We start from the raw sequence: 250,736 nt of genomic DNA, 5'->3' as shown, positions 1-250,736 counted from the left end.
CTTACTATACAGAGACGGTCATCTGTTGGGTATGACCTAAATTGTATATTGAGGCCTGTTGATCCCTGTCTGTTCTGCTTTACTAATTCATAGATATGAAATGTAATATTTTCAGTTGAGGAAGTCATGTTGTCCAGTCTTAGTTTATGCAGTGACTGCACCCTCTGTGCCGTGACCAATGCCATTAGCATGACTGTTTTTAATGTCAGTCTGTGTAGGGACAGAGCTGTTGCTGGAGACCAATTCCTGAGCATCTTCAGGACAATACTTACATCCCATATTTGGGAGTACCTGGTTCTTGGGGGATTAGTATTAAAAATTCCCCTCATAAGTTTTGTTACCAGTGGGTGAGTCCCAACAGAGTAACGCTCTGTCCCCATGTCATAGGTAAGTCGATAGGGCACTTCTGGCGCAGTTGATGGCACTGTAACTGAGCCCCTCATCATAGTGGAGGCCTGCCAGATATTCCAGAACAGACGGGATGTTCATGTCTCTGTGGGTGATGTTGTTTTTGTGACAATGCATCTCCCACTTCCTGATATAGACGTTGGGGGGTGGCACATTTTCCAGGGGGTCCGCTCCGGGCCCTGGTCTAAGGAAGACTTTCGAGGATAGATAAGGCCCCAAGCTTTCATCAGTCCGATATGGTAGACGTTGACTGATGGATGCGGTAGGGTGCTGCTGCATAGGAATTACTGTTTTTGGTTACTCGTCCTCTCCTTCACGAGGGGTTCCCACGTAGCTGTCCACTACACCTAGCAGCTCTTCCTGTTCCTGCACCCTTGCATACTCCCGAGATCTTCAGCCATTGTAGAGAAAGCAGGGACTCTGCAAAAGGACTTGGATAGTTTGGGAGAGTGGGCAGAGAAGCTGCAGATGGCACTTAGTGTAGCAAAGTGTGGAGTCATGCATTTTGGTAGTAGGAATAAAGGCGTAGATTATTTTCTAAATGGGGAGAGAATCCAGCAGTGCAAAGGGACTTGGGAATACTGGTGTGGGATTCCCAAAAGGTTAATCTGCAAGTCAAATCAGAAGTAAAGAAAGCAAATGCAAAGCTAGCATTTATTCCGAAAGGGCTTATATACAAAAACAGGGATGTAATGTTGAGACTCTAGAAGGCGTTGGTCAGGCAGCAGGGTGGAGCAGGGGGACGGTTTCATGACAGGAGAGAAGACCAATAACTTTTATTATATTTCACCTATTGGAACAAAACTCAGTGCACTTGCAGCACAGGAGAATGGTGAGTAAGTTGGAGAAAAATCGTAGTGCTATCGGGTACTGTTTTTGCGCAAATTTAAAAACAACGTAAACCGGAGGAGGACAAGATGAGAGTTTTAGTTAAGTATAGATGAGGAGAAATTTCTTTGGTCAGAGGGTGATGAATCTCTGGAATTCTTTGCCACAGAAGGCTGTGGAGGTCAAGCCACTGGGTATATTTAGATAGATTTTTGATTAGTACGGGTGTCAGAGGTTATGTGGAGAAGGCAGGAGAATGGGATTTGAAGGGACAGACAGATCAGCCATGATTAAATGGCAGAGTAGACCTGATGGCCAAATTGCCTAATTCCACTCCTATCATTTATGATCTGTATCACTCATTCCTTCTCTCCAGAGATGCTGCCTGGAGTTACTCCAGCATTTTTGTCTATCTTCGGTGTGAACCAGCATCTGCTGTTCCTTCCAATGCAGAATACAGAGTTCATGTTAAGGTGAGGCCACTGCTGTAATGTAGGAAACATGGCTGCTAATTTACACAATGCAACTTTGCACAAACACAGAGTGGTAATGACAACACAATCTGTTTTTGAAAGATAAATATTGACAAGGTCTGGGGTAATATTCCTTTGGTTCTCTTTGAGAAAACGCAGTGGGCTTTTTATCTCTATTCAAGATATAAAGTCTCATCTTGAAGACGATACCTTTGACAGTTCAGAATTCCCTCAGTGCTCACTTGACTGTCATATTAGATTTTGTTTAGATGCTCGTTTTCCTGTCTCAGAGGCCAGATTCTGACCTGTGGCTGACAGGTAAAAGTTGACCTGTTTTATAGTATTTACCTTTTGCAACTTTGAGTATTCTTATTGGCATTTTTATTCAGATGCTTCAATCTTTCAGAAAAACACATAGTATGGAATAAGATTCTTCACAGAGATTGATTCAACAGTTGAATAAGGCTACAATCTAGTCTACATCTGTGCTTTCAATCCCCAAAGTACCAATCTGTAGTGCTGCGAGTCCTTCAGTGAGTCTCAGAATGACTCTCTTGGTTAATTGATGCAATAACTTAGTGATTCTGTCCTGAGGCTATAACAGTTTAATTTTCCAAATAAAATGAAAGAAGGCTTAACATTTTCCAGAACCTTTGGTTGAAAAGCGCTCCCCCCCCCCCCCCCCCCCCCCCCCCCCCCCCCCCCCCCCCAATCCCAAAAATAATCACTTTTCAAAATTTGCAGTCTATTGTTCTGGCAGAAGTTTCATATGAAAAAGAGGCTGCACAACGAAATGTTGCAATTAGTACCAAGGTGCAAGTTTGCTCCCACCACAGCAGCAGTGTACCAAAGAATACTAGAGTAGAATATCCAATGGGCATAAAACCTAAAAGGACACAAAGTGCTGGAGTAACTCAACAGGTCAGGCAGCATCTCTGGAGAACATGGATAGGTGACGTTTTGGGTCGAGTCATCTCTTCAGACTGATTGTCGGGGGGGGGGGGGGGGAGAAGAGGCAGAACAAAAAGATTGGAAGGTAATATATGGATATAGGCTAAGGATAAACAGATGGTTCTTGGAACAAAGGCCTGAGATGAAAGCAGGCGTCAGACAGATTTGAAGAGTTGTGGATTGTCAAGTCAGAGGGAGGAAGAAAGTGGGGGGGGTTGGGAAGGGGGGTGGGGGTGGGGTGTGGGTGGAGGAGAGCAGGGCCGGATTTAGATAAGCTATTTCACTTGTGAGCCCCTCCCTCCCTCCCCTCCCAATCCCCCACCCCCACGACTAGAGGTCCATGACTACCCGACAGTGACAGTGTGACACTTTTAGATTCTACTGTATGTTATCATTAAACAGTTGGTTTTAAAATACATATGCCTTACCTGGATCGCTGTTTGAAGCTCTGGAGTGTTGGGCCTGCTGCTTCAACATCATGGAGCTGTGGTTTGCAGAGCTCCCAGCCTTGGGCCGCACTGATTTCAACATCGTGGAGCCCTAGGATCCCTTTGCCGAGGGCCGCCCAGCGTGAATCGACGCCCAGCTCGGCCTGTGGACTTCGGGAGCCGCGGTCTCCGGTAGGAAGTGGCCGATTCGGAGGTCTAAGCCGCTGAGAATGTTCTTCCCGTTCCGACGTCGGATGGTGACCCCCAAATTTAATTGGACCAATTGGTGCTTGTGACAATAAGTGTCTCTTGAATTGAATGTGGAATATTAAGAAATAAAGAAGCTACAAATGCACTAAGAGCAAAAATGTTTTTTTCTCGCCTTCTTCATAGCAAAATCATCCAGAAGTTCACCAAGATCTGTTTGTCTAAGTTTGTCACTCTCAATGCACAAAATGCTCAGTGCAGACAACCTCTCTTAAGACATTGTGGACCTTAATTAATTTTTAATTCTTTTGTGTCTTGAAAAAGACCTCTCTCCCGAGCAGTTGGTGACCATTAAGCTAAGAAACAGCCGCAAGGTTGGGGAAGGCCATCTGAAATGTTTCCTGGTATATTATTTGATAAAGGTCTGTATGAAACAGAGTGCTCTTCTGTATGCCTATGGCTTTGTCTCATGTACGAGTGAAAGTGCAAAAGTTCATCAGTAAGTTTCAGGTCAACATGATCTGGGTATGCTTCCATCAACGGTTCAACACCCTGCTGAATTTCTTGCTTAGATGCGGTCAGATTAGCAAGAAAGGAAAACTGTTGTGCAACTTCACTGTTCACAGTACCTCTTTTTTTTTAAATTGGTTTCAAGTGCATCTAGTATAGGAATAAAGGATGTTATCCTAAACTTATTTCTTGAAGAGAGTTTATCTAAAGCATCAGGACCAGGTGCACTTCCATCATTTCCTTGCCATTTCCTTACTCTTTGTCTCCCTGGGATAGTTCTGTAGTTAACATCTGGCAAGGTGGCCTTTGCTTGTTGATCGGTATAATAGTAGGGAAATATTTCTTAAAGAATTGTTCCTTATTGACAATTATATTGCAAAACCTGATTCAAATCTGATTCAAATCTGCTTGAAAAAGGCTAACATAACTAAACAAACAGGTTCACTTCTTAATAAACAGACAACTCACAAAGCAGTTTGATAGACCAATTCAAAACTTTACTAATTATCGGCCGATGTAAGTGGCAAGGAAAACAAACCCCAGCCAAGTGAGCAGCACAGACACTTGGCTGTCCTCTCTCCACTTCCCTGAATACAGAATGACATGGTATTGTATACTGTTGAGGCGGTTGATGTCCCAACGGCAGTTTAAAATAAAATGGTCTAAGGCTGGAAGATGGCCATGAGGGGGGGTCCAAGAGGAGGGGGTCCATTGGAGACGGGGAAAGGGATCATCAATGGAGGCGAGGACTCCTTCCCATGGAAGAACGGTGTGAGGCGGAGGCGACGGAAGAAGAGCTGCAAATCGCGGCGGGCGCTGAACTCATTGAGGTGGGTACAGAGGGGGACAAAGGTGAGGCCTCTGCTGCAGACAGACCGTTCGGTGTCGGAGAGGGGGAGGTCAGGGAGGGTGGTGAACATGCGGCAGGGATGGGGGTTGGGGCCGGAGGAAGGCAGGTGTATGGATTGGGGCCGAGGCGATGTCTGGTGGGGGGGTAGTGGGTGGTCAGGGGATAGGGGGGTATGAGGACTGTAGTGTGGGTGGGGTCACATGGTTTGAGGGGAATGGGAATGACCCAGTGGAACAGCCACTGAGGTTACCAGGGTTGGGGTTGCTAGCACCAGGACCCAGCGCAGTCAAACCCAGGGGAGTGGGACTCTGCAGCGTGGAAACTTCAGGCCCGGTGCTGAGTCCGGGCTGCAGGTAAAGCGACGACGCGGGCTGCTGGAGGGCGGTGGAGTGGCGAGGGTCGGCGGGCAAAGCGTGGAGGGGGGGGGGGGGGGGGGGGGGGGGGGGGGGGGGGGGGGGGGGGGGGGGGGGGGGGGGGGGGAAGGGGGGGTTAGTTAGAGGTTACCTAAAATTGGAGAATTCAATGTTCATACTATTGGGTTGCATGCTACCCAAGCAAAATATGAGGCCCTGTTCCTCTTAGTCTGCTTGATTATCATCCTGACAACCCTATTCAACAGCCCTTAAAGGTAAAAGGATGACCTGGTCACAATGTTAATACTATATGCACTGTTAATCACTGATGATATTACAGTGCAGCTACCATTGTTTTGTCGTGGGAGTGACCGTGGAAACAACAACAATCTCTATCACTGCATCATGAAATGGAGGCTAACATCCGCAGTAGAAATTAAAATGGGACATCAATAAGTTCCTACCACTGATTTATCTGTAAATTCATAGGGTGCACTGTTTGCCAACCCGACCTAGTATAAATATCAGATATCAATCATCTATCAAACGTTAAGGTATTTTGCAGGTACAATCTTCTCTCATTGTAAAAGAACCTGCAAATGTAACACATGGCCGTTTGATTTGCAAATGAGTTTTGAGAGATCTCTTGCTCCTAAAATCAAAATTTTAAGCATTGATTTTCATTTCCTCAGTAAATTATTTCAAAATTCTCTGCTTTTAATAACACTTTTCAGCTAGTACCTCAATACCATATAAATATTCCAATCTTTATTCCATGCAGTGCAAAATGTTTCATTTAATGTAGAAATAGTGGTCCATATATCTTGGTTTGTTATCTATGACGAATAAGGAAATGCAAAAAGCAGAGATTTCTCAGTCTTTGTGGCCAGCTTTCTTTAACTCTGCACAAGTGACATCACTTCATCATTGACTATATATTCGGAATCATGAATTAATAAACCTGTTTCTGAGGATAGACGCAAAATGCAGGAGTATCTCAGCAGGTCAGGCAACATCTCTGGAGAAAAGGAATTTGGGGTCTGAACCCTTCTTCAGCCTCAGAAGAACATTTCCTACCAGAAATGTTACCTATTCCCTTTCTCCCGAGATTCTGCCTGACCCGCTGAGTTACTCCAGCATTTTGTGTCTATCTTCTGGTTAAACCAGCATCTGCAGTTCCTTCCTACGGTGTTTCTGAGGAACTGCTTCAGATGAGATCATGACTAGATTCGTAGAATCAGTGCTGTATTTGTGTCTGTATTTGCAGTACAGGGATCTCTAATAAGTTAGAATTTCAAATTTTATTTATGCTTTTCAACTTTAAATTATCAGTTTTATTGTAATAAGATTACTAAAAGTTTATAAGATAAAATGTATTCAATTAATTAGGTCCACTTAATGAGAAAAATCAGCTTTTAGGGTGATGATCTGCCATTGTCACCAACAGCAAGGAACAAAAATAAGAGATTGCATTTGATGACAACGTGGACAAAATTTAGAATCTTCTATCATAAAACTAGGTTCAGTAAATATTTTATTTTATATTATTTGAGTAATAAGTTTAATTTTCAGCATGTGTTGATTTTATACATTTTAATTATTAGTTTATTAAATTCGAAGTTGATTGATCATTAAATTAAAACAGAAGAGGGAGGTATATTGATGGAAGAAACTTTTTGCTAAATGTAGCTTAATTTTCAATTGATACAGATGTGGGTACCTTTTTGTCTACAAAAAAAAATAGCATTGGAAAGAGTTGTGGAGTGATACTGCAGAGAAACAGGTCCTTCAGCTGACTGAGTCTCTGTTAATCTTCAAACACACACATTATTTTATTGAATTATGACATGAACAAACACAACAAGTTCTTTACTCGAAGTTGCAGAGGGTGTTCAGTAAAATAAGCAGCATGATGTAAAAACTGCAACTCATATTTGTGTTCTTGCAATTTGCAAAGAGGTGAAAGGCAATATTACAATATACTATCCATGATAAGAAATAAGAAAGTCCAATTTGAATCCACATGGTTCACTTCTCTTTCTGAAACTTTCCAAATCATTTTCCAGTAATTGGATGCAAATAAATTCAAATGATATCCCAAATGATCAGTAGCAATACAGTTCAGATTACCTCAGCCTCTCCTTGAATCTGTAATACAATAACCATGAGCCCCTATATAATATGGTTCATAAATAGTATTGTATATCCTTAAAAATGGTCACAAACACTGAAGAAACAACATATCACCAGAGAGGAACTACAAGGGTTTCTGTATGGTAATGCCATAGGTTTAAGATGACACACGACATAAGACCTGCTATTATGCCATGATACCACATTGTGAAAGATAATTATATTCGAGGCTGATTTTGATCAGCCAAGACATATAATGAAGTTGGTTAAAATAAAGCTCAGTGTTTGACCACCTATTATCTTTGTGTGACTGGGGAACAAATTGTTTTATTCATTCACACAATGTGTGCAAATTTGTCAGAGGAATAGATCAGATAGATACGCAGAGTATCTTGCCAGGTAACTTTTTCACACAAAGGGTGGTGGGTATCTGTAATGAGCTGCCAGAGGAGGTGGTTTGGGCAGGGACTATCGCATCATTTAAGAAACAGACAGGTACATGGGTAGGATAGGTTTAGAGGGATATGGGCCAAACGCAGGCAGTTGGGACGAATATAGCTGGGACATGTTGGCCGGTGTGGGCAAGTTGGACCGAAGGGCCTGTTTCCACACTGTATCACTCTATGACTCTAATCTGTGTGTCTCTTGCAATGCTGACATTTATTGTACATCCCAAATTGCCCTTGAACTGAACAGCTTGCTATTCTATTTCAGTTATGATCTGTCAAACTATTCCTAATGACTCTGCAGATCAGTAGATTTTATGAATTTGACTCCTTGTGCAAAACCAACTGTAAGATCTTAGTTGTTCAAATCTTTCAGTGTTGAATTTGATTACATTATTTGGTGCAATACAGTTTGATGCTGATGTTGTTGCTGTGCTTCATGTATATTGGAATTTTAGTCAACAATCTTCTAAATTGGCTGCAAGCTGCACATCATGAAAGACTTGAACCAAATTACAGGAACATAATTGTGGAATGCAGTTATTAGCTGGATTGGAATTAAGAGGCCAACTAGTTGAAATTTGAGCAGAGCACCAGTTGGAGACGAGTGTGGAATGGAGAAAGATTGACAGATTGAGAGGGGTGTGTTTGTTCATAGGATAAGACGTTGTTGAAATACCTGCACCTTAATCAGCTAAATAACTAAACTCCATTTTGTGGATTTGGCATGTTACTCCATTGTCCCCAAACATTTTAACTTAATTTCTGTTGTGAGAATTTTATTACAGGTATTAGGAATCAGTCAGCAGAAAATAATCCATCTTGCTAATACTAATTCATGCACTATGATCCAGTTGGCAATGTAAATGTATGCATTTAACTTGCCCTTCATGATTAAAAGGCTGAATGCAATGCTGGTTTAAAATAATGGTTGATTGATTATGCAGTGAGTTTGATTGTAGAATCATGTGGATCAGTGCTTGTCACCTTTGAAGACAGGAGTTTAAAGACCTGACTCATAGTGCATCGTTGCATTTGTCCATTTGTGCTTTCTGCTGGGAAAGGTCATGCTGTAGGTGAAATGACTTTTCAGTAATAGCGTATTAGTTATGGAACATTGACATAACAACAAATCACTTCCTCCCAATAAACCAGTAAGGCAATGTTTCTAATTTCAATTTTTACAGCCTTTAACTGCACACTTGTGAGACAATTGAAAGCCACTCATAACTTACATCTATTATTTAATTTGCTTTTGAAAATATAAACTATTTGCTCTTAATTGTACCAATTAAAATGGACAAGGATTAAGGTGTAGTGGAAGATGTAATTATATATGCTGGATAGGTCAAATTTTGACCTTTTGATAATTTGTTTAGAGTGCAACACAACCCATATATGTGTTGGATATTAGCCAAGATTCCTCGATAATTCACCATGCTCCCTTCAATATATGAGTAACAGGTAAGTCAAAAAAAGAATGAGGTTTCAAGTGCTATCATTGGGTAAAAGTGGGACAGTGCTTCCATTTGACCATTTAACCATTTAATCTCTCCTGGTTAGTATCTTGTTGCAGACTTTCCCTTTTGTTCTTTCCGGCTCTTCTGCTTTCTCTGCATCTTCAATTCAATTCAACTTTATTGTCATTTCACAAATACGAATACAGGTACAACAAAATGCAGTTTAGCGTCTGGTCATAGTGCAAGATAGTAGAAATAAAAATAAAAATACTGGTTAACAATGTGTGGACTATGGATGAATTAAACTGGTACATAGGGAAATAAATGCATACAAATGGGATAGTCTAAAGATAGCTATCTTAAAAGTTGTCAGATGTATCATCAGCTGCCTGAAGCATTAACGCTGAATCTCTCCACATATAACTACTGAGTATACGTCTTAAGGGGTTGGACAGGCTAGATGCAGGAAGATTATTTGGGGAAGTCCAGAACAAGGGGTCACAGTTTAAGGATAAGAAGGAAGTATTTTAGGACTGAGATGAGAAAATCATTTTTTCCACAGAGTGGTGAATCTGTGGAATTCTCTGCCACAGAAGGTAGTTAAGGCCACAGTTCATTGGCTATATTTAAGAGGGAGTTAGTGTGGCTAAAGGGATCAGGGGGTATGGAGAGAAGGCAGTGATGGGATACTGAGTTGGATGATCAGCCAAGATCATATCGAATGGCGGTGCAGGCTCGAAGGGCCGAATGGCCTACTCCTGCACCTATTTTATATGTTTCTATGTTTCTATGAGTATTTCCAGAAATTTAATTTTGATGTCTATGAGAGTACAAAACAGGGTGAATAGCAGGACATTTTTTTAGCAGAATTGTGCACTGCATCCACATTGACCATCGATCACCGTTCAGTGTCAGCAAGACAAAGGAATTTGTGATTGACTTCAGGAAGCAAAGCGGTACACACATCTCAGTACACATTGATGGTGCATAATTAGAGATGGTCAAAAGCTTCAAGTTCTTTGGAATAAATCTCAATAGCAATTTGTCCTGGCACAATCATATCAAAGCCATGGCCAAGAAAACACATTGACAGCTCTATTTCCTTAGAAGCCTTAGGAAGTCCGGCATGACAACCCTCACCAACTATAACAGATGCGTCGTAAAAATCATTTTATCAGGATGCATCACAACATGATTTGGGAACAACTCCATCCATGACACCAACACCATTCTACACACACCAGGAACAACTTACATTTATATCAAGCCAGTTCACCTACAAACCTGTATGCCTTTGGAGTGTGCAAGGAAACCGAAGATCTTGGAAAAAACCCATGTGGTCACAGTACGAACTCCATATAGACAGCACCTGTGGTCAGGATCAAACTTGGGTCTCTAGTGCTGTTAGCGCCTTAGCAACAACTCTACCTCTGCGACACTATGCCACCCTGGAAACAGAGAAATGTGAGGTGTTGCATTTTGTGAAGTCTAACATGGGCTGGACCTTCACAGTGAACAGTAGTGCTCTGGGAAGTACAGTTTTTGTTTATTGTCACGTGTACCGAGGTACAGTGAAAAGCTTTTGTTGCGTGCTTTTCACTGTACCTGGAGTGTTGTAGAGCAGAGGAATCTGGAAGTGCAGGTACATAATTCATTGCAAGTGGCATTACAGTTAGATAAGGTGTTTAAAAAGGCTTTTGGCACATTGGCCTTTACAAATCAGTGAATAGAGTTTAGAAGTTGAGAGGCCATGTTTCAGTTATATAAGGCGTTGGTGAGGCAACATTTAGAGTATTGTGTTCAGTTCTGGGCACCATGTTATAGGAAACATTTTGTCAAGTGCGGGTACTATTGCAACATTTAAGAAACATTTAGACAGGTACATGTATAGGACAGGTTTTGAGAGATATGGGCCAAATGCAGGCAGGTGGAAGTACTGTGGATGGGACAAGTTGGATGGTGTGGGCAAGCCAGTTTCCATGCTTTATGACTCTATGACCCTAAGACTGCCAAGATCTATCACCCTGAGGGTTTAACAATGAAACATGACTTTGACCATTTTCCTTATGTAACTCAGTATCAAACTTTGCTAATGCCCCAGTGCAAACCTTGAGAATGTTTACTGAATTAAGGGCATTTTTTTAATGCGTTGTTTACTAAATATGCACAGTCACTGTAAATTGGTTAGTGGTTTGTGCGTGATGCTCTTACAATTTAATTAGGATAATTCGCTTTATCACACCATAGGATGAGTTTATTCAAGCTAAAATAATGCAGATGTGTTTACAACAATATAATAAATAAAACACACACTGCAAGCTGTTAAATGTTTCTGTGTGAGCATGATCTACCAATTAATGAGATTACAGCTGGCCTGTATCTCCCTTTGGCTTCTGAAGGGCCGTGTTGGGGAACTGGAGAAGCAAGTGGATGACCTCCGGTTCGTACGAGAAACGGAGTCGTTCCTTGACAAGTCCTACAGTACGATTGTTACACCTAAGGTACTGGAAGAGAGAAGGTGGGAGACAGTGAGAAAGGGAGGGAAGCATGGAATGCCAACGTCCCCGGGTGATGTACCTCTTGTAAACAGGTTCATCCGCTTAGAAGCTGTTGGGACAGAAGACGTGAGCGGCGGACTGGCCTGTGATGCGAATAGGGCTGTTGAGCCAAAACCAAAAAGGCCTAAAGCAGGCAAGGCCATTGTAGTGGGAGACTCCATCGTGAGAGGTACGGACAGGGGTTTCTGCGGCAACAGACGGGATGCGAGGATGGTGTGCTGCCTTCCCGGTGCCAGGATCCAGGATGTCACGGACAGAGTGCAGAAAATCCTCAAGGGCGAAGGTGAACATCCGGAAGTGGTAGTGCATGTCGGCACAAACGATGTCGGAAAAAAGGGGATGAATATTCTGCAGCGTGACTTTAGAGAGCTCGGAAAAATGCTGAAAAGCAGGACCTCTAGGGTTGTTATCTCCGGTTTGCTTCCAGTTCCCCGTGCTGGCGAGAGCAGGAACAGGGAGATACGGGACCTGAACGTGTGGCTGAGGAACTGGTGCACGGGGCAGGGATTTAGATTCTTAGATCACTGGGATCTGTTTTGGGGTAAGGGGGAACTGTACAAAAGGGACGGATTGCATCTTAACAGGTGTGGGACCAGCATTCTGGCAGGCAGGTTTGCCACTGCTACACGGGTGGCTTTAAACTGAATAAGGGGGGTGGGGTGTTGAATGGGACAGTGGAGGATGGAGTTAAAGGGAAAGGGTTTCTTAAATGTGTGAGCGTAGAGACCGAAGGGTGTAAAATGAGGGTAGAAGGTGAAAAGTAAAAGTGGCAGGCAGACAAAACCAGGGCAAAAATCAAAAAGGGCCACTTTTCAACATAATTGTGTAAGGGGTAAGAGTGTGGTAAAAACAAGCCTGAAGGCTTTGTGTCTCAATGCAAGGAGCATTCGTAATAAGGTGGATGAGTTGAATGTGCAGATAGCTATTAATGACTATGATATAGTTGGGATCACGGAGACATGGCTCCAGGGTGACCAAGGCTGGGAGCTGAACATCCAGGGATATTCAATATTCAGGAGGGATAGACAGAAAGGAAAAGGAGGTGGTGTAGCGTTACTGATTAGAGAGGGGATTAATGCAATGGAAAGGAAGGACATTAGTTTGGAGGATGTGGAATCGGTATGGGTAGAGCTGCAAAACACTAAGGGGCAGAAAACGCTGGTGGGTGTTGTGTACAGGCCACCTAACAGTAGTAGTGAAGTTGGAGATGGTATCAAACAGGAAATTAGAAATGCGTGCGACAAACGCAAAACGGTTATAATGGGTGACTTCAATCTACATATAGATTGGGTGAATCAAATTGGCAGGGGTGCTGAGGAAGAGGATTTCTTGGAATGTATGCGGGATAGTTATCTAAATCAACATGTAGAGGAACCAACGAGAGAGCAGGCTATTTTAGACTGGGTATTGAGTAATGAGGAAGGGTTAGTTAGCAATCTTGTTGTATGTGCCCCCTTGGGCAAGAGTGACCATAATATGGTTGAGTTCTTCATTAGGATGGAGAGTGACATTGTTAATTCAGAAACAATGGTTCTGAACTTAAAGAAAGTTAACTTTGAGGGTATGAGACGTGAATTGGCCAAGATTGACTGGCAATTAATTCTAAAAGGGTTGACGGTGGATATGCAATGGAAGACATTTAAAGACTGCATGGATGAACTACAAAAATTGTTCATCCCAGTTTGGCAAAAGAATAAATCAGGGAAGGTAGTACATCCATGGATAACAAGGGAAATCAGGGATAGTATCAAAGCGAAGGATGATGCGTACAAATTAGCCAGAAAAAGCAGCATACCGGAGGACTGGGAGAAATTCAAAGACCAGCAGAGGAGGGCAAAGGGCTTAATTAGGAAAGGAAAAATAGATTATGAAAGAAAACTGGCAGGGAACATAAAAACTGACTGCAAAAGTTTTTATAGATATGTGAAAAGAAAGAGATTAGTTAAAACAAATGTAGGTCCCTTGCAGTCAGAAACAGGTGAGTTGATCATGGGGAACAAGGATATAGCGGACCAATTGAATAACTACTTTGGTTCCGTCTTCACTAAGGAAGACATAAATAATTTGCCGGAAAAAGCAGGGGACCGCGGGTCAAAGGAGTTGGAGGAATTGAGTGAAATCCAGGTTAGCCGGGAAGTGGTGTTGGGTAAATTGAATGGATTAAAGGCCGATAAATCCCCAGGGCCAGATAGGCTGCATCCCAGAGTACTTAAGGAAGTAGCTCCAGAAATAGTGGATGCATTAGTAATAATCTTTCAAAACTCTTTAGATTCTGGAGTTGTTCCTGAAGATTGGCGGGTAGCAAACGTAACCCCACTTTTTAAGAAGGGAGGGAGAGAGAAAATGGGGAATTACAGACCAGTTAGTCTAACATCGGTAGTGGGGAAACTGCTAGAGTCAGTTATTAAAGATGGGATAGCAGCACATTTGGAAAGTGGTGAAATCATTGGACAAAGTCAGCATGGATTTACGAAAGGTAAATCATGTCTGACGAATCTTATAGAATTTTCCGAGGATGTAACTAGTAGCGTGGATAGGGGAGAACCAGTGGATGTGGTGTATCAAGGTCCCACATAAGAGATTAGTATACAAACTAAAAGCACAAGGCATTGGGGGTTCAGTATTGATGTGGATAGAGAACTGGCTGGCAAACAGGAAGCAAAGAGTAGGAGTAAACGGGCCCTTTTTACAATGGCAGGCAGTGACTAGTGGGGTACCCCAAGGCTCAGTACTGGGACCCCAGCTATTTACAATATATATTAATGATCTGGATGAGGGAATTGAAGGCAATATCTCCAAGTTTGCGGATGACACTAAGCTGGAGGGCAGTGTTAGCTGTGAGGAGGATGCTAGGAGACTGCAGGGTGACTTGGATAGGCTGGGTGAGTGGGCAAATGTTTGGCAGATGCAGTATAATGTGGATAAATGTGAGGTTATCCATTTTGGTGGCAAAAACAGGAAAGCAGACTATTATCTAAATGGTGGCCGATTGGGAAAGGGGGAGATGCAGCGAGACCTGGGTGTCATGGTACACCAGTCATTGAAGGTAGGCATGCAGGTGCAGCAGGCAGTAAAGAAAGCGAATGGTATGTTAGCTTTCATTGCGAAAGGATTTGAGTATAGGAGCAGGGAGGTTCTACTGCAGTTGTACAGGGTCTTGGTGAGACCACACCTGGAGTATTGCGTGCAGTTTTGGTCTCCAAATCTGAGGAAGGACATTATTGCCATAGAGGGAGTGCAGAGAAGGTTCACCAGACTGATTCCTGGGATGTCAGGACTGTCTTATGCAGAAAGACTGGATAGACTTGGTTTATACTCTCTAGAATTTAGGAGATTGAGAGGGGATCTTATAGAAACTTACAAAATTCTTAAGGGGTTGGACAGGCTAGATGCAGGAAGATTGTTCCCGATGTGGGGGAAGTCCAGGACAAGGGGTCACAGCTTAAGGATAAAGGGGAAATCCTTTAAAACCGAGATGGGAAGAACTTTTTTCACGCAGAGAGTGGTGAATCTCTGGAACTCTCTGCCACAGAGGGTAGTTGAGGCCAGTTCATTGGCTATATTTAAGAGGGAGTTAGATGTGGCCCTTGTGGCTAAGGGGATCAGGGGGTATAGAGAGAAGGCAGGTACGGGATACTGAGTTGGATGATCAGCCATGATCATATTGAATGGCGGTGCAGGCTCGAAGGGCCGAATGGCCTACTCCTGCACCTAATTTCTATGTTTCTATGTTTCTAAGAATCTAAGGGGTAACTATTTCACACGATGGGTGGTGGATGTATGGAATGAGCTTCCAGAGGAGGTAGTTGACGCAGGGACTATCGCAACATTTAAGAAACAATAGGATAGCTACATGGATAAGACATGTTTCAGAGAGATATTGGTGAACGCAGGCAACTGGGACGAGTGTAGATGGGACACGTTGGTCGATGTGGGCAAGATGGGCCAAAGGGCCTGTTTCCATGCTGTATGACTATGGTTCTATGACACCGTAACAAACGTTTCTCTTTGCTGATGCTGACAAAGCTGTTGTGGATTACCAAAAAAAAATGTTTGCTTTTCTTTTAGCAGGTTAGCTTTTAAATAGATTCATAACGGGCACCACTCTTTGCTGCTCCGAAGAAAATGCCAATGGTTTCAGTAAGGAGGTATCATGTACATAGAAACATAGAAAATAGGTGCAGGAGTAGGCCATTCGGCCCTTCGAGCCTGCACCGCCGTTCAATATGATCATGGTTGATCATCCAACCCAGTATCCCTTCCCTGCCTTATCTCCATACCCCCTGATCCCTTTAGCCACAAGGGCCACATCTAAATCCCTCTTAAATATAGCCAATGAACTGGCCTCAACTACCTACTGTGGCAGAGAATTCCACAGATTCACCACTCTCTGTGTAAAAAATGATTTTCTCATCTCGGTCCTAAAAGACTTCCCTCTTATCCTTAAACTGTGACCCCCCTAGTTCTGGACTTCCCCAACATCGGGAATAATCTTCCTGCATCTAGGATTCCTCAGATTAGGAGGCCAAAACTGTACGCAATATTCCAGGTGTGGTCTCACCAAGACCCTGTACAACTGCAGTAGATCCTCCCTGCTCTTATACTCAAATCCTTTTGCTATGAATTCTAACATACCATTTGCTTTCTTCACTGCCTGCCGCACCTGCATGCCTACTTTCAATGACTGGTGTACCATGACACCCAGGTCTTGTTGCATCTCCCCTTTTCCTAATCAGCCGCCATTCAGATAATAGTCTACTTTCCTGTTCTTGCCACCAAAGTGGATAACCTCACATTTATCCACATTATACTGCATCTGCCATGCATTTGCCCACTCACCCAACCTATCCAAGTCACCTTGCAGCCTCCTAGCATCCTCCTCACAGCTAACACTGCCCCCCAGCTTCGTGTCATCCGCAAACTTGGAGATGTTGCATTCAATTCCCTCGTCCAGATCATTAATATATATTGTAAATAGCTGGGGTCCCAGCACTGAGCCTTGCGGTACCCCACTAGTCACTGCCTGCCATTCTGAAAAGGATCAGTTTACTCCTACCCTTTGCTTCCTGTCTGCCAGCCAGTTCACTATCCACATCAATACTGAACCCTAAATACTGTGTGCTTTAAGTTTGCATACTAATCTCTTATGTGGGACCTTGTCGAAAGCCTTCTGAAAGTCCAGATATAACACATCCACTGGTTCTCCCTTATCCACTCTACTAGTTACATCCTCGAAAAATTCTATAAGATTTGTCAGACATGATTTACCTTTCATAAATCCATGCTGACTTTGTCCAATGATTTCACCACTTTTCAAATGTGCTGCTATCCCATCTTTAATAACTAACTCTAGCAGTTTCCCCACCACCGATGTTAGACTAACTGGTCTGTAATTCCCCATTTTCTCTCACCCTTTATAAAAAGTGGGGTTACATTAGCTACCCTCCAGTCCTCAGGAACTACTCCAGAATCTAAAGAGTTTTGAAAAATTATCACTAATGCATCCACTATTTCTGCGGCTATTTCCTTAAGTACTCTGGGATGCAACTTATCTGGGCCTGGGGATTTATCGGCCTTTAATCCATTCAATTTACCTAACACCACTTCCCGGCTAACCTGGATTTCACTCAGTTCTTCCATCTCATTTAACCCCCGGTCCCTTGCTATTTCCGGCAGGTTATTTATGTCTTCCTTAGTGAAGACAGAACCAAAGTAGTTATTTAATTGGTTCGCCATGTCCTTGTTCCCCATGATCAATTCGCCGGGTTCTGACTGCAAGGGACCTACATTTGTTTTGACTAATCATTTCCTCTTCACATATCTATAAAAACTTTTGCAGTCAGTTTTTATGTTCCCTGCCAGTTTTCTTTCATAATCTATTTTCCCTTTCCTAATTAAGCCTTTTGTCCTCCTCTGCTGGACTCTGAATTTCTCCCAGTCCTCTGGTAGGCTACTTTTTCTGGCTAATTTGTACGCTTCATCTTTAGTTTTGATTTTATCCGTGATTTCCCTTGTTAACCACGGATGCACTACCTTCTCTGATTTATTCTTTTGCCAAACTGGGATGAACAATTGTTGTAGTTCATCCATGCAATTTTTAATTGCCTTCCATTGCATATCCACCGTCAACGCTTAAAAATCAATTGGCAGTCTATCTTGGCCAATTCACGTCTCATACCCTCAATGTCACCTTTCTTTAAGTTCAGGACCCTTGTTTCTGAATTAACAATGTCACTCTCCATCCTAATCAAGAACTCAACCATATTATGGTCACTCTTGCCCAAGGGGCCATGCACAACAAGATTACTAACTAACCCTTCCTCATTACTCAATACCCAGTCAAGAATAGCCTGCTCTCTCGTTGGTTCCTCTACATGTTGGTTTAGAAAACTATCCCGCATACATTCCAAGAAATCCTCTTCCTCAGCACCCCTGCCAATTTGATTCACCCAATCTATATGTAGATTGAAGTCACCCATTTTAATTGTTTTACCTTTGTTGCACGCATTTCTAATTTCCTGTTTTTTGACGCTGTAGTTGGATGATTTTCCAACTTTGGAGGAACTTCTGGCTCTTCGGGAAACCTAAAGGCTTCCGCCAGTATACCCTTACTTTTTCTAACACCCAATCACTTCCCTGCCCAGCGGATATACCTCTAGCAGTATCGGCCCCCTCATATTGGTTAAAAGGCTGTGTTATGGAGCTGAAATTAGACAATTTCTATAGCCTCCATGCTGCTGACACATACCTTATTTTCACCCCACATAATAATGCAAGATAAATTTATTCTGTGAGTGGTTCTGTTATGAGATGGAGGGGAAGGTTTGTTTGCCCCTGTACTCTTCCTCTTGTTGTTTTGCTTTGTTGATTAATTTTGAGAGTTTTAAACTTAAATCTTACTGGATTGAGAATTATTGTGGATCAATGGGACTCAAGATGTCTTGCAAATTATGCAGCAGAAAGTGAATGAGATTCAGCTTAGGGATGAATTAAGTCAAGAGGGTGGCCAGAACAGCAATGGAGGGTGGCAGCTGCTGGACAGGTGCGAGGGTAGTGCGAGGCACTATAACAACATTCAAAAAGCAGTTGGACAGGCACATGGATAAGGATGTTTTAGAGGGATATGGGCCAAATACAGGCATGGGACTATTGTAGATGGGGCATCTTGGTCAGCATGGGCAAATTGGGCTGAATGGCCTTTTTCCATGCTGTGTGACTATTAGATGAGTGATTTTACAATGTTGTCTATAGCCTCCTACACTGTTATAATGCCCAATGTTATCTTGACGAAGAGTACCTCATTATCCATCTGGGCATATTGCACTCTTGTGGTAGCTCCGATTAGAGTCATAGAGTGATATAGTGTGGAAACAGGCTCTTCGGCCCAACTTGCTCACACCGGCCAACAATGTCCTAGCTACCCTGGTCCCTCTTGCCTGCGCTTGGTCCATAAGCCTCCAAACCTGCCCTGATGAAGGCCAAAGTGCCAAAATCCTTTTTGATCATCTTATCTACCTGCGACTTGACCATCCAGGAACCATGCACCTGTACTCCTAGACCCCTCTGCTCTACAACACTACCCAGAGGTCTACCATTTACTGTGTAAGTCCTGCCCTTGTTCAACGTCCCAAAATGCAACACCTCACATTTCTCTGTATTAAATTCCATCAACCATTCCTCCGCCCACCTGGCCAATCCTACTGCAATTGTTCACAACCATCTTCACTATTTGCAAAACCACTAACTTTTGTATCATCAGCAAACTTGCTAATCTTGCCATGTATGTTCTCATCCAAATCACTGATGTAGATGACACACAGTAACGGGCCCAACATCGAACCCTGTTGGCACACCACTTGTCACAGGCCTCCATTCTGGGAAACAACCTTCCACTATTACCCCCTGTTTCCTTCCATGGAGCCAATTTGCTATCCATTCAGCTATCTCTCCCATGGATCCCATGAGATTTAACCTTCCAGAGCAGCCTACCATGCGGCACCTTGTCGAACACCTTACTAAAGTCCATGTACATAACATCTACAGCTCTGTCTTCATCAACCTTTTTGCTCATGCCTTTAAAAAAATCAATCTGATTTGTGAGACATGACCTCCCAAGTCCAAAACCATGTTGACTGTCCCTAATCAATCCTTGCCCATCGAAAAGCCTGTATATCCTATCCCTCAGTATACTCGCCTGTAACTTACCAACTACAGATGTTAAACTCACCGGCCTATGGGTCCCAGTATTTTCCCTGCAGCCCTTCTTGAAAAGAGGCACAACATTTGCCACCCCTCCAATCCTCTGACACCTCTCCAAGGACAACTCATAAATTTCAGCCAGGGCTCCCTCAATTTCCTCTCTCGTTTCCTGCAATGTCCTTGGATACATCTGATCAGGCCCCGGAGATTTGTCAACCTTCAAATATGACAGCACCTTCAGTACTTCCACGACGGTAACTCTGACTCTCTTGATACTTCCATTGACTGCTCCAATTTCCTCCATTCTACTGTCTTTCTCCTCAGTAAATACAGCTGAGCATTTCTTACAGCTCTGCCCTTCACAGCTTTTGTGTTCCTTTGTTTGTGTTCTTAGAGTCATCGAATGATACAGTATGGAGACAGGCCCTTCGTCCCAACTTGCCCACACTGGCCAACAATGTCCCAGCTACACTAGTCCCACTTGCAAGGCACTTGGTCCATATCCCTCCAAACCTGTCCTATCCATGTCATTCTTGAACACTAACTTCCTTCATTTCATTGTTGTTGTTTTACTTAGTTTATTCACGCTCTCTAATTCCTCTTATATTAATTTATCAACTAATATATTTTTTGGATAGTCTTTTATTTTATCTGTCTTTCAGAATTTTACATGTAATTCACAGATACCTTATATTTTGTGTGTTGTGTGAGTCTATGTGCCTGTGAAGCTGCACCTGTACTTCACTGCAGTTGGGCTTATGACAATAAACTTGACTTGATGACAGCTTATACTCATGACGATCCTAACCTTACTCTGCAATATTCATTTTATCTTGTGTATCTGTTGAGGTTATCGATCTGGAAGACCTCCTCTGCTTTTATATCCAACCGTATATTCAACTCAGAATTCATTTGTTTCTCGTCTCTTTCTCAGTTGTGATAAAGGGTTATCCTTCTGAAAGGCTAAAGCCTGTCACACTTACGGCAATTTTTTCAGCGTCATTGTCACAGCAGGTTTCAACATGTTGAAAATCCAGCGGCGACCAGAAAAAGGGACGACTCTTTGGGCAACTACTCACCACCAAACAGGCGTCACCCTGTTTCTATTTCAACATTTCCTTGATCTTTTCCCCCCACCTCCAACTGCCCTTTTCCAGTTTTCCCCATAACTGATCCCATATTTCCCTGACATGCCTGCCTCTGCCCCAATTTCCCCTGGGTACCCTTGACATCTCCTCTGTCTCTCTAAACTCCACTGCACCTCTCTCTCCACACTTGCTCAGCCTCCAACAGCAGTGAATTGAGGTAGTAACCTTCTCTGTAGCATTTCTCTGTGACCATTGAATTCTCCCAATTTTGCTAGCCCTTGCGGTCTCCTCCCCTTCCTTAACCCTCGAGCTGTCTCCTCCCATCCCCACGCCCTCGGGCTCCTCCTCCTCCCTTTTTCCTTCCTTCTCCCCCCCCCCACCCCCCCCATCAGTCTGAAGAAGGGTTTCGGCCCGAAACATCGCCTATTTCCTTTGCTCCATAGATGCTGCTGCACCCGCTGAGTTTCTCCAGCATTTTTGTGTACCCTCTCTGTAGCCCACCCTGCCAGGAGGGAACCAAGCTGTCATTCTGACTAGGTTCCAGATATGGAATTCACTCTTCAAAAGAATATTGTCAACAGGAGCTTTTGTGCAGCAAATACTAGGACGAGCGTTGCCAACCTCATGAGATTAGCCAGGAGTTTCCAGGATGTGATCTTTAAAATCTTTGACTCTGTTCTGTGCAACACAGGAAATTGACTGTATGTGATATTAATAAAAAGGTGGCGTTATCATTTTCTTCTTATTAGTTATAAAAAAAGATTACTTTGGAGCGTTTGACTGACAAGACAGGAATGAAGGCAGGTATCACTGAGCCTTTGTCTGTACCCAGTTGGCCCAGGTGAAGCAGTGCAAGGATGGGAACGTTAGGTGATAAATGCAGCAATGTGTGGGTGAGATAGATTTAGCAGAAGACTAAACAATGGCAACTTTTGTACAATGCCCAGCCAAAGATAGCAAGCTCCACTGAAGGGGGGAGGGTGTGTAAAAAGGAGGTGACTGATTAGAAAAGGAAAAAGGCTTCAACTCTTTGAGATTTGAATGGAAGAGATTGTTGGCTTTCACGGAGAGCAGATAGAGAATCATTGATGATTCACTTACTTTTATTAAAACAACTGCTAATGTCCTGACAAGCAGCACATCAATATTCATTTTTTTAAGAAATTAACAAATGTACAAAAACTTCCCAGAAACAAGAAAATACAGTTTTTGTTGTTAAAGATGCATGTTGTCACCAATTCTCCCTTTAAATCAATGTACCTTTTAGAAATCCAATGGTCACCATACAGATAAAACACAATAAGCAGTCAGTTCCATCTCTACACAGCAAGTACACAAAACCAAAGGCAGCAGTTCCAAACATCTCTTAATTCTGATGAGCTCCGTAAATCCAGAATAAGTCATTTTGTTTTCAAACTGTGATCTGGTCCAGTCACATCATACAGATTAATAGCCATTTTCAAAGCCAGTACCCACCATTAGACACATCTCCTGTATCCGGGACAGTGGAATCAATAATTCATTTAAACATTGCTTATTATTTACAGTTATCTGATTCCAATATACTGTACTTTTAACAGCATGCACAGTCAGGGAAATAATGCGATTTACATTTTTCACACTGATTTAAATGTCATTATTTTTGCATCCTATGTTTAAATAAAATCTATTCTGATACATTTTAAAATGTGTATTTTTCTGATCCCCATTGCTTTCTACCATTTGATTCAGCCAAGATCTGGGTGTCTTGAATTCAGAGCATCAGTAAGCTGGTGTTTAAAAGACATCTCTGAGGCTTATGATTCCATTCCATTCTCCGACCTGCTGCTGAGAATTACGAACTCTGAAGCTTTGACTGTGGATGGAAAGCAAGTTTTAAAGAAGAAAAAGATTCAGACTTGCTTCTATAGCAGATTCCTATTTGACATTGTACAGATATTGGGTGGGGGCAGGGACTCTCTCCATGAGGCTATGAGCGTCCTTTGTGTGTTCAGATGGAGAGCTTGTAAGTTGCTGGGTTTTCAGACAGATTTATGCACTGCTACATTGTCAGTTTGTATGATTTCATTTCACATATAAGGGCACTGGCCTTTTTTGACATGTATTTAAACAACTCATGATCATTGCTCAACAATTCATTGGGTCACAGAATGACATTGCATAAACTTCCAAATTAAAAAATAAACCTGCTTACAGGGCGACTGCGGTGGAGACCTGATTAATAAACAATGTTCCTGCACAGATATTTACTGTGGGTTTTCAAAATGAAAAAGCAAGCCTCAAATGTAGGTCAGTTTCATTCCGATTTCAGAATGCATCTGCATAAGAGGCTGGGGGAGGGGTGGTGAGTGAACGGTTGTCGCTCAGTGTTAGAATAGATTTCAGTGTTACAGCAGAAAGATGTAATCACTTTTATTCTCAGAGGCTGAGACACCTTAATGTGTTTTATTTTCTGTCCTTCCCCACAGGCAAATAATGACTTTAGCGATTCAGGTTATTTCCCGTCCTTACTGTCACACGTTCTGCATGTCTGTGCTGCCAAGGCTGCAGTCTCAGTATTTCTTACGTGGTTTGCTTAAACCCAGTGCAAACCCAACGATGGGGCTTTTTGACCAAAATGGAAAGAGTTCCATGCTGAACACAGGTTGCCGTAGATTCATTAGCCCCCCCCCCCCCCTCCACTCGCTGGCTACAATGAGTCTTCTGCACTTTCGGGGCCTCCATACATGTCAGCCAGTTTCTTGAACCGAGGCCCCCACTCTGTGAGGTAATCGTAATTGAGGTCGGAGTCTGTCGTAGCCGACTCAAAGGAACTCAGCGATTCCGCCACCGAGCCAGTCCCCTCAAATGCATAAGTCTGTAAGGAATCGAAAGGGGGTGCAGAGGAGTCGGTGTTGGCATCGTGCAGCTTTGCTAGAATGTAGTTGTTGACATTGTCATCGCTTGCTCTGCACTGCGACACGTACCTGGACAGGCTCTCAATCTCTGGCAGCATGTCCCTCCGGGACTTTGTCAGATGAACTTCCCTGGGATTCCACAAGGCAGCAATGTCAAAGGCCTCCGTGTCCTCCTCTCCTCCACCCTCATCATCGTATCGCACAATGTTTTCATGGACGTTTTCTTCATCATCAACAATAAGGGACTGCTTCTTGTGTTTTCTCATTGTTAAAATAAACAGTATCAATACTGAAAAGGAAACAGAGCAATTGGTGCAAGTTAGCTAACATTGCTCTTTGCATTATCCTGAACAAGACAATGGTTCACATTCATTGGATTCAAAATATAGAACATAGAACAGTGCAGCATTGGAACAGACTCTTTGTCTATGCTAAAACATCATGCGTATTGAGCTAATCCCATCTGCCTCAATATGATCTATATCCCTCTATTCCCCGCTAGTTCATGTGTCTAAATGCCTCTTAAGTATCGCTATAGTATTTGCTTCTACCACCTCCCCAACAACATATTCCAGGCAACCCCACTCCCTGTGTTAAAAATCCAGCACCATACATCTCCTTTAAGGGCCTGTCCCACTTTCATGACCTAATTCACAACCTCTGCCGAGTTTGCCCTTGACTCATACTTGCTGCATGGTCGTCACGAGGTCGTAGGAGGTCGTAGGTACGTCGTGATGCTAGTCGTGGGTACTCGTGGGATCAAGTAGGTCGGGGCGTTTTTCTAGCCTGATGAAAAATGTCCACGAGTATAAACGGGTCGTGAATTAGGTCGTGAAAGTGGGACAGGCCCTTTAAGGTTTTCCCCTCTCATCTTAAAGCTATGCCTTATTGTATTTGACATTTTGACCCTGAGAAAAAGAAACTGAATATCTACTCATGATTTTATATATTTCTATCAAGTTACCCTTCAGCCTCTGATGCTCCAGAGAAAACAATCTAAGTCTGTCCAAACTTTCCTTATAGCTAATATGCTCCAATCCAGGCAGCAACCTGGTGATCCTCTTCTGAATCCTCTTCAATGTTTCCTGTGGCATGGCAACCATAACTGTACACAATATTCCAAATACATCACACTAAAGTTTTATACAACAGCAATATGACTTCCCAACTGTTAATACTCAATGCCCTGACCAGTGCAGGCAAGCATCCATTTGCTTTCTTTACCGCCTTATCCAATTGTGTTGTCACTCTCAGGAAACTATGGACTTGCACTCCAAGATTGATTCATACATTATTGTTCTTTAGGGTCTTGCTATTAACTGTACACTTTCAATTTGCATTTAACCTTCCAAAATGCATCACTTGTGGCGCCATCTTGTGGTCAAGCCACTTGTCTCCCGAACATTTGATGGTCGGGCTCGAACTCTCGTGTGGACTGGGTGTGATCTGGGCTGACAAATCACGTGGTCAGGGGGTGGGCCGTTAGGCAGTTGGAGGTCGAAAGTTGGAGTTGAATTGGTGTTTTGCATGAGTGAACGATGGGGTTATATCATTTAATTGTTCAACAGAGTGTTTACCAACACATGGACCTCTACAGTGGTGACCCCGATGATCCAAAATGGCTTATTTTGGATTTTAACATGTTTGCTGCCGCCAACCTAGTTTCCATCAAACTGCCCATTTTCTGGACATCACAGCCCCATGTGTGGTTTGAACAGGCTGAAGCCTAGTTCCACATTCAATAGATCACTGCCGATGCCACTAAATACTACTACGTGCAGTGCACTGGAAGCCCTCCACCTAATCGCTTATGAAGCCACCAGCAAAAATGCTCGCCTTGCTGACCATGGCCATGAAGCCCTCCATGCTTATGCCTCGCCTCCTGAATGGCGAAACAGGTTTCCCTCGAACAGATGCCTGATGACATTCGCCTGCTCCTCGCAGACGAAGCTTTCACCGACCACCACCGTGCAGCTGCCCATGTGGATGTGCTGTGGCAGGCCAAACAGTAAGAGGCCATTCAAACCTTTGAGTCTCTTCTATCATTGGCTAATTTGTGACCCAATTCCATGTCCCTTAATAAAACACAAAGTGCTGGAATAATTAAATGGGTCAAGCAAATTAACTGGAGAGAATGGATAGGTGGCCTTTTCACGTTGGGACCCTTCTTCTCCAGTCTGAAAAAGGGTCCAGTCCCAAAACATCACCTATTCATTCCTACCACAGATAATAGCTGACCAGCTAAGTTACTCCAGCACCATGTTTTGCTCAAGATTCCAGCATCCAATGTTCCTTGCATCTCCATATCCTTTAATATGTTTGATTATCAAAAATGTGCTTGTCTCAAATTTAGATCCATCTTAAATTAACGTCTGCAAAAGAAAACTCCAAGGATGTTCTAATTTCACTCTTGAAAGGCCAGGCTCTGACTATTATGTAGTGCTTCCTTCACACTTCTACTGACCTCACAAGTCCCAGATTACAAAATAGCAAAAATGTTTTCTCATGCGATTTCCCCAAATGAGGGAGTACAGAGAAGGTTCACCAGACTGATTCCTGGGATGTCAGGACTTTCATATGAAGAAAGACTGGATAGACTCGGCTTGTACTCGCTAGAATTTAGAAGATTGAGGGGGGATCTTATAGAAACTTACGGAGAAGAATTATAAATTCTTAAGGGGTTGGATAGGCCAGATGCAGGAAGAGAGTTCCCGATGTTGGGGAAGTCCAGAACAAGGGGTCACAGTTTAAGGATAAGGGGGAAATCTTTTAGGACTGAGATGAGAAAAAAAAAATTCACACAGAGAGTGGTGAATCTCTGGAATTCTCTGCCACAGAAGGTAGTTGAAACCAGTTCATTGGCTATATTTGAGGGAGTTAGATGTGTCCCTTGTGACTAAAGGGATCAGGGGGTATGGAGAGAAGGCAGGTACAGGATACTGAGTTGGATGCTCAGTCATGATCATATTGAATGGTGGTGCAGGCTCGAAGGGCCGAATGGCCTACTCCTGCACTTAATTTCTATGTTTCTATGTTTCCAAATATCATGAAAGCTTTAAGCAGATCACCCCATATCTTTTAAATTGTGGTTTGGTCTTAACTGCAATAAATTGGGAAGCAGCTTTGAATATTGAATTTAATATTGTTATCTATGTCAAATCTGTACACATGGCTAGGACACCAGTTATAAAAGCTAGTAGCTTACCCAACAAGATGAAGATACAACTAAGAATTGCTATCAGTGCCCCTCTGCTCAGGCTGATGGGAAGGCTGTAGGCTTCGACGTTACAGGACCTAACATTTCCATCTGTATCACAGCCACATATGCGAATTGTCAGCGTGCTGGTGCTGCTTAGCATTGGAAGGCCATCATCTGCAATGAGAATGGGCAGGTAGTAGGTGCCCTGTTCTTGGTGGTTGAATCCTCCCCCTCTGGTCAGGATCCAGGCAGTATTATCTAAAAGAGAAAACATGAAGTGGAATACTCAACATTGATAACAGACAGTTTGCAAAATTGCAACTTACTGTATGTATGCAGCAGTATAATTTTAGGTCATTTAATTCTTTAGCTCCATGCTGGTGAGGTAGAGCAGATGTCTCTAGTGCCAGGTAAGTAGAATTGAAAGAGTTGTTGGAATGTGAGTCTTGCAATCATAGTAAGTTGTCAAGCTGAATATATTTAGGGAAAAGTTGGACAAGCAATATAAGCCAGTTGTTCCTTTAATAGGATTATGGGCCTGTCCCACTTAGACAACTTTTTAGGCGATTGCAGGAGACTATGTAGTCACCACATGGTCACCACATGTTCGCGGGTGGTTGCCGTGGAGTTGCCTTCGTGGTCATGAGGAGTTCCCGCGTTCTGGGAACTAGTCACGGCCTCGTTATGGTCGCCGCGATTTTTTCAACATGTTGAAAAATTAGCGACGACTAGAATTAAGCCGCCATGGAGAGTAGCGAGAATTCTCGTGCTGTAGGTGGGTTGCCAGGATGTCCTAGTGGGTTGCCAGGAGGTCGATGGTTCTCTTAGGTTCTCGTAGATTGTAGCCAGTGCTGACCAGTGAATTTCATTGGCTCATTGGGAAAAAAAATTAAGCAGCAGTTTTCAGAACCAAGGATAACCGTAATGTTAATGTCTGCAGAACTACACAGCCATTTATTTCTGGCTTCTCAAAAGTTGTCTACCCTCCTTCTTCCCCTTCTCCCCCCCTTCTCTCCCCTCTCTCCCCTCTCTCTCCCCCTCCCCCCCCCCCTCTCCACCCTCATCCCCTTCTTTTAAAGGACTGTGCTTTTTAGCTTCTTAATTACAGCGCAAACCTTCGTGTTCATCGCGATGTGTGTCATATTGACATTGCACCGTGTGAATTTCACTCAGACAGCGCTCCCCCCGCTTGCCCTGTCCCCGCCTGCATAACGGGCTGGTGAAGGAAGCGATGTGTTTGTGTGTGTGTGTGTGTTCCACTCTGACAGTCGCCGTTCCAGTTGCTGGATTTTCAGGTGACTGCCAGCAACTTGACAGTCACCGGCAGTCGCCTGAAAAATTGCCTGTGGGACAGGCCCATTACATGAAGAGGGGTGGAATGAAGCTTGTGTGGACCATGAACATCGATTGGGTTGAATAGTGCAAAATGCACCGTATAATCTTCCCAATTGCTGGCTCCTCTCTTTATCCAACCCATTCAATATATATGGATTTGTTTTCAGTTAACAAGGGCTTGGGTCAATTTTGAAATAGTTTCTAGTTTTAAAAGTTACTAGACCAAGTGCAGACCCGTTGGGTCTGTTCCCCCAACATGCGGTTGCGGGGAGGGGGGGGGCAGCATGCGGCGTAACACACACTAACTACCCCCCCAAATCCCCCCACCCCACACACACGCTACCCCCTTGATATCAACGGAGGAATTGCAGGTTTCCCAGAGAGAGTAATGGCCGCCAAGGCTATCTTCTCATCATGTGCCTCGCGCGACAATAACTGCCGTCGCCATGTTCTACCATCGGGTGGGGGCGACGGAGTGGATTCAGAAGCAAGCCAGTGGCCTCCAGTGACCGGCTGTTACCTGCTGTGACCTCCGGTGAGCTACCGATCTGCAGAATGTTCGTTCTTTCTGCGCATTTTGAGAACGGGTGGGGGGGGGGGGGGGGGGGGTTCAGTCCACAGCGGCGGGGGGACGGGGCCTGGAGGCAGGTGGGCCTTGATTGGTGGGCGTGTGGGCATTGTGACATCAGCAGCTCAAGCGGCAATTTTATTTTTTTAAACGTGAGTTTTGTGATCAATTTTATTCAAAATCTGGGGAAATAATTGACCATGGAGTGGATTTCTGAACTCATAAGATAAATTGTATAAATCTCCGCTTTTTTGCATCAATGTATCAATAGAAAAATGGCTAATGCATTCACCCTCACTAATCTCAACACCTAAGTGAACTTTGAGCTTTAATATAAACAGATAGAAGATCACAGGTGAAGCACTCTAGATTTTTAGTTATATTGCCTATTAAATAATTTTGCATGAAAGTGTCAGAAGGCTGTATGCGATCCATTTGTTTTTGTAGAGAGAGAAACAAACCTGCATTGACAGAGCACTTATAATCACTCTGCAGAAATGTTTTGCTGCACATTTAAGGAACAAATTTAAATTGCTGCATGCAATTATCTTTGGCAGTCCCTTGGGATCAAGAGTACCTTGTGTTCACTACAGTTTTGTAGGTTTGAAGCTGACCAATGAGGCCAATGTTGGAAATACCAACTCTTCCATTATAAGGGCAGGTGGGAGTTAGCTGGGCAAATGGGTGGGTTATTTGTGAGATGGTACACCTATTATGCAGCTTACACAGTGTCCTTGTGTGCTCCTGATACATGGCCACATGGTTCTCAACACCGCCCTGAATGCTTCTTCTCCACTTTGAGCTGTCATAGGGCAGGTATTGCCATGAGTCAGTAGGGATGTTACATTTATTCAAGGGGGCTTTGGGGAGACAATAGACAATAGACAATAGATGCAGGAGTAGGTCATTCGGCCCTTCGAGCCAGCACCACCATTCCATGTGATCATAGCTGATCATCCCCAATCAGTACCCCGTTCCTGCCTTCTCCCCATATCCGCTGACTCCGCTATTTATAAGAGCCCTATCTAGCTCCCTCTTGAAAGCATCCAGAGAACCCGCCTCCACCACCCTCTGAGGCAGAGTTCCACAGACTCACCACTCTCTGTGAGAAAATGTGTTTCCTCGTCTCCGTTCTAAATGGCTTACTCCTTATTCTTAAACTGTGGCCCTGGTTCTGGACTCCCCAAAAATCGGGAACATGTTTCCTGCCTCTAGCGTGTCCAAACCCTTAACAATCTTATATGTTTCAATGAGATATCCTCTCATCCTTCTAAACTCCAGTGTGTACAAGCCCAGCTGCTCCATTCTCTCAGCATATGACAGTCCCGCCATCCCGGGAATTAACCTTGTGAACCTAAGCTGCACTCCTTCAATAGCAAGAATATCCTTCCTCAAATTAAGAGACCAAAACTGCATACAATACTCCAGGTCTGGCCTCACTAGGGCTCTGTACAACTGCAGAAGGACTTCTTTGCTGCTTTATTCGAATCCTCTTGTTATAAAGGCCAACATGCCATTCGCTTTCTTCACTGCCTGCTGTACCTGCATGCTTACTTTCACAGACTGATGTACAAGGACCCACAGTTTCCGTTGTACTTCCCCTTTTCCCAACTTGACGCCATTTAGATAGTAATCTGCCTTGCTGTTTTTGTTACAAAAGTGGATAACCTCACATTTATCCGCATTAAACCTCATCTGCCATGCATCTGCCCACTCCCCCAACCTGCCCAAGTCACCCTGCATTCTTATAGCACCCTCCTCACAGTTCACACTGCCACCCAGCTTTGTATCATCTGCAAATTTGCTAATGTTACTTTGAATCCCTTCATCCAAATCATTGATGTATATTGTAAAAGTGAAAGTGGCAGGCAGACAAAACCAGGGCAAAAATCAAAAAGGGCCACTTTTCAACATAATTGTACAAGGGGTAAGAGCATTGTAAAAACAAGCCTGAAGGCTTTGTGTCTCAATGCAAGGAGTATTCGTAATAAGGTGGATGAGTTGAACGCGCAGATAGCCATTAATGATTATGATATAGTTGGGATCACGGAGACATGGCTCCAGGGTGACCAAGGCTGGGAGCTGAACATCCAGGGACATTCAATATTCAGGAGGGATAGATAGAAAGGAAAAGGAAGTGGGGTAGTGTTGCTGGTTAGAGAGGAGATTAACGCAATGGAAACGAAGGACATTAGTTTGGAGGATGTGAAATCGGTATGGGTAGAGTTGCGAAACACTAAGGGCAGAAAGTGCTGGTGGGTGTTGTGTACAGGCCACCTAACAGTAGTAGTGAAGTTGAAGATGGTATCAAACAGGAAATTAGAAATGCATGCGACAAAGGCAAAACAGTTATAATGGGTGACTTCAATCTACATATAGATTGGGTGAATCAAATTGGCAGGGGTGCTGAGGAAGAGGATTTCTTGGAATGTATGCGGGATAGTTATCTAAATCAACATGTAGAGGAACCAACGAGAGAGCAGGCTATTTTAGACTGGGTATTGAGTAATGAGGAAGGGTTAGTTAGCAATCTTGTTGTGCGTGCCCCCTTGGGCAAGAGTGACCATAATATGGTTGAGTTCTTCATTAGGATGGAGAGTGACATTGTTAATTCAGAAACAATGGTTCTGAACTTAAAGAAAGGTACTTTTGAGGGTATGAGACGTGAATTGGCCAAGATTGACTGGCAATTAATTCTAAAAGGGTTGACGGCGGATATGCAATGGAAGACATTTAAAGACTGCATGGATGAACTACAAAAATTGTTCATCCCAGTTTGGCAAAAGAATAAATCAGGGAAGGTAGTGCATCCGTGGATAACAAGGGAAATCAGGGATAGTATCAAAGCGAAGGATGATGCGTACAAATTAGCCAGAAAAAGCCAGAGGACTGGAAGAAATTCAGAGACCAGCAGAGGAGGACAAAGGGCTTAATTAGGAAAGAAAAAATGGATTATGAAAGAAAACTGGCAGGGAACATAAAAACTGACTGCAAAAGCTTTTATAGATATGTGAAAAGAAAGAGATTAGTTAAAACAAATGTAGGTCCCTTGCAGTCAGAAACAGGTGAGTTGATCATGGGGAACAAGGTTATGGCGGACCAATTGAATAACTACTTTGGTTCCGTCTTCACTAAGGAAGACATAAATAATTTGCCGGAAATAGCAGGGGACCGCGGGTCAAAGGAGTTGGAGGAATTAAGTGAAATCCAGGTTAGTCGGGAAGTGGTGTTGGGTAAATTGAATGGATTAAAGGCCGATAAATCCCCAGGGCCAGATAGGCTGCATCCCAGAGTACTTAAGGAAGCAGCTCCAGAAATAGTGGATGCATTAGTAATAATCTTTCAAAACTCTTTAGATTCTGGAGTAGTTCCTGAGGATTGGCGGGTAGCAAACGTAACCCCACTTTTTAAGAAGGGAGGGAGAGAGAAAACGGGGAATTACAGACCAGTTAGTCTAACATCGGTAGTGGGGAAACTGCTAGAGTCAGTTATTAAAGATGGGATAGCAGCACATTTGGAAAGTGGTGAAATCATTGGACAATGTCAGCATGGATTTACGAAAGGTAAATCATGTCTGACGAATCTTATAGAATTTTTCGAGGATGTAACTAGTAGCGTGGATAGGGGAAAACCAGTGGATGTGGTGTATCTAGACTTCCAGAAGGCTTTCGACAAGGTCCCACATAAGAGATTAGTATACAAACTTAAAGCACACGGCATTGGGGGTTCAGTATTGATGTGGATAGAGAACTGGCTGGCAAACAGGAAGCAAAGAGTAGGAGTAAACGGTTCCTTTTCACAATGGCAGGCAGTGACTAGTGGGGTACCGCAAGGCTCAGTGCTGGGTCCCCAGCTATTTACAATATAAATTAATGATCTGGATGAGGGAATTGAAGGCAATATTTCCAAGTTTGCGGATGACACTAAGCTGGGGGGCAGTGTTAGCTGTGAGGAGGATGCTAGGAGACTGCAAGGTGACTTGGATAGGCTGGGTGAGTGGGCAAATGTTTGGCAGATGCAGTATAATGTGGATAAATGTGAGGTTATCCATTTTGGTGTCAAAAACAGGACAGCAGACTATTATCTAAATGGTGGCCGATTGGGAAAGGGGGAGATGCAGTGAGACCTGGGTGTCATGGTACACCAGTCATTGAAAGTAGGCATGCAGGTGCAGCAGGTAGTGAAGAAAGCGAATGGTATGTTAGCTTTCATAGCAAAAGGATTTGAGTATAGGAGCAGGGAGGTTCTACTGCAGTTGTACAGGGTCGTGGTGAGACCACACCTGGAGTATTGCGTACAGTTTTGGTCTCCAAATCTGAGGAAGGACATTATTGCCATAGATGGAGTGCAGAGAAGGTTCACCAGACTGATTCCTGGGATGTCAGGACTGTCTTATGAAGAAAGACTGGATAGACTTTGTTTATACTCTCTAGAATTTTGGAGATTGAGAGGGGATCTTATAGAAACTTACAAAATTCTTAAGGGTTTGGACAGGCTAGATGCAGGAAGATTGTTCCCGATGTTGGGGAAGTCCAGGACAAGGGGTCACAACTTACGGATAAGGGGGAAATCCTTTAAAACCGAGATGAGAAAAACTTTTTTCACACAGAGAGTGGTGAATCTCTGGAACTCTCTGCCACAGAGGGTAGTTGAGGCCAGTTCATTGGCTATATTTAAGAGGGAGTTAGATGTGGCCCTTGTGGCTAAGGGGATCAGAGGGTATGGAGAGAAGGCAGGTACGGGATACTGAGTTGGATGATCAGCCATGATCATATTGAATGGCGGTGCAGGCTCGAAGGGCCGAATGGCCTACTCCTGCACCTAATTTCTATGTTTTAAATAGCTGCGGTCCCAGCACTGAGCCTTGCGGTACCCCACTAGTCACTGCCTGCCATTCTGAAAGGGACCCGTTAATCCCTACTCTTTGTTTCCTGTCTGCCAACCGCTTCTCTATTCATGTCAGCACTCTACCCCCAATATCATGTGCCCTAATTTTGCCCACTAATCTCCTATGTGGGACCTTATCAAATGCTTTCTGAAAGTCCAGGTACACTACATACACTGGCTCTCCCTTGTCCATTTTCCTAGTTACATCTTTAAAAAATTCCTGAAGATTAGTCGAGCATGATTTCCCCTTCGTAAATCCATGCTGACTCGGAACCGATCCTGTATGTATGTGAAATAATGTGTGCGCAGCGCACATCACGAGCCCAAAGCCTCTCGCGGCTGGGGTCCACTTAAGGGCCCTGGAAGCTCTGGGGTTTTAGATGCTTTCTGATGCATTCTGAGCCTTATTTTGGAGAGTTATTGCACCAAATTTATGACCAATATTTCAGAAATAATTTTGGTTGAATGGGATGGTTGGGGTCATTGTTGTATACATTATTTAAAATCAAGAATTGAAATTGTCCTTGTTTTAATAATCAAGTTGTACTGTTGTAAAATATTATGTAAAATGGTATAAAGGAGCATGCAAAAACTGAAGTTAAATACTGTAAGTTTTTGGAGTAAAGAAAACCTGTAAAGAAAAACTGTGTTAGTGTGTGCAGTGCACCTTTAATGGTCCTCCTGACCTAACAACCTAACAACTTCACATCACATCAATTTCAACATGGAATAGTGGTGGTGGCATGGGCCCGGTCGGAGTGGCGTCTGGTGTCGGGGTTACGGCCGCTGCCAGCACTGTGTTCAGATTAATTTGTTCCCGCTCCCGCCCGGCGATGGGAGAATGGTCTCCGCGGATGCAGGTGATGGACCGGGCGGGCAGACACTGCATCCCCCCCCCTCAGGCCCGGAGAAACGGGCACTCCATTTGTTTCCAAATCATCCGCGGGCCAGATTGGACCCCTCGCGGGTAGTTTGCCACCTAAAAAACAGACTCCCCCTCCCGCAACGCAATATTCCACTACTTACCCAGTGTAGGCACAAGGCGTCGAGGCGATCTCTGATTGTGTGGAGTGCAATTGGTGATCTAATCCCCCCCAGGCCCACTGCGCATGCGCGGAGAGACAGCGTCATTTTGTGTCGCTACTGCGTCACCGGCTTCCCCCAACTGCACAGGTCGCAATTTTTTTCTCCCCAAATCATCCAGCGGACCGGAACCAGAATTTTACTTCGGAGTCACGTGAGTGACTTCGTGAAGAACCCACTTCCAACACATGCGTGTCATTACGCTACACGCATTGCAACTCGTCATTGTCGGGAGGAAGGACGTTCCTCCCAAACGGCAGGGTTTCGAACCTGCAACAGTAAGGTAAGTGAACATCGTTTCCATATTTACCTTTTTTCTACTGAAGGCTGTTGAAAGCTGGCGGGGGAGGAGTCTGCAAGCAGCAGGCAGCCAGCAACGGCCGGTGGCACGACAGTCTCCCTTAGCGGGTGTTCGTGCGACTTCAGCTCCGGGAAGAGAACGCCGACAAGGGAGTACTCCGGAGCCGTCAGTCAGACAACTCGCACAACAGCCCCAAAGACCGATGCTACATGGGTCTGGGGCTGCGGAACAGGTAAGAAATTTCCTTACCTTTTCTTCTTGTTTGCAGGAAGGCTGCCGAGCTGCCGCTGTACAGCAGCAGTCAGCCAGCAACGGAAGTCGGCACCACTGTCTCCCATAACGGGAGCGAGTGCCAACTTCACCCCATACGGGGTGGGGGGGGGGGAAAAAACAGAGCCAACAACCCACAAAACAGTGGGTTGTATTAGTGCTCTGGCCCCTTTTAAAATAGGGGATAAAATGGACTTCAGCTCCGGGGAAAAACGCCGACAAGGAAGTACTCCGGAGCTGTCAGTCCGACAACTCGGACAACAGCCAAGGACCGACGCTACATGGGTCTGGGGCTGTGGAACAGGTAAGAAATTTCCTTACCTTTTTCTTCTTGTTTGCAGGAAGGCTGCCGAGCTGCCGCTGAACACAGCAGGCAGCCAGCAACGGAAGTCGGCACCACTATCTCCCATAAACGGGAGCGAGTGCCAACTTCACCCCATACGGGGTGTGGGGAAAAAATCAGAGCCAATAACCTACACAACAGTGGGTTGTATTAGTGCTCTGCCCCCTTTTTTAAAAATTAGGGGACAATATGAGATTGCGCTCCTGCCGTGGCTAAGCCAGGTGGAGTAAGCGCAACAGGGGACAACAGCTGCAACCGGAGTCGGCTCCCGTAATAAGAATAGCTGTGCCCAACTTTCGCTCCCGACTCGCTCCCGCAACGGGCGGGAGAGGGAGCAAAAAAAACAAAAACTGTTTCCCCACACTGTGTCTGTACAGGAGGGGAAGCTGGACAAAGGACTGTCCATAGTGCTGCTAGTAAAGCTGGCTGGGGAAGACAGAGGCAGCCGGCAGTAGCAGCCGCCATAGGCACGTTTAACTCCCGTTATAAGGAGAGCAGTGCTGACCTGGTCCCGCACCAGCCAGAACACCACGGCCGGGCGGGAGACCATTCAAATAGAGCCGTTGATTTGACCAGTCAATAACGGCAGCAGACGGGTGGAACGACGCTCACCCCTAGCAACAACTTGGACCTGCAGGTAAGAGCTGCGAATTTTTGTTGCATTTCTATGGTGATTGCAGGTGCAGAAACAACGGGCTGCGACAAAGCTGGTGGGCTAGATGGAATCAGCTGTGCCAGATGTCCTCCACACCGGCCATATCCACTCCACGGAAGGAAGGACAAAGCTGGAGAAGGAGGACCGTGGAGCAGCGGGCAGCCAGCAGCAGCCAGCGGCACTTGGATCACCCGTAGTGGGATCAGCTGTGCCCGATGTCGGCCCCGCACCGGCCTGATCCATGCGGCCGAGCGTTAAGGCTAGACACAAAACAAACAAGGTCGTGGACTCAGAAGGGTCCGACTTTGCATAACCGCCGGCGGCCAGCGCCCGAGAGCGCTGGAGCGGGGGAGGAGCGGTGTATGGAGCCTTGCTCCAACGTGATAAACCCACAGCTGCACAGTGCTTCTACCCCATCAGAGGGGAGCACTGCGGGTCAGTTCTGGGCTGACCTGCAAGAGGGGTCCGCAGAATAAAAGACAAGTGGGCAGGAGGTAAGCCCCACATGGGTACCCCGTGCGGGACCCTAGAGATCTCTAACTCTATAAAAAAGAGTAGGCAGGACCCTGATGGGCCAGAGCCTGGTAATACAGCATCCCATGATCCTAACACAGCAGGGACTCTGCTGGACATGGTGGCTGATTACTTTAGCCAAGTCAAACATGGGTAGACTTGGATCCAGGATGGCAATAGTATTACTATATGTCTGGCCACAAACTCCAACAAGAAATATTTACAGAGACTGGCCAGACATCTGCCACCTGGCAACGGTGAGACATTACAGGTGCCCAGTGTAAACCAATGCATTTGGCAGCATATGGTGACGAACATCAGGAACCAGGACCTCAAGGTCCAGAAAACCTTAAAGGGATTGACGGAAGGGATCACAGCATACACCCGCACCCTGGACTAAACAGAGGTAACCAAAGACCATCAAGACGCACTAGCTCTGTTTTAGTAATATGCAATATGAGCTGAACTACATGTGGAAGGCTGCCATTCAGCCAGCACTGGACCCCTAAAATGCTACCATTTGCAAACAAAGAACCGTGGGTGGACGAAGCCAAGACACTGGGGCTCATCAAGGCCAGCGCAAGGGCCTATTTTGGAGCACGATACCAGCCACATGCAAGGCCATAAAAATGTGGCTCATACCAGTGGCAGTGCCAGAAATCAATATAACCCGCAGTAGCTTTTACGGTATGGCCAGGGACGGCCACCCTGGAAGATGCGGAAGCCTCAACCTCCCACACAACCCCGAACAAGAGATATCAAACCAGAACCCCTTTTCAAAAAACCAAGGAAATAACACAACCACCGGTAACCATGGAGGTAGGTGGGTGTGGTTCTTCTGTTAAAAAGGGACCCACGATGGTGGGGGAGGGGAGGTTACTACAGTTATGTATGGTATAGAATCACTACAGATTCATATAATCTCAGCAGTATTCAGGGTTATCTGATAGAATTTACTCATCCCAATAACCCCAGTACAACATACACCAGAATGGCATTTTGTCCTTACATAAACCAAACAATCTAAAGCCCACATGGTGCTACAAAAATTGTACACAAAAGGTGTGATTGAGCATACTTTTCATGGAACATTAGAGTTTGTATCAAACATATTTATTAAAAATAAAATAGATGGGGGTTGCAGGATTATCATTGACCTTTCAACCCTAAACACATTTGTTCAAGATGTTCATTTTAAGATGGATACTCTTATTACTGATAAAGACTTGGTGTCAGCTGGGTTTTTCTATATGGCAGGCATTGACTCAAAAGAGGGGGAACTTTGGCAATATAGAGCTTACCAAAGGGGCAAACATCAGCCCCAATATTATTTACTAAAAATTCTAAAACCAGCTTGGCATTGTTATGTAAACAAAGCCATAGGGTGATGTATTTCCCCCGTTCTGCCCCATCAAGGGGTACTAGGGAAAAAATTCAACTAGACTCAGCATCTGGGATTCTCATAGTACCCGACTAGCCTACTCAATCATGGTATTCGGTCATACAGGGGATGGTGTTAGAACCATGTTCCCTCATGAACATAGCCAAATTTATTAATTCATCCAGTGACTGGGGGCAGTCATCCATGCCATAAGACTATGGATTTGTTGATTTGTAGAGTCTGAAAGACCCTCTACACGGCATGGGGCTGTCAGACAGGATGATGAATCTCATCTCATCTGCACTAAGACTGTCAACACGGAAGCAGTACCTTGGACACATCAAGAAATGGGGCATATACTGCTTGGACAACAATCTCGACCAAAAGGCCAAGAACATTCTGGCCGTATTGGAATTTTAACTAGCCTCCATTATGATAATCGTTGGAGCTACAGTGCCATCAAAAGTGCCAGAAGTGCACTCTCCAATTACCTATCACAAGGAACGGAGCGGCACACGGTGGGAACGCACCCCCTGGTAACAAAACTCATGAGGGGCATATTCAATGGTAATCCCCCTAAAACCAGGTACTCCGAAATCTGGGACGTGGGTGTCGTTCTAAACATGCTGAGGAGCTGGTAGCCCATAACAGCATTGTCACTTCAGTAACGGACCATGAAGATGGTTATGCTCATGGCGTTAGTTACCGCACAACGAGTCCAGCCATTAAGCAAACTGAGCCTGGACTCCCTGATCATCTCACCCGGGAAACTGGTGTTTGTCATACAGGATTTGATAAAAGAAAACAGACCAGGTTCATCGGGTCAAGTGTTTGAATTTATGGTATACCCATATGACGAACGACTGTGTATAGCAAGACACATCCAACTATACATAGAATATACTAAGAGCATTTGAGGTCAGAGAATGGCGTTGTTAATCTCTTACAAGAAACCGCACGAAAGGGTCACGACCCAAACTATATCAAGGTGGCTCAAATATGTCCTAAAGATGGCAGGAATAGACACTAATGTTTTTAACTCTCATTCCACCAGGGCTGCAGCAACATCCGCAGCAAAAATTCTAGAGGTACCCACAGACCAAATCCTCAGAATGGCAGGATGGTCATCCAAAAGGTTTTTTCCAAAGGTTTTATAATAAACCAGTTATTTTTTGGAGCCATCATCGTGTTCAGAAACCATTTTACGTTCAACAATATAATTTGCCCGAAAGGTTACAGGGCTATGATTGTCAATTAAAAAAATTTATATATTTTTTCGTTATACCACACAAATCTTTGTATAAGTGTGTTTTAAAATTACTAATGATGCTCTCTCCCAATACCCAAGGCAGTTGTGAAGCATGGACTCGTTCCACGGCATGAGGTCACAGAGCTTTGAAATCTTCACGAAGTAAAATAGTAAGATTAAACGAGAACTTACCAGTTTGAAGTTTGATCTGTATTTTATGAGGAGGAACGTTGAGGGAATACGTGCCCTCCGCTCCCACCCTCTTATATCATATCAAAATCAAAAACTGGTATCTCATATCATATCAAAAACTGGTATCTCTTTGATAATCTTACTATGTTAGGTCATTATAGGTTCCTGTGACCTCACACCGCTGCTTTGAAGAATGACACGCATGCGTTGGAAGCGGGCTCTTCACGTATTCCCTCAACGTTCCTCCTCATAAAATACAGATCAAACTTCAAACTGGTAAGTTCTCGTTTAATCTTACTATTTTGGGTAATTTCCGTCAAAGTGGGAACGCTGATTGCGCTCCAAATTCATTTTTCTTCTGGATTTTTTCTTAGTCTGGGAAAAAAAGGGCGGGGGGGGGGGGGGGTGCAACGCACCCCCCCCCTTTGGATGGCCATGAAAGAGATATGTGTACACAATAGCTCGTTTCCTCAAGGGTTATGGCATGATGGGAAAAGCTCAGCTGTGATGTTATTGTGTTGATGAGCAGGCACGGATGGCTCAGGACCCACTCTTGTGTTATATAAACCAAGCCCATCACAGCCATGCTGGGAGCCCAGGCTGCACCACTGACACCTTTGGATGCCATAAGGTCATAAGTGATAGGAGCAGAATTAGGCTATTTGGCCCATCAAGTCTTCACTGCCATTCAATCACGGTCGATCTATCTCTAGGTTGTTGGTATTTTTGCTTTGTTATTGGGGGGGGGGGCTTAGCTAAGACCACATCAGACAGGGGACAGGTTGAAGCTGGAGCTCCTGCAATGCTGACTTTAGTGACATATCAACCTGGCCTCCAAAAGCCATCATTACATAACACAGATGGTTGTTTTGTCTGAAACTCATGCACACGTTTTCTGTAGCAAGGCCTGACTTCTTTTCAAGATAGATGGCATAATAAAGCTGAAATTGAGCCTTTAGAGAATTTTCAATTAAGCCACAGGGTCTTGGGAATAAAACCATCATTAGACTTTTTCAGTTGGTGCAACACGTTAAGTAAAATACTCACAGTGGAATTGCCTGCTTCTGATGATGGAGTGGCTATCAATGAATGAATAATACAAATGTTTCTAGTTTTTGTTAGGTAGATTATTGAAAAATATCAAGCCCTTTCCACTAAAAATGTGAACATGAGTGCAGAGTGGAAAAAAAGAGTGCACACAGCAAAAACAAGCATTTTGCACAAAATAACCTTCATGCTGCGTGTCTAAGAGCTCATTTTTAAGATTGTTTACTCAATTGCTTTGTGAATATCTCAGTGTTTCATTTCACAAATAAAACACCCGTTGACTTGTTTATAGAATTAGATTACTAGTCCCTACTGTCAACGTTAAAAGTGGCGTGATATTGATTCCAAGTGTGGTCGACAATTCTGCAGTCAGTTGAGAAAGAAGATTGTGAAATCCAACGAGAATGTTGACGAGAGTGATTAAATTCTATTGTAGTACCACAAAGAATGTGTGCCTGGTACTGTGATAAAGAATACGTGCCAACCACAGCTTAGCATTATATAAAACACAAATATTTTCTTTTGGGTCATTTCTAATTGTCCCAGTCCACAATTTGTTCAAAGAAAACTGATAAAGCTTTAGCTACTAATATTTCTCTGTAATATTAGCTACTAATATTTCTCTGCAAAATTCCCGACTAAAATTTCTCAGCAAGAACAAGAGACTGGGTTGAATTACCAATCTGAACTATTTACATGGAAAATGCCTTAGAGAAATGAAAGCAAATTTAGATTTCCCCACAGAATAATAAACACTCCTCCTTTTTTAAAATGAAAAATAAGGACAAAAAAAAAAATACAAAAGCATTTCAGAAAGGAACTTTACAAACAAAATCATGAAAACAAAAATGTTGGATAACCACATGAGTCTGGTCATATCATGAGAGTGAAAATCAGAAGCAATGTTTCAGGTTGTGACGAAAGGATAGAAGTTCACATTTGGTACCTTTTGCTAAACTGAAATAAAGAGCCTACGCTGTCCCTCAGAGCTTTCCCATCAGTCTCATTTATCCCCATTCATTTCCCTTTCCTGTTCATACACAGGACCATCAACTCTCTTCAATTAGCTCCCATCTCCAATCTCCTGCCACCCATCTACTCTAGGGTTGACTTACAGGAGCCAATTACGTTTTCAGTATGTCATCGGGATGCTGCTGGAAACTAGAGCATCTAGGGGAATCCCAAATGGTCACAGGGAGAACATGCGAACTACACACATGGTAACTGACATCAGGATCCAACCCAGGTCACTGGAGCTGTGTGGGAGCTAAAGTGCTGCTGTTGATTTCATTGGAACCATATATCAAAAACAGGTACCCAACATAGTTGCTCCTCTATCTGTGAGTTGGCACAGTGGCACAGCTATAAGAGCTAATACCTCAGAGATCCAGTGATCTAGGTTCTCTGGTTTTGTCTAAGATAGTCACAAAATGCTGGAGTAACTCAGCGAGACAGGCAGCATCTCTGGATAGAAGGAATGGGTGACGTTTCGGGTTGAGACCCTTCTTCAGACTTTGTAGGGTACGTCGAACAGTCCTTGTTCGAGGCGTACACTGGCCCCATCCCCAAACTCTATCTCCACTTTAAAAATTCTCCTCCTCTCTGGTTTTATCTCCTGACTCCAAGACATGTGGGTTGGTAGGTGGATTGCCCCTCATGTGTAGTTGTGTAGTTGTCCCTTTCTTAAGAGGTTGGACAGGCTAGATGCAGGAAGATTGTTCCCGATGTTGGGGAAGTCCAGGACAAGGGGTCACAGCTTAAGGATAAGGGGGAAATCCTTTAAAACCGAGATGAGGAGAACTTTTTTCCACACAGAGAGTGGTGAATCTCTGGAACTCTCTGCCACAGAGGGTAGTTGAGGCCAGTTCATTGGCTATATTTAAGAGGGAGTTAGATGTGGCCCTTGTGGCCAAGGGGATCAGAGGGTATGGAGAGAAGCCAGGTACGGGATACTGAGTTGGATGATCAGCCAAGATCATATTGAATGGCGGTGCAGGCTCGAAGGGCCGAATGGCCTACTCCTGCACCTAATTTCTATGTTTCTATGTTTCTAATAACATGGGATCAGTGCAGGGTTAGTGTTTAATGTGCTTAATGGGCAGCACAGCTTTGGGGAGCTGTTTCTGCGCCGTTTAACTTTATGTTTCTTATCTACATCACTCACTGAACTGTTAACCCAGGATGTGTGATGAATGCAATGAGCAGTTCTTGATGTACCTTGATTGTCACGCACTGTAAAGTTTGGGTTGTTGGCTGCCTCAGGAACCAAGCTGTAGTAGAAGTGATGGCCCCCTTGAGGATTATCCGGATCCACTGCACTGACCACTTGAATCAACTGTTGAAAAGAATCACATGGAAAGTGAATTTTAAGCAGACACTCTCTCCTGAATGCAACATACCTCAGGCTGTAGCAAAAGAAAACGTGCGTTTACAACATTTTGTAAACATTCCACAGCTCTGGTTCATCCCTAAACACAAATTAATGCACTACTTACTAAATTAGTCACTGTGGTGATGTAGGATGCACTGTAGCAAATATGTGCACAGAACGCTCCCACAAACACCAGTGTGCTGCCTGACCTGCTGAGTTACTCCAGCATTTGTGTCTTTTTTTGTAAATCAGCATCTGCACTTACTTGTGTCTACACAACACCAGTGTGAAAATAACCTGATTAACTAGTTGAGTGAGGGGTAAACATCGAGAGAAATCTCCTTCTTCTTGATGTTGTTACATCTTTTGCATTCACCCAATAGGGTTGACACGATATACTGTAATCTTGATATACTGTAACACAAGTGCAGCACCACCTCATTATTGTTCTCGCACGTTGTGCTTAGTTTATGTATATTTTACTTTATTCAAAATGGAATTATCTTTTTCACCCCAAGCAATTACAAATCCTGGTCGTGACTGCCTGAGAACCTGTGCATGCAGTGTCCATTACTGTAACTAACAAGTAGTTGGAACAGTATGGTGTCACTCTGTCAGAATTTCACATCATTCTTCTTGAGGCATAAACAATGATATTTCAAATGTGTCTCATACCCAGCTGCCTGCTCAATCTACTGCCATTGGGCATATATCCTCACTCTGTGTCTTACAAAAGTGGCAATGTCTTTTCAAAAAATAGCACGGTGGCCATAAAAAGTCATCTGATTTAGGGAAATGAAACAAGGTTAATCTGCTATCTTTGTAAGAAAGAACTGCAGATGCTGGTTTAAACAGAAGATAGACAGAGTAACTCCGCAGGACAGGCAGCATCTCTGGAGAGAAGGAATGGGTGACATTTCGGGCCAAGACCCTTCTTCAGACCTGCTATATGCTGCATTTATTTTAACAGAGGCTATAAATTGTGCTGATGTAGGTTCCACATGAATTGTGCTCATGTAGGTTCTACTCTAACCTCAGAGGTTATGGGGAGAAGGCAGGAGAATGGGATTAGGAGGGAGAGATAGATCAGCCATGATTGAATGTTGGAGTAGACTTGATGGGCCGAATGGCCTAATTCTACTATTACTTACAGAAACATTGAAAAATAGGGGCAGGATTAGGCCATTTGGTCCTTCGAGCCAGGATCACCTTTCAATATGATCATGGCTGATCATCTAAAATCAGTATCCCGTTGCTGCTTTTTCCCCATATCCCTTGACTCATTTTGCCCTAAGAGCTAAATCTAACTCTCTTGAAATCATCCAGAGAATTGGCCTTCACTGACTTCTGTGGCAGATAATTCCACAATGACCTTATGATAAAGAAATAGGACAAATGGTTCGTCCAAGATAGTTTTTTCATATGATTGCATGTTAGAGGAAAGAAAGGTAGAAGCCAAAAGGTTTAGGGAGGGAATTCCAGGTTTGAGGAGTTTGGCAGCTGGAGGCAGATCAACGGCGAGTGTGTGGAGAGGGTCAACACCTTCCGGTTTCTCGGCGTCCATATCGCTGCTGGTATCTCCTGGACAGACAACACGACAGCGGTCATCAAGAAGGCTCAGCAGCGGCTGCACTTCCTGAGGGTCCTCAGGAAGCACAACCTGGACTCTAACCTGCTACTGACCTTCTACCGCTCGTTCATCGAGAGCCTGCTGACATACTGCATTACAGCATGGTATGGCAGCTGCACCATGGCAGACAGGGAGAGGCTTCAGAGGGTAACTAGGACAGCGCAGAAGATCATTGGTTGCCCTCTCCCCTCCCTGATGGATATCTACACCTCCCGCTGCCTTAGCAGGGCAAAGAAGATCATCAAAGACAGCTCCCATCCTGCGTTTGGACTGTTCGACCTGCTGCCCTCTGGAAGGCGCTATAGGTGCATCAAATCCAGGACAAATAGACTCAGAAATAGTTGCTTTCCGAAAATTATAACTACTCTTAATTCAAATTCACACATGCACTGACTTCACAGCCCAACACCCGGACTTCCATCTGTATATATGCATATATGTATATAGCGCCGCAGAATTATATGTATATAGCCGCCGCCCCTTCTCCCTTCTCCCTTCTGTTTTTGATTTTCTGTTTCTTGTTTTTTGTACTAAATTATATGTATGCACTGAGTACGAGCAGCTTTCAATTTCACTGTACATGTATAGTGACAATAAATGGCATATCATATATCTATATCTATATCTATATCTATATCTATATCTATATACATGACCATTAATCCAGAATAAGAGTAGAGAGAACAGAAATGTTTGCAGGTCCTGAGGAGATTACTAGGATGAGGAAGTGAATTGGGGAATTGAGGGTAGGGGAGGGTGGCTAAAAACCAAGGACAAGGATGTTACAATTAAGATGTTGCATAATCAGGAGTCAATTAGCACATGAGATATGCAGGTATCTATGGAGCATAGGAATAGGTGACATTTTGGGTCGAGACCCTTTTTCAGACTGAAGAAGGGTCTCAACCCGAAACCTCGCCTATTCCTTTGCTCCATAGATGCTGCCTCACCTGCTGAGTTTCTCCAGCATTTTTGTCTACCTTTGATTTTTCCAGCAACTGCAATTCTTTCTTAAACATGAGATGTGAATGTGAGTAATGATGAATTGGGGCAGAATTTTGCATGACCTTGATGTGATAGAGGGCATATTACGTCTAAAGTGGTGACAAATCTAAGATTTGAGATTTGATGTTGATGATGCCTTCCTTATTCAAACAAGGAAAGAAAAATTATTGTTTGAAATGGAAGTGGAATTTCCATTTATTTTCAAATTTTTGTTACTGCTTCCCTCTTAACTACTCCTAGATTAGATATTTGTTTCTGTTCCATTCCTACATTGCTTATTCAAAAAAAAAATTTCTGCACTTCACAGTCTCTCTGGGGGCTGAATTAAGGGCAACACAAACATTGTTCAGGCTTGCAGTGAGCTGTACTTTTTTCATATTGTGAAACCTCCATTGCATTCAATTCAAATGCCAAATAAGTGTGTCTATGGTGTTACTTCAATATTTAATCCAGATTGGTTTTGACACCCTTGTTTTAGTGCTCTTTGATCTAAATTACTAAAAGTGACATTGAAAAAGTGAAGCAGTCAGGAGGTCGGAGTATTTGAAATTGCAGAACCAATATAAATATTTTTTCCTGTTTCTCTTTCCTCTAGACGACAGATTCATTTGTACCCCTGTTCAATTTCATTTCTCCAGTCACCAGTCTGCAGTATGCAGCAACTCTTGTTAGGATGAGTTAGCACAAATGCTGGCTGTTTTTTGCTTTCTTGCTTCTATTTGTTATTTGATATATGTCGGTACACATGACAATTAAACACTCTTGACTTGACTCTCTTTGTATACAGATGTGGATAGTTGATTGACTGATCCACCAATGATGCAGCAGAGCTGAACCTAAACCTATTTGGAGGTTGTAGTGTTTACTAGTCTGATGGCAGTGGGGAAGATGTTGTTCCTGAACCTGGATGTTACAGTTTTCAGGCCCCTATATCGTTTTCCTGATGGCAGGAGTAAAATGAAATGGGTCCATGCCCAAAGTCTGCACACTCCTTGCTGTATGGCCAATATTTTCTGGCTGATGTTCCTCATTTTACGGTCTGGGGGCACTGAACCTACCTGGTGTGCTGAGTACATTCAACAAAGTTAGCCAAGGCCTGTAATTGACTCTGCAGTTTTATGATATGTGTGGCTGAATATCACGCCATTTGATCTAACTAACTCTTAATTACGTTTAGTACTTTAACACAATTCTCAAATTTCTTAAGTACGATTTTTTTTGGAAGAAAGGAAAGTAAACATATTGTTCTGAGAGGATGGAATCTCCCAATTAATCAAAAGTGGTAGGAAACCTAGCTTGTTTTATCAGATTAATGACCTACTAAATTTCACACTCGAGATGTCCTGATTCCTTCAATTTCATTAGTGGTATAAAGAAAGCCATTGTGTTTGTTGAAGGAAAAATTCAATCCTCTTGGGCAACGTGTCAAAGTCAGAGCTGCACTTGATCTGGTGGCTTGCGACTAAATGTGACGGGAGAACGAAAGCCAAGGCTCAGTTCTGAGTCATTTCACAGCTGCCAATCATCAAAACAGGTGTGTTGAACAAATACTTATTTTGATAAGTTTCAGAAAAGTTATATTGGATTTGTGATAACAACATACATCCATATGATTTGTCATGATGTGCCACATTTTACATAAAATAAAGGTGAAATGCTTCCTTGAACACCCATGCTAAATGTATTTATAAGTGTCAGCAGCTGATTATATCTACCTTTTTAGTTTAGTTTGGTTAGTTTAGTTTAGAGATACAGCGCGGAACCAGGCCCTTTGGCTCACCAAGTCCGCGCCCAACAGCGACCCCCTGCACACCAACCACTAATCTACATACACGAGGGACAATTTACAATTATACCAAGCCAATTTACCAAACCAACCTGTATGGGTTTGGAAAGTGGAAGGAAACCCGAGCTCCCAGAGAAAACCCACGCAGGCCACAGGGAGAACGTATAAACTCCGTGCATGAGGCACCTATGGTCAGGATCGAACCTGGATCTCTGGCACTGTAAGGAAGCAACTCTACTGCTGCATCACCGTGCCGCCCCTCTACATCTCTGCACGTTCACTTCTTTTGAGGTCAATGGGACTAATTTGATGAGGAGAGTGCAGACCCATTCTCTTGCACTCATACACTACAGCCAACCAAAGGTAAATTTCTCCTCTGTAGTTTTCAAAGGTAGCTGGTTTTAATAAAGATATCTGCACTTTCAATTCTAAGTGTAAGCAAAAGAAAGGGAAGTAGAAATCAATGGATTTACTGAAACCCAAAGAGTTTCAGCATGGTTGGAGGCCGTCAACATTCATATCTGTGCTGGCACTTTAATGGAACTATCCAATTAATTTCACTTCACTTCTCTTTCGCCATAGATCTAATATTTTTTACCCTCCCAGTTGAAAAACTCAAGATAATGTGACATTGACCCTTATCCGTGAGTTGAGATATAAAGTTTTTCTGATTACAGTCTATGACGTGCATTACTTGGGAAACTAAGAGCAAGCAGCCAAGAATTCTCTGTTGTGTAAAGAGGCTGTCCCACTGCACGAGCTAATTCAAGAGCTCTCCCGAGTTAAAAAAAAAAATCAAACGCGTGGTAAGCACGTAGAATGTACGTAGCGGGTACGTCGGAGCTCGGGACGTCTCTTAGCGGCTCGTAACGCTAAGAGACGTCCCGCTGTACGAGCAGCTATTACCGTAATTCTCCAAGTTCGAATTAGGGGAAACTCTGGAGAACTCTTGAATTTGCTTGTACAGTGGGACAGCCCCTTAATAAGGAACTGCAGATGCTGGTTTACCCCAAAGATAGACACAAAATTCTGGAGTAACTCAGTGGGTCAGGCAGCATCTCTGGAGGAAAGGAATAGGTGATGTTTTGGGTCAAGACCCCTCTTCATACTGAGAATCAGGGAACGAGAAACCAGAAGTATAAAAAGGTACAGAACAAATCAGAGCCAGGACCGATGACTCGGTAAAGATGGAGTCCACAATGGTCCATAGTTGGCTGTCGAAGAGGTGATGACAAATGAATTCGAACAGTGAATCTGGCAAGACAACTAGGATGGGGGAAAGATGGAGAGAGAGGGAATGCCAGGATTACTTGGAATTAGAAAAATCAATATTCATACTGCTAGGTTGTAAGCTGCCCAAGCTACATATGAGGTATATATTTGTGTGTGGCCTCACTCTGACAGTGAGGGAGGCCCAGGGCAGGAAGATCAGAATGGGAATGGGAAGGGGAGTTAAAATGTTTGGCAACCGAGAGATCATGTCGGCCAAATAGGACTGAGCATAGGTGTTCAGCATAATGCTCACTCAGTTTGGTCTTCTATATATAGGAGGCCACAACGAGAACAATGGATACAGTAGATGAAGTTGGAGGAGATGCAAGTGAACCTCTGCCTCACCTGAAAGGACTGTTGGGGTCCCTGGATGGGGTCGAAAGAGGAAGTTTAGGGATAGGAGTTGCTCCAGCATTTTGTGCCTATCTAAGAATTCTCAGCTCATGAAAAGAATGTCTTAGTGAATGTGTATTTTCCATTTATGGGAGTAAAGGCTTTATATAGCAGAACTGAAACAATTTCCAGGCATTTAACAAAATATTAGGTTGTTTTTTGAAGAAATACTGACTGCAGTTGGTTTGATAAAACTGGCAAAAACATCAGCGTTCTCAGTGCGTTCTCAGTGCTTACCTGACCAGGTTTAGCGTTTTCACAGATGTAGGCTTCATGATCTCTCACGAACACCGGTGGATTGTCATTGATGTCAAGCACTTTAATTGTGACTGAAACACTCCCGATTTGTGTGGGATTCTCTGAAATGAACCAAACGTTTAGAAGTGGGAATCCAAGCAGATGATTCTGTTAATTTTACAAAATCAAAACTGCTTATAGAGTGACAGCATAGTCATACAGTACAGAAACAGAAACTTCGGCCTAACTTGTCAATGCCAACCAAAATGCCTTATCTAACCAGTCCCAATTACCAGGGCCTAGCCCGTAGCCCTTTAAACCTTTCCCACCCATGTACTTGTTCAAGCATCTTAAATATTGTTATTGTACCTGCCTCAACCTCTGGCATCTTGAAAAGGTTGTCCCTCAGGTTCCTATAAAATCTTTCCCCTCTCATCTACAACCCAACTGCTCTTGTTCCGGATTGTCCTAACTTGGGGTCAAATATTCCCTGAATTTACCCTTTCTATTGATGATTTACATCATGACATAGTCCTATCTACATTAGTGAGACCCTACCCAGTGACCACTTGGCTGACACCTCCGTTCAGTCCCCAAACCTCCCTAAACTTTTCCAATCAGTAAACACAGATATCACTCCACAATTTTTCTGAACAATAATCCATCCCACTGCACTATTCCAGACTGTGGGCCTTAATTCCAGGCTCAGGTCCCCATTACTGGAATTGAACCCACTACCTTCTGGCTTGGAAGCACTGCCGTGAGGGGAGGAGGGAAGAACAAATGAGGACCCGGGGTGGGGGAGCTGCCGTGAGGTGGGAGAACAAAGGGGCAGCCGACACGGGGTACTTTGTAACTTTGTCAGTGCCGTAGAATTTCACTGGGCCTTGTCACATGTGACAATAAGGTATCCCATTCCACTCTGCTGTCTGCTAAGCCCAGAGGCAATCGTACTTTTAATGTGCACCAGGTAAAATAACTTGTCCCAGGAATCAAAATAACATTGACATTATTATGCTGGCCACTCCTGTGCAGGTATCTGAAACTCACAGCCATGCTTATCATTATCCTATGCATGGAGTTGTGCCAAGAGCAGCATGCATTAGAAGATTGTGACTTTGCAATTTCCAGTTATGTGCTGGTGACATAAGCCTTTTAAATATGCAGCTGCAAAAATAAGCTCATGAAGACACGGCGCTGTCCAGTAAGGTTAACCCGCTTGATCATTCGACAGTTAAACAGTTGTGTTTTACTTGTCACGTACCAATGGACAAGAGAAAGCAGTAGAATCCTATGGAGGGTTGCCCTCAGCTTAAGAAGGGGAAGCTAATGCTCCCAGTGCGAGGCTTTATGATTTATATTGCATAGTTTGGGAGTGCTAATCTTGACACCTGTGCAAAGCTGTGTGCCAGAATGCTATTTTATAAATTTCTAAAAACAAAACATTTTCCACCTTTTGTTTCCGATGCAGCCCACATTGTAAAGCTATCTATCAGAAAGTGTTCCATTCATATCCAAGCTTGGATACTGACATTAAATGATTTGTAACTGTTGTTATCTCTGTGGTACATTGGAAAAGCTGTTAATTAACCGGATTTGTAATTCACTGGCACTGTGCAGTAAACCAATGATGGGAGTTCAAATCCAATCATAATCCTGGAAAAAATAAATCTAGCTATTTATCTACACCTGGAATAAAAACTAGTACCTGTACTGGTAACAGTGATTATGGAACTACCAGATTAGTACAAAAACTTCTGAAGAAGGGTCTCAACCAAATCTGAAGAAGGGCCTTGACCTGAAATATCACCTATTCCATATATCCAGAGATGCTGCCTGACCTACTGAGTTACAGAGAGTGGTGAATCTCTGGAACTCTCTGCCACAGAGTGTAGTTGAGGCCAGTTCATTGGCTATATTTAAGGGGGAGTTAGATGTGGCCCTTGTGGCTAAGGGGATCAGGGGGTATGGAGAGAAGGCAGGTACGGGATACTGAGTTGGATGATCAGCCATGATCATATTGAATGGCGGTGCAGGCTCGAAGGGCCGAATGGCCTACTCCTGCACCTAATTTCTATGTTTCTATGTTTCTATGTGATTCCAGCATTTTGTGTCTATCTTTGGTGTAAATCAGCGCCTGCAGTTCCTTCCTATTACAAAAACCTACATAGTTTATTCACATATTTAGGGAAGGGAATCAGTTGTCCTATCCTAATTTACCAAAACTTGACTCCAGATTCAAAGCAATGTGGTTGACCCTAAAGAGCCTGTCCCACTTAGGTTATTTTTAGGCGACTGCCGGCGACTGTCATAGTCATAGCAGGTCGCCGAAAAACCGGAGACTGGACCCCCTTTCGATATAAGATTTGAAATAGAATCATTACTTTAACAACAAAAAAAACTAAGTCAGCACCGGCGAAAATCTACGTCACCTGGCGACAACCTGGCGACAACTTCGACAGCACCGACGTTAGGAGAAGTCAAGCTACGCTCATTGGCGTCAAACCCACTGTCGCCGACTGTCTCCCCAAATTTTTCAACATGTTGAAAATCCAGCGGTGACCAGAAAGACGCTACGACTCTATGGGCGACTGAGGAGGCTACTCACGACCATACAGGCGACACCCCGGCAACCATGTGGCGACAGCCTAGTCGCCTGTTGTCGCCTAAAAAATAGCCTAAGTGGGACAAGCCCTTAAATTGCCCTCTGAAACAGGACAGCAACGCAGTTCAATGTGGGTGGGTAATAGCTTGCCAGCATTGTCCACGGTCTACAAAGAAATTAAACATACAACTCAAAAACTCCTTGAAAATCGTGCCTATTTCACCCTCTGCGTGCATTTTTTGTCCCATCTGTCCCTGATGGTTTGCTTGCCATCTGGCAAATCCAACATAACTGAACAAAACATCAGCAATGAAAAGCGCATAGGATTTTGTATCAAACTTCGAATGGCTACTTACTCATTTCCATTGCTAGGATTGTGATGTTGTGCCATGAAAGATGTTCTCGGTCCAGTGACTTTGCGGTCATTAGAGCTCCTGAGGCGATGTCAATATAAAAGGATCTGGTGGGATCGGTGGATCGCTCAATTGAAAACCTGGCAATGAGAAGTGGGAAAAGGATGAAAATACTTTCTTTATAATACGCTTTATTCCTCACCACCTGCAGAATGCAGTCAGAAGTCATTTATGATCAAGCCATGCTTTCCAGGTAATTGCTTCTCGTTCCAAACCTCCTTGTGCAAGTATTGCTTCCTGAAGGGCCTGTCCCACTTGGGCGTCATTTGCGCCTCACGAGGATGGCGCGTGAAGATTTTGTACATCCCAAAATCCTGGGACGTCGCACGTGGCCGCGCGTCACTGCCTACATCACCACGCACCATGCGCCGTTAAAGCGCACCACGCGTGCATCGTGCTTCGTGATGCACAAATGACGGTGCATAAATGACGCACAAATGACGCCCAAGTGGGACAGGCCCTTGACTTTTTTAATTATGTGGGTTTTTCACCTTGATAAAGATCAGGAAAAGGACACGTTTCATGTCTTTACAAGTACCATCCCTTTTTTCATTATTTTAAATAAAATGCACCTTGTGATTATGATAAACACTCATTGTTCAACTTCAGATATGAAGAGTATTCAATTTATCATTCTTGTTTCCTTGTTTGCAAATCCCACCCTCTTTAGTTATCTCCACCAGTCTAGAATTCACTGAAATCTGTGTACTCCTTGCAGCCTGTTCTATAATGCATGCTCATTCTCTCATACCGGTATTCCAAGATATAAAGCATTTTTGACATCCTTGCTAACGTTTAGTTTAAGGAAGGCTTCTTCATTAAGCTAGCAATTAACAAGGAGGCACTTAACTGGATATCATAAGAGGGAATGGGGGGGGGGAGAGGAGGAGGGAGGGAAGACCTTAAGGGAGGGGGGGTTTGGAGGGGGGATCTTCACAGGGGGGGGTTATCAGGAGAGAGGAGGGGGGGAGACTAATAGGGACCAAGTTGCAGAGGAGGGTCTGTGTTCCCCCAGGTGCGGTTGTGGGGAGGGGGAGAGGGGGGAGGGAGAGGGAGGGGGGGGGGAGAGGGGGGGAGGGGGGGGGGGGGGTAGGGAGGAGGGGGGGGGAGAGGGAGGGGGGGGGGGGGAGGGGAGGAGAGGGAGGAGGGGAGGGAAGGGGGGGAGGGGGGAGGAGAGAGGAGAGGAGAGGGGGAGGAGAGGGAGAGGGGGAGGGGAGGGGAGGGGGGTGGGAGGAGAGGGAGGGGGAGGGGGAGAGGAGAATGAGGGGGAGGAGAGGAGAGGGGGGAGGGAGAGGGGGAGAGGGAGAGGGGGGGGGGGGGGGGGGGGGGGAGGGGGGGGGGGGGGGAGGGAGGAGGAGGGGGGGGGAGAGGGGGAGGGGGGGGGAGGGAGAGGGGGGGGGGGGAGGGAGGGGGGGGGGAGGGGGGGGGGAGGGGAGGGGGGGGGGGGGGAGGGGGGGGGGGAGGGGGGGGGGGGGGGGGGAGGGGGGGGGGGGAGAGGGGGAGAGGAGGGGGGGGGGGGGAGGGGGGGAGAGGGAGGGGGGGGGAGAGGAGAGGGGGGGGGTAGAGGGGGGAGGTGGGGGGAGAGGGGAGGGGGAGAGGAGAGGGGGGGAGGGGGGAGGGGGTGGGGGGGGGAGGATAGGGAGGGAGGGGGGGGGGGATAGGGAGGAGAGGGAGGGGTGGGGGAGAGAGAGTGCCTTTTTTACTTCAACCCAAACCCAAAGGGAGAAAGGTGGAGTGGGCATTTGGCAGGCAGTGATTTTTTACAACCTCTAACCATTTTCATTTTCAACCAAATTATGCTACTACTCAACAGTGCTGTAGACCATTTTGTGAGTGTCATATTTTCATTTTCAAACTCTGATTAATGGTACTCACAGTGCTGTAAACATTTGTGAGTGTCATTCAAAGCTCTGATTGAGGCACACCACTTGCAGAGACTGATTGAGGCACACCACTTCCTGGTTTTATGGTCCCTCCCCCTCCCTCCAGCGGGGGCAGCAGAGAGAATGGAGAATGTTGTAAAACATTAATATCTCTGTCAATTTTCATCGACTGGAAAAATCTTCAGCACACATGCGGCGGAGGGGGGCTCTGAGCGAGGTGGCCAAAAATGACAGCCGTAGGTGGCGGTGTACTCTCAGAAACCGCAGCACAGAAAGCCAAAACCGGTCAAGAACAGAGTTTTAGTAAAATATAGACAGGAGACCATTTGGCCTTTCCTGCTTTTGGCAGTCCTTTGAAATAGCGATCGAAGTAACCCCATTGCACAGAGAGCATATCATCTGTAACATGCGCCATAGCTAGTCGCTGAAGCCAAGATAATTGTACATTTGCACTGTGAATGCCACTACTGAATCTACCAGCACTCTCCCTTCAGGCATTGAACCATAGCTTGCTGCAAGTTTATATCATTCTGCTCGTCACAGATCTTCCAAAAATTAGGCACATAGGAAACTATTTTCCATCGTGTTGCGTGGCATTCTCAGTGTGGCACATGCTCGTGCCCGATTCTCTGTTAACTGCCTGCTGTACAGTGTGCATAAGGATGATTGAAACCGATAAGATTAAGCAAGTGCGGAGGGGTGGGATGGAGGTTTCAATGTCCATGGGTAGCTGCAGGCTTCCCTGGGCATCTCTAGGTGCCCTAGATATGGAGCACAAAAAATAAGGGCAAGGGCTGTACCATCCTTCCGATGTGGCTCTTAGTGAAACATTGGGGCTGTCTCTGTTGAACTGACACCCTTTCTTCAACGCTAAGTGTTGGTTCTAAAAATCCAATTGCAATGCCTAAGGGGACTAAAACTGAGGATCTCAATATGTATTAAGCGTATCTCCCAGCAGCAAAAGTAATTAAAAAAATAAATTGACTCTATAGAGTGTTATGAGCCAATCAAGTCCATCTAGTGTTTATCTCCAAGACTTCTGGCTAGTCTAATCTCATTCCCCTACTGGCTCATGATACTATTTATTATTCCTCTTTCTCAAACAGCTATTGAATTCCCTGTTTAAATAATTTATGTTTGCTACATCAATAGTACTTTTTGGCAGAGATTTTATGTCTAACCACAGTCTGTTAAATAAGAAACTTTTGAACCGCCCTTTTGATTCTAATATATTCCAAGCAGTTGAAATGCAGTCACTCAGCAGGATTGTGCATTTAGTTTATGCACAACAATACGTCAAATTATACTGAGATCCACTTACGTCACACTATGTGACACAGAACTCTGCAGTTGTCCAATATTTAGAAAATATGGTCCTTCTTTTATGTCCTGTAAAAATGGTAAATTTAATATTTGCAGCATTATGTTCAATTTGCCATATTTCTGCCCAATCTCTTGGTCTATGTATGGCCTTTAGGGGCTGTCCCACTGCGGCGACCTAATCTGCAAGTTTAGAAGAGTTTTCTCTCGACTTAAACCTGCAGCATGGTCGACAAGTGGTCCTAGAAGGTCCTATGAGGTCACTGGAAATCTCCTTCATGCTCGAGGGATGTTCCCGCATACTAGGTGGCGGAAAGTTTTTCACCACGTTGAAACATTTTGCTTGAATAAAATTTGGTCGGCATGGTTCTTTTTAACTCGTAGTGCAGTGGAGTGACCTCAGCTCATCTGCTGATGAAACCATGTGCTGTGCTTCAGTACCCACCGGACTTGACTATCCCAGTGCACGCTCGGCAATCTTCCTTATTTCACGCTCGTAAATTGGAGGCTACCCAGGTATTTTGAAAGTGGAGATTGCTACTATAGATTCTTGATTAGTAAGGCCTTCAAAGGTTATGGGGAGAGGGCAGGAGAATTGGGTTGAGAGAGAAAAATAGATCAGCCATGATCCAATTGCGGAGCAGACTCAATCAGCCGAATGGTCTAATTCTGCACCTATTTCTTATGGACTTATATCTGCCGTCCATTCCTTAACTTACACTGTCGCATTTGCTGCACACGTTTTCCTCTTCTTTTAATAAGGCACACCTTCTGTGGCTTGCTGGTGAATCAGGTCTTAGCAGGGTGTACTTTAGGTGCTCGCAAGCGAACATGATGTTTGCCTGTGGTTTGTTGCCTACTTTTGACAGGCAGAGACCATGGTGATAATAGTCCTGTCCAGTGTCAGTTAGCCTGCAGAAATTCACTCAGTCTTTAGTGAGTAAACAGTTTGAGAACAATGGTAGGATGAAGGATAAGAGAGGACATCACCTCTTCCTTCTTAAACCCACTTACGCAAAACATCACTGAAAAAGGTTCTAATGCAAGAAAATTGACCTAAAATGTCAACGCTCTTTTTCTCTCCACAAAATCCCCCTGATTTACAAAGTGTTGCCAGCACTTTCTACTTAAAGACAATAAGCTACTTTCATTGATATTCTCTGATTTCATTGATCAGGAGTAGAAAGATATGGAGGTTCTGAACAAATAGGTTCCTGGCAAATGAAAGCATATTGACCAGTGGTGGAGCAATCAAACTCAGGAATTATTATAATGCGGGAATTAGAGGAAAGTGTGTTCTTGGAGGGTTGTGAGGCTGGAGGAGATGGTGAAACAAAACCAACATTAGATATATTGAGAAAGTAAGAGATGATTCATAAAATTGGTGTGATGACAATAAAAAAAATTCACCTGCTAAACAAAAGCAAAGGATATTGCATGCTGGAAAATAAAAACTGCAAGTTCTGGAAATTTTTAGTGAGGAGCATTTGTGGATAGAAGAAGTTAACAAATAACAATATTTGTCTAAGGCCATCGATCAGAGACTGTTTCACTCTCCTGTTGAAGATGTCTTTATTCTTGATGGTCCTAATTTGGTGGGTGCAGGGACAGAAAGTACGTGATAATATTGGCCAAATAAGTATGCCACAAAATGGAGAATCTCTGCATTTGCAAAGCCTGCTTGTCATCTTTCTGTGAAAAGCTGCAAAGCCACGAGTCTCATGGCTCCAGGGTGTCTTAACACTGGGAGGAAGTCAAGTACAGGGTGATGTCCAGATGTCCCCTCTATTGTTAATATGTATGAGGGTTTTGCAGAAAGAACTGAGCTGGGTTGCAAATGCATGATCAGGATTGGTTATAGAATGGGGTGTTGTAAAATATTGTTAATTATGTTGCAGAGTGTTTGTGCTGTTACCTTGCGATTGGTCAAAGTATTGAGCCTTGCTCAAATTGTTTCTGTAACCTGGGGAAATGTTTCTTTACTTTGATGAACTGTCTTCCAACCAGAACCTTCTGTGGAAACAATGTAATGGGGTATTTTGTGATTGGGTTAGGGAGCTGTCAATAAATGTATTATATGATCTTTATTTGTGATTGGCTTGTAGGGGTTGCCCCACCCCCCCATGTATGTTCGCACCAAGGGTCCGATACAGTATAAAAGAGCGGACACCACATGGATTGGAGTCGATCTTCTGGAAGTGCACTTGGGACTGTGCTGACTGTCTGGAGGTGTCTATTCGCATGAGGCTGAAGGGGGGGGTGTGGAAGATTGCAACCTTCACGTGGTCTGCCGTGTTTCGACTAATGCAATCAACGCAACGTGCACACATGGAAGATCAAATAGAACAAGTTGTCCTACAACTTTAGGCTGTGCACGCCACACGAAAGAAGAAGAAGAAGGCTGAAGGGCTTGGACGAGTAGAAACAAGGATCGGACGCGCGGTGTTGGTTAGGTATTGTATAGGAAGTTCGTTTGTGAGTGAGAATAAAGAGATTAGTTGATCCAGAGCTTGACTCAGTGTTTTACTGAACTAGACTAACAGGGTAAGCTTTAGGAGCATAATTACACTTGTACTGGTTTTACTGAAAGACCAAACCTGTAACCTTTCATTATCCCAAAACAATTTGTATTGTTTCCACTTTGCAGAGATTTAGGTCCCATCATTGTACCCGTTGTGCATATAGGGGGTGGGCCATTTAGGACTGAGATGAGGAAAAACTTCTTCACCCAGAGAGTTGTGCATCTGTGGAATTCTCTGCCACAGAAGGCTGTGGAGGCCAATTCACTGGATGTTTTCAAGAGAGAGTTAAATTTAGCTGTCAGGGATCAAGGGATATGGGGATATGGGGAAAAAGCAGGAACGGGGTACTGATTTTAGATGATCAGTCATGATCATATTGAATGGTGTCGCTGGCTCGAAGGGCCGAATGGCCTACTCCTGCACCTATTTTTCTATGTTTCTATATCAAATCACTTAATTCAAAATATAATCTTACCAATGTCTTGAATCATTTCTCTATTACATGTTACATGTCGGATTAACTCTGTCAATGAGTGATGAATATTTCCTGGATTTACTTGTGTTAAATTGATTTATAGAAACACACTACAGAGTGAGAGATAATATAAACAAAGAATTGACACAGCAGACGGCCAAATCTGGAACAGGTTATCAAGAGCAGAGTTAGGCAATTGCCAATGTACTTCCATATGCGACACTGTGGTAATAGCCCTAGGGAGTGATTTCAGCACAGTACTGAGAGGTGTTGGAATAGCTCGTTATTAGCATCCTCTGCGTTGTGCAACATGGGAGTAAATAAACAGCGGAAAGAAACCGCAGCAAAAAAATATACACGCACCATAAATTATAGAGGACCTGGAGAGAGGCCAACATTGTGGCAGAGGGAACTGGGATCACATTATGCTTCATCTGAGTCCGACAGTCTGCACCAAATGTTCTTGCTGAGAATCTCTGCATTGATCAAAATATTTTTAAACAATTTGACCAGTGAGATAAAATGGGAAATGCACTAATTCATAAATTGCAATTAAGGGCTACGTAAACCATAGTGTCCTGCAGCTGAGACACTGGGTTTGTAGGAGGATATATTTGGTCATATAATTGTTCAAAGGTCAGTAGGTTGGTTATTGCAGGAAATCCATTAGTTGGGATGCTGGTTATTGTTGGCCATGATGAAATCACACTTTAGGACTTGGGATAAAGTTACCAGGTTATTTCATACCTGACTGAGTTGTTGGCTGCATCTGGATCCTTTGCCGAGACTACTTGGATAGTGGTCCCTACGGTGACATCTTCGTACACCTCCACCATGTAGTTGGGAGAATCAAACTGTGGAGGCTCGTCCACATCCTCGACCGTCAGATGCACCCTGGCTGTATCTCGGAATGGACCGAAGTTCAGAAAGCGAAGGTCCAGGTGGGTGTTGGTGCCCTCCGCAGTCAACATGTAACTGCTCTTGGTTTCAAAATCTAACGGCTGCAATCAAGTAAGCAATCACATTAGGAATCGTTTCACTGGACTGCTCTCATTGTGCAATATGGAAAGCAGCCATTCAGCCCATCTTGACCACGCCAACTCTTTAAACCTCATTCCTCAAATATCTGTAATTTCGTTTCCATTTCAACTCTGGAAACTTATCATTAAATATGCTTCCACTAGGCTTTCAGGTAATACATTCTATATCACAAAATCCCATTTGTCAAAAAGCTCTCTTCATTAATCCTCTGGTCACTGCCCTTATTATCTTGGGTCTGTGTCCTCCATGACTGTCCCTTCCGTCTGTTAACTGTTTATTCTAATTTGCTCCAGCAAACCCCATTATGGATTTGAAATACCAAGTTCTGTGTCCAAAATTATAAGATACGTAGATAGAAATAAACGTTTTCCCGTTGTGAAGTATATAAAGCTAGAAGGCATAGGTTTAGGGTGAGGGGTAAAGGTTTTGCTGGGGATCTGAGGGAGTTGTTTTTCACCAAGATTGAGGTTGCAATCTGGAATAAATTGCACAAGTTCGTTGTGGAGGTAGATGCGTTCACAACATTTAAGAAGTATATAAAGTGGCAAGGCACAGATTAACCAGATGATGGTAAATTGGATTAGTATGGGCAGGTACTTAATGGACAGCATGGGTATGATGAACCATTGAATCTGTTTCAACACTGTGTAGTGCACTGTGTGAAGTGTAGTGCACTTTGCACTATGAATCTATATCTAATGAAACTCTTCCAACTTTCCCGACACTAATGAGCACAATCTCAGCTTCTTAACCTTTTCATAGAGTGATACAGTGTGGAAACAGACTTTCGACCCAACTTGCCCACACCGACCTACATGTCCCAACTACACTTGTCCCACCTGCCCGCGTTTGGTCCATATCTCTCCAAACCTATCCTATCCATGTGCCTGTCTAACTTTCTTAAATGTTGGGATAGTCCCAGCCTCAACAACCTCCTCTGGCAGCTTGTTCCACACACTCATCACCTTTTGTGTGTAAAGGTTACCCCTCAGATTCCTAAATCTTTCCCCTTGACCTTAAATGTATGTCCTCTGGTCCTCGATTCACCCACTCTGGGCATGAGACTCTGTGCATCTACCCGATCTATTCCTCTCTTCATTTTATCTACTCAATAAATAATAAAATCTTATCATCCCTTATTTTTCTGGTACCATTCTAATAAATCTCTGATGCACCCTCTTTCATAGTTTGACTCCCTTGATAAGGTACACACCAAACTGCTAAGGTCTGCTTCAGAAATGAACCTTGAATGCCTATTTTTGTACTGTTAGTGTAGTTTAGTTTAGTTTATTGTCATATGTACCAAAGCATAGTGAAAAGCTTTTGTGTGCTAATCAGTCAGCAGAAAGACAATACATTATTACAATCGAGCCATCCACAGTGCACAGGTGCATGATGAAGGGAATAATGTGAATAACCTTTAGTGCAAGATAAAGTTCAGTAAAGTCCGATTAAAGATAATGCGAGGTTCTGTAAAGGCAAGAGCAGTTAGTGAACTGGGCATCCTTTTTATGTTCAATACTCTTCTAGATTCTGGATGGGGATCATAAATGCGATTGGTGACAGTATTCCTTTTCTTGCTCTTAGCAATTCAGTGGTTAATGATTTTAGTGAAACTCCCCTATCATGATAATTAACACATCCACACTACTGTGCACATTTTTCTCACTCCATGAACAGAAGTGGTTGCGAGGTATTAGTTACGCTCAGTGGGATTTGTGAAATCGAGTTAGAAAACATCATGAACAAGATTTTGTGTTCAAGTCATGTAAGCTTGCTGAAGGCAAATGGCTGTAACATTTAACATAGAGATGTACTCCTGAGTTGCAGCCTTGCTGTAGCTGATAGAGGGTTGGCTTCAAATCCAAAGAAATAATGTGATTCCAAAGTAGGAGGGAAAACAGGTAACTGGGTTATTCTCGTTGATTTCAAGATGATGCTCTGGGCTCCAGTACTTCAAGGTACAGAGATAGAATATTTTTAACAAGCTAATGTTCTATAATTTGCCATTGATGCACAATATGGTCTTAAAACTCAGTTGTGTTGCACTGTTCTTTTAAGTGAAATGGTCTGAAAATAATTTATTTCTAAGTGGAAAATTCTTGTGAATGATTCTGGGTTGACAAGCACAAACCCACTTTACCCGTATGCCCTACTCAAAAGATTATCAGGTTTCCAAAACCATGATTTTCTCTTCTTGCCAGGTTGCCTCCTTCTATATTTCTTGCTCTTCCTTGTACATTTCACAAAGAGATGGCATGCCTATGATGCACAATTTATTTATTCCAATTCTCCATGGTCACACCCTTATCTCTCAGCCCTGTAACCCTTAGAAACCTCTTTCAATTCTGACATCCATGCTCCACCCCTTCCCCAAGGCCCCAGTCTAAGGCGAGAACCCTTTCCGTCCACATACCCCTAATGGACCCAAATGCAACCCATTGCTGCAAACACCACTCTCAAGCTCAATGGTCCTGATCTATTTCCTCAGACCTGATCAAACATTCAATCACTCCCATTCCTAATGTGACTCATAAATCTTGATTCTCTCTTCATCAGTCCTTTGGCCCCCATGTTACAACTACTTTGCCACTGCACCGCCAGGTCAGAAATATTGCAATTCCCTCTCCGACGCTTAACCATATAACCATATAACAATTACAGCACGGAAACAGGCCATCTCGGCCCTATAAGTCCGTGCCGAACAACTTTTTTTTCCCTTAGTCTCACCTGCCTGTACTCATACCATAACCCTCCATTCCCTTCTCATCCATATGCCTATCCAATTTATTTTTAAATGATACCAACGAACCTGCCTCCACCACTTCCACTGGAAGCTCATTCCACACCGCTACCACTCTCTGAGTAAAGAAGTTCCCCCTCATGTTACCCCTAAACTTCTGTCCCTTAATCTGACGCTTGCTGTCTGCCTCTCGCCCATTAAGACAATCCTTAAAATACACATCTTTGAATGAGGTCATCTGCATCAACCTTTGGGCTCGCGATGGCGCAGAGGTAGAGTTGCTGCCTTACAGGGCCATAAACCTGGGTTCAATCCTGACTATGGGTACTGTCTGTACGGAGTTTGCACTCCCTGTGACCACATGGGTTTTCTCTGGGAGCTGCAGTTTCCTTCCACACTCCAAAGACATACAGGTTTGTAGGTTACTTGGCTTTGGTAAGAAAAAATTGTAAGTTGACCCTAGTGTGTAGGATAGTGCTAGTGTACGAGAATTACTGGTTGGCGTGGATTCAGTAGGCCGAAGGGCCTGTTTCCACACTGTATCTCTAAACTAAACCTTCCCAATGTAGCTCTAATTCTTTCATCTTTTATTCTTACAAAGCACTTTCAGGTGTTTCGCTGGATTACAGTTGCCATACCAATGTAAATTGTTGTTGTTTGATTGGTTGCTGAGAGCAAGATGAGATGAAAAGCCAGTGGGAAAAAAATTGCATATATGAAAGGCAGGGGTATAACATATGGAGCCCCAGACTCCACCACACCTCTGCGCCCTACTGATGTTCTATTTTGCAAAAGTCCTCACCTCCTTGATGGTGATAATCCCAGCTTGGTTACTTTCATCTGTGATGATCTCAAAAACATTCTTCCCATCACCATCGATGAAGCTGTAACTCAGTTCTGCATTTTGCTCCTCATCTGCGTCCTTTGCGAGAATTCTTCCCACCGCTGAACCAACCACTGCTGACTCCATCACACTCATCTGATACAGCTCTGTTCCAGGGCAAAAAGATACACATAGGTGCATGCATGCAAATCATTACTATCAAACATTTGTTCTTCAAACAAACAACTGACAACTATATCAAGGGTCCACAGCTTCACTTTAATGTTTGATGCAAAATTCTGTGCCTATATTTGGGCATATGAGGGTACTCATTAAACTAATACGCCATTAAAAATTGGTACTAAGCGATGAAATGCAATCATGTTTGATTTATGAATGGAACCTCTGTTCCGCTGCCAGGCAGGTTGCAGAAAGCCAACCAGCAATATTGGAAATGAAAGCTGATTAGGGGAAAGAAGAGTTGTACAATGAGACTCAATGACAGGAACAGGTCTCCCCCCAGTGGCACTTGAAGAAATCTACCGCTGCCATTTTCATCCATGCAAAAATTAGCAACAAATGTAAAATTTAAAATGCGATCCTTTATATTATATATTTTTAACCATTTCATCTCTGAGGGGGATTACTACAGTTACGCACCTTTCTGAAGATCTTGTGCTGCATTTGTTACAGAGAAAGGTTTAACAAGTTAGGGCTTTATTCTTTGGAGCGCAGAAGGTTAAGGGGGGACTTGATAGAGGTCTTTAAAATGATGAGAGGGAAAGACAGAGTTGACGTGGATAAGCTTTTCCCACGGAGAGTAGGGAAGATTCAAACAAGGGGACATGACTTGAGAATTAAGGGACAGAAGTTTAGGGGTAACATGAGGGGGGACTTCTTTACTCAGAGAGTGGTGGCTGTGTGGAATGAGCTTCCAGAGAAGGTGGTGGAGGTAGGTTCGTTTTTATCATTTAAAAATAAATTGGATAGTTATATGGACGGGAAAGGTATGGAGGGTTATGGTCTGAACGCAGGTGTATGGGACTAGGGGAGAATACGTGTTCGGCACGGACTAGAAGGGTCGAGATGGCCTATTTCCGTGCTGTAATTGTTATATGGTTATATGGTTATATTAAAGACAGTCTCTCAGGCTTAAACTTGCTGGGAAATAATTCAACAGCAAACTCTTGATGTTTATAAACCACTCAAGATACCAAGTTCAGAATTCCCATGTGAATACAACTAGCTGATCACTGTTTCCTAGTGATTCTCTGATGGTGCTCTGACATTGAACTCCTGATGCCTTAATGCTGCATTTCCCTGCATATAGATGGAGTGATCGGCTTGCTAAAGTTACACCAGGTTAGACCAGGCACTGGAACAACTTTAAATTTGAACTTGGAGGAACAGGTGCGAGGGAACAAAGTTATCAAAATGTCATTTACATTTTTTTTAATGGATTGAGTTTGTTGAAAAGTTTTTAATTATTTTAAGATAACTTTTATGAAATTAATTTTTTAAGCTTTTCATAGGATTTTAATGTTATTACCGGAAGTGGCGGCGCTGGTGAACGGCTGCGGGTCACCTGCAGTCCGTTTGTTTTTACTTTTTTGTGTTGTTTTTTTCGACTTGTTTAGTTTAGTTTTTGGTTTTTAGGTTTGTGTTATGTGTGGGGGGTGGGGGGTTGAAACAGGGCTTTCTGTCTCTCCCTTCGGGGGAATGCGACTTTCTTGTCGTATCCCCCTTCTCTGCCTCCGTCTGCGCTGAGGCCTAATGTCGGAGCTGGCGACCTCGAGGCTCCAGAGGCAGAGCCTGTCAGGACTCGCCCTGGGCTCGCACCCGTGAGGGCGGCCCGGCTCGGGGCTGGAACAGCGCTCCCGTGAGGGGGCTGAGACGCTCCCGTGAGGGTGGCCCGGCTCGAGGGTAATGGCGCTCCCGTGAGGGCGGCCCAGCTCGAGGGTAACGGCGCTCCCGTGAGGGCGGCCTGGCTCGAGGGTAACGGCGCTCTCATGAGGGCGGCCCAGCTTGAGGGTAACGGCGCTCCCATGAGGGCGGCCCAGCTCGAGGGTAACGGCGCTCCCGTGAGGAGCTGAGATGCTCCCATGAGGGCGGCCTGGCTCGAGGGTAACAGCGCTCCCATGAGGGCGGCCTGGCTCGAGGGTTAAGGGCGCTCACGTGAGGGCGGCCTGGCTCGAGGGTGGAATGGCGCTCACATGAGGGCGACCCGGCTCGGGGCTGGAACGGTGCTCTGGTGGCTGAGATGGCGTTCTGGCGGCGGCGGCCTGAGTCCGGGGTTCAGCCGCGGGCCAGTGGACGACATTGTCAACAGCTGCGTCCTCTGGACTGGAGGGCGGCAGCTTCGACTACCCCCGGGACGCGGAGTTTGAACCGGCCCGTTCGCGGAGCTCAGTGAGCCGCGGGACTGACTTACCATCGACCGGTGGGGTATCGCCTCAGGCAGATGAAGAAGAGGAGGGAAGAGACAGCAGCCCTAAGATTTTTGCCTCCATCACAGTGAGGAGGTGCTTGGTGGACTCACTGTGGTGGATGTTAACTTGTGTTTACTGTTTGTTCTGTTGTTTATTATTGTATGTATGACTGCAGGTAACGACATGTCGTTCAGACCGTAAGGTCTGAATGACAAAAAGGATCTATTTATTCCAATAGTTCTAATGTTATTATCATTTTAAATAAAAATCAAAAGTGTGCAAAGTCCATGAGCGATTCTCATGTTCATTGAATGATACAATGCAAAACCCAGTCCTTCGGCCCCACTCGGCCATGCCTATCTAACGTTAATCCCATTTACTTGCATTTGGCCCATATCCCACAAAACCATTCCTCACCGTGTGAATGCCCAAATGACTTTTAAAACTGTAGCTCTACTTCCCTCTCCCATCTTCCTCTGACAGCTCAATCCATGTACCCACCACCCTCTGTTTGAGAAACCTTGCCCTTCAGTTTCTCTTCAAATATTTCTCCTGTCACCTCAAAAATATTCCCTCTCCTTTTATGCTCTCCTATCCTGTCCGGGAAAAAGACTGCGGGTATCAACCCTATCTACGTCCCACATTATTTTATAAACCTCTATAAGGTCATCCCTCAGCCTCCTTGCTTGAAGGAAAATAGTCCCAGCCTATTCAATCTCTTCTTACAGTCCAAGTCTGCCAGTCCAGGCCACATTGCTGTGAATCTTTTTTGCACCCTCTCCAGGTTAGTCACATCCTTCCAAAATGTGGCGACCAGAACTCCACGCAACATTGATTTATGCAATTGTAACATGATGACCCAATTCTTATTCTCAATATCTTGAACAAAGAAGGTACAAATCCATATGCCTTCTGCACTACCCTGTTCACCTTTTTTGACACTTTCAGGGAATTATGTACTCATCGTATTCCAAGGTCTTCCTATTTAATAACATTCACCAGCTCCTGCCATTCACAATATATGTCCTGGCCTGGTTTAACTTCCTGAAATACATCACTTTGTCCGATTTAAATTCCATTAGCCATTTCCTTGCCCACTTTCCCAGTAGATCTGGAACCTGTTGTAGCCTGAGATAACCTTCTCCACTTCCCACTAGACCACTAATTTTAGCATCATCTGTAAATTTACTAATCGTGACACCGACATTATCATCCAAATTGTTAATAAATATTTCAAACAATAGACTCAGTTCCGATCCCTGTGGCACATCACTGTTTACAGGTCTCCAATGTGAGAACCTACTCTCCACTACCATCTCCTGCCTCCAATCACCAAGCTAATTTTATGTCCAATTTGCTAATTCACCCTGAATCCCATATATTTAGAAACATAGAAACATAGAAAATAGGTAAGCCATTCGGCCCTTCGAGCCAGCACCGCCATTCAATATAATCATTGTTGACCAACCAAAATCAGTACCCTGTTCTGCCTTTTTCCCAATATCCCTTGACTCCCTTAAGCCTAGAAGCTAAATCTAACTCTCACTTGAAAACATCCAGGAAATTGGCTTCCACTGCCCTCTATGGCAGAGAATTCCACAGATTCACAACTCTCTCCATGAAAAAGCTTTTCCTCATCTCAGTCCTAAATGGCCTACCCCTTATTCTTAAACTGTGCCCCAAGATTCTGGACTCCCCCAACATCAGGAACATTTTTCTGCAGCTACCCTGTTAAATCCTGCAAGAATTTTATATTGTAACCTTTTGGACCAGCTACCACATGGGACCTTGTCAAATGTCTTTTGGACATGATGTCAACAACCCTCATCAATCCTCTTGGCCACCTACTCAAAAGGCTATCAAATTTGTGAGGCAGATTTGACACATTCTTACCCAACATTGTGGGAAGTGGGGTCATAGATTTACTGCTTGCTATTTCCCAGGTTGGGCTTGTTCCAGCCCATTCATCTTACAGGGTTACAATGTGGAATAATAATGGCTCATCACTGGTAGTAAGTTCTGGTCCAATAAAACATTTAAATGTTCTTATTTTTAAATAAGTAACTTCTACCCATTTAGATGTTACCATTGTCTAAAATTGATGTCAGCAGTCAAATGTGTCAGCATTTTATTTATTAAATGAAGATGTTAACCTTTTATAAATGAATGTGTTAAACTTGCAATCATATCAGAAATACATGTGTCAAGTCTGTTGACTAAATTGTTAAAATCATTTTGAGACCTTGGTCACCTGCCCCTACCTGCAAAATGATAGCTGATTAAGTACTGGTATATCGTTTTTAGATTATTGGAAGCAGGAGAAAAACATATTTACACTCAATAAAAAACACTGCAAAGGTAATAATCTCTGGATTGCTAGCTGAGCCAAGTTCAAAGGGTAAATTTATTGCATGGGCCAACGATATGGGAAAAATGGGATTCAATTCATGCAACGTAACATTAATGTTGGGGAAAGTAAAAGATGTTCTACTGGCCCAGACTTCACTTCAATTGAGATAGGTCCCAAGGTCTTGGTAAATTGAATAGCTAAGGCTGCTAATAAGATTTAAAACTAAATAACATTTTTTGTTGCTGTTATTTACAAAGGTAAAGAGAAATGACAAGGCAATCGTGCAGAGTAGCAAAACTGATGATTTGATAACCAGAGACTGTCAGGAGGGGAGAGACACTGAGTATAATAGTATACTCCACTTCGAGATGGAGCAGTAAATGGACAAAACTGAAGGCTCTTAAACTGAAAATACACATAGAATATGTGACAAGATGGACGGACTAATGGTGTCAATAGAAATAAATGTGAATGATCTAATAGCTATTCCAGAGACAATATTGCAAAATGACAAAAGCTTGGAAAGATACAAGGTAACTTAACTTTTGGAAGAGATGGGCAGAGAGATAATGAAAGGTATGATATCAATTTGTCTGCTTTTCATTTAAATTACTTTTCCTTCATTTAAGTGTAAGTTTGAAGTGAGGAGGTTGGTGGTTCACAAGGCACCACATAAGGAGGACATCTCCAATCATTTGCCATCCAAGCATTTGATGGTTTGGTTTCAATTAGGCAAGGTAGCTTGAGGATGAATAAAGGATGGATAGAGATGGTAGACAAAGTATCTCTGCTCAGAAAGTCAAGTTAGGGTGGAGCGAATAAGCATCAAAGGGCAGAAAACATTGGTGGGATTTGTAACCAAACTACGGTGATAATGCAGTGTTAAAATTTTAAAAGTGCATCTAGTAAGAGCAATTCAGTAAAACTGAAGGGTTTTAATCTACATATAAACTGGGCAAACTAAATTAGCAATAGTGATCTGGAAGTCTGTAAAATAGGTGAATATGTTGTAAAGCAATGAGGGTAGAGGTTATTTTTGATGCTGTATTGTATGATGATCTGGCAGCTAAGGAACCTTTAGGTCAAAGTTTATATAGAATCTGGAAGTGATTTAGTTCAAAGAAAACTACAAAGGTAAGAAGTATGAATTAGCTATGGTAGTTTGAGAAACTATGTTAAATGGTGTAACAATAAACAAATCATCTTCACATATAAAGCATAGACATGTTTACAATAAATATATATGTCCCTTTTAATGTGTGGGAAAGAACTGCAGATGCTGGTTTAAATGGAAGAAAGACACAAAAAGCTGGAGTAACTCAGTGGGACAGGCAGCATCTCTGGAGAGAAGGAATGGGTGATGTATCAGGTCGAGACTTGACCCGAAACATCACCCATTCCTTCTCTCCAGAGACGCTGCCTGTCCTGCTGAGTTACATCAGATTTTTGTGTCTATTTTGTGTTCCTTTTAAGGCAATTAAAAAGGAGAAAAATTGATCCAGCAAGCACTTCCATGAGATACTAAACAAAGCAACAGATCAAAGGTACAATCTTATAACATTGCCCAAAACCTGAGGATTGGGAATATATTGAAGAATAAATGGAAAATGCATTGACAAGGAACTGGAAAGCAAAATAAGAGAGTAGTGAGACCAATGAAAATAGATGTAACAATTTTCATTGGTATTTAAAAAGAAAAAGATTGTCGGTCTATAACAAGCTGAGATGGGAGAAATGAAAAGTTGAATAAGTGGCACAAGTACATAATTCCCTAACAATGGCAACACAGATGAACAGGGTAGAGATGTAGGTGTTTAACCAATTTGCCTTCATTGGTCAGACATTGAGTATAGGGGTTGAGACACCAAGTTACAACTGTCCAAGATGTCAGTGAGAGCACACGTGGAGTTTTGTGTGTAGTTCTGGACCTCTATCCATAGGAAGGATGTCATTAAGCTTGAAAGGATGCAGAAAAGATTCATGAGGATGTTAGTGGGATTGGAGGACTTGAGTTGTAAAGGGAGGCTCCCCCCCCCCCCCCCCCCCCGGTGCATAGGACCATGAGGTGTGACAAAGATATATACACAATCATGAGAGATACAAATAAGGTGAATGGTCACAACCATTTTCTGAGGGTTAGAGACTCTAAAACTAAAGGGCACAAATTTTGGGTGAGAGGGAAATGATTTAAAGGTTACGCAAAGGGCAACTTGTAAACATTAAGGGTGCTGAATTAGTGGATTGAGCTGTCGGAGGAAGTGGTAGAGGCAATCAATGTATCTGTCTAAAAGGCATTTCAACAGGTACATGGATTGGAATTGATTAAAGGGATATGGACCAAACGCAAGCAAACGAGACTAGGTCAGATGGGTAAGTTGGTTGACATGGAATAGTTGGGCCAAGGGGGCTTTGTAATTCTACGCCTCTAAGGAAATATTACTGAACTTGAGCAAATATTTTGTGACCTGTCTTCCCAGTAGAAAATGTTAAAAACCCTTTTGGAAATAGTGAAACATTTAGCAGGATGTAGTTAGGGGGATAGTGAGTGCATTAGTTATTCTCTTCCAAAGTTCCATAGGTTTAAACACAGTTTCCAGAGATTGGAAGGGATCTAATGTAAATAAGCTGCTTAAGAATGGAGGTAGAGAGAAAACAGGGAACTGTAGACCTGACATCAGTCATAGGGAAAATGCTAGAATCAATTGTTAAGAAAGTGGTAACAAGTATTTAGAAAATAATAACATGATTGGGCAATGTCACCATGGATTTATGAAAGGTTGTGATGTTTAACAAATCTGTTTTTGAGTATTTTGAGGTTCTATCTCATAGAACAGAAAAAAGAGAATGGTCTGATGTACAATTTCAAGGCTTCAGTTCTGTCCTGACCTCAGGAAACAATTGTGTGGAGATTTACGGCTTTTTTCTGGTGCTTCATTTTCCGCCCACATCACAAAGATGTATTGGTAATTTAATAGGTTACCTTAAATAACCATTACCTGTATGTGCCTGGCAGGAGAATCAGGGTGGAATTGATGAACATGTCAGTGAGAATTGGTTACAAGCAAATAAAAGATAGGACTGATGGGAATATAGTTTGTGCTGACAAATACCTGATGTGCCGAATGATCACCTTCTGTGTTTTAAGGATGCCATTCAGAGATAAAATGACAGTGCATGGGAATTCGGGTCAATATATTGGTGTGGACTGAGGATGGATTAATGGATTGAACATTTAGGAATAAATCAGGTATTTTCAGATTGGATCTGTGTTTAAGAGGGTGCCATAGGAATCTGTCTTGTTCACAATCTATGTCAGTGAGGGGACCAAGTGTAGTGCACGCAAGTTTGTAATGTTGCAAACTTGGATAGCAGGCTATGAGGAGGACTCAAACAGGCTTAAGGGTGAAATAGACAAGTTAAGTAAGTGGGTTAGGATGTGGCATATGGATATATAACCTAGAAAATATGAGTAGTATATGAGTTGTTTAGTAGAAAAGAAAGAAAGTGTGTCATTCAGGATTAAGAGGAGGAGACATTGCTTGATGAAGGTGGCAAATCTTTGGTATTTACCATCCATGGGGTTGTTGAGCACTGAGGGGTTGGTGGATTTTTGACATATAAAGGGAATGAAGGGATATGGGGAATGTTCGGGAAAATTGCACTGAGGTAAAAGATCAGCAACGATCATATTGAATGGTGGAGCAAGCACCCAGGAATGAATGGTCTACCCTCACTCTAGGAACATTATGTCAATGTAGAAGCACTTAACATTATGTACATGAGAATATCAGGCACTGATACCATGTTCACCACACCAATGGAACCAGTATTTCTGAGAACTAGGTTTCTTACAAAGGTTTGTTAAAGAGTTAATGGTTTATGGAGAGTAAGTGAGCTAAAAGCAAATAAAACATAAATTCATTTTCTAAAGCAAAACATTGGGAATAATGAAGTTCTGCAGTGAGAGAAATGAGCATAGACCTGTTCAGGCAAAAAACTTGCTGTTAATATTATGTGGAAGCTCCAACCAATAAATATTTTCACATCAGAGAACCTACTGATCCGAAGGAGCCAGGTACTTACTTTGAGGGAATCTAGGAGGATTGTCATTGACATCTATGAGGGTGATGTTTACAGTCGTTGTCCCTGATAATCCCCCCATTTGTCCACCCATGTCCTTGGCTTGTACAACCACTTGGTATCCATCTTTAACCTCTCTGTCCATGTTTGATAAGGCTGTTCTGATGATGCCTGGGGAAGGAAGACAAGCATTATTGTTGCAGCTCAACTTAAAGTCTGTTTTGAGAAACAATCAGCAGAGGGCACCAATACTGTTTCAGGGAAGCAGAAGATAAACAGCAATGCAGTGACTGCAATCATTTCAATTTAGTTGTGCATACCTTGTGAATGGCTATTAAATTGACTATTAGCAGTAACACTATAATTAACATTTCTGAAGTGTTTACAATTTAACGAATATTTGTGAATAAGTGAGCATGAGGGTAGGCATGTGTTGGGTTGCCGTATGATCTTGTGGGTATATTAGCATATGGGTTATATTGCTAAAGTCATGATCCAGAAGCCTGGACCGCTGGTGATCAGGCATCACACACGGCAACATATGGGGAGTTTAAAATCAGTGAACTAAATTAATCTGGAACTAAAATGCTGATTATTCAATTACTGGTTTATTTTTTTTATTTTTCAGTTGTTCCTTCCAATTCAACTTATTTGCCTCAAATGCCATCAATCGTGGTGCAGCATGCAAAATTTGTCTACCATGACAATGTTATAGGCCAATGGTCAAATTGCAATCTTTGTTTTCACTGATAGGGAGCTTTAAACATGGGTCTTAACGGGTTTGTCCATGACAGTCAGGGTCCTGGCCATTAAGTAGGGTCTGAAGAAGTGTTCTGACCCGACATGCCACCTATCTCCAGAGATGCTGCCTGACCCACTGAAACCTCACTCTATTCCCTTGCCAGTGCAATCATATCCTTCCTGTAGTGTGGCTACCAGAACTGTATATGATATTGCAGCTGTGGCCAAACAGAACAATCCTAAAGTTGTTCCATAACCTCTCTGTTCTTACACCTGACCTGGCATTAAACTTTCTTGGCAATAAACCTGACGGTACTCCTGAATCCTTGCACAAAGCCTGGAAGCATTGTCTTTTCTAGGCTGCCCAACCTCCTCCGTTATCCAGCCTCCCTTCAATGCAGCACCATGCATTCTGGAGCAACAATCTGCTGCAGCTGGATGAACTTTCTTCAACAGATTGATTCCTGTGATGGAAGAATTGTCCCATGAAGAGAGATTAAGTCAACAGGGCATAAACTGCCACGGATTTAGAAGAATGAGTGGTGATCCAATGGAAACATACAAAATGCTTATCGGTATTAACGGGGTGGATGGAAGGATGAAGTTTCTCTCAGCTGGATGTGTTTAGAACTTGTGTCAAAATGAGGAATCAATCAATGAGAGACTAGATGAGAAGAAATGTTTTCACTTAAGAGGATCGCCGGTCTTTGGAATTCCCTACTCAAGTGGCTGAGTACATCCAAAACGGAAATCAATAGTTTTTTGGATTTCAGAAAAATGAATGAGACTGGGGTGTACACAAGGAAGTGGTCCCTGATCAGTCACTATCTTATTGAGCGAATGAGCAGACACATAGGAGAGAATGGTCTACTGAAGCTTCTATCTTTCATGTTGAGTGTTGGGTGTAAAATGGTATATATACATACAAGCTGGCTGCAATGATCACAATTGCAGCACTATATACAGAGCTATAAAACAATGACAAATATAACATCAATCTCAGTTTGGTGTTATACAGGGAAATGTGACAACACAGTTTTGTGAATCTTACAATTGAAGCTCTTGTTCTATATGCACATTTCACAACTAGCATTGGGATGACTAATTCCACTGATTTAATGCCAAAATGTGATGTGGAACAATTTTTAGTTTTTGAATCCTGACAATTAATTTGACGCTGATGGTTATATTTCTGGCTCCTTGTTCCTCCGATTTCCTCCCTTCTTTCAAATGAAGATTTACTTCTTGTGAGAAAAGCACGTATCATAAAACAGGTTTCCAGGCTTTTAACTCATTTGTGCCTGCAGTAATGTTCGAATTATTTTGAATTACTTTATGTATTTTTGGAAGCTTTTTGTGAAATGTTACTAACTTTAAAGTTACTGCAATTATATCATTTTTAATAGTTTTAATGCTTCTTAATGTCCGAGGAAGCGAAAAGCATTGAGAAATTCCGACAGCTTTAATAGACGGTAGAGTTGAGGACTCCGCTGCAGTCTTCAATGCTGGGCTTATTCTGGCCCACCCACAGGACCTAATGTCATCATTCAAGTCTCACATCTTGCTCAGGGCTTCGGATGCAGCACCCTTGACCAGCAAGTTCTTGAAGTGGATAGGAAAGTTAGATTCGAGAGAACAGAATAATCATGCAGTGAATGTGGTTAGCTGGCCCCACTCAGCTAAATTGTGTACGAAGCAACCACAGATGCTGGTTTAAACAGAAGATGGACACAAAAAGCTAGAATAACTTAGCGGCACAGGCAGCATCTCTGGAGAGAAGGAATGGGTGACGTTTCGGGTCGAGACCCTCTTCAGACTGGGGAACGGTCTTGACCCGAAATGTTACCCAATCCTTTTCTCCAGAGATGCTGCCTGTCCCGCTGAGTCACTCCAGCTTTTTGTGTCTATTCCCACTCAGCTAAATCTTGCCCAGTGCGTTGGTCCTCAACTGAGAGAAGACGAGCTCACCATCCAACCCAGAATAGGAACTTGAGAGCTTACAAACACTCCCCTCGAGATAACCATTTCCATGGGTCATCCTCGTCGTCTCTGCAGTTGATAGTGGTAAGGAGATCCTACCCACTATGATGCCTGACTCAGGTGCTCACCTGCTAACTGCTGAAGATGCCTGATGCCCAACTAGTGGCGAGGTTACTTAAGAGTTTCACCATTGCACAAGGTTCAAAGCCATGTGATTTATCTGTATGTAGTCTGAAGAAGGTTCTCGACCCGAAATGTCACCTATTCTTTTTCTCCAGAGATGCTGCATAACCCACTGAGTTACTCCAGCTTTTTGTGTCTGTCTTCGGTTTAAACCAGCATCTGCAGTTCCTCCCTACACCTACATAGTTAATCTGAGGTTAGCCTCAGGATTTGTGACTACTGCATATGATATGTTGCACACTGGGTATGGTACAATATTGCTCCCCCAGCCAGTTACAAGTCTCCTATGCTGATTAATGTGCATTTTCCTACGATACATTAGGTCATCCAGCCTGTTCTGATGTTTTGGGAGAGCTATCCAATTCATGCACTTGTACAGCAAATCCCACATGACCAGCATGCTATGTTTTTAGACATGAATCTTGAGTTATTGCATACCTGTCCTTGCTTCCACTGAGAAGTATGGTTGCCCCCGTAGAATGCTATAAACCACTCGTGCACTGTTTCCATAGGTGGGATCATCAGCATCACTCGCTGTGAGTTGTATCACCGATGTACCTGAAGAGAGGGCAAAGATAAACACACCGTTGTCCCACTGCAAGTCGAAGAATGTGCACCGTGGATTTTCTTTTTAGTTTTGCTAGTTTAAATAAATAGTTGGGGGGAATTTGATCACGCTATCAGTAAAATGTTTGGTGATAGATTGTTCACATTTTCCTCTCAAGTCTCATGAATTCACTCTCACAGAATATAAAAATGAATCCTGCTTTGTCTACTGTAAATCTTTACAGAATGTAAAAGCTGCGTTTGTGTTTGGGACGAGTGGCTTCCTGGCCCCACTCAGTTAATTTCACAACATCGGATAATGGTGCAGCTTAATACTTAAGGCATGTGAACACCCTTCATAGAGTTTTACCATTGCTGTTGACAATGATCATGTAAGGTGAACAACAGTGTTTGGATCAAAAAAGCTGGATGGGAAATCGCATAAAGATAAGTTTATCGTGACATGTGGGATAATCCTTCATAAAAACACTTATATTAACTTGGCAGCTTATGTATTTCTTGCCTTCGATATTAAGCCGCACCAATTAGTACATGGGACCTAACCTAAATTTGTACCTCAAAGAGCCCAAAGGAGCTTGTACAAGAGTTCACTGGATAATCTTGCTTCACGGTGGCTGAATGAGTCATATTCCATTTTTGTTACAGATCTCTCTGGGCATACCATTCTGTGATACCATCTGTTTATGGCCAAAAGTAAAAAGATCAATGACCATTTTCAAGTCTACAGGAAGGCAGCCATGATTCATTTGTGTGGAGTTTGTTGAGGAACATGTCAACCCAAATATCAGATGGTTATACAAGTACTCAGTGCTCCAACTAATATTGGAGGTCATAGAAAGAAGAGCTAGCAAAACATTTTCCACAGAAAGACAGTTCATTTCCATCCAGGTTACAGCACAATGCCTCACCTCAGCTGTGGTACAACCCTCGCCATGCTTTGGTCAACGGTAGACTTGAGTAATCTGTTACTCTCCTCAAACGAGCCTTTATCTCTCTGTAAATGTCTCATCAAATATCTGCTGTCTGTAATGAAGCTGACACCTTGCTCCCCTCATTCATCACTCCTGACATAGAAACATAGAAAATAGGTGCAGGAGTAGGCCATTCGGCCCTTCGAGCCTGCACCGCCATTCAATATGATCATGGCTGATCATCCAACTCAGTATCCTGTACCTATGCTGGCTCCTGGTCTGACAATGCCTTCAATTTGTTTTATTTAATCTAGTCTTTCAAAGCCCTCCACGACATCTTATGGAACCATCCTCAGAGCAGAATTCACTCTTGGGTCAGCTAAATTAATTGCCCAAATTCTGTGGATTATGCATCTTGAACTCTACTTCCGAAAAAGGGCGGCACAGTAGCCCAACAGTTGAGTTGCTGATTTACAGCGGCAGAGACCCAGGTTCAATCCTGACTACAGGTGCTGTCTATACGGAGTTTGTACATTCTCCCTGCGACTGCATGTGTTTTCTCTGGGTGCTCCAATTTCCTCCCACAATCCAAAGACATACAGGTTTGTACGTTAATTGGCTTCAATAAGTGGTAAAATTGATCCTAGTGTGTGTAGGTAATTGTATGGGGTGATCGTTGGTCAGCGCAAACTCGAAAACCGAAAGGGCATTTTTCACGCTGTATCTCTAAAGTCAACTAAAAGTAATGTGAAGTGTGTAAATCTACTGAAAGACAAGAATTAAAGTAGCACAAAAGTTATTGGTTGTGATTGATCAGGTCTTAAATGTGGCATGTCAGAACACTAGGCAGAAAATAAATAGAAGGAATCTGAGGTTTGTAGAACTGCCTGACTCCATTCGCAGATGGATTACCTGCCTTTCATTTTTGAAACAGGGCACAATGTGTGAAATACCACAAAGAAACGTTGTTGTAAATGGCAACAGGGTCCCCGAGTGCACTGAATTTAGTTTGTGAACTGAAACATAAATTTTGCAACTACATTAACTAAGGATCTTGCCTCTCCATTATCTGTCAGAACTCCATTGCATTCTTCTACTTTCCCGGCCTCCATCACATCTGTTTTGACAACATATCAGTGCTTTCAATATTCCTCCTTTTCTCCCCCTACTACCATATTCCCTGTACCGGCACTATATCCTGCACTTCTGCTCTCCGCCTTTTTACTCACACCCAGAGGAAGGACGGGACTCTCCTTGTCCTCACCTTCTATATCCAGGATGCTCTGGTTCCCACTTCCTCTGCACCAGCTCTCACCCCATTCTCAACCCTTCAGATCTGAAGAAGGGTTTCGGCCCGAAACGTCGCCTATTTCCTTCGCTCCATAGATGCTGCTGCACCCGCTGAGTTTCTCCAGCAATTTTGTGTACCTTTGAACTACTAGATGTTTATCACTATAATTCTCAGTTCCAGTCCCAATCTAATCGTAACCACAAGGAACCTCTCTAGGTACATTACAGCATTCTAGATTCAACACTGATACCAACTATTTCAGATACCAACTTTCACATTTCCAGAAGTTATAATTCTTTATCTCCTCCCACTGGCACTTCCCTGAGATATACAATAGACAATTGGTGCAGGAATAGGCCATTCGGCCCTTCGAGCCAGCACCGCCATTCAATGTGATCATGGCTGATCATCCCCAGTCAGTGTCCCGTTCCTGCCTTCTTCCCATATCCCCTGCTCCACTATCTTTAAGAGCCCTATCTAGCTCTCTCTTGAAAGTATCCAGAGAACCAGCCTCCTGAGGCAGAGAATTCCACAGACTCATAACTCTCTGTGAGAAAAAGTGTTTCCTCGTCTCCGTTCTAAATGGCTTATCCCTTATTCTTAAACTGTGGCCCCTGGTTCTGGACTTCCCCAACATTGGGAACATGTTTCCTGCCTCTAGCGTATCCAAACCCTTAACAATTTTATGTTTCAATAAGATATCCTCTCATCCTTCTAAACTCCAGAGTATACAAGCCCAGCTGCTCCATTCTCTCAGCATATGACAGTCCCGCCATCCCGAGAATTAACCTTGTAAACCTACGCTGCACTCCCTCAATAGCAAGAATGTCCTTCCTCAAATTAGGGGACCAAAACTGCACACAATACTCCAGGTGTGGTCTCACTAGGGCTCTGTACAACTGCAGAAGGAATATACCTTACGTCATTCACTTGCCTTAACCTTATGACTGTTGTAATTCACTTTCCACCTCTCACTATATTACCGACTCACTCCTTTTGTTCCTGCTATGCCTTCCTCATTCTCTGTAACGTAATAATGTTCAAAATTTTCAGCAAGTGTTTTCAGCACTTCCTGTTCTTATGATATGAATGAAACTGTTTAGTTTCGTTTTGTTTAGAGATACAGTGCGGAAATAGGCCCTTTGGCCCAACGATTCGCACTGACCAGCGATCCACGCACACTAGCACTATCCTGCATACTGGGAACAATTTACAATCTTTACCGAAGCCTATTAACTTACAGACCTGAGCGTAGAGTGTGGGAGGAAATCGGAGCACCCGGGGAAAACGCATGTGGTCACAGGGATAACGTGCTAACTTTATACAGACAGCACCTGTAGTCACGATCAAACCCAGGTCTCTGGCGCTGTAAGGCTGCAACTCTACCACTGCACAACATATACATATGCTACTGTATAACTGGATAAGTTATCTTTTGTAAGTTACACTTGCTATCACTCTTCTACCTGCAGTACTGTTTCAGAGTCATGCTCCCTGATTTAGTGCTGGACTTTACAACTTTCAAGAGTGTCCTAAATTCCTGAAAGAAGCTGTTCTACAAATGTTTCTTACCTATTGGAGACATTTCAGGAACACTGGCTATGTAAGGCCCATCGAGGAACTTTGGTTCATTGTCATTGATATCCTGGATCTTTATGATGAATTCAGACTCTGGCTCCATTGGTCTACCAGTCCATCTGTCCAAGGCTTGTGCACGCAGAGTGTAGTGAGATTTCTCTTCCCGATCCAATCTCTGTACTGCATGAATGTCTCCAGTGTTGTCATCGATTGTGAAAACAGAACCTGCTCCATCGCCAGAGAGGATGTATCTGACAGACCCTTCTCCTTTGTCCATGTCTGAATGAAGCTAAAAGAACACAATGATAAATCACATTTATTAATGTTGATTTCCTTACCTTTTAGTTTCAGTTTAAAGATACAGCACGGAAACAGGCCCTTTGGCCCACCGAGTCCGCACCGACCAGCGATCCCCGCACATTAACACAATCCTTCACACACTAGGGACAATTTACATTTTATACCAAGCCAATTAACCTCCAAACCTGTACATCTTTGGTGTGTGGGAGGAAACTGAAGATCTTAGGGAAAACACACATGATCACAGGGAGAACGTACAAACTCAGTGCAGACATCACCCGTAGTCAGGATAAAACCCGGGTCTCTGGTGCTGTAAGGCAGCAAATCTACAGCTGCGCCACTGTGTCGCTCTTCACTTTATTATTCCTCTTATTATTTCTGTTTATTATTCTTTACTCCTGCATTCCTCCCTTTGTCCTCAGCATGGATCAATAGATAGAAATTCTTAATCAATAATATTGATCCATAATCAATCATGGATCAACAAAAAGGAACTCTTAACTATTTTAAACATCGATTTCATCCCTACCTTTTATATCTTGGAGCAGAGAATTTTACAAAATATATGTAATCACAGAGGAACTCTATTAGTGAGTGAAGGGTTAATAATAGAAGTTATGTTTTGAAGTAATTGGGAGGAAACATCATGGCTGTGATGTGGAATGCAAATTCACTAGTGATGATCAAAAGAGTTCTGGATAAATTATTGAAGAAATTACAATTCCGAGTCTTTGAATGAAATGCGGGGGTGTGCAATTTCTGTAATTGAAGAGATTTACAAAGATTCTGACATGCTGAATGTTTCCAGTGTTTTGGTTATATTTCAGATGCTTATATTTCAGATTTCCATCCTCAGAAATATTTTTCTTCAATATAATTTTGTGTAGGCATTGCCCATTTGCCCACTATGGGTCATTGAGTCAAATATTCTTGGTTCAAATCCCTTGCTTAGAGATGCAATTGTAAAAATCTAGCTGTCTTTCTATGGAACACCGTCCAAGATGTTGTATGTCTGGCCCTTATCCATGATTATCACCATTTGATGGCTATTTGACCAGCTGTTGGCAGCTCAAACATTTCGGGAGAGGTATTTCAACTCTTTTTCTAGATTAAAGAAATTCCCCAAAGTCTATCTCTTGCACTCTTGTCGGACATCATAATAAACTTTGCTTCTCCTGGCCCAGAGGCATGTTTCCTTAGAGTCATGGAAACGGTTTCTTTGGCTCACCGTGTTCCTGCTGGCCCTCAAGTACCTTTTTATGTAAATCCCATTTTAAAGCTCTCAGCCTATAGCCTTCCTTGCCACATGGTGGCGCAGCCCCTGTCCCACTTAGGAAACCGGAAAGGAAACCTCTGGAGACTTTGCGCCCCACCCAAGGTTTCCGTGCAGTTCCCAGAGGTTCCCGGAGGTTTTTGTCAGTCTCCCTACCTGCTTCCACTACCTGCAACCTCCGGCAACCACCTGCACCCTCCGGGAACCGCACAGAAACCTTGGGTGGGGCGCAAAGTCTCCAGAGGTTTCCTTTCAGGTTTCCTAAGTGGGACAGGGGCATTTCAGCGCCAGAGACCTGGGCTCGACCCTGACTGAGGGTGCTGTCTGTATGGAGTTTGTATGTTCTCCCCGTGTCTATGTGGGTTTCCCTAGGTGCTCCGATTTCCTTTCACACTCCAAAGATGTCCAGGTTTGTAGATTACTTTGGATTCTATAAATTGTAAATTGTCCCTCGTGTGTAGGATAGTGTTAGTGTACAGAATCGCGGGTTGGCGCTGACTCGGTGGGCAGAAGGGCCTGTTTCTGGGCTGTATCTCTAAAATAAACTAAAAGCCACAGTGTTTTTAGTGCTAACCCACGTTCCCCACGAGTCAAAGAGTCAGACATATATTATGGAAACAGGCTTTTCAGCTCAACCCACCCATACTCTAAATGTGGTCTAATCAAAGTCCTTTAAAGCTGATCTTTGCTTTCTGACCATATTCAATGCTCCTACCTATGAAAGCAAGCATACTGTAGGCTTCTTTACCACTCTATCTACATGTGTTGCCACTTTCAGGTGTTATGGACTTGAACCCAAGATCCCAGTGTACATTAAAACTGTTAAGGGTCATGCCATTAATTGTATATTTTCTCTTTACATTTGATCTCCCAAAGTGCAGCACCTCACACTTGATCGAATTAAACCCCATTTGTCATTTCACCACCTATTTCTGTAGCTGATAAATATCCTGCTATTTATCTTGACAGGCTTCCTCACAGTTAGTGACCCACAGCAATCTTCAGATTCAATTTTAATTGTCATTGTCAGTGTACAGTACAGAGACAACGAAATGCATTTAGCATCTCCCTTGAAGAGCGACATAGCAAACGAATTGAATTTAAAAAAAAAATAAGAAGGGGGGGGGGGGGGGGTGGGGTGATTGGCAGTCACCGAGGTACGTTGTTTAGTAGAGTGACAGCCGCCGGAAAGAAGCTGTTCCTCGACCTGCTGGTTCGGCAACAGAGAGACCTGTAGCGCCTCCCGGATGGTAGGAGGGTAAACAGTCCATGGTTGGGGTGAGAGCAGTAGAGAGATCTTGGTGTCATCTGTAAACTTACTAACTAACTAACCCATCTATATTTATATCATTTTAATAAATCACTAACAGCATAGGTTCCAGCACAGATCCCTGTAGAACTCCACTGGTCACAGACTTCCAGCCTGAATATTGTTTCTGAATCTGTCTGATGTTAAAAGACAATTAACACTATCAAAACTATTAAAAATAAACTATTTGAAAATGTCAAAAGTTATTTTATTAAAGATATAAAATAACATAACATCCAGAATCACTTGTTAAAATGAACAAGATTTGGTAAAACTCAAATAATTGAAAGAGATCTGAACATTCAAACACTTCAGTATCTTATGGGCACCAGTGGAGAGAGCGTGTGCATCAGTACTTCCACCACCTCTCCAGTACAGGTTGTCTAAATGGATTCCCATTACAACAGTTGTTAAGTTGCCACAGCTATGCACTCCTACATTGAATTTCACTGGTGTCAAGGTGCGGTTTTGTGAAAAACACCTAATTCAGCTGCCAAAAATTTCAAGATTTCTGCATTTGCGTGACAATCCAAAAGCAACTGCTGACTAGCTAAATTGTGCATGCCTTTGCATTCCACACTTTAACACCCGTACCCGGCAGCAGGGAAGTCTGAAAATGATGGAGGTCAAATGGTGATGCCATCCATGTCATTGCCTTTCTGGATGATAAGAGATGGACTCATTATCTGCAACTATGTCACTTACAGCAGAAAGAAAATGTCCGTTGTGCAGAGAACAACTTTCTGGGAAGTTAAAGTAGTTAACGGAGTTTAACATTACAGTTTTCAATATGTACTTTTATTGTTCTTACCTTGCCAACGTACAATGGTTCTGTTCCAGTGTATTCTTCTAACACAAAAAACTGGTTCCATACCCAACCTCTCTTCACACGATGATGCAGCAATTTATCGTGTTGGCTATACTCCATCTCATATGCTAGCTGCACCTTCAGTACTTGCACTAAATCAACTAGACACAGAAATAGGCATGACCCCTGGAAATACTTATAGCCCATTATATTGCAAATGAACACAGCCGATCGTTATAAGAATTAACGTGAGTGAATAATAAAAGGGAAAGGGCTGAGACTTTGCAAACTGTTTTTGGAAAGTAGGTGTGACAGTCTTTGGTCAGATATCTTTATCGAGTTTTAGGATGAGGTGGTTGATATCAGAATAGAAATTTTCAATTGATTGCCAGGAAAATAAAGGCTTCCCTCCAACGAATTCTGGAAATCTTCATCGGTTTCAGACCTGCAACAAAACCAGAAAAGAGGTTTCAAGAATCTGTTGGGAAAATGAAGAAAGGCAAACATGTATCCTAAACAATACACTGCATATATGCTGGAGAACAGAAAGGCATTAGAAGTGACTGTGTTTTTAATCTATCTACCTCACTTATAAAATAATAGCGTCACGGTGTATGTTACTGGGCTAGTTCGCACTAAATGCCAGCCAGTAATTCCACAGAGAATTGCCAACTACCTACTGTAAGTCATGTGTGCCTCTCCATTCCAGACCTCTGCACCTGTGCTCTGCAGCAGGGAAATCCAAAAATGCTGGAAGTCGGATGGTGGCATCCTCCGTCATTGTCTTTCTGGATGATAAGAGACTAGTTCATTGTCTGTGGGTTTAACATTACCCATTTGAATCTGTTATCACCTTCTGACATATATGGCTCAGTTCAGACACAAAAGCCCCATCCCAAACCTGTAGAAAGGGGTCCCGACCCAAAAAGTCACCCATCCATGTTCTCCAGGGATGCTGCCTGATCTGCTGAGGTACTCGAGAACTCTGTGTTTTTTTATTTTCCCATCCCCGACCTCTCTTGTAATTCCACTGGACTCAGACCTAAGTGCATGATTGGTTCTGCAATGCACTGAATAATATAGACAATAGACAATCGGTGCAGGAGTAGGCCATTCAGCCCTTCGAGCCAGCACCGCCATTCAATGTGATCATGGCTGAGCATCCCCAATCAGTACCCCATTCCTGCCTTCTCCCCATATCCCCTGACTCTGCTATCTATAAGAGCCCTATCTAGCTCTCTCTTGAAAGTATCCAGAGAACCGGCCTCCACTGCCCTCTGAGGCTGAGAATTCTACAAACTCACAACTCTCTGTGTGAAAAAGTGTTTCCTCATCTCCGTTCTAAATGGCTTCCCCTTATTCTTAAACTGTGGCCCTTGGTTCTGGACTCCCCCAACATCGGGAACATATTTCCTGCCTTGTCCAAACCCTTAATAATCTTATACGTTTCAATAAGATTCCTTTCATCCTTCTAAATTCCAGAGTGTACAAGCCCAGCCGCTCCATTCTCTCAGCATATGACTGTCCCGCCATCCCGGGAATTAACCTTCTAAATCTATGCTGCACTCCCTCAATAGCAAGAATGTCCTTCCTCAAATTATGTCTTGATACACTTTTTCTACCCTAACCATTACAAACATAGATAAATATATTGGACAATTTTAACACTGTTTACTGTCAGAAGCCCATCAGCCCAGTTAGGAATCTTGGTTGGCATTGATGAGTTAGGCCAAAGGGTCTGTTTCCATGTTTTCTAGATCTATAACTCGATGATTCCATCAGGGTAGTCCATAGGCATTGGTACCTGCTGTCCATGGCATGGATGATGTTCATGGACTGAACCAGCTTACCAATGGACAACAGCACTGAGGTCAAGAGCATATTTCATGCTGTACAGCCATGACATTTATTGTTGCCATAAAAAGCATGCGGTTCAGCCATAAAAACATAAAAGACAAACATGAGGCACAGGCCGTGTTGAGCACAATCAAACAAATTGTGCTCAACATGGCTTGTGCCTTCCGCATACCTTAGTAGATTTAAGTTAGAAGTTCTTTAATCGTTCATTATAAGAACAGCTGGAAACCATAAGATTGAATAAATCGCACCTTCAAAACTAAAAAATAATAAGATTATTTTACTGGGTTTTTTTTAACACATCTTAATGCATTTTACAAATATTGACAATTTGTAAATGACATCACAATCGTAATGCAGGAATTGCAACAGCCTGCATGAACACAGGCATAACTATCCTTTTTTCAGAAGGCTAAATATCAGCCAAGAACACAGCTTCAATATGAATGATTGAATGAATGAATGATACTTTATTATCTCATGCTACGTCACAGTAAAATTCTTAGTTTTGCATACCAGACACAAAGTTGCAAAGTGTACAATAAATAGCCATGGTACTTTCTAGAGCTACTTGAGAGGGCAGATGGGCCTGCAGTTTAACTTCTCGTCCAAAAGATTCCTTCTTGGACAGTGCAGGGTCCCTCTCAGAAATGTGTTGGTGTGAGTTAATTTCTGCAGGGAGAAGGAAATCCAACAACATTTCTGACTCAGAAGCAAAATGTTATCTATTGGCCATGGCTGGTACCTTCATTGGAAGGACGATACTTTGCTGGCTACTATTCTGCATTCTTTAGAGCATTTGCTTATTTTGTTTGCCTATTCTTATTCCCAGTTCTTCTATTGGGGAAGGAAGCACTTCATTTTGATACTCTGGCAATTTTCTTTGCAATTGAGAAGCTGTTCAAGCTTGAGTGAATAACAGTGATCGTTTACATGAATAAATAGAATGCCTTGATCCCTTTGATAGAGTACCCCATTAATTCCTTGGGCACTTAGACAGAACCTGCAAGAGGAGGAAGTCTCACTTTCAAAATCACTTTCACAAAGACAAGAAATTACAAAGATTTATGAATGTACTATTTTTTTTTTTTAACCAGCATTATTCGATGAGAATTGCTTTAAAAGATTAACTTAAGGTTAGATGGAGCTTAATTAACATACATATTTAATGATACTGCTGAATTATGAGGTTAATGACTGTAGCAGTGCTAATGTTTCCCCGTTCCCTTTGTTCGTTGAGGTCAGTAATCACGAGCAATATAATCACTGTTTAAGGAAAGAACACTTATGGTGTTGCTCGTGTGTGCTGTAGTTCTGAATATCTTTTTTTGTGTGATTAAATATTGTTTACCTGTTTACAAGTCAGTTATTCGTTTTTTTTCTGAACATTTTGACTCAGCCGTTATACCTCACAATCAAATTACCCCAAAAGTTTCAGTGGGTAACAGACATTCATCAACCCAGTTTTTGAAGGACAGGAGACAATTGTGACCTTGGTAAGTGCCACAGTAGGAAAAGCCAACACTGCCCAGTGAGAGTATTTGAGAGTAGAAATGTGTGTGCAGTAGACTCCAAATTTGTGTTTGTTCCTCCTCTATAGATGAAATACTTCACTAATTGAGGTTATGCCCCAGGGTTAATAATGCAGTGGGATAGATTATTGATCCAGAGATGTATGTTCCATTCTCACCGCCGTAGCTGGGCAAATTAAGTAGTTAAAGGAGTCTAGGTTATTTAAACAAAATCTAATGTCAGTAATGGTGATCAGTGAGTTACAAATATAAATCCAGTTCACAATTCACCTTTTGGAATGAAAGTTGTGAGTCTTGCTGAGTGGCATAAGTGACTCAGATCAATGTGGTCCGTTTGAATTGGCCATTACACTTCCTCCACCCTGATTCTCAACATCGTTCTCCTTAGGGTTGCAAGCACAGACCCCTGCTCTAGTCCCAGTGTATCCATGTCCATGTGGAAAGTACAGGACAAACTTTTCTTTATGACAAACAATTTTTATGTTTGGCGATCATACCGGTGTTGTCAGCTGGATCAACATTAATGATGAATCTTAGTAGAGGAAAGAGTTTGGGAGCCTTTTGTCATGGAGTCAGCAGAACAACCTAAGCCATTAACATCAGCAAGACAAAAGAGTTGGATGTTGACCTGTGAAAGCAGAGTCTGCGAACCTGTCCTCATCAATGTTGTAGAGATGGTCGACAGCCTCAAGTTTCTTGGCATCCATATCACCAGCAACCTAATCTGGTCCCTTCTTGCTGAAGTGGTAATCAAAAATGCACGTCAGTGCTTTCTTATGTGTCTGAGAAGATTTAACATGAAAATGAAGATTGTCTCGAACTTCTACAGATGTGCTGTAGAAAGTAATTTGACGGGATGCATCCCAGCCTGAACATGCAGAAAATGGTGATCAGCTCAGTCCATCATGGTCTTGTCGCTTACTTCCAGTCAGTCCATCATCATGGTACAGAGTATCAAGAAGTCTTGAAGAATCGTCAAGGATGCCTGCCACCATGGCTATTCCCGTTTCTCTCCACTACTTTCTGGGAGAAGATACAGGTGCTTAAAACCTGGATGTCTGGTCTTAAGAACAGCTTCCTGAACCATTACCTCTTTCACACATTCTTCATGGAGATACTGCCACCTATATCTCTTAACGTCACCTCATTCAGTTATTCTATTATTACACCTTTTTTTCCCCACACTGCTTCAGATTGCATTACTATCTTTGCACCAGTCTGCCACTTTGCATTATTTGCTGTATTTAATGTTGTATCTATTATTACCATTTTCTATTTACTCCCCAAGCTCCGTGTGACGAGGAATCTCATTGTACCCTGGTCTATATGACAAAAATCGAATCGTAATTGACTTATAACTGCCCCCAAAATTGCCTTGCAAGCCACTTAGTCAAGGGTGATTGTGAAGAGCAGAAAATGCCCACAGCACCATGTCTGTGAATGAATGTAAGAAAATACCTTGTCTTTTAAAAAACAGATAGCAAGTAATAACATAATGAGGTTAATCTTATCTTCACATTGCCTTCTCAGGATTATCCTATGCCATTTATGACTATTAAGAGAATTGAGGCAATGGTTAAGGCAATTCAGAGCACATAGGTTTGAACAAGATGTTTCAACAAAATTCCTTTCATTGAGGTGTAATAGATTTCCTATTGCTTAAAAGCTATTTAAAATACATTGAGGTGCTAGATCTGCCCAGCTAGAAATGTCCTAATTTGTTTTGGCCACTCTGTTAAACGAGTAGAGATTCTTGGACAAACTGATGAAGGAGTAGAACCCCCCACTAAAAGTATCTCAGCAGTTCTGAGAATTAAAAAAAAAATCGACAGTGATAGATTATAGCCCCTTGCATACACAACTGTGAGGTAATGGCACATGAAGGGAATACTTTGTCATTTAAAGAATCAGCCGAAAATGATGACTCGACTGTTTTGGAACATTAAACGTTGAAACACTGCAATATGTATTTTGATGCTTCACATGACCCAAGTTTAATTTTGAGAAATAGTGTGAATTGATCAAACAGTGGAAAGTTATGCTTAAAAAATGATTATTAGAGTATTTGAAAGCTAGAGCTAAACAGCACAGAAACAGGCCATTTGGCTCAACTTGCTCAGGCTGGCTAAAAATGCCTAAGGTAGGCACAAAAAGCTGGACTAACTCAGCGGGTCATGCAGAATCTCTGAAGAAAAGGAATAGGTGATGTTTTGGGTCAAGACTGAGCTTAGTCCCACTTGTATATGCCTGACCCATAACTTTACTATCCATGGACTTTTTCATTTCATGATTACCCTCAATTCCCATAAACATATCGATTGTGGCCATAAATATACCCAACAAACTATTAACTACAGAAACAAAGAAGTGCAGATGATGGTTTACAAAAAAAAGAGACATAAGGTGCTAAGGTAACGCAGCAGATCAGGCAGCATCTCTGGAGAACATGGATAGGTAATGTTTTGGGTCAGGACCTCCTTCAGACCAACCTGAAGCGCACCTATTCATGTTCTCCAGAGATGTTGTCTGACCCGCTGTGTTACTTCAGCACTTTGTGTCTATCATGGTCACTAATATCATGGTCATTAAAGAAATTTAAACTGGTAATTGCAATATCTCTGAGGTATTCCAAAGCTTTAAAGCCACTTACAAGCACTAAAGCCACTCAAGCAAATCCATGTTTCCTCATTTTCGACCAAAATGGCCAATGCTTTATCCTGAGACAATGGACACTAACTCTGTCACGTTAGCATTAATCCTGTCAGTGCCTCTCGGGATTTTGTATGTCCCAATTAAATCTCCGCATATCGTTCTAAAGTCTAGAGACAGACGGTCTACTTGATCTCTCTTCAACTATAGCTCCCTTGCCTCAGGGACCCACACAGAACTGATTCCAAGCAATTCCATCCTCTTTTAGGTACAAAGAACAAAACTGCAAACAATATTCCAATTGTGTCCTAACCAAAGCTCAAAACAATTTCAGAAAGATTTCCCTTCTCTTCTATTGCAATCTCCTTGTAATGAATATTAAATAAGGCAGTAATGAAGGGAAATGGAACAGAAGATGTTATCAAAGAGTTGCTCTGGTTTAATGGCTTCTGCTTCCAATTTGAACTAATGGTGGAAAATCTACACCTCATAAATAAGCTGGAGTTCGGTTCCTACCTAAATGAGTGCAGCTCCTGTAATGTGCAGAGTATTTCATAAGCTGCGGACCAGATTCAGATCAAACAGAGCCTCTCTGATTTCATTGACTGGTTTATTTGGAAATGCACTTTTTCTGGGCAGCTATCAGTACAACAACATCATCAACAAGTTGGATTTAAATGCTTCTCAATGCAGTAAAAGTATCCCAAGCTTTGTCCACAGTAACCATATATATATTACTAAAACTGTGTTCTTGACCGGTTTCGGCTTTCTGTGCTGCAGTTTCCGAGTGTATGCCACCACCTACGGCCGTCATTTTTGGCCACCTCGCTAAGAGCCCCCCTCCGCCATACCCTTAATTTGGTTTGAAAATGAAAATATGGTTAAAGGTAAAAAAAAAAGCACTGCCTGCAAATAGTTGTTTGGGTTTGGGTTGAAGTAAAAAGGCACTCTCCCCCCCCCCCCCCTCCCCTCCCCCCCCCCCCCCCCCTCTCCCTCCCTCCCCCCTCCCCTCCCCCCCCCCCCCCCCCCCCTCCCCCCCCTCTCCCCCCTCCCCTCCCCTCCCCCCCCCCCCCCCCCCCCCTCTCCTCCCCCCCCCCCCCCCTCCCCCCCTCTCCCCCCCCCCCCCCTCTCCCCCCCCTCTATCCCCCCCCTCTATCCCCCCCCCCTCTATCCCCCCTCCTCTCTATCCCCCCCCCTCTCTCTCCCCCCCCCTCCCCCCTCCATTAGCGTGAGTGCGGGGGGAGGGGGGGGTAGTTAGTGTGTGATGCTGCATGCGCCTCCCCCCCCACAACCACACGTTGGGGGAACAGACGGGTCTGCACTTGGTCTAGTATCAAATAAAATTTGACACAGAACCACATAAAGAGAATGAAGTGGAAGAGGTAGTGAGGCAAATAAACTGCATTTGCTATTATCTTCTGTACAATCTGTACATTTTCTTGGTAGGTTATCAAATCTGATATATTTTTCTGACTGTGATTTAAATTGAATTCTATGAAACAAAGAGGATAGAGACCTGAAAGCAAATGATGGAACTTCGAATGATTTACATAATACATTTTACAACCACTTAACTTCTAAAAGCCTGATTTCATCGCAGGTACAGTTTAGCATTTCCTTTTGAAATGTGTTCAGCAAACTTTTTCTTTGGAAAGGAGGAGAACATTTTTTGTTAACAAGCAATTAACCACACAGCACGATGCATTTCAGTTTGATTTAGGGATGGCTCTGTGTGTAAACAACCAAGAAATGGTTCAATGAATACTTTTTCTTGAAAGCAACATGATTTGAAGTACAGCATTCAGGGACAATTCACTATTTCTTTTCTGAAAGATTGCACCAATATTTCATTATCGCTAAAGGATGCCAACAGTTACAGATTGTGAAAATTAACATATTTCTCCTTCAGCATCTCTCTAACCTGACGGCAATACTGATCTCAAGAAGGACATGTTTTCTCAATGGTTGAGGGTCTTTTGTTAAGATCAATTCAAAGTAACCTGGGACCTCAGTTAGTTCGGGCATAATCTTTCTTCTGCTTTTGGATGTTGCTCTATTCAATGAAGCTTATTATTCATTCAGCAGGCATAAAACATCCTCTATCTACATGGCCTTGGGTTTGAATAGCTTTTGTGCAGCAAACCACAGTTGGGTCAATTGGTTATTACTGTGTGTATAAGACAGTGATCCGCACGATGACTCATGGTAGTAAAAGAAACCAAGGCAAACCCCATCTCAGCAGAACATCCTCCTCGGTTTATAAACGGGAAAGAACTTTATCTTCCCCTTTACTGAAGAATATGGATGAAAGCACAGCCCCTTTGTCAATGGATGAGTTGTTACAACTGCCTATTATTCACTGACTTTTAATACACAATCCTGGCATCTTCTGAGTGCCACTTTTGTGCTCTGCTTGATTATGGGTTTGATCTCCTTACCCATGTCTTGCTTTATAAGAAATGCTCTGTCAGCACAAAGCAAAAAATAACTGAGCCCACCACCCCAGCCATTACTCAGTTAGTTGCACTCTTTAGCAGGATTTAAGAAATGCTCGATAACCTTGAACACAAATATTTTGGCAGACATTCTTTGTAGTGCAAAAATGCTGTATTTTGAATTTTTATATTCAAATAGTTTACAATGATCAACGATTCTATAGCATGACAGAAACACAGAAACATAGAAACATAGAAATTAGGTGCAGGAGTAGGCCATTCGGCCCTTCGAGCCTGCACCGCCATTCGATAGGATCATGGCTGATCATCCAACTCAGTATCCCATCCCTGCCTTCTCTCCATACCCCCTGACCCCTTTAGCCACAAGGGCTACATCTAACTCCCTCTTAAATATAGCCAATGAACTGGCCTCAACTACCTTCTGTGGCAGAGAATTCCACAGATTCCGCACTCTCTGTGTAAAAAATGATTTTCTCATCTCGGTCCTAAAAGACTTCCCTCTTATCCTTAAACTGTGACCCCCTAGTTCTGGACTTCTCTAACATCGGGAATAATCTTCCTGCATCTAGCCTGTCCAACCCTTTAAGAAATTTGTAAGTTTCTATAAGATCCCCCCTCAATCTTCTAAATTCTAGCGATGTACAAGCCGAGTCTATCCAGTCTTTCTTCATATGAAAGTCCTGCCATCCCAGGAATCAGTCTGGTGAACCTTCTCTGCACTCCCTCTATGGCAAGAATGTCTTTCCTCAGATTAAGAGACCAAAACTGTACGCAATACTCCAGGTGTGGTCTCACCAAGACCCTGTACAACTGCAGTAGAACCTCCCTGCTCTTATACTCAAATCCTTTTGCTATGAATGCTAACATATCATTAGCTTTCTTCACGATTCATGATAATGAATAATCAAATGTATATGCGTGATTCTCATCTCCTGGGGTTAGTCCTTGGAGGTAACTATAATAGGATAGTTAATCACCCGGCAGGCAGAGGACTAGGCATATTGGAACCATAGGTCTAAAATTCCCCAAGAAAACAAAGGCAACACTTGCTCAGTACACGTAAACTTAGTGCAAAAACTAACTCAGCAATGTTTGGTCAAGGATACTCCATAAACTGGCAATCACCTCAAGCTGTTGATTAATTCACAAGGCTTTATTAGTAACCTCGGGAAAGTGTGCACTTAAACTCCCTTTATGATTCACACAATACTCCATTTGTGCCATAAAAACAAATATACTGTAAAAGTTAGGATTTTTAATGATGATGTTTCAATTTTTGCAATGTTACAACCTTGAGGTTCAGAGCGGGGACAATAAGAAATGTATGGTCTTTTGTTTTCTACAGTCCCTTAGTGGTTAAATTAGCATAAGTTGCAAAAATCCGGTATGCATTAATGGCGTAGAAATAGAGATGGTTGAAAGCTTCACGTTCCTTGGAGTAAATATCAGCAGCGATTTGTTCTGGACCACTCGTATTGAAGCAATGGCCAAGAAAGCACACCATCGCCTCTATTTGTTTAGAAGGCTTAGGTTATTCACGTTATTCCCTTTATCATGTATCTCTGCACTGGGGATGGCTCGATTGTAATCAGGTATTGTCTTTCCGCTGGCCAGCATGCAACAAAAGCTTTTCACTGTACCTTGGTATACATAACAATAAACTAAACTAAACTAGTGTAGAGTTATCTAGAGATCCAGACTAATGATTTGGAGATGCTAACTTGAGTTGCATCTTAGTGATTATGGAATTTAAATGCAAATAAAATAATTTGGAATGTACAAAGCAAATATTAGTGATCAATAAACTATTAGTTATTTTTAAGAGCCACCTGATTGGTATACTTAATGAAGAAACTCTGCCATTTTTATAGTGTATGGTCTTGACCATGGCTGGGCGGGAGACTATACAGAATGGAGCCGTTGGAGTCAAAACGGTAGGAGGAGGGGTGGAAGGACGTTCCCCCATAACGGCAAGTTTTAAGCCTGGACCTGCAGGTAAGTGATACTGCGGTCTTTATTGTATCCATACTGTTCTACAGGTGGGGAAACATGCACAAGGCAAAGAAGTCGACCAGAGCTGCGACAAAGCTGGCAGAGGAAAACCGCGGAGTTGCGGACGCCAGCAGCGACCGGCGGCACAGGAATCACCCGTAAGGGAACAGCTGTGCCCGACTTCGCCTCCGCACCAGCCAGATTAAACACTGCGTCTGGGCGGGAAGGCAAGAAGAAAACCAAAAGAGTCATTGACTGATGAGTCCGACTTTGCGCAGCCGCGAGCGGCCGGCGACTGTGAGCGCTGGAGCCGGTTGGAGCGGCTTATGGAGCAAAAGCTCCAACATGACAGACTCCGGGAGATGGAGCCTAGTCACAGTGGGGATATAAAAAACTCCCACAGCAGCACCTTACGTAGGGCTGCACAGTGCATCTCCCTCATCAGAGGGGAGTACTGGGGGTCAATTCTGGGCAGACCCTGAAGAGGGGTTTGACGAACAAAACTACAAGTGTGCAGGGGGTGCAGGAAGGCTGGAACGGGAGTCAGAAGGCAGGATGTTTAGCTAAGACGCTGTGGCATTATTCTGCAATACGGAGTATGAGATTAATAGTCTCAGGAGAACGCCATCCGCCCAGCTTTAAACCCTAAGTTTGCAGAGCTGTGCAGACCTGGAGGGATTAAACCACCAATATTACTACTTGGGGGCAACCTGTCAAAACAGGTAAAAGAGCTCAATAATGAGGCCAATACCCTGGGGCTCATAAAGGTGGCAACAGGCAGGATCTCCTACACACGACAACAGCACCTCCATGCACCCACCAGCAGGAAGACACACAGAAGCTGGTGAAAGCTCAAAGGCCGGGCTACAGGACAGAGGTCTTTTAGGCCTGGCCCAGACCGGCCTTCCTGGAAGACGTGCAACCCCAAATCCCAAATCCAAAAACCGACTACACAACCTCTACAGCGACTGCAAGGAAGAAAACAAACTTTCCACTGGTCACCATGGAAGTAGGGCGGTCTGGACTCTTCCAAAAAAAAAAAACAGGAGGTGTAAATAACACAAATTGGTGTGTAGATTACATTTTCTTGGGAGGCATGGAGTGCAATAACTACTAACACTTATTTTCTACCTAGTGTTCAGGGATATACAATTGAATTTGTGCAAAAGATTCCCGGTTCAGCATGTACCGAACTGAATGTTCATGCCATCACGATAAGAAAAACTGGAAGTGCATGCTGAACTGGAGAGGCTAGATGCTAGGGAATCATGGGGAAATCCCAACATGACTCTTTGGAATTCATGTCAATATCTTTAGAAAAAAACAAAAAGATGTGGTTACCAATCATTCAGGTCTGACAAACCTGAATACATTGTGCAGTAAATTCATTCGAAATTGGAAACCTTTGTTATTGCCAAACAATTGATCCATAGGCTACTTTATGAATTGCATCCATTAAAAGATGCTTACTATACGGTGTCTAGGCGGAAGGATTATAGATGTTATTAATTCTAAGCTAACACCTTCCACCACTAAGAACTACTTGGGGTTCACCTTTGACTTAGTCTACATGTGGGTAACTTATCAAAGGAAGGTACAGACTTAACTGAGGCCAACAACCTCATTGACATCAGTAAACCACCTATTTGACTGGTAGCAAGGGTAATTGGCAATACTGTGGCCTTTCCAGCCTCACTGTTTGACCTTTGTATTACCAATAATTACAAGGACAAAGGTATAAGCACTTAAAATCAATACTGGTCATGTGTAGAGACCAATGAGGCTATCAATCTAAGCAATCACGGAATTACAATGATATGGGAAATATTGGGCTTTGTTCAAACCCTATCATTGTCAGCAACCATTCAGTGGTGCTACAAATTGATGCCAGTGTTCATGGTTGGCGTATTACTAACCCCATCTCTAGTTGTGGATATAGATGGGATGCACAAGAAGCATCATTGCTTCAGATACATGTCATAAACTACTTGGAAATGTTGGTTGCGTTCTATGGACTAAAATCATACTGTTCAGAAATGCATCACCTGCATGTTAGACTACAGATTGATAACACCATCATGGTGACATATACTAACTACATGGGTGGAATCAAATCGGTATCATGTGATAATCCGGCTAACACAATTTGGCAATGGTGTATTCAGAAAAACATTTGAATATCAGCTAGTTACCTACCAGGTAACTTCAAATTTAGTGGCAGACACCAGGTCACGCAAATTCATGACAAACATCGAATGGATGTTGGACCACAAAGTGTTTGCTGATATTGTAGCATGATATGAAACACCAGAGATTGATCTATTGCATCTTGGCTTAATCACCAGTTGCCTATCTGTGTTTCTTGAGAATCAGATTGGGGCATCAGCGATGGATGCCTTCTCACTGCATTGGAGGTAAGGGGGAATTGGTCTTTCTATGCATTCCCTCCTTTCTGCCCCATCAGTCGGGTATTACGCAAAATACAACTAAACATGGCTCTCCGTTCCGAAATAATCAGATTGTTGGTTCATCCCGTAACGGGCGGGAAAAATCATCCCTACCATAATGGGACAAATGTGTTCGTCAGCAGAATCTTAAGTAACCATTTCCGGACCTGGGACTAACGAACCGAACAATGAACATATACAGTGGCTCACAGGCAGTCCACGAAGAAACTATATCGGGTCCACATCAGGAAGTGGGAAATATTGTTCTAGAAACAACATCACTACTGTACGACGAACAAAACGTCTGTTCTGGAATTCCTGGCAGGCCTCCATTATGATGAGGGGCTCACTTACAGTGCCATTAATGGCGCCAGAAGTGCCCTTTCAGCATATCTATGGCGAGGATCAGAGTGTCATTCTGTTGGGACTCACCCCCTGGTAACCAAACTTATGAGGGGAATTTTTTAATAACAATCCCCCAAGAACCAGGTACTCTCAAATATGGGATGTGAGTATTGTCCTAATGTTGCTAAGGAACTAGTCTCCAGCAACAGCTCTGTCCCTGCAAAAACTGACGCATAAAACAGTCATGCTGATGGCTTTGGTCACAGCACAAAGGGTACAGTCTTTACATAAGTTAAGGCTGGACAATATGACTCTTCAACAAGAAATATAACTCTTCATGTTCTCGAATTAGTCAAACAGAACAGACCGGGATCATCAGGCCTCAAAATAGAATTTAGGACTTACCCTATAGATGATCGTCTCTGTATAATAAGACATTCATTGTTATATATGGAGAACACCAAAAACATCAGAGGCTATGAGATGGCACTACTAATCAGCCACAAGCAACCCCACAAAAAAGTGTCGGTTCAAACTATTTCCAGATGGCTGAAACAGGTTTTAACAACAGCTGGAGTGGATACTAACATATTCAAATCTCATTCCACCAGGGCTGCAGCTACATCAGCAGCTATGGAGTTGGACGTACCGATGGACCAAATCCTGGAGACAGCAGGATGGTCAAGGGAAAAAACGTTCCAACAATTCTACCATAAACCAGTGGTTAAACCTGGAACTTTTGCAGAATCAATTTTAAGTTCTGTAATATGATTCACCCCATGAAATTGGGGCTATAATTTGTTGTTAATAACTTTATCATGGATTTCAATGTCGGATTCATGTTTAAACACTTTAACATAATTCCTCCCTTAGTCAATTAAGGCAGATGTGATGCATGGACTCGTTTCCACGGCATGAAATCACAGAGCTTTGAAATCTTCACGTAGTCACTCACGTGACTCCGAAGTAAAATAGTAAGATTAAACGAGAACTTACCAGTTCGAAGTTTGATCGTTATTTTATGAGGAGTACGTTGAGGGAATACGTGCCCTCCGCTCCCACCCTTGATCATATACTCAACTGGTATCTTCTTCTCTAATCTTACTATGTTTAGTCATTACAGAGATCTGTGATTTCACACCGCTGCATTGTAGAATGACACACATGCATCCTGGCAGGGTTCTTCACGTATTCTCTCAACGTACTCCTCATAAAATAATGATCAAACTTCAAACTGGTAAGTTCTCGTTTAATCTTACTATTTCTTTTCAGAGATTGCCTAATTTCCTTTCTGTATATATATTCTTTTCTCTCCCTTAATACAATCCTTCTTTCCTTCTCATCTCTTTTTTACAGCTAATTTGCACTAATTCACTTTTCTCCTTTACCTTCTAAATCATTCTGCATCTGTGAATCAGATGATGCACATTAAGATTTTGTGGCCTTATTTCTTACAAGCCCAGGCATTGCTTTTCTTGTGAGATGTTGCTATGAAACTCACTCTACTCTCTCAACTGGCTACACACAATCTCACGCTGCCACATTCAAGAGCAGGGAAGTGAGCCATAATATCCTGCCCTATATGTAGCCCAGAATTTACATATCTAAAACAGATTCTGTGGTTTGTTCTCAATACTGTTTGCAAGTGCCTGTACAAATTAGCTACCACATCCCCTGTGTTTTTATTGAGTTATAACTGTGTGTGCACTTCAAATGTACTTCAACAGCTGTGCAGTACTTTCAGATTTTCTGAAATGCAAGCCTTTCTCTTATTCCCTTTATTTGCTTTTTTTAAATGGAAGTGTTTACCCTTTTAACACAAACAGGTTAATAAATGCCAGCAATAATGAGCAGAGGACGTTTTAACTTATTTGATTATTTCATCTAGAGTAGCAATTTCCAACCATGGGGATTATTTTTAAATGCTGAGTTAGGCTGCTCATTTCAGCAATCCGCAACTGCAGAGGAGTCATCTGCACTCCTTGAACACAAGAGGGTGCCAACTTGCCTTTCTCTTAAATATAAATCCCTTACACAATATATTCACGAACCCTCAGCAATATTTTACTATAAAACTTTCTGGTTGGTTTCTTCGGATGTAAAACATATGTTTCTTCCTTGCCATTTTCAGGGACTGTCAATTTTTAAATCATTTAATGTGTTTGAAGAGCATAATTTGGATTTGATACGATTTTGCAATTAAGTGGTGTAAACAAACAAATATTATACAATTATTGTAATAACTGGAATGAAATTGTGAAGGAGATTAAAAAATGTCCATTCTTTCCTGTCAATACCAGGAGAACCCATCACTCCCTGGTAATTCTCTCTTCCCCCCTCTCCCATTGGGTTGAAGATATACAAATTTGAAAGCACATACTGTTAATCCTTGCCAAATTGGAGAGGCTAAGACTTTAAAATTGGGTAAAATCTTCAGGGCTGCTGGGAGATTTGGTCAATTTGGAATTGCTCTCTGCAGAACTGGGACAAGCTGTGGAGTGGTGCCAGTGTGTCTAGATCAGTGGTTCCCAACGTGGGGCGTACGCCCCACAGGGGGGCAATTGAGCGCGACTGAGGAGGTATGGGTCCAAATTTTCGATTTTTATTTTTTTGGGATTTTCCATCAGGTAAACATATGTAGTTTATGTTTCAGATGTTATTTTGAGTAAATAATTTTTTGGGGTAAAAAATGTCTTTATTGTGTAGTTATTACATAATCACCGCGCCATCACTCTTCTTGCACGTCACACGAAGCGCGCGAGGTCATGGGAGAATTATATATCACCACATGGGGGGGGGGCATCAGGATTTTAGAGGTGATTAGGTGGGGCATGGCCAAAAAAAGGTTGGGAACCACTGATCTAGATACAAGTTGCAAGTTGCAAGAAAAGAATAAGAAATTCTGCAGGCTTTGTCAATTAGATGCAAAATGCATAGAATGGATTGGATGACTGCAAACCAGACATACACCTTGTAAATAATTGTAAGTAATGTTGCAGAGTTCTATTTTGCTGAGTGTTGATTGGATGAGGTATTGAGCCTTGTCTGGGTTTTTTGCAGATCAGGGTAAATGTTTCTAAGTTGGCTTCCTTGAGAAGTCCTGTTTGAATACAATGTATTAAGCTGCTGTATTATTGGGTTGGGGAAATGTCTGTTATGTATGGGGGTTAATCAATATCTGTAATTGGATTTTTAATAGACCACCCCCATGTGGTTCGGTCCCTCGAGGTCCCGGGACCTATAAAAGTCCGCTGCCACGAGGTCCAGCATTGATCTTCTGGGAGAGCGCTTGGTACTGCGTGACCTTCTGGAGTGTCTCTGTTTGAGCGAGGCCTAGAGGGCTTGATCAGGCAGATGCGAATTTCAACCCATCATGGGATAGGTACAGTAGTTGAACTGTAATTCTGTTTTGTCAAAATAAAGATTAGTTGTTCAAGTGCTTGATTCAGTGTTTTTGACTGAAACTAAACCGGGGGGAAGCTTAGAACGAACAATTTACAATACCTTTAGCAATTCAAGAACAGTTTCTTCCCCGCTGTTCTCAGGTGGTTGAAAGGATATGTTAGAAATGCTTTACTGATTTTCCAATCTACTTCATTGTAGCCCTTTAGTAGTGCTTATTTGTATCTGCACTTTTTCTGCAGGGGAAATACAGTATTCTGCACTGTGTCTTTTTTCCATTTTGTACCACCTGATGAACTCATGTATAGTACGGTTTGCTTGGATAGTATGCAGAATCTCGGTACACGTGACAATAATAAACCAATAACAACACCAATTCCAGAAACTCCGTGAGCAACACTCTCACTTTTCAGTTAGAAGACTGGTAATTACTTTCATTCACACTTAAGTAAAATACTCCAGCCAACACTCCTTGCAATGCTTCAAGTTGTTGACATTAGGGCAAGGTGTCCACCCACGTTTAAGAGAAACAAAAAGGAACTTTGCAAAGAAGCAGAGTTTTTACTGGGATTGTGGCCACTATTCACCCCTCAAATTAACATCGGCCATTGTCACACTGGTGATGGTGAGATCTGCTTGCTCCATGTCCTTAGGTTCCGGTAGGCGGCGCGACTCTCGTCAGCAGCGGCCTCTGCAGCCCGTCCACGTTTTTATTATTTTTTGTCTATGTTTCTGCATAGTTTTTTTTTTTTTTTGTTTGGGGGGTGGGGTGTGGGGGGGTGGGAGGGAGTGGGGGGTAACTTTTAAATCTCTCCCTGCACGGGAGACCCGACCTTTTCTTTGTCGGGTCTCCGTTGTTGTTGGGGCTGCAACGAGGAGCGGCCTCCAACAGGAGAAGACCGGGGACTCTGGTGCCGACGACTCACCTCACCGTCGCGGAGCTGGCAGAGTCCGGAGCGGGTGGAGCGCTGCTGCGGCCCGACTTCCGGAGATTCAGAGGCTGCAACTGCGGGTCTGGCGGACGGCGGCACCGGGAGCCCGTGGGTCCCTGGAGGGAGACCGCTTTTCAGGGCTCCTGCAACGGCGACTTCTCCCGCCCGAGTTGCGGGGTTGAAGAGCTCCTGGAGCGGGTCCTTACAGCACCGCCCCACGTGGCTTGGAATGGCCGCGGGACTCTGCGAGCGCACGCCGGGGGCTCTGACACCATAGACCCGGTGTGCGACCTCGCACCACCGGCGTGGCTTTAATAGCCGGGGACAATCGCCATCGCCAGGGGGGGCTTTGACTTTGACTCTGACATCGGGGGGGGGGGGGGGGGGGGGGGGGGGGAGAGAGTGCAGTGGAGTGATAAGTTTTTTTGGCCTTCCATCACAGCGATGTGATGGATGTTTATGTAAACTATGTTGTGTCTTGAGTCTATTTGTTTGTAATGTATGGCTGCAGAAACGGCATTTCGTTTGGACCTCAAGGGGTCCAAATGACAATTAAATTGAATCTTGAATCTTGAATCTTGTTCATACTTCAATGTTTGGAATTTTTGTGGAAGGTGTTTCAAAAATCCCCAAATATTTCCCGCCCATGACCACCAGCATTGATGACAGATGAAAACTGGAACACATGGCTGCATTCTGATTCTCTATAGTTAGTGTGCTGTCAAACAAATGAAATTAGAACAAAATCATAATGGGAAAACATATTTTGTTTTATTGAAGTACTCTGCACACATTGGATTTTACCATTGAGCCTTGTACAGTATATGTTGTGGGAAAGCTGTTGGTATAATAGTGAGGAGACAACTAGAGTGAAGGGTAGCTCAAATTAAACATTTAGCAGGCTAATTTGGTCCATGTGTGAATTGGTGACCTAACCATAGACTGGTGGAGAAACCTTTGTGGTTGCCACAGGAAGGAATTCTGAGAAATAAATTTAAAAATAATCGGGACTCCTTGATGAATACTCTTGTTAATGCTGTTTTAACTTCTTACATTCTTAAAAAGTATTTTAATCAGCTTTCTTTAGATTTTTTTTAACTTCTTGTTCCATCTTGCACTAACACAGGGTGAATCTTGGTTCTGGGTTTTGGTTTTAAAAAACAAAATACTGTATTGAACAGTAAATACCGAGCGTGACAAAAATTAAACACAGAAGGCTGGACTGTGCTGGAGCCAGCCCACTACCTGGACCTGAACAAAACACAAAGTGTTGAAGTTACTCAGTGGGTCAGGCAGCATCTGTGGAGGGAATTAATAGGTGACATTTCAGGTCAGAATCCTTCTTCAGTTTGAATAGAGATGTAGAGATGTCCTTATACCATCTCCCTCACATCCATCCAGGGGCACCAGCAGTCCTTCCAGGTGAGACAGGGGTTCACATGCACATCTTCTAACTGCACCTACGCATTCAGTGTTCCCGATGTGGCTTTGTTTATATCAGCAAGACCAAGCGTAACCCTGCCACCGTTTTGCCAAACACTTGTGCTCGGCCCGCCAAAGCATGTGGATCTCCAAGTTGCTAACCATTTTAACTCCCCTTCCTATTTCCCCACTGACATTCCAATGGCAGGACCCCTCTATTGCCAGAGTGAGACCACACATAAACTGGGGGAACAGCACCACATATTCCACTAGAGTAACTTAAAACCCAACAGTATGAACAATGAATTCTCAAATTTTTAGATAAGCCATCAACAATACGCCCCCATTTCCCCACCCCCATCTCTTCCTTTGTGCCCCATCTGGAATCATACCCATTTCACCCCCTCCTTCCCCTCTCCTCCACCTATATTCCTTCCTCTGGCTTCACAATTTCTACCTCTACTAACCCTATCTCGCATCTTTTCTCTTTTCATCTCTAGGCCTTTGTACAATCATCTGCCTACCAACCACCCCCCTGTCCCCATACCTGTATCCACCCATCACTTGGCAGATTTTGTCTCCTCTCCTCTCTTCCTCCTTGCTGCCCCTCCTCCACCCCAATCAGTCTGAGGAAGGGTCCTGGCCTGAAATGGCACATATCCATGTTCTCCAGAGATGTTGCCTGAGCTGCTGAGTTACTCCAGCACATTATGAGATTTTTTTTTCCAGCACTTAGTATTTTGTTCAAGATTCCAGCATCCATAGTTCCTACGTCTCCATCACCAGGACTTACTCTATGGTTACTGCCCACGTAGACATGCTATTTTCAGCTTGTGGGGGACTGAATAAGCTGTCCCTTAACACCCAAGAGCCAACGTGTAAGGCTGAGTGCAAGTTAATTGGTAACAGGGTAAAGGGTTGATACTGGATGCATTATTCATTGTAAACTTCACAGACTTTTTATTCTAATTGAAAGTCCGTTTAACATCTCTTCTGATGTTCATTTCTATTAAAATGTCAATGGAAATAAAAACTGTGACCAATGTGAAATGTGCTGTTGATTCACTATCTACTGTTGTATACAATTGGACATGATGACAATGCCTCCAAACACTGGGCTTGATTTTAAACGTTTTGTTTAATGCCTCTTTATATTTACTGTTAGTCCTCTCACATCTGCGGATATTAAAAGATCAATTTTTACAGCTCCCTTAGCAAATTAGAATGGAGACCTTCCCATCCATTTTACACCTCACCTGATTTTCACTTCCATCAATTGTTCTAATGGCTGGGGTGGGGTGGGGTGGGGGGTGGGGTGGGATGGGGTGGGGTGGGAGAGTGCAACCTTCACGTGGTCCACCCTGTTTCGATGAATGCAATCAACCCAGTGAACACAATCAAATAAGACGAAATAGAACAAGTTGTCCAACAACTTTAAGCTGTGCACACCATACGCAAGAAGAAGAAGAAGATGGCCGGGGTGATGGATAGAAGGAATCCTCAATATTTACATAGCTTCACAAGCATTTTTCATTGATCTCCATTCAATAGTTGATCAAAAGTCATCCGAATCATCATCTAGTGCGGGCAGTATATGCAAATATTTCAATGAAGCAAACAAAACTGGAGGTAATCATCAGCAAATGGTTGGGGCTTCTGTGGATATGATGTATAAATCCCTGTTGCTGTCAGGCTTCTGATCAAAGAATCGCTTGGTTCTGTGGTTGCTTTGAAAGCCCGATGAGACGGATGAACAGATTGTTTTATGTGTCAGAGAATTGACAGAATCATCTATTGACAACAAATGTGATGCCTGCCTTTAAAGCAAAGGTCGACATTAATACTTAGCAAGACTTTACAATCATGTTAAATTACTGTGAAGCAAGATAAATATCCCAGCTACATCCCTACCCCACAGTTGACCATCTTAGCAACAGCCTTCTGGTCTAAGTCAAGTGATAAATGTGTCAAAACTTCCTTGTGTATTACTTAACCAAGTAATTGCTAAAAGACCCATGGTTGATAAGTGGTGATGTTTGCCTCTTCTGCTTTGTTACTAAAAATATATCTGTCTCAAGGAATCTCCATAAGTCTGTTGTATAAAAGGCACATTAGAACCCACAACAAATAAAATAGTTACCTGCTGTGTCAGTCTTTTCAAATCAAGATAGTATAAAAGGAAATAAAAGTGACAAAATGCAAGACACAAGCTGAGCTACAACACAAAATTCAAGTTTCTTCCAGGTAAACTGCTCCAAAGTAAAATTAACTAACATGCATGTTTACAGAAATTACCATGGATTTCATTTCTGTTGGTAATGAGAAATAACAATTCGATCATTTTGAAAGACACAACAATGTTTTAATGCTGAATGGGCTATAGATTATTGCATGGTTCCTTGCAGGGGCAGATTCTGAACACTCTATATATGATTTTTTAATAAGAGCCCAGAATAAATTAAATGAAAAACAGTCATTTAAAAATTGGAAACATTTGCAAAAATGACAAATAGCAGAGCTGGTCTGTTCCTCTCTTCAACCATGGAGCACGCTACATCTGGTGTTATCCAATATGAATGTCAGCTATTTCCACACATGAGGAATCAACAAAAAAATACGTACCTGTGCAATTTAAATCTTTATATCTAACCATTTGGTGATAATTAAAAGAGGAAAGATTTGAATTTTCAGAATGACTCTCATTCCCTTTCAGGGCCATTGGGACTCTTGAAATCTTGAAGTGCGGTCAATGTTTTAATGTGCAAAGTAGCAACCAGTTTGGAGGAGACAAATTCCCACAAAGAGGATGCGTGCCAATTAAACCATGTATTTGTTATAGCAATGTTGTGATGGATAAGTATTGATTATGAATAATTCTGTTAGTGCATTGAGCTGCCAACAATGCTGTTGAGGACAAATCTCAATCTCAGTACCTCCAACAATGGAGCACTTTCTCATTAGAGCATCCGAAGTTTAGCAAAAAATATGTTTAGTTTAGTTTGGAGATACAGCATGGAAACAGGCCTTTCTGCCCACCAAGTCCAGGCCGATCAGTAATCACCCATACACTTGTGCTATCCTACACATTAGGGCAATTTGCAGAAGCCAACTAACCTATAAACCTGCTCATCTTTGGAATGCAGGAGGAAACTAGAGCTTGAGATTTTGAGCAAAGATACTTGTGTGCAGGTTACTAATGTGGGACTTCAATCTCCACCCTTGTATTCAAAACTAAGATCACTGCAATTGATCCACAGTTAACATGTAACACAAATTGCTACTTGATTTATACCTGAAATAACCATGAGACAGTCTTAAAGTCTGAAGTAAACTAATTGTGCGTATTTGCATCGTTAACAACCTTAAACAGCTATTATATTTCATCAACAATTTTACAAAGCTATTAAATCAATGTGTAAACTTTTTCTCTCAATCTGCTAAAAGCAATAAATATTGGAGCTCTACAATCACACATTAGTGATTTTTTTCTCACCAGCACTTTGATGACAATTGTGTTGTTAGCATTATCTGTACCCCATGTTGCCAATTTATTCTCGATGGTGTTCTAATTGTTTCTAGTTAGTCGTTATGAATGCAGCTATTAAAAACTGTTACTGTCCATAAAGCTGATCTATTCCTTATCCTACCACATTGATCTTAGTGTCCAGTATGATACTGCAAAGCCAACCAATCAAACATACGACCCATTTCATCCACTGTGATGAAGACTTGGCATCAGCCTTTGCAATGCTGGCTTTGAATGTAAAGCACAAATGTTATTCCAAATTGCCACAATATGTAGAATAGGGCAAATCAGAAAATAATTAGATTAAAAAAATTAGAAGCGATGGTGTGCAAGGCCTGCTAAAGCTGTTAAATGAGCATCTATTGCAGGTTGAAAGTGCCTCTTCTCTTTCGCATGTCCTTATTCAGGTTGTACTTGGACTTCTTGTATGACTCTGTGATGCCAGACTTGAATGCTGATATCTGGTCCTCAGTAGATTGTGAACCATCTGGCTCATCCAAGGCTTCTGAATTCGTCCAAGGTCAAGGAACACTCGAATGGTCTTGGTGTGAATACACTCCCCCCACACATTTCATTTTAAAGTTTATAAAAACCATGGCACATTTGTTCAGGTCCTTTGCCAAGTCCTTGAACATTGCCCAGTCTACCAACACCAAGCAGTCATGCAGTCACTCCCCTGACCAGCTGTGTATAATCCTCACCACTAGAGCTGCACTCTTCAGTCACTGTCTGTACGCAGAAAGGAGGAGCACAACCAGGTGATCCGATTTTCTGAATTGTTGGCGAGGGATGGAGTGATTGGCATCTTTGATGGTGGGGTTGCAGTGGTCGAGAGTATCTGAACCTCTTGTGTAACAGGAAACATACAGGTGGTTGTTTGGAAGTGACTACTTCAAACTAACCTTGTTGAATTCCCTGTATATGACGGGGAAGGTGTTTGTGTATGCTGTCTGAAGTTTGTTGACCACAGTGTGCAGTTTCTCTAGTGCCAGCCGAATATCTGCCTGGGATGAGATTGAGAGCGTGGTCATGCTAATGGAAAATCATGGTTCTTAATTTATGAAATTGGTTTTGTTCATTGTATATTAGCTGTGTGCGTTGTTGCATTTACAGGCCTGTTGCAATAGGATCTTTATGCTGTTGCAAGTAAGAATTTCATTGCTCCATTGTTGGTGCATATGACAATTAAACACTTGACATTCTTGACTCTTGGAGGTGAATTCCCTTCAGAGGTAGAAGGGATGAAACGTCACCGTCAGATGTTCCAAGTGCGGAAAGCAGGTGTACAAATACCTGCACGAGGTAGGTCAGGTTGTTGAAGGTAAGGACATGGGTATCCTAATCATTCTCCAAAAAACAAATATAAAACATTCAGTTATGGACACACATGCACACACACACACACACACATACATTCTGTGGCATCGCCTTTGCAGAAGCAGCCAAATTTAATTTATCATGCAGACCTTGAAATAGAGGATAGAAGAAGGATATGTGGCCCATCTCATCTATGTCAGCTCTAGGAGAGCTTTCATTTTACTGTACACTTGTCCCTCTGCTCGTTCCCCAATGCCTTGTGGTCTTTCTTTTTCAAGCATTGGTCTAAATCTCTCTTCAAAATTATTATGCAATCTCCACTCCAAATCACAACAATTCAGCGTGAAGCATATTCCCTGATGTCGTTTTTGGACGTTTGCCAAATATGTTATTTTGTTTCCTCGGATTACCAACCTTGCTACTACTGCAATCTGTTCCTTCCTATTTGCTCAATTCAACCCCTAGATTTCAAATTGTCAGCAAGGAAAAGTAAGCAGTAAATATGTTAAACCTCCGCCAAACTCTCTGTGCCCTGAGGACTACGGCCATTGTTGCTTCAAGAAACCAAAGGCTATTATAATAAATCCAGCTAAGCCCTTGACATCTATACAAGTAAAAGTCTCATCTTGACAACTTCCTGTCTGCGCTGTATATTGATTTTTGAAAAAAGCACTACCATATATCGCTATGATTTTTGGCACTACCATATATCGCTATGATTTTTGGCCATCTTACTCATAGTCCTCCTCCGCTGAGCAGGACCCGAGGATTTTTCCCATCGATGAAAAATAAAAAACTTATGAGTGTTTAAAAAACCTTGAGATCCTCTCGCCTGTCAATCATTGCGATGAAGGTAATGCCCCTTCTGGGGGGGAGCAGGACTATAAAATCCAGGATGCCTGGACGTCACTCAGTCACGCTGCAAGATCGTGAGGGAGAGGCCACGACTCTCATTCTAAGCTGTGAATCAACTGAACTGTGAGTCTGCAATGTACTTGCAATAAATGATTAGTTAGCCTTTAATGAAATGAAATGAGTTGATTGGCCTGCCCTGTGCTTGAAACTGCAATGGCAATGGAAATGAAATGAAAGTGCAATCAGCTGTTTGGCCTGCCCTGTGCTTGAAACTACAATGGCAATTGCAATGAAATGAAAATGCAATGAGCTGTTCGGCCTGCCCTATGCTTGAAACTGCAATGGCAATGGAAGTGAAATGAAAATGCAATGAGCTGCTCGGCCTGCCCTGTGCTTGAAACTGCAATGGCAATGGAAATGAAATGAAAATGCAATCAGCTGTTTGGCCTGCCCTGTGCTTGAAACTTCCATGGCAATGGAAGTGAAATGAAAATGCAATCTGTTCGGCCTGCCCTGTGCTTGAAACTGCAATGGAAATTGAAATTAAACGAAAATGCAATGAGCTTGTTGGCCTGCCCTGTGCTTGAAATTGAATTGAAATTAAATTAGTTGTTTGGCCTGCCTGAAACCGCAAATTTCGGCCCACAAGGCCCCTATTAGCTGAGAAACCAGTCCCTTTTGCCCAGCATGCCCATATTAGCCCAGGAGGAGCATATTGGCCCAAAAGGGAAATTGATATATTACACTTGGTTCCCTCCTCCAAATCATTTATATAAATTGTGAACAACTGGGGTCCCAGCACAGACCCTTGCGGAACCCCGCTAGTTACCGGTTGCCATCCCGAGTATGAACCATTTATCCCCACTCTCTGCTTCCTATTTGTTAGCCAATCCTCTACCCATGCTAATATATTACCCCCAATCCCATAATTTTTTATTTTTAGCAATAGTCTCTTATGTGGCACCTTGTCAAAAGCCTTTTGGAAGTCCAAGTATACCACATCCACCGGTTCCCCTTTATCCACCCGGGTTGTTACTTCCTCAAAGAATTCGAGCAGATTCGTTAAATAGGACTTCCCCTTCACAAAACCATGTTGGTTCTGTCCGATGAAGTCATGTTTATCCAAGTGCCCCGTTAGTGTTTCTTTAATAATTGTCTCTAACATTTTACCCACCACCGATGTTAAACTAACCGGTCTATAGTTACCCGCCTTCTGTTTACTTCCTTTTTTAAATATAGGTGTTACATTGGCCATTTTCCAATCCACTGGGACCATTCCTGCCTCCAGGGAGTTTTGGAAAATTATCACCAATGCATCCACAATCCCCACCGCTATCTCCCTCAAGACCCTTGGATGTAATCTATCAGGCCCAGGGGATTTATCCTCCTTCAGTCTCATTAATTTCCCTAATACCACCTCCTTGGTGATCTTAATAGTATTTAGCTCCTCCATTCCTACCGCCCCCTGTTTATCCAGCGTTGGAATATTTTTTGTGTCTTCTATGGTGAAGACTGATACAAAATACTCGTTTAATGCCTTTGCCATTTCCATGTTCCCCACCAACAACTCTCCAGTCTCACCCTCCAATGGACCAACGTTCACCTTAGCCACCCTTTTTCTTTTTATATAGCTATAAAAACTCTTACTATTAGTTTTTATGTTGTTCGCTAAATTCCTTTCATAGTCTATTTTCCCCGTCTTAATTAATCTCTTAGTTATTTTTTGCTGACCTTTAAATGCTTCCCAATCCTCTACCCTCCCACTATCTCTGGCTACCTTATATGCCCTTGCCTTCAGCCGAATACTATCCTTTATAGTTTTACTGAGCCATGGCTGACTGTTCTTTCCCTTACCCCTTTTTTTCTTCATAGGAATAAATTTTTCTTGAAGGTTATACAGTATACCCTTAAACGTACACCACTGCTCATGTACCGTCTTATTCTTGAGTCTGCTATCCCAGTCAACTTTGATCAGCTCAGTCCTCATACCTTCATAATCCCCCTTATTTAGACTAAGCACCCTAGCCTGAGTTTCAACCTGCTCCCCTTCTATTTGAATATGGAATTCGACCATATTGTGGTCACTTGTTCCCAACGAGTCCCTAACTATGACATTTTTAATTAATCCTGCTTCATTACACAGGACCAGATCCAAGATTGCCTCCCCCCTTGTCGGTTCTGTGACATACTGTTCTAGGAACCCGTCTCTAATACATTCTATAAACTCTTCCTCTAGTCTACCCTGCCCAGTTTGGTTGCCCAATTAATATGAAAATTGAAGTCCCCCATGATTACAGCAGTTCCCTTTTTACATGCGTCAACTATTTGCAGATTTATGTTCTGACTAACAGCGTCACAGCTATTTGGAGGTCTATAAATTACACCCACTAGTGTTTTTTTCCCCTTATTATTCTCTATCTGTACCCAAGCTGTTTCACTATCCTGATCCTTCAACGCAATATCCTTCCTCTCTATTGCCGTTATTCCCTCCCTTATTAAAAGGGCCACCCCCCTCCCTTTCTTTCCTGTCTATCTTTCCTAATTGTCGAGTACCCCTCTATATTTAACTCCCAGTCCTGATCCCCTTGCAGCCATGTCTCCGTAATGGCCACGATATCATAACTATATATACTTAATTGCACCGTTAATTCATTTATCTTATTACGAATACTCCGTGCATTTAGATAAAGCACTTTCAGATGATTTTTACTACCCTTCCTTTCCGTTTTTGCCCCTTTTACATCTAAAGCTTTATCTTCACACATTCTGTCTCCTGTCACATTTTGACTTTCCGCTTCCCCACTGATACCCTGCTCTATTTCCTCTACCCCTGCCGTTATTACCCCCCTTGATACCTCCCCCCCGCTACTTAGTTTAAAGACCTCTCTACTGCCCTAGTTATATGATTTGCCAGGACCCCAGTCCCAGCACCGTTCAGGTGAAGTCCGTCCTTACAGAACAGATCCCCCCTGTCCCAGTACTGGTGCCAGTGGCCCAAGAAACCAAACCCATTATTCCCACACCAGTCTTTGAGCCACGCATTTAGCTTCTTAATTTTACGTATCCTCGCCGATTTGGCCCGTGGCTCAGGTAGCAATCTGGAGATCAGTACCCTCGAGGTTCTGCTTTTTAATTTATTCCCTAACTGCTCAAACTCCTTCAGCAGATCCTCCTTCCTCGTCCTTCCTATGTCATTGGTCCCCACATGGACCACGACCACTGGATCCTCCCCCTCCCACTGCAAATTTCTCTCCAGCATCGCAGAGATATCCTTAACCCTAGCACCGGGTAGGCAACACAGCCTTCGGGACATGTTCTGCTGGCCGCAGAGAACCTTATCTACCCCCCGAATAATACTATCCCCTATCACTACGGCATTTCTTCTAACTCCCCCCTCTTTAATGGCCTCCTGATCCACGGTGCTGCAGCCAGGTTGCTCATCCCTCCCACAGCCCCTGATCCCGTCCTTACATTGAGTAAGAGCCTCGGTCATGCTCGTCAGGGACAAGGGCTGTGGCTCCTGCCGCATCTCCTCCTGGTTCCCCCTACCTGCCTCGCTTATGGCCACACCTTCCTTTCCTTGCTCACTGCCTACTGAATTAGTTAAACTGGTCGGTGTGACCATCCCCTGGCACAAAACATCCAGGTAATACTCCCCCTCCCTGATGTACCGCAGCGTATGAAGTTGGGTCTCCAGCTCATCAATGCGGAGCTGGAGTTCCTCTAGCCTCAAACACTTACTGCAGCTGTAGGGATCTTCTACATCAATGGTGTCGACAAATTCCCACATCTCGCAGTATTGGCACATCTCCTGACCGCCCATCTTATATAAGTAATTAACTGGTCCTATTTAAGAATCCCCTACTGTATTGATACACCCCTTATTTATATAATCCTACCTCCTATAAATGGGAAAGTACTCACCCCAGCCGTAAATTACCTACTGGGTTGGCTGTCTAGTGGTAATTCCGTCCGCTCTTCCTGTCTGGCCCACTGCTCCCTTGCAGTGCGTGGCAAACCTCTTTGCCTCTCCCAGAATCCTTAGCCTCTCAAGCGTATTGCGTGGTCTCCTCTCCTCAGCCTCCTCTCCGAAGACTCTCGAGCCAAAGACTCACACTTTTCTCACAGGGCACTTCACTCACTGAAGTATAGTCACTCTTTAAATCTAGAAATTATGGCAGCCACTTTACGTGCAGCAATGTCATGCTGATATCAGTAAGATACTGCACAACATATCTGATTTAATAATGGTGATTGTCAGCTGGAATAACTGTGATGACCCACTGCTCTTATTTTGCATATTGCCATTGGATCTTTTCCAGTGACCTGAGAGAGTAAGAAAACCACAGTCTTACCTGAAGGATGGTTCATCTGACAGAGGAATGTTCCCTCAACATTCTTCTCTCATGTCAGCCTGGGCATTGGGACTAGGAGTGGGAATTAAGTCCACAGCATTCTGACTCAGGAGCAAGAATGACATCCACTGAGCCAGACTGAACGGAAATTGAAACAAAATTAAGAGAGTATATGCATATTCAAGTCTAAAGGGAAGTCTGGAGACACAAGAGACTGCAAATGCTGGAAACATGAGCAAAACACAATGTGCTGGAGGAATTCAGCAGGTCAGGCAACATCTGACGAAGAAATAGACAGGCTTTGTTTTGGGTCGGGGCCCTCCTTTAGACTGATGCTCCACCAACACAATAACTGCTTTTCTCTCCTCAAGTGCTGCCTGACTGTGGAGTATTTCCAGCAATTTTATTTTCATTATACTTCTTCTTTCCTTTTTTACTAAAGGTGCATCTGACTTTGGAATTTTTCTCAATGAATATGGTTCTGCTAACAGCAATTAGGAACCTCCATGTGCCATCAGCTGCTTGATTGATGTTTATTTAGCAGCTTGAAACATTGAAAATAATGAAACTCAGTCTTGGGCCAGAGAATAGCTCTGGGAGCTGATCCACAGGGAAGAATAAAATTTGGTCCTGGTTTATTAATGGCTCTGCTGAAGACTGCAGAACAGCAGAACATCAAACGTCAAAGCTGAGATTTATCTGCACCATTTTGTCTTTCTACATATTCATATTACTATGAGACACCTTAAGAAAATTAATGAATCTGTCTTTGTTAACGCAATGGAGGGAGAGAGAGTCCACAGGTTCCAGTTCCTGGGCATGTATATCCTGGGCCCAGCACTTTGATGCAATCTCAAAGAGAGCTAATCAACACATCTATTTCTTTAGAAGATTGAGGAGATTCAGTTTGTCACCAAATTGTCTATTGAACTTCTACAGGTGCATGGTTGAGAGCATATTGCCTGGTTGCATAGTGTCCTGGTTCGGTAACTTGAATGCCCAGGAATGCAGGAGGTTGCAGTTAACATTGCTCAGTCGATGTTCTGAAGAAGCGTCTTGACCCGAAACACCACCTATTCCTTTTCTCCAGAGATGCTGCCTTACCCGCTGAGTTAAGGGCCCGTCCCACGAGCATGTGACTGCATGCGACAAGCGCGACCTAACATGGTCACTTGAGCCATACGGCCTCGCAGGGTCGGTCCCACTTCGATCGCCGGAGCCGTATGGAGTTGTGCGGAGCTGGTCCCGACATCGCGCGGGGCTCCGGAAAACTGACACTGTTCAAAAATTCCGCACGGCAACGGCCTGCCGGCCCACAGCCGCATCGGCAAGAAGGTACAGGAGCCTGAAAACTCTGACTTACTGGTTCAAGAACAGCTTTTTCCCATCAATCATCCCACAATACTAACCCCTTCCTCAGCAACCATGATCAACTATGGACATTGTTTTGTTTGCACAGCAGTCTTTGGTTTTGACTATTATGGTCTGGTTACCTAGCATTTCTGATTATTAATTTATTGTATATTTATTTGTGTGTTTCACATTAATAAGCCTGTAAAGCTGCAGGTAGTAAGAATTGTCATTGTTCCATTGTGGTACATATGCCAAATGAAATGCTCTTGATAATTGAAAATCTGTTTTTTATGTTTCCTCAAACACGTGTGTGTTTTATGCTTAGAACATTAATCCAGCTCCCAATTCGATCTTAATAAACTACTGAACCTGAAATGTTCTTCAGGAACACCACCTTTTGTGTTACAATAGAGCGATTGATTTTCCTTTCTTCTTTTTTTTCTTTTCTTTCTAGGGTCTTATTTCTTTTCTTTACTTCCTTCTCTAATTCCTTCCCTAAGGTGTTCTCTTCTCCCAACACTTTCCTGCACTTTCTCGACTCTTGCTTATTTTCCTTACTTCTTTTATTTCTATCTTTTTTAAAGCTCAAAAAATGAAGTGGTACAACATAATGTAATAAGATATATGTGATGTATTAATGTAATTTACTGTACTGCTAATAAAAATAAAATTAAAAAAAAAAAATTAAAAAAGGAACACCCCCTGAAATGACAATTGGGACATTGTTATTACTACCTAGAAGGCAAATCTTCACCCATTTCTTTTGGATTGTTGATAATGTAGGTATTATTTTTAAAATGAGCCAAGTAATTTTCTATTAAGAGCAAAAAACAAACCGCTGGAGGTGCTCAGTGGGTTAGGCAGCATCTATGGATGGATGTTACAGGCTGAGACACTTCTTCCATCAGTTCTTGATCCAAAACATTGATAATTCCTTCCCTCCGACAGATATGACTCAGTCTGCTGAGTTCCTCCAGCTGTATGTTTCCTCTCACCTTAAATCTATGCCTTCTGGTTCTTGATTTCCCTTCTCTGGGAAAGAGACTCAGCATTTACCTTACCTATTCTCCTCAAGATTTAATACACCTCTAATATTACCCCTCGATCTCCTGTGCTCCCAGGAATAAAATCCTAGCCTGCCCAACCTCTTCTTGAATATAGCTCAGTCACCTCAAGTCCTGGCAACATCCTCGCAAATCTTCTCTGCCACCTTTCCAGCTTAACAATAACCTTCCTATAAGCAAGATGACCGAAACTGAACAAAATATTCCAAATACAGCCACACCAACATCTTGTACTAATGCATGAAGTCATCTTGTACAACTGTTGATAGCGATTGTACCAAAAACCTTCTTGACTGCTCTATCTACCTGTGACATCACTTTCAGAGAACTCTATACCTGTACTTTCCTCTGCTCCACATCACTCCTCAGGGCCCTGCCATTCACTGTGAAGGTCCTGCCCTAGTTTGACTTCCCAAAATGAAACGCCTCACAAGTATCTGGTTAAGCTCCATTAACCATTCCTCAGCACACTTACCCTGCTGATCAACATCCCGCTGCAATTTTTGATAACTATCTTTGCTATCCACAATACCACCTATTTTAACGTCATCTGCTAATTTACTACTCATGCCTTATACATTCTCATCCAAATCATTGATGTAAATCACAAACAGCAATGGGCTCAGCAACGATCCATGAGGCACGCCACTAGTCACGGGCCTCCAGTTTGAAAAACAACCTGGCATCACTTTCTGTTTCCTTCCATTAAGCCAATTATGTATCCAGTTAGTTAGCTCTCCCTGGATTTAACCTTCCAGAGCAGCCTATCATATGGAACCTGATAAGATGCCTTGCGAGAATACAGCTTTTCCTTCATCAGCTTTTTTGGTTATTTCTTCAAAAACATAATCAGGTCATTCAAGGCACGATCTCCCCATGTGCAAAACCATGTTAACTATCTCAAATCTGCCCATCTATCCAAATACATCCCTCAGATACTTAAGAAGGCATTATTACCCATTCAACAAATTAATCTAAAAAACGCAGTATTTAGTTGGTTTATTAGGTAGATCCCAGTTACAATGAGGTTTCAATAACTTCTGTTTCTTGCCAATAATGAAGGGATGGGGCTGAGGAAATGGGAAACTTCAGCTTCGAATGACTGGGAGGTGTAGGGTGAGAGAACATGGATATAAGACTAAATGTAAGAAATCAGTAGAAACCAGTAGAAGTCATAGAGCAATTCAGAATGGAAACAGGCATTTCAGTCCACCTTGGCCCGTGGACCGTGGCCCGTGGACCGTGGCCCATGTCCTAATGAGCCCTTACTATCCACATATTTCTCCAAACTTCTTTTATGCATTGCAATTGTATCTGCTTCTATATCTTCCACTTATGACATGGGGTGAAAACAGAGCAGCAACCATCTTGTGCGATAGGAAAGAATGTCTGGTGGTTGAGTGATTAACCTCTAGGAAATTACCTTAAACTAAGAGCGAGGCCTTTTAAGAACAAAGAGTGAAAACATTTCCTCATGCAGAGAATAAAACAATTTTTCATAAAGTGACTGATGTTTTGTTATTATTAAATTTGTGATTAATAATATTTTGGTAATTATTTACTTTAGCTTTGCAGATGGTTATAGAAATAGGATTTAAAATAGAGGGTGAGAATACTATAATAGCAGTGATCACATTCTAGTTTACAGAATGCATTGGAAAATTAAGTCTCGAGGTAAGAAATGTATGGTTCAGGGTTTTGGCAGCAATTAGATTAAGGCAGGGCGGATCAGGTGATATCATGAAGGTATCAATGGGCTCTATTAATAAGTTATCTTTGCTCTTCATCTCAATTAATTCCCATTTTCCACTTTCCGCAATGCCCATCTTGATCCTTTGACCTCCATATTTTATTTCAATCTACCTCTGTCTGTCATCTTTATTTTTGCCCGTCCACCTTCCTTTCTTAAGCTGAGAATTACTCTGAGCGTCAGCAGGTGTTTAAAGTTATAAAGTTTGTCCCCTGTTGAAGGAATTATTAATCACTATTTCTGTACATTATTCAGAAATAATTTATGGATAATCTGAAAACACTAAGTGAAAAGAAAAAAAATCATACAAATGCAATCACAAAACCTGCAAGGTATTTTTCTTGAGGACCTAACCCCTACATTACAGCTTTTTGTGAAAACGCAAATACCAATTCTTACCTCGTGTAGTATTAGCTGACGGATATCTTTGTTATGATTCATTTAGCTTTCGAGGAAGCCTGCATTTTAGCACCAGGCTTGCAAGAACAAGTGTCTCTTTCTCTGTAGCTCATCGTTCATCACTGGCTCTGGCTGGTAGCAACCACCCTCAGCACTCTCCTGCTCTGCAGCTCCTTAATGCAGCTGCCTTTGAATTAATTTGCAATCCTTTGACAATCAAATTGACTTTCTATGATAAGGGTTCCCTGAAGTAAAGACCAGTCGGAATGAGCTATTTTTTTAATGTTGGAGTGAGAGTGGAAGGGGCTGGGTTGTTGGCAGAGGGGAGGGGTGGATTTCAGTTTTGTTAATTAGTGAAAAGTTAGAGTGCAAACTACATTCAGAACTGCACGGAACACAGCCATTGGTAATAAAAAGTCAGACTGATGGGAAAAAACAGTACCGTAAGAGAACAGAAGGAACAAAAGAGCCTATTTCATGTTGAAGTATTTGCAAGTCAAGTGAAGGAAACATCCGTTGGTTTGATTCTTTCATCTAAAGGACATGAAGATGAGAAAAAAGAAAAAAAAAAATCAGCCCTGCCAACCCTGTCACGTTGTCAAACATTTATCACAAGTGGGTTCTAATTTTCCAAACATCTTGTTTCAATGTCCTTTCATTATTTGCCATTCAGTGCAGAAGTCACATCACAGCGAAATGCCGTGAGTTACTCCAGTGTTTCATTAGTATTCAATAAAACAAAAGAACTCTTATGTATAACTGGTCTTTATGAATGGAACAGTGTTCTGAAAAGCTTAACATTTTGGAAAGAAATTGCTTTTAAGATTTGAAATATTGATTTTCTCACAATCTTGTCAAAAAAAACTGTACCCTCTTTGAACTGTAAGACACAATTCTCTTTTCCAGATGGGCCTTCTATCCTTAAAGTAATTTCAACTACACAAAAACAGTAATTTAGAGTGTCAGAGAAGTCAAAACACAGATAATGGCCTCCAAATTGCAGTGCAATCAGATAGTGACAGGTAGTCAAAGGCTTGAATTTTGGTAGTTCTTTAATGATCAAATATTTTCCTTTGAACAATTTATCCAATTTTGTTTGCTCTCTCCATTCCTCCAAACTTGCTTTCAAGCCAGTGGTTTTGTGATCTGGGCAATCAGTCTCCACACGCCTGATTGAGTAATCAGAATGGGTAACTCCCTTTGTTCCCTCAATCACCGCCTCCATTAAAATCTCATTTCACTTCCCCACCCTCATACAGTGTGGTCGGCTGCCCTTCTGCCCTGGAGCTCTGCCTTTCTTTACAGTTGATGCAAACTAATAATTGTCAGAACAAATTGAATTAGAGCTTTTCGTAGCCTTCCCTTGTCACCATGAAATTGGAGAGATCCCAGGAATAAGACCAACCATGGAGACACAATAAACTATAGATTTTGGAATCTTGTGTAAAACACAAAGTGCTGGAGTAACTCAGCAGGTGAGGCAGCATCTCTGGAGGACATGCACAGATGACTTATCTAGCTGTGTCCTCCAAGAATGCTGCCTGACCTGCTCAGCACTTTGTGTTTTAAACGAGCAACCATAACTACAATGTGGCATAGAAATTTTGTCCAGTAAAGGAAAATATTGTTTTATTAGCTTCATCAATGCACCATCTACTACTCAGGATCTATGGCTGAATAAACTTTGCTTGCACATTCCTTTGTATGCTCCCTTGTCTTGTTGGACCTTCTCAAATGCATTACCTCACACTTCATCGGATTAAATATAATTTGCCATTTTTTGATCCAACAAACCTCCTGCAATTTTGTCAACTGCACACCATATTACATAATCTGCAAACTAATTTTTAATACTGCCCCTGATTTTTAGTTTAAATCATTAACATATATGAACAGCAAAAGGCCTATGTGCAACAAGGGACTCTGTGGAACCCTGTTGGCCACTGCTTTCTAGCCTAAAAAAAACGCCCATCCACCATTTCCCTTTGCTTTCTGCCATTGAGTCAATTTCAGATCCAATTTGCCACTCCTCTTCCTATTTCATCTGCTTTTCTTTTTTGATCAGGCTGCCATGTGGAGCCTTGTGAGAAATTCATGTGGTCAAATGCACTGCTTTCATTACCATTTCGTGTTTCCTCCTCAAATTCTGGTTTTAAAATCAGATAACAAATTCATGTTGACTGCTCCTGATTTTCTAAATAAAGGTAGACATTGTCCCAGAAAATGAACTTGACTAATATTGCCCAGTTACTCGTCCAGTTCCACTCCCCATCATTTGCCATAGTCCAGCAAATTTGTTTTCATCCTCAAATATTTACTCAATTTAATTCTGTCAGTTGCAACTAGACTTGTGTGCAACACACTTTCAGACCCTGCATTCCTGATTGCAGCTCTTTGTTGTGTGAAACCAGTTAATCCTCCTGTCACCACTGGCTTTACCAATACCAATTTGTGGCCTCCAGTTCTCAGTTTCTCTGTTAATGGGAATAGCGAGTCTCCATCCACCCTCCACGAACCTATCACGATCCTGTCATCTCTAACAAATCTGCTTGCAACCTTCCCTGATCCAAAGCGAATCCTTCAGGTTATTTTGCTTATCCTTGTAAGTGAAATCTTAAATCCTTTGAACTGTCTGAGTAAATCTTCTCGGCACCCTCTCCAGGGACTTCATTGCTTTGTTTCATTGGATGGATAAGAAAGACTTGCATCTATCTGGCATTCTTCAGATGTCAGCATGAGAAGCCCCTTTTCTAGTATACTTTTGAAGGAAACATATTACCCATCTTACACCTTGGAAACTTTGATAAACAGAATTTTATAACCGGAAAATCTGTGCTTATTGGTAGTTTGAGATGTGGTTGTTAGCCAAAAAACTGAGAATAACTCTGCTGCCCAATTTTGAGTTTAGATTAGTTTCGAGATGCAGCGTGGAAATATGATCCTTGACCCAACGACTCCACACCGACCCATACACTAGTTCTATCCTACACACGAGGGCCAATTTACAGAAGCCAATTAACCGACAAACCTACATGCCTTTGGAATGTGGGAGGCGACCATGGCTGACAAGGGAAGTCAAGGACAGTATAAAAATAAAAGAGAAGGCCTATAAACATAGCAAAGATGAGCGAGAAGCCAGAGGATTGGGAAACTTTTAAAGGTCAACAGAAGGTAATTAAAACGGCAATTCGGGGAGAAAAGATGAAGTATGAAGGTAAGCTAGCCAAGAATATAAAGGAGGATAGTAAAAGCTTCTTTTGGTATGTGAAATTAATTAAGACAAATGTGGGTGCCTTGAAGACAGAAACAGGTGAATTTATTATGGAGTACAAGGAAATGGCAGACGAGTTGAACAGGTACTTTGTTTGTGTCTTCCTTAGTGAATCCAGAATCAATCTACGAGATATACTAGGGGACAGAGGACCTAGGGTGATGGAGGAACTGAAGGATATTCGCATTAGTCAGGAAATGTTTTTGGGTAGACTGATGGGACTGAGGCTGAAAAATTCCCAAGGCCTGATGGTCTGCATCCTAGGGTACTCAAGGATATGGATCTAGAAATCATGGATGCATTGATGTTTAAGAAAGAACTGCAGATGCTGTCTCACCCGCTGAGTTTCTCCAGCATTTTTTTCTACCGTGGATGCATTGATAATCATTTCCCAATGTTCTGGATTCTAAGTTAGTTCCTGTGGATTGGAGGGTAGGTAATGATATCCCACTTTTCAAGAAAGGAGTGAAAGAGAAAGCAGAGAATTATAGACCAGTTAGCCTGACATTGGTGGTGGGGAAGATGCTGGAGTCGATTATCGAAGATGTAATAGCGGCGCATTTGGATAGCAGTAACAGGATCAGTCCAAGTCCGCATGGATTTATGAAGGGGAAATCATGCTTGAGAAATCTTCTAAAATGTTTTGAGGATGTAACAAGTAAAAGTATTAGTGGGATCTAGCTGACGCAGGCTGGGTCTACCAATGGGGGGTGTCGGGGAAAGTGGGGGGAGGGGGGGGGTGGTTGGAGAAATGGGAGAAGGGAGGGAGAGGGGGAGAATGGGATGTGAGGGGGAAGGAGTAGTGGATAAAGGGGAGAAGAGTGGAGCGGGAAGAAAGGAGGTGAGAGGGACACCCAGCCTGTGACAGCTAGATCCCACTAACAACTCGTGGCCAACAATTTGGTTCCCATGAGGAGCAGGCAGAAGCTAGGGTTAGGGCGAGGGCTAGGGTTAGGGCTAGGGATTGGGTTTCCTCCCGCACTCCAAAGGCGCACAGGTTTGTATAAATTGTCCGTAGCGTGTGCGGGAAAGTGTGCGGGGGGTCGCTGGTCGCAGGCTGGGTCCACAAATGGGGGGGCATCGGGGAAAGTGGGGTGGAGAATGGGAGGGAGAGAGGGAGAAGGGGATGTGAGGGGAGGGGGGTAGTGGATAAGGGGGAGAAGAGTGGGGCGGGGAGAAGGGAGGAAGAGGGGGGAAGGAAAGAAGGGGGGGAAAGAGACGGTGATCGGATCTGGGAGCAGACCAATACATCTATAAATAAAACTGAACGACTCTGACATCTTTTCATTTGCACAATTGATTTTATTGTATTAATTTTTATATATTAATGTTTAAAATCCATGCATTGAAGGAACAATATTTTACAGCCCATCTGTGGTCCCTAACCCCCAACCCTAACCCTAACCCTAACCGGGCATCACCCACAGGACAGCATACGCCAGCGTGTGGCAGGGCGCACGACATGATGAGACACCCAAATGTCGCCCCAGGAATTTGAACATTCCAAAATCCTGGGACGACAGCGAAGCACCGCGCATCACGGAGTGTCACTGCTTGCGTCAACACGCCTCACCATGCGTCACCACGCGCCAATCTATTTTTAAGCTGTCGCGTAAATGACGTGCAAATGGCGCCTGAGTGGGACAGGCCCTTAAGGCAGCAACTCTACTGCTGCGTCACTGTTAAGAACAGAGACCATAGAACAAGTGCAGCAGAGGGACAGGCACTTTGGCCCACGATGTCTGTGCTGAACATGACCAATCGTATCTGCCTGAATTTAATCCATTCCCTGCACATCCATGTGCCTATTCAAAGGTATCTTAAATGCCACTATCATACTTGCCTCACCACCGTGATCACCTCCATCTACTTAAAAGCACAGAATGGCTTTTCTGCTTGACATCTCAGTCACAAGAGCCCATCTTCGTAGAGTCATGTAGCATGGAAACAGGCCCTTCAGCCCAACTCAACGATGTCAACCAAGATACCACATCTCAGCTAGTCCCATTTACCTGCCTTTGAACATATCCCTATCATCCTTCCTTAACCATGCACCTGCCCATATGTCATAAATATTGTTATAGTACCTGCCTCAACTACTTCTGGCAGCTCGCTCCATATATCCACCTCAATCTGTCTGAAAGGTTGCCCCTTGGATTCCTATTAAATCTTTCCCTTATCACCTTAAACCTGTGCCCGCTAGTTCTTGTTTCCCCTGCTCAGGGGAGAAGTATCAGTACTGGGCTCATACAGTATTTAACTGGAGTGATAGCCAAGCCTTTTGCCGCAAGTCCCAAAGCCTTATTATTCAAAGAATGCTGCCAACTAAACCCCAGCTGATGCATGAGTCCACTTGATCGTTTTGAACCAATTTTAAATTTAAGCCGAGGCATGAAAACTTGTATAGAATTGGCTATAATCATGTATTATTAATTTTGTTGGCATTTTTTGATGTTTTAGCTGGGTTTTGATTTGGGTAGATGTGCTGCTGCAGCTCCTGAAATGGATCATATAGTAGCAGCAGATGAAGATTATATGGTTTCTTGAAATGACCATTGGCATATGCTTTCATTTTACACCAAATACTGGCAATAATACAGACAACTTAGTATCGTTGGTTGTTATACACCAGTATGTCACTTTCTCCTCCAAGGAAGCACATTTTTAATGGTTGTGATTTTTCACATTGAAAGCAATTCCTTTTCAAAGTACCATTCTCTAACACCCAAATAATGGCTCAATTGAATTTGTTTTCTGAGGAGGATGATGTTTCTGATCCTCCCACATGGTTCAGGCATGGGTAGATACTTGATGGTCAGCATGGAGTTGAGAATTGGCTGAAAGGCCCGTTTCTGTGCTGTATTACTCTGAATCTATAACTCTCGGAGGCAGGGGCGGAAATCCTGGAGGGGGGGGGGGGGGGGGGGGGGCAGGGGATACACGCCCCCCCCCCCCCCCCCCCCCCCACACCCATTTTGAGAGGTGGGGGACAATCCCCCCCCATTTTTTATAATCCCAATTTAAAAACCCGGTGAAATCTCCGCTTTCCGTGAGACAGTAGGGGTAGGACTGATGATCGAGGGCTCCGATTGGACGAGAGAGACGTCGGTCAGCAGGCAATGGTGTCGTTCCCGTAAGTCCAGGCAGGGCTGGTAGGTTAACATGCAGAGTTGAGCTGGATTTAGCGCTGCTTGTCTGCGCTGGCTGTGGGCCTGGGGGCGCCGCTCCCGTCTGACGTTAGGATTATTTAAAACTCCAAACATTAAGATTGACACAAAGTGCTGCAGTAACTCAGACAATCAGGCAACTTCTCCGGAGTTAAAGGGTGGGTCAGGTTTCGGGTTGGGACCTTTGTTCGAACAGGAGGAAACCTACTTGGTCAGAGAGAGAATGGGCAAACTCCACACAAATGGCACCCAAAGTCAGGATTGAACCCGGGTCTCTTGGTGAGTGCGAATGAGCACGAGGCCGCCAAGAAATTGTGTTCCCCGGTCCCCAGGTCCTCCCCGTGTTTTGATAGCGATTTCCGTGCCTGCCCAGAGGTATATAATGGTCAGCATAGGCATAGTTGACTAGAGTAAGCATTTCTCTGCTGCTGTGTCCATGCCTCTTGGCCCTGCTAAACTTTATTTTATATGCAGAGGAGGGAAAAGATGAAACTCTGGCCCATGGAGGGCCAGGAATTTGGGGTGCAATTGAGTTCTACTAGGAAGCTGATCTATCCCTGGTTCTTACAATATGTCAGTGAATGCTTACCCTGCCACACCTCTCTATCCATAAAACAACTGTTAGCTGCAGAAGTCTGCCTGATGGGATTCCTGGGTTATATATATATATATATATTAGGAAAAATAGTTAGGAAAAATAAATCTATTAATCTCACGTTAACAATCATCAATCAAATTAATGTATTTTAATGGGATAGAGTTCTACACATCTACCCAAATTCCTTCCAGAATGGTTTAGTTCAAGGTTTGTTTCCCCTCTTCTTATGCTGAAGAGTCCAATGGCAGAAATAGATCCTTTCTCTCTCTTCCACTGATTTTTCCCATATCCCAATAGATTCCATGTGCAAACATCGTTAATATATATGTAAAACTACAATTCAACAATTTGGAGGGCTGTTAAGATTCAATTGGATGTGTACCTTTCAACAGTAAATATCCCAACACAAGTCATATTTAAAGCAAAGAAATGTGAGTTGAGTATTAATTGTCATATTCACAAGAATGGCGAGGTACAGGTGCAACAAAAATCTTGCTTGCAATCCTTGACAAGTTTTAGGCACTGATGATTCCCGGTCTGTCATGTCTTCTAACTTCCTTACCGCCGAAGGAATATCGCGAGGTGCTGGCTCAAAGGCAGCTAATATCATCGAAAACCCACATCACTCTGACTACACTCTTATCTTGCTACTAACATTTGGGAAGAAGACACAGTTGCCTGAAAACTATGATTAAGGTTAAGGAACAGCTTCTTCCCAACAACTACCAGGTCCTTGAACACGACGCAACACTAACCACTTCTTCAGCAACTATGGACATTGCTTTTGTTGTACAACATACATCGGTTTTGCATTATTATGACCCAGTTGCCTATTATTATTATTATTATTATTATTATTATTATTATTATTATTATTATTATTATTATTATTAATAATTAATGTATTGTATTATTGATCATTGTATATCTATTTGTCTGTTATTGTATTAATGGTTCTGTTAAATTGCAGCAAGTAGCATTTCATTGTTCGGTTGTTGGTACATATGACAATTAAACACAATTAATGTCCCATTAACTTGGCTCCACTAGTTAATTTACTTTTCCCCTCACAAGGTGGTGACTATCTTGCCACTGGTGATCATAAATCCCATGACATTAATGAAGTTCCTTGTGGTTGTCAATAGCTTTTATTATGGGTATAAAGCACCCATTTAAAAGTATGGCATGCAGATCCACTTGACTCTGATATGCATAATGATGTATTGAACCAGTCCACTTAAATCAATAACTGAAAAGAGAGACATTCGCAAAGTTTGGACCAGTAAGTATGAAATAAAAAGGAATTGCAGATGCTGGTTTATACCGAAGATAGACACAAAATGCTGGAAGAACTTGGGGGTCAGGCAGCATATCTGGAGAAAATGGATAGGTGTCGTTTTGAGTCGGGACTGTATGTGCTGTGTATGATCAATTGCAGGCTCATACATTGCAATGGTCCTTAATATTATACATATAAAAAGGGCAAGTAATGCTAAATTAATTGTCAGGAGTGTTGACCTGAATAAAAAAACTAACCCAATAAGCAGGAGGGAACCCATATTCAAGCAGGCCACATGTGAGAGGGTTCATCGTTAAATAACCTTTTCTGATTCCTACCCGAGCAGGAAAGGCATATTTTGCAGACAACAAGATGCACTGAGACCAGAAATCTTGATTAGTGCAGTATAGCTGATCCGTCTACATGATGGCGGTGGGGGGAGGGGGTTTTGTCTCTGGTTGCATTTTGCAGCATGGAGTCAAGGAAAACTGCAACATAGGAGGAAGCCTTGATACCTTGATAGTGCTGGTGTTTATAACCTTATTTTGTCCATAATCCTTTGAGTTCCTCGAGTACCTGCCAAGCTCTCACTTTAAATTATTTACGGTATGAGCTACATGTAGAGCTTTCCACGTAGAGCATTGAAGACCGTGACAACTCGCTGAGCAAAGATATTTCCTGCCTCTCCTCTGTATCTTTTGCCAATGATTTAAAATTTATGACCTGCACATTTTGACCCAGATGATAGTCCTTTCTATTTCAATGTCACTCACTATCTTGAAATTGTCTATTATCACTTCTTAACCATTGTACTACAAGGAAGAACAGTTCCAATTTTTCTAACCTCTCTGTGCAATCACAATGATTTACCCCTGGTAACATCCTGGTTAACTCCCAGCAACCATCCTTGAAGTGAGGGGCCATGAATTGTCCGTAATACCGAAGATGGACACAAAATGCTGGAGTAACTCAACGGGTCTAGCAGCATCTCTGCAGTAAAGGAATAGATGATGTTTCAGGTTGAGACCCTTCATCAGACCTTGATAACCATTGTCTTTAATACTCCAGCTGAAGACTGCTTGATGATCTGCATTGTCCAAGACTGGAAAGGTCACACTCAGAATACTCAGCAAATGGTCAAGGATTCAACTCCCTGTTGGACAGGAAGGTATAGCAGGAGTTATAGGTTTCAGGATAAGTAGCTGGCCATTTCATAGTGGAATGCAGAGACTCTTCTTCAGGCAGGCTGTGAATCTTTGACAGTTTCGACCACAGGGTGCTGTACCAATGAATATATTTCAGACTGAGATCATGTGAAATCTGGGATCTGGCATAATAATTGAAAGGGGGAATTGGCTGGGAAACTGGAGTTGAGTTAGCACAGTGGTTATGATTTTATTGAACTGCAGAACCGGCTTAAGGAACCATTGGATATAATCCTTTTCTGATGTCTCGTGCTCCTCCATTCTATGCTGTGTGGTGCTTGATGTAGTCCAGCCTGCCCAGCTGATGGATATCTAAATCACCTGTGCCAAAGATGCTCGCCACTACACTTTATGGAGTAAACTTTAAGCTGAACTAGCAGGACTACCTGGGCCTTTGCAGCCTCTGGTTCTCCCTGTTCTGAGGACTCCGTTGCCAACCTGTGTCCATACAAGTTTGTTCATCCGAACCTCTCGTATCTGGATCCTAATGTCATATCCAGTTTGGTAGAACCATCACAGCTTTCTCACTGACCTTCAGTGACTCCTGTTCTCCTAATGGCCCCAATTAAAAAAACAAAACAGTTCTGCACATTTAACCCTGTCCTTTTGCATCCCACCACCCTTCTCCCACCAACTCCTCCAACCTGATAATGCTTTGGATCCCACCTTTTTCTGACTATTGTGCATCTTCCCCCTTTTCCTCTTGTCCTTAATATCATACCCAGGGAACGTTTACTTACACCTTTCTGATTTCAGCTTAGAGGTGGGCACTGAACAGCAGGTGGCACCAGCAATGGTTTCCTCGTCAACAGTCTGTCTGTCCCTTCCTTCTTTGTGTTTTAATAGTATGTGTTAAGTGTATGTTTTTAGAGTTCTTTAGATTGTTTTATGTGGTGGGGGGGGGGTTGGGGTAAATTTTTTCTGATCTCGAACGGCAATGTGATTTTTTTTCCATATCGTATCTTCGGCTTAACATCGAAGAGTTGGCGGCCTTTGCTGGAATGACTTTTGAGAGCTCCACCATGGGGAGCCTACTGGATTTTAACATCGCAATGCCCGCGATCCCTTTGCCAGGGATCGATCTCGGAAATCCAACCGTGGGTGCTTGCGAAAGTAACATCATGGAGCTCGGTGTCTTTGGTCAAACTGCCCCAGCGCAGGAGTTTCGATTGCCCGGACGTGGGGGTTTCGACCGCCTCGACGCGGAAGCTTTGACCACTGACTCCGGGAGCTTCGATCGCCCCGACGGACGGGGAATAAAGCGGCAGAAGATTGGACTTTGCCTTCCATCACAGTGAGGGATGTGGGGAATCCACTGTGGTGGATGTTTATGTTAACTTTTATGTAGTTGTGTGTCTTATTGCTTTTTTTTTCATATGGCTGTATGGTACATGTGACAATAAAATACTTTTGGAACCTTTGAACCTTTGAGGTACAGACTCATCGCAGGTTCTCTGAATACTTTCAAGAGAGAGCTGGATTGGGCTCTTAAAGATAGCGGAGCCATGGGATATGGGTAGAAGGCAGGAATGCGGTACTGATTGGGGATAATCAGCCATGATCACATTGAATGGTGGCGCTGGCTCAAAGGGCCGAATGGCCTACTCCTGCACCTATTGGCTATTGTCTACTATTCCCAATTGATTCCACTAATTCACACAGAACTGAGGTGAAGCTAAATTTATAGTTCTGACTGATATGTTGCTCATTCCAGTGGTAAACAGTGACTTACTGATGTTTTATTTGGAAGCAGTTTTATCTGTTCATTATCTCTCTAACTGCATAAGGCAAATGGTGTAGCATTCCACTCATACAATACATCAGCCAGTGAAGCATTGGGATTGACTAGAGAGTTCAGCGGCATCCAAAATAGTCAGTCTGGAACCTAAATCCCTTATATTCAACAAAGAAGAATAGATCAGATATTATTGCATCTGACAGCAGTGGAAAACCTCACTCTGTTTCAAATAGAGCGATGGAATCATTCATGGCTAGTTGAATAGGCAGGAGCACACTGGAAGCAATTCTCAATCTGGAGCCTGTCAGCACAAATGGATGCTTTCCGATTCCAGCATGTGAAAAGTCTTTCTCAGCTTCAGTGCTTCTTTTATGTGTGCAGATTTAATGCATCATGTGGACAATGTGTTAACAACGGAGCTCTCTCTTAAAAAAGACAATAAATGAAGCAATATTGAGAGAGATTTGCATTTATATAGAACCTGTAATGTCACTTTCAGGACTTTCCAAACATAAAGTACATAAGATGTACTTTTGATGTGTGGGCACGGTTGGAATGTTGGAAAGCTGGCAGCCATTTTCCTTTCACACACTTTTGCAACATTGATGAGGTAATGACCACATCCTCAATGACACATAAAGTCCTCCCGGAGCTATGGCAGGGTTTCATACCTGACAAACATTTGTGCCTCAAGCACTTAGCAGGTAGCAAATCCATCCATGGACTGAGTTCCCACAAATCAGAAGTTGCCTGCAGCAGCTAACAAATCCATCCTGCTTGTCTCCCAAATACTTGTTTGTATGGAATGTAGACACAAAATGCTGGAGTAATGCAGTGAGACAGGCAGCATTTCCTGGAGAGAAGGAATGGTTGATATTTAGGGTCAAGACCCTTCTTCAGACTGTTAGGGGAGAGGGACACCAGAGATATGCAAGGTCAAGTGTGCAAAAACAACAGATCAACAAACAACAGCAGGTGATGATCAAGGAAATGTAGAATGGTTCATTGTTGGATGAGGGGAAGGTGACGCTTGTACAGCAATACATGTGGCACTTCATAAAGTGGGGAGGGAAATCTCTTCTGCCAAATACGTTGGCAAATAGATGGGTCTTTGGTTTTACATTACGTTTGAATGATAGTTGATCCACCACCCCAGCACTCCCTCAGAACAGCCATCCAATTTTTGTGCTCTTGTGTCTGGAATGGACCCAAATCCTAACTGGTCAGAGTCCCTATCTGAGCTCTGTGCAAATAGAATACAGGTGCATTGTTTTAGTCTGATTAGATCACATCAATTCTTGTCAAAATTAGCTAACTGGAATGACCAACTCTGAAAGATCTGAGTTGGAACTGTTAACATTTTTACCTCTCATTACACAATTTTTCTTTACAGTTCAATTTTTTCCCATCCTTAAATTCATAATTCTTGATAAACATACTGGTATTCACATATCACCATATCGTGTTGGTCCCCAGGGTGATAGTAAGATGTGCGGCACAATTTTATGTCACAGCAATCCTGCAAATTTAGTAAGTGAATCTTTCTGTCCTTCAGGGCGTTTCTAGCAATTGTGTGTTAAGAGCGAGCTCTGGTTATTGTTTCTCTTGTTAACAAGTTCAAGCAGAAATTTCATTCTCAATCAATTCTTGTGCCCAAGTTTTAAATATAAGTGAGAGATTGGGAAAGCGTGTTCTGAAATGTCTCACTAATTAATGTTTAAATATTTAAATTGAGTTCCATACATCCATCAGATTGTGCACCAGGGTGAACATCAACCTTGAAATGTCAGCACTTGAGTATCAAGCCATTTGAATTTCTGACAGATTATATTAGTTTGCATCATAAACAATAATTGTCCAGAGGACTGAAACATTGGTTCCTGTAACAGGTGTGCAACACTGTGTTCATGCCACCTTTGAATATTCATCACTTGATATTTACATTGAACTAAATTGTACAGAAAGTAGCTATGGCCACATTCTGTCAATATAGATTAGGATTTTTTATTGCTACGTTAATATTAGGGGGTATGGATAGTAGGAATGTTCTTAAACAACCATTTGTGATGTGCAATGAATCAGCACTTCTGTGTGTCTTCCGTTTGGGCAATAAATGTCTCAGGACAAATCTTTCTTGGCAACTTCACCGGGTAAGTGGTGGATAAGCAGGGGAATAGCCTTCCAGCTGCCTGCAGCTTGTGATTTTCCATCGGAAGGAATAGTGGTTGGTAAATTTATTTTCACAAAGGATGTTTGGGTCTAACTGCATGATGTACTGGAAGTGAGATTTAAAAAAATATACCAGTTGTGCGTTTTAAACAAAAATCAACAATGTCATGGCATGAACAGCTGGTGTGTATCTGGTCATCAGTATTCTTGAAATGCTTTCAAGATTCAAGATTAATATTATTTCCAAAAGATTGTAATGCTAATATTTCCACTGCTTGTGAGTTAAAGAGAAAAGCAAAACGTTTGAAAGTTGCCTGTATAAGGAATCCATATCTGATGGAGCCAAAGGCTGCAGCAGATGGTCGCCACTACAGTGCACCTTCAAAATGATTTCCACCTATTTGCTCAGCTCCATTGGGTGTCAGTGCGGCCCAGCGGTTTGTACTCTTGCTTCTGAGTCAGAGGATCCCAGGTTTCTTCTGACGATCCGAGAACAAGAATCCACTCAGATGCACTGTCAAGGATTGCCTACCGCGGTGAGATACTAAAGTAAGGTCCTATCCACCATTTGGTTAATAAATAAAAGATTCTGAGGCAATGTTATAAGCTTGAGCTGAGAAATTCTCTTTGGTCAACATTTATCCCTCATTCAACATTATCAAAATAGGGTTGCAGTGCAAAAGACCCCATAAAAACATGATGGTACTTTGGAATCTTTGATGTCAATGGAATAGTTCTTAAATTCATATGTTCTTGGAGCTTAATTAGGCCTTCGCCCATCGTCTACTCTGTCATTCTATCATGGCTCATCTATATTTCCCTCTCGACCCCATTCGCCTGCCTACTCCCCATAATCCCTGACACTCGTACTAATCAAGAATCTGTAAGTCTGCATGAATTTGGAAGGCAAGTGCAACATCCAGCCGCTTCTCTATTGTTATCACATCGTAGTTTGTGGCAGCTTGATGCTACTACCTTTCCTGTGTGATGTGAGACAATGAAATTATGGTTTTCACCTCCATGGGTTTTCTGATCTCTAGTCCTGCAGGTCCCAGAAACTTCCTCTATCCTCTCAACATCCCTTTGAACTCTCTAATGAGCAATCTCTGCCTCTCCCAAACCACAATGGGCACCAACAATCAGCTTTCAGCCACCTTAGTCCCATATGGTAAAAGCAAAATGCTGAAATGATCACATGGATGGAACAAATAAATTAAGTAAGAACACACAAAGAGCATCAATGCACCTTCAATATAAGTTTCAGCCTGCAACTTCTTTACAACTCAGACTTTGACAGTCACACAGCAAACAGTAAACTGAGGTCATTGTGTTGATGCTGCAGTAATTACAGAGTTAGCTTTGCCACATTGATTTGCAAAACCTTTGGTTAATATTCTATGGGGATGATGGTTAACATGGCTATGTTACCCACCATTTCATTACTACATATATTCTAGAATAATCCTTCTTCCTTGCTTTAAAACCAATAATAAGATATCAGACTTCAGGAGGAATGGTGGAGTACATGCCCCAATCAACATTAATGGTGTTGAATGAAAATGGTTGAGAGCTTCCAGTTCCTTGGCGTTAATATTACCAGGATTCTCAGCTCTCTTCTTTACCCCTTGTACACCCACGACTGCTCAGCCATGTACAAATCTAATTCAATTTTCAAATTCGCAGAAGACACCACCATTGTGGGCCGGATATCAAATAATGATGAGATGGAGTACAGGAAGTAGATTGAGAACCTCGTGTCGAGACACCAACTTTCTCTCAACATCAGCAAGACAAACGAGATAGTGATCACCTTCAGGAAGCAAAGCGGTAATCATACCCCGGTTTGCATTGATGGCGCGGAAGAAGAGATGGTCGAAAACTCCAAATTCTTTGGAGGCAATATCATCAACAATATCATTTGGCATGTCCACTACAACTCTCACCAACTTCCACAGATGCAGCATAGAAAGCATTTTATCAGGATGCATCACAGCTTGGTTTGGGAACAGCTCCATCCGGGACCATAAGAAATTACAGCGAATTGTGGACGCATCCCAGGCCATCATTCAAACCAACCTCTCTTCTATTGATTCCATCTATACCTCACGCTGCTTCGGCACGGCCAGCAGCATAATCAAGGATGTCGCTGATTACGGGTGCTGTCTGTACCGAGTTTGTACATTCTTCCTGTGACCGCGTGGGTTTCCTCCTGGTGCTCCGGTTTCCCCCCACACCCCAAGGACATGCAGTTTTGTAGGTTAATTGGCTTCAGTGAAATTGTAAATTGTTCCTAGTGTGTAGAATAGTTAATGTATGGGATGATCGCTGGACGGTGAGGGTTCAGTGGGCTGAAAGGCCTGTTTCCATGCTGTGTCTCTAAATCTCTAAAGTCTAAATCTGGGAGCTTTATCACGTGTAAGCCCTTTCAGGTTCTATGCATTGGAAGGATGTTGGGTACGTTTAAAATCCCATTTTCACTATACTCTTGCACCTTTCAAATATTTATTTGGACAATTTTTGTGCTGAATTGGTGGCTGTTGGTCAACTTATATTAGCTTTCTAGGTTGACAGGTGTTCCAGTAAATATTTCTCACTAAAAGGGATGATTTTGTGGAATGAACGATTGTTGCAGGATCACCAATTTCCTGTTAATTAATCGTCCTTCAAAAAAGTAATGTTACAGTACATTCACTTACCTGGCAGCATTGCATTAGTTAATCTGTCACCAGTAGCATGGGCTGGCTGATATATTTTAATGTTCCCATATACATTAACACCAATGACTTTTGAAAGGCCCTTCATTGGCTTTAAGGCACACTGTGCACTGTCGTGGAACTCGCTGTACTTTGTTTTAAGATTATCGGAGCAGTGGGCTGGGGATCTCTGGGTGATGGTTATCATAAACACAGTATGATTTTCATAGATTTTGACAGACCACAAATCCATACCCTCTCGTGCTGTTTATTTTCATTTCTGCGACTGTATCCTACTCTAGACCTGCTTCAGATCATCTTTAGTCAGAACTTCATCAATACATTCCTGGCCAGCCTCCATCATTCAACTGTAAAATCGAAGTCATCCAAACACTGGGATATATAATGTCAACAACTGTCCATGATACTTCACAGAAGAATTATCAAACAAAAAATATGATATTAAACCACAAGTTTATCGGGGGCCGATGAGCATATCACTGTTAAACACATCGCTTTAAGTGACCCTTTTGAGAAAGGCAGAGGTTTTGTGAAATTTAAGGGATAGGACCCTGGAAGTTGAAGTTGCAGTGTAAAGAGTGGAGTGATTAAATTCATAAATAAACAAAAGGCAATCTCGGTGATTTCAGAGCACAGGAAGTGAATATAGAGATCGAGAAAGAACAACATGATGGAAAGATAGAAAGTCGCGCATGAGAATTTTAGATTGAAGGTGCTGGTTAATCGGTCTGAAGAAGGGTCTCAACCCAAAACGTCACTCACTCCTCTCGAGAGATGCTGCCTGTTCTGCTGAGCTACTCCAGCATTTTGTGTCTACCCTGGTTAATGAGAGCCAGTTTCAGTTGTTGATCAGTGTTCAGGAGCTGGTGCAAGTTAGTTTTTGATAATCTTGTGTTTACATTTATATCAAGATATATCTTACAACCAAAGGCTCACAGAGCTCGGAAGCAGGATACTTTACCAAAGTTAGGCCATTTGGAAAAATGGGCTGAAAGATGGCAGATGGAGTTTAATGCTGATAAATGTGAGGTGCTACACCTTGGCAGGACAAATCAAAATAGGACGTACATGGTAAATGGTAGGGAATTGAAGAATACAGTTGAACAGAGGGATCTGGGTATAACCGTGCATAGTTCCTTGAAGGTGGAATCTCATATAGATAGGGTGGTAAAGAAAGCTTTTGGTATGCTAGCCTTTATAAATCAGAGCATTGAGTATAGAAGCTGGGATTAAATGTTAAAATTGTACAAGGCATTGGTGAGACCAAATCTGGAGTATGGTGTACAATTTTGGTCGCCCAATTATAGGAAGGATGTCAACAAAAATAGAGAGAGTACAGAGGAGATTTACTAGAATGTTGCCTGGGTTTCAACAACTAAGTTACAGAGATAGGTTGAATAAGTTAGGTCTTTATTCTCTGGAGCGCAGAAGGTTAAGGGGGGACCTGATAGAGGTCTTTAAAATGATGAGAGGGATAGACAGAGTTGATGTGGACAAGCTTTTCCCTTTGAGAATAGGGAAGATTCAAACAAGAGGACATGACTTCAGAATTAAGGGACAGAAGTTTAGGGGTAATATGAGGGGGAACTTCTTTACGCAGAGAGTGGTGGCGGTGTGGAATGAGCTCCCAGTGGAAGTGGTGGAGGCAGGTTCATTGGTATCATTTAAAAATAAATTGGATAGGCATATGGATGAGAAGGGAATGGAGGGTTTTGTTATGAGTGCAGGCAGGTGGGACTAAGGGGAAAAAAAATTTGTTCGGCATGGACTTGTAGGGCCGAGATGGCCTGTTTCCGTGCTGTAATGGTTATATGGTTATATGGTTATATGGTTAACTACTACAGTGATTGTTTTTGTTTTAATTGATTTCTATTTATAAGGTAGTCTTGAAGTAATGATGTCTGTAGTTGCAGTCCATCTTCTGCTGATGCACCTCTTTGATTGCTCCAGAAAAAGTGTCCAGTAATTATTTTGTAACTGTATGCCTGAATTAATTCTTGCATCAGTATTTAATGTAAAACTATTTGGTACATGTAAAAGATAACACACGTGGAAAGGTTGCAGCAGAAGCAGTCTGCATGGCATGCATTTCATTGTCTCTGCACCTGGGAACAGGCTTGGTTGGAAGCACCTGAGTTTATGAGAAGACCTTAGTTAAAATATGCAGAAATTAATTAAAATGAGCACAGGATCTTATGGTAGGAAATATGTTTAGACACAGCAGGAGGAATGCTCTACTCATTTAAACTGCATAAAGGAGGTTCTAGATGAGGTGGCCAATACAGAATTAAAAGGCAAGTGGAATGCAAACTTCAATTAAAAACTGATTAAGGCACTATCATAATATTTCATAAAAGTTTGTGGGTGCACACAAATTTACTTTCAATAATGTGTTTTCATACACTGCATTCAACATTATATTAAGGTTAATGTTCCAGGTTTTCTTTTTTACATATGAATTCATTGATTCGGTGGATTTATTCATTAAAGGGTGAGGAGATTAGAAAGTGAATTAACATTTGGAAAGACAACAAAAGATTGAACTCTCGCACATTAGATTTCACTCGGATGTGGAATCAAAATCCAGGATCACTATTTTAAGTTTAAATCTCAAGTATTGAAATTGATATCTTCACGGATCACCAAATAAGCCTTGTGTGCTACTTTATTACCTGATTTTTTTATTTGTTGCAAAGGTGCATATAGCATTGCCGAGGTGAACGCTTATTTCTCTTGAGAATATGATGGTCAATGTTCATACTGCTGGGGTGCAAACTGCCCTAGCGAAATATGATGTGCTGCTCCTCCAATTTATGGTGGTCCTCACTCTGGCTATGGAGGAGGTCCAGGACAGAAAGGTTGGATTTGTAATGGGAGGGGGTTGAAGTGCTGAGGGAGATTAGGTTGGTTATTGCGAACCGAGTGGAGGTGTTCGACGAAGCGATCGCCAAGCCTACGCTTAGTCTTACCGATGTAGAGCAGCTGACACCTAGAGCAGCGGATGGCAATAGATGAGGTTGGAGGAGGTACAGGTGAACCTCTGCCGCACTTGGAAAGACTGCTTGGGTCCTTGAATGGAGGGTGGAAGTAAAGCGGCAAGTGTAGCATTTCCTTCGGTTGCAAGGGAAGGTGCCCGGAGAGGAGGTGTTTCGGGTGGGAAGGGACGAATTGACCAGGGAGTTACGGAGGGAGCGGTCTCTGAGGAAAGCATACAGGGGAGGAGATGGGAAGATGTGGCAAGTGGTGGGATCACGTTAGAGGTGGCGAAAATGTCGGAGGATTATTTGTTGTATGTGACGGCTGGTAGGGTGGAAGGTGAGAACAAGGGGGACTCTGCCCTTCTTACTAGTGGTGGGATGGGGAGTGAGAGCAGTCACGGGGTATAGAAGAGACCCTGGTGAGAGCCTCATCTATAGTAGGGGAGGGGAACCCCCGTTCCCTGAAGAATGAGGACATCTCCGATGCCCTGGTGTGGAACACCTCATCCTGGGTGCAGATGCGGCATAGATGGAGGAATTGGGAGTAGTCACCAGGGTCTCCTCTATACCCCGTGACTCTGCTCTCACTCCCCATCCCCCCTACTCGCAGTTTGCACCCCAGCAGTATGAACATTGACTTTTCTAATTTCAGGTAGTCCCTACTTTCTCCTCCCCTTCACAGCTCTCACTCAGCCACTGGCTCCACCTCTTCCTTTCTTCTTCCCACCTCCCCCCCCCCCCCCCCCCCCCCCCCACCCTCACAACAGTCTGAAGAAGGGTTTCGACCCGAAACGTTGCATATTTCATTCGCTCCATAGATGCTGCTGCACCCGCTGAGTTTCTCCAGCATGTTTGTCCACCTTTGATTTTCCAGCATCTGCAGTTCCTTCTTAAGCAATATAAACCTGAGTTCGGATATTTTTCTCTCATTTCGAGGAGAATTTGACGGGCAGTAGTGTCTTCCTACAACAGCCTTTCAAAACTCTACTCTTCATATCTTAATATGTACCATGATCACTCATCACCTCCTGCTTAATAACTTATCTCGGTTCCCGGTTTATCAACACGTCAATTTTAAAATTATTTTCCTGGTCCTCGCATTCCCTTGTGGGCCCTCATCTCTTCCTAACTCTGTAATATCTTCCACTCTAGCACTGTTCAAATTCTATACACTTCAATGATGACCTCTTCCACACCCTTGCTTTTAATCAATCCATCACTAGCATCTGTGCCTTCAGATTTCAAAGCTTTGAAATTACTTTCCAAACCTTTCCACCTCTCTACCTCTCTCTTTGCCTTGAAAAGAAAATTGTAAATCATGATATTTTTGAACAATCACCTTATGTGCTTAGTGTCAACATCTGTTTGTGAACGCTCTTGTGATGCAACTACGAATGTTGTACTACATTAAAATGTAAATTGCTTTTGTTGTCATCCTTGTAGTCGGTGAATATTGTGGGGTTGGAGGAAGCTGCCAAAGAAACTTAAAGCTGCCACAACACACCATGCAGATGGCACATGTTGCAGGCAACATGAACTGGTGGTAAAACAGGGCAATATGTAGCCTGGTGAGGCAGTTGCTGGTTGAGCTGAATGATTTGGACGCTGGACGCTGTGGGGCCTATTATGTTCTGTAAATGATGGAGTTTCTGTGCAGTTCACTTCTGAATTGCTCTTGCTATGACCTCTTGTCAGCAGTTGAATGTTTACTTCACGGTGATCCAGTAGATGCTGACGGTGGGAGATTTCACATTGGTAGCACAACTGAGGCTCCAGGAAATGATGGGAGGGAGGGTCAGGCAATCTCTTGCTGGAGACAGTCATTGCCTGACAGTTGTGTAGAGTGATTGCTGCTTCTCAACCCTTGCCTGGATATTCTCCAAGTCTTGCTGCAAGTGGCTAGGGGTTGCTTCATTATCTGAACATTGTATAATCATCTGCAAGTAGTCAGCGGACTGCCGGCGACTGTCAAGTTCGCGGCACTCGCCTGAAAAACCGGGAACTGGAACGGCGACTGTCAGAGTGGGAAACACACACACACACACACACACGCACACACACACACACGCACACACACACACACACACACACACACACACACACACACACACACACACACACACACACACACACACACACACACACACACACACACACACACACACACACACACACACACACACACACACACACACACACACACACACACACACACACACACACACACACACACACACACACACACACACACACACACACACACACACACACACACACACACACACAAGGCGGCAGGGGCCAGGGAAGCAGCACACACACACACACACACACACACACACACACACCACACACACACACACAAGCACACACACACAGAGAGCGCTGTCTGAAATTCACACGGTGCAAATCCAAGGTGATACAGACACACACCGCGATGAACAGGAAGGTTAAGACGGTTAGCACAATGTATGGTAAGCCCTTTAAAAGGGGGGGGGGGGGGTGGGGAGAGGGGCGGAGAAGGAGTGAAGACACTTTTAAGAAGCCAGACAACTTTTAGTAAGCCAGAGATACACAGCTGTGAAGTTTGGCAGGCATTTCACATTACTGGTCGGTTAACCTTGGTACTGAAAACTCGTGCTTACGTTTTTTTCCCCAATGAGCCAATGAAAATGCCCGGACAGCAAAGGCAATTAACTAAAACTACCTACGACTACCTCGACTACCCATAACTACATGGCGACCCCACAACAACTGCACCTATGACTATGGGATTATCGATTTTCTCCATGGCAACCAATTTTTGTTGAAATATTTACGGCGACTATACTGAGGCCGCAAGTAGTTCCCAGAATGCGGGAACACCACATGACCATGAAGGAGACTCGCCAGAGACCACCAGCGAACATGTGGCGAACATGTGGCGATTATGAGGCGAGCGCAGAGTCTCCTGCATTCACCTAAAAAGTCGCCTAAGTGGGACAGGCCCTTGACCATATGCGATAGTGATATAGCTGTGGAGACCTATGACAAGAATACAGGCATGAACAATAACATCTTTGGCTCAATGGCCTTCAACAATCAAATCCATCTTTCTTTGTCACAATTATGAGTCCAGCTTTCAGTCCACCCTGCCGTAAAGCCAGCCTCTTTCCTATCCAATCCTTCTGCAATTCATAAAAGCACAGATTTGTTCATCAAGAGTCAAGAGACTATTGACTGTTGATCAAGAGTGTTTTATTGTCATAAAAACAACAATTATGCAATTATAATAATAATAGTCTATTATCAATCAATCAATCAGTTTTATTCGTCCCATTGCACATAAAGTGCAAGTGAAATGAATTTGCCAGCAGCGGTACAATGAGAAAGAACACACAAAAACACAATAAAATTTTAACACAAACATCCACCACAGCATTCATCACTGTGGTGGAAGGCACAAAATTTGGCCAGTCCTCCTCCATTTCCCCCCGTGGTCGGGACCTCAAACCTCCGCAGTCGCCGCTGCGGGCGTCCAGATGATAAAAGTCAAGGTAAGTCCTGAATCGGTGCCTCCCCCACCGGAGACCGCGGCTTCAGATTGGTGTAGGCCGCAGGCCAGCGGTCCGTGATTTAGAGTTCGCGCCGCAGCCAGAAGCATCGCAGACTGCAGGGCCGGCAGTCGAAGTCGAAGCTCCCCTCCAGGGATCCTCAGCGAGGAACCCCGCTCCCGATGGTAAGTCCATGCCATGCCTGCGGTAAAAGTAGGCCGCGGGCCGGCAGTCAGAGTGGAAGCTTCTTCCTCTTCCGGGTCCCCAACATGAGATACCGGGCTGTAGACACCACGCCAGCTGGAGCTGTGCAGGCCGTGGCTTCAGGCTACCGGCTGCCCCGGTCCAGCGAAACGGAGCACTCCCCTCATTGCTCTTGTTTGACCTGATGCCATTAGACTTCATGGGACCAAATATGTCTGTTTTGTTGAATGGACAGAATTGCAATGGAGAAGAATGGAGGATTCTGTGGAATACGACTATATTATCTACTACTATCCGGTAGGCGGCGCGACTCTCGTCAGCAGCGGCCTCTGCAGCCTGTCTGCGTTTTTATTATTTTTTGTCTATGTTTCTATGTAGTTTTTGTTATTTTTTGTTGGGGGGTGCGGGGGTGGGAGGGAGGGGGTAACTTTTAAATCTCTCCCTGCACGGGAGACCTGACCTTTTCTTTGTCGGGTCTCCGTTGTCGTTGGGGCTGCAACGAGGAGCGGCCTCCAACAGGAAGACCGGGCCTCTGGTGCCGACGACTCACCTCACCGTCGCGGAGCTGGCCGAGTCCAGAGCGGGTGGAGCGGTGGTGGAGCGTTGCTGCTGCTGCGGCCCGACCTCCGGAGATTCGGAGGCTGCAACTGCGGGTCTGGCGGATGGCGGCACCGGGAGCCCGCGGGTCCCTGGAGGGAGACCGCTTTTTAGGGCTCTCGCTACGGCGACTTCTCCCGCCCGAGTTGCCAGGGTCGAAGAGCTCCTGGAGCGGGACTTGACATCACCGCCCCGCGCGGCTTGGAATGGCCGGAGGCTCTAACACCAAGACCCGGTGTGCAACCTTGCATCACCCGGCGTGGCTTTAATGGCCGCGGGACAATCGCCATCGTCAGCCGGGGGCTTTGACTTTGACTCTGACATCGGGGGGGGGGAGTGCAGTGGAGAGATAAGTTTTTTGGCCTTCCATCACAGCGATGTGATGGATGTTTTTGTAAATTATGTTGTGTCTTGGGTCTATTTGTTTGTAATGTATGGCTGCAGAAACGGCATTTTGTTTGGACCTCAAGGGGTCCAAATGACAATTAAATTGAATCTTGAATCTTGATCTTGAATCTTGAATTAGGCTGTTGCTTGTTTGTGAGAAACATCTCTGAATTCAGGCTCCATCTGTTTGTTAGGAGGACTTGGTGAGATTGACCTGGTCAGGAGTAACATTTTGTTTCCATATTCAGATCCAAGGACAATACCATGTATTCCATTCAGTTCTATCTGTATTCTGTTTTAATGGGGTTATGCACCTAATCTGTGCCGACCAGAGGTCCCCACACACTAACACTATCCTCCACACTAGGGACAATTTACAATTAAACTAAGCCAATTAATCAACAAACCTGAATGTCTTTGGAGTGTGGGAGGAAACCCATTTGGTCACGGGGAGAATGTACAAATTCCGTACAGACAAGCACCCATAGTCAAGATCGCGCTGCTGGGCTGCCCCAAAGTATTAGTGACACACTGGATATCAGCGGAGTGATGGTGGAGATGATGAAATCAAGGAATTCACGCATTTCACAAGTTTTGTTATTGTCCTGAATTCCAGATTGTCTAAGTAATTAAAATTGTATAACTATGTTTGGATTTGAATTTACAACTGTTAAATCTTCTGAATTATTATTCTAGTAATTTAGCTGCAGTGTCACCTATCCTAAAGATTATATCTTAAAGTATATTATCATTTGCAATTGTCTCTAATCTTGCTTCCCATTCATTGAATATGTGCTTGTTGTATAACTACTCATTCTTCCATAACAAAATATTCCAGTTCACCCTTTCAGAGATGTATTGCATTGGCTGAATTGGTGTTTGATGGGAATTCAGCTGTCTGGGCAGTGATTGGCTGGGCTGTATTTATCCTCCAACATTTATCAGGATGCATCACAGCTTGGTTTGGGAACAACTCCATCCAAGGACGCGAGAAATTGCAGCAAATTGTGGACGCAGCCCAGGCCATCACACTAAACAACCTCCCTTCTATTGACTATTTATTCCTCAGACTGCTACAGCAAGGCCAGCAGCAAATCAAGGTCGAGTTGCACCTTGACTGCTCCCTCTTCTCCCCTTTCCCATCAGGCAAAAGGTATAGAAGTGTGAAAACGCACACCTCCAGATTCAGGAACCATTTCTTCCCAGCTGTTATCAGGCAACTGAATCACCCTACCACAACTAGAGAGCAGTCCTGAACTACTATTTATCACAATGGTGACCCTCAGACTATCTTTGATCGAACTTTGCTGGCTTTACCTAGCACTAAACGTTGTTCCCTTATCATGTATCTCTATACACTGTAAAAGGCTCGATTGTAATCATGATTTGTTTTTCTGTAGACTGGTTAGCACGCAACAAAAGCTTTTCACTCCACCTCGGTACATATGACAATAAAGTAAACTGAAACTGACAATTTATGGTGTCACAGTGGCTGACTTCCAGCACCAGAGACCTGGCTTCAATCCTAACTATGGGGGCTGTCTGTACAGTGTTTGTATGTTCTGCCTGCGTGGGTTTTCTCCAGGTGATCCGGTTTCATCCCACACTCAAATTACATACACGTTTGTGGGCTAATTGGCTTGGTAAAACTCTCAATTGTCCCTAGTGTGTGTAGGATAGTGTGAGTGTACGGGGATCGCTGGTTGACGTGGACTCGATGGGCCGAAGGGCCTGTTTTCATACTGTATCACTAAACTAAACTAAACTGTCCTAATATAAATTATGGACACAATTTATTTTCCAGGCATGGACACAATCAGTCTGAAGAAGTGTCCAGATCTGAAATGTTGCCTATCTATGTCTTCCAGAGATTCTGCCTGACCCACAGGGTTAGTCCAGCATTTTGTGTTCTATGTAAGATTTAAGCATTTGTAGTTCCTTGGGACTCGGGTCTGCATTATTGTTGGTTTTATACTTGTTGTGCTGTTGAGTTAATGCGCCTGTTGAAGCTGCAGCAAGTAAGAATTTCATTACTGCAGTGCCACTGTGTGTTGACAATGAAACTCCAGCAGAGCCAAAACCTGCTCTCACCTCTTCATGTCAAGCATTTCCCATTTCCTGTGGTTATTCAGGCTGAATTTAACATGGATACAATGTAAACTTTACTGTTTTCAGTGCTCTTCAGGCCTAACTAGACCCAAAAAATTACTCAGTTTCCGTGACAACCACAGGCACCAACGGACACTAACTCGATGGCGCTGTTTCAATTTAAATCAAATCAAGTAACCAGTTCTCTTTGACAATTTGGCGAAAGACGTTTAAATTTAAATTGTCCATTAATTACTACGTCAGAACATTAATGAATGGTCCTTGTTCTGTATTTCATTTCCATACGTTAACTGATCAGTTGGGCATTTCCTGCGACTGCTTCCTCTGTCTGTGGCAGGGAACATGTAGCGTCCATGATGGAATATATTGGAGCTTCTTGTTGCACACATGCAGCGGCTTCTCGATATTTCATTGAGATTCCCTCATCAGAACGCTGCTTCACAAGCCCTGTGCCAATATACCTGACTGTAATGCTACTTATTTACCCACATTATGGTATTGAAAGTAGCTTTTTCTTCCATCTGCGGAACACAGTAATGACCATTTTGCATCACTCTGGTCTTTATACTGAACTCTTCCAGGTTGGATCAACACTTGTAACCCCGAGGCAATTTTCCTCTGGAAACACCTGCTCTTGGAGACTCTCGGAGCAACATTTATTCCCAGTGCAGCATTGAACTTGGATACCTGCCATGTCAATTAATTCCTTGAGTTGTATTCATGCCCTCACCTGCACCAGTAGTCCATTGACCACCGGCATGTCCGTACGAGATTGCCCATGTCTCACGTCTCCATCCTCGCTCACATCCATTGTTTCCCAATTGGTCCCCAAATACCCCACAACTTAACCTACATCCATCACAATGCTGTTTCAGAAAATATGCAATGATTTGGTGTTGGCCATGTATGAAATTTTCAGCAGAGGGCTAATGACTGACAAAATAAAAAGTTATCCCATATATTTTGGTGCTCTCAGGCCTATTTGCTATTACGTTTTTACATTTTATTTGCTATTACACTTCTATCTTCAGAACATTCTATATCAGATAACTGGAGATTTAAAAATATTTGAACTGCAAATTCAACAGGACTACTACAAAATATTGTATTCACAAGGGATTGGTGATGATTTGCTTGGGCATCTGATTACACCAGAGATCACACCATATAAAACAGGGCCCTTTTGATTGCATCATTGCCTTTAAGTCAAAAGGCAATGAATTCAAAGACTCCAGAGACTTCTGTCATAGGCTAGTGTCGAGTGACGGCCAGCTCTTGGAACATATGCTGTAACCTATATTCTGTCACATACACGGTCATCAACTTGTTTCCTGATTCTCTTACCATCTAGCTACATTAGAGGCAATAGAGATGGAAGAAAACTGAAACAGCCAGAGGAAACCTGCACATTGCCCAGGACAAGTCAAAGTTCTACGCAGACAGCACACCCAAGACCAGGATTGAACCCAGGTCACTGAAGTTGTGAAGAAGCAGCAGTAATTTTAGTCCCACTCTGCCCCCGAAATTAGTTTAGTTTAGAGACACAGCATGGAACCAGGCCCTTTAGCCCACCGAGTCCACACGGACCATTGATCATCCGTATACTAGTTTTAATCCACAATAGGGACAATTTACAGAGGCCAATTAGCCTACAAACCTGCACCTTTTTAGAATATCGGAGAATACTCGGAAAAACCCACATGGCCACGGGGAGAACGCACAAACCTCGAACAGATAGCACCCGTAGTCAGGATTGAACCGGGTCTCTGGCGCTGTAAGACAGCGACTCTACTGCTGCGCCACTCTGCCCTGTGAAATGTGGGCTGATTTGATTTTTTTTTTAAAGGATATTGGCTATCCAGGATTTTCTTTATATCCATAATGCCAGAGGCTCAATTGGTAACTGCACAGTTTACTGAGAACTTTGATTTGTGTTTACTGGTTAGTAGTTTGAGCACTGCAATCATTCTCAACATATATGAGGGATGGTCCCTGCCACACAAAAATCATCCTAACAAAGCACCCCAATTAAGAACAAATGCTGTACTGACAAATGTACCATCTTTCAGACAAGATGTTAAACATTGGCCTAAGTCTGCTTATAAAATTTCCTTTCGTTCTTGAAATAGTGCAAGGGAATTATCCCTCATGTCATTAACCAACATAACAGAAACAATTCATTACCCTGCTTCTTTGAGGGAGATGACTACGTGCAAACTGGTTGTGACAACAACAGCATTTCATAAATATCTAATTGACTGCGGAACACATTGGAAATGATCTGAGGCTGTAAAAATAATCCATGCAAATACAAATTTATGTTTTACTTGTGTTAAGGGAGAAATTCATCTTTGATCATAGATGCCAAATGTGATTGAGTACATTGGCCGTTTAAGCTACCTATTTCTGTAGGCTTACTTTCACAAGCGTGAGATGGCTGCTGACTCTTACATATTGCTGACTAAAAATATTTTTTTTCCCACCAGTACATCAAAAACTGTATTATTTTTCTCCACAGAAGGAAAAATCCTTCTGCAGGAGGTTTACTTTCTGTGGGAAATTTTCGTTCTGCAGGAGATTTTCTTTCCTCCCACTCTTTTGGGACAAATTCAAACACTGCCAAAAAATGCTTAATTACTTTTTGCATTTGATCCAAGAACAAGGCTTGCTTTTAAAGAGGATGCCCTTTGTTTTTTATCTTTCTCTTGTATCTGTAATGCATAACAGAGGTTGCGATTGTGTGCCAAGTCTGTAGTTAAGCTCAAAGGAAAATGCCAAATATCTCTGAACAAGATTACGAGTAAAAGATGATACTTGACAAGTGAAACATTTTAATTCTTGCAAAGGCAAGTGGCTAATGCCAGCACCTGTTGCAGTATGAAATCATTGAAACCAATTTCTGTGCTCAGGTATTGATTACAACGAATGCCTGATGAGTCCCTACCTGACAACTATTCAAATATGTGGCATAAAACAGCCCATTCAGCCCATCAGCTTTATATTGATGCTTAAGGGCCTGTCCCACTTACGTGTCCTTGGCACGCAAATTACACAACCTCATCGCCGCGTTGAGGCACACAGGCATCGTATGGTCACGTGGGGCCGGTCCCACTGAGAAGCGCGGAGGGGTATGTAATTGTGCGCGACATCCAAAAGTTTTGTAGAGAACAAAATCTTCATGCGCCAACGGTCTGTCGCGTAACTGACGGCCAAAGTGGGACAGGCCCAAGACCCTTGCGCGACGCAACGTCTCCAACAGCAGCAGAAGCAGGCAAACGGTCGTCAAACTCGGCCTGGGGCTCACGGCCGTTGCAGTCCGAATCCGCCCCCAGTTCTAATCCCAGAGCGGGGCCAAGAAAATTGAAGATAGACACAAAATGCTGGAGTAACTCAACGGGACCGGCAGCATCTCTGGAGAGAAGCAATGGGTGACGTTTCGGGTCAAGACCCTTCTTTCAGACTGAAGAAGAGTCTCGACACAAAACGTCACCCATTCCTTCTCTCCAGAGATGCTGCCGGTCCCGCTGAGTTACTCCAGCATTTTGTATCCATCTTCAAATGACATCACGCGCTCCAGACGGCTGTGCGGGCGCATGAAATCGCGCGCGACCTTCGCGGGACTGTCGCGCCTCAACGTGATCACGACGTCGAGTAATTAGCATGCCAAGGACATGTAAGTGGGACAGGGGTTTTATGCTCTGCACAGGTCTCCTTCCACTTTTTCATCTGCGCTAATTAAGAATTTTCTTCCAATCTTTTGTTCTTATGTCTTATCTATATTTCCCTTAAATGTTTCAATTTTGTTCACCTAAACCAATCTTTGTTCTGCATTGTGATCAGCAGGATTCATAATATTTTTCGTATGTTAGTGGCCTCTGGTTATCTTTCCTTCCATGAAGGTCAATGTCCACCCCCAAGAAACCATTCATTTTAGTTTACAATCTTCCGTTTTCTAAAGAACAGCCAAAGCCTGTTCAGTTTATTGACTGATTGAAAGGTAGAGCATGGAAACAGGCTCTTCAGCCCACAGAGCCCCAGCCAACCATTGATCACCTGTTTGCTCTAGTTCTATATTATCCCACTTTTACATCCACACCCACTCACATCTCCATACAAACTAGGAGAAATTTCTAGAGGCCGATTGACCAACAAACCCACACATCTTTGAGATGTGTGAGACAACCGGAGCATCGGAAGACACCCATGTGGTCACGGGAAGAACCTAAAACAATTCTAAAGGGGTAGCATCTGTAGTCAGGATCAAACCTAGGTCTCTGGCGCTGTGAGGCAGCAGCTCTACAAGCTGTGCCATTGTACACATTTTTGCAGAATTGTGACCGAGGGACACTGTCTTCACCCTCTTGACTTGGATGCTCAAACCACTGATCAGCAAAACATAGAAAGTTTAATTTAGTTTGGAGTAGAGATGCTGCATGGAATTTAATGCATTGAATCCATGCCAGCCATCGATCATCCATTCATGTTTTTAGAATGTGGGAGGAAACCGGAGAATCCAGGGAAAACCCACAGTCACAGGGAGCACATGCAAACTCCGCACAGACAGCACCCATTGTCAGGATCGAACCTGGGTCTCTGGTGCTGTAAGCCAGGAGCTCTACCGCTGTGCTACTGTGCCACAGTTTTCATTGAGCAGAGCAAATCTGGTTGACTCACTGGCTTTATGAGTGTAACGAATATCCAAGAACCATTAAATGTACCCCCATGCGTTCACTTTCACTTGCAAGCCAAATCATTCGGCTCCCTGGTTTTCACCTGTCCCAATTTTAACAGATCATGTGAATTGCAGGTTGGTTGAATGAGCAGGTTTATTGACATTGCCAGTCAAAACAATGCCGACAACTTAAGGGCCTGTCCCACTTACGTATCCTTGGAATGCAAATTACGTGACCTCGTGGTCACGTTGAACCGCGACGTTCCCGCGAAGGTCGCGCGCGATTTCATGCTTGCGCACAGCCGTCTGGAGCGCGTGACGTCCTTTGAAGATGGACGCAAAATGTTGGAGTATCTCAGCGGGACTGGCCGCATCTCTGGAGAGAAGGACTGGATGATATTTCGTGTCGAGACTTTTCTTCAGTCTCTTGGCCCGAAACGTCACCCATTCCTTCTCTCCAGAGATGCTGCCGGTCCCGCTGAGTTACTCCAGCATTTTGTGTCTATCTTCAATTTTCTTGGCCCCGCTCTGGGAGTATGAGTGGGGGCGGATCCGGACTGCAATGGCCGTGAGCCCCAGGCCAAACTCAGCGATCGTTTCCCTACTTCTGTTGCTGTTGGAGGTGAGACGTTGCGTTGCGCCAGGTTCTTGGGCCTGTCCCACTTTGGCCGTCAGTTCCGCGACAGGCCGTTGGCGCACAAAGATTTTGTTCACTACAAACATTTCGGAGTCCCGCGCGATGTCGTGTACAACTGCATACCCCTTACACGCTTCTCAGTGGGACCGGCCCCGCGCGGCCATACGATGCCTCTGCGCCTCAATACGACCACGAGGTAGCGTAATTTGCGTGCCAAGGATACATAAGTGGGACAGGCCCTTTATGAATCGCACATGGTTAAAATCAGCACCATTGTTTGAAACCCCAAACCCCTACAGATAGCTAATGAAAATAAATTAAAATGAATTTAAAATGTATCCATAATCTAATGGTAATAATAAATCAAAAGGCATCTGTTTAGTTTTCCACAAACTTGATTTCTTCTGATGTCTTAGCAGTCCCTGATGTGTTTAAACTGCAATCAAGTTGCAATTTCTTCCTCATTATCATCTCATCCAAATCCAAACCTCAAGCAGCCATAACATAAAGCACATAATGAGTGTAAAAATCCTGAGGATGGTCATTGATGTCTGAACCTGAAATAGTGTTATCATCTCAGTATTAATATGCATATTTTGCTTCAGGGTAAGATTAATTTTGCTTTTGTTGACACCCTGGGCGAGATTTCATCTTTGACCACAGGATGTGCTGAAATCAACGGCAGCAGTGCTGGACCTGATCCAGTTCTTGAACACTTACCAATCTATCACTTTGGCAGGCTGGACAACCTGGCAGACTGCAACGGAATTAGCAAATGTTTATATACTGTGGAATCCTGCTTTCACTGTATCTTAGGCACAAATGCTAGAGTAACTCAGCGGGTCAGGTAGCATCTCTGGAGAAAAGGAATAGGTGGCGTTTCTGGTTGAGGCCCTTCTTCTGACTGAGAGTCAGGGGACTAGGAAACTAATAAGCCACTGCACCTTCTTTAGCTTAAATGTTAATGGGTATAGGGATGAGATAGACAATAGGTGCAGGAATAGGCCAGCCAGCACCGCCATTCAATGTGATCATGGCTGATCATCCACAATCAGTACCCCGTTTCTGCCTTCTCCCCATATACCTTGACTCCGCTATCTAACTCTCTCTTGAAAGCATCCAGAGAACCGGCCTTCACCGCCCTCTGAGGCAGAGAATTCCACAGACAACTCTCTGTGTGAAAAAGTATTCCCTCCTCTCAGTTCTAAATGGCTTACCCCTATTTTTAGACAATAGACAATAGGTGCAGGAGTAGGCCATTCGGCGCTTCAAGGCAGCACTGCCATTCAATGTGATCATGGCTGATCATCCCCAATCAGTACCCCGTTCCTGCCTTCTCCTCATATCCCCTGACTCCACTATTTTTAAGAGCCCTATCTCGCTCTCTTGAAAGCATCCGGAGAACTTGCCTCCACCTGAGGCATAGAAATTCTGAGGCATAGAATTTCACAGACTCACAACTCTCCGTGAGAAAAAGTGTTTCCTCGTTTCCGTTCTAAATGGCTTACTCCTTATTCTTAAACTGTGGCCCCTGGTTCTGGACTCCCCCAACTTCGGGAACATGTTTCCTGCCTCTAGCATGTCCAAACCCGTAACAATCTTATATGTTTCAATGAGATCCCCTCTCATCCATCTAAACTCCAGAGTGTACAAGCCCAGATGAGCAAAGTAGTCGGAAATGATCTCTGCAGATCACGATGTGGACTTGGAAGCAGTTTGATTGGAACTAAGAAACAGCAAGTGGGGTTCAAATGGTAGTTGTAATAATGGGAGAACATAAATCAGGAAGCCAGAGGTGCGTTTGCCAGTGGAATACAGTAATCATATAAAGAAAAAAAGTTGCTGGGAGAATTCGAGCAGCATCTGTGGGGGGAATAGGAATTGTCAATGTTTCATTTCAAGTCCCTACATCAGGACCTAAAGACATTATTAAATTAAAAGATGTATATAGTTTCCATACATAGCAGCAGGCCTGAAGCCTAGGAGTATTTTATAACTTACCCATGAATATAGAAGGGAAATTGTTAAGAGGTGAATAGTTAATGAGAGGAAACTGGTGAGAAACAGTAAAAAATTAGTGTGAGAATTGCCTTTTGTAAAAGGCAAGGACTACTGAAGGAAAGTTATTGAGCCTTCTAGCCAGATACAGGAGAATTTATCAGGAAGCATAAAGAAATAACAGTGAAATTAAACACATATTCCGAGCCTGGCTTCTTGGAAAAGGACGCCGCCCCCCCCAGAAATACGAATCAAGGGTCAATTGTGAATGGAGAGCTGAATGAAATTAAGAATATAAAGATGAGACTAAGCAGATAAATTCCAAAGACTCAATGATCTATATCACTGTTTTTTAAGAGAAGTGCCTGCAGAGATAATGGGTGCTTTGGTTATCATATTTCAAAACTCAATTTTGCAGATTGTGGATACAGAATGTAACTGTGCTATTTGAAAGAGGGCGAGGAAAAATATAGAGAAAGTCTACCCTATTAACTTAATATCAAGAGTGGAAATTTGTTGAAATGTATAATGAAGGAAGTAATAACAGAATGTCTCAAAGGACAGCAGATAGAGCTGCTGCCTCACAGCGCCTGAGACCTAAATTTGATCCGAAACTTGGGTGTTGTCAGTATGGAGTTTACATGTTCTCCTTGTGACCATGTGGGTTTTCTCCAGGTGCTCCAGTTTCCTTCCAGGTACCAAAGACATGGGTTTGTAGGTTAATTGGCTTTGGAAATATGGCTGCTGGTGTATAAGGAATATGAGAAACTGGGATAACATATAACTAGTGTGAACGGGTGATTGTCAGCATTAACCCCGTAGGTCGAAGGACGTTCCCATGCTATCTCTCTAAACTAAATTAAAAAGAATAACAGATTGCGACGAGTCAACAAGGATATATGAAGAGGAAAGCATGTTAATTTGAGGATGCGACCAGTAAAATAAATAAAGGTGGAATGAGTTGATGTGCTGCATCTTGATTTTCAGAAGGTTTTGGTGGTTGGTCCAGATGGTAAAGCCAATGGAATTAGGAGTAATATACCAGCATCGGTAGGAGACAGTGAACTAACAGAAAGCAATGAGTGGGAATAAACAGGACTTCCTCAGACTAGCAGGCTGGGATTAGTGTGTTTCCACAGGAGCCTAATGCCCCAGATATTTTTGAACTACATCAACATATCATATTTCCAAGATTGCTGATCTTGAGCAAATTTACTGAAAACTAATATGCAGGTGTAGGGCGGCACAGTGGCGCAGAGATAGAATTGCTGCCTTAGAGCACCAGAGACCTGGGTTCGATTCTGACTATGCGTGCTGTCTCCATGGAGTTTGTTCGTTCTCTCTGTGACCACGTGGGTTTTCTCCATGATCCCTGGTTTCCTTCCATACTCCAAAGATGTACAGGTTAGTAGGTTAATTGGTTTCTGTAAATTGTCCCAAGTGTGTAGGATAGTGTAAGTGTATGGTGTGATCACTGGCCGGGGTGGACTCTGTGGGCCGAAGGGCCTGTTTCCACGCTGTAACTCTAGAGTCTAAAATCTAAGGTCTAAAGGTGAAGCAATCAATTAGGAGTGCAAATGGTATCATATGACGAGTGCATTTGACTAAAGGAGTGAAGATGTCAATCTGTCAATTATATAATGCCTTGGTGAGACATAGAAACATAGAAACATAGAAAATAGGTGCAGGAGGAGGCCATTCGGCCCTTCAAGCCAGCACCGCCATTCATTGTGATCATGGCTGATCGTCCCCTATCAATAACCCGTGCCTGCTTTCTCCCCATATCCCTTGATTCCACTAGCCCCTAGAGCTCTATCTAACTCTCTCTTAAATCCATCCAGTGATTTGACCTCCACTGCCCTCTGTGGCAGGGAATACCATAAATTCACAACTCTCTGGGTGAAAAAGTTTTTTCTCACCTCAGTCTTAAATGACCTCTCCTTTATTCTAAGACTGTGGCCCCTGGTTCTGGACACGCCCAACATTGGGAACATTTTTCCTGCATCTAACTTGTCCAGTCCATTTATAATTTTATATGTTTCTTTAAGATTCCCCCTCATCCTTCTAAACTCCAGTGAACTCCAGACCACACTTGAATACAGTAAACCATTTTGGCTTCTGTACCTAAATAGTTAAGTCAAGTCAAGTCAAGTCAAGTTTATTTGTCACATACACATACGAGATGTGCAATGAAATGAAAGTGGCAATGCTCGCAGACTTTTGTGCAAAAGACAAACAACCAAACAAACTATAAACACAATCATAACACACATATTATTTTACATAATAAATAATGGAAGGAAAAACGTTCAGTAGAGTTAGTCCCTGGTGAGATAGGCGTTTACAGTCCGAATGGCCTCTGGGAAAAAACTCCTTATCAACCTCTCCGTTCTCCCCGTATGGCAATGGAGGCGTTTGCCTGACCGTAGCAGCTGGAACAGTCCGTTGCAGGGGTGGAAGGGGCCTCTCATGATATTGTTGGTTCTAGAGTTGCACCTCCTGATGTATAGTTCCTGCAGGGGGGCGAGTGAAGTTCCCATAGTACGTTCGGCCGAACGCACTACTCTCTGCAGAGCCTTCTTGTCCTTGGCAGAGCAATTACCAAACCAGATGGTAATGTTCCCGGACAAGATGCTTTCCACCGCCGCTGCGTAGAAGCACTGGAGGATCCTCGGAGACACTCTGAATTTCCTCAATTGCCTGAGGTGGTAAAGGCGCTGCCTTGCCTTACTCACGAGTGCTGAGGCATGTGATGCCCATGTCATATCCTCGGAGATGTGGACTCCCAGATATTTAAAACAGTTCACCATATCCACAGGATTCCCATTTATCCTCAATGGAGTGTACGTCCTCGGATGATGTGCCCTCCTAAAGTCCATGATCCGCTCCTTCGTTTTTTTGATGTTCAATAGGAGGCTGTTATCCTGGCACCAGAGTGCTAGACCAGCCACCTCCTCCCAGTAGGTCTTCTCGTCGTTGTCTGAGATCAGGCACACCACCACAGTGTCATCAGCAAACTTAATTATTGATTAATTAATTAAGCAGATAAATACCTGCAGTCGATAGAGTGCACTGAAGATATGCCAAATTATTCCTGGGTTGGGAAGGTTGCCGTGTGAAGATAGATTGAGTAGACCAGATCCGTATTTGTTAACGTTTATAAGGCTGAAAATGAAAGTCAATTCTTACAAAGTCTGGCAGGGGAAGCTGGCTCCCCTGGCTGAGGACATAATATGTCAGGAAGTTTTTCCACTGATGGGTGGTGAATCTATTGAATTCTCTATCCTGGAATCTCAGACATTGAAAAAAAAAGTGGTAGATATCTTAATTTCTATTGAATCAAGGAATATGAGGATGGGCAGATATACGAGGATTTTGAAGCATAGCAGTGTGGGGTTTCTCTGATGCTCTTAAGATATGACAGGGATAGAACGATACATGAGGAACACCACAAACATCATTGGTCTAGTTCCTGACACTCCCAACAGGACTATGGGTCTCCACCACACCAACTGCCTTGATTCAAGAAGCTGGTTCACCACATCTACTTGGGGGCAATTAAGGATTGGCAATAAATATTGATCCTCTCAGTGATGCTCATATACCATGAATGAACTTAAAAATGCACATGCTAGGCTAATCTGATTTTGATTGATGAACTCAAATTTTCTTTAATTTATAAATGCTGATCTAGTTATCTTAGCTATCAGTTAAGGCACATTAGATTTAACCATGCAAATTAAATGAGCAATGGCCTGCCTGCTATGCCAGTGTCCACTTAATAGATTGTCATTGATATTCAACGATCTATGCTCCTGTGGAGAATTATTCTGCACAATGCACAGTGGAAAATCATGGATAGATCCCTGGAGAATGAGGGACAAAAATGAATAAATAATTTAAAATATCTCTGATAGCAATTTACTACTTGCTGGAATGAGACTGAACACATTGTTTACCTCAGAAGCTAAGTGGCTGACGCACATTGCAATGACAGGTGTTATGCTGTTTAAGGAGTGCTTCAGTAGCATGGGCTACTTTCTACAGTCCGGGATTTACCTTTCAGTGAAGACAACTATCAGTGTTGAAATTCATCGCTGCCTTCTGTGCACCAACACAGTCGTCACTCAATTAAACAAAAGCCAAAGATTAAGATGTCAAACCTAGCACTAAACCATTTATTCCCTTTCTTAAGGGGTTGGACAGGCTAGATGCAGGAAGATTGTTCCCGATGTTGAGAAAGTCCAGAACAAGGGGTCATGGTTTAAGGATAAGGGGGAAGTCTTTTAGGACCGAGATGAGAAAAAAAAAAATTACACAGTGAGTGGTGAAACTGTGGAATTCTCTGCCACAGAAGGTAGTTGAGACCAGTTAATTGGCTATATTTAAGAGGGAGTTAGATGTGGCCCATTGTGGCTAAAGGGATCAGGGGGTATGGAGAGAAGACAGGTACAGGATACTGAGTTGGATGATCAGCCATGATCATATTGAATGGCAGTGCAGGCTTAAAGAGCTGAATGGCCTACTCCTGCACCTATTTTCTATGTTTCTATGTTTATCATGTATCTGTACACAGTGGATGGCTCACTTGTAACTATGTACAGTCTTTCCGCTGAGTGGTTATCAAGCAACAAAGGTTTTTCACTGTACCTCGGTACACATGACAAAAAAGTAAACTGACTAAATGCTTTGTTGATCAGTGATCCCAGTATTCCTGTATGCTCTGCGACCTGGATGACTGAGAGTAGGCAGCTCACGGTACCAGATAAATACCACCAACATTCTATCTGCAAAATAGTCCACATTTAATGGAGGAATAAGCAAATGGTGTCAGTATCATGTCCCAGGCCAAGATCCCCAATACTGAAGCCCTAATTGCACTCAGATGACCACATTGGGCAAGACACATTTTTTGCGTGACTGACCAGATTCCCGAAACAGAACATCCATTCCAAGCTCCGACACGGGAAGAAATTACCAGTGGAAAATAGAAAAGGATTCAAGGATATGCTCAGCATCCTTAAAGTAGTCCATTATCTCCTCTGATTCCAGAGAATCTTTTTGACGATAAAGAACTTGGGATAGCATCAAAAACCTCAAGACCTTGAAGAAAGAAACCCTGTAAATGTGGCAGAAGGAACATTCCACTTCACAAACTACATTCCCACTTGCCCCACACACTGGGCTTTTCAGAACCCTTGATACATACGTAGAAGGAAGGTATCCTCAATCCTAAGGAACTGCCATGGAAAAAGAGAAGAAGGAAGAAGAAGTGGACAGCTTTAATGATAAACGTTGGCTTTCAGGAGCAATTTAATGGGCAGTGAATGTAACTAGATAGTTTTCCAAAACAAGGGTTAGGTTAAAGGCAATACAACATTTGTGCAAAGTAAATCACAGGACATGGTAAAGCATTCAGATAATTCATAACTTCTGGACCTATTGGCCAATCTGTGTATTAATTGTAAGACATGTCCTAAGTAAATAGAATTTCTGCCTCATTAACTCCCATGCTATTTGGCAGTATAGCAGGAGTGAACTCCACACACTCTCTTCTTACGCACAGGTAAACTGCTCCAATGAAAGGCAAATCCCTTTCGTAAATAGGCGAAAGATAAAAGCAAAATTCAATAGAAGCATGCAAATTCTTAAATTATTTTAGTTTAGTTTAGTTTATAGATACAGCACGGAAACAGGTTCTTCAGCCCACCGATTCAGCACCGACCAGCAACCCCTGCACATTAACACTATCCAACACACACTGGGAACAATTTATACTTATGCCAAGTCAATTAACCTACAAAGCTGTGCGCCTTTGGAGTGTGGGAGGAAACATAAGATCTCGGAGAAAACCCACACAGGCCATGGGGAGAACGTACAAACTCCATACAGACAGTACGCACATTTGGGCTCGTTCTCAGGTCCCCGGCGCTGTAACGCAGCAACTCTACTGCTATGCCACCGTGCTGCCCCAAATTGAAAGACTAAATAAGGAGACCTGTAGCATTAACGAACCAGATTTAGGGTAATTTGCAAAGTACTGGGAAATAGTACAAGGAAACAGATTTTTAGTATAACGAGCATTCTGATCTACATTGTACGCCTGGAAAGACAATGGAAACCAATTCAGTAGTAACCTTCGGAAGATAATTGAACAAATACTTTAAGTTAAAAGGAACTATAGGTTCAAGGGCAGAGAAGCAGAATGAAATTAATTGGAACGCTCCCTGAATAACTGGCAGAGCTAACATCCTCTTTCGTTGTATTTAACTACATTTTGCTTCTTTTTATCATCGAGAAAACACTGCACCCTTCCACAGAGTTATGTATAACAATACAGAGAGTCATTCTTCGCATTAGATTGAAGTACAATACAGAAAAAGCTGATCAATACTGACTGATGTTATCAATCATAAACCTCCATTAATCTCCCATTGCATCCCAATTTTGAAATAGGGGTAGGAGACAGCACATGAGTAACCCTCCCCCATTCCAAGCATACTCCACCATTCAATAAACATAGAAACAGAAAATAGGTTGCGGAGTAGGCCAATCGGCCCTTCGAGCCAGCACCACCATTCAATATGATCATAGCTGATGATTCAAAATCAGTAGCCCGTTCCTATTTTCTCCCCATATCCCTTGAGGTCATGGTTATTTTTTTGTGCTTCACTTCCCTACTTATTCCTCAGAACCCTTAGATCTTATGCACCAAAAATGTCCCTATCTTGGCTTTGTAACGATTGAGCAGTTAAGCCTCCACTGTGCTACAGAATTCCAAAGATTCATGAATAGAAAAAAATAAATTCTCCCATCTCTTTCTTAAGCTGTTCAACCTCCTATTCTAAAACTATGCATCGCAATAGGCAAAATAACTGCTCAAGTTCCCCAATGAGTCCACTCCATCTGTTCAGTCTTTCCTGATATTAGCCTCTTCATCTCAGGATACAATGCAAGCATATCATTTTGTTAAGTATGGAGGTGAAAACTAGACATAGTCTTGAGAGTGTGGCCTATGTACCTCATGGTTTAAGCAAGATCTCCCAATTTTTACCATTCATCCCCATTGCTATTAGGGGTAACATTCTATTCGATATATTGAATTCCATGTGTGCGAATACTGAAATCTCCTTGTACTTCAGCACTTATTAAAATAATGTGCATAGTTCTTGTTACAAAGTATTAAGTAGTTCAGCACACAGGAATACAGAAACAAGAATATAGCCCGAAAAGTGTATGAAGGAACTGCAGATGCAATCGTTCTATCCCTGTCTCTCACTTCGGTAAATCCGACCATACAGTGGTGCTGCTTCTTCCTGGCTACAGGCAGCAATTAAAGAGCGTACCCCAGAGGTGACAGTACAGAGCTGGTCAGGGGGAGGGGGCAGAGGAACAACTACAGGACTGTTTGGAGTCTGTAGACTGGGCAATGTTCAAGGACTCGGCAACGGACTTGAACGAATACGCCACAGTTGTTACAGACTTCATTAAGAAATGTGTGGAGGACTGCATCCCCTCCAAAACGGACTTCTTGAGTTTGAAGAAGGGTCTTGACCCGAAATGTCACCCATTCCTTCTCTGCAGAGATGCTGCATGTCCGGCAAAGTTACACCAGCATTTTGTGTCTATCTTTAGTTTAAACCAGCATCTGCAGTTCCTTCATACACTTTTCGGGCTGTGATGGTATTTCAGTCTCAGTCACAGTTTATTTATTCATGTGTGTATTTACGTATATAATGGTATATGGACACACTGATCTGTTTTGTAGTCAATGCCTACATTCCTCTCCAGAGATGCTGCCTGTCCTGCCGAGTTACTCCAGCATTTTGTGTCTATTTATAGCCCGAGAAGCTTGTTCAGCCTTACAATGAGATCATTGCTCACCTGTGACTTAGCTCCAGGTCAAGTTGACAAAAATTCTATTAACATCAGGTTTAACTTAACAATCAACCAAGCATTGATTGTCATTCATGGGAGAGAATTACTATCGCTCTTTGAATGATGAAATGTTTCATAACTGCACTTCTGAATGGTCTGTACTAATTTTTGGATTATAGTTGCTGTCCTTAACTCTCTCACTAATGGAAATAGTTTCTCCAGATCCACCCTGTAATGGCAAATTTCCGACTCTTCCAGTGTCCAACTTTCTGATGCCATTACTACACAGGTAAGCAGGAGTGATTTACACAGAACAGATTTTCCTATCATTATTCCAGATTAATTGGTTCTTTATTGAAGTAGTTGTACAAACAAAGAGATGAACGTACCAGGCTTTCCTTATTCTGCTGACAAGTTGTAGCTGGCTGTTCTGTTCCTGGTCTGGTGAAAACTGCATGCTCTTCCTCCCCGTGTTTGTCGCTTCCTCTCCCCCATCCCATATACATACACCACTCTGTGCATAAACACTGTCCGTGGAGTGTTGCTTTAAAGAATTGCATCTCCTTATCAACTTTTTCCTTTAGCTTGCATCTCCTTATCAACTTTTTCCTTTAGCTTGCCAGGATCATTTTCAAAGCTACTCCCAGCAGTCTGAATCTCCTCTCTTTCAAATGAACTGCAATAGTGTTGGCCTTACTTTAAGAAGCCAAGCTACAACAGTCTTCAGATTCCTCCATGATGAGAAATAGGTGATCAGAGAGTTTGTGGGGTTCAATGGATCTTTGACAATGACGTTCATTATGATGTCTTGTTTGATTTCTGTATCATTAGCAGAGATTGCAGATTCCAAGTGAAGTTTTGGCCATTCTCTATCTGGTTTACAAACTCTGGTCCATTGATCCATCTCTTACAGCTTAAGAGACGGTCACGGTGGCACAGCGGTAGATTTTCTGCCTTACAGCAAAATGCAGTGCCCGAGATCTGGGTTCGATCCCGACTACGGGTGCTGTCTGTATGGAGTTTGTACGTTCTCCCCGTGATCTGCATGGGTTTTCTCCGAGATCTTCAGTTTCCTCCCACACTCCAAAGACGTACACATTTGTAGGTTAATTGGCTTGATTAATTGGCTTGATAAAAATGTAAAATTGTCCAAGTTGGCGATATGCAGAGAACTGTCCTGCCGACTACAAAATTCAGAAGGTTCAGAAGGTAAGAAGCGGTCTGTTGTTTGTCCTCTAGAGGCTTCATCTGCAGGATTTTCCTTTGTGCGAACATATCACCATTGTGATACATCAGTAGCATCCCTTACAAAAGAGATCCGGTTTGCTACAAAGGTTTGGAAGCTACACAAAAAAGCTAGAGAAACTCAGCGGGTGTAGCAGCATCTATGGAGCGAAGGAAATAGGCAACGTTTCGGGCCGAAACCCTTCTTCAGACTGCGCAACGTTTCGGGCCGAAACCCTTCTTCAGACTGTTTGGTTTGGAAGCGTTTGGAAGCGTTTGGGTTTAATTGTTGATGTACTTAAGCACTGTTGTGCTATCAGTCCAGAAGATGGATTTGTCCAGTGGAAACTGTAATTCCTTTCACAGCATTGTATCAACTCTGACAGCTGGGACTGCAACTGTAAGCTCCATTCTGGGAAGCATCATTTGTTTTAATGGTGCCACACTGGCCTTTCCCATTATGAATGCAACATGCGCTTCTTTGTTATCATCTCCCAGTCTTAGATATGAAACAGTGCCGTAGCCACTTTCGCTGGCGTCTGAAAAGTGGTGCAGCCGTGCATATCTGATTTGACCAAAGTTTGCGGGCTTCATGCACCGGTCCACTTTAAATTCCACCATCTTGTTGAGATCTGCTAACCATCCTGTCCATCGCTGTGAGTAGGTGTGCGATATGCACTCATCCCATCTGAGTCTTTCCTTACAGAGCTCCTGCATAATCAGCTTGGCTGGTAGAGTAAATGGTGCTAGAAATCCTAAAGGGTCATATATAGAGCCAGCCACGGACAAGATGCCCCGTCATGTGTATGGTCGTTCCTGTGCTGCAATTCTGAACTTGTACACATCTGTTTCAACGCACCTGTGCAATCCAAGTGCTCTTTCCATTGGCAGATTGTCCTTGTCCAAGTCCAATCCCTGGTCTCCTTGGTTCTGTTTTCTTGTGGATGGATGCCAATACAACTCGGCTGTGGCTGATCCACTTTGACAGCATGAATCCTCCCATTTGGCAGAGGGAAGTCAGGTCTCTTGCCATTTGAACTGCTTCCTGTTCCGAAGGCATGGAATTTAAACAATCATCTACATAGAAGTTGTTCTTTACTGTGTTTGTCACCTTTGCTGGAAAGTGAGCTTCGTTGTCTTCAGCAATCTTCCTCAATGCAAAGTTTGCACAACTTGGTGATGACACTGCTCCAAAAAGATGTAACTTCATCCGGTATTCAACAAGATCCTGCTGCACATCACCCTGTGGCCACCACAGGGACCGCAGATAGTCAATATGCTTTTCTGATACCTTGATCTGATGAAACATTGCTTTGATATCAGCCATCAAAGCAACTTGTCTGAATCTGATGAGAACTCCAATGAGTGAGTTGGTAAGGTCTGGAACCTGAAGCAGTTGGCAGTTAAGTGATGTTCCTTTGAAAACTGCACCACAGTCAAAGACCACCCTTAAAGTTCCTTTCCTTGAGTGATACACCCCGTGGTGAGTGTGAGGAAAGAGTTAACAGACATGGTTGATTTAGACTAGGGATAGAAAAATAACTTAGAAAGAAATAATGTGTCAGCAGAAGCCAGACTGCTAGTAGAATAGAAAGTAACGATATAAAGAACAGAGAGAAATTCTAGATAAAAAGTAGCAATAGAAAGACTTCAGCAGGAGATAGAAGAGAAATTAGAACAAAGGGGAGAGGGACACGAAGTCACGCTCAACTACGCATGCTTGATGAGATTACATGAATATGTACACACACCCACTATGACAAGATGCCTAATTTAAATGCACATGCGATGCATGATAGGGGAGGTGTCTTTGACGTTGGGTGGGCGTTCCCAGACGTTCTCGTGGGAAACAGGGCTTTATGTTATGATTGGAAGAAGCTCAATGGGGAGGGATGAGAATGTGATAATAATGAAATGAAATGTATAAAGATAGAAAGCATCTCCATCTTCGGTGTGCCTCTAGGGGACATCAGAGGAGAGGCACCTATTCTGCAGAATATGAAATTAATAAAAACACTTCTTTGTCTGAATTTGTCTCAAGAGCATTTGTGATTTTTGAATCTCACAACTTGGGGGCTCGTTTCCGGGATCCAATACTCTGGACAGCTGACGGGAGTAGACGGACGAAGGGAAGGTGCACCCTGCTGAGTTCAGCGGTCTCAGACTCCTTGCTTGCCATCAGCTGTTTAAGCAGTAGTATCCGGACCAAACAGAGACTCGGCAAAGAAGTGGAAGTAGTTGGAAATCGCGAAAAATCAATCGAGTGATTCTGTGCAGAGACCCCGGTAAGAAACTTTGACTATTATAGTATTACCTGGGCAATTTGATAAGAGATCGGAGAGGAATTCCGATCGAGAGAATGGGAAATGTAAATGAAAAACCTAAAAGGGAGGGGAAAGGCCGTAAGCCAAATCCCCGCATTCTGCCCAATAGTCCGTTGGGGCGAATGCTGAACCGCTGGGGGGCAGGAAATACCCAGGGGTTGGAGAAGACAACAATGATAAGGTATTGTTATTTTGAATGGCCAAAACACCCGATAAAATGAGCTTCGGTCTGGTGGCCAGAGGATGGGTCAGATGAGGATTGGGTACAGCAGGCATTGAATGTATATGTGAAAAATAAACCCAATCCAATGATAGAAGAAACCATGTATGCCGCGGTATGGGAAACGGGATGTAATTTGTTGAAATTAAAAGAAGAGGTTGAACAGTCAAATCCCTCTGCACCCTCATGGAATTTACTGGAGAACCTAGCTCCTCCCTATGTACATCAATTACCCGAAGTAGCGCCGCCAATTCAACCCCCGCCCCCACTCGTGGCGACTGGGGTGGAAGAGGTGACACCAGGGTCCGCTCTGGTGGTAAAGAGAAAGGTCAGGGTAAAACAAGAATTTAATGATGATGTTACTGACAGTGATGACACTGACAGTGACCTACCGGACCCCAGGAGTGAGAAAGAAAAGGGAATAAAGAGACAGGAGGCGGTCGGGGTAGATGAATTAAATCCCCCGTCACCAGGAGAGGGAGTCAGAAGGTCAGACAGAGTAAAAAGAGGATTGGTAAAAATTAGACCCCTAAGAGAGGTACCCATGGGAGGACCCCAAGGGGGAATGGGGTTTGTTAATGTCCCCTTAACTAGTACTGAAGTGAGGAATTTCAAGAGAGAAATGAAAAGCCTCCTAGGGGATCCTTTAGGTCTGGCAGAGCAGTTAGATCAATTCCTTGGGCCAAACACTTATACATGGGAGGAGTTGATGGCCATTATGGGGAATCTCTTCACATCAGAGGAGAGACAAATGATTAGGGCAGCAGCAATGAAAAAGTGGGAACAGGAGAACCCTCCAGGGCAGCAGAATGCAGCGGCAGCAGATAAATTCCCAGTACAAGAGCCAGATTGGGACAAGGGAACAGCAGCAGGACGAGGGAATATGAAGGACCTGCGGGATATAATTATAAAAGGGATAAGAGAGGCAGTACCCAAAGGACAGAATTTCGAACGAGCATTTGAGAATGGACAGCAGAAAGATGAGGCCCCGACAGTGTTCCTTCAGAGACTCAGGAAGAACATGCAACAGTATTCCGGAATAGACCCGGACTCAGGGGCAGGACAACAATTGCTTAGGGCCAATTTCGTGACCAAATCCTGGCCTGATGTGAGGAAGAAATTAGAAAAGATGGATGACTGGAATGAGAAACCACTACCTCAGTTGCTTACAGAGGCCCAGAAAGTGTACGTGCGGAGAGATGAGATAAAACAGAAGGGGAAGGCACTGATTATGATGCAGGCTGTAAAGCGAGTGGTAGATGTTAAGGAACAGGTAGGTACAGGATGGAGAGGGAATTACTCCCGAGGTAGAGGGAGAAGGATATGGCAGAAGAAGAGGGAGAAGGATATACGGCAGAAGAGAGGGAGAAGGATATGGCAGAAGAGAGGGAGAAGGATACGGCAGGGGTCGGGAAGAGACAAATACGGAACCACGTTGGAGGAGGGGACCTATAAGATGTTATTATTGTAACAGAGAAGGACACTTCAGACGGGAATGCCCTGAGCTTGTAGCGGAGTTCCGCACGTACAGAATGATGGAAAATGAATAGGGGGGTCAGGGGTTCCCGTCCCTGGGGTTAGGGGGCTACAGAAGGGAACCTCTGGTAAATTTAAAGATAGGACCCCAGGGAGAGGATATGGTGTTTATGGTAGATTCAGGAGCGGAGCGATCAAGTGTAATCAAAGTACCCGCAGGTATGGAGGCAGGACAAGGGAGAATAAAAATTACCGGGGTTGGGGGAACTGTGATGGTAGCTCCCGAGATAGGAGGAGTAAATGTAAGGTATGAACACCGGGAGGCAGTAGAGGACCTGATCTTAGTCCCTCAGGCTGGTGTAAATTTAATGGGCAGGGATTTACAAATACAATTGGGAATAGGTACAGCACCGATAGAAGGAAGAATAGTGGTTCAGCTGTATGCTCTAAGAGAGGAGGATGAGCAAAGAATTAATGATCAAGTATGGGCCAAGGAAGGAAACAGAGGAGGTTTGCAAATACCCCCTCTTCAAATAGCATTAAAAGATGGTGCAGACATAGTACGAGTAAGACAGTACCCCATTTCGACCGAGGGACGAAAAGGCTTACAACCAATCATTGAGAATTTATTAGAGGACGGGTTATTGGAACCATGTATGTCCCCCTACAATACTCCGATCCTACCAGTCAGAAAGACCGACGGGACGTTTAGACTCGTACAGGACTTGAGGGAACTGAACAAGGTGGTCCAAGCCCGACACCCGGTAGTGCCTAACCCTTACACCATCATGGGACGGATACCCCCAAGCCACAAATGGTTTAGTGTGGTAGATTTAAAGGATGCCTTCTGGAGCTGTCCGCTGGCAACAGAGAGTAGAGACTTATTCGCCTTTGAGTGGGAAAACCTAAAAACCGGGCGAAAGCAACAATTCCGGTGGGCGGTGCTCCCTCAAGGTTTTACAGAATCACCAAATTTATTCGGCCAAATTTTAGAGCAGGTATTGGAGGATTTCCCAGGTCACGGGGAAACGCAACTATTACAGTATGTGGATGACCTCCTTTTGTCAGGAGAGAGAGAAGAGGAAGTAAGGGACGCCACAATAAGCCTGTTAAACTTCTTGGGAAGGAAGGGGTTAAGAGTGTCTCGTAACAAGCTTCAATTTGTGAAACAAGAGGTAAAATATCTGGGACATCTGATAAGTGGAGGAAAGAGACGAATAAACCCCGAAAGGATAGCTGGGATCACGGGAGTACCACTACCAAAGAATAAGAAAGAGATCCGAAAATTCCTGGGATTGATAGGATACTGTCGACTGTGGATAGATGATTACTCCAGACAAGTAAAATTCCTGTATGATAAATTGGGAGAAGAAAAAGACAAAGTTCAGTGGACCCCAGAACAGGAGTTGAAATTTGGGAAATTAAAGAACAGTTTGATTACTGCTCCCGTGTTGGCTCTGCCCTCAGTAGAACAACCTTTCCACCTGTTTGTAAATTCAGACAAGGGGGTGGCACTAGGGGTACTCACCCAGAAAAGAGGGGGAAATCGACAGCCAGTGGCCTTCCTCTCGAAAATATTAGATCCAGTCTCCAGGGGATGGCCGGGATGCATACAAGCGGTAGCAGCTACCGCAATATTGGTGGAAGAGAGTAGGAAATTAACCTTTGGAGGCACTCTGGTTGTTTCTACACCACACACAGTAAGAACCATACTCACTCAGAAATCCAACAGATGGTTAACAGACTCTAGACTTTTAAAGTATGAGGCCATCCTGATGGAAAAAGACGATTTGATGATAATTACGGATAAGAACCTTAACCCGTCCCAATTCCTGTATCCAGCAGAGAAACAGGGTGACAAGGAAGAGGGCCCAGTACACTGCTGTAGTGAAATAATAGATTTACAGACAAAAAGTAGAGAAGACTTAGAAGAGCAACCTCTGGCTGAGGGCAGCCGGTGGTTCATAGATGGATCCTCCAGGTGCATAGATGGAAAAAGACATAGTGGGTACGGCATAGTGAACGGGGAAACTATGGAGGAAATTGAAAGCGGCAGGCTGCCTGGTAGTTGGTCAGCTCAATCTTATGAATTATATGCATTAATGAGAGAGCTTTGGAATTATTGGAGGGGAAGGAAGGAACAGTATATACCGATTCAAAATACGGGAGTAGTACACACCTTTGGGAAGATCTGGAAGAGCGAGGAATGATAACAAACTCGAGGTAAAGAATAGCGCATGAGCAATTGGTAGGACAGACACTGGAAGCCTTGCAAAAACCAGAACGAATAGCCATAGCACATGTATAGGGCATCAGAAGGGTAACACCCTGGAGGCCAGAGGAAATAGGGCAGTGGATGAGGTTGCAAAAAAAGCAGCCACAGAACAGATGGTAGAAATGAAGTCACTAATACCTTTAAGGGAACCAGAGGGAAATATACCTATCTTTAGTGAGAAAGAAAGAACAGGAAAACATGAAAGAAATGGGGGCTCAGCGTACTTCAAATGGGAAATGGTGGACACCAAATGGAAAGCAGCGATTGAACAAAGAAATAATGAGGGAGTTATTAGGGTGATTACAAGGACAAAGTCACTGGGGGACACAAGCCCTCTGTGACACCCTCCTGAGAACCTACGCTTGCTGTGGGATGTTTACCATGGACAAACAAGTCATAAGGGGCTATGTAATATGTCAGCGAATTAATAAAAATCATGAGAGCAGTCCCAGGAGGAGGACCCTACATTAGCAGTTAGGCCCTTCCAAAGAAGTACAGATAGATTTTACCGAGAAAGGGTGGGGTCACGAACAGTCGAGTACCTGTTAGTGTAGTGGACCCATTTCACCAGATGGGTATCAGGCATTCCCCACGGACAACTGCCACCTCACAGGCGGTAGCCATTGATTTAATATTTAACAAATTATACCCAGATATGGGATTGTGGAAACATTTTGTCAGTTGGAGGGACCCATTTTGCCTCAAAAACACATAAAATGATATGTGAAGCACTCAGAATAGAAGGGAGACTGCATACACCATAGCATCCACAGAGCTCAGGAAAGGAGGAAAGAATGAATGGCACTATGAAGACCCAAATTACCAAGTTGATAGAGGAAACGAGACTCCCCTGGACTAAGTGCCTCCCGATAGCCCTGTTGAGAATCCGAACGGCACCTCGAAAAAAAGACATAGGGATATCACCATATGAAATGTTATTCGGGCTCCCATACTTAGGGAAGGTAGAGAGGAGTCCCAACAATACAACGGAAATGTGTTCAGGAGGAAGTATATGTGAGCATACAGAGTGTCCCAATCTCTTGCAGAAGTAAAAATTAAAGGATTGCTGGCCCAGAGCCCACGCATGTCTGACTTTCCGATTCACTCAGTCAAGGCGGAGACTGGGTAGATGGTAAAAACGTGGAAAGAAGGGAAGCTGTTCAAGATAAGATGACTGGACCCTACTTGGGATCCCACGGAGACAGCAGCACCACCAAAAGTCAGCAATGTCACCACGCAAAATGAGTTAAGGGTCTGTAGAGGCCCCACCAACGATATCAGCCCGTGGACTGTGCGCAAAGGTGAGGAACCATTGACTTTAATATTTACCAAGAACCCGCAGGAAAAATGAAGATTTTGTGTGGGTGGCGTGCCTGGGTGGTGTACACAACTTGTAAGTAATGTAACATGCCATAAAAAATCACAATACCAGCTAGGCCTCAGAAGGTCCACCACCATTTCCCCTTTAATGTATGTAAAGAAAAATAGGGCTATGCGGCTATAGAACAGCTATACGCATCCCATCCCTGTAAAGATTGCGATATGCCAGAGTTTATCATCACCTATTTGGCATCGGACCACCATCAAACTGATAGGTGGGCCGAAGGGAAAACCCTCGAGAAATTTACCATTCCTTTGGGGTGGAGGGGTTTGAGTGCTATACAAGAAATAACCCAGAGGGACAGGACATGGGGGAGGTGCTCAACTGCAATAAGACGTATAACATAACGGCTGAAGAACAGGGGCCAATGTTCAATAGCTCCTGGCTGAAAAAGCAGATAGTCAGTTGAGCCGATGTCCCCATGTCCTGTGCCTCTGGGTTATTTCTTGAATAGCCTCAAACCCCGGTTACCAAAAGGTCATGGTACGGGAGGAGGTCGACCCTCTACCCTTCGATGCCTTCGTATTGTTGTTGCCCGGAAATAGGCTCTAATAACTGGATATGTACATTCTTTAGGTAAGAGGGGATCATAATAAAGGCATATCACATTCTTTGGTAAGAAAGGAAGACGACGAAATCAGAGACAGGTGAAGGATCATCATCGACACACACATCTATATAGATGCGACAGGGTGCCAAGAGGGTACCCGATGAATTTAAAGCCAGGAATCAGATAGCTGCGGGCTTTGAGTCCATACTCCTCTGGTGGTCCACAATTAATAAAAATGTGGACTGGATCAACTACTTATACTACAATCAACAACACTTTATAAATTACAGTCGAGATGCAGTTGAAGGATTAGCGGAACAACTGACAGCTACCAGCCAAATGGCCTGGCAAAATCGCATGGCCTTGGACATGCTACTGGCTGAGAAGGGAGGGGTGTGTGTAATGTTTGGCGAACAATGTTGCACATTCATCCCCAACAACACTGCTCCGGATGGGTCAGTGTCAAGAGCCCTAGCAGGTCTCACCTCTCTGTCTATCGAATTGGCTGAGAACTCTGGAGTAGACACCTCCTGGACCGGGTTTCTAGACTCCTGGTTTGGGAAATGGAAGCACATCTTTACATCTGCCCTAACATCAGTAATAGTCATGGTAGGGTTATTGTGTTTGTTCGGATGTTGTATCATTCCCTGCGTACGGGGATTGGCTCAGCGATTGATAGAAACAGCCCTGACGAAGAACAGTGCTGCCACCATAATGGCCTTCAGAACACAGTATGACCAACGAGAGGAGGATAGGGAGGTGAAGAATCTGCTGCTAGCATTAGAAAAGGAGGAGATAGTGTAAATCAAGGGTGCGTAGCAAAAAAGAAAAGGATGGATTGTGAGGAAAGAGTTAATAGACATGGTTGATTTAGACTAGGGATAGAAAAAATATAACTTAGAAAGAAATAAGGTGTCAGCAGAAGCCAGACTGCTAGAAGAGAAAGTAACGATATAAAGAACAGAGAAATTCTAGATAAAAAGTAGCAATAGAAATACTTCAGCAGGAGATAGAAGAGAAATTAGAACAAAGGGGAGAGGGACACGAAATCACGCTCAACTATGCATGCTTGATGAGATTACATGAATATGTACACACACCCACTATGACAAGATGCCTAATTTAAATGCACATGCGATGCATGATAGGGGAGGTGTCTTTGACGTTGGGTGGGCGTTCCCAGACGTTCTCGTGGGAAACTGGGCTTTATGTAATGATTGGAAGAAGCTCAATGGGGAGGGATGAGAATGTGATAATAATGAAAAGAAATGTATAAAGATAGAAGACATCCCGATCCTCGGTGTGCCTCTAGGGGAAATCAGAGGAGAGGCACCCATTCTGCAGAATATGAAATTAATAAAAACACTTCTTTGACATTTCTTATTCTTGCCCATCCTGCATTTCAGGCTCTGGATAAGCTGCTCTGCAATGCAACGGTTATTTGGCATGCTGATGCTTTCTAGTTTGAAAGGTAAGTCTAGACTATAGTCATCCATCTATCATCTTTGCTGAGCAGTTCATAATATCCAAGAACTTTACCTCAGCTCTGGACATTTCCTCTGTTTCCTTGCTGGTTCTTTCATTGAAGTCGTGATTGTATTGCTTGTTAGGAGGATGTTAGGAGGTTGCAGGGTGATCTGGACAGGTTGAGTGAGTGGGCAGATGTGTGGCAGATGCAGTATAATATAGATAAATGTGAGGTTATCCACTTTGGCGGCAAAAACAAGAGGGCAGATTATTATCTCAATGGGGTTAGGTCAGATAAGGGGGAGGTACAGCGAGACCTGGGTGTCCTTGTACACCGGTCACTGAAAGTTGGCATGCAGGTACAGCAGGCAGTGAAGAAAGTCAATGGAATGCTGGCCTTCATAACAAGAGGATTTCAGTATAGGAGTAAAGAGTAGGTATGGTGCAAAGCCTACCTGAAGCGCCGCTGAAAATCTGTCCCAGCCCGTGTGTGCGATTTTGGCGCCGTTTAGAGGGGGGCGGGTTTAAAATGTGATTTTTCACTAGGCTGTTCAAATCGAGGTTTTTCAGCCTAGTTAATTATTAACGAAAAATCACTGGAAGATTCCGTAGCTGGAGCTATTTTTAGTTTTAAGGGCTTTCTATACTTGTTATAGTAGGTTAAAAATTAACCTCTAAACCCGCGACCGCCGGCAACTGGCCGGATCTCATACAGCGGACAACAGAAGGTAGGCTGTTTATTTTTACGTTAAAAAGGGCTTCTTAAGATCCCTTTATACAAAGTTTAAAGTTGCGAGTAGCTAATTTTGGGCCCATTATATCCCGCAGTATTTTTCTGGGCATTTGAGGGCACAAATCTAGCGCAATGTGAACGTTCTAAACCAGCGCGTTCACAGGATCCCACTAGAAAGCTGATTTAAATGGACTTTAATTTACAGCAATTGAACACTAAATTCCTTCCATTTGGCCTATAAATTAATGTAAATGAGACTTAAAAATCATGTTTTATTGTGAATTATTTGTGAATATTATTTGGACACTTAGGCTATTTAAAAATGTTAATCATTTATTAAGAAATGGATAGATGTTTAGATCTAGTAATTGAAGTCTGAAATTAGCTGCAATTGGGTAACTAACTAATTATATGCTTTAATTTCAGGTCATCCAAGTAAGATTAGTTTATATTTGTTTCAGAATGCTTCAATCTATGATAACTGAAAATTTCATTCAGTTCTCTTAATTTTTAAGAAAGTTATGGGCTTTTGACTGTCCACGATCACAGCTTTTTTGTTATGTCCATAGAAAATCAATAGGGAACAAGACGCTAATTTCCGAGTATGAAAATGTCCATAACTTTTTAAATAATTGAGATATGAAAGTGAATTAGGTGTCAAATTAAACTTATTTTTATGCTTTATCTCATGGGATAAATTGCAGACTTGATTTTTAAAATCTCAAAATTTTGTAACATTGCTATAAAGAGGTTCTTCTGCAGTTGCATAGGACTCTGGTGAGACCACATCTGGAATATTGTGTACAATTTTGGTCTCCTAATTTGAGGAAGGACATCCTTGTGATTGAGGCAGTGCAGCGTAAGTTCACAAGATTGATCCCTTGGACGGCGGGACTGTCATATGAGGAAAGATTGAAAAGACTAGGCTTGTATTCACTGGAGTTCAGAAGGATGAGGGGGAGCTCTTATAGAAACATATAAAATTATAAAAGGACTGGACAAGCTAGATGCAGGAAAAATGTTCCCAATGTTGGGCGAGTCCAGAACCAGGGGCCACAGTCCTAGAATAAAGGGGAGGCCATTTAAGACTGAGGTTAGAAAAAACTTTTTCACCCAGAGTTGTGAATTTATGGAATTCCCTGCCACAGAGGGCAGTGGAGGCCAAATCACTGGATGGATTTAAGAGAGAGTTAGATAGAGCTCTAGGGGCTAGTGGAGTCAAGGGATATGGGAGAAGGCAGGCATGGGTTATTGATAGGGGACGATCAGCCATGATCACAATGAATGGTGGTGCTGGCTCGAAGGGCCGAATGGCCTCCTCCTGCACCTAGTTTCTATGTTTCAAGCTCATGCTGATTTTGTTCATGGCCCAGCCCGTTCCAAGAGAGCAGTCCTATCTGCCTGAGCTTTAATATGAGCAGAGGCAGTTGAAGATGCACATGATGAAGAACTTGCTTTGTGGCTTAATTTAGGCTTTGAGACACTGAGACACTGTCATCAGGTCCAATTTAATCTGAGTTTACAGCACTCTGTTGTATGGCACTTTCAGCTATGGAGTGTGTAGTTTCCTGTCCAACATCAGATAACCACACCTTTACCTCATATTAAAACAATTAAAAATTTCCATTCTCTGTTGAAACTACGGATTTTGTCTTTCAAGCTCCTTTTCAGGCAGTGGTACCTTCACCAATGACTCGTGGTTTTTGCCGACTTCACAGAGCTTGATTAATAGAACCAGATTAGATTGTACTTCATTTTCATTTTCCTTAGATTTCATGAGCTCTTTCAGCTTTTCAATTAACTTGTTAGCTTGTTTACATAGCGAGTTTCTTGGCTTCTGACATTTTTCCATTAACAATTCCCAGCCTTTCTCAGTGTCTAACTCTCCTTTCCTTTTCAGAATCCTATCCAACATCGCCATTTTGTAACTGAACTTTAGACATACTTGTTCACTGTCCCTTTAAGACTCGTTGACGTGAAAGCCGTATCCTGACAGCACAAGATTTCTAACAACTGATATCATTCTGTTTCTCAAGGTCACTTCTCAAATCTCCATTTTAGTAGCCGTTTTCCAATACAGCTTATCATATATAGCTTCTACAATAAATTCTACAGCTTAATGCTGTATGTATCCACTCTGCCTGCGCGTTGGCTTTCGGGGTTTCCAATCTCCGTTAGTCAGATTAGCGCAGGTGGCGACCTTGTCGAGTTGATTGGGAATGGCGGCGTCAGGCTTGTGAAATAAAACAAGCCGTGTTCCCAGGTTTTCATCAGCTCCAGTTTCACTCATAGAGCAAGTTTTCACTTAAATGTAATGGCAAATTCCCAATTCTTCCTGTGTCCAACTTTCCGATGCCATTACTGCACAGGTAAGTAGGACTGATCTTACGCAGACCAAATAGAACAGATTTCCCAGTCATTATTTCCAGTTTAATTGGTTCTTCATTGAAGTAGTTGTACAAAGAAAGAGATGAACGTACCAGGCTTTCCTTATTCTGCAGACAAGTTGTTCTGTTCCAGGTCTGCTGAAAACTATATGCTCTCCATCCCTGTGTCTGTCGCTTCCTGTCCCCTATCCCATATATATATAAATATATATACGCCAGTCTGTGCATCTAATGACCGCCCCCAAGTGTCCAAAATAATACTGCACGATATATCTAGACAAAATAATATAATGTGCCAACAGTAGCTAGCCTAAACATAAATGGCTCCTACACACCATGTTAGTTCATTCACATATCTACCACCGCACTGTGCTCTTCCCTGAGAGATGGTTACTCAGAGTGATCACTGCAATGGTCGAACTCCCAGTAAAATGAAGTTAAACTACTTTTGAATTATTGCATTATTGGACTTAACAGAAAGTTTAAATTCCATTATCCTAAATGTCAACAGATGAAGTATAAGAGAAAGGTAAACAAATTAATCACGTGGAAACTCAGCAGTCATGGTGAATCTGAAGGAATATCTTGGGCGCTGAATGTGTATTTTAGCTTTGCTTTGTTTGCTTTGCTTATTATGTTTGTGTTCTGAGATTTCAGTGCAAATCCCAAGAAATTCATAACATTTTTTCTAAATGGATGAAGTAAGTTGGAAGTGTTTGATAAAGCTTATTTTAATATTTTAGTCTACTTCTGGAAGATAAATTAATTGCTCTGTTTTCCTCAGTGATCATTCTAGGCTTAAACTCAATCTCCTCATCACAAGGATTTATTTCTATGTCTTGAAATATAATTGTGTATGAAAACATTAAGAAAAGCAAAAATGAATCGGTTTTATATTTTCAAAGTGACAAGGCTGCTAAATAATTTAATTAACAGGGAAATCACTTGACAAAGCTTCTCCAATGATGTTATTGTCTCTCATTTCAAGAATGAAATGATGGTAATTAGAGCCAATATCCTAAAATTTCCCTGTATGATTTGTTCAGGGATATCTAAGCCTGTCTCTGCTTAGTCTGTTTTCTGATGGTGACACATGTTAATTAAAAATCACTAATCTAATGAACCACCAGAGATTGGAAAATGAAAATAAACTGTCATCAGTTTTATGCCATTCAGCATCTTTACCTTGACAATGCCAATTGTAGTGAAGGCATATTATGATTTTTTTTTAGTTCTTTGTTTCCCTGGATCTAATTTAGTTGCTTTGCTAGTGTGTCATTTATTATCTTCAACACATTATGAAGACATGCTTGACATAATTGAATTGATATTCCAAAGAGACAAGAACCTCACCAGCAGTGGAGTTCCTAACATTAACATTTCAAGGACATTCACTATGGATGGTGATTGGGGCGATTGCATGGGGATATCTTTGACTTCAGAAAGAGTTTTGTCTTTTACAGTAACTAAATTTGTTGAATTTGATGGTTCAAAGTGAATGGTTGTTTATTTGTTATATCTCAAATGGACCACTTATGCAGGATAAAATGGGATAAAAAAAACAATGGCAAATCAGAAACCAAGCAAGAGAGCTATTCTGACCGAGTGCGGAATTAGAAAGATAGACTTAAGCGGCCTTGGAATCATTCTATCCAAATCAAAATTAAATACTCTCTTGTTGGTAGCTTGAATTTTCAGTGTTTTCTCAGGAGGTTGAGGCATTGGAGCGCTTTCTTGGCAATAGCATCAATTGTTGGACCAGGCCAAATTATCTTTGGAACTTGAAGATGTAGACCATCTCCACTTCAGCACCATTGATAGAGGGAGGGATGGGTACTCCACCCTGACTCATGAACCTGATGACTAGCTCCTCCATATTGCTGATGTCCAGAAGTTCATAAGCTATAGGAGCAGAATTACACCATTCGGCCCATCATGTCTACTCCACCATTCAATCATAGGTGATCTATCTCCCTCTGAAACCCATTCTCTTGCCTTATTCCCATAACCACTGACGTTGAGGGAGAGGTTGTTGCCTTGACACCATGCTACTAAGTTCTCTATCTCCTTCCTGCATTCCGTCTTGTTTTTATTTGAGATCCATCCCACGATGGTGGTGTCATCTGCGGACGAGTAAATGGAGCTTGAGCTGAATTTAATCACACAGTATAGGGAGTACAGTGAGGAGCTGAGTAATTAGTCTTGAGGGGCGAGGGTGTGAAGATTTATTATGGAGGATGCCCTTTTGCCCTTGGCAACCCAAGAGCACAACGAACCATCGACTCTGGAGGGCGGCATCTTGGTGTGGTCGGTGGCGTTTTGGAACAGTCGGTTAATGTCCATTGGCGGCTTCTTGCTTTCTTTAGCCGTCACCTGAGCCGCAGCGCTACAGCGCTTTCGACCGGGAGTTGTTCGTCTTACACCACGCAGTGCGGCACTTCCGGTACTTTCTCGAGGGCTGTTCCTTCGTAGCCTTCATGGACCATAAGCCCCTCGCGTTTGCTTTTACGAAGGTTTCGGATCCTTGGTCTGCCTGTCAGCAGCGCCAGCTGGCGGCTATTTCGGAGTATACAACGGACGTCCGACACATCACCGGGAAATGCAACCAGATACTTTGTCCCGTCCGGCAATTGCAGCCGAGCGTAACATGTTCCCGGGAGTAGATTACTCCGCCTTGGTGGTGGCCCAGCTGGCGGACGATGAGATGCCGGTGTGCTGCACCGCGATCTCTGGCTTGGTGCATGAGGACGTGCTGTTGGGTCCCTCGGGTTCCATCCTCTGTGACGTATCCACGTGTCAGCTTAGGCCTATCGTTCCGGCGGCCTGGCGCCGTCGCGTCTTTGAGGTGATCCATGGGCTGGCCCACCCATCCATCTGCGCCACGGTTGCTTTGGTGGCCACAAGGTTTATGTGGCACGGAAGCAGGTCGCTCACTGGGCCTGGCCGTGCCACACATAAAAGGTGCATGGACACGTCCGGGCGTCCGTTCAAGACTTCACAGTGCCACGCCGGCGGTTCGATCACGTGCACATGGACATCCTGATCACCAGTGTGGCGGGGACTCGAAGGAGTCCAGCCAAAAACTAATCGGACATGAGTTGCGTGCACTAGACTGTTTATTCTCTCCAATACAGCTCCCTACTCCTCAAAGGTCACGGGCATTGCCCGGCCTTAAATGCCAACTCAGGTACCAAGATCCCTCCCAAGACACTGTCCTCCAGAGTTCATTGTGCCCTTAGTTTGCCACGAGGTGCCGCCACAAGGTGATGTTTCTGGTCAGGACTCTTCAGATTGATTGTAGTGCTAGGAGGAGGGTGAGGGGGGGGGTGAGAGATACTGGAAGGGAGAAATAAACAAGGACAAATTGGAGTAGGCAACAGACGATCTCAGGCAAGGAGTTTCCCTTATTGGCCAATTGTTGGCTAGGCATAGGTTTGAGGTGCTCCTGTTATTTTCTTGCTTCCAGTTTCAACCCATCTCCACCCCCCCCTCCATAGCATCTGTCATGGACCTGTTGTGGTGTTAGGTTAATTGCAGTGGATCAAGGCTATCTGGGAGGCTGGAGTGTGCTGTGACCAGCCTCTCAAAGCACTTCATGATGGACTTCATGAAGCCACTGGGCCATAGTCATTGGCGTGCAACCTTGCTTTTCTTTGACACTAGGATGATAGTGGTCTTTTCTTACAGCAAGTGGGAACCTCAGCTCGGAATAGCAAGTGTTAAAGATGTCTGGAAATACTCCCGTCTATTTGTTCCCACAGGCTCCGAGGACAAGGCCGAGAACTCAACCTGGGTCAGTTGCTTTCTGCGGGTTCACGCTCAGGCAAATCAATGTCATATCTGCGACCATGACAATAGGTACAGATGCATCCGAGGCTGTTGGGATGGCTGACGTCATTTCACTGACCTTCGATACAAAACAAGCATTGAGCTTGTCCGGGAAGGACATGATGTTGAAACAATTCTGCTTGACCGCTTGGGAATATTACAGTTACCTCCTATCTTCCAATCAAAGTTCCACAATCTTTAAAACATCAGTTTCTAACATTGGAAGACCCTGAGATAGAATTTAAGTTTCACTTAGCAGTTAAATGGACAGTACAAATGTAAATGGTCTGGCTCATCCATCAAGATAACCATTGTTAGTGGTTGAAATCTAATGATAGGAATGAACTGAAATGCATTGGGAAATATATTAAAAAATTCAACCTACTAAAAATATGAAGGATATCCAAATGTGTTAAAATTATATTATAGAGATAAAATTTAATGAATCCTATTAATTTTTCATATTACAGTTTTTATATCGTCAACATCTTGCTACCATTTTTTGGTTCATTGTAATTAAAAAAGTATTGGGCAAATGATACTTTAAAAAATCTTAATTTAAACTAACACAGTGAATGCTAAAATTAAAAATTGCAGTTACTGAACTGTGGAACAAAATCAAATAGTCAGCAGGTCAGGCCGCATCTGAGGGAAAAGACCCTTCTGGATCAAATGCCTTTATCCTGAAATATTAACTGTAGATTCTGTTTGATTTGTTGTGTTTCCTGTTTTTTTTTTTGTTTCTGTTGTATGACAAAACTTGTTCCAACCATCAAAGTGGACGAGATTTCCTAATGAAATGCTCGTGCAATATCTAATATGAAACAATGCATCAAAAAGGTGACTTAAACTGTGATGTTATTTAACATTCATGGAAACCCAGGATTTTCTGTTACAGATCTAAAGGGATATATGATCCCTTGTAGATTGCCTTTTGCTATGAACAAGAGAAGGTTTGGGCTGGCAAAATAATAGCAGCTTCAATTAAATCTCACTGACAAAGGAGTAATAAGAACAAAAGAGACTGTAGGAGCAGGCCATTTGGCACTTGAATTTAGTTTAGTTTAGAGAAACAGCATGGCAACATGCACTTCAGAACAACAGAGTCCGCGCCAACCAGCGATCCCTATACCTTAGCACTGTCCTACACACTAGCGACAATTTACAATCTTCACCGAAGCCAATTAACCTACAAACTGTACATCTGAGAGGAACCTGGAACACCCGGGGAAAACACATGCCATCATGGGAAGAACAAACAAACTCCATACAGACAGCAACCATAGTCAGGCTTGAACCTGGGTCTCTGACACTGTGAGGCAGCAACTCTACTGCTGTGCCACTGTGCCACCCAGAATTTGCTCCACCATTCACTGAAGTAATGGCTGATCTTTCATCTCAATTCCATTTTCCTAGATTATCCCTTTACCTGGGTTCATTTTGTATAAAAAAAACCTTTCTATCTCCGACCTTAAAATGTGGCAGATGGAGTGTAATGTGGAAAAACGTGAGATTTCTTATTTTGGGAGACGGGAGCAAAACAGCATTGTTAGAGATCAAAATCGGTGAGCAGAAGGAGCTTCATTTGCTTGTGTGCAGGAAGCGACACCAGTTAACGGAGCTGGATCTTAACTATCGGTGATTGTGCAGTGGCTGGAGTCATTGTGATGAATTTGTGAGGCAGAGGATCTTGTTGATTGCATGTTCAGGGACAGCCGAGGAATGTGCAGACAGAGGGGGATTGTTTTTGTGTGCTGACTTTAGGTGCCTGTGAAGATGCTTCAAGTAAGATTGTCATTGTACCTGTACCTCACCATAGTTGTACACATGACAATAAACCTGACATGACTTGATACTACCTGCCTGTTCCTTCTAGTCTGCCTTTCATCCACCCAATACCTATCAGTCTGCACAATCCTCAGCTGTTGTACTAGAAGGAGCAGGCTGGTTGAGCAGGTCCCTTGAGTAAATCTCACTCATTAACAGATTCCTTTGGGAAATGCATGAAGGTACCTCGGTGGAGTGCAGCCCGAGACAGAGGAGAGGAACCAGATTGAGACAAAAATAGAGAGAAGGGATTCCGACAGGCTGTTCTTTGGCCATTGATGTGACACCCAGACAGTGTGTTGCCTCTCTGGTGCCAAGATCAAGATTGGCACTGAATGCTTGCAGATCACACCGAAAGCAATAGAAGAAACACCTGAAATTGTGCTCGGGAATGGAAATAACCTTGAGTTACCCACTTCAGTAGACAAAACAAGAACACCAAATGTTTTTAAAAGGTGAGAGGTTTTAAAATGTTGATATTCAAACAGACCTACTGGTCGGTGCAGCAGGTAACATGGAGAGCAGTAAACAATAGGAAAGATGTCTGACTGTAGTTACATAAGCCTTGGTGAAACCACACCTGGATTATTGCATGCAACTTTGGTCTCCTTAAGTGAGAGGAGATATGTTAACCAAATCTCCCCGGGATCATTCTCATAAACCTCCTCTGGATCCTCTCCAACGCTAACACATCCTTCCTTAGATATGGGACAGAAAATTGCTCACAATACTCCAAATGTGGTCTGCCCAGTGCACTATAAAGCCACAGCATTACATCCTTGTTTTTATATGTAAGTCCTCTTGTAAATGTTAAGATTGTATTTGCCTTCTTACTACAAATTCAACTTACAAATTAACCTTTTGGAAATCCCTTTGCACCTCCAATTTCTGAATCCTCTCCCCACTTAGAAAATACTCCACACCTTTATTCATATTCCCAAAATGCATGACTGCACACTTTGCTGTGCTGTATTCCATCTGACACTTCTTTGCCCACTCTCCCAACCTGTCTGAGTCTTTCTGCAGAGTCCCCGCTTTCTCTACACCACCTGCCCATCCACCTATCTTCGTATCATCCGCAAACTTGGCCAACAAGCCTTTAATTTCCTCATTCAAACACCTGCGGAACACCGCTAGCTCATTGGCAGCCAATCAGAAAAAGTTTATTCCCACTCTTTGCGTTCTGTCATATAGCCAACTTTTTATCCATGCTAGTATCTTCCCCCTTCTTCTTCAGCAGCCTCACTTGCAGCACCGTATCAAAATCCTTCTGAAAATCAATACGATCAGACAATCTGGTCAGCAAGAGAATATGCAAACTCCAGCTCCATGGATCAGGACTGAATTAAGATCACTGCAACTGTCGGGTACCAGGAGATGGATATCTAATTTATTTTTCACTATCCTCAGTGCTTAAGTTAGCTCATCTTTTTTGATACAAATAATTAATTACCAAAGAGGGCATGGCACAAGATTTTTTTCAAATAAAGAATACAAAATAGTAAGATTAAACGAGAACTTACCAGTTTGAAGTTTGATCTGTATTTTATGAGAAGTTACGATGAGGGATTTCGTGAAGAACCCCGCTTCCACGCATGCGTGTCATACTTCAAAGCAGCGGTGTGAGGTCACAGGAACCTATAATGATCTAACATAGTAAGATTATCAAAGAGATACCAGTTTTTGATATGATCATACGAGGGTGGGAGCGGAGGGCACGAAATCCCTCATCGTAACTCCTCATAAAATACAGATCAAACTTCAAACTGGTAAGTTCTCGTTTAATCTTACTATTTTACTTCGGAGTCACGTGAGTGACTTCGTGAAGATTTCAAAGCTCTGTGACCTCATGCCGTGGAACGAGTCCATGCTTCACAACTGCCTTGGGTATTGGGAGAGAGCATCATTAGTAGTTTTAAAACACAATTATACAAAGAGTTGTGTGGTATAACGAAAAAATAACACTTTTTTAAAATTTGAGAATCATAACCCTGTAACCTATCGGGCAAATTATTATGTTGAACCTAAAATGTTTTCTTAATACAATGATGGCTCCAAATAGACTGGTTTATTATACAACCTGTGGAAAAACCCTTTTTTAAAATGACCCTCCTGCCATTCTGAGGATTTGGTCTGTGGGTACCTGTACAATATTGCTGCGGATGTTGCTGCAGTCCTGGTGGAATGAGAGTTGAAACATCAGTGTCTATTCCTGCCATTTTTAGGACCTATTTGAGCCACCTTGATATAGTTTGAGTCGTGACCCTATCATGCAGTTTCTTGTAAGAGATAAACAACTCCATACTCTGACCTCGAATGTTCTGAGTATATGCTATGTATTGTTAGATGGGTCCTGTTATTCACAGTCGTTTGCCATATGGGTGTACCATAAAATCAAACCCTAGACCCGAGGAACCCGATCTGTTTTCTTTTATTAAATCCTGTATGACAACACCAGTTTCTCGGTGAGATGATCAGGGAGTCCAGGCTCAGTTTGCTTAATGGCTGGACTTGTTGTGCGGTAAATAACACCATGAGCATAACCATCTTCCTGGTCTGTTACTGAGGTGACAACGCTGTTATGAGCTACAAGCTCCTCAGCATGTTGAGAAAACGACACCCACGTCCCAGATTTCGGAGTACCTGGTTTGCTTACCAGGGGTGCGTTCCCACCGCATGCCGTTCCGATCCTTGTGATAGGTAATTGGAGAGTGCACTTGTGGCACTATTAATGACACGGTAGCTCCATCGATTATCCTAATGGAGGCTTGTTAAAAATCCCAATACGGCCAGAATGTTTTTGGCCTTTTGGTCGAGGTTGTTGTCCAAGCAGTATATGCCCCATTTCTTGATGTGTCCAAGGTACTGCTTCCGTGTTGACAGTCTTAGTGCAGATGAGATGAGATTCATCGTCCTGTCTGACAGTGTAGTGGGTCTGTTAGACTCTACAAATCAATAAATGCATAGTGTTATGGCATGGATGACTGCCTCCAGTCACTGGATAAATCAATAATTTTTTTTTTTTTTTTTTTTTTTTTTTTTTTTTTTTTTTGCTATGTTCATTAGGGAACATGGTTGTAACACCATCCCCTGTAAGACTGAAATACCATGATTGAGAAGGTCAGTCGGGTACTCTGAAAATTCCAGATGCCGAGTGTGGTTGAATTTTCCCTAGTATCCCCATTGATGGGTCCGAACGGGGGAAAACATCACCCTATGGCTATTTACATAACAATGCCAAGCTGGTTTACGATTTTTAGTACATAATATTGGGGCTAATGATTGCCCCTTTTGTAAGCTCTATATTGCCAAAGTTCCTCTATTGAGTCAATGCTTGCCATATAGAAAACCCGCAACTGACACCAAGTCTTTATCAATAATAAGAGCATCCATCTTAAAATGAATATCTAGAACAAATGTGTTTAGGGTTAAATCAATGATAATCCTGCAACCCTACTCTATTTTATTTTAATAAATATGTTCAATCCCATCTTTCGTGTACAAATCTTGTAGCACCATGTGGGTTTTAGATTGTTTGGTTTATGTAAGGACAAAATGCCCTTCTGGTGTATGATGTACTGTGGTTATTGGGATGAGAAAAAAACCCCTATCAGATAACCCTGAATACTGCTGAGATTATATGAATCTGTAGTGATTATATACCATACATAACTGTAGTGTTGCAACCTCCCCTACCCTCGTAGGTCCCTATTTTAACAGAAGAAAATAAGGTTCTGGTTTAATATTTCTTGTTCGGGGTTGTGTGGGAGGTTTAGGCTTCCGCATCTTCCAGGGTGGCCGCCCTGGCCATACCCTAAAACGGATCCTGCAGGTTATATTGATTTCTGACACTGCTACTGGTATGAGCCACATTTTTTATGGCCTTGCCTGTGGCTGGTATCATGCTCCAAAATAGGCCCTTGCGCTGGCCTTAATGAGCCCCAGTGTCTTGGCTTAGTCCACACACGGTTCTTTGTTTGCAAATGGTAGCATTTTTGGGGTCCTAGTGCTGGCTGAATGGCCGCCTTCCACGTGTAGTTCAGGTCATATTGGATATTATTAAACAGATCTAGTGCGTCTTGATGGTCTTTGGTTACCTACATTTAGTCCAGGGTGCGGGTGTATGCTATGATGCCTTCCGTCAATCCCTTTAAGGTTCTCTGGATCTTGAGGTCCTGGTTCCTGATGTTCGTCCCCATATGCTGCCAAATGCATTGGTTTACACTGGGCACCTGTAATGCCTCACCGTTGCCAGGTGGCAGATGTCTGGCCAGTGCTTGTAAATTTTTTCCCTTGTTGGCGTATGTGGCCAGACATATAGTAATACTATTGCCATCCTGGATCCAAGTCTACCCATGTTTGACTTGGCTAAAGTAATCAGCCACCATGTCCAGCAGAGTCCCTGCTGTGTTAGGATCATGGGACGCTGTATTACCAGGCTCTGGCCCATCAGGGTCCTGCCTACTCTTTTTTATTGAGTTAGAGATCTCTAGGGTCCCACACGGGGTACCCCTGTGGGGCTTAACTGCTGCCCACTTGTCTTTTGTTCTGCGGACCCCTCTTGCAAGTCAACCCAGAACTGACCCACAGTGCTCCCCTCTGATGGGGTAGAAGCATTGTGCAGCCCTCAAAGAGGTACTGCTGTGGTTTTATCACGTTGGAGCAAGGCTCCATACACCGCTTCTTCCCGCTCCAGCCCTCTTGGGCGCTGGTTGCCGGCGGTTTTATGCAAAGTCGGACCCTTCTGAGTCCACTACCTTGTTTAATTTGTGTCTAGCCTACCGCTCGGTCACATGGATCTGGCCGGTGCGGGGCCGACATCGGGCACAGCTGATCCCACTACGGTTGATCCAAGTGCCGCTGGCTGCTGCTGGCTGCCCGCTGTTCCATGGTCCTCCTTCTCCAGCTTTGTCCTTCCTTCCGTGAAGTGGATATGGCCGGTGAGGGGGATAACTGGCACAGCTGCTTCCATCTATTCCTTTAACCTGGCTTCAACGCTCTCAGCGCTCCTGGCTGCTCCTTTATCTTAGACCCCTGGGACCGACCCCCGTACTGACGGTACTGGTCCCTAGTGGTCATTGCAGCCGGTCAACCCCACTCTAATGCCCTCAATTCTGGGCACTCCTACTTATATGGTCCTTAGATAAGGGACATATAAGATATTAAACTGATGATAACAGCTACTATAGTTTTTATTTAATATATATGGTCCCTAGATAAGGGGTGTATCAGATATTAAATTGATAAGAACAGATACTACACTTGATCTTAGCCAAAAAGCCGAGAAGCAATTATTGTAACGAAAACCCCGCTGGGACCGACCCTGGAACTCACATACTGGTCCCTTGTAGTAGATTGCAGCCAGTCAACTGCAAAGTCCTTTGCTGTCGAGAAATGAACTTTCTCACCATGCTGGAGCGAAGTTGGGCACAGGTGTTTTTCCCCCTCCGGGAATCGATGTGCCCATGCTGCTCCTGCCGTTGCCAGCTCCTCACGAAGTGCCAGCTGCCACTGCTGCTGCCTGTGGTCCTGCCGCTGTCAGTACTCCTGCAGCTGCCGGCTGCCACTGTTGCTGCCGCTGCCGCTGCTGCTGCTGCCGCTCCTCCGTGGTTCTCCCGCCGGCCTTCTGCACCTTACATGGACCTGGTCCATGTCTGCACCTAGAAGGTAAGTTGAAGGAAACGCAGGGTCTCTTACCTGCTGTTCCCGACTTTCCTTCTCCCGCCGGTGACCGTCGTTCCCTGTGTCGGGTTCGAGCCGCTTGGACCGACCCCGGTGTTCACGGGCCTGGTCCTTCGCGGCAGTTCCGCAGCCGGTAACCCCGGCTGTTCCTATGGATCCCCTGGACCCTGGGCCTTACCTTGTGAAGAAGGTTTTCGTCCCCAACGTCCCGTTCCTACTCCATAAGTGCCGCTGCACTCGCTGAGCGTTTCGAGCCCCGGTACCGCTGGTCCGAGCTGTCTGTCCCGCAGCCTCTGTGCTGGCTGCTACCGACTGCTCCCAAGCCAGTCTCGTTTGAGACCGGCATAGGGACCTTTTTACTTTGCTTCCCGCCCGGCCGAGAAGTGAATTTTGCCGGTGCGGGAGCGAAGTCGGGCACAGGTTGTTCCCCTCCAGGGAAACTCGTGCTGTTGCTGCTGCTGGCTGCTCGCCCTCCACGGGTCTCCCCGCCGGCTTTCCGCAGCCACCTAAAAGTAAGTAGAAAAAAGGAACGCAGAGTCTCTTACCTGCTGTTCCCGACTTTCAAATCTCCCGCTTGGGGAACGCCGTTCCCCCCTGTGTGACTCGTTGCAATGCGTGTAGCGATATGACACGCATGCGTGGAAGCGGGGTTCTTCACGAAGTCACTCACGTGACTCCGAAGTAAAATGCAATACTTCAGGCCAGTACAGAGAAATGGTCTGCGTTGCAAAGATTAATGATGATGAATTTTCTTTCTTGGTCAGACAAACACCATATAATTGAAGAACAGGGAACTCAGGGGAAGATTGGAGTTGGAAATTCTGCACAAAAGCTATTTAAGTACAGCACAACAGATCACATTAGCCTTAATGATTGAATGTGATGATGTCCTAAGGCATCAGTGGCTGTGATGCTGTATAAAGCAGTAATATAATATTACTATTATTTTATAAAATATTTTTTTTTTTTTTTTTTTTTTTTTTTTTTTTTTGGCTATGTTCATTAGGGAACATGGTTGTAACACCATCCCCTGTAAGACTGAAATACCATGATTGAGAAGGTCAGTCGGGTACTCTGAAAATTCCAGATGCCGAGTGTGGTTGAATTTTCCCTAGTATCCCCATTGATGGGTCCGAACGGGGGAAAACATCACCCTATGGCTATTTACATAACAATGCCAAGCTGGTTTACGATTTTTAGTACATAATATTGGGGCTAATGATTGCCCCTTTTGTAAGCTCTATATTGCCAAAGTTCCTCTATTGAGTCAATGCTTGCCATATAGAAAACCCGCAACTGACACCAAGTCTTTATCAATAATAAGAGCATCCATCTTAAAATGAATATCTAGAACAAATGTGTTTAGGGTTAAATCAATGATAATCCTGCAACCCTACTCTATTTTATTTTAATAAATATGTTCAATCCCATCTTTCGTGTACAAATCTTGTAGCACCATGTGGGTTTTAGATTGTTTGGTTTATGTAAGGACAAAATGCCCTTCTGGTGTATGATGTACTGTGGTTATTGGGATGAGAAAAACCCCTATCAGATAACCCTGAATACTGCTGAGATTATATGAATCTGTAGTGATTATATACCATACATAACTGTAGTGTTGCAACCTCCCCTACCCTCGTAGGTCCCTATTTTAACAGAAGAAAATAAGGTTCTGGTTTAATATTTCTTGTTCGAGGTTGTGTGGGAGGTTTAGGCTTCCGCATCTTCCAGGGTGGCCGCCCTGGCCATACCCTAAAACGGATCCTGCAGGTTATATTGATTTCTGACACTGCTACTGGTATGAGCCACATTTTTTATGGCCTTGCCTGTGGCTGGTATCATGCTCCAAAATAGGCCCTTGCGCTGGCCTTAATGAGCCCCAGTGTCTTGGCTTAGTCCACACACGGTTCTTTGTTTGCAAATGGTAGCATTTTTGGGGTCCTAGTGCTGGCTGAATGGCCGCCTTCCACGTGTAGTTCAGGTCATATTGGATATTATTAAACAGATCTAGTGCGTCTTGATGGTCTTTGGTTACCTACATTTAGTCCAGGGTGCGGGTGTATGCTATGATGCCTTCCGTCAATCCCTTTAAGGTTCTCTGGATCTTGAGGTCCTGGTTCCTGATGTTCGTCCCCATATGCTGCCAAATGCATTGGTTTACACTGGGCACCTGTAATGCCTCACCGTTGCCAGGTGGCAGATGTCTGGCCAGTGTTTGTAAATTTTTCTTGTTGGCGTATGTGGCCAGACATATAGTAATACTATTGCCATCCTGGATCCAAGTCTACCCATGTTTGACTTGGCTAAAGTAATCAGCCACCATGTCCAGCAGAGTCCCTGCTGTGTTAGGATCATGGGACGCTGTATTACCAGGCTCTGGCCCATCAGGGTCCTGCCTACTCTTTTTTATCGAGTTAGAGATCTCTAGGGTCCCACACGGGGTACCCCTGTGGGGCTTAACTGCTGCCCACTTGTCTTTTGTTCTGCGGACCCCTCTTGCAAGTCAACCCAGAACTGACCCACAGTGCTCCCCTCTGATGGGGTAGAAGCATTGTGCAGCCCTCAAAGAGGTACTGCTGTGGTTTTATCACGTTGGAGCAAGGCTCCATACACCGCTTCTTCCCGCTCCAGCCCTCTTGGGCGCTGGTTGCCGGCGGTTTTATGCAAAGTCGGACCCTTCTGAGTCCACTACCTTGTTTAATTTGTGTCTAGCCTACCGCTCGGTCACATGGATCTGGCCGGTGCGGGGCCGACATCGGGCACAGCTGATCCCACTACGGTTGATCCAAGTGCCGCTGGCTGCTGCTGGCTGCCCGCTGTTCCATGGTCCTCCTTCTCCAGTTTTGTCCTTCCTTCCGTGAAGTGGATATGGCCGGTGAGGGGGATAACTGGCACAGCTGCTTCCATCTATTCCTTTAACCTGGCTTCAACGCTCTCAGCGCTCCTGGCTGCTCCTTTATCTTAGACCCCTGGGACCCACCCCCGTACTGACGGTACTGGTCCCTTGTGGTCGTTGCAGCCGGCCAACCCCACTCTAATGCCCTCAATTCTGGGCACTCCTACTTATATGGTCCTTAGATAAGGGACATATAAGATATTAAACTGATGATAACAGCTACTATAGTTTTTATTTAATATATATGGTCCCTAGATAAGGGGTGTATCAGATATTAAATTGATAAGAACAGATACTACACTTGATCTTAGCCAAAAAGCCGAGAAGCAATTATTGTAACGAAAACCCCGCTGGGACCGACCCTGGAACTCACATACTGGTCCCTTGTAGTAGATTGCAGCCAGTCAACTGCAAAGTCCTTTGCTGTCGAGAAATGAACTTTCTCACCATGCTGGAGCGAAGTTGGGCACAGGTGTTTTTCCCCCTCCGGGAATCGATGTGCCCATGCTGCTCCTGCCGTTGCCAGCTCCTCACGAAGTGCCAGCTGCCACTGCTGCTGCCTGTGGTCCTGCCGCTGTCAGTACTCCTGCAGCTGCCGGCTGCCACTGTTGCTGCCGCTGCCGCTGCTGCTGCTGCTGCCGCTCCTCCGTGGTTCTCCCGCCGGCCTTCTGCACCTTACATGGACCTGGTCCATGTCTGCACCTAGAAGGTAAGTTGAAGGAAACGCAGGGTCTCTTACCTGCTGTTCCCGACTTTCCTTCTCCCGCCGGTGACCGTCGTTCCCTGTGTCGGGTTCGAGCCGCTTGGACCGACCCCGGTGTTCACGGGCCTGGTCCTTCGCGGCAGTTCCGCAGCCGGTAACCCCGGCTGTTCCTATGGATCCCCTGGACCCTGGGCCTTACCTTGTGAAGAAGGTTTTCGTCCCCAACGTCCCGTTCCTACTCCATAAGTGCCGCTGCACTCGCTGAGCGTTTCGAGCCCCGGTACCGCTGGTCCGAGCTGTCTGTCCCGCAGCCTCTGTGCTGGCTGCTACCGACTGCTCCCAAGCCAGTCTCGTTTGAGACCGGCATAGGGACCTTTTTACTTTGCTTCCCGCCCGGCCGAGAAGTGAATTTTGCCGGTGCGGGAGCGAAGTCGGGCACAGGTTGTTCCCCTCCAGGGAAAACTCGTGCCGTTGCTGCTGCTGGCTGCTCGCCCTCCACGGGTCTCCCCGCCGGCTTTCCGCAGCCACCTAAAAGTAAGTAGAAAAAAGGAACGCAGAGTCTCTTACCTGCTGTTCCCGACTTTCAAATCTCCCGCTTGGGGAACGCCGTTCCCCCCTGTGTGACTCGTTGCAATGCGTGTAGCGATATGACACGCATGCGTGGAAGCGGGGTTCTTCACGAAGTCACTCACGTGACTCCGAAGTAAAATGCAATACTTCAGGCCAGTACAGAGAAATGGTCTGCGTTGCAAAGATTAATGATGATGAATTTTCTTTCTTGGTCAGACAAACACCATATAATTGAAGAACAGGGAACTCAGGGGAAGATTGGAGTTGGAAATTCTGCACAAAAGCTATTTAAGTACAGCACAACAGATCACATTAGCCTTAATGATTGAATGTGATGATGTCCTAAGGCATCACTGGCTGTGATGCTGTATAAAGCAGTAATATTGACTTTGCTTCATTATTTAACCATACAAATAAACATAGCATAATAAACATGAATATCTAGGACGGATGGCAGCTTTCTATCATGATTTCTTTTTCACTTAAATCATATTATATGTTATAATTTAAAGGAATTAAGTCAATTTTTGGCTAAAGTGAGAGAAGAAACAGATTATCTTGTAGCTATTTTTGGCTAACATGAGGGGAAGCCTTCTTGCATTTCACTGAATTCTTCAGAGAAGCTTGTTGTAAATCTCTTGAGAATTCGGTGAAATACAAGAATCCTGATGGGCAGAACAATCCGATCTGTGAGTGGGAAATTGCATTAATTTGACTGCTTTTAGCACAATGCACTAGGCTGGGTTTGCTCCCAGCTCAGATTCCCATCGCACCTGGGGCGGAAACAGAGAATGTGCTGGACTGTGCCTCCCTGCACTCTGTCCGGTGGCAGTAGAAGACTTGGCAAGCGCTGCTCAGACTTCCAGCTCCCTCACATCCCATGAAAGAGGTAATTAATTCACGTGTTGCATAGGATTTTAATTTTTAATTGTTTTCCATTCATGCTACTATTGGTCACAGCTGTTCAAGAGGCACCGGGAATTCAGACTGGAGTTGAAAATTGGATTCATATTCTTGTAATTGAGAGCACAGCAATGCTTTGAAGATAGAAATGATTTACTCCACAAAATGCTGGAGTAACGCAGCAGGACAGGGGAGAAGGAATGGGTGACGCTTTGGCTCCAGACCCTTCTCCAGACCCTTATTCCCAGGGTGGAAATGTCAAAGACTTGAGAGCATAGGTTTAGTGAGATGGTGAGATTTTTTACACAGAGAATACGCTGGCAGTTGTAGTGGTGGTGGCAGATATGGTTGTGGCATTTAAGAGGCTTTTAGATGGTTACATGTATATGCAATAGACAATAGACAATAGGTGAAAGAGTAGGCCATTTGGCTCTTCAAGCCAGCACTGCCATTCATGCCTGATAATCCCTAATCAGTACCTCGTTCCTGCCTTCTCCCCTTATGCCCTGGCTCCGCAATCTTTAAGAGCCCTATCTAGCTCTCTCTTGAAAGTATCCAGAGAACCAGCCTCCACCGCACTCTGAGGCAGAGAATTACACACTCACTACTGTGTGTAAAAGTGTTTCCTTGTCTCCGTTCAAAATGGCTGTGGTCCGAGGAGCTTTTTCAGGTTTGTGCCTCAACTCACGGAACTACCTACATTTTTAATATATTGTGTAAAAATATTATATAAATCATACCTGAAACTCGTCAAGACCAAAACCTGCACATTTTTAAGAAATATGAGAAAAACCTCAATTTTTCAGAGTAGTAATTGCTCAATCAATGCACGCTTGACATTGAGGTCAGACGCAAATTGACCAATCCCGCGCTTTGTTTTATGGTCGCTAGGCAGCGACCCTGGGATCATGGCTGCCTCCTTAATACATCAAAACAAAGGCAAGGTTTCCAAAGAATAAAGGTAATGCTCACCTTGCTGATCATTTTGTTTCTCAATTGATTTATCTTTATAAAATTATAATGTGAACTGTTAAATAAAAATTATAAATAACAAATGTACAGCTAGGGTTAGGGTTAAGGTCAGTCAGTCAGGTGGTCGGTCAATCAGTTGGGCTTGTCGGTAGGCCGATGGATGCTGTGAAGGATTGGTCGGGCTGTCGGGCCGTTGGTGGGTGGTGAGAGTTGGGCCGGGACCCTGCTGGGTTGGTGAGCGTCAGGCCTCCGCCGGGTTGGTGAATGTCGGGCCGGGCCTCCGCCAGGTTGGTGAACGTTGGGCCGCTGGGTTGGTGAGCGTCTGGCCGGGCCTCCGGTGGGTGCGGCGAGGGGTTGGTCGGGCTGTCAGGCTGCCGGTTTTGCAGCGAGCGAGCGGGCGGTCTGACGGAGCCGGCGCTATGGGGTTGCTGAAGGCGGCCTGGGTGGTGTGCAGGGCAGTGCTGCTCCCCACCATCATCACCACGATGATCCAGAAGGGCATGCTAGCTGAGGTGGACACGCTGCGGGGCCACACGTACGGAGCCCGCAGCTGGTCCCAAAGCGGATCCAGCTCCAGCCTTGGGCAGCTCTGGAAGGGGGGCGAGTTAGGGTTAGACATTTTCCTGCCTTAGCCTTCCCCCAGCCTGGCACTGCTCCAGTCCCACTATGGCCGTGACCCCCACTTTGCACACTAGCAGTCAGTGGGATTCAGTAAACGGGGGAACCCACAGGAACTGCACTCACCCATTAATTAGGCTGGTTCAACAGGACCTCTGCAGCAGTCTCATTAAAAAAAAACTCACAATTATATTCATTATATTATTTTTATATAATATAATTATACATAATAATATGATTACAGTCATATTCACAAGTCACAACATATAGATGGTATAATAATATATGGTTTAAAGAGACTGCAATACGGAAATAGGCTCCCCATGTTGTTTTATGGGCATTGGACACTAGATGGTGCGTACTTTTTCGATCTCATTTTCTAATTAGTTTAATTAATTATTGTGCAACCTTTGGCACTGACGAGTTATGACTTCCTTCTCAGTTATATTTTATATAATCTGTGCAAAATTTCATGTAGTTCCGAGACATAGGTCATGAAAGTTGATTTCTAGACACATTTTTGATGCTCGGCCCACAGCCTATTGTTCTTAAACTGGGGCCCCTGGTTTTGAACTCTCCCAACATCGGGAACGTTTCCTGCCTCTAGCCTGTCCAAACCCTTAATAATCTTATATGTTTTAATAAGATCTCCTCTCATCCTTCTAAACTCCAGAGTATACAAGCCCAGCCACTCCATTCTCTCAGCATATGAAAATCTCACCATCCCGGGAATTAACCTTGTAAACCTACGCTGCACTCCCTCAATAGCAAGAATGTCCTTCCTCAAATTAGGGGACCAAAACTGCACACAATACTCCAGGTGTGGTCTCACTATGGGCGTATTCAACTGCAGAAGGACCTCCTTGCTCCTATACGCAACTCCTCTCGTTGTGAAGGCCAACATACTATTCTCTCTCTTCTCTGCCTGCTTTACCTGCATGTTTACTTTCATTGACCGATGAACAAGGACATTCAGATCCCATTGTACTTCCCCTTTTCCCAATTTGACACCATTTAGATAATAATCTGCCATCCTGTTTTTGCTACCAAAGTGGATAACCTCACATTTATCCACATTAAACTGAATCTGCCATGCATCTGCCCACTCACCCAACCTGTCCAAGTCACCCTGCATTCTCATAGCATCCTCCTCACAGTTCACACTGCCACCCAGCATTGTGTCATCTGCAAACAAGGAATGCGGGAAAATGGATCACATGCAGGCAGAGGAGTTTAGTTTAACCTGGCATTATCTATGTTCTGATAATCCTGGTAGGATCTGATAGCACTTGTCAGTGAATACTCTATTTGGGGCCAGTTGGTGTTTCTAAGGCAATGGGGGTAGGATATCAATAGTTTAGATATGGTTTAGATGTGTCCATGGGTAGGCGGCGCGACTGTCGTCAGCAGCGGCCTCTGCAGCCCGTCTGCGTTTTTATTATTTTTTATATTTTTATTATTTTTTGTCCATGTTTTTATGCAGTTTTTGTTATTTTTTGTTGGGGGTGTGTGTGTGGGGGGGGGGGGGGGGGGGGGGGGGGGGGGGGGGGGGGGGGGTGGGCAACTTTTAATCTCTCCCTGCACGGGAGACCCGACCTTTTCTTTGTCGGGTCTCCGTTGTCGTTGGGGCTGCAACGAGGAGCGGCCTCCAACAGGAGAAGACCGGGGGCTCTGGTGCCAATGACTCACCTCACCGTCGCGGAGCTGGCCGAGTCTGGAGCGGGTGGAGCGGTGGTGGAGCGCTGCTGCTGCTGCGGCCCGACCTCCGGAGATTCGGAGGCTGCAACTGCGGGTCTGGCAGACGGCGGCACCGGGAGCCCGTGGGCCACTGGAGGAAGACCGCTTTTCAGGGCTCCCGCAACGGCGACTTCTCCCGCCCGAGTTGCGGGGTCGTAGAACTCCTGGAGCGGGTCCTTATCCCAGACACCCGGCATGTTATTCTCAGCTTCATAAACCCGATGGTCTGGTACATTATTTTGACCACTAGGCTGGAATGGACGCACCAAAATAAGTTGGGTTGTATCCAGCAACCTGGAATATAGGGCAGCACTACCAATATATTTGGTAGACTCATTGTCGTTCACTATATACCATCTTATGTAGCCATGGTCAAATTGTGAAGTATTCAGCCTGCAAACCCCACACAGGGATCACCAATTACCATTTTTACTTTTGAGTCAGACACTCAGTGTTACATGAATGTGGCAGTTTTTCATTATGGAGTTATTTAGTTAAAAATTATTCCTTTGAATATAGGACTATAAATGTTCTGTAAAAATCTAACTGATAGCGATAATCCACCAGAACATATTTAAAAGGGAACATCGTTTGTTTGCTGATTTTGTAAATGCTTGCTGAAGTAAATGATTATTACTAAAGGGGCTAAAGTGGTGAAAGATCTAACAGGTACATCTCACAGCTAAATTGAAAGAGCAGCTTGCATTCATATGGCACCTCTAATACAGTAAAGTATCCCACAGCATTTCAAGGAGAGTTACCACCCAAAAAATGACATAGTGCCAAGAATGGATTTATTGGGACAGGGTTGGTGCACAAGGTAGGCTTATATATAAATGACAAAGTGCTTTTGGTTCACTCATTCAATCAATTCTGCAGGCTTGGCAGCAATTATTGTCCATTGTTAATCACTGGCTGAACTGAATGGTTCGAAGGGGGCAGTTAAGGGTCAACCACGTTGCTGTGGGTCATGAGTTACACAGGATGAACCAGGTGAGGGTGGATCAATTTCTTCCCTTGAGACATCAATGAATCAGACAGGTTTTGTAACAATTTGGCAGCTTCATGGTTATCATATTTGGTAACATGTTTTTAATTTAAAATAAATTCCGCAGCTGCCACATCTTATACTTGGATCACTTGACCAAGCCTGGTAATTACCCAGTAACAATCTCAGCACTACCTTGACACATTAACCGGCTCACATGGAGGGAATTTATCAAACTTGAGAACATACCTTATTTGGTAGACAAAAATGCTGGAGAAACTCAGTGGGTGAGGCAGCATCTATGGAGCGAAGGAATAGGTGACATTTCGGGTCGAGACCCTTCTTCAGACTGAAGGGTCTCGACCTGAAACATCACCAATTCCTTCGCTCCATAGATGCTGCCTCACCTGCTGAGTTTCTCCAGCATTTTTATCTACCTTTGATTTTTCCAGCATCTGCAGTTCTTTCTTATACCTTGTTTGGTGGTGGAGTTGCACAAGATTCATAGCACAAATATTCCTCAGAATGTCACTTTGACTGATGACTTTGTTTTAATCACATATTAATGACAGCACTTCCAAACCTGCAGGTTTTTGTGCTGTATGGTGTGGAGAGATGTGCCTGCAATTCCAACACGTGATATTTGGTAATAAAGTGCTCTCTTTAGATCTAATTCAGAATGTCTAATTATTATTAATGCCATTAAAGCTTTTTTTTTATTGAGGAAGATGAGTTATTGATGATTAATTTGAATTCTAACCAATTACAAAAGAAACATTTTCTTTGAAATGTGAGATTAGTAAAAGTCAAATGAATATAGTCACTAATAAGAATGCAACCTGAATATTAATCTTTTTTTTTTTAAACAGGCCCGAGGGATTGAGGATGTCGTGCTTCCATTGTGGGTTTATATGTTCTGAAGTGGTTTAGTTTAGTTTAGTTTAGAGATACACCATGGAAACAGGCCCTTCTGCCCATCAAGACCGTGCCGACCAGCGATTCCCCACGCACTAACACCATCCTTCATACACTAGCGACAATTTGCAATTTTTCCAAGCCAATTAACTTACAAACTGTACATCTTTGGAGAGTGGGAGGAAACTGGAGCTCCCGGAAAAAAACCCATGCAGATCACGCGGAGAACATACAAACCCTGTACAGACAGCACCCGTAGTCAGGATTGAACCCAGGTCTCTGGCAGCAATGCTTTGGTTGACGAGTTCAACATGGGTATAGCAGCTTCTCCACGGGTGGGGAGGAGTTGAGCAAAGGTATGGGTGGGTGAATGGATTGTGAGGCAACTGCGGTGTCACAGATATGACTGCTGCTGCTGCTCTCCTCTGAAAGATCATGCTCCCAACCGTATCCAAAATGGTATTATTGGGCGTAATGACCATCGGGGAATCCTGAACTCTCTGCCACTCTCTCTGCTTTTCTTGGTGGTCCAACTACTTGCCGCCTGCAATTTAGGTGTGACCACCTCAATTAAACTCTCACAGTGCAATGGTGCTCTCTGCATTACAGATGCTCTGGAGTGAGTCCACTGCAGCTCCAGTTAAATGTGTAAGTCTCAAAGAAACTCCAGAGAAGCTTGTGAGTGATAAAATAAATCTCAACAGGATGAAGATTTGCTTTATATCTTTGGATAAATCCAGCCATACAGCATTCTTCTGAAGATGTTAACCCAGATATTGCAGTAAGAATGGTGGTGGACAGACATTGGTGCTTACTTCATACTGGCAACATAAGTGGCACGGTACTGCTTCTAGTAGTGCTGCTTCCATATAGCTCCAGCGGTCCAGGATCACTATTGACCTCCAGTACTACTGTGCAGAGTTTCCTCATTTTGCTTGTGGTTGTGTGGGTTTTCTTTGGGTGCTCCAATTTCCTCCTACTTCCCTCTGTCATGTAAGATGGTCATTTAATTGGCAATTGTAGATTTTATGTGTCAATAGGTGATAGAACCTTGAGTAAATGCTGCTTTATTTGTCACATAAGCAACTCTTCCTGCATATATTACGCATGCAGGCGCCGCCATTTTTGCCACCATTATTCAAAGTCCGGGCGGCCCACACGTTCGAATGTACTGGAGCAGTTCCCCCGAACCGACGTATCTCTCCTTGTCCGGCCATCTTTGCATCTTAGGGGAGCCTCCTGCAGCCAACCTTGAAGGCACTGGAGACATAACCCCGGTACACCCTCTTACCGGCCGTTAGTCCTCATGTCTGGCATCTCCAGCTCCCTCCTGGTACCAACGGAAATGTTTCATCTTTCCCGCAATGGAAATATAGGGGAAATAAATTAGGGTTATTATTGGGTTATTGTTAATGGGTGTTTGGTGATCGACATGGACCTCTATGCCGAATGCCTGTTTCCATGCTGAATAACTCGCTCCATCGAACTTTGGAATGACTGTACGTGACCAGTTTAATATAGTAAACCTGAAGTTATTGTCAATGAATCAATGTTTTCCGCAAGTAGCTCTTTCTACAGCATCCTCCAAAGGGAACCACTTGGAAATAATCTAAATTTGAGCCGCTGTAAAATAGTGTGAAAATCTTGCCTTTGTTGTATGAGATCAAAGTCAATTTTTAATGGTGTACTAAGCCATAATTATTTCCTAGCAAACTATTTGACCTTGAGAAACTATTTTTATACATGTTATTCCCTCAGATAAATATTTCAATATATAAAAGATTTCAATTTATATGTTAATATATAAAATGGTAATTAAAATTTTCTCTTTCTATTCAAGTATGCTGTCCGTGAGATTTTTTCCTTAAGTACTCAGCCAGGTTGACATCTTGACAACTGTTGCTTGCTAGGCTTACTTTTGAGGTGGTACAAGACATCCAGAAAAATTTAAAGGGAAAATAATCCATATCACAGTGCCCATTATATCATTATGAGAAATGTTTTGACATCAATGTTGAGCGCCATCCATTTGCACCATTATTTTGGAAACGCACAAAAGGTTAAGCTCACTTTCACCAATTATGCTTAATTTGTTCCCAGATGCTTGCGGCTATGCAAATAAACATGGTGATGTTATGTGCTGGCGTTCCCACGCAAATACGAGCAAGCCAACAGTTGGGAGTAAATGAAGCACTCTTGATACGTTCATGCTCATCCAATGCAGCTCAAACCAGGTAGATATTACCGGTGCAAAAAACAAACTGCTGGAGGAACTCAGCGGGTCAGGCAGCATGTGTGGAAGCAATTGGATGGACAATGTTTCAGGTCGAAACCTGAGTCTGAGACCACCGATGACACAAGTAGATGTGAGAATTCTCCTGTTCTATAATTTAGTCTAGTTTAGAGATACCGCAAGGAAACAGGCGGTTTGGCCCACCGAATCTGCGCCGACCAGCAATCCCCACATATTAACACTATCCTACACATACTAGCGACAAATTACACATGCACCAAGCCAATTATCCTACATATCTGTAAGTCTTTGGAGTGTGGGAGGAAACTGAATCTCAGAGAAAACCCACACAGGCCACGGAGAGAACGTACAAACTCTGTACAGACAGCACCCAGATCGAACCCGGATCACCGGCGCTGGAAGCACTGTAATGCAGCAACTCTACCGCTGTGTCACCTTGCCGCACCTATAATCTTGGCTACCCAAGTCTGTCTATGGTAACATCCAATATTCTTAGCAGTGGCATAATATCTATCTATGTGGCGTCAACTGTGACACAATCTCAAAGTACAAATCTAACCTGTTAGTCAAGTAGCCTATTGCAAAAGAAATAATGAACTAGCAAGTACTCCCATGGCTCAGTGTTATTGATTTGGCATTAATGACAAACATAAAGAAACCTCCTGTCAATCAGAGAATCAAAATGGGTTCCAAGGAAGGAGTCTTAAACCTATCCAGAATTTGAGAAATGATTGGAATAAAGCTATTTAAAATTCATGACCAGAAGCTTCAAAAATATCATTAGTGATATTATTACAAGGCTTCCTACAATTTTTCCAGTAAAACCTAATGGGGCAAAACCTTTGCTGCAACCAAACAATCTATGTTAGAGAGGGGATGTAAAACAATCACTGCACAAGTATTATTACAAACAATGAATTTCACTTCTCTTTTTAAAAAACAATTTTGATTTTGAAATTCAATGCACTCTTTACAATGAGTTAATTTTGAACTGATTTATTTGAGGTCAATCAAAATTTATTTTTAAAATGATCAATTAGAATTGGCTTTTGCCCAAGGTGCATGCACGTTGTTAAAGCAAACAGTATTTTACTTTAAATAAAAGATCAATATGACTTATTTCTTGCTTACAGCATAAACACTGAATCGGTTTAAATTAACTGAAAATGCTGAAACCCTTGGCAATACTATGGATATCCTAGTTTAATTCTTGACTAATATAGCTGGACTTAAAAAAAAAGTGACGGTAGAAAAGTTTATATTTTGACGAAGGCATGATAATGCAAAAAGGGCTATTGCGGGGAGGGAGATCAGTTAAGAAGTTCTGGTGAGTTGTGTGTTGTTTGCAAATTGCATACTGAGTAGGGAAGAAACATTTGAATGGAATGTTGGTTGGAGATAAGGCCACAGGACTGAATTCCAAATTTTCCAACCTGCATCTATCATCAACACCTTGAATTGTCTCACTCCATCACACAGTTGGTTACTGTAACGCACCATCAGTCAATGATGAGTATGAGAAGGAGACTCATGACAACAACAAATACATTACCCGCAAAATCAGCAAACTCACCCAACCCCGTGAAGTGCACAAAATCGTTGTGAAGAATGAGTAGACTGAAACTAAATTAATATTTTGTTTTGAGACATAATATCTCAAGTCATATCTGAATCAGATCTGTCTCAAAGCAGTGAGACCTACTTTAAGAATCAACTCACCTCAATATAACCTGTTGCAAAAGATGCTTGGAACATTAATACAATGCAGGCTTAGTTTCCGTTTGAAAGTGCACCTCAGGTAGGAGACGGAAAATCAAATCGCAATTCTACATTTGTTTTGGATAACATATTTTAGTATTTCAATTTTGCTCCTTGAATTTCTATCTCATTTTGAATATTGTTTACCCATTATCTATGTTGGTTCCTAGTTTGTTAACTTGTACTAACTGGTCGTATCTTCCCAATTCACTTCTACAACTGCCCCACGTGGCCCAATTTATGTTAGCAATGTATCTGGATTTCTATTAACTTTTCCTGCACAGTAATCCAACCAATAACCCTCACATAAAGCTGTGAGAAGGCTGAGGAAAGAGGAGATTAAAAGTAAAATGGATGATGATAGAAAACAAAAGGGGTGGGCATGGAACCTAATGAACAATGTTCCTTAATCTTCCCAGTGCAACTTTGTGATTGATATCTCTTCCCCACAGTTTTTTGTTAAAATGGTGTGGTTTACAAATTAATTGGGGCCTGGGAGAAGTTTGCCTAAAGTCCTCCATCCATTACACATTGTGGAGCTTCAAGCAAAGGTCCGGGACTGGAGTTGAGAGAAAGGGTGGGAGACAACTGCTCAGAGAGAACCAGATTGGGACCTCAGCCACAGGTTCCAGGTCAGATGAGGGACTCAACTGAGGTGGAATGAGACTGATGGGCTCACAAGTGTCTGGAGGATGGATTTGCTAAATAAATAATAGAGGGCACTTGACCAGGGTTCCCTGTCCAAGGCTACGACTTGCTCAGGAATTACTTTCCTGAATAAGCATCTTAAGGAGTCCCTCACAATGAACGACATAATTCTCTGCATATCTGGTACATGATTCCGTTACTGATTCAACCACGTTCTGCCACCTGAACAACCTGGGCAAATTTCTGAAGCAATGTGTTTTTTAGTCTGAAAATGGTCGCAATCGCACCTTGCCTGGGAACCAATTGATTTTAATATAAATAGCACTGAAGGGACAATGGTATATTCATGAATTTCTGAGTTGTTTCATTACATTGAAGGACAGTATTTGCATTTTACATTTTTGTGTGATTTACAGTGCAAGGAGTGCACAGTTTAACCTTTTAAAACATTCAATTGACATAAATGAATTAGATTTCCATTAATAATTAGCCCAGTTAATGCTTTTGGTGAAATCATGACACAGAACATGGGAGATGTTGAGATGTTTCTCACTAGAGTAAAGCATGTGTCCCTATTGGGTCCTCGGCTCCTTGTGTTCAGTTCCAGTTACAGTGTGTAATCGGGTCTAGATTGGTGCACTTGTGTACTACCATAGCTGATGCTTTCTCACATGTAAAAGACTCACAATCAAAAATGATCCTGGTCCCAGCACACTGATGCAATCACAAAGAAAGCTTATTGATACCTCTACCTCTTCAGAAAGTTGTTGAAAATCGGCATGTCAGAAATACTCAATGATTTTCTACATGTGTATGACAGAGAGCATACTGACTGGTTGCATCAAGGCTTGTTTTGGTAACTTGAATGTCCAAGAATGAAGGAGGTTGCAGAAAGTGGTGAACTTTGCCTGCTCCATCACAGGTACTTATCCCACTAGTGATGGAATCTACAGGAAGTTCTACCTTATGAAGGCAACTAATATCATCAAAGACCCACAACAGCTTGGCCATGCTCTCATCTTGCTGCTACCATCCTGATGCAGGTTAAGAGCTGTGACCTCCTGATTCAAGAACAGCTACTTCCTATCAACCATTAGTCCTCTAAACCACCCTACACAATCCTAAACACAGACCTACCTGAACAACAATCTACCTTGGACACACAAGGAACTGCAGATGTTGATTTACAAAAAAAAGACACAAATTGCTGGATTAACTCAGGCACCATCTCAGGCACCAACTCAGGCACCTATCGGTGGTGATCGGTGACATTTTGGGTTGAGATCCTTCTTCTGACTGAACTTTAGAGTACTGGTTTGCACAATTATGGTTTGGTTACCTAGTATTGTTGATATTTATTGTATTATTGATTATTATACATTTACTTCTTGTGTTGAATTATGGGCTTGTAAAGATGCAATTAAGCATTTCATTGTTACTGGTACATGTGGCAATTAAGCACTCTTGACTCTCTTAACCAGCGTTTCTCAACCGGGGTTCTCCGGAACACTAGGGTTCCGCGAGAGGTCACTAGGGGCTCCGAGAGAAATAGTGATAAATAGGTTACTCATGTGTAAATACATTTTTGAATTATTGAGTTATTTTTGTGTTAGTGAAATCTCGTGATGTCATCTGTTATACGATGTGTCACCAATACATCGATATGCATTCCTCAGTAAATATTATTGTGTTTTGACCTTCAAGTATTACTGACGCATTCCTTTGAATAAAATTCACGGGAGAATTTATTAAAACTGTCTCATGCGGGTACAATTACCATTTGAACTTTGGATGTATTGGTGGATGGGAAAGATTTAAACGGGTATAGGACGGTCATTAAGGTCTCCGGCGGTCAAGCACGGGCTTCCTGGAGTACAGGTACAGTCCCTCATTCACCCACGTTTTTAGTAATTTTTACCCATCATTTAGGGATGTTATATGTATTTAAAAATTTTAAGTATGTTTATGTTTATTTTTGTCAGTTTATCAAAAGTTTATTTATGTATGTTTTTGTTAGTTGTGAAAAGTTTATGTGTGTTGTTTTCTCTCTCTGTCCCTTTCTCTCTCTGTAAAATGGTGTGGTTTTAAAATTCATTGGGGCAGGGAGAAGTTTGCCTAAAGTTCAATGTGCGGTACACTAGTGACTGTTGTGGTTTGTTAACTTCAGTAATGCCCACAACCCACTGCATGAGGCAACACTGAATAGGTCTCAGTGCACTCCTCCATCCATTACACATTGTGGAGCTTTAAGCAAAGGTCCGAGACTGGAGTTGAGGGAAAGGGTGGGAGACAACTGCTCAGAGAGAACCAGATTGGGACCTCAGCCACAGGTTCCAGGCCAGATGAGGTGCCTCAACTGAGGTGGAATGAGACTGATGGGCTCAGTGTGGGGTGTATTCAGTAGTGTCTAGAGCAGCGGTGGGGAACCTTTTCATGTTGGAATGCCGCATTAAGTTAGCTGTAATCTAATAAGGCCGCATCCAAGAAACTTCAATTAGATATACTTCAAAATGTACATTATTTTGTAAAAATAGCCCTCATGACTTATTTATGTTTTTTTGTGGTCGTCAGTCGGGGAGGATTATTTCATTGAATGTCCAAGAATGAAGGAGGTTGCAGAAAGTGGTGGACTTTGCCTGCTCCATCACAGGTACTGATCCCACTAGTGATGGAATCTACAGGAAGCACTTTTACTCTTGGTATTTTAAATACATTCATTTTAAGATTAAAATAAAAATAATAAAAGACGAACAAAAACATATTAATAAAAATAAAAGGTAGACAAAAATGCTGGAGAAACTCAGCGGGTGAGGCAGCATCTATGAAGCGAAGCAAATAGGTAGCAGAGCTGAAGTAGGGTCTCGATCCGAAACGTCGCCTATTTCCTTCACTCCATAGATGCTCCCTCACCCGCTGAGTTTCTCCAGCATTTTTGTCTACTATCGATTTCCCTGCATCTGCAGTTCACTCTTAAATAAAAATAAAAGGATTTGTTCTACAAAATTTGGATTCATTCAAAAGGCCGCACTTAATGGCCTAGAAGGCCGCAGGTTCCCCTCCCCTGGTCTAGATTTACTAAATAAATAATGGAGGGCACTTGAACAGGGTTCCCTGTCCAAGGCTAGAACTTGCTCAAGGAGCTTTATGGTTCTAAGAATGCCCAGCAAAAGGTGCACCTCATCAGGTAATTAGCTGCCCAAAATCTGTAGGATTAAACGTTATTAAATTATGAACCAATGCATGACACTTCTTTGTAACCCTACTCTTCTTTGAAAGAAGCAGCTTCATTGGGTGTTTTTAAGTGACAATTACATATAGTTTGCCTTGTTTTATTGTAATATCGCAGCAAGCACAATAAGATTCACATTCTGTATGTGACAATAAAATAGCTTGATTCTTAATGGAAGAATTAGAAGCTTCAAAGTTGTAGCAGATTTTAGCTAAGTTACTTTCTTATGATGATCCACCACATCAATGTACATTTGGTCAAATAAATCCCCCTCCGAGTTATTAATATAACATGCAAGCAAATCTTTTCCTTATTAAAAATGATACTTTGTTCTTAAGTGATTTGTGTGGGCTATGCAATAATATTGTACTGTCAAGTTGCTGGCAGTCGCCCGTAAAACCGGCAACTGGAACGGCGACTGTCAGAGTGGAACACACACATATGCACACACACACATCGCTTCCTTCACCAGCCCATTATGCAGGCAGGGACAGGGCAAGCGGGGGGAGCACTGTCTGAGTAAAATTCACGGTGCAAAGCCAATGTGATTCAGACACACACTGTGATAAACAGGAAGGTTGGCGAAGTAATTAAGACGGCTAAAGCACAGTGTACGGTAAGTCCTTTAAAAGAGGTGTGGGGGGGGGGGGGGGAGAGAGGGCAGGGAGAGGGGGGGAGGGGAGAAGAATGGGGGAGAAGGAGTGGAGCCAACTTTTAAGAAGCCAGAGATAAACGGCTGTGAAAATTTTGCGGCAACTATAATGAGGCTGCTACTAGTTCACAGGATGCAGGAACTCCTCATGACCATTCCTCGGCAACCACACGCGAACACGTGGCGAGCATGTGGTGACTGCATAGTCTCCTGCAGTCGCCTAAGTGGGACAGGCCCATCAGTATTCTGACCCACAAACAGCAATCCCACTGCGACCGACTGAGTTAATTGTAATAGCACAGTGACACCTACTCAGGGGGTTGAACAGTTAATGATCTTCTACATTTTTCTCTGAAGACCCTGATGAAGTGAAATAAAATATGGGGCAGCAGAGTGGCGCAGCGGTAGAGTTGCTAACTTACAGCACCAGAGACCCCAGTTTGATACTGACATCGGGTGTTGTCTGTGCAGAGCTTTTGCGTTCTCCCTGTGAGCACGTAGGTTTTCTCCGGGTGCTCCGGTTTCCTCCCACATTCCCTATATGTGCAGATTTGTAGGTTAATTAGGTTCTGTTAATTATCCCTACTGTGTGCGAAAGAGCTAATGTCTGAATGATCATTGGTCAGTGTGGACTCGGTGGCCGGAAGAGCCTGTTGCCAAACTATAATCTCTAAATTAAATTAAAATATTGGCACAATCCAAATCATAGAACTCTGAGTTGCAAACCCTATCAGTTGTGATAAAATATTTACATTGGTTCACTTCATTGTTTGAGTGGCATTGAAAAATTTGAGGTCTTGCTTTTCTAAATGCCCCTCAAGCCATACAGGATGTTTGTGTTTTTGTTTCTCTTTTAATTTATGCCCATTCAAAATTTACTCTACAGGCAATGAAATAACATTGGATAAGATTCCAAGGACAGTTTACAAACTCCTAACATGATACTGGGAAAAACATTTGTTTTCCTTGGGTGATTATCTTCAGCGTACCTTTCAAAACTTAAAACTTAGGATACAGAAGCATTTTTAGGCTGCGAGGCAGAGCCTCATCTGCCGTTCAATAAGAACAAGGCTGATCCGTTAGCTAACATCCCCTTTGTGGCTGCATCGCCTCCACTATTATTCCTTTGGACCCAAAATTCCAATCCTTGAATATACTTAATGACTGCCTATCTATTGCCCTACGAAGGATTTGCATCCCTGAAGATATAAAAAACAATCTGCTCATCTCAATCCTATTTGTATGCAGAAGGCACTCACATGCAGAATATTGTTTGTGTAATGGACAAGTTTATTTGGTAATCTAGAAATCACATCAGTTTAAAATACATGGATTAAATGAGTTTTGACCCAAAACATTGCCTATTAGATGCTGCCTCACCCACTGAGTTTCTCCAGCATTTTTGTCTATCTTTGATTTTCCAGCATCTGCAGTTCCTTCTTAAACCCCCCCCTCATCAACATGGTTTATAATTATCTTATTATTCGCAGTATGGAAGGATGTAATAGCATTAGAAAGCCTACCTAGGAGATCGACAAGGATATTGCCTGAACTGGAGAAAAAATGGAGAGACTTGAAAAAAATAAGACTATATTAGACTTTACTTTAGATTTTAGAGAAACAGTGCGGAAACCATTCTTGACATAGAGGGAGTACAGAGAAGGTTCACCAGACTGATTCCTGGGATGGCAGGACTTTCATATGAAGAAAGACTGGATAGACTTGGCTTGTACTCGCTAGAATTTAAAAGATTGAGGGGGGATCTTATAGAAACTTACAAAATTCTTAAGGGGTTGGACAGGCTAGATGCAGGAAGATTATTCCCGATGTTGGGGAAATCCAGAACAAGGGGTCACAGTTTAAGGATAAGAGGGAGGCCCAAGATGAGAAAATCATTTTTTACACAGAGTGGTGAATCTGTGGAATTCTCTGCCACAGAAGGTAGTTGAGGCCAGTTCATTAGCTATAGTTAAGAGGGAGTTAGATGTGGCCCTTCTGGCTAAAGGGATCAGGGGGTATGGAAAGAAGGCAGGTACAGGATACTGAGTTGGATGATCAGCCATGATCATATTGAATGGCGGTGCAGGCTCGAAGGGCCGAATGGCCTACTCCTATTTACTATGTTTCTATGAAACAGGCCCTTTGGTCCACTGAGTCCATGCTGACCACAATCACCCATACACTTACCGACACACACTGAGATCAATTTTACAACTTACCAAAGCCAATTAACCGACGAACCTGTACATCATTTAGTGTGGGAGGAAACTGGAGCACCCTGAGAAAACCCATGCAGTCACAGGGAGAATGTACAAACTCCAAGCAGAAAATACACCTTTAGTCAGGATTAAGAGTCAAGAGAGTTTATTGTCATGTATCCCAGATAGGACAATGAAATTCTTGCTTGCTGCAGCACAACAGAATATTGTAAGCATAAATACAGAACAGGTCAGTGTGTCTATACAACATGGACCGTTTATATTTACATATAAATAAACAGATAAAGTGCAATAGGCTGTTATAGTTCAGAGTTTGTTTGATGTCGTGTTTAATAGTCTGATGGCTGTGGGGAAGAAGCTGTTCCTGAACCTGGATGTACCCAATTTCAGGCTCCTGTACCTTCTACCTGATGGCAGCGGAGAGATGAGTGTGTGGCCAGGATGGTGTGGGTCCTTGATGATGTTGGCAGCCTTTTTGAGGCAGTGACTGCGATAGATCCCTTCGATGGTGGGGAGGTCAGAGCCGATGATGGACTGGGCAGTGTTCACAACTTTCTGCATTCTTTTCCGCTCCTGGACGCTCAAGTTGCCGAACCAAGCCACGATGCAACCAGTCAGCATGCTCTCTACTGTGCACCTGTAGAAGTTCGAGAGAGTCCTCCTTGACATACGGACTCTCCGTAATCTTCTCAGGAATTTGATGCTGATGTGCTTTCTTTATAATTGAATCAGTCTGCTGGGACCAGAAAAGATCTTCGGAAATGTGCACGCCCAGGAATTTGAATTTCTTGACCCTTTCCACCATCGACGGGATATAGACGGGATTGTATAAACCTGTGTCTCTGGCACTGTAAGGCAGCAACTCTACTGCCACACCACTGTGCTGCCCCAATAAGAAGAAGTTATCTGGGATGTTTCACACTATGATAGGGTGAATATTAAAGACCTTTACCAGGGAAATCGATAACTTGTGGACATAGATTTATGATTATTGGAAAGAGGACTTCAGGGTAATTAAGACCTTTATTGCTAGTTGCCTGTAATGTTACTGGAGGCAGAATCATCATAACACTTAAAATAATACCCAAATAAACATCAGGTGTTCTGTAACCTACTGGTCCTGGTACTGAGAGCTGGGGAAAAGAATAGGATAGGATAAAATAACTGTTTTGTTTCCTGTGGTGCCTTCCATGCTGTCTACCTGCATTGTGCACACAGTCATCATCATACTTTTCACGTATAATAGGTAAAATAATCTTCCAAATAATTGTGAATGTATGAATTTAATGATTATGCTCAATATTTCTCAAGCTCGTGGTCAGAATAAACACAATGGTAATATTTATGATGGTGAGCTGTCTGTTTTTTTTTTACAGTGAGAAGAAATCAATGGAGAAGTGCAGGAAGCCAAATAAATTAAGCTTTCCAAAGACCTGAGTTTCCAGGAGTTTCTGCAATTTAGTTTAGTTGCATTAAGTTTATTATTGTCATATGTACCGAGGTACAGTGAAATACATGGGGTGTAACATCAACATGACATATCTAATATGATTATATATGATTAGACAGGTGATGCTAGCATCAAGTCTACTCAATGATTTACATTACCCAGTTCATTCATGATAGATTATTACATTCTCTGCTTCATCAATGTTTTTCCTTTTGGTAGTTGGGGCTTCATTTTGGTCAAAGTTAACGCCATAGATGTCATCCATTGTAACTATAACTTAGCTTTTGTAATTAAATTTATGAGATCTCTATTATTCAACAGACTTTAAATATGGTGAGATTGGTTATATGTTTGTCAAATATATGAGGTTGCTTGAAAAATACATTTCTCCATCTTTGTAAATCAAAATGTAGGATGATTTATTTTAGGAATGGAGAATATCGTAACTGTGCCCCAGATGGTTGAATCTTGCTAAGGAACAACTCCGGTGACAGTAATGTGAGGAGTGGAGCAGGGAGAAAGGGAAATTAATAATTGCATCCTACTTCTTATCTTTATATATCCAGGGAATGCATATGCAGTCTAGACTGATAGTGAATGAGAGATGTGAGTTCAAATTACAATTTGACAATTTGACAATACATTTTGAGTAAAAGACTAGTGCAGGTAAAGGTGCCCATCAAAGTACCAAATAGTTTTACCAAGATTTACCAATTGGTGATCTTGAGGAAAAGAGTTTTGCTGCATTGCCTCATCTGTTATGTGTGTGACTCTGGACTCGCAACAGTATGGCTGATTCTTAACTATTTCAGAACTGATCTGGTTCAATATCTTAAAATACAAACCATTTACCACTCAGAGATCTAGTGGCTGGTGGTAGACTTCAAGTTCAAGATCGTTTATTGTCATGTGTCCCTGGACAACGAAATTCTTGCTTTGCTTCAGCATACAGAACATAGTAGGCATTTTCTACAAAACAGATCAATGTGTCCATATACCGTAATATAATATATACACACATGAATAAATAATATGATAAAGTGCAAATAACAGATAATTGGTTATTAATAATCAAAGTTTTGGCCGAGCCAGGTTTAATAGCCTGATGGCTGTGGGGAAGTAGCTATTCCTGAACATGGTTGTTGCAGTCTTCAGGCTCCTGTACCTTCTACCTGAAGGTAGCAGGGAGATGAGTGTGTGGCCAGGATGTTGTGGGTCTTTGATGATACTGCCAGCCTTTTTGAGGCAGCAACTACATTAAATCCCCTCGATGGAAGGAAGGTCAGAGCCGATGATGGACTGGGTAGTGTTTACTACTTTTTATAGTCTTTTCCTCTCCAGGGCGCTCAGGTTGCCGAACCAAGCCACGATGCAACTGGTCAGCATGCTCTCTACTGTGGACCTGTGGAAGTTGGAGAGAATCCTCCTTGACAAACCGACTCTCCGTAATCTTCTCAGGAAGTAGAGGCGCTGATGAGCTTTCTTGATAATTGCATTAGTGTTCTCGGACCAGGAAAGATCTTCAGAGATGTGCACGCCCAGGAATTTGAAGCTCTTGACCCTTTCAACCATTGACCCATTGATATAAACGGGACTGTGGGTCCCCATTCTACTCCTTCCAAAGTTCACAATCAGTTCCTTGGTTTTGCTGGTGTTGAGGGCCAGGTTATTGTGCTGGCACCATATGGACAGTTGCTCGATCTCACTTCTATACTTGGACTCATCCCCATCAGTGATACATCCCACAACAGTAGTGTCGTCAACGAACTTGATGATGCAGTTCGCACTGTGACTGGCTACGCAGTCATGGGTATAGAGTGAGTACAGCAGGGAGCTGAGCACACAGCCTTGAGGTGCTCCTGTGCTGATTGTTATCAAGGCTGACACATTTCCACCAATACGAACAGACTGTGGTCTGTGAATGAGGAAGTCGAGGATCCAATTGCAGAGGGATGCGCAGAGACCCAGTTCTGCGAGTTTGGTGACCAGCTTGGAGTGGATGATTGGGTTAAATGCCGAGTTGTAATCGATGAATAACAGCCTGACATATGAGGTTTTGTTGTGCAAGTGGTCCAGAGCAGAGTGGAGGGCCAGCGAGATCGCATCCACCGTTGATCTGTTGTGATTATTTTTTAAATGTTATAATTTAATCAAACTGGGCCTTTGGGAGCTTAAAGATTTGAGAATTTTCCTACTCCATATTTTCTTACATCTAATCTTAAAATGATTGGAGAATTCCACATCCTTCCTCACCTTTGATTGGTCTTTCCTACTTGCCCCTCTAAAGCAGCGATAGAGAGAAAATGTATAGAAATGTTTAATTGTGGAGTGAGAGCACATCTCTTCCTCACACAATGCCAATTAGAACCAATTAATTGGAATGTGCTGCTTGTACACCGCACTATAAATAATATGACATCCAATGGTAAATGATCTTAATGCAAAGCATGGCTTTAATCAGTGAGACATAAATCACTATTTGAATTTCCATCAATCAAAAGGCAATCATTTCATTATTAGAGGTAATCACCTTTTTACTAGTCAACATAAAAAAGGTGATTTAGTTATTTAATTATTTTTGGCATGCGGCTGGAGATGGCGCTTACGATGCGTGGAATAAAAGTCATATATTCATAAACCCAAGAATTAGTTAGCCTTTCAACAAACAGATAGCTGCACGTTTGATGTGTGTGGATGAAACACCTTTAGTAATACAACCTTCCTCTTTGAACTTGCTCTCAGATGAAATATAAAACAGATTAGCCTGCGTTTGAATGTATGAATTTCTATCATTAAATTGCAATTTACTTAGTTTTGTATTGTCATTTTATCAAAGCAAACATTCCTATGCTCTCTTCAGCTGTGAACGCAATATTCATATGATTATCACAGTGTGAAGCAGACTGGTTTTTTTTCTTTAATTTCATATTTTTCAAAATATATTTTCTGTCCTTTATTTTATCTCCTATTGCATATTTCAATTGCATTTCCAATTGAAAATGCAGCCAAGGTGACTGATTGTTTAGCATTGCCAACATCAAAGCTATCAAAGTAATTTATACTATAAAACTTCTCTTCTTTTGTAAGCTGTTGTGAGAACATAATGCAAAAAGCTGACCCTTGAAAGCAGAAGTAAACCATTCAGCATCCTGTGCCAAATCCACCATTATCTGCTCTTTTACCACAGCACCACTCTCCTGAACAATACCATAAGTTGCTTCCTCTCATTTTCAATCTATCAATTTGTTTTTAATAATATTCTCAGCGACTGAGCAACTGTAGTTCTCTTGGGTGGAATATTCAAAATATTCCAGAAATTGTCCTGAATGGCTGACCCTTTATTTTGAGGCAGTAAACCATGATTCTCGACAATGCAGCCTGGGCCACATCATCCTGCATCTTCCCAGTCCAAAGCCCACAACAATTGTATGTTTCAATTGGATCATCTTTCAAAGAGTATAGGCAAGACATACAAGTGTTTCAAACAAAAAAAAAACAAAATCATGGAGGAGTTCAGGCAGCATCTGAAGTGGAATTGGACAGTGATGTTTCAGGTGGGGGAACCCTTCAAACTGATCTGAGACTCATCTGAGCATTGGGTGACTTACTGACTATATCCCTCCTCATATATCATACACTACTTCTCTTTATTGCACCATCCACTGCAAGTATATCCTTTCCAGGGTTGTTGTGTAAGAAGGAACTGCAGATGCTGGTTGAAACCGAAGGTAGACACAAAAAGCTATAGTAACTCAGCAGGACAAGCAGCATCTCTGGAGAGAAGGAATGGGTGATGTTCAGGAGATGCTGCCTGTCTCGCTGAGTTACTCCAGCTTTTTTTTGTCTATCTTGGGTAGTTGTTCTTGGGATTTAAAAAAAAAAATTCAGTGAATGAAGGCCATCCTTAATTGCCCATGAAGGGAACAGTGTTTGTTTGTTCACCCACTTCAAAAGGAAATTGCTTTCACTTTCACTTTCACTGAAGAAAAGTTCCTTCTTTTTAAAATTAGCTGCCTTATGAAACCTTGTCAATATTATTGCTAAACTAATATAATTAACAACATTATTTTTTATAACAATCTTATAGCTTCCTGGTCAACATTACCATGGCCTGCCTTTCATCCTAAATGTATTTAATCGACTGAATTTAAATGTCCAGTTACTATGTGTAGATTGGTTACTCCACACTAACCAATTGTAGTACTTTATTTTTAGAAGCTCTGCCTACAACACGGTTTATATTATCATAACCCAGCTCATGCTATTAGTCTATTTGTAGCTACATAGCTATAACAACTTGCTGAAGTGTACTGTAAGTGATCTTTAATAAAACTATGTTGTACCATGTTTGTGAGAATGACTGGGTCGTTTACACGATGATAGGACTAAAATTGTCTAGATTATTAGTCTGGCCCCTGATTTACTCGTCCACATTGTCTTACCTTAACCAAACTCGGCCTTTTAAAAAAAATTGTGAATTTAGCAGGAGTACTGTTCAGAGGGAACCTTCCTAACTACAATTGCAATGATCTGGCACATTTGTTAACCCTTCTTTTTCCTACATGCAACCATTATAATTAGGTTTGTTAAAGTTCTTGAATGGAACACTCTGTTTCAAAAAAATAACTGAAATTAAATGCAAGATGTTAGTTTCTGAGTAAGAAATGGGCCAAGAAAATAGTGATTAGCTTCAGGAAAAATGCAATTGCTTTCTGCAAATTCATCATTTTCGTTGTGATTACTTGGTAAAAAGTTCAGAATGAAACAATGCATGAAACTTTCTTTGACTCATGTGTTGATGTGCCAATGCCTATTCCACAAGCACGATCAAGTATGTAATCAAATGTACTTGTTTAATAAAAGCTGGGTTGAATGGTAAAGAGTTTTCATTATAGATTGAAACCATCCAGTCTATAGTAAGATGCACACACCCTCTCAGCTGGCCTGGCAAAGAATTACTGGTAAGTGTAGCATGGTACAAAGAGACCATTTTGCCTTTTTTTGGACATATAGCAACAAACATGCTACCATCATAGCAACCTCACTTTAACAGAATAATTCTGCGTCATTAAAGCCGTGATTAAAGACGCTTCCATCAACTACGTGGGCTGTCTCAACAGGGGTGGTTTTCTTGGGAAAGTCAATTGAACTAATTAGTGGTATGCATCAATGAGGCAATGTTTGATGCATGCCTCTCTGAGCACCATGTAAATCACATAATATTTCACCTATTTACCCATCCATCCTAAGCATTATGCCCACTAATCATTATGTCCTCTGATGGCCACAAATCAGGAAGTAGTATGGTACTTATTTTGAATTTGAAGAAACACAGATGTGTTTCACAGGTCGGGGATTTAACTTATTCACTCACAGTTGCCTTTATTTCTGAGAAAGGACAATCCGCTGGTTGTAAGTACAAGTACCTGTTTGCTTTTATGTGTCCACTATATTCATCAGAAAGCCTGGTGTGTCAACGATAACAGAAACAATTTGCAGTAAGATACCTCAATTGATCACATATGCTGTTTCCAAGGTGATTCGTGGAAGCATAATCACAGAAACATTGATCTCAAGTCAAAGGAGTGATTTGGAAATTTGGTCAAGGAGGTGTGTTTTGCAAAGGGTCTAAAAGCATGACAGATGAGCTAGGATCCATCTTTGACACAATTTAGGCTTCTAAAACACATATTGCCATTTGGCTCTCAATAACAGCAGAACATTTTCTCCAGAAACATGCATTGAATGGAAGATAGTCATGCTCAAATTATGCACATCAATCAGTGATTGGTACCTCATTCATATTGTACAAGCACTCGCACCAAATAGACTGCAAGACTTCAGAAATTTGTGTCACCATCATTTTCTTAAAGAGAATTAGGATCAAGCAATAAATACTGCCCCTGCCAGCAGTGCGCAGATTCTGTGATTGAATAGGACAACAAACAAAGAAGGCAACAGGCTTAGGATAGACACAAATGCTGGAGTAACTCAGCGGGACAGGCGGCATCTCTGGAGAGATGGAATGTGTAACGTCCAGAGATGCTAGCTGTCCCACTGAGTTACTCCAACACTTAGTATCTATCTTCGATTTAAACCAGCATCTGCAGTTCCTTCCTACATACTAGTCATCAGGCTTGATTGATACATTCATTGAAAGATACAGCATGGAAACAAGCCCTTTATCCCACCAATTCCACACTGACCAGTGTAGAACCTGCTCACACTAGCCCCATGTTACCTCACATTCATTCTTTCACCATTCATTCATTCATTAGAAGCAATTTACAGAGGCCGACTAAGCTACAAATCCATGCATTTTGGGGATGTGGGAGGAAACCGGACCACCTGAAAAAAACCAACAAAGTCACGGGGAGAATGTGCAAACTCCACTTAGATAGCACCTGAGGTCAGGATTGAACCTGGGTCTCTGGCTCTGTGAGGCAACATATCTACCAGCTGTGCCACTGTGCTGCAATGACAGGAGATTTATCCAATCATGTCCATCCTGGATCGGAAAGCATTGGCACAATTCAGAGTTAACTCATCAGAAAACTGATTTCCTATTTGCTAGCCAGGTGTGAAAGATCTGAACAACTTCCCTGTGTGCAATTTACACCTACAGTTTTGCTCAAAATTACATTCAGTACTGAATAAGACCTTGTTCCATTGGTGCATCTTCTGCATCAGGACCTTAAGCTGCCTGGTTCACAATATGATACAATATGATAGAACTTTTTTTATCTCAGGAGGGAAACTGATCCGCCAACAGTCATAAAACACAAAATACATGAAACAACATAGAAACATAGAAACATAGAAATTAGGTGCAGGAGTAGGCCATTCGGCCCTTCGAGCCTGCACCGCCATTCAATATGATCATGGCTGATCATCAACTCAGTATCCCGTACCTGCCTTGTCTCCATACCCTCTGATCCCCTTGGCCACAAGGGCCACATCTAACTCCCTCTTAAATATAGCCAATGAACTGGCCTCAACTACCCTCTGTGGCAGAGAGTTCCAGAGATTCACCATTCTCTGTGTGAAAAAAGTTCTCCTCATCTCGGTTTTAAAGGATTTCCCCCTTATCCTTAAGCTGTGACCCCTTGTCCTGGACTTCCCCAACATCGGGAACAATCTTATCTAGCCTGTCCAACCCCTTAAGAATTTTGTAAGTTTCTATAAGATCCCCTCTCAATCTCCTAAATTCTAGAGAGTATAAAACAAGTCTATCCAGTCTTTCTTCATAAGACAGTCCTGACATCCCAGGAATCAGTCTGGTGAACCTTCTCTGCACTCCCTCTATGGCAATAATGTCCTTCCTCAGATTTGGAGACCAAAACTGCACGCAATACTCCAGGTGTGGTCTCACCAAGACCCTGTACAACTGCAGTAGAACCTCCCTGCTCCTATACTCAAATCCTCTTGCTATGAAAGCCAACATACCATTCGCTTTCTTTACTGCCTGCTGCATCTGCATGCCTACCTTCAATGACTGGTGTACCATGACACCCAGGTCTCGCTGCATCTCCCCCTTTCCCAATCGGCCACCATTTAGATAATAGTCTGCTTTCCCGTTTTTGCCACCAAAATGGATAACCTCACATTTATCCACATTATACTGCATCTGCCAAACATTTGCCCACTCACCCAGCCTATCCAAGTCACCTTGCAGTCTCCTAGCATCCTCCTCACACCTAACACTGCCCCCCAGCTTAGTGTCATCCGCAAACTTGGAGATATTGCCTTCAATTCCCTCATCCAGATCATTAATATATATTGTAAATAGCTGGGGTCCCAGTACTGAGCCCTGCGGTACCCCACTAGTCACTGCCTGCCATTGTGAAAAGGACCCGTTTACTCCTACTCTTTGCTTCCTGTTTGCCAGCCAGTTCTATATCCACATCAATACTGACCCCCAAATGCCGTGTGCTTTAAGTTTGTATACTAATCTCTGATGTGGGACCTTGTCGAAAGCCTTCTGGAAGTCCAGATACACCACATCCACTGGTTCTTCCCTATCCACGCTACTAGTTACATCTCGAAAAATTCTATAAGATTCGTCAGACATGACTTACCTTTCGTAAATCCATGCTGACTTTGTCCAATGATTTCACCACTTTCCAAATGTGCTGCTATCCCATCTTTAATAACTGACTCTAGCAGTTCCCCACTACCGATGTTAGACTAACCGGTCTGTAATTCCCCGTTTTCTCTCTCCCTCCCTTCTTAAAAAGTGGGGTTACGTTTGCTACCCGCCAATCCTCTGGAACTACTCCAGAATCTAAAGAGTTTTGAAAGATTATTACTAATGCATCCACTATTTCTGGAGCTACTTCCTTAAGTACTCTGGGATGCAGCCTATCTGGCCCTGGGGATTTATCGGCCTTTAATCCATTCAATTTACCCAACACCACTTCCCGACTAACCATTTCACTCAATTCCTCCAACTCCTTTGACCCGCGGGCCACTGCTATTTCCGGCAGATTATTTATGTCTTCCTTAGTGAATACAGAACCAAAGTAGTTATTCAATTGGTCCGCCATATCCTGGTTCCCCATGATCAACTCACCTGTTTCTGACTGCAAGGGACCTACATTTGTTTTAACTAATCTCTTTCTTTTTACATATCTATTAAAACTTTTGCAGTCAGTTTTTATGTTCCCTGCCAGTTTTCATTGATAATCCATTTTTCCTTTCCGAATTAAGCCCTTCATCCTCCTCTGCTGGTCTCTGAATTTCTCCCAGTCCTCCGGTATGCTGCTTTTTCTGGCTAATTTGTACGCATCATCCTTCGCTTTGATACTATCCCTGATTTCCCTTGTTATCCATGGATGCACAACCTTCCCTGATTTATTCTTTTGCCAAACTGGGATGAACAATTTTTGTAGTTCATCCATGCAGTCTTTAAATGCCTTCCATTGCATATCCACCGTCAACCTTTTTAGAATTAATTGCCAGTCAATCTTGGCCAATTCACATCTCATACCCTCAAAGTTACCTTTCTTTAAGTTCAAAACCATTGTTTCTGAATTAACAATGTCACTCTCCATCCTAATGAAGAACTCAACCATATTATGGTCACTCTTGCCCAAGGGGCCACGCACAACAAGACTACTAACTAACCCTTCCTCATTACTCAATACCCAGTCTAAAATAGCCAGCTCTCTCGTTGGTTCCTCTACATGTTGATTTAGATAACTATCCTGCATACATTCCAAGAAATCCTCTTCCTCAGCACCCCTGCCAATTTGATTCACCCAATCTATATGTAGATTGAAGTCACCCATTATAACTGCTTTGCCTTTGTCGCAAGCATTTCTAATTTCCTGTTTGATACCATCTCCAACTTCACTACTACTGTTAGGTGGCCTGTACACAACACCCACCAGCGTTTTCTGCCCCTTAGTGTTTCACAGCTCTACCCATACCGATTCCACATCTTCCAAACTAATGTCCTTCCTTTCCATTGCGTTAATCTCCTCTCTAACCAGCAACACTACCCCACCTCCTTTTCCTTTCTCTCTATCCCTCCTGAATATTGAATATCCCTGGATGTTCAGCTCCCAGCCTTGGTCACCCTGGAGCCATGTCTCCGTGATCCCAACTATATCATAATCATTAATGGCTATCTGCACGTTCAACTCATCCACCTTATTACGAATACATGCATGCATGAAATGCGCTGCAAGACAGTTTTCAGCAAATACAATTTCAAACAGCACAGAAGATAATTTGGCTTACACTGCCCGTACCAGCTCTCTGAAAAAATTATTCCCATACCTCTGTCCTTGCATCATTCTCCTCCAATTATTTCCTTAATCAACAATAGATCCAATTTCTCTTCGAAAGTCAGTACTAATTCTGCTTCCACCACTGTTTTGGGCAACAGGTTCTGGATCGTAACAGTCTGATGGATGAAATAATTTTGCCCTATCAAAACCCGATCATATGCCAAATCTGTGTCTTCAAGTTACTAAACCCCTGCCAATGAAAGATACACTCAATCCACTCCACTAACACTCCTTATCATTTCATCACATCCACTAAACTTCCTCTTAACCTTCTCTCTGCTCAAAAAAGAGAATCCCAGCTTTCTTAGCTTCATGCAACTAAAACATTTCAACCCTATGGCATACTCCACCACACCCTTTCCAAGACTGTGATGTTTTTGATGTGCCCATCTTCATTTAACTCTTTAGCAGAAAGTTCTTTATGAGACATTGTCTTCCCCACTCTCCTGCCCATTGATCTCCAGGCAGAGTCCTACCGACTGCGAAGGGCGGTGAAGGACGCAAAGAGAAGATACAGGGACAAGATGGAGTTACGGAGCAGCAGGACACCAGAAGCCTGTGGCAGGGGCTACGGATAGTAACCAACTACCGGAACACCCCACCCTCATCCGCAAGTGCCGGTACCTCCCTAGCTGACGACCTGAACTCCTTTTACGCTCGTTTCGAGAGGGGCAACACCACTCCAGGTCTGCCGACTATCGACAATACCGCCAGCGGGCTGGCTACCGAAGCTGAAGGGAGGAATGTGCACACATTCTCGCTGTCCGAGCACGACGTGAGGAGGGCACTGACACGGGTGAACACGAGAAAAGCTGCAGGCCCCGATGGCATCTCGGGGCGAGTACTCAAGTCCTGTGCTACGCAGCTAGCTCCAGTGCTCACTACATTATTCAACCTCTCCCTGGACAAGTCCGTGGTCCCTGCCTGCTTCAAAAAATCCATCATTGTACCGGTACCAAAAAATGCCTCCCCAGCCTGTCTGAATGACTACCGTCCGGTAGCCCTTACCTCGGTAGTCATGAAATGCTTTGAGAGGTTGGTGAAGAATCACATCTGCGCCTTCCTCCCTCGGAACATGGACCCGTTGCAGTTCGCACACCGTCCGAACAGGTCCACGGACGATGCGGTCTCCCAGGTCTTGCACACCGCTCTCTCCCATCTGGACAGCCAGAAGGGGGGCTACGTGAGGATGCTGTTCATAGACTACAGTTCAGCCTTCAACACGATATTGCCCACCAGACTGGCCGGGAAGCTAATGGAATTGGGGCTCAACACCTCCCTGTGTGCCTGGGTCCTGGACTTTCTCACCGCCAGGCCCCAGGTAGTCAAGATGGGAGGGAATACATCGGAGTCCCTCGCCCTGAGCACAGGATCGCCCCAGGGTTGCGTCCTCAGCCCCCTATTGTACTCCCTGTACACGCATGACTGTGTGGCTAGGTTCAGCTCCAATTAAATAATTAAGTTTGCTGATGACACTGTGGTGGTGGGCCTGATCTCAGACAACGATGAGAAGGCCTACCGGGAGGAGGTGGCTGATCTAGCACTCTGGTGCCAGGATAACAGCCTCCTCTTGAACATCAAAAAAACGAAGGAGCTGATCATGGACTTTAGGAGGGCACATCATCCGAGGACGTACACTCCATTGAGGATAAATGGGGATCCTGTGGATAGGGTGAACTGTTTTAAATATCTGGGAGTCCACATCTCTGAGGATATGACATGGGCATCACACGCCTCAGCACTCGTGAGTAAGGCAAGGCAGCGCCTTTACCACCTCAGGCAATTGAGGAAATTCAGAGTGTCTCCGAGGATCCTCCAGTGCTTCTACTTAGCGGCGGTGGAAAGCATCTTGTCCGGGAACATTACCATCTGGTTTGGGAATTGCTCTGCCAAGGACAAGAAGGCTCTGCAGAGAGTAGTGCGTTCGGCTGAACGCACTATGGGGACTTCACTCACCCCCCTGCAGGAACTATACAACAGGAGGTGCAACTCCAGAGCAAACAAAATCATGGGAGACCCCTTCCACCCCTGCAACGGACTGTTCCAGCTGCTACGGTCAGGCAAACGCCTCCGTTGCCATGCGGTGAGAACGGAGAGGTTGAGAAGGAGTTTCTTCCCAGAGGCAATTCGGACTGTAAACGCCTATCTCACCAGGGACTAACTCTACAGAACGTTTTTCCTTCCATTATTTATTATGTAAAAGAATATGTGTGTTATGATTGTGTTTATAATTTGTTTGGTTGTTTTGTTGTTTGTCTTTTGCACAAAAGTCCGCGACCAATGCCACTTTCATTTCACTGCACATCTCGTATGTGTATGTGACAAATAAACTTGATTTGACTTGACTTGATTTGACTTACAATTCTGGTCATGAGCCAGTCTGCAAATGGGCAACATAGACCCAAGAGATCCCAAGCGTTAGCCTAACCTAGCCAGAGTGGTCATTTTATTTTAGAAGTGAAAAATATTATTTTAAAGAAATAAAAGGATTTGTCATGAATCCCATGAAATATTCAAAACACATTTCAGGTTGCTAACAAGGGGACTTTCCAGCAAAGCTCTTTCCTGTCCATTTTTGAAACTATGTATAGTTGGAAAGATCAAAATAAATATTCAAAACTGCACATTCTGGATGATCCATCAAGCCAGAGTAGTACACATCAAACCACTATTATACAGGTGGAGAGTATAGGTTTCCTTTCTGCTTTGATTTGCCTAAAATAATGAATGTTGACCATGCTGCCTGGAATAGGAATGTATCAAGTCTCTTGGAATGAAGGAAAACTCAGAGGGAATGTCTTTTGGAATGAGCTTTAGACTATTTTGGGGCAACAGACTTTCTGTCAGAATCTTCGATACTAACTTTGATTAATCCCCAATGTGCATTCACATTCACTACAATCTTTATTGACAATCAGAGACAACGGAACCAATTAGCATCTGAAATGCCTTAATTTACTGCCATGCAAATTCTTCAATGCTTCTCTGTTCTCGATTTAAAAGAAGGTTGACAGAAAATGAAGGTATTTATTCACAGCAAGGAAAAAAGTATGCTTTCTATTGCCTGTCATCGTAACTAGTTGCAAATAAATCTTTAAGCATTCAAAAATTCTGCAGCTCAAGTATTAACATATTTATTCCTCCTACCTGTGCTCATGAATCTACATTGGGTCCCTGTTTTCAAAGCCTAACTTTGAAAATTCTTAACCTTGCTTTCAAATCAATCCATGGCCTTGCCTCACCCCTTCTCTCTAATCTTCTCTGACTGCTGTCTGAGATAACTGTATACCTCATTTGTATTACTCAACAGAGGCAAGAGACAAATCATATATGTTTAATTACCATATGTACCGACAAGGGAACGATGATATTCTTACTTGCTGCAGCTTAATAGGCGTATAAACGCAGTAACATACAGATGGATATATAATAATCAATGTTACAATTAATTAATAATCATAATACTAGGTAACCATAATAGTGCAAAAAATAGTCCATAGTTCAAGCAAAGACTCAGTTCATGATCGATCATAGTTGCTGAGAATAGTATGGTGTTGTGTTCAAGAACCAGGAGGTTTCTTGGAAGTAGCTGTTCTTGAAATTTAGCCCACAATGCCTATGCTGCCTGTTGTCTCTATCTATACTAATTTCATTTATCTGTATTAATCCAGTCACTTATGCCTTGGCAAGTCAAGCACTAGTCTAGATGCTTTATAAAAGTCATGAGAAAATCTGCCTCCACCACCTCTTCAGGCAGTGCATTCCAAACTCCAAGCCACTTCTATGTGAAAATAATTCCCCTCAGGTCCCTTCTAAATCTTCCACCTCTCACTCGAAACTAACGCTCTCTTGTTCGAGATATATCCACCATGGGATAAAAGGTTTTTCCTACCCATCCTATCAGCCTCCCTCGTAATGTTATAGATCTCTAACAGGTCACTCGCTTAAACTACTTCCTTATGTCTCCTACATAATTTTGTATTGAATCAAATCTTTCCCATGCAATAAATTGGGTTGTTTGTACTGCATTGAAGTTGGCATACAAATGGAATTTGTTGTTGGGCTCACAAATGCGTGGGTTCTGGTCTCTGCTCACTGGATGAAACTCCTTTGGAAAGGATAAGTTGAGAAACAAGCAGAGATGAACATTGGACGTCATGATCCAACAAATCCTCTATGTTCTGGAGCAACAAGGGTGAACCCTCACCCTGGGCATGAAAGCACGTATGTTTTTGATTATGAGGGAGACAGAAAGGATGGATAGGAAACATCTTTTGTCCATCAGTGGGTGTATCTAGCACAAGACAGCATTAGTTTAACTGAATTATGAACATAAAAACATTTTTCTAAATGCTCATCATTTTACCAGAAATATCAAAAAAAAAATTTTTCAAGCATATTTACGATGCCGTACAATGCATTCACAGTCCACAATTTCAAAGACTGAATATCTAAGCTTTAGTGGTTGAGCTTTTTCAGAACTAGTCACGGCTTAACAGATTGATAAAAATAAATCCCCGATACTGGCAAACAGCATCAGTTTACACCATCTGACCTATAGGGGATATTTCAGATTTTTTTTTAGGAGGGTGAAGATTAAAAAAATGACTGATCCATCAATCTGCCATAGAGGCAGGAAACCAATGGAGGCCCATCCAGAATGTGAGAATGGGAAAATTGCCCTCTTCAGATAGATGTTGCCAGTCTGTGGAGAAAAGAAATAATCCAAAGTGGAGGGACTCTGGCACTTGCTGAATAGGCCTGCAGTGTTCAATTGTAGTGTTCAGCCATCCCTAAATGTCCAATGTATTTGGGTCTCTCAAATACTCCAGTTGGTTGGTTAAAGAATGGGATTGGTGATGGTCTAATGGGCAAATAGCCTGATGCCTTCACTGGGCAATGATGCATTCCGTGGAAAGGGACAGATGAGCAGGAGAGAATAATTGACTATACTGGCTTTGCATGCATGTCTACACATGAGCACTTATAGGGCTTGTAGGAGCAAGCCGAAAAAATAATAAAAACATGATAACCAACTGGCAATATTTCTTGTATCAAAGAATATAATACACATTAGCTATCGTCAAAACATTTCAAATTATTTCATTATATGAATTTAAATAGCATGAGGATACAGGCACAGAGACAAGACATAGGATACGAGCTAGTGCCTAAACTCTAGGAATGTGCATAGTTATATACATAGAACAGTTATATACATAGCTAAAAGCCATATTTTTGTGTATTTAATTACAAGCCCATGCACACACAAATCTGCACACATATAGTGTGTACAAAATATACATACAGATACACATCCATGTAATATACAGCACACACAGAGACAACATTTGATCAAAGAGGGTGAGTTGAGTAACAAAGTAATTTAGTATGTGTAGAAAAGAACTGCAGATGCTGGTTTACACCAAAGATAAACACAAAAATATGGAGTAACTCAATGGATCAGGCAGCATCTCTGGAGAAAAGGAATAGGTGAAGTTTCGGGTCGAGACTCGACGTCTCGACCCAAAACGTCAGGAATTCCTTTTTTCTAAGGTAATTTAGTAATTCGGTTCAGGGGTGATTTGATTTGACATAACTGCCTCATTCTTAGTTCAAGACACATATTGTAACACTTTTCAATTTTTCTCCTTTCTCAATAATACACAAAAATAATTAAATGCCAAAAGCAGATCTAGAGTAATGACCACTTGTTTGACCAGTACATCAACCAAATGAACTGACCCAGGCCTGATCTGGCACAAAATGTCTCAACACACTTGTGAAAGAAATGTACCTGAGCAAAAGTGACCATACTATACAACCATGAAGGACACACAGTGCTGGGAAAGCTCCACAGGTAAGGCAGCAACCCTGGAGAACATGGATAGGTGACGTTTCGAGTCCAACCCCTTCCCCAGAGATGCTACGTGTCCCGCTGAGTTACTCCAGCATTTTGTGTCATCCCCCTTCTTCAGGTCTCGACCTCAAAGGTCACCTATCCATGTTCTCCAGGGATGATGCCTTATATCCACCGAGTTACTCCAACACTTTGTGTCATTTTGTGTATTCATCAGCATCTGCAGTTCCTTGCTTCTAAACTATACAACTGTATCGTGACAGGCGAAGTTCTTGATTTAGCCCATATGCACTGGTTAAAAACAATAAAGCACCACATGTCAAAGCCACAATGTCCAAATAGCACGGATTTGGTCAGTTTCGTAAATGACTTAGAGCTAACTCTGCTCCTGCAGATTCGCATGGAAGAAACTTCAAACTGCTCCCGATTCCTGAAGAAATCAAGTTCACGCTTAAGATTGATCGCTTTGAACAGCCAGCATAAACTCAAAGGAGTTGAACAGAATTTTAAACTGACGATCATCTACCTAATTGAAATGACCGTTGCTCCCTGCCGAGACAATACGAGCATTTTTTTTATTCCGAGAGTCACTTGCTTAAAAAATGTAGCAACTTGAGATGGAACAAAGGCCCTACAGCGCGGCAGTTAAGTGCTGGGGCTTTATTTTCCTATCCCGGTCCTGCAATTAATTCTAGTCACACGTTTAACAGTTAAATCTTTATCCAGTCGAGAAATACAGTCGTTGGCAGGGACTGCCATTCTCAAAGGAGAGGAAAAAAACAAGAATAAAAAGTGGCCTTTTGGCTTCTGTTGCTGTCAGCTGCCTGGCTCACTGCACTATTGCTAATAATCAGGCCCCTTCCTCCGACCTTATTCTGCACAATTTCAGCCTCCAAAGCCCTTTCTGTAGCAGGAAGATTTCTCCCGGGACGTTTTTTTTTAAATAGTCAGTGCCCTTGCTCTATAAACGGCACCTTCATCTGTCTGGATTAATATTTTGCAGTCGAAGCCAACACATATTAATCATAATTGAAGTTTCCTTTAGAACAGGCGGGCAACAAGTAAAGAGGGCTGTGCTACGTGACATCCATACCAAGAGCAGGAAGGAAGACTGCTATCAGCAGAAAGTAATACAAACGTTGTAACGGACCGGACGTTAATAAAAATACTACCCACACCTCATGTCTGTCCTTCTTCACTGACGACCGATTGCTACTCCAGTTAAATATGCAAAAACATGTTTGCTTTGTCCACAACAACAGTGAAAGGTGTCACCACCTAAATAATGTAATAAAATGCCACATTACCTCGCAGTCCTGTCAACGCGTCAATTTTCACACCTCGAAACCTTCCCCAGCCTCGCTGCCCCCCTGCAGTTTAATAAATAAGCACTCTTCAGAAAAGTTGCGTCGAAAGCTCTTCGGAGAAAATGCAAGCTTTTGTTGACGAGCGATGCCTCAGAATATGCAGGCGAGAAACTTTTTCTACATGGCTTTTGCTTGTCGAAAGTCTTGCAGTCTCCCCGCTCGCTCTCTTCTTTATTGCACGCTTCTCTCTCAGCAGCAGTGGTACTCACTCTCCGCCTCATGAATATTCCGACAGGGCGAATGCAGTGGAACTGAATTGAATTAGCCAATTGGTGCCAAGATTTGCACCATCTCGCCCCGGGGAGTTGCCCGCTTCCACGGGCTGGTGAATGCGGTGACTGTGCATCTGCCACCCCGCGGTGTCCGCGCTGCACCTTTCGCTAGACCTCACCACAGACCAGAGATGTCGTGAGACGTGCGAGCGTTGAATTCAACACATCCCTCCAGATCAAAAAGGGGAGAAAAAAACTGGGTGTAGGCTTCACTTTCCCCTTGCAAGCTTCAATAAAGCAAATCATTTAACCCTGTTAAATCTGCAGTCGTTTCAAGTGATATCAAACTCAGAATATATGGGTTGGTGCACCAATTCCCGGGCACGGCAGATGCGTTTGAGTTAATTCCCAGTTTAAATGAATATTTATTATGTGGTACACGAGGCTCGTTATTCATTAACTTACGGCTTTGAGAGGGTTGGCGCAAGTTTCACAAGTAAGAATTCACTGCCTTCAATAATGCATCCCGCTTGTTACACTTCCGCGATCTTATAATTAAATAACTTGGAATGCTTTTGCGTTTGTTTGTTTCTTTGCTTTGGCCGGGTGTCATTTGTATGAATGGATTCATAATGGCAATTATGTCATTCAAAATGTCTGTTTATTTGTATGATCACTTTATCAGTATGTAGCCAACTCTTCCAGTGTTATTGTTGACTGACCGAACGAATCTGCGGCGGTAACTTTGGGACCTGACTTGGGGATGGGGGGCGATCTTGCCTGGAAAAGTTGCTTTTGCCTGGAGCAGTAAAGGCATGCTTAACCTGTGTCTGTGTTCTCCAAGTATACCACAGGATTGTCAAGCAGTGTTGTCAAGCCGTTTATTCAGTTACAATGTCTAGGGTGATAAACTTTCCAAATATTTACATTTTCCATGTCAGCTAATTATAATTTTAAACAAGCACATCCGCTTTACTGCATGGGTCCGTGCCCAAAATAGTCACTAAATATTCAAGCAAATATCATTAGCTTGTCAATAATGTTATAAACTCCGAGAAATCACACCAATGTTCTTGTCTCCTCATCTCCCCGTGCCCCTCCATCTCACCTGCGTCTCTTTCCTTTAGTATGCTCCTGCCTATTTGACCAATATGTTGATCATCTGCCCAAACATGTAGCACTTCCTCATATGTTGTTTGTTAAAGCTTCTCTGAAAGCCTTAAGATATTTTTGCCAGGTTAAAAGCCCTATATTTTAATGCAAGTTGTCATATTTGGTGAAACAAAAATAAAACAGAATATGTAAAACAGGTGCTGAAAGAGATGTGGCGATTAAGTTTTTTTTAACAGCCCGAACAGCTGCTGGGGGTAGTGGCGAAGGCAGATACCATAGTGGCATTTAAAAAGCTTTTAGAAACATAGAAACATAGAAAATAGGTGCAGGAGTACCCATTTGGCCCTTCGAGCCTACACCGCCATTCAATACGATCATGGCTGATCATCCAACTCAGTATCCCATCCCTGCCTTCTCTCCATACCCCCTGATCCCTTTAGCCACAAGGGCCACATCTAACTCCCTCTTAAATATGGCCAATGAACTGGCCTCAACTACCTTCTGTGGCAGAGAATTCCACAGATTCACCACTCTCTGTGTAAAAAATGATTTTCTCATCTTGGTCCTAAAAGACTTCCCTCTTATCCTTAAACTGTGACCCCTAGTTCTGGACTTCCCCGACATCGTGAATAATCTTCCTGCATCTAGCCTGTCCAACCCCTTAAGAATTTTGTAAATTTCTATAAGATCCCCCCTCAATCTTCTAAATTTTATCGTGTACAAGCCGAGTCTATCCAGTCTTTCTTCATATGAAAATCCTGCCATCCCAGGAATCAGTCTGGTGAACCTTCTCTGTACTCTCTCTATGGCAAGAATGTCTTTCCTCAGATTAGGAGACCAAAACTGTACGCAATACTCCAGGTTTGGTCTCACCAAGACCCTGTACACCAAACAGACACATGAATATGCAGAGAATGGAGGGATATGGATTACGTGCAGATAGAGGAATTTAACTTGACTTTATGTTCAGCATGGACATTGTGGACCAAAGGGCCTGTTCCTGTGCTGTGTTGTTCTATGTTCTTTATCTAGCAGTGGTGGAAGCAGCTGCCAGGAGAGAAACAGCGAGTGTGTATTCATTTCATGGCTAATCATATTGCTCACCAAAAATCGTCCATGTTTTTCTTAGGATACACCTCACTGCTGAGTGCTGAGGCCAGGCACCTGCTCTCATACATCCTTGATCAACACCCCCACAGATGAACACCAGGCCATTATCTCCCAGACTGTCACTGACTTCATCACCTCTGCTGATCTAACCTTCACAGCCTCCAACCGTTTCGTTCTCCAGCCCCGCACGGCCCGTTTCTAGCTCCTCCCACAAACAGGAATGCCCTGGCAGACCCATCGTCCCTGCCTGCTCCTGCCCCACTGCACTAATCTACACATACCTCGATTCCATCCTATCCCCTTTTGTGTCGTCCCTTCCCACTTATGTCCGAGACACCTCACATGCTTATCAACTCTTTAATAAGTTTCAATTTCCAGGCCCCCATTGCCTCATCATCACCATGGATGCCCAGTCCTTCTACAAATTAATTTTGCATGGGACCCAGCAATGCCTGCCTTTTTATTGCTTACGTTGAACTGTCCTTGTTTCATGCGTACACTGGCCCTATTCCCCAAGTCTTTCTCCAATACATCAATGAATGCATCAGGGCTGCCTCCTGCACCCGTGCAGAACTAATGGATTTCAATAACTTCACCATTAATTTCCACCTTACCCTCAAATTCACCTGGACTATCTCTGACATATATCTCCCCATTCTTGATACAATACAATACAATACAATACAATACAATACAATACAATACAATACAATTTATTTGTTGTCATTTGAACCTCATTGAAGTTCAAATGAAATTTGGTTTCTGCAGTCATACATCAAGAAAAGAACCAAGACACAATACAATTTACACAAACATCCATCACAGTGAATCTCTTCCTCACTGTGATGGAAGGCAAAGTCTTATCTCTACCCTGCACTCCCCATTCTCCTCCCGATGTCAAAGTCAAAGCCCCCGGCGGGCGATGATAAATAAGACCCGCGGCCATTAAGGCCACGCCAGGCGATGTAAGGCCCCACTCTAGGTCATGTTCAACCCCGCAACTCGGGAGGGAGAAGTTGCCGTTGCGGAAGCTCCGAAAAGCGGTCTCCCATCAGGGGCCCGCGAGCTCCCGGTGTTACCGTCCATCGGACCTGCGGCTGGAGCATCCGAAGCTCTGAGGTCGGTGCGTAGCCGCGCCCCACCACAGCTCCTCCCGTTCCGAACTCGGCCAGCCCCACGATGGTGAGTCCGCAGGCTCCGTGACTGGAGCCCCCGGGTCGTTCCGGTTGGAGTCTGCTCCATGGTGCTAGGCCCCAACGACAATGGAGACCCGACAGGAAAAGGTCGGGTCCCCCGTACAGGGAAAAGATTTTAAAGTTCCCCATGCCCCGCCCCCCACACATACCCAAAAAAATTAAAAAACACTATAAACTACACTCAACGGGACAAAGAAAATAAAAAAAGACAGACGGACTGCAGAGGCCGCTGTGACGTGGGTCACGCCACCATTACAGGTGACAGACTATCTCAATGGATGTCTACTATAAACCTACCAACTCTACAGTTATCTAGGCGACATTTCGTCCCACACAGTCTCTTGCAAAGACACCATTCCCTACTCTCAATTCCTCCATCTCCGTCGCAATTGTTTCCAAGATGAGAAGTTCCATTCAAGGACATCCGAGATGTCCACTATTTTTAGTAAACGTGGATTTCAACCGGCTGTCACAGATGGATTCCGGGCCCTTGCCTCCTCTGTGTCTCGTAGTTCTGCTCTTGTTCGCCTCTCTAGACATAACAAGGATAGAGTTTCCCTGGTCAGTGTGGGCAAGTTGGGCTGAAGGGCCTATTTCCACACTGTTTCATTCTCTGACTCTTTGACTATGAAGCGATGTTGAAGAAACAATGAGAACGTTTCAGATCATGATTTTAGAATCATAATGAGGAAATGGGTCACTTGGACAAGTGAGTCCCCACTGACCACCAGGCATTCATTTACACATCCTACTGCATATTTTTAATTATTCCCTCAGATTTGACTAATCACCTACACCCACGAGGGCCAATCTGTAGTGACCAGTCACAAAGTGCAAATGTCATCTTACACTCGCACCAATTTAACAGAAAGGAATACTTATAATCTAAAATATACAAAGGCAAGTTGAACTTGATGCCCTGTGTGGTGATCCTCTACTAGCAATTTATGTTTGCAAATTGTTTATTTACAGTACACTGTCTCTATAAAACAAGAGAGCTTCATAAAAAATCTCAATTACAAAAATAGACACAGACGCAAATTTCCAATGATAAATTTCCACGTCTTAGAATCATAGAGCTACATAGCACAGAGACAGGCTCTTTGACCCAACTCATCCACGCAAACCAAGTTGCCCAACTGAGCTAGTCCCACTTGCCTGATGATCCTGGCCTATATCAGTCCAAGTAAAGTACATCACCGGGTGAGTCACAGGAGCATACTACTATAATTTAGTGTATTTTAATTTAGAGATACAGCACTGAAACACAGTGCCGTCCCATAGTATAGTAGGGTTATCGGTTTCAAACCAAGCGATCCCCGCCCAGCTAAACATTATATACACGTTGGGACAATTTTGGCTCCACCCACCCAAATAACTCTTTGGAGTGTCAAAGGGATCATCTCTGTGAGGCAAACCCATGCTTCTGGTCACGGGGAGAATGTAATAGATTATTTTCTCACAGCATCCGAAACAGGATTGAAACCCGGGTCTTTGGGGCAGAGTCCCACACTCTTCATAAACCACACAGTTTGCACAATCCTGCATAGTATAGTAACATTTAATCAACTTTCCCCACTTAACTGCACACGAGCAGTAATTTACAGTGGCCAATGAATCCACAAACCATACATCTTTTTAATGTGAAAGGAAACTGGAGCACCTGAGGAAACTCACGATTATAAATGAGAACATGCAAAATCCACATAGAAAGCATCAAGATTAGGATTGAACGTGGGACCTTGGCACTGTGCCACTGTCCCACACCAATGCAGAAACTATGGTTTTGCATAAAACATGAAATTAGTTTAGGAGTAGGCAATTTCCCCACTTAACTGCACACTTCGAATTTACAGTGGCACAATGATTCAACAAACCATGGCTACATCTTTTTAATGTGAATCCCGTACCGAGCACTCTCTCCATACCCCACGATTATAAATGAGAACAAGGGCAAAATCTAACTAGAAAGCTTCAATATTAGCCAATGAACGTGGGACTCAACTACCCTCTGTGGCAGAGAGTTCCAGAGATTCACCACTCTCTGCGTCTAAAAAAGGTGTTGGAATAGGGACTTACAATTTGCTTGGCCAGTTCCTGATGCAAGTATTGAGTGGTAAGATAAAAAAAAACAGCTAGCACTCACTCTACCATGTAACTGGTAGCTCATAAATCAGAGTAGATATGGCCTCTTCTACCCCTACTGAGCTCTCCTGCTGTACCTCTGCTTCTGCTGTTACTATAGACACAAAGTGCTGGAAACGTAGCTGGACGAGAGGAGTGGCAGGATAAAGCCTGAGGTAATAGATGGAAGATATTTCAGGTCAGAACCCCTCTTCAGACTAGCAGTCCGACCGGAAAACGTCTCCTGTTCTCCAAAGATACTGCCTGACCTGCTGAGTTACTCTAGCATTTAGTGTCTATTTTCAGTGTAAAACATCATCAGTGGTTCCTTCCTGCACTGGTAATAGGTGAATGCAGGTGAGGGGAAGTTTTGATTGGCAGATGGTTGGACAAAAGCCACAGATGGAAAAAAGGGAGGTGGGGAGGGATTTGTAATAAAAAGTTACTGCAGCACAGTTTTGGGTCTTTTTTTGTAAAGCACCGTCTACAATTACTTGCTATTATGTGAAAAACTTGGTTGAAGGGCAAGTGAATGAACATTTAGGGAAAGATCATCTTCAGTGTTAAGGATCATCTTCAGTGATAGAGGATTATATAAGCATGCAGGGTGAAAGGAGGAGAAAGATGAAGGCCGAGGCATTAGTGAAAATATTCAAATTGAAGATGTCCAATAAGACAATTTGAATACCAAATATCTCAGAGGCTGTAAATAGCATTAAACAATAGAGGATCCTCTTTCCCTGAACTAACCTTGGATGCTTTTCTACAAATTATATATTATAAATAGGCCAATCCTTATTGGTAGGTATAGTTTTTGGAAATTCCATGAATGTGAAGAGATATATATGCTAGTCTTTATTCTTTCCACAGATTAAATGGCAGCAAGGGTTATGTGCTGAATTTGCTAAAATGGACTCAGGCCAGATAAAACGTCATCGACAGAGAGTCAGATTGTTCAGCTCAGAAGTGGATCATGCATGCATTTATACTTATGCCACAGGCATAGCTAATGTTGTAATGTTAGGATGACCAGATATGCATCAACAGATGTCGGAGGGTGTTTAACAAGACAGATGCAATCATTTGCTGAAGGTAGTGCCAGAAAAGATTAGAGGAAAGCTGCAGCAGTTTCCAATGCAGCTTGTTCCCGAGATTAAACTCCAGTCCTCCATCTCAGCTAGAGGCCTTTTTTTCCAGTTTCCATAAACTAGTCAAATGTCACCTGTTGAGTAATTACAACAATGTGTGTGTGGTTCAGACTTCCCCTGATTCCATTGTCAATGAAGCATTAAAGGCTTCATTGACAATGATCAAACATTTTCAATCATCCTTGGTGCTATAACAGCTGGGGCTTCCTTTCACTTCAATCATTTAAAAACCCACCAGTGAAGAGTTTTAACATTTCCTTCACTGGTATATTCTGTATGTTACCTTAAATTTCCTCTTTACTGCCTGCAGGTCTCAACTATGCCAACATGATGGTTCAGTGGTTCTTTATTGTCATGTACCCACAGCACAGTGGAATTCATTGCCACAGACGGCTGTGGAGGAGAAGTCAATGGACAGATATTTATTAGTAAGGGGGTCAGGGTCAGGTTATGAAGAGAAGGCTGGAGAATGGGGTTGAGAAGGAAAGATAGATTGGCCATGATTGAATGGCGGAGCAGGTTTGATGGGCTAAATTACCTTATTCTGCTCCTAGAACTGTACTGTCTCCCTCGGATGGTCACGTCACACAGCTTATTTATTTATTTTACTTTTCTTTACATCGGTTGGAAGCTGCATACTAAATCTCGTTGCACTGATGTGTAATGACAATAAAAGATATTATTATTATTATTATTATTATTATGAACTAACGAACAGTGAAATCCTTTTTGCACAAATACACAATCACCATATTTGGCAGTTTTTACAAAGAAAAGTCCAAAGTCCATAGTGCAGTCCGCATGCTGGAAGTACTGGAGCGCTCCTGACCCAGGTGAGCCCAGATAAGCCGCAGGCTGCTGGGGGGGCACTTCCTGCAGACTACCTTGAAGGTGCTGGTGGCAATACCCGGTCCCTCTCCTGCCGGCCTACTCCTCGCGTCCATAGCACTAGCGGCTTCCTCCACGAATCTTCGGTCTTCAGGGCTTCCAAGCTTCCCCTGTAGGTAGGTATGTTACAATATTTACCTTCAGCGGCGCTGCAATTCTGCCACTGGCTGTGTGTGCGATTTTGCCGCCTTTGACGGGAGGGGGCGGGGTTAAACCGTGGGTTTCTCCTACCTTGTCCTGGAATATATTTCGTTGGAGTGCAAGCTTTTGCTGAATAATTGTTCCGACGGCCGTTCTGTGTATTTTTTTTAAACCGCCCGACAAGTCCAGTGCTGGAGTAATTTTAAAATCAGCTTCTAAAGCCGTCAACGCCGACAACGGGGACGGATTTCACGTACGGGACAGGTAAAGGAAAGCCGTTTATATTATGTATAAAAGTGCTCCTTATGATGCCTTTAATTCACATTTTACGTTGCGAAACGGTGATCTTTTCCCCATACGAACTGGCAGTATTTTTCCTGCCAATATGGGATTTAAATTCACTGCAACCGCAACGTTCCAATTGATCGCGTTCCAGAAAAACCCACTCGCAAGATGATATAAATGGCCATTAATTTACAGGTATTAAACATTAAATTCCTTCCATTTAGCCTATAAATCCATGATAATGAGAGTTAAAAAATATGTTATATTGTGAATTCTTGTGTGAATGTTATTTGGACACTTAGGCTACTTAAAAATGTTAATCTATTGTTAAGAAATTGATAGATGTTTAGATCTAGTAATTGAATTTTGTAATTAGCTACAATTAGGTAACTAACTAATTATATGCTTTAATTTCAAGTCATCTAAGTAAGATTGTTTCATATTTGTTTCAGAATGCATCAATCTAAAATAACTGAAAATTTCTTTCAGTTCTCTTAATTTTTAAGAAAGTTATGGGCTTTTGACTGTCCTCGATCACAGCTTTTGTGTTAAGTCAATGGAAAAGCAATAGGGAACAAGATGCTAATTTCCGAGTATGAAAATGGCCATAACTTTTTTAATACTGAAGATATGAAAGTGAATTAGGTGTCAAATTAAAGTTTTTTTTATCTGATGGGATAAATTGCAGACTTGATTTTTAAAATCTTAAAATTTTGTAACATTGCTACCGTAGGTAGTGGCACGCTGGGCCTTTCTTCGCATGGTAAACCGCACGTGACCTCGGGCAGCATGCTGGGTCTCTGTTCTCGGCAGCCACCCGGTCTGCCCTTGCCTTGTCCGGCTGCCAAGTCAATAGACAATAGACAATAGTGCGGGAGTAGGCCATTCGGCCCTTCGAGCCAGCATAATTCAATGTGATCATGGCTGATCATCCCCAATCAGTACTAAGTTTCTGCCTTCTCCCCATATCCCCTGACTCTGCTATTTTAAGACCCCTATCTAGCTCTCTCTTGAAAGCATCCAGAGAACCTGCCTCCACCTGAGAATTCCACAGACTCACCACTCTCTGTGAGAAAAAGTGTTTCTTCGTCTCCGTTCTAAATGGCTTACTCCTTATTCTTAAACTGTGGCCCCTGGTACTGGACTCCCCAACATCAGGAACATGTTTCCTGCCTCTAGCGTGTCCAAGCCCTTAACAATCGTATATGTTTCAATGAGATACCCTCTCATCCTTCTAAACTCCAGATTGTACAACCCCAGCTGCTCCATTCTCTCAGCAGTTCTTGCACGGCTCCACGGTGCCTTGCGGGAGCTTGCCTTCTCCATGGGACTGAGTAAACATACATATCCTGATTTATGTGCAAACTGAATGAGTCTCTACTATTTCCAGGCATTCTCTCGGAAACAGAGGTTATTTCAGCATGAGAGCCATTTGGCCATTCACTATTTGCACACTGAGTTCAGAGGGTGAAAATGTGTCTCTGAGAGTGGGTCCTACCCTCTTCACTTTAGCAATGGACAGTTGAGGGAAACAAGTGGAAGAACATATATGAAAATAGATACCTCTCAGAACCATCTGTGTTTCAAAGTAAAAATCATGCAAATATTTTTAATGATAAAATTATTTTTTGTGTGTGCTTCAAATATACCCAGGGTCAGAAGATTCACAAATTGTTCACTTTTCCCTTATCACCAGGGAATTTGTTCTGGGAATCTGAATGAAGTATCGGTGTTAAAGTTTAGTGAAAGAACAATTTGTGACATCGAGCTAACTGGCAAATGGATAGCATCTGTGACATAAGTAAAGTGAATGAAATGCTGACATTGATTCCAGAAAATTGAAAAGCCCTCTCTTTCTAATCGCATGGCATCCAGATGTGGAAATGTTCTTTTATTGTTGCTCGATCAAAATCTTGTCTCTTGACCAACCATATTATGGAGATACCTGCAGTTGAGTCAGAGGGGTCCCACCCATTGAGGGTAAATACGGCTAAGAATTAGATACACATCTTGCCAGTAAAATCTGCATCCTCAAGTGAGTTGAAATCATAAGATGCTTGGTTTCAATCAATCAATTCAATCTAGAGTTGGTTTTTACCAATTCTTTACCAAATAGGAACAACATTTTGACTTTACTTTGTCCTTCTTTAATTGATTCAATGTTTTCTCTCCCTCCACATATTTTTGTTTTTAAACGGTGCATGCTGGTTTTATTATCAGGGAGCTGGCTGTGAAAAGTTACTGAGCCCAAATCTGAATGACTAGAATTAGTTGACATCTGAAATAACAAGCTGAGCAGTCTGAGTTCATCACTATGTCTCTACTGATGGTTAATTCAGCTCTCTCGCACATTGCCAGACTCAGTAAGTCCTCACAGCAAGTCCCCCAATGATGTCATCACAGCTGTTCCAAAAATGTTTGTGCTCATTAAGGTGAGGGATGAGAAGAATGTGGAATGAAAGCATTCTTTTTTTTAAATTCTTGACCACAATTTCCTTGCAAGCTAAATCCAAGGTTGTGGAAGGCACTGAGGGAGAGAAAGGAAGCTTCTTTTCTCTTTGTTCCAATCTCCGAATTTGAACCTAAATTGTGAAAATGATTTCTTCCAATCGCCACAGAATCATCAATGCTTTATGGAATGGAAGGACATGTTTGCAGGTCCCAATCCCTAACTTTCCCTGTGCTTTGCATCATAAGTACCCTTTGAACACATTTCTCTCACCACTCCAATGTATCTTGCACACAGTTCTCAATCCTTGAATAATCTTCTAATGAGAACAGCTTCCTCTGTTTACCCAGTGTAAACATGTCAACATTTTAATGCATGAATTGCTTCTTATTCTCATTGCATGTGGTGTTAGGGATGCAATGAATCATTAGGACAACTGGAATTCAGCTAAAATACATGTATCTTGCACATTGCACTCTCCAGCTACACTCTGCATTTGTGCATATGTCATATGTGTATCATACATTTACAACATGAGGATCTTCTAGATCTTTGTCTGATCTCCTCTCAGGCTTGTTTGTTCCAAGGAGGTTTTTGCATCATTGCTTCCTTAACCAATTGCATATTAAAGTCACTAATTTAAAATCAATTTATGTCAGATTATGACGCATAATTGATTTTGTGTGTCACAAGGAACTGCAGATGCTGGTTTACAAAAAAGAAACCACAAAATGCTGGAGTAACTCTGTGGGTCAGCAGCATCTCTGAGGAACATGGATAGGTGATGATTCTGGTCGGGGTCCTCAGTCCTGAACCAGTTTGTTCAATGAACTTACACCCACCTGAGTCTAGTTGAGTTGACCTAAATCTAATAGGAAACTGTATATCTAATCTAAACTAATCTAATCTATGTTGGAAATCTTAAAGGACTGTAAACACGAAACAGGTCAGATAGCATTCATGAAGAGCAAAACCAGGGCTAACATTCTGTCAATGGCCTCATGAGAATCAGGAACAATTGGAAATCAAACACATCTCAATTTGCAGAGAAAATCGAAGGATGAAAAGAATAAAGGGAATGTCGATGATGTTTAGGATTTTCTGGCGACATTGGTGTTGGAGGAACTCAGGGATGACAGTTACATCATATACCAGGGCCTTGGTGTCTTTCTGTGGGTAACAAAATTATGATCAGCGATGTTCAAGAAGCCCCTGAACATGCATAAATGTAAACATAGTCTGCATAGTGCAGCTAAACTACTGAAGAATCACATGATGGTCACCAGCAACTGCACTTTATTGAACACAGTCTGAGTTTTATTATGTGAACACCAATGCACATTGTTGGTTTTGCATTAAAATGGTTCTTCTGTGCACTTTGATGTCGACAACATAATTAGTCTTATGGGGCTGCAGTGATTACAGATACAACGTGAGGTGAGGCTATTGATGGATTACAAACTGAGGGTAAAAATGTTATTACTGATGTGTTGTTAGACTAAATGCCAGTGTAGCAAGTGCAGGGATGATGGGTGACTATGACAATGGAAATTAGGATAGGGCAGTGGGATATTGATGATTCCAAATTTTTATAAGGTGACAAACGAAGAAGTGGCTCCAGAGATCTGAGAAGCAGTCCATGTTTCCCAAGGGTATGAATATTGATTCTAACTTCAAGTAACCCCTGCATTCCCGCTCTCTCCATCCCTCACTCACCCATGTATTTCTTTCTCGCCTAGCTACGGCTCACAATGATCTGTTTCCTTTATCATTGTTACCTTTTTCATATCCTTCATTCATTTGTTCTATATCTCTCTCATCATTGTCTATATCTCTTGTTCCCCTTTCCCGTGACTTTCAGTCTGAAAAAGGGTCCCGACCCGTAACTTCACCCATTCTTTTTCTCCAGAGATGCTGGCCCGATGATTTACTCCAGCATTTTGTGTCTATCTTTGGTTTAAACCAGCATCTGCAGTTCCTTCCTACACATGTTTTCTCGGATCTCACTGTGACTTTTTAATGCTGGAATGTGGTGTAATGCAGTGGTCGATAGATGGTAGCAACATTTGCTATGCTGATGTTGAGCATCCTTTCGAATGCCTTAGTGAATGTTAACAATAACTTGGGGATCACTTTCTGAACATGTGTAAATGTAGAGTCAATCTGCATACCGTTGTTCAACTGTCGAATCACTTGGTGGTTGACTGCACTTTACTGATTATGAATATTTTATTATGAGAACACCAATTTGTTGTGGTGAATTTTCATCCTAATACATAATTATATGAAGGTTGGTTGTTCATTATTTATCACATTGGATATTGTTCAAATAAGTGGGAGTTTTCATCCTGAAAGATAATGAGGCTTCAGATGTGATGATTTAATAATTCAAAACACCTCATTACAACATTTTCAGCCTACCATTAATGGCAAAATTACTTTTCGCACAATTGCCATTATATTCTTTACTTCTATAGTGGTTACACCCTTGCTGCTTGCAAAGAATTGCTTACAAATATCTCACAATCACAAATGTTCTTCTTATTTTAGGTTTTTACTTTATTAAAATATTTATTTTTCAACCTTGCATTCAGTTCCTTTTATTAAAATGCCTGGATTCTCTTTCTGGTGGCAGGATGAGGAGTCTGTCTTTAGCACAGTACTGAGCCTGGTGCTTTCTGTCTTGTCTGAGGTTGCTCCCATCTTTTGCACGGAAAATCGTTTCACCAATTGCCTTCCTGTTACTGCCATTGAGCTACATCCCGTTGAAGGTCCCACACCTTCAGTTTATACTCCACTGTTGGAAATAAAACATTAGCAAAAAAAAAGCAAATCTTTTAGTCTGTAGAAGGGTCCCAACCCGAAACATCACCTATCCATTTTCTCTGGAGACGCTGCCTAACTCGCTGAGTTACTCCAGCACTTTGTGTTTTTTTTTAAAACCAGTATCTGCATAATGTACTGTCTCGATCATGTGGAATGTGAACTCACTATGCTTCATACTGTGATTCAGAGTAATTTAAAACGGGAAGGCGATTGTTACAACACCTCATCTTGCTAATATGTAGTTAGACTTACAAAACAACTTACAAAACAAAGGGATAGCATGCAACAAAAAATATTTTCACTGTACTTTGGTACAAGTGACAATAAACTAAACTAAACTATTCACAGTCACAACTACAATGAACTGCAGTGAAAAAGCATTCACATCAAACATTTTGCCATTGGCACATGTACCAAACCAAAGATGACCGTTAAAACTTGCATGACTATTAACAGCCAAAAGTTCCATGTACACCATCACTACTCCATACTCCCACCATCAATCCTTCAATACATGCCCCTTACAAGAATCAAAAGTAGTTTTCTAATCAGAGTGGGTTTGCATTAAGTTTTGTCTGGCAACACCCCAGGTAGTCCATTTAGGATTTTGGCTCTTGCGCAACGTTAAGATTCTATTTCTCTTCCCATAGATACGGCCTGGCCTGTTGAGTATTATGAGCTTCTACAGTTCCTTTGATATTTACTATTATTTTTGTCAGAGTTTATAAAGAAATATTCTAATGTTTCTGGTCAATTTTTACTCAAATCCCCAGAGAGTTGAAATGCTTTTTAAATCTTAAACAACAACACAGGAAAAAAAATGCCATGCCATTTCATTATGCAAATAAATATTTCCAATTTTCAACATATATACTAGATAAGGAGGTGACAAAAAAAACTGTATCCAGTTTACACACCATCTCCACATTATCCAAACCCTTTTTTCGTTCAAGGAAACATTTAGACTACAAAGTCAAAAAATTCAATCATGCATGGTAACAAATCGGGAAGTTGACAGATAGGCACTAAATAAGGTTCTGTAAGCGGTGCGCTCTTGCAAAGGTGGATAAAGTGATAAAAGAAAACAGGGTATTTTCCAGCAAAGTCACTAAGATAGGTTTAAAGTTATGCAACCAATTAATCACTCAACCAAACACAGGCACGTATAGAGAAAATGGTGTCACAAGATACATGTGTAGAAAGCACAAACCATTGCTATTGAGGGAGTGCAGCGTAGATTCACCAGGTTAATTCCCAGGATGGCGGGACTGACATATGCAAGAATGGATCGACTGGGCTTATATTCACTGGAATTTAGAAGGATGAGAGGAGATGTTGGAGAAACATATAAAATTCTTAAGGGATTGGACAGGCTAGATGCAGGAAAAATGTTGCCGATGTTGGGGGAGTCCAGAACCAGGGGACACAGTTTAAGAATAAGGGGTAGGCTATTTAGGACTGAGATGAGGAAAAACGTTTTCACCCAGAGAGTTGCGAATCTGTGCAATTCTCTGCCACAGAAGTCAGTGGAGGCCAACTCACTGGATGTTTTCAAGAGAGTTAGATATAGCTTTTAGGGCTAATGGAATCAAGGGATATGGGAGAAAGCAGGAACAGGGGACTGATATTGGATGATCAGCTGTGATCATATTGAATGGTGGTGCTGGCTTGAGGGGCTGAATGGCCTACTCCTGTACCTATGTTCAATGTTTCTATGTTTCTATTACAATAATCCCAATACTCAGATAAATTACCAATGTGAAGCTTAAAATTATTAGATCACAGGATAGTCTGGCCTACCCAGAGTATTAACAGTTGAGGAATGACAACTTGTCCAAAAATATTCATTAAACCTCAAATTGTCACTGACTCATTTGCAGCTACAGAGCAAAACGTATTTTTCAGATTCAGATTCAGATTCAGATAACAATCCAGATTTTTTGATTGTCAGATGCGGCAGGGTGCAATAAAATTCCGTGTTGACATGAAGCTCACAGAGTAAACAGTGTACAAAGAGTAATGATTAAGACAACCATAAATACAACAAGAGCAAAGTAGAAATGGTAGAAGATTGTGGTGCAATCTGAAAGAAGTGCTAAAAGAATGAAGTACAAGAACGGAATAAGCAAGTGAGGTAGAATAACGAGTGAGAGTATGTTGCAGCACTTCCGAAAATGGGTGTGAAAGTGTTAATAGATCAGTCAGATAGTGGGAAAGAAGCTGATCTTAAGTCTGGAGGTTAAAGGTTTCAAGCTCCTGTATCTTCTCCCAGATGTTGGAGAGAGACAAGGGAATGGCCAGGGTAACAGGCATCCTTGATAATACAACCAGCCTTCCTGATGTGTGGCAATATGAGTATGGACTGGATGGAAGTAACAAGTCTATGATAAAGGGGCTGTGTTCATCACTCTATGCACACACAAACTATTACCACTTTAATCACTGTTTAGAGGATTTGAATATAAGATGCATATCTTTAACACTGCCAGATTCTAATGTTCATTTCACTTCCCTTTTGAAATATCTCAATGTGTTTTACAACCAATAAAGAGGTACACAAAAATGCTGGAGAAACTCAGCGGGTCTATGCTGCTGCACCCACTGAGTATCTCCAGCATTTTTGTGTACCTTCGATTTTCCGGCATCTGCAGTTCCTTCTTAAACAAAGAGCTTTTCAAGTTCAACCCTCACTATAATATAAGAAATATGGTAAGAAACGCCAACAAACATTACGCAATGTGTGTAGAAAGCTAGTTAACACTAAAGATAGACCCAAAGAGCTGGAGTAACTCAGCGGGTCAGGCAGCATCTCTGGAAAAAAAGGATGGGTAACATTTCGTGTCGGGTCCTTTCTAATAGCCAAATAATTTGCTTTTGAAATATTGGCTGAGGAATAAAGGTTGGACATCTTGTCACAGATAACTCTCCTGTTCTGTTCTTGAGAGAGCAGGCAGGGCCTTGCTATAGTCTGGATTAAGAAAAATGCCATCTCTGGCAGCGCAGAGCTTCAGAATGTCAGCTTAGATTTGGTCCTTAAATACCTGTAATGGGACTTGATTACTTCTGTGGTAATGAGAAGAAGTCTGATAACTAATGAAAGATACCAAAGTTTGACATCGATCAAAAGGCATCCGTCTCTGCTTTAAACAAATATATAAAACGGTTATAATAAGTCTATCTACTTTGACAAGCTACAGTGGTAAGTTCAAAACACCACTATCATTAAATAACTACTCCTCATTGTTTGAGGTGTACCATGGCCCTACCCCCGAACTCTACCTCCGCTACATTGATGACTGCATTGGTGCCACCTTCTGCACCCATGCAGAACTCACTGACTTCATCCATTTCACCACTAACATCCATCTGGCACTCAAATTCACCTGGACCATTTCCGACATCTCCCTACCGTTTCTTGACCTCACTATCTCCATCGTAGGTAACAAACTACTGATCGACATGTACTATAAACCCACTGACTCCTATGACTATCTGGACTACACTTCCTCCCACCCTGCTTCCTGTAAGGACTCTATCCCCTACTTCCAATTCCTCCATCTGCGCCGCTTCTGCACTCAGGATGAGGTGTTCCAGACCAGGCCTCATTCTTTAGGGAACAGGGTTCCCCTCTTCAACTATAGATGAGGCTCTCACCAGGGTCTCTTCTATATCCCGTAGCTCCGCTCTCACTCCCCATTCCCCCACTCGTAACAAGGCCAGAGTCCCCCTTGTCCTCACCTTCCACCCTACCAACTATCACATACAACAGATAATCCTCCGACATTTTTGCGACCTCCAACGGGATCCCACCACTGGCCACACCTTCCCATCTCCTCCCCTTTCAGCTTTCTGCATAGACTGCTCCCTCCGCAATTCCCTGGTCAATTGGTCCCTTCTCACCTAAACCAACCCCTCCCCTGGTACTTTCCCTTGCAACCGAAGGAAATGCTACACTTGTCACTTTACCTCCCCCCTTGACTCCATCTAAGGACCCAAACAGTCTTTCCAGGTGCGGCAGAGGTTCACCTGTACCTCCTCCAACCTCATCCATTGCACCCGCTGCTCTGGGGATCAACTGCTCTACATCGGTGAGACCAAGCGCAGGCTTGGTGATCGCTTCGCCCAACACCTTTGCACAGTTCGCATTAATGGAACCGATCTCCCAGTGGCTCAGCACTTCAACTCCCCCTCCCCTTCCTTATCCGACCATTCTGTCCTGGGCCTCCTCCATGGCCAGAGTGAGTACCACTGTAGTGTACACTCCAGCGGTATGAACATGACTTCGCCAATTTCAGGTAGCCCTTGCTTTCTCCCTCCTTCCCCTCCCCTTCCCAGCTCTCCCACAGCCCACTGTCTCTGCCTCTTCCTTTCTTATTCCCGCCCCCCCCCCCGACCTCCACATCAGTCTGAAGAAGGGTCTCGACACGAAACACCACCAATTCCTTCGCTCAATAGATGCTGCCTCACCCGCTGAGTTTCTCAAGCATTTATGTCTACCTTCTCTATTAATATTCAGTTAGCCGGGAGAGCACAGGTCCCCTCACACCCAGCTGTGTAGGCCCGCTTGCCCACCTTATAACACAGGAGGTTCAGTTTCAGTTAAGTATAATGTCACGTGTTATTGAGGTACAGTGAAACATTTTTGTTGCGTGCTAACCAGTGAGTGGAAAGACAACACATGATTGCAATTGAATGTATAGATACATGATAAGGGAATAACGTTTAGTGCAAGGTAAAGCCAGCAAAGTCCGATTAAAGATAGTCCGAGGGACACCAATGAGGTGGATAGAAGTTCAGGGCTGCTCTCTAGTTGTGGTAGGATGGTTCAGTGCCTAATAACAGCAGGGAAGAAACTGTCTCTGAATCTGGAGGTGTGCGTTTTCACACTTTTATACCTTTGCCTGAAGGGAAAGGGGAGAAGAGGGAGTGGCCAGGGGTGTGACGATCTCAGGCTGCCTCAACAAGGCTGCTGGCCTTGCTGAGGCAGCCTGAATTATAAATGGAGTCAATTGAAGGGAGGGTTGGTTTGTGTGATGGTCTGGGCTGCATCCACAATTCTCTGCAATTTCCCGCGGTCTTGGTTGGAGCTGTTCCCAAGCCAAGCTATGTTGTATCCCGATAAAATGCTTTCCATCTGTAGCAGTTGGTGAGAGTTGTTGGGAAAATGCCGAACTCCCTAAGCCTTCTAAGGAAGTGGTGTTGTTGAACGAGTAGCTGTTTCTACTATTTTTAAGGTTTGCTCAAACCACTGAAATTCTTGATGTGTGATATCGAGCTTAAAGATCCCAGATCTCTGCAAAAAATCAATTTTCTGTGAGAGTTTCTATTCTGCAAGAGTAAACAGATAATCGTGGCCTTATGTTTTAAAAAATTCTTTCAGGTTTGGTCTATTGCGTGGTGTCTGTTGGTTCTGGAGGAGATTAGTGCTAGGGTTTAATGATAGAGGGCTTGGTTGTTCTTCTGATGCACTGAACCTTCCTCTTGGTAGGTATTTGTTGACCAGGATTGCAGGTGAATAGTGAATCTATTTAGTGGAGCCCCCCATCTTTAACCTTAATCCCTTCCTGTGCAGTCAGACTGCAGCTACTGCATGCCTGCCAAGGGACTGCCTTGAAAGGCTGACTCCCTTTTCAGAATGCTGCACAGATAAGAGTTGGGGAGATGTGTGAAATCAGATGAGGTCCATTAAGGAATTTCACAGCCATGTTTTAGCCCTTCATAACTATATGCAACTCAATTTCTGGGTCTGTGTATTTAAGGAACGAGTACAAAAAATGCATTGTTATTTCAACTCTCTAGGCTGATTGATGGTCATCTCATCTTATTTGACTCAAAACTATTATTGGAGCAGAGTGAAAAATGTTCTGGTATTGTTGTGCCTGGAAAATATTACAAAAGATACTAACATTAATGAGTGTTGACAGAGTATGGTAATGGAAGGGTGAGATAATTATTTGTTTGAGTTTGTTTATTAGTTGTAGTGAAGTGAGACAGACATCTCGTTTATATTGAAATGATAGTTACCAGAGCAGCAAGGGAGCTCTCTTGGGAAATAGCAGCCAGGCTACCATTGCTACACTGCCTGATTACGGGGAATGCTATGGAGTCTTTAGAGCACTGGCGATGCAGAACTTTGACTCATTTTGCACCCACAATGTCAGTAGAGGGATTTTATTATGAGTACGTGCAATACAATTTGTATTCTCTTTTCTGTGAATCCTTCAATGGTTTAGCTAATAAAGGGGCTGTCCCACTGTGGTGACCTAATTGGCGAGTTTAGAAGAGCTTAGGAGAGTTGAAAAAAGTGTCATGTTGAAGACCTCCTTTGACTATGTAGAAGACATCCTTTGACCTCATTCGACTATGTCAAAGTACAGATCCTTAACTGCTGCTGTTCTTTATGCAGCCTGAGTCCCGGAAATACTGTCCAATGCAAACACTGAATAGTTCAATTGGAGTGAGGTATCTGAATTGATATTGAGTCACAGGGACATTGAACACGTGATCATTTGAACACTGGTGGGAGCTCAGAAAATGAAGCAACATACAATGATGAAGCACCCCCAATGCTTCGGGCAAGAGATGGTTCTATAATCCAACACAAACACCTTTCTCACCATTTTCTGTATGTGAAGTGTGAATAACAACGAGAGTCTGGAAAAATAACTTCAGATATCTTGGGAGATCTCGGTAGGAACCCTCATTTCCCTGCCTTTTCCCCCCAATATACCTGAATCCAAGAGACACTGCAATGCGGATTGTTTCTAAATAAAATCCATTTCTTGTTTCGGGAGTCTGAAGGAATGCTGTGAGCTTACCTGATAATGCAATTGACAACATGGTTGACTAAGTTTATGTGTATTTTATATTCTTTAGAAACAAGGAGTGATCTATTTAATCATGCATACAAGAAAATGGTTGAAGATTCAAAAATATATCACTGCTATTGGATCTAAATCCTGGAATTCCTTACTAAATGAGCTTGTAGGGGAGACATAAGGAACTGCAGATGCTGGTTTACAAAAAAACACTAAGTGCTGGAGTAATTCAGTATATTAGACAGCATCTATGGAGGCCATGACTCAGCAAAGTTTTGGGTTGGGACCCTTTTGCAGATTTAAGTAGAGGGGAGAAAGCTGGCAAAGAAGTGGGGGTGGGATAAAGTTTGGCAAGTGATAGGTGGGTAAAGATGAGGGGGCACTTTCACCACACGGAAGGCAGCCATGGTAAAAAGCATCTCACTTCTGCATCTCAAGGATAACTATCGATGGACAATAAAGGCTGACTGTGCCAGCAACATTCATAGCTATAAAAACAAACTTTTTGGGGGGGAGAATGTGTAGAAATGCTGATCGTGCAGTTACCACAATCAGGAGGCTGTGGCATCAGCCTAAACACGGGCCACTCATGCTCGAGGAGGGGATACGAGGGCGGGCACATGACGTCATGGGCTAGAGGGGGTGTCCTGGTACTTAAGGTCATCTCACCTCGAGACCTTAAGGAGTCACCCGGTAGCTGAGCCCGAGAGAACAACCTCGCTCAGCTACAGCAGCAACATAATATAGTTAGCGCACCAACCTAATGTGTCACCACTGAATAAACGACTCATTGAATTGGCCTGACACCTCACCTTTATTCACCAAGTTTGGTGCCGCTACACTGGTGACCTCGACGTGATTCGAACACGCAGCTACAAGGCTGTGTTTTTTAAACAGCAAGTTGTTTTTGACTATTAAGGACTTGGTATCATCTTTGTCACTTTAAAGTTAAAATCCAACAGCCATTTACTTAATTTTCATATCACAGATCTATTCTTGTTTACAACGGGACCTGAAATTACTGGCTGCAGTGCTGCAGTCCTTTACCCAATAATAAAAGCCGCCCTTTTGAGGCATGAGATGTTCTGATGATAGGAACTTACATGTTGAAATAAAAGCTCCATGTTTATAGGGCTCTGCAGGATTCTTCAAGCTGAATAGATTGAAAAGCTTAAAACTCCAAACATGAACCATATATTTTGACAGTTTGGTCCCTAAAGCAGATTTACTTATATGGGCCAAATGTTACTTGGTGACTGGTTGATATCAAAGCCTTTTTTTTAGTGTCCACTTTGTAGAAAACTAATATACAAAATCAATTATACATTACTATATACGGTACAACTGGAGCTTAGAATGTGACTACATGGTTAATGCTTTTTAATATTTCTTTCATGTTACCTGACAGGTCCCAAAATTACTAAGACCACTGTTCATCTAATTTATTTCTACTTAGCCTGTGACCACCTTTTATGGATGAGGTGTTTTATGAAATTAGACACTTGGTTTTGTTTTCTCATTTAATTTAAGTAATAGAGTGCATTAGGTGCTAATTTATATGTATAGAAGAAACCGTAACAGTCTTTGTGGACTGAAGGCTAAAATAATTGCATGCAGTATTTGAAGAAGTCCATCTATTCATCTTTCCACCCATCTGTCCATCCAACCTATCAATTATACCTTCATTAATCCATTGATTCTTCCATTCAGCCATCCCTTCATCCAATTATTAATCTATAAATGTAACCATCCCTCTATCCATTAATCCACACATCCTAGCACCCATCCAATCATCCCATCATGTTTCTACCTTACTTCAAACCATCATTCAAGCATCCTTCCCTCTACTGTCCATCCAACCTCCCACCACTCCATCCATTTCCACCATCAACCAACCCAAACATTAGTCCAAACATTAACCCCTCCATCCAGACAAATAATCTATCTGCTGATCCATCTGTCCACCCAACCTATCCTCCACTCATCTATCCATCCATCCATTCACCCAGCAACTCACCATCTCTCAAACCTCATCCATTCTCCTCTTTCCATCCAGACATCCATCACTCAAATCTCAATTTCTCCATGCCCTATACCATTCCTTTATTTATCCATATGTCAAAATGTTCATCATCTGTCCAGCAATCTCGATTATTTCAAAAAATTCAAAACTGGCCGCGACTAAAGATAGGTTGCCGTTTAAAAATTGGTAATTTTTTAGTCGAAGCCGGTTGCGATGCTAGTTGAAGGTGGTTGCCGGAGGTTGCAGGAGGTTGCCGGAGGTTGCAGGTAGTGGAAGGTCTTACCTTTAAAACGGCAACCTATTTTTAGTCGCGGCCGGTTTTAAATTTTTTGAAATAATCGGCGGAACATAGAAGAAGCGGAAATCACTTTCGGCCATTAGTGAGACTGACAAAAACCTCCGGGAACCGCACGGAAACCTTGGGTGGGGCGCAAAATCTCCAGAGGTTTCCGTTCAGTTTTCCTAAGTGGGACAGGGGCATTAAGTTCCCAAGCCTCTTAAATGAGTTGATTCATTTGGCACCCTTATTAACCTGCCCCACCTCTTTGAGTTCTGACACTCTTAAGGGGTTGTCCCATTACGGCAACCTGATTGGCGAGTTTAGAGAGAGTTTGAAAAAGTGTCATGTTGAAGACCTCCTCCGACTATGTGGAAGACCTCCTTTGACTGTGTTGAAGACTAGCTCCGACTAGCATCGAGAAAATTGGACACCGAATAGTGAAGAGTGAAGACGACCTCCTTCGTTCTCCTTCGACCTCCCCTTGACTATGTTGAAGACTATCTACGACTACCTTGGACTACCTTCGATTTCCTTCGACTACCCTCGATTACCTATGAATAACATGCCGATCTACTACGACCTACCTCAACTAAACCTGCGAGTAAAAAAATATAGATGTTTTGAATGGCGACCTTTTTTTACTCGGGGGCATTTTTCAGCATGTTGAAAAATACGCCGCGACCTAGCTGAGGCCTTGAGGATGCGGGGACTACTCTCGAGCATGAAGGAAAGTTACAAAGACCTCCTAGGACCTCGTGTTGACCATGCTGTAAGTATGAGTCGAGGGTCAAACTCATCTGAACTCGCGGATTAGATCGCCGCAGTGGGTCAGCCCCTTTCCTCTTCCAAACCAACATCTATAGCCTTTTGAGGGAAAAGATTATTGTTTTCATGTGATGTTTTCCAACACCTCTGTTCACTCTCTCTCTTTCTCTCGCTCTCTTTCTCTCTCTTTCTCTCTCTCTCAAATCCTCACCCTTTTACCTCATTGCAGTCTCCCCCCCCCATAAAATCCATCTCATCTCATTTCCTCCATTTCAACTCCCTTGTTCCCCCACATCACTCCCAACACCTTCATGCCCATTTTCCTACCACTTTCATTCAAAATAGGTTGCTCAGAATAATCCAACTTTGTGTTGAAATTCAGGTCAGCTTTCTTTCTGCAGTACTGCAGCTACACAGTGCAGACAGTTGGCTAAAAGAGTAGATGCTACAATGATCAGCTGCTTTCAAAAAAGAATTGCACAAACATATGGTTGGAAATGGGATTGAGAGATATAGGGGTAAAAGTGAAGAAAAATAATTGAATATGATATGGAACGTGAAGGATCCGCAGCTATTGGAATCACAAAAATCTCATGCTAAAGGATGGCAACTGCACAGAGACAGATAAGCCTAATATTCACGATAATACAGTGGCAGCTAGCAAATTTGTCGCTCTGCTTGCATGTAAATGATCGCTGGAATAAAGAGCACAATTTTCTAATGTGTGGTGACTGCTTAATACTCAAAAAGTTTCTTAGTTGAATGTAAGGTTAGATGAATACAGAACAATACTTCTGTATTTTTTATTCAGGAGAAGGGAGGACCCTTCATACGAATGTAATGCCCTGTCCCACTTAGAAAACCTGAACGGAAACCTCTGGAGACTTTGCTCCCCACCCAAGGTTTCCGTGCGGTTCCCGGAGGTTGCAGGTGGTTGCCGGAGGTTGCAGGTAGTGGAAACAGGTAGGGAGACTGACAAAAACCTCCGGGAACCGCACGGAAACCTTGGGTGGGGCGCAAAGTCACCAGAGGTTTCCGCTCAGGTTTCCTAAGTGGGACAGGGGCTTAATGCAATCTATCTTATGCGTGAACTAAATTGGGGGGCATCTGTTTGATACAAGAGATTTCACCCAGTCTATGAATTATATTGGTGACATGGTTGAATGCTCCTTTCTCATTCCGGGTGGTTGTAAATTGATTATGAGGTACCCCTTACTGAATAAAGAAAAAAATACCATTGGTTATTGCTTTATTTAAAGATTTTAACTCTGTGATGAATTGTTCTCAACTTTGTTTGCTCATCTGAATTTGTCTGCATTTTATCTCCACTGGATGATGACATGCAAAATATAATCTTAACCAACAGGGGCAATAACAAATCCAATCTAGATTCAGTCAGGTTGACGCATAGCCCTAATACTTTTCCTTAATCCCTTTGATCACAATGATGCACCTTCCCTACCAAATAATTCCCATTGGAGTGGAACTAATCTGTAGGTCAAATGGGAATGCATTCAACTTTCATCACCTGCACTTCAGACCAATACCTGTTGACTATTCGGAGGCCTGTACTACACTTCCAAGAAGGTGATTGCCCCTTTTTATTTTTCATTGGATGATCCTTCAGTTATGTCATATCAGGTTACTGCAGTGACATTCCTCTTTATTAGTAAATCAACTCCCCCTCATCTGTTACACCAACCTCTATCTTGCCAATAGCACCTGTACTCTGGAACATTAAACTGTTAGTCCTGTAACTCCCTTAGCCAGGTTTCAGTAATGGCTATAATGTCTCTGACGCACCTACCTAACCACACCCTGAGTTCATTTGCCTTACTTGTCAGCCTCTGAAATGAAATTAATGTAATTTAATCCAATCATCTTTCCTCGCTGCCTGCCATGCCCCTCCCTGCCTTGCTGTCATTAACTTCTGTATCAACTTCCAGATTCTCACCTGCCTCACTGAATCCTGTCCTCCCCACATTCCCTCTCTCCCACCCCCCCCCTCCCCCCCCCCCCCCCCCCCCCCCCCCCCCCCCCCCCCCCCCCCCCCCCCCCACCCCTACATGCCAACCCCCCTCCCCTCTCCAATATAGTTTAAACCCACCTGCATAAGACTAGGAAACCTGCCCACCAGGATATTGGTCCCCCTCCAGTTCAGATGCAACCCATCCCGCTTGTGCAGGTCATCTCCACCCAGAAGATATCCCAATGGTCCAAACATCTGAATCCATTTTCCCTGCCCCAATTCCTCAGCCACTCATTAATCTGTCCTCTCTTCCTATTCTTACTCAAAAGTGACACCGGGAGTATTCTGGATATTACTACCCTTGAGGTCTTCCTTATTAATATTTTGCCTAAGATAGACATTAAAAGCTGGAGTAGCTTAGCGGGACAGGCAGCATCTCTGGAGAGAGGGAATGGGTGAGGTTTCGGGTCGAGATCGTTCTTCAGACTAGTTAGGGATAAGGGAAACGAGATCGATGATGATGTAGAGAGTCCCTGACTCACTCTGCAGGACCTCATCCTTTTTCCTGCACATGTCATTTGTGTTAAAATGCACACTGATCTCTGTTCTTCCTCTCACAAGAATGTTCTTGCACAGTTATAGAGTTAGCCCAAGTATTGTTGAATCAATTCATGAATGTACCATTCAAAAAGTAGGTATGAAATGGTGAACTTAAGTATCGACCTATTTCTGCCTTGTGTATTATTGGTAATTTTTCCGTCTATAGACTTTAGAATAGGAACAGACTTCAGAAATGTTTATGTGTGCATCAGATGATAATTAATGGCTGCCCTGTTCTTTGCTCCATTAGTACAATTCATATCCCACGAGCCTGCTCTTGCACTGTACAGCTTGCTTTGTTTTCCATGCTTCAGATGATGATTGACTGATAATTTTCCCTTAACATCTTTAATTCAACCACTCCCTATGACAAACTATTCCATGTTCAACGATCCCCTCAGAAAATAAAATAACCTGACAATTTTAAGTTTCATAAACAGAGAAAGTAACCTTTGTTTGTTCATTCTATTGGAACATTTCAAACATATTTATTTCACCTCCGCTGTGAGGCCTCTGCTCTGATAGAAATAACCTCAATATAATATTAAAATGAAATAAAATCAGAAATTGCAGCAGATCATAACAGATGAAAATATTGCAGCCTGAACCATTAAATTTGTTTCTCTTTCTGCAGATGCTGCCCAGATCTGCAGAGTGCTTCCGAAATTTTCAGTATTTATTTCAGAATTTCAACATTCAATGTTTTTAATTTTCTGGCCCTGATATAATCCTGTTATATGTCAGGTTTCAATGGCCTTGAAGCTGTCTTTGGAATGTAGGGTCCATAACTGCAGATTTTACTGTAATTTCATTGGGAATAGTATTTTTCCTACTTTACACATCATCTCCTAACCCTTATTTCATAATTTTCTATCCATGGAACAGAATGTGCATTAACCTAATTACTCTTTTGCATTCAGTTAACATGTGGTGCCATGTTGTGAAATGGGAGATGGTTGGTCTGTGGACAATCACTCGGTACCATAACACATAAGTGAGTTAACTTAGCCTCTCATGTGGTGGTCATAGTGAAACGATCTCCAAAAGTTGATCATGGCAAGACACTGATGTCTGCCGTGCACGACACGATAAGTTTCAGCATTGTCTTCAAGGGGACATGAGTGAGAAATCAGGAAAATACGGAACATTCAATGATCTATGTTTGAACAGGGCAACTGGTCAAGTTACAGGCTCAGCTTCCTACAGGGGAATGTTTATCGAAGCTAGACACACGAAGATGACCGCAAGTACCTGGGAGGAAATCTATGCAGCCAAAACAGAACAGAGGGAGAATTATAGGCAATAGTTTTCTAAAAATATTAGTTTAGGGTGGCACAGTGGTGCAGCTGCTACCTCACAGAGCTAGAAACAAGGGTTCAGTCTTGACTCTGGGTGTTGTCAGTACGGAGTTTGTACGTTCTCCCTGTGACTGCATGGGTTTTCTTCAGGTGCTCCGGTTACTTCCTACGTTCAAAAGACATGCAGGTTTGTAGGTTAATTGGTTTCTGTACATTGCCCCTAGTGTGTAGGATGCTAAAGTGGAATAACATACAACTAGTGTATAGGTGATCAATGGTCTGTGTGGTCTCAATGGGCCGATGGGCCTGCCCTGCTCTTTGCAGCATTTCCACTCTGTATCTCTAAACTAAACTGAACTAAACATTATTATACTCAAGGTTCTATACCAAAGGATCCTCATCATGTAAAATGTCCGTGGCAATGTGAGTAGCTAGAACTCCTCCTGATCTTGTGAGGTAGCATTACAGATTTATTGTGGTCAGCTTTCAGGTAAAACAGAAAGACTTGCATTTTTATCACACCTTTAGTAACCTCAAGATCCTCCCATGCTTTGGAATCAACATAGTACATTTTCATGTGCAGCCTCTAAGTTTGAAACATAACACACGTTTATTCATTACTTTCAGTGCTCATGATACAAAATTGAAAAAAAAATTAACTGCCATTCA

At 43.0% G+C, this 250,736-nt stretch overlaps 1 protein-coding gene and 2 pseudogenes across 2 annotated transcripts; all 3 read right to left on the bottom strand.

Annotated features, from left to right (window-relative positions):
* Positions 1 to 21,977: 21,977 nt before the first annotated feature.
* On the bottom strand, positions 21,978 to 226,537 carry LOC129711039 (cadherin-20-like). Of its 2 annotated transcripts, none has more exons than XM_055658392.1 (12): positions 222,763 to 226,537; positions 83,135 to 83,576; positions 79,436 to 79,730; positions 75,533 to 75,652; positions 72,194 to 72,361; positions 63,311 to 63,498; positions 59,472 to 59,725; positions 52,468 to 52,604; positions 49,507 to 49,628; positions 43,030 to 43,147; positions 26,995 to 27,246; positions 21,978 to 24,078 (listed from the first exon to the last, which is right to left on the bottom strand). In XM_055658392.1, exons 2-12 carry the CDS (start codon positions 83,336 to 83,338, stop codon positions 23,582 to 23,584), a joined length of 2,355 nt encoding a protein of 784 aa, XP_055514367.1. In that variant the 5' UTR covers positions 83,339 to 83,576; positions 222,763 to 226,537; the 3' UTR covers positions 21,978 to 23,581. The 2 variants fall into 2 exon arrangements, with proteins under 2 accessions (XP_055514367.1, XP_055514375.1); XM_055658400.1 differs by lacking the exon at positions 222,763 to 226,537 and having other exon boundaries at positions 21,978 to 22,747; positions 23,859 to 24,078; positions 83,135 to 84,329.
* On the bottom strand, positions 182,792 to 182,899 carry LOC129693448 (U2 spliceosomal RNA; annotated as a pseudogene).
* Positions 186,409 to 186,516, bottom strand: LOC129693441 (U2 spliceosomal RNA; annotated as a pseudogene).
* Positions 226,538 to 250,736: the final 24,199 nt, after the last annotated feature.

The sequence above is a fragment of the Leucoraja erinacea genome, chromosome 2 (assembly GCF_028641065.1).
Source record: "Leucoraja erinacea ecotype New England chromosome 2, Leri_hhj_1, whole genome shotgun sequence".
Lineage (NCBI taxonomy): Eukaryota > Metazoa > Chordata > Chondrichthyes > Rajiformes > Rajidae > Leucoraja > Leucoraja erinaceus.
Note: the sequence above shows the minus strand (reverse complement) of the source record. Positions and strands in the feature narration are given on the sequence as shown.

Coding starts and splice junctions, on each gene's coding strand:
- LOC129711039 (XM_055658392.1), bottom strand. CDS start 83,338: ATGGGCTATAAGTATTTCCAGGGGTCATGCCTATTTCTGTGTCTAGTT. Junction 79,731..83,134: donor AACCATTGTACGTTGGCAAG/GTAAGAACAATA, acceptor GTGTTCTTTTAG/CTTCATTCAGACATGGACAA. Junction 27,247..43,029: donor TACAGTGCGTGACAATCAAG/GTACATCAAGAA, acceptor TTTCTCTTTTAG/ATAATACTGCCTGGATCCTG.